This window comes from Apteryx mantelli, chromosome 8, assembly GCF_036417845.1.
Source record: "Apteryx mantelli isolate bAptMan1 chromosome 8, bAptMan1.hap1, whole genome shotgun sequence".
NCBI lineage: Eukaryota > Metazoa > Chordata > Aves > Apterygiformes > Apterygidae > Apteryx > Apteryx mantelli.
In genome coordinates this window covers 22520209-22808566 of record NC_089985.1, presented here as the reverse complement: position 1 = coordinate 22808566, position 288358 = coordinate 22520209, and the positions used below count along the sequence as shown (strand labels likewise).

At 39.0% G+C, this 288358-nt stretch overlaps 6 protein-coding genes and 1 long non-coding RNA gene across 22 annotated transcripts; 5 read left to right on the top strand and 2 right to left on the bottom strand.

Annotated features, from left to right (window-relative positions):
• The first annotated feature begins 75702 nt into the window (after nucleotides 1-75702).
• Nucleotides 75703-116310, top strand: SLC44A3 (solute carrier family 44 member 3). Of its 2 annotated transcripts, XM_067300900.1 has the most exons (16): nucleotides 75703-75781; nucleotides 76168-76275; nucleotides 78164-78306; nucleotides 78922-79058; nucleotides 80437-80530; nucleotides 82124-82293; nucleotides 82858-82947; nucleotides 83605-83729; nucleotides 85340-85526; nucleotides 93904-94069; nucleotides 99432-99588; nucleotides 102215-102298; nucleotides 112170-112307; nucleotides 112779-113015; nucleotides 114844-114942; nucleotides 116047-116310. In XM_067300900.1, exons 1-16 carry the CDS (start codon nucleotides 75755-75757, stop codon nucleotides 116050-116052), a joined length of 1968 nt encoding a protein of 655 aa, XP_067157001.1. In that variant the 5' UTR covers nucleotides 75703-75754; the 3' UTR covers nucleotides 116053-116310. The 2 variants fall into 2 exon arrangements, with proteins under 2 accessions (XP_067157001.1, XP_067157002.1); XM_067300901.1 differs by lacking the exon at nucleotides 82124-82293 and having other exon boundaries at nucleotides 83645-83729.
• Nucleotides 116311-119466: 3156 nt separating this feature from the next.
• On the bottom strand, nucleotides 119467-143864 carry CNN3 (calponin 3). Its single transcript, XM_067300898.1, has 7 exons — nucleotides 143696-143864; nucleotides 124760-124881; nucleotides 124261-124327; nucleotides 122720-122857; nucleotides 122042-122158; nucleotides 121124-121270; nucleotides 119467-120562 (listed from the first exon to the last, which is right to left on the bottom strand). The coding sequence occupies exons 1-7, from the start codon at nucleotides 143750-143752 to the stop codon at nucleotides 120215-120217; spliced, it is 996 nt and encodes a 331-aa protein (XP_067156999.1). The 5' UTR covers nucleotides 143753-143864; the 3' UTR covers nucleotides 119467-120214.
• Nucleotides 143865-145759: 1895 nt separating this feature from the next.
• LOC136992552 (uncharacterized) lies at nucleotides 145760-163495 on the top strand. 2 transcript variants are annotated; one of them, XR_010884873.1, is made up of 4 exons: nucleotides 145760-146060; nucleotides 151864-151960; nucleotides 160388-160592; nucleotides 163128-163495. It is a non-coding gene; the product is annotated as an uncharacterized lncRNA (long non-coding RNA). The 2 variants fall into 2 exon arrangements; XR_010884874.1 differs by lacking the exons at nucleotides 160388-160592; nucleotides 163128-163495 and adding an exon at nucleotides 158479-158532 and having other exon boundaries at nucleotides 145769-146060; nucleotides 151864-151981.
• On the bottom strand, nucleotides 157854-181575 carry ALG14 (ALG14 UDP-N-acetylglucosaminyltransferase subunit). 3 transcript variants are annotated; one of them, XM_067300895.1, is made up of 5 exons: nucleotides 181414-181575; nucleotides 178697-178848; nucleotides 173924-174046; nucleotides 168215-168296; nucleotides 157854-158659 (listed from the first exon to the last, which is right to left on the bottom strand). In XM_067300895.1, exons 1-5 carry the CDS (start codon nucleotides 181547-181549, stop codon nucleotides 158400-158402), a joined length of 753 nt encoding a protein of 250 aa, XP_067156996.1. In that variant the 5' UTR covers nucleotides 181550-181575; the 3' UTR covers nucleotides 157854-158399. The 3 variants fall into 3 exon arrangements, with proteins under 3 accessions (XP_067156996.1, XP_067156997.1, XP_067156998.1); XM_067300897.1 differs by lacking the exon at nucleotides 157854-158659 and adding an exon at nucleotides 163852-166004; XM_067300896.1 differs by lacking the exon at nucleotides 168215-168296.
• Nucleotides 181576-181623: 48 nt separating this feature from the next.
• Nucleotides 181624-226730, top strand: TLCD4 (TLC domain containing 4). Of its 7 annotated transcripts, XM_067300889.1 has the most exons (11): nucleotides 181624-181770; nucleotides 182308-182354; nucleotides 182479-182598; nucleotides 190515-190658; nucleotides 192411-192578; nucleotides 203260-203425; nucleotides 207114-207203; nucleotides 212041-212099; nucleotides 213919-214013; nucleotides 216581-216654; nucleotides 220178-226730. In XM_067300889.1, the coding sequence occupies exons 5-11, from the start codon at nucleotides 192518-192520 to the stop codon at nucleotides 220491-220493; spliced, it is 861 nt and encodes a 286-aa protein (XP_067156990.1). In that variant the 5' UTR covers nucleotides 181624-181770; nucleotides 182308-182354; nucleotides 182479-182598; nucleotides 190515-190658; nucleotides 192411-192517; the 3' UTR covers nucleotides 220494-226730. The 7 variants fall into 7 exon arrangements, with proteins under 7 accessions (XP_067156990.1, XP_067156991.1, XP_067156993.1 ...); XM_067300890.1 differs by lacking the exon at nucleotides 182308-182354; XM_013961333.2 differs by lacking the exon at nucleotides 181624-181770 and having other exon boundaries at nucleotides 181799-182354.
• A 3493-nt stretch (nucleotides 226731-230223) lies between these two features.
• HCCS (holocytochrome c synthase) lies at nucleotides 230224-237615 on the top strand. Of its 6 annotated transcripts, XR_010884872.1 has the most exons (9): nucleotides 230224-230302; nucleotides 230859-231008; nucleotides 231753-231901; nucleotides 232546-232694; nucleotides 233831-233950; nucleotides 234791-234877; nucleotides 235137-235308; nucleotides 236644-236764; nucleotides 237329-237398. XR_010884872.1 is itself a non-coding variant. In XM_067300884.1 (8 exons), exons 2-8 carry the CDS (start codon nucleotides 230894-230896, stop codon nucleotides 237437-237439), a joined length of 903 nt encoding a protein of 300 aa, XP_067156985.1. In that variant the 5' UTR covers nucleotides 230224-230302; nucleotides 230859-230893; the 3' UTR covers nucleotides 237440-237615. The 6 variants fall into 6 exon arrangements, 5 of the variants coding, with proteins under 5 accessions (XP_067156985.1, XP_067156986.1, XP_067156988.1 ...); XM_067300884.1 differs by lacking the exon at nucleotides 236644-236764 and having other exon boundaries at nucleotides 237329-237615; XM_067300885.1 differs by having other exon boundaries at nucleotides 236644-237417.
• Nucleotides 237616-244766: 7151 nt separating this feature from the next.
• RWDD3 (RWD domain containing 3) lies at nucleotides 244767-252607 on the top strand. The gene is made up of 4 exons (XM_067300883.1): nucleotides 244767-245294; nucleotides 250764-251248; nucleotides 251971-252086; nucleotides 252185-252607. The coding sequence occupies exons 1-4, from the start codon at nucleotides 245210-245212 to the stop codon at nucleotides 252297-252299; spliced, it is 801 nt and encodes a 266-aa protein (XP_067156984.1). The 5' UTR covers nucleotides 244767-245209; the 3' UTR covers nucleotides 252300-252607.
• Nucleotides 252608-288358: the final 35751 nt, after the last annotated feature.

Here is a 288358-nt window from a genome sequence, read left to right as displayed (position 1 = left end):
AGAGATTTGTACTTCACCTTCCCCTTAAACCAGGGACCTCTTAATCATTTTCCTATAAACTTGCACTGGAAATGTATGTCATTTGCACAGGCTCTGACAGAAGGTTTTCCAAATCTCAGCCTGCAGCCTTTGCCACATGCTCCCTGTCCTCTCTCATATACATGTTGCTCTGTCTCCTGATACTGCCTTTCTGAGGCCAGACCAAGCACTTAAACGCTGCTTTTGGAGGTGGAGGTTTGCTTGCTCTGTTTTCATCTAATACTCAAGCTGTAGAGGGAGCTATGTTCCACTTCTTGGCTCCTGAGTTTTCTACAGGGAAGGTGGAAGGTAATGCTATGTAGTAGAACCTATTAAAAATTGAAAGGGAGTAGAAGCATTTTATAGTGTTAAGCTAAGTTTTCTCTTTATTTTGAGGCTGATCTTTACAATGTCTTATACTGGAAAGATAGAGGTAAGAGGAGAAGAGTAATGGGGAAGTTTCATATTTAACTGCCTTTTAATTTTCATGCTTGCCACATACTTAGATACAATCAGTTCTGTCTCATAATGTAAAATAAATAGCTATGGACCAAACTGCAGTATCTGTTTCAACTGGAGTCTGCATCAGAATTCATACAGTGTGTCTCAGGGTGCATCTAAATCCAGAATTTTAAATTATCAGCTTACCTTCACTGAAATCCAGCCATACACCTTCTGATTGTTCTGCCTTGTTTTTTTATCAAATTTCAGTGCTGTCTCTATGCAGCTGTATGTCAGCATTACCTCAGTCAAAAAGCTTGTGCGCTCTTAACTTTTATGGAATACTTATTTTGTGTGACTAGATTTTCAAGATTGTGATCTTATAAAATCACAGTTGATTCCTAGAGGTCTTTACAGGGAGAAATGATACTCATTTGTTTAAAGGAGAGACATTTATATAATATTTTAAATCACCTTTAAACTCTAACTCCAGTTAAATTTCTTCGCAGTTCAGTCATAAAGGATGGAAAGCAAATCAGCTGTGGTTCCCATTTTTTTTGGAGATGGTCTTATTGCTCCCTTCTCATTTTCCTCACTCCCATTTCCTCTGTCATGCCCTCTCGTATCTGAGAGGTTCACAGGCTGGGAACCTTCCAGACTACCCAAATTAGCCAGGTTGACCAGTGTTACTTTATTCCAAATTCCAGCAAGATATTCCAGTATTCCCTAACATTAGGCTTTTAGATGCGCTGTTGCATGCTGTGGCTTGAGGGAAGGAGGCCATCAGTTTACCAGAGCAGTGGGAAGCAGGGCCTGAGGAGAAGGATGTGTGTGGATCAAGCAGGGGCGGGAAATTGTGTGGTTGGGGGAAATAGTGTAACTTTACCAAGCTAGTCATACTGAGGGAAGGAAGTCAAGGGGAAAATCTGAAAGCTGGGGATGGGGGGAGAGAGATAGGATGCCAAGGGGACAGTGAGACTAGAACAGGTTAGGAGGGGAAAGGATGATGGACAAAGGAGGAAAGCACTGAGGTGAGGAACAGCTGCTGCTGCCACCTCTGCTCTTCTTTCTCCTCTTTCATCAGGTCTCGGTGCAGATTTGACCAAAGGATGATGTGCACAGCGCTGCCTGACTCCAGGCACCAGTGGGGGTAGAGCAACCTGGCCTTGCCTGACATGGGCTGCTGCCTCTCAGAGCTGAGTCTCTGCTTAGCAATTAGTGATCTCACTGTGACATTCTAGGTCACATTTCCTGTCCACTTCAGTGGTATTTCAAAAGCACATTTAGGACAGAAAAATTTCCCACTATTTTAAAAATACATTTCTAGATGCAGGCAAGCATTTTGCTGACTTAGAGCTCTTGCAAGTTGTTTAGAAATTCAGAATTTGGCTTCTATGGTGGAATGTCAAAATGTAAGTATCTACTGTGTACATGTCTATAATGAATTTAGTCATCCTCTGCTCATTTTACAGTCAGCAGAGGAAAATTTCATTCCTGAAGTGAAATGCATATTTTCCTAGTATAGACATCTAAAGCAAATCAGATTAATCTATTTACATATTGAAATGAATGGGAGATTTCTATTGATGGAGGCCAGGATCTTACTGTGTGTTTTCTGAATATGCAGAAAACAGACACATGCAGGAGCGCAAGCTCGGCTGCATGCCCTGGGGTAGGGAGATGACCATTTGCCCTCTCTGTGCACCTCTGGCGAGTTCACACTGGAATCAAGGTTATTCACCACTGGAAAGTTTTCCAGATTAGGAGCAGACTCTACAAATTTTTGTTCTTTAATATGTATACCATGGAACTAACCTGCAGATGGGTTATTGGGCATTATATAGTGTTTGTCAAGGCATTTTTAAACCACATATTGATTATGGGAATGGTGAGAAGAGAAGGGAAACTAAATCTGTGAAACCCTTCTGTTTTGGAGAGATGCATATTTTTTTGTGTATCGTATGATCTTCCAGGTCTCTAAACCAGTTAGCCTAGAGTTAGCTAAGAAATAATTTCTTGCTTAGCAAAGCAATTTCCTCATATGCTTTCTATACTGTCATATATAGTTGTTGACATAGAAGTGGAGTGCCTCAAATAACATCAGTAACAGATCAGTTTCCTTATGTTGATAGTTCTGCAATATTTTAAGTAAAATTTTATAATACTTACTAATGTTTTCAAATTTTGTGGTGTTATAGAACATTCATCATTCCATGCTAGCATTAAAGTCAGCAATATTGTCATGCCCAATAGGGTAAATTTCACTCGTGTGAGTAAGGTCTGAAATCTCCAAGAGCTTTTTCCAAAATTAAATTGCTCATGGTATTTGCTCCTTTCAGTTCTCTTTTCGGATCTCTTTTTTTAATGTGTCTCAGTGACCCATATTATTGGGTAATGAATTTATCATATGCAATTAATTATATTTAAGTAGATAAAAGAGAAGTTTAGGGAGCAACCTCTGACTTGGTACCTGCTTCTAGAAATATCTTAACATTTCTCTTGGAAATATGTTGTGTCAAATATAGTGATATAAAGGCATACATAGACATACAAATACCACTACCTTTTAAACATTGTTTATGATCAGTACTATAATTCATATATTTGGTAACTAAATAGTTTTGTCAGGTAAAACATACCTGTATGTAGTGCCAGTAAATAGGCTGTGAAATTCAATAGCACTGTGTGTACCTGGCATAGGTCTTGTTTGTTTTTTCTGTCTTTTCCAATTCCAATCAACTTGCTAAAAGACTTCAAAAGTCTTGAAGTGTGAGCAAGTTTACATCAATGCTTTCTGCCTTGCATGTAAGTGCCTTAAAATTCTTAATTCACATAGATTTATTATATCCTGTGAGTTGTATTACACCCATTTTGTATGTAGGGAAGACCCCACCTTTCTGTGGACATACTGAAAGCCTGTGGTGAAGTCAGGAATGTATGAGGTCTTGATTTTATACCAATTTCTGTTCTTGTGCCATAATCACAAGACTATACTTTCCTTTTTATTAAGCAAAGAAAAATTTCAATATATCTGTTGAAATTCTTTAGTGAAGATAAAGGAAAAATGTAGATTCAGTATTTAGATACTTCTATAAATCTTCAGAAAGCTGAGTAACTGATGTGCACTAATGTTCTGCACCAAGGCGTGGAGGGTGGATATGAGAACTAATGTGCAAGTTCATTAGTTACAGGTAGCGGTCAAAAGTTAAACCTGTCACTGAAAAATTCCACTGTGCACTCTGATTATTACTGGCCAATTTTTATAGCTGCTAAACAGCTGCATTTTCTGTAATTGTAACATGAATTGTAGGTTGTTGGCACACTATTGAACAGCAAGCCAGAAAAGTTAAAGAAATTACAATTTGTACAGCAGTATTTGTAATTAGGAGGTTTTGTATGACATTGTAAAATTTGGTACCTAGTCCCCCTGTTTATGTACTGAAATAGAATTAGTGTAATTTTACTGTCTCCCATGGAAAGCAATGTCATTAAATTAGTGTAAAGGAGTGAAGAATCAACTCTTCTTATCTCTTATATCTAAGAGTAGTAGTGGTGTTTATTTCTGAAGTCTCCATGCCAATGAAATTCCTAGTGCAGTGAATTTCTTGTGCATGTCTGGTTAATTAGTCTATGATTCTAAAGGTATTTTGTGATTCTATGAAATCACATGTAACTTAACTGAAAATAACACAGTTACACTGGTATAAAACTAGTTTAAAATTTAAATCCAGGTCTGATATTAATGGAACTTCCTTTCACTTGCTGAAAGAAAAATGAATAAAGCAAATCAATATCAACAAAACAGATATTTCTCACAGTGGAATCACATGTACAATATGAATTATTGATTGATATTAAAACACTTCAAGGAAATATTTTTATGGGTTTCTGATATTGTACTTTTAAAATTTGTTTTGTTACCATGTTCATCATACACACATTCCCTCACTTATCATACCGATACTTTAAAAACAGACACTAGCAGAAGAACAAATCTTGTGGGAGTTTTTGAGTCTGGACTCGCTCCGGGATCTCCCAGTGCCGTAACAGTGCCTGCTTGGCAGGCAGGGGAGGGCTCCCAGGGTGGGAAGCTTTGAGCCTTTCCAACAGTGAAAATTCTCATAGACATTTCTTTGATGTTAATTCAAAACTGCTGGCTGCTTTCTTGTTTCTTACTCACAGTGTGATGTGTGATGCATTCATCATCCTTTTCAAAAAGATTTTTGGAGCATTATTTCTTAGAAAGGAATTTGATGTACAGATGTGTGTACATTTAACTTTGTTGTCATCAGAGATGCCTTGGGGTAAATGAGATTGTGTAAGCATACACAAAAATTTAAGCTGAATTGCTAAATTTAAACCATTTGCTTAGTTTGACCCATGGGAGACTTTTCAGAAGCTGGTTTTAACAGTGGCTATAGCAATATCACAGCTGTGTTGGCCAGGAGTAGTAAGGTGCTGATGTGGTGCTATACACAACTGTGTTTATTTATGAGTGACACTCTCCAGCTTGTGGGCAAGTAATGCCAAGTAGTAATAAATGTCATCAAAGCTCAGCAGAAACTATGGTGCTAGAGAGAAATCCTAAATTGTATCAATTTCTCCTGTGCCTAGATGGTCTTGGTTAGCCTAACCAAACTGTTGTTACATTGCATATATACTGTTTGACACTGTAATGCTGTCAGTCCTCTCTTTGCACCAGACCTTCCACCACAACAGTGGAGTAGCCTCTTAGAGTAATTCCTTTACCCCAGAATGTCTTAATAACAGGAGTTAATCTTGCAGTTCTTTGGAACATCCCTCATAAGAATTTTTTTCCAAATGATGACAAACACTAATGCAACTATCAGATCTTGTTTACTTATGTTTTCTTCCCTTGCTTGTGTGTGAGAGGAAGAGAGACTCCTTGGTAAAGTCAGTGGTCCTAATCCCAATTAGCTTGGTTTTATAAATTTAATCTCCTCTGACATTAGTAGAGGTACTCATATTTTAATATAAGTAGATCAGAATGAGGTTTAACATTCTTTCGCATAAACCAATATGCATTCTTTATGCATTGGTCAAAAAACCCTCAACTTTCTTTCCCCTGAAATTTATTTTGTGGCTGTTTTCTGAGTATAAAGTGGCTAAATTAAGAAAATTGCAACATAAATATTAAGTAACAATAAAACCTGTTTAAAAGGAGGTGTGTACATTAATGGTGGCATCTTTTTTCATATTAAATCTGGTCTCAGTTCATGACTTTTCTATGAAGTAATTGTAATAAATTAATCCTACCAGTTAGTTATTTACAGCAGCTAATAAAGAATATTTCCTTCCCCACCATAAATGTTTTTAAAATGCTCATCTTTCATATTAGATGTGACCATATATAACTTCTCCATGAAGACACTGTAAGTCAAATTCAGTGTTCCTTAAAAATTTTTGTTGTGAGCATAACTTGAAGGTCAGGTAAAACAGACAGAGCTTCAGTCTGAAAAAATATAGTCCCTAGGCTGTCATTACACCCATTTTTAGGAGCTGTAATAGAGACCAAGGCACACTGTACTGTTTGACTTGGCTATTATAATGCTTAATCCTCTAATACAGCTTTCTTTTTTGGAGTCATTTGATATGAACAAAAAACATTCCTGTATTGAAGCTACCCAGCAAACTTGAGAATTTCTTTAATACGCTGCATCTGTGTTCCTTGATATTACATTACTGTTGTGAAGCTTCCTTCATTGCTGACCAGGGGGTGAAAAGATTATAGATAATATGGTGTATCTCTTGGAAGATGGATCAGTTTATCTATAAGAGAGTAATTCTGGATCTGGTAATCCAGCAGAACTAGCCTGATACAGCAGTGTAACTCCCAGCTGTAGCTCATCTGTTCTACAGTCCGAAAGACTTTGTTCTGAAATGATTTCTCCACTTCCAAAGTTTGCTTTCATGTATCACACTAAGGGGGAGTCAGTGGGCTTTTCAAACACAGGGCTGACTTCTTAAAAATATATCACGAGAGTTCCTGTTTAGCACAGGAGTATATAGACAGCTTTTGACTATCGTGTACTTTGAATTACAGTCTATACACTGATAATTACATAACATAGATATGGTTTTGCTTCTCCAGCTATCAGCCAGTAGATTTCTGTGTTCTGTCAGTCTTCTATACCATCACAATACTGTATTTTTCTCATCCCTAAAGAACTCTAGTCAAGCCCAGTTGCCTACCCCAGTTTCTAAATTACTATAGTCCACTACAAGGCTCAGCACTGATTACCTCCTTGACTGGAGGCAGCCCTTAAAATTCTGAAAGTTTTCTCTGCAATGGGAAATGACTGGTTTGCAATGATATTACATATCAGTCACAGTACAGTTTGTATGTTGAACTTTCTAGGTTCATATTGCAATGACCTTCATAAACACATATATGATATAATCTGTAGATTCTAATGTCCCTGTGTTTCTCTTTTCCTCAGAAAACCAAGTATGCCAATGATAGCTAGAACTGTACTTCATTAAATATTATAGTTACCCTATTGGTTAAAGAAGGGTTTTTGTTTAGGGATTTTGAGATAAATAATAGTATATCTTTCAGAAAAATACAACTAAAGTCACACCTTATTCTTTAATAATATCTTTAATTCATAATAGAAAGAACAATATCCAAACACTAGTCATATTATCTATTTAACTTGACATAATGGATTACCATTTATTGAATAATTAAATATCACTGTAAAGCAACTTTATTTTAAACAACAATTACGTAAATTAGGCATAATATTCAGTGAAATTAGAGCATTTGTCCCCCTAGAGTTAGGCCTGGAATCTTCTTATAAAGGATTTAGAACAAGTAAAATATTTCAATGGCTAATGCAGCACCATTGGTTTGAGCTTAGACTTAGACATCATGACAAGAAAGGGTGAACACTACCTTCCAGATGCTGTGAGCGAAACAAGGATTTGAGTCTTGAAGCTCTCTGATGTCCATCAGTATTGACTAAACCTACTGGCAGAGACTGTATCCCTCGTTAGATGTTCTCTGCTGCTTCAGGTTGTTTGTCAACTCAAATGGTGGATATCAGTGTAATGATCTTAACATTTTAGCCCTCTCAACAAACTATGCAAAGGAGGGGCAATTGCTCTTCTTAATCAGCTTCTTAGCTGTCCAGTACAAATAAAAAGAAACATCTTAGTCCTGATGAAGGAGAGGTAGGGTCTGGAGTGGTTTGCTTAATATCTGTACACTTGCCTTTATGGACACATACATTTTCTGTATTTGAACGCCATAAATACTTTTAACAAAGCTGATTTAAGGTTAGCATGATTACAGCATAGCTAGTAAGAACTAAGGTATTACATTCCTGTGTGTGGAGTAATCCTCCTCCAGCAGCCAGCGCCCAAGCACATTCTTTCACCATATCAGACAGTGAACAGAATTCACTTCTGCTGACCTATGTGGTTTGACTTAGGCATCAGTAAAGCATGGGCAAGAGTAAACTTCCAGTAACCACTATTTAGCTGAAAAAGTTGTGGTTTGCAGCAAAGTACTGAATGTCGAACCCTGAGAGTCTCAAGAAATTTAAAACAACTGTGCCATTATATTTTGTTTTTTAATGTGTAAGGAGTCGAGTTAGGGTCACTAATAGAGCTGTAACTCTGGCATTCTAGTGCTGTTAATTTTGAAATGTTTGATTAGCTGTGTTTGGAGCTTTGTGAGAGTATTTGAATGGAATGTAAAGTAGACAGAGGAAAAATGTTCTTAGTTTGAATATTTTCATTAGAACAAAGAAAAGCTAAAAATGGGTAGCACTGACTTGTCTGAATTTCAAATGTTTTTGCTTTTGCTCATGAAGAACCAGCACTTAGTATTCAGACAATTCTATTAACAGCTAGAAATAGCCTACGCTTTTATTTGTTTGAAAAGCTGATGTTGTTTGGAGTCCAGTTATGCTTGTTCTTTCTCCCTGATACTTAAGTTCAAAACAAAATCAAACTGATTTTTGTTTCCTGCTACTAGTCTTCATCTTCTATACCACAGTGGGCAATAGTGATTCCTGCTGATACCAGCAGGAACATCTTGGACAATGAATCTCTCCTGCAGCTCCTAATTTGCTTTCTCTTGATTTAAACAGTGCACTTGGTATCTGACTAACATAACAACTGTCAGCATGGGAGGAAAAGTACCTTCCATATAAAGAGAAAATACTCATTGGTTATCTAAGATATCTAGACAGTAAAACCCCCCTGTAATCTTCCAATTACAAACATAGGCTCCTCAGTGCTTTGGTGAACTAGGAGTAGTATGTCCGTTGGTGACAGGTCCCCAGGTTAGCAGAAACTTTGAAGTATGGTTGCCTAGGTCTTTTTCATACACTCTGTGCCCTAGGACTTCAGAGGGTTTTATACATCTCTACCAGTGGACTTAACCTAGTTCCATAACAAATACTCTGATGTGGAATGAGAGCATCCAGAGGGGAAACAGCACAGATTCTCCGGGTCCTCCTTATGAAGAAGCAACCCTTAACCATTCTCTACTTCAAGAATTTATGTACTAGACTGAAATAGAAGAGTTAGAGTTTGAGTATTGTGTTCATTGAAAATCAGATTCTCCTGAACAGGATGTTCAGAAGGCATCCTTTAAGAAGCAATCATAATCAAAAGACAGAAGTTATAACGAATAGAACAAACTGATAGTAATCTCCTAGGACCCTAAGTGACAATTGATATTACTGTGCAGTACTTTTTATTTCCAAAATAGCTTTTGCATCACTATATAGCAGGTTATTTACTAGATTTGATTAAAAAAACCTAAAAACAAACCCATCATTTTCTATAATCACATTTAACTTGAACAAAATTTAACATATGTTTCACATAACAAAAGCAATATTTAATTCAAAATGCATGACAGAGACATAAGAATTTGAGAAACTTGAAGTTTATCAACTTGAGAAATATGAAAACACTGGAGTTCATGAATACAAAATGAGATTTCCTCATATATGATGAAGTCCAATTCATTAAAAAATAGCAGAATGCTTGACCTTCAGCAGATGCACTATGCAACATTTGAGCAGAGGGTTCAAAACAGGACCAGCATACTTAAAGTCTCCCCTTCTAACTTCTCAGACACCCAGGGAGGCTCATGTTCAAAGAGTATGCAAAGGAAGTACCTTCTGCTGCTGCAGTTCAGTGCAATTGTTACTTTTGGGGGGAGGTGGCTTTGGGGGAGGGGGCATAAGAGAAAGGGAGCAAGTAGAACAAAGCAGTGTCTGATAATGATGCAGAGGCTTACTTACATTCATGCAGATATATAGATATAGCACAGTATACCTCTTGCTTAATCACATCTGCCTATATCCGTCAGTTAATCTTGCTGGAGGAAGTTTCAATTTTTTAGTGCAAGTCCTATGCAGGGAAGAAGACCCTGACTTTCATAAATGCAGCTCGCATAGTTTCTGCAGGTGCCTTTGCAGCAACAAAGCTCAGAGTATACACTCAGTATCCACTGAATAATCACCCCCTGCCCTAGCAGTACTTCAGTTTTTGATAGATATGGAGAGATTTGGAAAGATTTTGCTTGACATGGATAGATTTGCTTTTCCCTGTGAATAATTTGTAGCATCTATGCTGATCTTTTGCTTTACCAAATATAACATTGTGCAGTATATACAGGAGACTGAAGGTAGATAAAGGTGTGCTAGCAGTCCCACTGAGGGAAAAATAGGGACTATGGACCTGCTGTTGCTATCCTTGACAGCATTTCCATTTTCCTGTTGTTATTTTTTTTTACATGATCGGCCCCAATAAATTTTCCTGAAATGCTTTAGAAAAAAAGGAGGCATAGAATTCTATAGCATCAGATTCTAACCTTATATGTTGCTTTCCCTTGTTGTTAATCTGGTTGGAAATTTAAGAGCCTTGTAATTAACATGTAAAAATGGCTAGGCAAACAAAATCTTGAATTGCATTTTTCAGATATTTCACAGGATCCTTTCCTCCCTCTGTTCTCTGATCCTGAGAGGCATGCTTGGCATAGGCATCTCTTGACATACAGCAGAGGCTTGAGCTAATACTGGAATTTTAAAATCTCAGGAGGAATTCTGTAGTCCTTTGATCCTGAGGTGTTCCTTTTTTAAGCACATTGTAGTGCCAGGCAGAGACAGTCATTAAACGGGGGAGGTGGAATTCCAGTATGAGAGGCCAGAGCTGGCTGGATTTCAGTTTCCAAACTCTTTTGACACAGTCCTCGTGCACTTACTGCACAATTCTGCATATATCCAGGCTTGCTATCTTGTGTCAAGTCCAAAACTATATCCCCAGAACCCGAAAGGCTCTCTCCAGTCCTTCTGCTATGCTGTCTCACATATTTCCGAATACTCTGTGGATTCTTGTCCAAAAGACTAAGTCATTCAAAGTTCAGTGAGTGTTTATTCTGTGTTGCTTCATTTGAAAAGACTGCCTGAATTAACTGGGAAGTCATATGTAGTGGTGTGCAAAATACGTGCTTAACTAACAGTTTCAATTCTGTAACGGGTTTTTGGATTAAGTATGCACTGAGAATTTCCTCTTTCATTACTTCAGCTAATTCCTAAACCTTCATATGATAAAGATTATACTACTTTCCTCTTGTAGGAGGTAGCACTAAGAACTGGAAAATGGACACTTTCTGAATATAAATATAGGCTGCTTTGTTCATGATTTGACTAATGCATCACTCAGTGAATCATTCTAACCAGGAATCTGACACACATAATACTAGATTCACAAAAGCTTTTATGTGCCACTTGAAAGAAAGGATGGAGACGGACGCTTTCTTGGTCTTGGCCTTGATGGCATAGAAGGTAGAAGTCTAAAGAAACTAACAGAAGTACTTGGAGAAACACATTTTCTTGCCGCCAAGAATGAAACAGAGGTAATTTTTGTTCTGTCTCTTGGGTTATTCACTGACCAGCAGTGCAGACTTGCATTTGAGAAAGGTAGGCAGGGGAGAAGCTTGTATCAATCTCTTTTCTGTTGGCTGTAACTTACAGTCATAACCTGCCCTAGTTTAACCCTGAAAGAAAAGTCAGTTATTTAAAAAGAAATGTTGTAGATAAAAATGGTGTTAAGCTGGACTGACACACTAGTTAGCATACACACAAGCTCTATATTTGCCTAGATCAGCCAGCAATTATGACTTGTGTTTGACAAGTTTCTATAGTTGTTGCTCAGCAACAAGTTCCCCTGTCAGCTGTGTTTTTAAAGGCATTCTGCTCAGCTGAGTTCTCCAGCTCCTTTCCAGTTCTGTTCCACTAACTCTCCCAGGTTCTCTCTCTGTCAGTACAGAAGTGGAAAGCGACTGATATTGCTAAATACAATGGAGATGTCTTAGATGATAAAAATTATAACCTTTCATTAAATAAAATAACGCAGAAATATGTTGCTGTATTGGACAGAGCTAACATTAGGGTTTTTTTATCTTTATTTGTTCTTCAAAACAGTAATTCCAGATGAAAATTGTTATATTAGCTTTTTTCAGACAAAAGGGTAATTAATATAAGAAAAAAAATGTCAAATATGCGTTAACTACTTCTGTTCTTGTTTTTTCCCGTACAGTTTACCTGTGTTTGATAAGTGAACTGAGCTGTAACAGCAAAGGTGGCATATGCAGACAACTGTAGAAAATCTTTGTCTGGGAAAGCTACAAAGGTCTAACTGTATTAGTGTAAATCCAGCTCACACTCAAAATATTAATCTGTCTGGAGATTTCATTTTTTCTTCATGACATTTTTAATTGCAAAAACCACATTTGAATGGAATATATCCAGAGACATAACTCCAGCTTTATAAATATTTTTGTCATTGTTCTTGGAATTATTACAATAAGTATAAAGGCTTTTTATTTTTCTTCTTTTTTTTAAGTGTCTTTATTTTGAAGATGAGTGGCCCAATCCTTCACTAATTTCCCTTCAATAGTGCTTTCAAAAGAAAGACAATAGAAAATAGTCATCTCAGTTGCTTCTGTCCTACTTCAGGTTCAGAGATTTTCCTCTTGCACTGCTAGCTCACATGTGCTAACTTTGTGGTCCCAGTTAATATTTCCATTTTTTCAGATACATCTGATGTCTGGAAACTTTATTTACCCTACTGATATAATCTCATGAAAACAGCAATGCCATATGTGCCACTTGGCGAATACACACCAAAATTGTTGCACGTCAGTAATCTCTGGATTCAGAAAGTGTGTACTATTAAGGCAGATCAAAAGTCACCTTCCAGTCTTAAAGAAGCATGAATTCTCTGCAGATCTGAGAGAGAGGAGATTGTTATCAGAACGATCAGAAGATTTTTCAATTACAAGGCACGCTTATAATTTGAAGGTGTGTGGTTCATAACAAGCTTGAATCTGAAGAACTTGGAAGTGAGTTTTAAATCTCCTACTTCTAACTCATTTGCATCTATTTGTAATCTTAAGTAGTTGTGCAACTCCATTAGAAGGACGCATACTGTAATCTTGGTAACACTGGCTGTATGACAGCTTAAATTCTATGGAATTAATTCACTGATGGAAAGGAGAAGAAAATCAGCTACGAACTTTCTAAGCCTCATGTTGTTTAGTTTGTCTGTGTGATCTGATAAAAATGCGCGTATCCACTTGTGCATTTTCACTTTTGCTACCAACAATAAGGATACAAGGCTGCCAGTAAAAATTAAGGAATTTTCAGGTCTAATTTAATATGGACATAACTATGAGTCTGCATTTATTTTATGGTAGAATCTCATCCCCAAACCAGCTCTTTCCCATTTCCCAACTGTGTACTATATTAATATAGAGCAATGAAATATTCCCAAACATAGTTTTCTGCTTGACAGATGAGCTTTCTGTAAAGCATCCATTTCAAATATTTTGATATTGATACTCTGAAATTCTACAGTGCATATTTTAATGTATATGAAGAACCAAGTGATCTTGCTTTATTGTTTCTCAGAGCCTGGCCACCACTAATAATCAGCACCAAACCTGTGTCCTAGGCTTTTGATTATTTCAAAACTCTGTACTGTTTCTGCTTTCTGTTTGGTCTCTTCAGTTGAGTTTCAGCTACATATTCCTCAAGCTAATTTCTTATGTGTATAAAGTAATATTGTTCTTTAAAAATCAACTAAAATGATTTCTAAAAGTTCTTTGAAGCAGCATTAGTAGCACAGTTGACAATTACTTTCTCTTTCCCATTAATATGAAAACTCGCTCTCAGCATTGTTGCCGTTTGTCTTCAAGGTTATCTCTTCATTCTAGTAACATTGAAGATTAATGTGTTTCTATATGTTGAAAATTTATTGCTGTGAGTATGCTGTGCTGCCATAAAATATTTTGCAACAGAGGAGCCTTTAAAGCTTGTATAGACAAGTTGTTTCATCTGCCTTATAAGTAAACATATCCTTGATTTTTAGATCTTATATTTCTGAAAGTTTGTTAACTGAACCGAATTTCAGAAGCAAATCAATTGAACTGATACATGCTTTTAGCCTTATGGGTAAGAATGAATAGTGTTTTAAGTAATCCAGCAAAATGCCCAGCTGCTATAAGCATTTTAATAATAAAATAATCCATTTAATGAATGGATAAATATCCATTTGGTAAATTTATTACCATTCCAATTCATGGACAAGCAAAGACCATCATTTTGAGTTTTATCACAGGGACATAAGATACATAACAGTTAAGACATTTCATAACCTGCCACAATTATTGTAAGTACACCTGGGTGTTGCAGCAGTAGGATTTACAGGATAGCTGACATGCTTGGCAGTCACACACATTTTAATAAAAATCTTATCTAAACCTGTTGATTGAGGTTAGATGATAAAGAGGTCCTTACTAGAGGGACCATTGCCATTACTCAGAAACAGTAGTAATGGCTCATTGCCATTCCTAAGAACAAAGCTGCAGAAAAGATAAAAATTTGAAATTATTTTTAAAAAGATGTGTAAGGACAGCTGGACTCCAATTTATTCTCTGTAGTTACCTTTTTGTTCAGCTGCTGGATGCCATTAATTATGAATCCATATTTAACTCTTTTAGATACATGTTACTACCTAAATTCTATTACTCCCTTTCACTCTTTTTTGGGATAGAAATGTTGCTTGATATGTCTCTTCATGTGCAGCAGTGAGTCAAAAGTCTATGACAGAGATAGAGACAGGATGTGTGAAGTAGCATCATGACATGACATCAGAGGGAAGTTTAGAGGCTGTGGCCTTTCAGCACATTAGGACACTCTTTGTAATGTCCCAGTGCTGTGCTGGATCTTAACTTAAATGGATCTGTGTTAAAGGCCTGTTGCCATTCCCTCTTATAATCACCATGCTCTCAGAAACCCGTGTGCATATGCAAATGGGCTATTATTAATTTCTGAATTACAAATGTACAGTTATGATTCTGTAGTGTCATACATCCACTTTTTAAAGTGTAGATGGCTACACAAAATGTGAGGCATAGAAATGGGCCTGTTTAAATTAGTAAAAAAGTAAGTCTAGCTAATTCAGTTAGAACTACTTTAGTTTTGCTCTCATGTGTGGAAGAACAGAACCGGACCATGAAGTTAGTGGAATTAATCTTATTACACTTCCTGTATTAGCAACAGCTGCTTATTTCCTGCATGATTTTATTCCTTCTTCTCTGTTCACAATTACTAGTCATGTCCTTGTTCTTTTTTCTTAAAAAGGCAATTTTTAGAAGGCAAAAAAGGACAACTCCCCGTGAATTACGTGATGGTTTATATAGCTATTTCCAAACACAGTAATAGACTCTAATTGGAAGGCATTCATTCACAGGAATGTCTCCAACAGTGACATAGTCCACATGTGGAATCAATATTGTTTAGCTGAAGACTGTCAGGAAAGAACTTCTTACTCTCCTTCATGCAGGATGGATAGAACTGGGAATTAAATGAGGAACTCCCCCACCTCCCCCCATTGCTTGATTTCTGATTTAATAAATACAAACTAAGCAAATGCTCTTAGAGAGAAAGATATGGTTCATCTGTGCATTTATCTCATTGTCTGGCTCTCACAGTACTACTTCTGGTCTTTCACTCTTCTCCAGAGTTATTCTCTGTTAACAGTGCCATTAGTACAATTCCCTTGAAACCTGGAAACCAAGCTCGTGATGGAATACTTCCGTACTTAGAGTACAAGGGATACAGGGAAAACACCCATTCTCATTTCAGAAAGCCTTTAACTTAGAACTCTTGTTTTTAAGACAAATAGTATTTTTAAATCACTGTGCCAAGTGTGTTAATTTTTAAGGGTTTGAAACAACTTGCAAGAAACAACCAATCAATGATACCATTTTGTAGCATATAGTTCTGAAGATCAAACTGACTTAATATACTAAGGAATACAAAGCTAACACCATCACCAAGAGTTTCCACTAAGAATGTATTCCTCCCCCCCTTTTTAAAAAGAAAACATTAAACTGAGAAACATGCAAGTAATTTAACAATATAAACAGCTCAAATAATTAATTCCTAAATGCACTCAGTTTCAGTAATATGATATGATTACAGCAGAGACACTTTTACCACAATAGTGAGCCTTTGTAGGAAAGAAGACTCCTATTAAAATGAACATAATGTTTTCTTTTGCTGTTGAGCATTTGGCCTTTCAGGTTTTCTAGAGAGCTCTCTTAAGGAATAATACTCAAACTGAATAAGCTGTTAAGGAAGCAGCAGGTTTGCAAATGGAGAAGTGAATCTGACAGCTGTTGCTGGTTGTGTTCATTTTCAGGACTGTGAATTCCTAAACTCTCTATCTACAGTCTTAAATTTATTTAGAATGGAAGTGTGCATTCTAGATACAGGCAAAACAAGGATGCAAGTCAGTAAAGAGAGTGGGGTTGAGGTCAGCAAACTTGGTCAGCTGTCCATGATCAGCAGGAAGGTAGGCATGTGGGCTCCTCTGCTCTTTTCCACAGACTGGTGAAAAAGATTGTTGCAACTCTACCTCCACAGATCCCTCCAATTTACAGTCTGCTTACCTGAACTTTGGTTGTGCTTTATACCAAATCTTTGTACTGCATTACTTTTAACCACACCAGATTGTGCAATCATGCTCAAGACATAATAATGCTTGCACCATTTTTTTTCCTTTCTCATTGTATGTTTTTCTACAGCCTTTGAGTCTGCTTTTGCTTCAGCTTTTATTTTCCTCCAGATGCACTTCTTGACTCTTCAAAAGACCCAGTTAAATAAATCTTCAGAGTTTCTGCTAAACCTTTGTTTGTAAAACCTACATAAGTCTATAAAATTCTATTAATGGTTGTCAGCCGCTGGTGGGAAAACACCTGAACTGTATCACTCCGAAACTCTAACTGTCAAACTAGATTTTCTGTAACATAAATCAAGACCACTTGGAACAGTAGTACATCTCATTTGCTTTACCAATTAACACCCTGAGAATGAGAAGAATTCTTCTGCAGTTCACTGGTAGTTCTTAAGGAAAAAAGAAGGAGGATCTCTTCTGTTCTAAAAGGCTTGAATCTCAGCCAGAAATTTACATTCCTTTCTTCTCCTACACTTCTCTGTCTTGAAGTGACAACACTGAAGGTTTGTAGCAATTTCCTGTGTGTAGATCTTAGGGATCCCACTAACTAGAATTTTGTAGCTGCTTGGGACCTGTCTGTATATGTTTTCCATCACAGTTCTTGTCTGAATATTTATATTCAGTATTTTGGGAAACATTACATTTTTACTACATTCTCTTTTGGTATTTTGAAGTTTCTAGTAGATGCATGTAGTTGATCTTAGGGGAATTTTCTGAGCTTGTTGGGTACTGAGAAGCATTTCTGTATGAAAAAGCTATAGAGAAGACCTTGTTATTATGAATTTTAATCTCATTTCCACATTCCAGTGTTTCAACATACGCCTTACTCTTCTATTTTTATCTGCTGTATTTACTAACTTGGCAACGTAACCTAACAATTAAATCTGGGTAGGAAGAATCCGAGATGACAATTTCCACCTCTTACCAAGAGTATTTATGTATCTTTGGGCATGTAGTCTTTCTTGGAATCATTTTTCATTTTTGTAAACTGGTGATATCTTTTATTTTCCTTTTCTCATTCTCTTCCTTGTGGAAGTTGATTAAAGTTTGTGTGGTTCTTCAGGTTCAGCTGATGGGAGGGGGCAGTAGTGGGGGCTAATGACTCGGGATTGCTGATATATAGCCTTACTTTTTATCACTTCAATTCAACAAAGACTTTTTGAGGAAAATGCATGCAGCAGCTAGTGAATACTTTAACATTTTAGAGACTTTAATAATAAAAGAAATGCTGCTGAAAATCCTTATAAAATCATCTGTTCTGGCTTTGAGTTTGGAAGGAGTAACTGGTGGTATAGAATCTCTCCCACAATAAAAAAAATGAATTTACAGTTCAGCTTACAAAGACCTCTATTATACTGTCAGCCCAATAGAGCAGCCTGATGGTGCTTACGTGAAGACTGTAATGCAGAATGTATCTCGGTCTCTTCAAGGATGCACTGACACCTCCATCAGTTTCCTACATCTTCTAGAATGAGATGAGCAGTTCACAAGGTAAGTTTAGGTGAATTTGGAGCCATAAGTAGCTCTTTCAATTTTCTGTCTGCTTCCACATAACAGCATAAAACACACTGTTTGACCACCTCCAAATGTTTATAGGCAGAGAGGACAGACAGGCAGAGAGAGAAGTGCAGCTTTTTTCTGGAGAAGACCAGCTATCTGAAGTTTTCAGAATGGGGAAGGTAAAGTGGGAGAGGAAAAGTACAAAGGGTGATCAGAGATCAAGGAGTCTTCATTTTAGATAGGAAGATATTGAAGTCAGTGGGACATTACCTCATTTAAAAGGGAGATGGTTCCTGAAAATATTTTTCTTCTTGTGCAGTGCTAAAATATGACTTCCAGGTGTCTGTATCAGCAAGGTGTCCTGTGACTGAGGTTTTTTTTAGTGTCATCTGAACAGTAGTTTAGTCTGAAATCTGTACAAGTTTATAACAATTAATTTCAAGATATTTTAACAGTGCAAATATCTTTCTGCAGCAAGGTTGTAGTGAAGAGTACCTCAATACATGGGTAAAAACAGTCACAGAAAGCTCCTGAAGGCCTTAAAACTGCAGTTTAGTTTTGTGGGAGGCAAACAAGAAACTAGTGATATAAGCAGAGTTTGCAGCAGCTAACTTAGATTTATAAATTACTTTAATCTATATGTACCTTAAAAGTTTTCCAAAAAGACATGTACAATTGCATCAAAAACTACATTTTTAACAACCTACTCTAAGGACAGTGAAGTAGAGCAATAGGCGTGCAAAACACACAGATACAGACTTGAGATACATGACTACTTTTATTGCCAGGATCAAGAAGGCAGATAAAGGTGCTGATTAAATTATGATTTTTTTTTTTAAATCAGCTGAAATTCACTTACCACTGGTTCCTATCAAGTAATTTTTTTAGTGCACTCAAAGCCTGAGATTTGTTTGCTCCAGAACTACAAAAATATTTTAATTTGCACTTGCAATACTGCTCAGACTTTATGGTTAGCCATACCATGCAAAAAACTCTGTGTTGCCAAGATAACCTGCAATGTGAGAATAAAGGCATAGTCAATAACTTCCACTTAGTTTCCTGTCATTGCAGGGTGTGAATAATGATCATACGACAATCTTGGTTGCATCTTAAAAAACAACAGGACATTTGTGCCAAATACCTACTATATTGTAAATGCGTTCAGACCAATGGAGCACAGTCATACCAGGATGAATTAATCCTCTGCCAAGAAAACTATCCAGAATAGGAAAGGATTTTAAGAAGTCCTAATTTATCTTTTGCTAAGAACATTGAAATCTGCTAATGAGGTTTCCCAAGGAACTGGAACAAGCGACACTTACAACCAAAGGCTGCTCTTTTTCCGGCCAAGTAGCAGCCAGGGACAATCTGTTTCCTCTATTACCAGTTTTTACACTAAGGCTCACGATTGTTGCTTTAAAGATTTCTAGAAAGAAGTGTAATTTACTAACTGAAAGGAGAAGCCCAATATGCCAATAGAAGATACACTGTAGTTTGCAGTTCCAGAACACAGGTTTATCCCTCTTATTTTAGTTTTCGGAGAGCTCTGAATATGACCACTGAAACAAAATTATGTTACACTAGTTGAGCTATTGAAATATGCTCCCTCTACTTCTGTCCTGCCTCGCACAGCGTTTCAGCAGTCTGCAAAAAAGAAGTTTAAGTATTGCTATTTCATAATAAGGGACAAGAAGTATCTGCTATACAGTTGCAGTGTGTATTGTTAATGATACTACTTTGGTCTCCTCCTACTGAAAGGCAAGTTATTTTATTTACCGAAAGCATGAATTGCAGATATGCAGTGGGACTTTCAGAGATTTTTTTAAATAGCTTAGAAGCTGTGCACAAATGTGTAGTGGACTTCAAAAAGATTAAAGTCAGCCCTGTATTTCTTATGATAAATAATTAGTTTTATTATTTGTTATATACTAGATATATTAATTAAAGATTTATTAAGCTAAATGCTTCTTAACCAAGCAATCTATCTTTAGCAGAGACTGCAAATGGCACCAGATGGATGAAGTTCTGAAGCAATATTGTTAGTCTTTATTACACAAAGGATTTTACAAGTAAAAGTTAGGCCTCTGTGTTGGGCCTATGGAGGCCTGGTTAGATGTAAAGTCTTGTAGCCCTGATTGACAAGGTTTTCAGCTGATCCATGACACCGGCATGGATTAACAAACCACACCTTGGCCAAACAAAGGAGGAAAAAGTTTTTTTCTCAAGTTGTAAGAATCATAATAGCACTGTATTAAAAAAAAAAAAACAAAAAAAACCCTTACATGTCAGCTGTTGAGGTCAGCTGCTGCCCCAAGAGTTTGCAAGATCAGCTGTTGTTACTAGTGCTTCTTCGAGGAGAAGCTTGATCATTTTAGTTGTCGTCAATGGAAAATAATTGGGGCTGCCAATAGATTTAAGTCGGAGATGATATCATTGATATATCAACAGTTAGGATGAGAAAATGGTTGTCCTGTGAGAACACAGTAACAGGAGAGTAGAGAGGACTGTTGCCTTTTTTTGTAGAAAGACAGACAGAATCTGTTCTCCTTACCTGTCCTGAACTGGCTCCTAAAACAAAAATCATTCCATGTGCTGTTAGGGGCTTGGCTGAGAATATACTAAAAATTTAAAAATAAACCAGTGTATGTAGAGGTGTGTTCACCTGAAACAGGTCACCTGTTCAGTCATCAGCTGAGCTGGGGACTGATCAGATGTATTATTGTTCTGAATTTATTACAGTTTACTTTAGAAAGGGGCAGGAGGGAAGCTTTGCCTGTCTGTCTGTCTTTCCTCTGCAGAATCTGAAATGTGTCCTGCTTAACAAATAACCAGAGTTATATCTGATGGCTAATTTATAGAAGCACTGAGTGTGCTGAAGCATGAGATACAGCAAAAAATATTTGATGTCTAAATGAGAAAACACATGAATCTGTTCTTCAGTTGTTATTTCTCAGAATAATATTCTCTTCAACACAGGCTAGTCAGCTGTACTTGCAAAATAGTCTTTTTTTGTGCATAACATCATGCTTTTGCATAGTAAAACAATGATTTTCAAGATCTATTCCTTCTCAATACAGCTCTGCTGTAACAGAGTAACAGTAATTTACAAGGGCTTCACAGCCACAAACAACTGCTTCTTCCCCCCCCCCCCCCCCGTATTAGAACCATGCCTAATAGAGAAGAAGAAAAAAATAAATCAAAAGGAAAAATAAGCTGAAAGCTGCTGTTTTGTTATTTGAATGTTTTGGTTTCGACTCTTTACAGAATCATTTCACAGTTATCCCCACTAATAGACAATATTCCAGCCTGTTAGTAGGCTAGAATAATTTTTTTCTGTGCTTGGCCTACAGTAATTTTATAGAGTCATAGATTTTTCCCTAGGTCTTGTATCTACAAAAATCATAATTGCTTCTGGCTATAGGATTTCCTTAGGATTTCTACTTCAGATGAAAAGATCTCACAGTATCTACCTACTAATATGTTTCTTCAGTTTCTCTCTTAATTGTGTTGCTTTATTACTAATAGTACCCCCTTACATGTCTCTAAATAATCCCACTTCCATTTTAGGAATGTATTTCTCTTCAAGTGTCTTTATTATTTTGTTTTTTCTTTAGTCATCACATACCCAGTCAGTATTAAGCTTTAACTCTCTTGGGTCAGTATTGCTCTCCTTCAGCAGATTTGCTGTAGTTCCTCAAAGTTCTTTATCTGACAAATGCGGTGAACCAGGGGCATTCAGGACTGAGCTGTAACTTGCCTAATCATCTTGTTCCCAGGTAGGACACAGTGTCAGTCAGCCATTCCTACTGCTGTAGTGTACTACAAGTCCCTGGCAAAACTGCATTGCACTTCTTTTTCTACAGAACATCTATCCTGTGTTCTTCCTTTAGATGTCCACTAGCACTCTCCCTACCCTCAATTTATGGTTAAAAGGTATAAAGGCTCTGTCCTGTATCACTAATGTCAGTATGAATTTTGCTCCTTCACTGGGCAAAAAGTCACAAATGTAATTTAAGTGACAACTTCAAACATTTCACCATAATAAGCAATCACTTCAACTAATTTTTGGCGCTTTTGAGGACTTCAGATAAATCTGTTATCCAAGCAAACTTGCATCCTCAGTGATTTTTGAAGCTCTAATCTTGCCATGCTGATGAAACTGAAAACAGAAGTTTTCATCATTATACCAAAAATATGTATTTTTAGTCACTAAATTTCAGCCTGTTGACCCTAGTGGCATGGAAGTGGCTGAAGCACAAGGAATTGCTGATCACCTTGGAGAAAGTGATAAAATACTGAAGGAGCATGACAAAACACTGAGCTTGTACCTCATTGCTATAGCAAAAGAAATAGACCAATGGCAGATGTTCTGCCTTAGTAAGATAAGAGATTATATTTATTTAATATAATGCCTATTGGGACTCATAACCTCCCTTTTGGGTGTGTACTGTGATAATAAACACACACATACCAGTCAAGAGGCAGTAAGCTCTTGCCACTGACAAATAAAATGGTCAAGATAGTCGTGTGCATTTATTGCTTAATGGCACTTGTTTGTTTGTGCTCCCTCTGCTCATAGACATTTCCTCACCCTTCAGTGAAGATTGCAACAGACCCTTATAGACCTAAGTATGGGTGAGTGCATATGCAGAATTTCTCTCCAGTCTTGTTTCATGACTCACACAAGGACATGCCACTAAGCACAGTACGCGGACTCAGGAACACCTTTCTTCTTCCGGTGAGCTAATGGTAATGTGTGCTAAACGGGCTAGGGCTGGGCAAAGTCCACATGCCCCAACCCTCCTCATCTCATGGAGGTGGGGGGGGGGGAAGAAAGACTGGTTTCAGTGCAAGGAAAAGACTATAAAGCTCTATTAGAAGGTGCAGTGACAAGGGTGTGATCCAACGCAGCTCTGTTGCATCCTCAACACAGGCCTCTATATAAACTGTACAGGCTAGCTGTACAAAAATGTCTGGCTGTGGTTTGCTGATTTAGCAACTCTGAATTTTATTCCCTGGTGACTAGTTTGATGTGCAGTTCTGTTTCCCTCCATTTCTTCAGAATTATGTGTTTCATTGCTTGTTTGGGCAGTGGTCTCCATAGTTAGGATGGTATGATTTGCTCTGTTGTTGTTTCTTCTCTGGAGGAGTGCAATTAATTACAGCTGGTTATGTGTGGGACCTTCCTCAGAATGATTTTCCATGGGGGAGGGAGGGGAAGAGGGGGATATTATGGCTGTAAAAGCTTATCATTTTTTGTGGTTTTCTTATCCATGTTGTGTTAATGTATTACCATGTATTAATAATTCAGCTTGACCACAGTAGATGTTAATTAGCTACAGTTTCAAAGTGGTATCTAAATATAAGTTGTGATACTTGACAAATAATTGGTGGCTGTCAGGGATTTCACAGTTCTCTGCTTTTACATTCATGGGAGGTTGAATATTGTTAAGATAATATAACTTTCAAATGAGTCATGTGGCAAGGGGAAAAAAAAAAAGGATTATCCAAGTATTTTATCTTTCCTTAAGGTACTTGAAAGTGCCTGTCACTGTGGTAGATAAAGATAAAAACAATGAATCAGAAGGGGAATTTAAATAATAGGAATTACAGCAAAGGATAGTTAAAGGGGTAGCCAGAATTTGTCCTGAAATAGACTCCTGTGGCATCAATCCAAAACTTAGCCAGGCCAATTATGACAAAAAAGGACTTAATGTAATCCTACCATTGATTTAACTCCTACTTCACACTATCGCCTTTGTCTCCAGTATTTAGTGAATTACCTTTTGTGTTCATGGATCTTTCTGCCAGAAGATTATTCACTACAGCCGAAATAGGATCATAGCTGTCAAAGTCTACCAATAGTAATACTTCAAAGGCAGATACTGGAAGAATTCTAACAAATAAAATATTCTGTTAATATATAACTTTTCCCTTGATTTTGAATTTAATTTTAGTTCTGTGTATACTGCCCCCCCCCAAAAAAAGTAAATGTACTTGCTGTGAAGGCAAGTTAGTGATTCATGTGCAGTTACACTAGGATGTATAGAAGGATTTTGAGACTGTTTCAGATGCCACATCATGCAATCTTTTATAACATTTTTAATTTTATGAGGAATGATTCCCCCTCCTCCCATCACTGTAGGAGTGTTCCACAATGTGATTATTTTAATATGAACCTTCCTTTGAGAGATAGTGTAAAAGTACTGATAGTTACCTTATACCCGTTTGTTCTTGTGATCAGACTTGTTTTTAATCTGAGTAGCTCTTTTCCTTCTTTTTGTTTTTCTTTTATATATTTATATACGCAGATCATATCTTCTCACAGTCTTCATTTGTTACTTTAAACAAGCTAAGCTCTGTAGTGTTTTTCTGTAAGATAGAACCTCTGTTCTCCTGATCAAACTACTAGCTCCTCTTTGCACTTGCTGATGCTTAAGTTTGTCTTTCCTGAATGTGGATGACCAGATTTATTTCACCATTCCAGATGAAGACTTACACAGAGCCCATTCCCTCTGTTGGAAATAATTCTTCTAACACGAGATGGGATCACATATACTTCATTCATACTGGCATCATATTGGTTTCTGATAGCCATTCTGTGATCAGTGAATCTCCTAGGAGTTTTTTCCATCCTCCAATTTGTTTCCAGTGATGAGCCCCTATTTTATGACAGAAGATTTTGGGGATTTGGAGGTGCTGGTTAGTTAGACCTCTGTTCTTTCCTTCAGTCTGCTCTACAACCTTGCAAAATATTAAGGTAAGATTTGTTGACCAGTACTTGCAAATTCACCATTTTCCATGGCAGGGTGAGACCATTGACCCAATAGATTTGCTAATACTATTATAAAGCCATGACAGATACATGAGGTTGCTTTGTTATAACATTTTTTTTTTTTAAACTTGCCTCCAGTACATTATTTAAACTCTAGTAACTCTGTCCTAACTTGTTGATACCTTCTGGGGTAACTGATTCAAATTACTGTAAAACATATTAACGCAGGTCACAACAGCATTCAGATATTTGATAGTCAGTAGTTTGATAACTTTTCCTTTGGGAGTTGGTCTGTTGCTTAAATTGGTCAGCCTTGCCAAGTTTCTCAAGTCAGGAGTTTTATGTCTGGCCATGGGAAAAATTCTCTCTATGACATTATGCAAATCACTTAAGTGCTTACTGGTTTGTTTTGCTCATTTCTAACTTTAAGATATTTTCCTACCGTGCCAAAATGTTGTAAAGTTTCATTCATGAATAACTTAAAGTGCAAAACAGTATTATAATTACTGAGGCATGAATTGCTATTAAAATTATATGGGAGACAGCCACAAAGTAGCTTAGCCGTCTGGTATACACTGCACACAAGAAACCAGAATAAAAGAATACCAAGTGTACAGAGTGCCGGCTACAACACAGAACAGTCAAGACTAGAATTATCCAGTAGTTCATTGGCTACCCATTTGAAATTCCTGAAGTCTGATGTTTCAAAATAGTTAGCTTTGCACAGCATGCTGTAAAGTGAAAACACAGCTTCTGCTGTCCTCTCACATCATACAGCTCAGATTAACAATTCTAAGAGTCAAAACCCAGTATTCCAGCGAAGGGCTACAAAGATGATTAGGGGATTGGAGCATCTCTCTTATGAGGAAAGACTGAGAGAGCTGGGCCTCTTTAGCCTGGAGAAGAGAAGGCTGAGAGGAGATCTTATCAATGTGTACAAGTATCTGAAGGGAGGGTGTCGAGAGGATGGGACCAGACTCTTTTCAGTGGTGCCAAGTGACAGGATGCGAGGCAACGGGCACAAACTGAAACACAGACAATTCCATCTGAACATGAGGAAATACTTTTTCACTGTGAGGGTGACAGGGCACTGGCACAGGTTGCCCAGAGAGGTTGTGGAGTCTCCTTCTCTGGAGATATTCAAAACCTGCCTGGACGCAATCCTGTGCAATGTGCTCTAGGTGACCCTGCTTGAGCAGGGGGGTTGGACTAGATGATCTCCAGAGGTCCCTTCCAACCTCAGCGATTCTGTGATTTTTAATCAGGCAACTATAACAAAGAAGGTAAAACTAGTGACCACTTACAATCTGATCTGGGTATCCTGAATAGCTTTTGATATCCAATGGCTGTTTTGAATGAAAAATGAAGAATGCATATTCATTGAAAATGAAGGGGAACAGAGAGAATATGAATAGCAATGCTAAATTTATCTGTGTTATGAGGATAAGAGGGGATAGTCACATGGCCTATATCTATACTTTTAATTTTATATACCAGGGTTAGAAGTTTTGTTTTCCCCTCACCCCCTGAAAAGGGGGTCAGTGGAGACAGAATGCATTACTCCAAATGGCCCTCTGGACTAGCCTAACTTAAAATTAATGGTTATATAGGGAGCTGAAAGAGATTAGCCTCATAATTGAGGTTGAAGTTGAATGCTAATTTATCTAAATACAAACTCATGTTTTTTCAATCCACTTCATTGTACTACAATATTGATTTTATTTGCAATTGAAAGCAGGCAAAAACAGTGGGGAGAAAATACTGACTTCTATCATCTGTGTGCAGTTCCACAAACCCAGCTAGGCCTGTGAGGCATGTAGAAAAGAGAGTGATAAGAATTCAGAAGCTTGGTCTGAAACTTTCCCTGTCAAAATTCAAACACACTTGTCCTTTTGTGAAATAGCTGAAACATATCTATACCCAAGAAGAAGTTTACTTAGATAAGAGAAAAGAAGATGCTATTACCATATGGCCAGATCTTCATAAATTCCTGAAACTTGCTCAAATTGCGTATATTTTAGAGGAGTTTCCTTCCTTATCTTCTGCTAGAATGTCCATGGGAATTACCTTGAGAGCAGACGGAACATATCTTGAAGAACATTTGAAAGTAAAATGAATTAGTCCTCTGGTCTTAGAATTTGCAGTTTGCAATCTGCCATCAGCATGCAAACTGCATCATCACTTCAGCACTGAGGGAGAGAAAACAGCTGCAAGAGGTTCCAGGAAGCTTGCAGGAGGCAGGAGAAATGGCTCTTGCTTTGTTTGCAATGACTTGACATTGTAAGCTTGGTCCTCTTGCAGAGGAATTTGACTGTGGAGTCTGCACAGTTAAGGTTGTAAGGAGTACATGCCGGATGATGAATTCTTTACTAATGCTGTCACTGCCTTTAGTTTATTATTATTATAGAAGGCACTGTGGAAGCATTTGTTGAAATTATTGTGCGAGGAGCATAGGCAGGCTATTGCTGCAAGATGCAGTATGCCGCAGTGGCACTTCTTATACATTGAAGAAGATACTAGAGTAACCAATATTCTTCATGACCCAATGAAGAGGAGAGAAGATGCAGAGAGGACATGAAATTTTACTGACTCCTCTGTCTTGGAATATGGTTGGAAAGGAGGGATAGTGCTTAAAAGTGCTTGAAGCCAAATAGAAATGTGACTTTGGAAGTGGCTGGGCATGCTAAGTGGTGTTTCTAATAGTGCATGAGCTAACAAATGGATAGCTAATGTGGCAGGTCATAGGCATAAGTGCTGTAGGCACAGGGTAGAAGAGAAGAAGTTGGAGGAAATTAGCAACTGTAGAAAAAAACTAAACTGCTGATCCTGTGATCCTGCAGCTCACATCGGACAATGTTATTTTAGTGATCAAATATGGCAGATGAAGAGAGCTATTCAAATCTTTTAAATAAAAATATCAAGACTTTTTTGAGAACTATTCTACTGATACTTAGGGAGGATCACTGAACGAGAGGTTAGTATGCTTGAAATGCCTGCCAAATTTTTCTCAATTTAAAAAATATGAAATTAAAAAAATTTAAGAAATATTTTTCAAAACTTGCGTGCGCACACACACACGTACACACACACGTGCATGCATATATCAACTCCATGCTGTTTCCAATGGAAATAGCAATATTGCTGCAGTGATGTGCTGAACCTCAAGTTTATTTCTTTGGAAACAGAAAATATACCGCTAATGCAAATGGTGCAATACATAAATACTAAGGCAATTATGACATTGTCTTTGACCACTGAAAACACTTCCTCTGTGGTGAGCTTTCCAAGACCAAAATCGAAAGAATAATGTACTTTCCTGGAATGGCCATTGCAGAAAATGACTTCACAAGGATTGCCAGGGGCAGTGAAGTCACATCTCTGAACAGGACTGTCACAGCCTGACGCACAGCTTTCTAAATAGGGACATTTGTACAACTTCCTCAGAAATGTGCAAAGACATTTTCATCTAAGTATCAGTCTTCTCTGAAAAAAGTCATATAAAAGCAATACATGAAAAAGTATTTTGGAATTGGGAAAGTCTTGCAGGCTCAAAGCATTACTGGATTCAAAAAATAAAGGTGAAATCTAAGGTCATAGATGGCAATTTTCCCATATGAATTTTGGGCTTGATCCTGAGATGAACTAAATCAATTTTAACTAACTCCATTATTTTCAACAGTTGTACCACTTTACATGAGCTGAAAACTTAATCCAGTATGTTAAATTCAAAATAGCTTTAAAAATTTAAAATTGCTCTGTAGTTGTGTAATCCTTTGAAGTTCTCATTATTAAACTATTCACACCTTAGGCCATTCTGTCTCTTTGGCCCTTCCCAAACTCAACTGTTATAAACACTTGTAATTAGTGATGATAATGTCCAAGACAAGATTTACATATAAGAAAAGATACTGCAAAATGTTTAAATCCAAAAGCACTAGTCATTTTAATAGGAAAAAGAACAAACAATCTATTTACCTGTGAGTGAACAGGTGGATATTAAATGGAGCAGTTGATAACTAGCTGTGTTAAGAAGAACTTCTAGCCTTCCAGTATATGGAAGATCTGTTCCATAAACAAATATTTCAGAGTATGGCACATATGATACAGAAGTGCTGTGCAGTAAGTTTCTGTGGTATTTTCTTTAGTTGATAGTTTCAATAGAAATCCTAACTGGGTCAGTAAAAAGCTGTCAACAGCAACCAAGCCTGCTTTTGTGTTTTTCCCTGTTTTTCTGTGATTCATGTTCAGGCTATCATCTCTCTGTAAAACTCAGATGGGCTCTTCTGGGTTACAAGAATTCCCCTGGCTCAGATTCCCACAGCTTTTGCAAACCTAAACAGAATGCTGTAAACAGGAAGGAAGCAAAAACTATCATCGGCACTGTTCTGTTTTCTGTCTCCAGGTCTTTCATGGTGCTAAGTAGCCATTGACACATGGCACAAGCCTTTTAAAAGGTTCTGGGAAGCCTCATCAGGCTTTTTGAGGAAACATGATCAATTGGACCTTAGAGGTCTGTGCTGTATCTCTTATTTTCTCACCAGTGCTGAGTGACCCCTCTCTGAACAGGTCATACTGCAGGCCGGAGGTGTAACACTATGTTGCATAGACTTGCCTGAGGTAGCTTTAAATAACCATTTTAAATATTATCACAAACTCTAGCACTGCTGGAGGAGAGCCATGCTTTCCCTTACGTCTCCCTTATATTGTTAGTGCTGCCAGGAGACAGAAGAGGAAGCAGATGCAGCAGAGCTGGGCCAGACATGCCGCATCAGCAGGTGCAGAGGTGCAGGAGGGGAGATGAGATGGGATGAGAAAAGGGGAGGTCATCCTGATAAGTGGCTGGGCTGGGGGAGAGTCCTATACTGTAGTCTGGAAAGAAAGGAGAGGAGGAAAGATGGTGGGAGGCAGCAGCCTACAGGAGGGAATCCCAAGGCTCATACTCATGCACAAGACCACAGTCGTCATCACCACAATTAAACAGTCTGAGAATCTAGGATGACACCACTGCCTCCATCCTTCTGAAGCTCTGTTAACCTGTGCCAGTCCCCTGACGACTACTTGTGTACTCTAAAGATGACATTTACTGCTCTAGAACTGTCCAAGCTCAACTAACTCCTCACCAACTCATTCTTCAAATCTTCTTTGCTGCCAGCAGAAAGCTGAGTCTTGCTTTTCATCCATGAGGCAGTAAAAGTCAATTTGGCCAAGGTTTGTTCTGAAGTTTTGAGTTTTCCCGAGATGCTAGGTATATCTAGCAGCTGATGCCTTGCCATTGTAACATCATTGGTATGAGCACACCAAGAAGCTAAGTTAGAGCTAGCTCCTAGACCTCCAGCTGTTTTGTCATTGACTTTATGTCTTACTGGGAAGAACTAGAGATTTGAGCATAAATCACTGTCAGTTGCAAGGGTCTTCTTGTTGCACCAAGTAAATATTTAGAGCAGATGTTAAAACCTGCTCAATACCAAGCCTAAGGTGAAGGCGTAGCTCCAGAATGACTACAGCCAATATAACTCAGTTCTGACACAACCCCACTCTCTTGTTTTGGCTCGGGCATTTTTCTGATCCTTCAGGGGAATAATTTTGGCAATTGAACTGCCAGAAAACTAACTATGTGAAATAATAGTAGTAGTTTTCTACTAGTTTAGCTCCCAGAATTGGCTCACCATACGATCAGACCGTGGAAGCATCAGCTTGCGTTGATTTTGACTGTTGTGGTACTGCAGCCACAATTAGGGCTAGTGATTGCAAGAGAAACAATTGTAATCTTTTCTTCCAAGTGAAGAGCAGAAGGAAGAAGAACAAAATTATATGTTTTGTAATACCCTTCATTCTCTTTCCTGGCTAGACAGGTTAACTAATTTGACTCACAGAATCAGGAAACTGATGACCTTTTCCAATTGTTTGTCTCTGCTTCTTTTTTAAATTACTCAGCTATCCCCTCCCCCCCCTTTTTTTAATCATTACACAATGTGGCTTTTAGATACAATATTCAAAAAAAAAGGAGAGTTTAACTTTTATAGTATAATAACAGAATGATTTTATAGTGGAGAAACATACCTTTCTTAGTGAAACAGTAAGTTAATTCAACCTATTTACTTATTGATATAAAGACCAAGAAACAACTCTTGCCAGCCTAAAAGGAACTGCTTGCAGAAGAGATTCCTGATTAAAGATGATTCTCTTAAGTCTAGAGGGGCAGTCATAACAACAATTAGGACTTAGAAGTTGAAGCTAGCCAACCTTAAAATCAGTAATAAGATTAAAATTTTCAACAGTCAGTGTAAATAGAACATTATATATAAATATTATGATAGATTTTATAACACTTGAGATTATTTGCCAAGACAAAATGTCTTTATACAGGAGACACTAATGCTCAAACATTTCTTTAAGCTTCAAGTTTAAAATCTCTAGGACTGGTCTCAGCTTTGTTTCCTCTTCAGAGCAATAATACATAGACTGAACAGAGTTCAGCCCTACTCCCTCAGCCTAGCTTTAGCGACACCTCTCAAGTTAATCTCAGATGAAAGAAGAAATTGCTGGCCATGCATCTTTCCATCCTATCTATTCATCTAATGAAATCAATGCCATTTGGGTGAAGAAGCCATATGCAAATAAGAACACTTCATATTTAATAGGTAAAAATAAGGGCTGATCATGAAAAAGAGTTGTGCTCTTGAAAATCTCATAATAAATACTGAAATCCTGGAGAAGTAGTTTACCTGGGCAGAAGACAATGAAGAAGCTTATTTAATGGGGTGTGATATCTGCAAAATTATTGAAAAATTTAGCAGGCACAGTGTAAAAGTGTAAAGCTTGATTTCATTAAGTCTTCACTTTTTCTAGTGAAGTATTACTTACCTAAACATTCATAACCCAAGGCCCAGCTTGCTGTGTTGTCACTTCACAGACAGCAGAGTAAACCAATAAAACTGTGTGTGCTATATTCAGATACGATAACCCATATATGCTATATAAATTTGACATCTACAGACATTATTTTAAGGTAGATGGCATCTCGCCATACAGAGCATACATTAATGAAAGGTTGACTTCAGCTGCTAAATTTTAGTTTGTAAAAGGACCCTAAAAGTATTGTACTGGCACAAGTGAGGAACTGTGACTCACAAAGACAGGTGAGAGCAAACAGCAAAGGGTTGAAACCTCTCAAGCCAACTTAGCCACTACAGCCAGCTGTTTGTCAAACTGTACTATAGGTGCACACAGCTTTTTTTTTCTGCAAATTATTGAGCACACTGAGCTAGGTATTCTTATATCTTGTGTCCAAATACATGCACTCAGATAAGCTGGGGTTGAACTGAGAACGTCCTTGCAAAAGCCTGCAGCCTTCTACCATTTATACAACCAGCTGGGGAGTAGTCTGTTTTACTCAGTGACACTAAGCAGGAAAGGCTTAGACTTGAGCTAATCAGGCTCAGCAAGCTAGCGAACTACAGAATTGTAATGCCTTACAGCATGCCAGCTCTCTGCTGTGGAAAACATGCTGTTGGTTTGGGCTTTGTTAACTTTTCTTCTTCCTTATAGTTTCTTGTCACTGTTCTTGCATGGCTAAATGACAGTAATTAGTTCAGTCCTGGGAAACCTGCATCACATAAACCAAAGAGGAAAGACAAGTTATTGGCAAGCTTTTTTACCCCAGTCAAAGGGAGCAGGAGCAGTTTAGGCCTAGTTGTGCTTTACCATCTTCTCTCTGCTCACTTTTCCCCCTGCACTTTGGAAAATTCCCCAGACACATTGTGCTTCTCTTCCTGCTCATTGCTGGGAACACCATGTTCCTTTTGCATAACTGCTTCTGTTGAACACTCCTTGATCTCTAATGGGTCACACAGATGAATTCATGCCAGTTTATTTTTCAAGGGATTATACGGTTCAGTTGCACTTGAAGTTCAGTTTGCTATATCAGGTTCATATACTGATGACTGATATGTGCATTGACAAGGTAAATTCCATTTTTCCCATGTGACTTTTTTTTTTTTTTAAACAAGGTTAAGTTTCATATCCTTGGTCAAATTAATTCTTTGTGTAACTCTGTTCTTGCAAATCTCTAGAGTGGGTGTGTCATAACATGCCCTGTTCACAAGGAGCTCTTTCAGCGATTTAATTTTTGCAGAAAAAACTTATTTGGGTTTTAACTGTTATTCATGTTTGTATATCCCTTCTAAAATGAGGCGTGTTTCATTACAATAAGAAGAAACAGATCTAATAAATTCAATAAATTATCCATAAACTTCTTCCATAGCTGTTGAGATACAGCACCACAATGGCACAAGTGGCACCACAAACTAAGAATTGACCACAAGAGTCTGGAAGGCCATAAAACTGCACATCTGCAGGGTCATATTATGACAGACAGGTCAGCTGGTAACAAAAATAAAATAGACATTCTTTAAACTTTCAGAATTTTTATTTTTCCAGACAATTCATTATACATTTATCAGGTCTGTGTCACAAGGTTTTGTTAAAAAAATATACATTCAACTGCTAAAGGATAGCATCATGAAAAATACGTAATTCTTTTTATGAAACTGAACTTAGTGCATTTACTGACTCATATACCATAGCTTTCTAATTTTCTGTTCTCTGGCAGAACTATGTCTTACTACTCTTTCAAAAACATCTAAAAGTGGGAGCTGGATACTACTGTCTTGTGCTTTAGCAGAAACCTTCTTTACTAATTCCAGTTACTTACATCTGTGCCAGTATATACAAGATATTAGGATTAGTAGAAGTAGCTGATCATCTAATTTGGTCTGCAGGAGTCTTGATTACTGACTCTAGTGTAAAGTAGGAAAGAATGCAATGCTTTGCTAAAGAACTAATAAATTAGTTGCAAATTTGATGCAGAAACCACTGAAGAGGGGATCTCATAAGTCAACCTATAGACACCCTTTCTAAAAAATATTTACAGTTCAAAGCTATGTGTGGGACTTGGAAAATCCATCCCCATTAATTTTGATGGAAAATAGGTATTCATAGGCTTTGTGAGACTTCCTATGTTTTTAATTAGGTATCCTCTGAATATTTTCTGTTGTTTTGCTGAATGTTATATGACTTGCCATACAGTTTTTGAGACACCATTCTGTTTCCATACATGTTAAATTCATGCCCAAATGTATAGTATATTGTGCAGCTAGTCTATGTATACCACAAAGGATGTGCTAGTTTGAAATTTGTTTTTTGGTAGCTAGCTGATATGCTTAGTACTAACCTAAGCCCAGCCAATCAACACTCTCTTTGCCAACAGGAAATTACAAAAGAGGAAAAAAAATCTCTGACTGTTATATTACCTAATTGATTTAGGTGCCTAAGATATCTTCCATAAAAATTGACTTAAGTGCCTAAAAGATGGCCCGTGACATATGGGAGCATACAGGTATCAAAGAGAATGATGCTTCCAGGAAGTTTACAAGAACAGTTAGCTTTGAGTTCCCCTGACACCTCTCAACGTATTTTCATGTCACTTTGTCCACATTCACGACAAGCTGCTATTCATTGTTGGGGACCTTGTGGGAGAGGTTTTGAGCTCTACTTTGAATAGAGCTACAAAAAGATAAAACTTGTCGTGATTGTACATTGCAGACATACACTGAATAACATCAGCAGAGCTCAGAAAAACTATGGAGTTAGGAGTTTGGGTCATTCATTAAATCTGGCATAGCAGGAGGAAGGAGCTGATTTCCAAGAGTGTCTTATGCCAGTACAAGATGATTACGAACCTCTTCTCCTCAGATGCCTTTTGTATCCCTGTGATTGAACTGGCACTGTAAGGGTGCAGGTCTCAAGAGCTGGCACAATACTCACAGGAGACCAAAACTTGGGCAGTAGCACTCCAGTTCTAAGCAAACTAAAATTTTTGATGTGGGGCTATGGAAGGTATTAGGATTTGTTTTAGAACTGGAGAACAAACTATGCTGTCTTGAGCCATAGGCAAAATTGGTTTTGGAAAGCTGAAAAACATCAGCACCTCTCAAATATTGAGCAGAGTTAATAATAATCATGTTTTTAAAATGCCTGATGTTTGCAAATAGGTTACCAATTGTATGTGTATTAATGACAAAGTGAATTTTCAAATATATATTTGCTTTTCTTTTCTTTAAAAGTGATTAAGATCTAAAAGAAGTCATAATGAAACTGCCAAGATTGCTTCACTATAAATTTGGAATTAGGTAAAGATATACTGATTCCAAAGTTTTTATAAAATGTAATTGCATTTTCTAACTAAATAAATTAATTCACATCTTATAGTGTTGAAATGAATGTAACCCAACAACTCTCTTGACCTCACATATGAATCCACAGAGAAGATTTTAGACACTGTTTTTCTGTAATGCACCTCTGATCAGGAAGTAGGGATACTTCCCTCTCATTCTGCTCTGAGCTTGACTTTCAGTACCAGAAATTCCATTTCTCATTTCCTCCTTGTATTATCACATCACAAAATGAGTGGCAGGAGCTTAACTGCACAAAAAAGGTCAGGAGTTTATTATTAATATAGAAGACACTTTCTTCATGTTTGTGAGGTTAGTAATGCAGTGGAATAGATCTTGAACGTAGTTACGTATGCAGCAACTTGGCAGTACCGGGGAACTGTTCCTTTAAGTGAAGGACAAGATGACTATGTATTCATCAGGTGACAAAACAAATGCACTTACTCTGACTGTTACAGATTTTAGTGTCATCTTTTCAGTAAACCGTGGCACATCCTAGTGGTGACAGAAACAGCAAGATACACTGTCCAGCTGTGCCAGCCAGAGCTGTGAGGAGGAATTGCAGCCCTTCCTTCCCATGTATGCTTTTTCCTTAAAGGCAGCTTGTCAAAAGTCACCAGAGCTTTCAAGTCTCCAAAGAACTTCATTTCATTAGAACACACAAATAATAAACCAGAAACAGGTAATTCTGTAATAATAGAAAACACTGCTCTTCTGGGCATAGAAAATTAAATAGAAAGTTTGTAAACAAAGCTATTGCTTCTCTATCATTGCAGGCCTGAAGTCTAGCCATTTCTGGTGACTGGTTTCAGATTAATTTCAGGTGGTTCTGTTGGGTTCTTAGGAAACCAAGTGTTTCCATTTGTTGCACTTTGGTTCATATTGTGGAGCTGTCTTCAGAGTCCACAAACTGGACTCCTTTCAGGTGGAACTAAATCATAAGATGTGCTCCGAGACACTCCACGTCTTCAACTGTGATTAGGCTTTCCTACCACAGGACCAGGCTAGAGCTTGTCTGCAGTAAAACCTTTCATTTGCTCACACTGCAGATACTAGGTCCACAGGACCAACTCTACAGGTTCTGCTCCTATCTCACTTGTTAATGCAGTCAAAGCCTTCTTCTGTCCATCACCTGTAATACTGGCATTAGACCTGCTGCCTGCTGCAGGTGAACTCCTTTCTCCTCTCGGGAGTGTCCCAGTCTACACAGCTTCTCTGTCTGTTTCTCAGCTGTCTCAGTCTGTGCCCCAGGAGCTTTTCCTCTCTGAGCATGTTGAGTTGTTCTTTGGATAGACTGATCTCCTTTTCCTCTTTCTCTCATATGCACAGGATAGACCTTGGTTAGAGTATGACAGCCTGGTCAGGTAAAGAGGCAGCCTTTCTCTACCTAGCCAAATGACTGTTTTAACAGAATGTACAATATATCTCTCATAGAATATATAGGAACAGGGGAAATAAATAGTTCTACAGCCTTGTCGCTCACTTGGTTTCCTATAAGGTGGAGGGTGAACTCACAGTGTTCAGATGTTATTGGCCTCAAAGCGCTGGTGAGGTGTTTTGGTTTGGTTTGTTTTGGTTTGTTTTTGGCAGTGGATGAAGTTCATGAGCATGGCCAGTGAATGTCCCTGAGTAGGGGAGAGAAACTGATTTTGTATATACTTGTTTCTGGGCTTGACTAGAATGGGAATGATGGAGCTTTCTTAGCAAAAACATCATGGGATTGAGGAGGGTTTGGGGCCTATACAGCGGACTGTAATTTCCTAAATCTGGCATTATGATAAACTAGCTATGCCGCACCCCTGAGCAGAACAGCGGGAAGCAATGACTAACCTCTCTCCCTATAAACAAAAAGACTGGAAATCAGTCAGCCAGAAAGGTTAGAAGCCACTAGCTGTTCTTTTATAAACTTCCATAAAATAACACCATTTCAGAGGAACCTGTTGGGAAACCTGTTGGGAAACCTATTTGTTTCACTGCACCCAAGGAAATGAGGGAGCAATTGAGATGAAAAACATGTCTGAAACAATGGACGAATGCACAAGTGGATCCTCTAACGCAAGGCACCAATCTGAGCTGTGCCTCTTCTGTAAAGTGCAGCTCTGATGCTGGTGCCAGGTCACTGAGTGAAAGTGCAACTGTTATAAGGGCTTTTATTTAGTCCAAATCCCCAGAAAGGAAGTAAATAAGTCTGAGGCTGTTGAGTCTGATCCCACTAGGTCCTTTGGCCTCACCTGCATTTTCATCGTAACCTCATCCAACAGTGACTTTCAGTCTCAGATGCTACAATAATCATCTCGATATCTTGCTTCCTCAAAGAAATGGGATCATTGAGGAAGTTGTAGTTTTTGTTTCTAATTTATTGTTTAAAATATTAGGCCTAAAATGCTTCAGAGTCAACAGTAGAGGGAAGGAGGAAGCATGGCACTATAGAAACTGTGTTGCCAATGACATTGGTAAAGTGCTAAATTGTTAAAGCAATCACAGATTTTTTTTCCCCCCCACATTCAAGTAAAGTGCTGTCGTTTGAAAAGTAGTTTCCTGCTTTTCAAATTCTCAGTCAGGGACAGTCTCCTTTACTAGTGGGTGTGCCTGGTTGAAGATGCCAGCTAGCAGTCATTTAACAGCTTTTTCTCTGTAAATGATAGTCATGTGCAACTACATTCAAAATTGATCCTGGAAACCTCATGGTCCACAGATATTTCATTTTTTCCAGTTGTTGAGTTTCCGGGTGTAGTGCCCGGTGTCCCTGGAGTACATCAGTATGCTTTGTAAGAATTGCAGGGAAGTTCTGCTGGCAGTGGAACTAGGTAGAAAAAAATTACTGGGGTTTCTCTTAAATGTATTGTGTAAAATGCGGTAAACTTCCCGTTGAATTTATTCAGCTACTTTCATATATGCTGGCTAGGAGTGCTATTAAACAGTAGTGTTGTCAGTAACTTTAGAAATATGCACAAATTATTTTGGACTTTAAGTATTAGATTTGAAAGCATTTGGAAGTAACTGCTTTTCTAGCAATTAGACTTAGTCTCACTATAATCATGTTATCCCGGATAGAGGACAGAATAGTTGGGAAGCTGCTTTGTGGGCAAAGTATTCCTATTGAGAGAGAAACTGGGTGGTTAAAAAAGGAACTGGGAGAAATCGAAAGCTGTGGCATGCATACACCTATTCAACGCAGTAATTGTTATCTTGAAGAGCTGAAGGCACTGCTTAAGCTTTGTGAAAGTTCAGGTTTGATTCTGAGGTACGCTGCACATTTTTTGTGTGGCCACAGCACTTAAACTGAATGCTGCAAAACCTTTCACACTTTTCATGGGTACGTTCTTTTGTACTGTTTGTGTGTGTGTGCAGAATGCAGGGAGTGGGACTTTGACGTTGGGATCTTATTGTTCTAGGTACCATACAAGCTGGAAACAAAACAGTATCTGCCCTGAAGAGCTTGCTGTGTGAGCAGACATGCTAGAGAGAGTCTGGCAAGAGGGCAGAGGGAAAGGATAGGACATGCAGGAAAAGAACCAGTGAGGCTGCTCCTGAATAAGTGCTGTTACAGTGTTGGGGGCAAGGAGGGAAAGTTACTGGGATCCACCAGAAAGGGACACAATACCGAATGGAAAAGAGAAGAAAGAGACTGGAGGGCAGAAGGAACAGTCCTAGAACACAGAGACTAGAAGGGGGAAGACAAACAGGAATTTGGGAGAACAGCCCTGACCAGCAAAAGGGAAAGAGTATTCAGAGCGCAAACTGTGAAAAATGATTAGGCACTGAAGAGGATCTGTGGACTCTGGCATATTTCTGTGCTCTGAATAAACTATATCTAAGTCCAAAAACTGAGGCCTTCATCTTCTTGCATCTCATTTTCTTATGTATTATAGTGGGACTGTCACCGAAATCGGAAAGGAATAGTATCTCCTTTCTCCACTCTCTCATCTGTTCAGCTCTTGGCAATTGACGCAATTACAAGTATTGAGAGAATGACAATGCTGGTGGTTTAGTGTTCACTGGCATACCCAGGCATTATAGTAACAAAAATAATAATGTAGAAATTATATCAATAACTAATCTAGGAACAGATAAATCTATGTATGTAGGTAATGTAGAAAAAGACATTTTTCGTTATCCGTCACTTATTTCCAATAGGAAATGTTATCATGATCTTTCATGACCTTTCATACCTTAGTTCTGGATGAAGCAGCTTTTCAGAAGAACTGAAAAATATGCTTCAGATACAGCAGCTTGTCAGAAATCCATATTAATTTTTGGCTAAATGTTTATAGGAGACTTAATCCTGCTACCACATTTAATTCCTTTGGTTGTGTGTGTTAATAAAAGCAAACTAAAAGCAAGATTTTGATTTTAAAAACCTTATTTGTGAAATATACTGTAAGGCTATTTTTTTCTCTTTTTCATTTTTAAAGCCTGATTATTATGTATTACTTGCATTGTCAGACTGCCTAGAAGCCCCAAGCAAGCAGTGTAACAAAAGAAGTATCCTGAAAGTAATATGATTGGTGTAGAATATCTTAATAGGCACAGGCTCACTTTCACGCTGTGAAAGTGTTTATATCATCTTGTGTATTGTATCTGTAGTTACTAATATGCACAGATAAAATCTATAAGCTATGTATTTTTGTTTCTCTGAATAGGGACTACTTCTCCAGAGCTGTCTGAAGGCTAGATTCTGCCATCCTTACTCACATTAAGCAGTTTCTTACTATGCAATTAACATATGAAGTGGGAAGCAGAATGAAGCTTCCTTTTTAGGAGCCTATGACTGCTCTTACTCTGTTTATTCTAATAAATCTTTATTATTTTAATTAATAATGAAGTAGATTAACCCATGTCACTGGAGACTGCTGCTAGCTATTGCTGCATACTCTATCTGTTTCAAACACCAAATCACTTAAATTCCTGCAAGGCTTTTCCTCATTGTACATCTGCAGGTTTTGGCTTACTTAACTTTTTATTTCTTATAAATCAGGCCCAAAAGTACCAGAATAATTTGCTCAAGGCCAAACCAGTGCAGTACCTTATAAGGCATTTCTTACTTGTTCCAACATGTGTCACAGAAAGCATCTGTGAGTATGCAGAGTGCTGCTGATCATCAGAGTGTGTGAGTCAGGTCTGTGATGCCTAGGGAGAGGAGTTATTCTGAAATGTGTATGAAATTAAAATGTATTTGAGAACAAAAAAGTATCTTCTGAAAACAGAATTGTTTCTCAGTCACTCTAAGCATCGTTTATCTGGTATCTCAAATATTATTTCATTCATAGTAAAGAATATCAAAACCCAGAAAATTCAAACTGATATTTAAGCATTAGCAAAATTTATACAGATATTTTATTATGTGACCTCCTAAGGAAAATATTCTTTCTAATTTGAAAAAAGAATAAGAGATGTCTGAATTTGCCTAAAACTGCAGTTTTCATTTAAACAAACTGAAAACAAACAATGTTCACTTTTGTTATGAAAACTTAGCATTTTGTCAGTGAAAAATGAAAAGTGACTTACTTTTGGGTTTTCTGCTTTTGGTTGCAGGCAAGCTGTTTGTAAAACTTTATAGTTTACAGGTGAACTCTTTTTTTCTCCTAATGGTGCTTGGACGGCAGAGACAATTACGTACATAAGAATTAAATAGGTTAATTTTAAAAAAGGTACAAACTGCCTATGCCCTTGAGGTGCTTGTATCTCAGCTTGATTCAGACATTATTGTTGGGCCAGGTACACAGTTCAGACATCAGTGAGTACCTCCTCAAAATATGTGGGGAATTAGGGACTGGGATTTAGGTTTGGACCCCTATCAAATTCATTCTTCAGAAAAGAGAGGAAGGAGTCATGCACTTCAGGGTAAAAATGGTATCTGGTGGTTGAAGCCCATTGATTTTGATATTAGTCTTTTCATTGATTTCTTTAATGAGTTTTAGACCAGGCTGGTCCATAAACCTTTGAGTTTCTTTATTGACTTCTGGCAAAAGCACAATATAACAGAAATGTGATATTATTAGTGACATGCTGAGCATAATGAAACAAACACAGAGATAAAAGAGGCTCCTTTCTACCTTTCTAAGGTGTTTTAAGGACCATTCCCAGCAGAAAGTTTGGGAAGCTGACATCACTACTAGGGTGCTTCCCACATAACTGAGTAATCATTGTCAACAGATTTTTGGAATAAAGGATACATGTGGCAATTCCCGGAAGAAGGCAGACTATACCAAAGGCAGAGATTTTCACTGGTATTTATTGCCAGCTCCTTCCTACCATCTCCTCCCACACCAGCCACTAATAGCGAAAATTCGTTGTTGGAGTTTAGGGAAGCAATTCCAAAGGTTTTTTTGTTTTGTTTTTTTGGGGGGGGGGTTTGAAGAAACTACCCTGTGTGCTTAAATTTGAATCAGTTTAAACAGAGATAATTTCAAATAGCCATGTATTCAAGCTGTTGCTTTCCACATGGGAGAGATTTTCCTGTGGAAGGAGCTGATGAGTATTGCTGTACTAATATTTTTAGTAGGAATTAGACTATTTATAGCTCTAATGACTCAGCATATAAACTGCAATACTCAAGTGAGAGGAACCTAATGATGTGAGACCATCTGTCTGGGAAGAAGGAGACCAAAAGCAGTTTTCAGTGCACATCTGTAGGCCATCAGTTCATACATAATTTTGTCAGAAAAAAGAGCTGCATTTATAATAATCATGTGCTACTTTTTTCAGAAAGGAATGTTATGCTATTAGAATGTTATCCACATAGGAAGTTCTGGCTGGCTGGCTGCACAAAGTCTAAGAATGGGATCTTAAGACTTTGAAAGAGGTTTTAAAACTTAAAGAATTTGCACATGTTCTTAAAGTAAAGCATAAGCCAATATTAGAATTTTATCCCTTGCATAACTTCTTTAAAGTCAGTAGATGTTGCAGCTCTTAATGCATGTCTGTTAAAGATGACCTATTAAAGATGAGTAGAGTCTAGAAATAGATTATTTTAGTTTCATGGCATTGGACGAGGATATGGAATGCGAGATTCCCATTCATTTCCTTTCATCTGAATATGTTTTCATTGTTTTAGCTTTTTAGCTTTTGTTTGATCTGTCTTGTAGATCTCATTTTGAATAATCTAGTGGTACAAATTCCGTAAGATATAAATTGTTTTTTTCCATTTTTGAATGAGGTCTCATAAAAAAGGTGATATATAGGGCTGGTCACCAATTTCCTGCTAAAAGGTTTTCACTAGAAGGTTGTGATTTGTTTAAACAAATGTTTGGCAAAAAAAGTATTTTAAAGGGCTTCTGATACCATGCTGCGCCTTGTCACAGAGACTCGTCAGCTTCCCCACTAACTCATTTGGCTTACTGCTACTGAGTCCTGCATTTCAGGGCTTCACATCTGGGGAATGTCGTCTATCTCTGGGCTGGAGATCGCTAGGCTTCCAAGAAAGATCTTAAGGGTTTTAGTTCCCAAGCATGAACTTCCTTGTTCAGCTGTGATTCTGAAGACGTACAGGTCCCTGGGACTCCAAACTTCTCAATCTGTAATGCTTCTTAGGAGTGAAAGGTGACAGCTAACCCTGCAGTCTGATTTGTTCCCTCTTAAAACCAGCACGTACTCTCCAGTCTTCCTTGCAGGTATTCTGTTTTTGGCAGGAAAGTCCACTCAAGTGGCAGGATTTAGTCCTCTCAAAATCATGAGGGAGAAACAGTTCTCTTTCCACTTCATTTCTGTTTCCAGTTCTTGAATTCTAGATAGCGTAGATGATATTCAAATTATATTTAAAAAAAAAAAGGATCATGCAAGTAGTATTTGTTGGTAAGAGAAGATGTGTTTTTATTCTACTCCTTTTAAATAGTGCCATTTAAACAATGAGACATTTAGTCTATGGTCATGGGTCTTGGTCTCTAACATTCCTTTAACCCAGGGTTTAGTTTTTGACCAAAGATTGGCGTTTCCTTAAAAAACAAACAAACAAAAACCAAACAAGAAACAGACATTTCAAAGAATTTGAAATGATAATGTTAAAACAGAAGGATTACTGTATTTTTGGCTTTGTGTGCACAAACACACAATGGTAATCATAGGCTTTAGACACACCAAATTTCTGATTCACTAAATAAAACTATACTCTTTTGGGGGGGGATTATTGTTATGACCTGACACACTTCCTAATAAAATCATTACCGTTTTTATTATATTCCTTTCACATGAAAGCATATTGGTGTACACAGTGGAACATTCCAATGTACGCATATATATATTTATATATATATATATAATTATGTGTATGCATATACACGTAATATTTATATGTACACATTGATCATGTGTGGAAAATTTTCCCATATCTTGACTCCAAATGACTTGGAAATGAAAATCCTTGTTTTGAAGGATTAAGAATTTTAAAGGGGATAAAATACAAAAATTACTTCCTAAAGGCATGATATTCCACATTTTTGTTTTCCTTGCTTGTGGTATGCAAACAACACAAAAATTAGTGATTAAACTTTCATTATTAAGTCAAATTCTGTTCTTTTACATTTTCATTTATTTGAATAGCACATTGAATTCATCAAGGTGATATGTGGCAGGTCAAAATGGGTCAAAGTCAGTCTGAGCAGAAACTACATTTTTTTAGTTATAAAAAACAAACTATTGCCCCATTCATTTTACTATAGTTTTCTTTTCTTTATGTTTTCCTAGTTGTTTAGATTTTTTTTCTATCAGTTCTCTTAGTTACTTTAAATTGGCTTTATTTTTACTAGGACTATGCTCCCCTGTTTTCAGTGCCTTTCTGTATTTCCCCTACTTAACATGTCATGCCAGTTATGACTGTGGTTTTCCAAGTAGCTACAAATGAATTTGTAGCTTGTCTTCTCTGTTCAGATCTCTAGAACTCCAGTGAGAGATATTCACATCCTCCCCAATGACTTACTAAAACTTAATGTCAAAAAATATTGTCTTATTGTCAAAAAATACAAGATATGTTTTTCCCAAATACCCAACTCTGCTAATATTAGATATATCCTAGATGTTAGGCCCCAACAGCAGGATGATTATTGCACTTAAAAAGCCGAATTCATTTAGATCCCCCGAATCCTGCAGAAGGCAGTGGGGTTTGAAGAATGGCAATGAGAGGGGGATTAGGCTGTATTATGAGGGCCTGGGCAAATGGTCATAAGTAGTGGAGTTACTGCAATTTGACAAATTAATCTTATAACATGAGTGGACACTAATTAATTGGTCAAATGTATTCTCCTATCCTATTGATTACTGGTGGTAAAAATTAATACAATTTGATTTCATATTTCCAATGAGCTGGGAATATGCATATTGTCAACTAATAATTTATCTGAAAACAATAACAAGTAACTGCTAACAAGATCACTTTCAGTCTTTTGACCACATATTATCCTTGGATTAATTTCACATTTAATTTAATTACTTTATATTTAGACAATACTGAATCTGTGTCTAAAACTAACAGAACAAATTGACAGCTGAAGGAACTGTTCTTACTTCAGTGAGCAGTTACAGGGGTTTAGGATAATTTTGAAAACTAGAATTACAGCAATATCCAGAGATACAGTTTCAGCTGTGACACTGTACCTTCCTTTCTCTGTATTTATGCAAGACTGTTAAAAAGTAGCAGTGCATAGAGAGAAGAAAATTGAGCAGAGCAGAGAAAGGATTTAACAGGACTAGTGTAGTAGGGAAAGATTAGGATAGGAAAAAAATAGATAGAAGAAAGCATTAGAGGTATTGATGATTATTGCCTGTAAATTTATTTTCTTATACAAATTTAGCCTATTTCAGAAAAACTCTTCTTCTAAGAATAGTTGGATTTGGCAAGAAGTTGTGCTAATAGTGCTTTTTAACAAATATTTGGGATACCTTTCTTCTGTAATGAAATAACTTAATGACTACTGGACTGAAGAGCTTCAATAGCGAATTCCTGTTTCAGATTTTTAGTTCTGTATTCCAGACATAATAGATAGAGAGAAGAGCTAATGAAGGATTCCTGTGCCTCATGACAGAGTTGCTCTTGATAGGAATCCCTAACCACAACCTATAGTTGGTTTCCAAAGATCCTTTTCCAAACTCTGCTTTTTTCCCATGCCATCGTACATTACATGATGAGTCGCTCTGAGTACATATGGAAATTCCAGAAATTGCCAAACATCAAGCACATGTGGTACATTCAGAGCATGTGCAGATTTCCTTGGGTAACTACAGGAAAGAAGCAAAAAATGAAGAAGAGCTTTTTTTGTTTGGAAGTAGGTGAGTGCTCTGAAGTTATCTACAGACAACCAGCCTGTAGCTAATAATTTATTAACACATTCAGTCTATCTACAAAAAGCAAATCCTCAGTTCATCACTGAGTCATTTGGTAGGACTACCCATGCTGCTGGTCAAAGATTTTTCTTAAAAAGCTAACATCTTTATCAACCCTCCTGTAGCTGTCTCTCAAAACTAAATTTAATTATTATGGTACAGCTACTTGGTATATTGCTTAGAGATCTACTGGTCAGATGTAATATAGTCAGATGTAGGGAGGTATTATAGTATAATTCCTGTAGCTTTGTACTGCAGAAACAGATCAGAACAACAGGATGGAGTTTGTATTTAGGCATGGATATAAATCTATGCCTTGAAGGGGAAGGCAGGAAAGGGCAGAAGTGAGAGAGTTCTCTCTAGGCTTCTCCTTTTGAAGGGTTAAAAAGTGCTTCTACCTTACCTAAAATATTTTGCAATGGGAGGCCCACAGTCTTTTGCCTTCAGCTGTCCAGAATCTTTGAGTAGCTCTGTTAGGTAGAATAGATAGATAGAATCTTAAAATAAAGTCAAAATCACCTGAACATGGATTTCTATACCTATAACACAGATATTATGTACAAAACTGTATTAGTACTATTTCTTTCCTTCCTATCCCATGAAACAGTTCAGAAGTTTTTATGACTCTAATCATGATCATTCAGCAGTTTGTAAGCAACTTACCTAACAAAAGCACAGAACCCTAAAGCATACCAGGATTTTATATAGACTTTGTTTCTGGCCTTGTGCACCATGCCAAGCAAAATACAATCAGTGAACCTAATTTTATTACATATTTGTTGGTGTAAGTTGAGAGTGTAACCACTGAACTCCACAGTATATGCCACAGCTTTGACTAATAAGTTGAAAAGCAATAGGTTACTATGAAAAATACAAGTGATTAAGTAGCTTTTACCTATAGCAAAGAGATCATGTGTATCTCTTGAAAGAGCTCTGTACAAATTTTATGTCACGTTACACACCCATAGCAAAGTAGTGAGTAGCAACCTAAATCCCACAGGAGTAATAGCCCCATTCAGAAACATCCATCTAGGGAGGGAGTAAAATCTGGAATGCTGTATATTTGACTTTACATCTTGCCAAATGCATCTATACGGGCATCCTCTATACTGGTTTGCACCCTCTACATTGCTGTGCCTAACAGATGAGCTAAAGGGGTTGTGATCACTGAAGTCCTCCCAGAGTGGGATCTGTTGTTTAATAATAGGAACAGGGGATTCCAGTGAAAAATTTACCTTTCCTATAAGGGAGTTAATCTTTCCTTAATTCTTGATGAAAGGCAAGTTAATTCTTCAGGGTGTATCTCAAGTGTTTTGTCTAGCCATGCCTGACTTGACAATCAGTCAGGTTGACAGCTAGACTCCTGGACAGTTTCTAGGTCACCAAGGTGTACTACCTGCATGGAAGGCAGTACATTGTTCAAACTCTGTGTAGCATAAACTCTAAACCTGGCATGGTTTAGATATGTGCAATAAGGGTCTCTGAATTCTGGTGCCCAGGCTGTTTGCCAGTATTCTTTTAGGTGCAGTTATGTATTATGCTTTCCTGGAGTCTTCCAATATTTCATTAAGCCATGGCGTTAAATAAATACTAGAATTTAGATGCTTCATTTACTACCAGAGACCAAAGAAAAACAAATAGACCCTCTGATCGTATTACTGAAAGAGGTCCAGTATTTTGTAGGGCTGCCTTCCATATAGCCATTCAAACAGTGAAAAGCCCAAAGAACATATTATCTCTTTTGGGTGCTTTCAATCCCCTGTCCTGTCACCATGTTGTGGATTATCATCCCCAGGAAACGTCAGAATACAGAAGCTGGTCAACCATCTGCTGAACAGAGTGTACAGAACGCAGGATTCTCTCACAGAATCACAGAATGGTTGAGGTTGGAAGGGACCTCTGGAGATCTTGTCCAACCCCCCTGCTAAAGCAGGGTCGCCTAGAGCACGTTGCATAGGATTGTGTCCAGACGGCTTTTGAATATCTCCAAGGAAGAAGACTCCACAACCTCTCTGGGCAACCTGCTCCAATGCTCAGTCACCCTCACAGCAAACAAGTTTTTCCTTATGTTCAGTCGGAACTGTCTGTGTTTCAGTTTGTGCCCATTGCCTCTCGTCCTGTCACTGGGCACCACTGAAAAGAGCCTGGCCCCATTCTCTTTACACCTTCCCTTCAGATATATGTACACATTGATAAGATCCTCCCTTCTTTTCTCCAGGCTGAACGGGCCCAGCTCTCTCAGCCTTTCCTCATAAGAGAGATGCTCCAGTCCCTTCATCATCTTCGTAGCCCTCCACTGGACTTGCTCCAGGGGCTCCATGTCTCTCTTGTATGGGGGAGCCCAGAACTGGACACAGTACTCCAGAAGTGGCCTCACCAGGGCTGAGTAGAGGGGGAGGATCACCTCCCTCAACCTGCTGGCAAAGCTCTTCCTAATGCAGCCCAGGATACCATTGGCCTTCTTGGCCACAAGGGCACATTGCTGCCTCATGCTTAACTTGGTGTCCACCAGCACTCCCAGGGCCTTCTTGGCAGAGCTGCTTTCCAGCAGGTCTGCCCCCAACCTGTACTGGTGCATGAGGTTATTCCTCCCTAGGTGCAGGACTCTGCACTTCCCTTGGTTGAACTCCCTGAGGTTCCTCTCTGCCCAGCTCCCCAGCCTGTCAAGGTCCCTCTGAATGGCAGCACAGCCCTTGGGTGTATCAGCTGCTCCTCCCAGTTTTGTATCATCAGCAAACTTGCTGAGGGTGCACTCTGTCCCTTCATCTAGGTCACTGATGAGTAAGTTGAACAATACTGGACCCACTATTGGCCCCTGGGGGACACCACTAGCTATAGGCCTCCAACTAGACTTTGTGCCACTGGTCTCAACCCTCTGAGCTCTGCCTTTCGGCCAGTTCTCAATCCACCTCACTGTCCACTCATCTAACCCACACTTCCTGAGCTTGTCTGTGAGGATGTTATGGGAGACAGTGTCAAAAGCCTTGCTGAAGTCAAGGTAGACAATATCCACTGCTCTCCCCTCATCTACCCAGCTAGTTATCCCATTGTAGAAGGCTATCAGGTTCGTTAAATGTGATTTCCCCTTGGTGAAGCCATGCTGACTACTCCTGATCACCTTCTTATCCTTCACATGCATAGAGATGGCATCCAGGGTGAGCTGTTCCATCACCTTTCCAGGGATGGAGGTGAGGCTGACTGGCCTGTACTTCCCTGGGTCCTTCTTCTTGCCCTTTTTGAAGACTGGAGTGACATTAGCCTTCTTCCAGTCTTCAGGTACCTCTCCTGTTCTCCATGTCCTTTTAAAGATGATGGAGAGTGGCCTAGCAATGACGTCCACCAGCTCCCTTAGCACTTGTGGGTGCATCCCATTGGGGCCAATGGACTTATGGAAGTCAAGTTTGCCTAAATGATCTCTAACCCAATCCTCCTCAATCAAGGGAAAGTCTTCTCCAGACTTTCTCCCTGGTCTCTATGGTCTGGGAGGGACCTTGGACAAAAGCTGTACTGAGATCAGAGAATGTCAGTCGCAGAGGTTTTGTGGGAGTAGTCTGCTTCCCAAGATGTTTCCCTGGAGTTCCAGTACTACATTGCATTGCCTTTTTTTTTTTTTTCTCAAGTTGCTTTGGTCTACAGACATCTCCCTGCTGGCTCAGCACTGTTTTCAGCAGGATACCGGCTAACAACCAACAGGTGAGGGTCAGAAGACGGACAATATTTTTCCATTAAGTGTTCCAAGACTGTTTTCAGGAGATAACACTGTGTGTCCCAGTCTTAGGCCAAAACTACTGGGTACCACAGCTGCTGAGTAACAGTTAATAACTTGCTTGACTTCCTATGCATAGACTAAAAATGTACATCATTACAGAGGCAGCCCACATACATACACAGACATTGCAAACAGCATCATCTCATGGGTCTTCCCTGGCCTCTGAAGTACAGGATGAGACACCACACAAAAGGGCAGCCTCTGCTCTTGCCACCTTCTGATCACAAGACAAAACAAGAAATGACTTTTTCTTTGCCTTCATGCCTCTTGCAAGTGCTAACAAGTCTTCAAGTTGGGTGCCAACACCTAGAATAACCTAATCCCGGCTGTGCCAGGGTTTGCTCAACATTTGGGTTTGTCACTTATGAGTTTAGATACATCCCTTTCCCAAGTCTCAGCCAGCACCCCAGTTCCACTCTCAAGTTCACTTTCAAGTTTTTTCATCAGGTATGTTGCCTCTTCTATCTGAAACACACACTGCTGGTGAGACCAAGGTCTGTTACAAAGATATAGTCAAGTTGTTTTAGTTTGTCTTGCTCCATGATTTTTGTAATATGCTTCAGTTTTCAGCCTCCACATACATACAAATCCGTGAGCTATCAGGTTACTGCGCAAGGGTGGATTTCTGGGGTATTTTCTGCCCAAATTACCAACAATTAGTTTTCTCATTCAGGCTAAGGTTGCCTAGATAGGCAACATGAAGAGATCTGTAGTGTTTCACTGCCCTGTGCCTCATACTTGTTGCATGGCTTTTCCCAGGGAGACTGTGGCCTACCTGGGTGGCCCTTTTATCCCTTTCTCAGTTATAGATCTCAAAAGTTTTTACAGTGGCCTCTGAGTTAACTGTGCCCCATTTTTAAGGGGATTTCCCTGTTTCCTGAGCGTCTCCTAGTGCTACAGTGGGGACTTCAGCTCTCAGTTTTGCAGACAAAGCAGGAACTGCTGTTGGTTCTCTCCCTGGAGCTGCTGTTATCATAACTGCAGTTGTTATGCAAGGAGTTGCTATACTTGTTAACAGGACTGGTTTTCCTGCAGTTTCTGTTGGACTTGCTTCTAGTTATTTGTGGGTTTTAATAGTTATTCACAGGATTTGTTATTAAAGGTTGCAGTTATTGCTTCACCAGAATCTACTAGAGTTGCTTTTCTGCTGCTTCCCCTTTACCAGGTCTTCTGGATCCATGTTTTCCCAAGGCTGCATTCTTCATGTTTGCCAGTACATGCAGGTTATCCAGCCCAAGCAATGACTGTCACAGCTTCCACAGAAAATCTTTCTGGTAGACTTCATTGCTAGTCAGACCAAAAGGGACAGAGTAATTCAGCCCCTGAATGAAAAAAAAGAAAATCTTTTCAGACATCTGTTCTGTTTAAATAGTCTAGCGTCTAGTAAGAAGCGAACAAGTCTCAGTGCCTGCCCTTATACCCAGCTCCTTTTGCACAGCTCCTACTACAGCCAAAGGTGGTCCTCCCTGAGGGCTGGGGCCTTGGCTAGTGCTTGGCAGCATCCGCCTGCTTCCCCTGTCCCATTGGGTCTCTCTGCTTTACTGTATTCAGAGAGGACCCATATGCCCTGCTGCAGTCCTCACAGTTACAGTGCCACAATTATTTCATTTTTGATGTGCAGAGGAAATATTTTGAAATCTCAGTTCTTGATATATTTAGTTGATGACATTGCTGTTGAAACCTCTGTTTATTAACAATAGGGTTCCCATATATACAATACAGGTAAGCAAGCAATAAAAATCAGCTATCCATCTAGTAAGAGGGAAAAGATGATGGCTATCCATGTGGCTCAATAACAGTGGTCTGCTGTACCAGACCCAAAAATCAAAAAGGAGATTCTTCTATTCTAAAATAGGGCTGCTTTTGAGTACAAACCTTTAATTAAACAGTTAAGCCTGAATGACTTTTCAGCAAAAATCTTTGGGATTTTATTCAAAATAACATTTATGGTTTGTTTACATAATGATCAGTCTTGTATTAACATTTACAGATGTCTAAATAATTGTAATATATAAATACCCAAGCTATTCTTTGAAATACAGAAAGGCTCTGGTAATATTGCAGTTATTTTAATTGTTTCCATTAATTCAGTTGTTACCTATGTGTACCTTGGTGTGAATTTCTGTCACATTAATTTTAAATGTGCCTAGCTGAGTGCACGTTCAGGGTGATATACCAAATACTCAGATTCACATAGACCTATTGAACACAGTTGGCATTTCTTGTTCACAACAGCTAGTTTTCAGTTTTCCCAGGACATTTTTACCTCCTCCTTGCTGAGTGGTTTGGCCACAATTTCTAATTGCATGAGTCAGATGTTCTTCCTTTTCCACAGCTTCCCACTTTTATATTAATCTTTTCCAGATTCATGGAGCAGAGAAATATAATGCACTTGAGAATGGAGAGATGTTATGAAAGATGCTAAATTTAAAAACTAATAATTTTAATATTTTGATTTCTGAAAATCAATGGAATAGTCTGTGAAATAATAATGTGCAACCACTGAAAAGCAAATGCCAAATACTTTTGATACCAAGGAATTTTCTCAATGTGAAATATGACCATTTTAATTTAAGAAACTTTCCAGTCATTTTTTGGCATAGATTTTAAGCCACAGATGAGACATTTAATTTTTTTTCCTATTCTCTAGCACACAAAATTCCAATCTGAAAAAAAAGGAAAAGCTAATTACTCCCTAGCGTCAAATAGACAGATTTGTGTATTGAACAGCCACCTGTGAAGTCAGCTGAACATAACTTTCTTTTCCCACGCTGGTAAAAGGGAAGACTTAATGGCAGACTTATTATTACTGTTTGTACTAATATGTGCAGGAAATCTCTGCTTAAAAGAAAGCTGAACAAGGCAATTCAATTTCTTCTTCTAATAGCTATAGAAGCTCGAACTAGAGCCTGTTATTTTCTTAGCAGCCCAACTTCACTGAGTTCTCCTAACCATCGTTAACACCAATGTGAGTAGGTAGATCCAGTCAGTACTGGGAATGTGCTGATGCCACTTATTTTGCGAACAGAAACCAGATAAGCCACAAACAGATAGTGCAGCAGTAGAAAGTGTTTTGAAAAATGAAGGTTTTGGCATTCAGTAGTATTTTTTTTAACTTCCTAAAGTATGCCTTCCAAATACAGACTTGGAAGTAAGTAAGTGGACTGTTAAACTCTGTTGCAGAACAAATTGGGCTGGCTTCTGATCTGTTGTGTTTGTGCCTGTTCTGATGAGCCTTCATTGATTTTTACCAGCATTTTTCCACCAATGTAGTGTACAAATTTTTTCTCAGAATCTCAGTTTTGCATCAGCACAAATTCTTCCTTTCTCTTGTCCTGTCTGCTTCTGATGCAACATACTGGTTACTTTTGAGAGAAAACAGAGATTAGTTTCTTGGAGTGTGCTGAAGACACTGTACTCTAAAGAAAAATATGGGAAGAAAGGCAGGCTTGTATATGAGGAGAAGGCTGCACAGCTTCTACTCTCTCTTTATAAGTTGTCTTGATGTTTCTTGATTTTGTTACTTGTTACTTGATTTGTTACTTTTTCCCCCACACTTTTTGAAAAGTAGGAAGGGATTTACACATATAAAAGAACAAGGGCTCTGCAATTTCATGACTGGAGAGTAGTGGGGTGATATGACTTTCTGCAGAAATAAAGAAATAACATTTGTATGCTGGTGGAGGAACTCTGAAAGCTTTTCATACAGAAGCTGAAACAGCAAGCACTAGCACTGGAAAGAGCAATACTGCCTCAGGAAGCCTAGCCCAACCAAAAGGGTAATGACAGTCATCTGGCTCAAAATAAATATACTGGAAATGAACAGAGACAGTTGTTTTGTTTTGTTTTGTTTTGTTTCTTTTTAAGTCAGATGCATAGCTGAAATCTTTCCAAACTCAAAGAAACTTTGCCCTTAACATCCCACTCCAGTGTACCCAGAATTCCCCCAGAGGCTTCCCACTCAAAGATAGTCCATTCCAAGACCCTACAAGAAGACATTGAACACTGAATTTCTGGTTCTTCCAGAGTATTTGAAAAAAACAGTTTGGAAACAACATCTTTTGAAAATGTTGCAAAGTTTCTATACAGAGAGATCTCTTCTTTCTGTTTATTTGTTTGGAAATATATATAAAGCATCCTAACACTCTCTTCACATGTAGTTGACCCTTATGCTGCTAAGTGGAATACAAGTCCAAGACCAAGCCAAACACACAATGTGTTCTAGATCCCACAGTCTAGATATCCATAGTGCTTAAGATAGGCTTGGTAACCCATATTTCTCGTAAGACACTGCTATGTGAAACATTAGGTCACAGGGAGAATCATGGAGCAATATAGCACCCTGGCTGCCATCTGATATTGCTGCAAGGTATTATGGGATGTATAGTGGCAGAGCTGGGCTGAGCAGGTGTAACTATGTAGCACTGCTTAATAGGATTATGCTTAGGGCTGTGCTACAGAGTGGAAGGCTCTTTCTAATGCTCTCACATTCACTCAGACTCCATGTATGAGCACAGACTCATCTTCAAAGAGTCTGGATGCAAATTTCAGTTTAAACATAAACTTAAACTTGTGTTTAAAACACTGTATAAGCAGAGCTATCAAACAGCGTAGAGTGAACCTGTGGATAAATGGTTATACCGCATAGATTCCACTCCAGGAGAAATGAATGTAATTCCCACCAACAAACCTTATGCAAAAAGCCCAAGAAAATATATTCATGTCTTCAAAGCCAACAAGTCTAGGCTTTCTTAGGATGAATCTTGGAGCTGACAATTACCTGAATCCATTCTACAAGGTTACTGTTGGTAAAAACATACTAGATGATTCCAAATGTCACAATACTGCATGAAGACAGATAGTCCTATAAGCAATCAGGCCCCAGAATGTGTAGCATGCAGTTGACCTCTAACGCTTCCTCAAACAGTGCTCAGAAATGAACAAAAAGAATAAATGTCCGGTATTCCTTATGGCATGCATCATCAGGCAAATGACACATATTTCACACTTTCATTACTGTGTAATGTACACAGCTGTTTACATGGCTTAAAAATTATTTAGTAGCCTAGAAAAAGAAAAGTACATGCAAAAGTACAACCTAAAGATTAAAAGGCCATGGAATTTTGCAATGACTGCAAAATGTCTGTGTGTATTTGTAGTGTTGTTAGTCAAACTAAGCACATGGTAGTTGTTCCCTCATTTACTATTTAGTCTCATATATCCTGCATATTCTGGGCACTGAATAGTTCTGTATTAAATTATTTGATGATCACAAATGTTCTTTCTGTGTTAAACTGAAATCATTAATCTGCTCGTGTGTGTGATCCAAGACAGATATTAATCAAGTTCCCAAAGGAGAAGTGTTTGTTCATCATGGTACTGTTTTAGTTGCACCATCTCACCCCAAATTTGCATATAGTGCTTAACAGCAATTAAACAGCCTCATAAACAAGACTTATAACTTCTGGCCAGCATCAAAAACAAAAGCACTGCAATTCTTTGAGAAATACTGTGCTTCTGTTGTTTCCACAACAGGTATAAGCAAATAGGACAATCAGAAATACTTTGGGGAAAACAATCACTTCTCATGAAGCCACCATCACAATTTTGAAATCTTGGTAGATGCAAAGTATTCAAACATTAAATGCCTATTGTGCATTAAAACCAAACCAACATTTTAACTTTTTGAGGTTTTCCTGCTTCCGAGTTGAAACTAATTATCTCCTACAAGTAATTGAGCACTGTAATGATCACTGTAGCTATCCATATTCCATAAAGTACTCTTTCACTGTAGTAGTGTCAGAGGAGACGATGAGACATAAGGGCACTTAGTATTCCTTTCCCACTACCAGACTCACTAACAGGGAACATGCATTCATATTTATTTCTTATATTTCAGGCTATTTTGGAGAAAGCAAACCAAAAGTATTACAGTAACAACAATCTATATTTTTCATCTGAGGATCTTGAAAGAATTACATAAAAGGAAAGTGGAGGTCTAAGTGATATTGTCTTTCATTCTCAGATGGACAAACTGTCACAGGGAGTTAATTGCCTTGGCCAAAGTCATCTGGGAACTTTAGCGCTCAGTGCTAATGCACAAGTGCCAGACTGTTCTGCCAACACCTGTGGTATATTTGTCTATTTTTTATATTTGCTGTAAAGATAATGCAGGTATTTCCTTGCCTATATTTTGCATATTTGCTCTGCCATGATCTTTTCTCACAGTTTTGTAAAATTAATATGTCCCATGAAATAATAATAGTCTTTGATTGACTATAGGAACGCATCAAAGGAAGTGGCATAAAGTGATTTGTACAACTAACAAAACTTCTGGGTCAATGGAGAAAAGCTTTTGACCAATTGATTGAAATCAGCAAATATAGGTTGATGTAGAGATTAGACAAAGTTTCACTCAAAACAAATATATTCCCTCTCTATAAGAGACGGTGGCTAAAGGTTATATGACCTCAAAGGATACTCCATTAAAATAGAAAAGTATCTTCTCATATTGTCACAGCTGAACAAATCCCAGCTGCTAGTTGCTGTTTGATACTCTGGTAGTGCAGATTTCCTTGAAGTTTCTGATAAACATTAGAGAATTAACTTCATATTTTTGTATATCCACCTGCAATTTCCAGGGTGTTTAGAGCTTATTTATTGCACAGTGTGCTATCATAGCTTTCACATCTCACTGTGTAGTTCACCAATATCTCGAAACCTTTAATCATGGAAATGTTTAATCAGCTAAAGAAGTAAGATCTGGAAGATCACCTTTGTGTGTAGATTCTTATTATTACACTACTAAGGTCCAGTTCTGAGGTAAACAAACTTTTTTCCTTCTATTCTAGTGTCCTAAAGACAGCAGTTGCAGTCATGTCAATATTTGTTCACTAACGTATGTGAATAGATTTTAAGAACTCAGTGTTCAGTTTGCTAAGCTTTATCAACTTTGATGGGAATTTAAGGTTCACAAGGAATGCAGAATTAAGACATGGCTAGCTTTCAGGAAGGTAGATGGAAGTTTCCTGCTTTTTGATTTCACTATTATTTTTCTTTATTGGATTGCCTTTTCTATGACATAAAATTAAATATTTTGGTATTTCTTTCTGTCTTATTAAACTCTTACTAAAATCTAAAATGTGTTTGTGATGCAGGTGGGTTGTACAGTGTCTTTTATGTTCAAGTAGTTGTATTTAGGTTATAGAACATTTGCATAGCAATATTCAGACACGTGGTATTTTGTGTCATGTATATAGCAATGTGCATGTGTATTGCTATATACCTACATATACATATGCAAGTCACATTTGTATACATATATGTAGATATATGTGCACTTACATATTTAGCACCACCCAGGAAAAAAAGAGCTCAATTTCAAATTACACCTCTCCTTTCTAAAGAAAGAGTACTGCTCAGTGCTGAGGAATGTAACGGAGTGTTCCATTCATAGCATTTTATGACACAGCATTTAGTGTAACCATACAGAGACACAACAAGCAAAATAGCTGGAAAATATTTGTATGCTTATTAAGTACCAAGAAAGCTGATAAAAAGCACGACTGCCGCAGACATTATGCAAGATGCAGGAGTAAGCTCTGTTTGTGGAGGATGTGGTTTGAAGAACAGCAAAATAGTTTGCAACAGTTAGAACAGAATTGTTTTAAGGGTTAACATTGCTCAGCAAGTTTTGTATATATGAGTCAAAACTTTTCATCTCTTGGGATTTTAGATGTTCAGTTTTAGTTCGCTGCAGGAAATATATCATTCATGTTTCTTTTTAAACTGCAGAAAGAATACATTTTGTAGAAAAACAAAAAGCAAATACTACTACTACTACTACTACTACTACTACTACTACTACTACTACTACTATTCTGTATTATTTCACTCCTGAAGCTTAAAATAATTAAAAACCAGAAATATGATTTCTTCCATGGCAGGACTGACATTAAACTTTCCTTTCCACTAAGTAGCTGGGGAAGGAGAGAATGGCACATTTTTAATCAGCTTTGCCACAAAGAAAAATGTAATATCAGACTACAACCTCCAGCCTTGTTCAATCACACACTAAAGCCAGTTTTAGGCTCCTCAGAAATGTTGTTGTCGTTTGACACAAATCACTTTATAGAGCACCCCATTAGCTGCCACGTATTTCCAGAAGGGACAGAGCAGGTTGCCACTTGCTCTGTGTGATTTCTTTCTTTCTCCTTCCTCTTTATCACTATCTCGGCACACAGCCAAGGTCTGAGCATTTCAACATTTCCTGTCCCGTCAGCTGTGCTACACCTTATCCCCATTGCACGCTGGTCCCTACATCTGTGCCTGCCCTACCCTGGCTCATTAGCATCTGCTGGGCCTGATCTGGTAGCTCTTGCCTGCAACCCTGAGCCTCACTGTGTGCCCCTGCTTCAGATGTGCTGCTGGGGACGATGATCTCTGTAGCCATGCAGGAACTTGCTGTGCTCCTGGCCCCCTCTTGTGGTCCTCCTCAGCCCCAAGCCCCACACATATGTGCCTGTCCCACATCTGAAGTGTTGCCATAAACTGCACCTCCTCATTATGCTCTTGGTTCATTCTCATGGTCCTCCCTTGCCCCAGGTCTTCCTTCTACATGCCTGCCTTGCCTCTGGAACCCTGCCCTGATAGCTGCCTTCTTACCCCACCTGGTTCCCATCACCCTCCCAGCCCCTAAGCTTTACTCCACTGTGTCTACTCTGCCTCTAAAACAGCACTGGGGCCTCAGTTCCTCAGCACTGCCCTGCCCATCCTACCACCTCCCTCAGCCAAGGGCCCCAAATCTCTGTGCTGCAGCCTTGCTGACACCACACCTCATCCCCGTACTCCAGACTCTGTCTCTGTGCTTCCTCTCTTCTGCTTCTCCACAAACCTTGGGCTCAATGCCATTGGCAATGTCATGGCTGCTTGGTGGCATGTCTGAAAAATTGAATATAGACACTGCCCACATCTCACTAATCTGTGGTTTATTCTTTTCAGATAAACACTGGCTTTATACTTCACTGGGTGAAGTAATTCAAATGTTGGTCTGCCAGATAGGCATTAAATGAACTGCAGTGCAAGATATCAATTATGGCGTCTCTCAGATGGTTCCCAGCATGGCAGGCTTCTGCACTGACCTCCTGTGGCTCACTTGTAGCTTCTATAGCCAGCTTCTGGAATACCATGTGCTACAGCAGTGACAGGGCATGCTTCCACTGAGCTGGGAGCAGAAATGTTTCCACAGGGCTGAGAATCTGGTGAAGAGTCTGGCTCCATCTTCTTCACCCCTGCCCCTCATCAGATATTTATACATATGGATAAGATCCCCCTGAGCCTTCTCTACTCCAGGTTAAACAGTCCCAGCTCCTTCAGCCTCTCCTTGTATGTCAGATGCTCCAGTCCCTTGATCATCTTTGCTGGACTCACTCCAGGATGTCTATGTCTCTCTTGTGCTGGGGAGCCCAGCACTGGACACAGCACTCCGGTTCTGTCTCACCAGTGCTGAGGAGAGGAGAAGGACCACTCCCTTGACTTGCTGGAGATGCTCTGCCTAATGCAGCCCAGGATTCTGTTGGCTTTCTTTGCTGCAAGGGCACATTGCTGGCTCATGTTCGCCTTGCTGTCCCCCAAGACCCCCAGGTCCTTTTCTGCCAAGCTGCTTTGCAGCTGGCAGTACAGCTGGCTGGCTCCAGCCTGTACTGGTGCCTATGGTTATTCCTCCTGTGGTGCAGGACTTTGCTGAACTTCAAGAAATTCCTGCCAGCCCATTTCTCCAGCCTGTCAAGGTCCCTCCAGATGGCAACACAGTTATCTGGTGTATCAGCCACTCTTCCCAGTTCTGTATCATCTGCAAAATTGCTGAGGGTGCTCTCTGTCTGGTCATCCAGGTCTTTAATAAAGAGGTTAAACAGAAAGGGCCCCAGTATCAACCCCTGGGGCACACTATTAGTGACTAGCCTCCAGCTGGACTTTGTGCCAGGTGATCTGCTCTGACCTCTTGTAGCTCAGAGGCCATTAAATTAATCCAGTTAATCCTGCTTTGTGTCTTATAATGTGTAAATGACTAAACCATGATTTCTGTTTGACTCAAATGTAACTTCCAGAAAGGCCTGTAGTCTTAACTCTTAAAGGAATGAAGAATTCAGTATTTCCCTTAGTGTTTTGTTCCAGTAATTAATCACACTCACTGGTGAAAAATTCTGTTTTATTTCCCATCTGAATTTCAAATGAATTTCAGTTTCTAGCTAGGATTTCTACTTATGCCTTTTATACCAGATTAAAGAGATCTTTAATATCCATAGTTTTATATACCTATAGATTAGCTTTATCTCCACACTACTGTACTTCATCATTCAAATGAGATCCAAACATTCAAGCTACAAGGCATAAACAAACATTTCTTGCCTATTCAGAGTTCTCTACTTAAGCTCCCATGTGAAATGATATTTCTATTCACTTTTAATAAAAGCTAAATTAATCTGCAAACATATTGTGGCAATACTCTGTTTGGGGGCTTGTTCTTCAAATGCTACCAAGAGCCACGTCTGTGGATGTGACTAATCCTACTAAAGGTGTGGCTTCGCTGAAGAAAATGACCTTATTCCAAGTAGTAGCTTGTATGCCTACTAGAAAATGTGTGCACTGTCTGCAAGCTCCACTGGAGCAGTCAGAAATCAGTTTCATCCCGCAAGCAATACCACTGGCTCTGATGCCGGGGATGAATTTGGCATTGCCTCTTCTGCAGTTTCTGCAGTGAACCAAGTACCATCAAGACTGACTTATAAATATGGTCTCATTATTTTGGAAACATATTCTTGCTCCTCTCTGGAGAAATACAACTTTTCAAAGACCAACATTACTTTCGTATGGCTCCTCAAACCTCACCTCTCAAAGTGTGTTCAGAGAACAATGTCCTGCTAATGGCAAGGCATTGACTGATTGTGATCATCATTACTGTATGTCTGAAAAGAGGCCATATCTTATGCTTGCTATTCCTTCTTTTTCATTGCACGTCCTCCTGTGTCCAAGCCATCTTGTGTGTCTGCTTATGTTAGCCAGGGCAATGACTCAGTTTTGTTATGACTTTAAGGGCTACATATATATCTTTATATAAATATTTTGCATTTACTGCTAATCATCGTCATCAAGTGGCTATTTTTGGCAGACGTGGTTTTTCAAGAGGAATAAACTCTTGCCTGAAATTGAACAAGGCTGAACTCTGCATGTATGAATGGAGTTAATGACAACTGTTGTTTCTGTTTATCTGGTTTTACTTTGTTTTGTTTTTAAGCCACAAACAAGGAAAACTGTTGTGGGCAGCTATTCCCGAAAGGGTATACATTAGGATGATTCAGTAAATAATTTTAAACTGTGTTTAAAAACCTTGAAGATATTGCATAGCTTCTTACTGCATAATTTACAATCTTACAACCTAATCCTGCTTTAGACATTTTTACACTATTTCCTAAATAAGTCAACAACTATCTGAGGGAGCAATATAATCACTGACAATTCTGGCAAGGGAATAGGGTCATAACAGTAAATAGTAGAATAGGAAAGAAAATGTCCTATTTTAGGAATTTTAGAGACCAGGAATAATGTTCAGGAAAATGACATAACAATGGCTGTCAAGCAGATACCTGGGGAAGTATTGAAACCTTGATCAGCTGTCCTCGGTCAAAACTGGTCTGACTGAACTTTAGAGAAAATGCTTTATTTTTGGTGAAGAAGGGACTATTTTACTGACTAGAATTTTTACCTCTGATTTCTGTAACATCACCAGACAGGGACAGTGGGCCATAATATATGTCTACCTTTGAGATACAGTGTTTGCTCCTGCCTGTTTTTTCAGGTATCCTTTTAAAGCCTCAGGGCAGAACAAGTAGCAGGGCAAATTCCCTTTATACAGTTCACTTGAAGGCACTTGCCTTCAGTTCAGCTAGAGTATTCAAGGTCCCTAGGTTTTGGACTGGACCCTACTTTTTCAAGGCACTATGGCCTGGGGAAGATGGATCATAAGAAATGTTTATATGCTCCCTATCAGAGAGGCAAAGTCAAGTCCTGCAGCATACTCTGGAGTATTTTCTCTGTCTTGGAAAAACCCTTGCAGAAGGGACTACACTAGTCTGTGTACTGCTCCCCATCGTTCCATGAATGAGCACACAATTAAGCCTAGATTGGAGTTTGCAGCCTTTTCTAATAAGGTGGCTGTTTGGCCACTTTGAGGAAAAAGCCATCATGTATCCCACTATAGTTTGGCACTTGGAGGGAAGACCATCAATAAAGTACTTTTTGTTTGGGTAAGCACAATGTTATTGCTGTATAGTATTATAGTTTAGCTTCTCTAAACATATTAATAAAAATACAAAAGATAAAAAAAATAATATGACTTTTGAGTTTGTGGGAGCTGTGGACAGTCTGTTTGCTAGGAAGCGCTGACACAACTCTGCCAACTGTGCACGCTCCTGTGCATATACTGTGGGGGAGAGGGGAATACTCGTTTTGCAGATTACCTTCTGATGTCTTGCAGACCTGCAGTGTCTCTGAATCACAGGCTGAATACTGCCAGCCTAGAGTAGTTCAACTTGAAGTACAGGCACATGCAAGTTTTCTTTTTTAATAGACTTTACTTTGTATATTTTTCCACTTCAACTTTTATTACTGCTGTTTTCAGTGAATTGTAGCTCTTGTAAAAATTCCAGCCTGGCAGTTACAGAGACATTTTCTGTCTAACCAGTGGGTTATAACAGCTGGGCTACCCCACATTAGCCCACCTGAATCCTTCAAGTCCAATCTGATTGGGCTGTGAATTGGATGAGTCAGCCTCTGTCCCTCATTTGTCTTTTGTCCACTTCTCATCTGTTTTCTCTTTCCCAATTTTGATGCAGCAGGGTAAAAAAGATGAAGCAAAACACAAAGGGAGTATGTTAGAAACACAAGAAGTATGTATTGCGTGTTCTATTTATTTCCTGTATTTATATTGCTTCCTTTCAGAAGAATGAAACAAAGTAATGGATCTGCCCATCTCTCTGTGAGTTTGGCCCACTCATTTCTAGGAATCAACGAACAGAAGGATAGTTTTGCTTTGTCCACTCCTCTATCCATCCCTTGGTAGTGCTGTTTCAGCAGTTCATATTCATACTGAAGATTCGCAGTGTTGTGCCATAACAATTTCCTTTTCAGTTTAGAGAATAATGCAAGATGAACACAGACATGTAGTGTGTACTTGTGCTTTCCAACTGGTTTGCTAACTGGGTTTTCAGGAGTACCTTCAAACTACAAGTATCTGGCCAACAGCATCCTCACAGTAGCATTACTTTCAGGTTAAGTGTATGGTCATGGCATGCTGGTAAACAGGAATACATACCCAGGGAAAAGATGCTGGAATGCAGGGGGGCCTGAGTCAAAAGAGGTTAAGCATCAATGGTATATTAGTGTACTTTTATTTAACAGGGTCTGATTTTATTTTGCTGTCACTTTTTAAACACAAACAAGTCACGCAATTACCTCCTTAGTATTACTAATTATATGAAGTATACTAACAACTATGTACTAATTTGTGCTACTACCTATATAATAATTAGATTAAACCAAGCACTGGGAAAATAATGCATATGTTTTTCATTATCAGCAAGCTGAGCATATAAATAAATCAATTTACCTTAGTCATGTTTGCACTGATCTGCAAGAACATTGAGCATTTCATTATACCAGTGCTGAATATGTATTATGAAACAACTGTCTGTTCAGTATTTGTTCCATAAATATTTTCAAACTCATATCATCAGAAGCTAGCAGTAATATATACTTTTGTTAGCCAGTCACAGCTGAACAGCAAACTTGGGTTTAGAATATGGACTGAAAACAAAAAAGTAAAAAAAAATCAAAAAAGTATTTGTTGAATAAGTTCAACATCAAAAAAACCCATCACTGATATTCCATGAACAGAATAAAAGACTGAATCAGATTCAATTAGCTTCCTTTTAGCAGGAAAAAGTTACACACAGTAATTACATTTACAGATGTCCAGTGCCTCTGCAACTATTATTATATGGCCTGTACAAAGTTCCAGAATCAATATTCACAAACCCTGGAAAACTGGGACATTCTGACAAAGGTGTTTCCATCCCTGCAGAGTTTCAGGCATGAGGTGTGACAGCTGTGCACTTCATTTTTTGAGATATCAGGAAGGACAGCAAATATCGTAACTAGTGCACTTCCTCCACGTCTTGTTTGCTCCTTTACCGCAATGAGCAATGACAAATGAGAATCATATTGAATGTTTGGTTTTGGTTTTCCACCCAAACCTTAAAGCTCTTTTGTTTAATATTTTACAATTACTATAATCTTCCTGAATAGACAGGCAGGATTTGGTCTGTTTCTATATTTTGCCATTGAAATAATGACCAGAAATGAGGCTCATTAGACTTCTGAATTCATTCTGTTTGTATTTTAAGAAAGAATAGTTTAAGAAAAGATAGCAAGAGATTGTTTGAGAAAAGCTTCTGTCTATGCTTAGAATGCCTGTCTCCACGCTGATGACTCCAAACCTTATGATCATTGTCCTGAGATGCATTGCTACAGATCTCCTCTCCTCTCCTCTCCTCTCTTCTGATTAAGTTTTCTGTTGTAATCCTCCTCAAGTACCACAAGCTTGGAACTTTTGCTTCTGATCTTGGAACTTTTGAGACATCAGTTGTTTTGTTTTCTATATCCCAACAAATTTTCTGTATTACATCTGTCACTGTTTGTCCCATGATATACATCAACTGAGTCTAAAGAAGAATGGACAGCTGCATAAAAAAGAAAATTCTCAGAGTTGGCTAGTACTAAAAAGCTACTTTACTGATCACTAGAGGGAAGGAAGTGAGATTTACACATAAGGATTTCTAAACAATTAAAACTTGCAACAAACAAGAGCATGAGCAATAGTACTTCCTTTCAGTTACCAAAAATACTAATACATCCAGAATACTGATGTGTTCTAGCATACTAAAGGACCAGTGTTGTGTGGTTTTGGAAAAGCTTGAAAAGCAAGCTGCAATGGAAAGGCGCAACTAGTGGCTTCATTTGCAAATATATTAACAGGAGAGCTTTAAAAATCTCGTACAAAGAAGCAAGGACTCTTTGTCCATACTGGCAGCTTATGATGTTTAGAAAATAAGTGTCTTCATGCATTTTAAACAAAGGCTCCAGGCTACTCCACAGTAGTAAGAACAAAAACGTACAGTACAGCTTCTTAATATGGATAAAAAACTTGCAGCTACCTCCCTAAGATCTGACCAGCTATCATTTTACAGTCTACATCCGTGACACACATTACTAATCAACTGCTGAAAGGCTATTTACTTTGGACTCCACCATTTGTATCGTAACACTTTTGTAAGAAGAGTGATAAGTAATGCAGACCATGCATACTCAAGTTCCTTGGATTATATAGTTCACATACACACACAGATACACATACAATATATACTTCTCTGGGACTGTGTCTCAGTGAGAATGGAAACTGCATTTTCCTGTGTAAAGTTAGAACACAAAACTCCTGTTTTTATAAATGCTTTTCAAAAAAGAAATTCAAGGAAATCAGGCTCCATGAGTGACAGCTCAGTGATGTGAAAGTTGAAGCCTCTTTGCAGATAGCTGATTCCTGGGGGAAATATGCCACGGCTAAATGTCTTTATTCAGATTACATTATCTAAAATAAATATATTTGTTTTTGATGCCTATTTTCCTGGTACAAGATAGTGTTATTTCAATTTTTTTTAACAAATCAGCTGAAAATAGGAAAAATATGATGTACAGTGGCCACTTTTTCTGTAAATTCAACAGTCTTGTCGTACAAGTAGTATCAATGTTATAACTTATATGTAATATACATATATTTTTCCTTGTAATGTTTGTTATATTTACATTCTGCCATAACAGACTATACTCAGATTAATATAATGAACAAAATGATTGTGGCAAAGATAGTTTGCTTTTTGTACATAGATTTGAGAGTGCTTTATGAGAGTAGAAGAGCACAGCTGTTCCCTGTTTACCAAGGAGCAGGACTGCAGCATGGAGAGGTGAAGATACTTGTTTGACATCAGTTAGTGAGGCACAGAAGAACTGAACAGAGATCTGAAGGCCAGATCCCTACATATGATCCCAATCCTATGCAAACTTTTCCTGCAGGAATGAGCAAGCCGATGCAATGTTAATGGAAGAAGCTGCAAACAAATATGGAGACGCACTGTCTGCAAGTTGGTGGGTTGTCCCTGGTGTGCTGCAAAATGGCTCCCTTTCAGCAATACTAGCTAGACCACTGGCTGACCTGCAGATTTCTATGGTTTCAAAGAAAAGCCAGAACTAAAGCAGAATTATAATCACCTCCTGGCTCTAACTCTCGTAGCATAGTTATATACACAAGATAGAGTCAAATTTCAAATCATTGTTTGCTATGGCATGTTGTTTTCTAAGCCAAGTGTTGACAGAAAGCTGGGTTACTACCGGCTACATATTTGATTATGTAAATGCAGAAATTTGAAGCATAGAGGTCACGGGTTAACAGGGTGAAGAAGGGTTTGCATGATTCGCCTACAGATGTTAGAAGTTTTGGCTTGTTACTATAAATCCCCTTTACTGGTAGACAGGAAGGGTCATGGGAATTCCCAGTCATATGCACATCCTTTGAGTTTTATAATCTTTACTAAATAGTTAGCATTATCAGCAACCTTATATTGTGCAAACATGTTACGTGAACAGGAAACTGTATTGTACTGCCATTGCTCAGAGCACTTCATTAGAAAAAAGATCAACATCCTCTTTTCAAAAAGTGTCTTTCCATTATTAAACATGCAATGATTGCAGCAAAATGTTGTTTCTTCAAATAGCTACTCACAAAAGATATTTTACCTTCCATCAAATGTTTTTGTATCATACATTATGTAACAGTTTACTCCATTGTTACAATATGTAGTTACTAGGAAAAATATAGTTCTTGTAGGAACAGCTAGTAGAGTGATAACTCTTTTTTATTGCATGAAGACTAACAAAGTACAGTAGCTATCCCATAACTTTACAAATAATGCGATGGATTAGGAATACTGTTTTTCTGTTACTTAATCACAACAGATATATAACACTCCTAGGTTTATGTGCAAACGATGAAAATAAATCAACACTGCAGCAATATCTAGACATTTATGTACAATTTTCATATGTTTCAATGTCTGCTACAAAAGTGATATCATATCTCACCGCAAATACATTTTATGAAATAAAGTTGCTTATAAGCTGCATCAGGATTCTGTAATAAGCATTATGTTCACAGTGAATGAGTTATTATTACAGAAGCAGTGCTATTACTTGTAAAGAAGTCTCAGAAGAATGTAGTTCTTAAATCTAGTCTTGAAATGAAACAATTAACTTCAGTAACAATACTACAAATGTAGTAAATACCAGTCTTACTGCTACAATAGGAAAGCTGTTTCTTCTTTTACTTTAAACAATCAATAGAAACATTAGTGTAAATTGTTTAAAAAATGTATGCAACTTTATGTCGATACCTGAAGTATGGATGGAGCCTTGAAATGGAGCACAGTGGGCCAATGACATGGAGCTGTGAGGCTTCTGTTTTTAGTATCCAGATACTCTAAGTAGTTGAGCTTAATAAAGGATAAGATGTTACCAGAGACAGTCTGATATTTAACATGTGACAATATCTGATACCTTTTGGATAACAGGGATCAAAATTAAAATGTCATGGAAAAGACTTTTTAGGTTTTAGGGCTCCTCTCTCTGAAAAACAGTAGCATATAATGTTGGATCCTACCAATTCTTAACAGAGAAGTACTTAGTTCAGAGAGTAAGCTTTACTTTATTGGAATTATTTCTCTAGCTATAATACATTTAATTTTGGTTTTGCAGAACTGGGCCATATTACTTAGCAGATACTTCAGTTATTGGACCTTTATCCTGTAAATAGCTGTTTCTACAAAGATGACTACATAACTCCTATGAGTTAGAGCTGCTCATCTGAGAGAGTTTTTCATCTGTGGCCCTGGTGCTGATTCAGTGTAACTTTAATAAGGATGAATGAACTGTTTACCTAACTCATGCTGTCACACATTCTGTAGCGCTATCACTGACTGCTAGTTAGTCTGTTGCATTCCACTCACTGGTGATTTTCCTCTTGTGACTAATTAAGGTGAAACTTCAGTTGAGGGAGTAATTCATGAGAAGTGTTGACTATTAAAATGTGTCTCAATAGGAATATGAAGGTAAACCAGAGTATAAGCAATAGGTCAGATAAATAATAGACATCTTGTGGGCCATTATCTGACACACCATGAATACCTACATACAGATTTTTTTAGACTTGATGTTCAAACATCAGTGTTTTTAAAGCAGTTTGTATGTTCTTTGGAAGGGGAGCACATTGCCACTGAGCAAAGAGAATGCCACATTTCCTCCTGCTATTGGCATGCTGACAAGCAGCATGTTCAATATCCTGTTTTCAAGCAATGAAAATGCCATGTCTCTCAGTCTTTTTAACATCCATTGCAGTGCAACTCTGGATCTCATCCAATTTTATAAAATGATGCAGAAGCACAACATTACACAAAGAGCCTTATCCTATGATGTGGAGCTCCTCACTACAGTAATGATTATTCATATATATAGTATATTACAGTACTAGGCCACACTGTGAAGCCTAAAAACTTGAGTAGATTCTCTGCTGGTTGCCTGTGGTGGGGTTGAGAGCATCAGGCTGGGTAAGTTTGAATGGCCTAGATGATCTAATGCCTTCTCTACATTAAAGCTGTTATTTATAAGAAAAAGAAAACAGGAAAATATATGCCGCTGCCTAAGCCTCACTATACAGTAAAAGGCTTTATGTTTTAAAAAGACAACTATACCATACAAGCAGAATTCTACATGCTTTTAAAGCTCATGCAAAACAACAAATGTCTAGACACAATAAATCCAGGAAATTAGTCTTAAATAGTCACTCAGGGTATCAGTGAAAAGCAGTTGCCTGAAAATTCAAAACTAAAATTGACAACAAAATTGCAGTTAAACCACTTAGAAGATACTGTAAACAAAGTCATGCTTTACACAAGAACTTGCCATCTGGAGTTCATAATCCCCCTTCCGCTGTAGCCAAAGATCAGAGTCAACAAAACTGCCCGAGAATGACATCCTCTGGGTAAATCTGTGAGAGCAGCAGCTCTTCATGCTGGGCAGACACAGTGTTCCTGCAAGGGCCCTAACATCAAGCTCTCTGTCTGTACTCAATATGGTTAGTTTTCATAGGCAACATTCAATAGCTGAACCTACTTCATTAAAATAAATTGTCCTTACAAGAACTAAACTCTCAATAAAGGATTCTATGCTGACACAAAAGATTTCCCTCTACTCATCTCCGTAAGTATGTTACTTAACTCAGTGTTGATAAAAAAACCACACTGCCCTGGTCTTCACCCAGTTAATGAAAAATGCCCATCCTTTTCATTTAGAACTAGACCTGAATATATAGGCCACAAATATTTCTACAGATCCTGCATGGTCCTGCTTCATGCCTTTTGCTAGCTGCCTGTTTGATTTGGGTTTGTCTCATGTTTTTCCCTGTTTCCTTTGCTGTTCTCGAGAATTCCTTCCATCCTTGCTTCTGTTTACATGATTTACAGAGCAAGTCAGCCTTCTAGAACCTAATGAAATCCAAATCATTACTGCACTTTCACTTCTCAGTTTCTCTGAATCTCCAACAGCACCCTTCCCTGGCTTTTGTTATATGTTGTGAAGAGCCATCCAAATGCTTCTCTGTACTGAATGCACTAAGATGTATCAGCGTGTCTGCTCTTTGGACTGGAGAGGGACATCAACAGTCCTGAACAATGGAAGTATTTCCAATTCAGGCTCTTTCCTCTTAGGCTACCCCTGCCATTTATCAGTCAGAACATGTAGTAAGTACATTGTAGTTCTGACATTCTGCAAAGCTACAGCTCTAGTGCTATTTCTTGTCTGGTCTTGTAAATAAAGTACGATGTAATCCTAAGACATTGACCCCCTTGCTCTGTTCTGAGACCTTGAAATGAGTCAGCTCTAAAGTTTATTATCAGCTTCAGCTCAACAAACATGTTCAGAATACTTTCCTAGGGTCAGGCTGTATTCTAGCTTGTGTATTGACAAGGCTGAAAGAGCTCTTTGTGCAGATCTCCACTTGCTTGTGAGCAAACTGACACAAATTAACTTTGTGGCCTTGTATTTCTTCCCTGAATGATTCATAGGATGGGTAAATCACAGGAGGGTTGGTCATGAACAGGAGTAAGCTGAAGCTATGTAGCTGGGCTATAAGAGATGCATAGTCTATTCTTCTAGATCCCTGAGGAATCTACTCAGAAATGAATATTCTGTAAGAAAAACAGAGTCCCTCAATTCACTGGAAATACCCATAATAAGCTGGGATGGTTGTTCACTGGAAGCTGGAAATAGTGGGGAAGTGGCTTATTAATTGATTACTAGCTTGTTAAATTCAAGTAACTTTTAGGGTTGAGAAGTGAAGCGCCATTAGAATAAATACTGTTTATCTTTTGTGAATTTTTATTCACGATTATGTGGACAACAGAGAATACTTAATTTTCCAGCTGTAAACATACTCATTTATAGTTTTATCAGGTGGGTTTTTGTAGATGAGTAAACAGAAAAGCTAACATTGAGCATCGTAAAGACACTAACATGAGTCATGAAAAGGATTGGATACACTGGATACATAGCACAGACTTTTTTGCCAGCTGATCCAGTGGAGTAACCAACAGTACTAGCAGGTTGATCAGAGACCGAGTAGGGTGATTTGAGGTGCCAGTCAGCTCAGAGTGCAACAGGACACTTTGTCAGTGAGCGTTGTAGATGTTTTCTGACAGCAGAGGAAAGGTGATATTCCAGCTGCATAGGGGAGTGGTATTAGCAGATCTAGATTATCTTGCTCATTCACTACAATTCTAATTCCTTATGTACCTTCTGGACTTGTGCTTGCTAAACCCCTGCATAGCTTTCATGCTTCTCCTCTGATCTACTCTCCTCTTCCCCTACCAGTTGTATACTTCCCTATGCTAATCCTGATCTGCCTTAGCTCTCAGGGTCCCTCTTTGTCCAGTCTTTCCCTTCCTTTTCAGCCATCTCCTCCTGGCTTTCAGCCTCATTCACATCCAGTCCTAGCCTTCCCTCCAATCCTACATGCTATTCCTCTGCCAGTCCTCTGTCCACCTCTTCTCACTGCCTGTCATTCCCCTACTGTCACAGTCCTCCATTTCCCTTTAAGACTTCTGCTTCTAACGTCTTTGCTGAGCCAGTCCTGGCTTTCAGTCAGTGACAGATTACTGGACTCGACACAGGCATAATGGCCCACCATGTACAGCATTAAATTACATGCTCTAACGATCCTTGCTCATACTGACTTCTGTGAATCCCTTGATCCTCCTCCGGTAGTTCCTAGGCCTTGCTTGCCTTATTCACCATGTCATGCAGGACACTCCTTATCAGCTGCAAGAAACTGTTTACCAGCGATAGCCACTCCTCCTTTTGTCTCCACATTCATCTCATCTTTCCACTGTGTCTGGACACCATCAGGACAATCACTGAGACACAAGCAAAACAAAGAAAGTATGTGACAGGTCAGAAGCATGTTTCAGGGCAGCGCAAACAATCTCAAGCAGGCTCAGGAATATACCATGCAGACAGTCTTCGGACTCCTTAGCTGTGAAGGCCAGAAAGATGACTGAGCCTACGGTGATTTATCAAAGTAGTTTGAGCAAATGGGGGTGAAGTGTCTCAGATATGATAAGAAGCAGAAAGCACTGCTTCCCTTTGTCCTTTTGAAATTTTTGATCCAAATCATGATTGTGTAAGAATTTAATTACTACTACCAAAAAAGGGCATTGCATTTATTCGACATGGATACCATAATGTCTTCTTCTCTAATTTCATTCTTAGAAATGACTGAACAATTTGGGCTGAAATTGTCCAAAAATCTTTAACATGTGCCATGAAAAATTTCAGTCTGAATGGTTCAAGTGAGGCAATGTCATAAACAAGGTCTTAAAGTGGAAAGTGTCAGGAAACCTGACTAACAGGCAATTCGATGAGACAGCTTGAACATCATAGCTGGCATTATGTTCAATCTCTGGGTATTTCAATTCAAGATGTTCCAAGTAACATAGCTACGAATGGAGAGCACTGCCTACTTGCTAAAATACTGTACATAAGCAAGATCATTTGAGAGTAATGGAAATTATACCCAGCTGTGCCTCCTCTAATTAGGCAGAAAATGCTTGCTTTTATGTTGACTTTCTCAGTGGCTGAGTCCTGCTATTAAAATAATTATTGTCTCTGCCTTGTCTGACCCAGAGGGGATACAGATAGGAGTAGTAATCTCACTTAACCAGCCTAGCAAGGAACTGTAATGTTCTCATTCAAGACATTCCTCTTTCACCCCATATCCCTGCCCCAGTTTTAACCAGCTAAGTTTCTTGGTAGTCATAAATTTAGGCAGCACCAGGATTTGTTCACCAAGATTTGTTCTCTGTGAATAAACAACACATTCATAAGGTGTAATAAGAACATTGTGATTAAGGCAGAGGCTTGAAGTCAGGAGATGAGGTTTACGCCTGGTTTTCTTCAATATATTCTGGGTGACTTTGTGAAGAAACCCTTGAACAAAAATCAGAGAAAAGTGCTCATGAGTTTTCAGTGCTGCAGTATTTCTGTTGCTGATGCAGATGAACATGTCTGGAGATGGACAACATGTAAATAAAGCTCTTAAAAACTAGGAATAGTTTTGAAAATGTAAATGTTAATCTCCCTTCCATCATTTGCCCCAGCACAACATACCAAGCAGATTAAACTGTGACTGACACGATTAAACCATGGTGACTTCCTGGATATGCCAGCATGTGTGAAGTATTAGAATTTTAAATATATTCTTTGCCTTTAGAAGAAACATTGCATACTCCAGAGAGCAGGGAAGACATAAGTGAAAGAAGACCCAAATCATATCAGTACCCCCAGAAAGTGGCCATGGTTGGATACAAGACTTGGATATTATAAAGTCAGCATATTGTCTGTGTAGACCAGCAGATTGAGACTACATGCTCCAACTTAGGCCTCTCACTACAGAGAGAGCATAAGCCAGTGTACACCTCTGTAGCCAAGTCATTAGGCTACTAATAACAGAAACAGTCCTGGATCCAATATTCTTTTTCCAGAATTTTTTTTTTAAACCCATTCCTATTTCAAGTAAAACCGAAAACAATTCTACAAAATGGCAATTCTAAAACTCCCTACTCTCCACTAAGTGCTTAAACTATGCAGCTGCCAAACCAGACTCCTTCCCATGCTGTAAAACCAAACTTTTCCCTGGCCATAGAAAGGCCTGCACTGAAGAGCTGCAGAGTATTCTTTCCCCTCGACAGTGTACATGGCAGGAAAGGAACTTGAGCAGAGCCCACTCACTTCCCACTCAAGTGTCAGCCACCAGGCTGCTCCAAAAGGGAGAAAACTCTGCAGCTGCCACTGCAATTTCTGTAGGCTTCATCCAGTTTTGTGCTCAGGGTAGGCATATTTTGAGAATACGCGCTGAAGTGAACCCTCATGCTGAGGAACGCCAGCTCTCTGGGCCCTGACCGAGTTTAGGCATGAGCTATCACTGAGCTGTTAAGTCCTGTGCAAGGTGATGAAATATTGACTGTCACCCAGAAGTTCAAAAGATACCTGGAAGTGGTAGGACAGAAACTTCAAAATGATTAATTAAGGCATCTAGGCAATTTGGGCATTTAAAGCATTGGACAGTATTAATGAGCAGGAGCTTTCAGTATTACACTTTGGATACGGGTGTTTAAATCCTTTATTAGATATAAGCCCTGCTTCCTGGATTTTTTTTTCAATTGTAACATGACAATCTTCATTTGTAACTATTTGCTAAGCACAACATAAGTCTCTACACTGAGCTAAAATCTGTTTTGTAATTCTAAACGATGGAGCAGATCACCACCTAGTGACATAAGATAAAATTACTGATCAGCTGCTAAGAATGTGATCTATTTGATCATGTTTGAAATTCAGAAAAAAAATTACAATTAAAATATTTAATTTACAATTCAAATTTATCCTATCAAAATCTTGAAGAATTTACTATCAAGTGTAAGATGACTTTTCCTATCCTGACTGAAGGGAAACAAGAATTATGATTGATATTGTTTGTTAAAAGGAGGCCTTACTTCTGATTCTGTGGGGGGGTTTTTTGTTTTGTTTTGTTTTTCCCCCAGGAACTTCAGCTGCTTGGAATCTGGCTTAAAAAAAAATTTTTTTTTTGTTCCACTTGCTGTTTTCCTTTATTCACAATAAGAATGTAAGACAAAGCTTAAGGAAAATAATTCAAAAAGGGGCAGATCAACAATGAAAGCTAATATTAGCATTTGATGACAGCAAGCCATCAAATTCTAATATTAACATTCATCATTGGCATGGTCCTTTTTGAATGATTTTCCCAATCAGATAATAAGGTTACTCTTTGTGTCTAAGTAAGTTCCAAATTATTATTAATAATTTTAGTTGTTTTTCTTGATATATTCAAAATACTAGATTTCTTTTACAGAAAAAGAGTTAAGCATTTCACATGAAATTTTACAGAAATTCATATTTCAAGGGAAAATGAGTTTTACTTTTGTTCATGTTTTTACCATGTATTTTAAAAGTGCAATATGTACTTTAGTGATGGAATAAAGTTATGGAAAAGTTATTGTATGTCCTCTATTTAGATTCTGCAGACACAAAATTACTTTTGCAAAGTGTACTAATTTTTAAATGTTTTATTCTAAATTTTACACAAATTCTTAAAACATTGTACAACTGATGAATAGTAAACATTAAAAAGTACAACACTGATAAAGACAAGAATTGTGAGCCTAACTGTTAGAGATCCTTCCTATCATGTTTTCTCAGCAACCACATTTGTGTTGTTTTTTAATTTAAATCAGAATTGTACTAAGCTCTATTAAATTCAGTTAAAAAAATCAATTTCAGAAGCACTACACAGATTAACTTTTTAGAAAAATGTATTTATATTTACAAATTGTATTTATTTCCAGTTAGCTTAGAAGGAGCATGAAATACTCTGGGGCAGAGATTTATTCTTTTTTTTATCCCAGTTTCTGATATTAGCAATTTACCTTCACATCTATACTAATGTGTCACCGAAGTTTCATTCTGTGTTTTTGCCTGGACACTGAAATAAATACTTTTTTCTAAGAAAAATGCTTCAAAAATGCTCTGTCTCCTGCACAAGCTGTACCAGTTCTTAAACAGCTTTTCACAACAGCTTCCATTTAGTTCTATTTTACTGTGGTTGCAGATGTTGCATTGCTCCTTAAAGATGACATTTTTTGCATTGATCTTCATGGAAGAGCAAAAAAGATGTACTTTTCATACTGTTTTCTAATTTATAACATTGGTTGTCTTTAGACTATGTTATTGAGCTGAGCATAGTGAAAATATAGAACAGGGACAGCATAAGAAAACAGGCATTACAACTGGCTGATGGTTTCTGCATTCATTGGTCATTCAAATCACAATACTGATCTACTTCAGTGTGGTTATTCCTGTGCATACAAAATTCATACTAATGTCCAGGAGAGGTAATTATGATCTAACATATACATAAGCTCAATAATGTCAGTGTAATTTAATTGTACCCCTCTCAAAAAAAAGGGGGGAGGGAGATCTATGACTGATTGGGGGCATTTTGATAATGCAGCTAGAACAGCCAAATGGATATCAGTTGGCTTTTCCCAACGAAGTGGACCGCATACTGTACTGGCAATAACGGTAGAAAAATCTACAGTAATTTCCACAGTGGTGAAAAACAAACCTCCCGAAGCAGCCAGGGTACGTTTGCACACCTGCAGCTGCGGATGAGCCCCGGGTCTAGGCGGGCGCCGCGGCCTCGGCCCGCCCGAAGGCCTCGCTCTGCCCCCTTTGCAAAAGCCCTGCTTTCCCCAGTGAAAGAAAGTGGCTGAATTTTTCCAAGGAAAATAATTTTAAGAATTTAGGGAACGTGAACTCCCCCGTGCTTGCACCGGGCACTCGGCAGCCGTCCGCCCCCTACCGCGTGCAGCGTTGAAGTAGCAGCCCGCCGGTCCCCTGGCCGCCCCGGCAGCTGCCCCCGGGGCTGTATCCCCCCGCGCCTCCTCGTGCTGGGCCTGAAGGCTTGGGGGAGAGAAAACGCCCTTTGCTGTAGCAAGCACAGCTCGCAGGCGGCGCCGCAGCCAGGCTGCCGCACGGCGCGGCACGGGGGGAAGCGCTCGGGAGGCGGCCGGCGGCCCCGGGCCGCGGTGGCGGAGGAGCTGCCGGAGGGTCCCCCGGCCGCCGCCCCCGCCCGGCCCCGGGGCGCTCCTGCCGGGCGGGCCCGGCCCCGGTCTCGGCCTCGGCCTCTGCCTCTGCCGGCCCCGTCGGGAGCGTCGCCCGGCACCGCCACCGACCTGCGGCGCCCCGAGGCCCGCCCGCCGCCGCCGCCGCCCCCGCGCAGCCCGGCTCAGCCCGGCGCGGCGCGTCGCGGCCCAGTGCGGCGCTGCCCGACGGGCGGGCGGGATCATGGCGCGGCGCGGGGGCCGGCAGCAGGTGAGCGCCGGGCGGGCACCCCGCGGCGCCGGAGCGGGCCCGGGGCAGCCGCGGGGGCGCGGACAGTGGTTGCGGGAGCGCCCCAGGCGCGGCGGTGCAGCGGGACGGGGCGAAGGCTGCGGGCGGCGGGGGCCCGGCCCGGCCCGGCCCGGGCAGGGCGGCGGCTGCCGGCGGGGGCCGCGGGGCCCCGAGCGTCTCCGCGCCTGGCGGGGCACTGTTGGCACCGCGGGTGCGGGCCGGACGAGCGGAGTAACTTCAAAGGCCATAAAGCTACCGAGTGTTTGGCATTTCGTGTGCAATCTCTTCTGGAGCGTCTCAGACACCTTAAACTTGATTTTAGTTTCAGAGGTTTTTTTTTTTTTTCCTGCTCCTTTCTTTCATTTTAGGATCCTGAAGATAGTGTTTCTGAACTGAGGGAATGGAGACCACTCATTTATAGAAAGTGCACAGACATCCTCTGGTTGTTTCTCTTCTTTATTTTCTGGGCTGGTTTGGTAAGTATGTTTCCCTTGAAAGAGAAATGACCTTCAGAGTTAAGGGACTCTGCACTACAGTATATTAAATCTAAGGTGAAATAAATACGGGCATAGACATTAGGGTCCCAGGATTGCACTGGAACAGAACTGGCAGAGCTTGTGGTGGTGCAGTGCTCTATCGCAGCGTGTGTTACATGGACTTCAAATTCTGCCCATATGTTTCAGATTCCATGTATATATAGGACTGGAGTTTACTTTTGGAGTTTACTTTTCTGCAAATCAGTTAATCTGCCAATGTGTGCTTGCCCTTACTCCACACTACCAGCTTTCTTCTCCTTGTCCCCTCAGGGCTTTCCTCCCACCCCTTTCCTACCATTATATCCTTAGTTTTCTCCCTGATTAATTTTGCTGCTAGCAAATGTTCTTTTATTTTTAATTCCATGATGAGGTACTCTTCTTTCCATGAGATGCCTGCCTTATTCTGTGAGTGGGTGGTTATTTAATGTTACTTTTTATCCTCTTCAGTCATTTTGTGTCCCAAGGCTTTAACACACACAATCCGAACTCTTTATCAAATACAGAATGATTAATTTCTTTCTGGGTATTCCAAATGTGGTATAATGCTTAGTTTTTAGACTTTCTACGTTTGGATGTAGATGCTTAAAGAAGCAGCAGCCTCAAAGAGACCTAGAAAGGATTTGTACTTGTAGCCACTCTAAGTGCCTACCTCTAAAATGTAGGTTCCCAGACCTCCCAGGATCCACTGGAATAGCAAAGGCACTAAATCTTAAGTAATGAAGCAGTTGTGCTGGATCTGATACATACAGTCTCTCTCCAGCACTTCTGATATTCAGTTACTCCATGCAAAGCAGTAATGGTTCAAGTGGGACTGAGAAGATTTGCTGTTGCCAGCAGTTGGCGTGTAGCCAAGAGCCTCTCATATTGTCCTTTGTATATGTGAAATGCGGTTCACACCCAATGAAACAGAGGAGATGATCGAATCACCAAGTTCTTCGATAACTGGAGTGCTGTGAATAAAGTGTTAGGTAAAGTAGTGCTCAGGGTTTCACAAACTTCACAGAAAAAGAATTGCTGCTTCTGGGCACTTGGAAAGGTTCTTTTCAAGCAGCTTTTTGGCTCATCATGGTGCACAAGAGCAGGATTTAAGCTGCACTCCTAGGTAGAGTGTCTTGTGTTGACCAGGGGGTGTCCCCTACTCAGTGAGTGGAGGTGCTTCACAGCCCCTGAGGCTTACTGGGAACTGACATTCAGTGGTGGCAATTCCATCAGGCAGCAGAGCATCTAAAAGCTCAGTGCAGTGACACCTAAATCCACACTGTGGATCTCTCTCCAGGTTTTTCCACACATGTAAAAGGATGCATCTTCCTGAAATTTGAGATAACCTACATTTTAACTATACTTTACATGTTTAAAATACACCTCTGGTTAAATTCAATAACATCTGCAAGGACTCAACATTTCTGCAGATATGTTGGCCAGGTATGTCATGAAGGGCACCCTGAAAAATGAGGAACAGGCAGTTAGCGGCCAGAGTGAAAAACCGTGAGTTGAGTGACCTTGCCTACTGACACACAGAAACTCTGGTAGAGGCTCTTTGGCACCTTCTTTCCAGTTGTTTTAATCATGAGTCCTATCTTTCTTCTGCTGTGGTGCTCTGCTAATTAATTATATACTTTCCAGTTTCTGCAATAAATAAGGAAAAACTCTAAAGAGACAATAGGGCTTAACTTGTCCATATTACTTGCTCTGGCCTGTGCACAGGGATGAACTTTAGATTTAACTGTTTGCTTTCACAAAACAAAAATGCATGGGTTAAAAGTGATGTTTATGGAATGGGAGGGAAAAGATATGGTAGCATGATTTCACAAGAAAAATGTTTTAATAGATGTTTATAACTGGCTATGCTGTGATGGCTGGTGCTGCAGAAAGACTTGTGCTTGGATATGACAGCTTCGGGAACATATGTGGTAGGAAGAACTCTCCTGTAAAAGGAGCACCCCTTTCTGGACAGGACATGACTAATAAAAAGTAAGTACATCAGATAATGCCTAAATAAAACAAATGTTTGAGATCTGAGCATAACTTCATAGGATATACATCTTCTAGTTGTTGATTGTATACATACATGCATGTACATGCCTATATTAAAAGACATAAATAAGAAAGTGTGAGAACGCTGCAAAATAGTGAGTGAAGCTAAAAGTTAAGATGGGATTTGAAAATGTGCTACATTTTAATCCTTTATTTTGGCTTCTTCTTAAATAGGATGGCAAATAGGACTTTTGCCAAAACAGCAGTCACTCTGTATGCACAAATCTTTGTATTTACAGAAGCTTCATGCTGATGTTCCCAGTCATCCTGTCAGATTCCTGTGCATCAGAACTAGCCCCCTTAGAATGAGATTCCCCTTGACAGGGGGATGCCATTTTAATTCCATATAAGAATATAAAATAAAGTGTAAAAAACGTAGCATATTCTCAAATTACTTCTTAACTTTTAGCTTTAAAATCTTTGTTTCGTTCTTTTGCATTATAATGCTTTAAAAAGATGAAAAGAAGGCTCAGAATTTAAATGTATGAATACCAAAAATCTTGCCAAAAATCTTGTTTTTTGAAAAGAGGTTTTTTTTTTTTTTCTTCCTAGGTATGTGTTCTTTCTTAATTCGTGCAACCTGGAAATGCAAAGCCTCGAAATCAGTTCAGTTTCCTTGTGTGTGTCTAGTTGTCCACAAGAGCAACTCAGCTCTTTGGAAGACCTCCGGAGTTTTGCAAGGAACAATGGTATGCCGCAGAGTATGAGTATCTTAATGTATCTGTAGAACAGCGGAGCAGCTTTCACTTTATTACTGATATGCATGCTACGCTGGGGAGTCATTTCTTACCATTCATTTCCTGAGAAGTCCATAATGACAGGAAATAAAACTTCTTTGTGACCTATTCAAAGCCGCAGTTTTCAGAAATCTTACAGCTCTCTTATTCAAAGAATTCAAAAGTTCTTGATTCATTCCTGCCCAATGCTGAGATTATCCAGCTGAAAACTGGCTGTTGAAAATGAGCTGGTGTAGTTTGCTGGGGGTGCCGGTAGGTGGATACAGCTCATGTTATTTGAGAAACTTGTCCAACTGGTTCTTTTAAATTGATTTTAAACTATAGTGGGGTTATTAATTCCAGTGATATACAAAAGTTGTTATCCCTTTAGAAATCAGAGCCCAAAGTTTTCCATGGAGTATTTATTTTATTTTATTTTATTTTTTATTCTGCTATTCAAGATGAATATGATGTCAGAAGTAACTATTGGGCAAAAGGGGCGGCTCCAGTTCATTCATTTCTAGCAAATAGATAAACTGTGGCCTGACCCTTAGTCTGTGGGGTATGCATAAACTGCAGACCACATGAGTATTAGCTGTGTGTATTGGAGGTCAGAATTCCATCCCTTTTGGTTTTCTTGTTTTGTTTGGCAAGAATTGCTATTTAAAATGACATTTGTTTTAATCTCATTTTGGAATATTTTGCCATCTTCTGGTATGTACAGAATGCTGTAAACACCTGTGATATTGCATAAGTAATTTCAGTGTAACTGAATGAAATTACGTGAAATTCCATCCACACACTAAAAATGCTTTTGTGTTTATCTTGAGAGAGATGGCAGTGTTGCATTCTGAATGGCTTGAATGCATCCAAACATTCCTTTCTCAGAAGCATTACATAATGAAGCAGAGTATTATTAGGCACCTGGCAGTACTTAGCCTGGAAAACGTTTAGCTTCTTGATAGATACGTATTCTGTTCTATATCATGAAAGGCCTAATTCTTTTGTAGCTTCTGTCATTGAAGGCTTTTCCATTGCCTTAAGTCTTAACAGTTTAGACCTGAAGTATAGCACTGTGGGACAAATAGTGTGCCTGCTGTCCAGGAAGATCAGTAAATGGGAACTGTAGTGAAGTCTAGATGACTAGATTCCCCAGAGGTTGATTTACCCATTTTTACCCATTAACTAATTTGTTATTTACATGCCCACTAGAATATCACTAATGGATATGGCCTGCTAAGGGATCAAAACAGAAGTGAAACCAAAACTTACCTGAAAAAGAGTTTTTGCCCAAAACAGACTTTAACTAATATTAAATTACCATTGAATTTTTTTTTTTTTAATTTCTTAGGTTCTTATCTCTGTGTTTACAACTTGAATGTTTCCAGTTACACACTAAATCCAAAGGCATCTGAGCTATGTCCCACACTGCCAGTTCCACCAAGGTAAGAATTACTAGGTACTTTAACACACCCTTGAGTCCAAACAGCTTCTTAAGAATTATTAGTTCCTCATGTTTTGTATTTGACTTGATGCTTCACAATCCAAATGTTTTTGCTTTATTTATTTTTGCACATATCTCATTATTCATTCTTGTGTGTGTGCATGTGAACACTGTTTTCTGTCCCACAGAATGAACAAGAAAGCTATTCCTCCACCCTTTAGAGATTTTCCTCACCAAATCAGGGACAAAGCCCTTATTTTGCACCCCACATGAGCAGTGACTTATCTACCTGCAAGGTCTTTTGCACAGACTTTTGCTCACTCCCTCAAGGCCAAGGAAAAGGTGCTGTGCTGTCAGCAGGCTTTGCATATTATCCTGAGCGCAGAAATTTTCTGTCAGAGTCAGTTCACATCCAGCTGGCTTGAAACATATGTCTGTGGAAGGCACTGGGCAGATGGACTGTCTTTAGCATTTGACAGCACATAAAGTCTGGATATTGCTTTAGTTTGATTTTTTTTTTTCTTGATTACAAATTTGTGAGTCAAAATCCTTAAACCCCAGGTTAGTTTTAAATTCTACCATTTCATGAAAATACAGCAAATTGGAATCTCCATGCTTGCAGAGCTAATTCATCTACTGCTCTGAACATGAGAAAATTGAGGAAAAAAACAGAAGAGAGCAGGAGACACATCAAAGCATTACTTAAAGTGGATCAAAGGAAGGCATGTAAATTGATGAAAAGATAGGCATGTTTTACTTCTTTCTTTGACATTTTATGCTTTTTTCCATTTGGCAAAAAAACTCACCACAGTCATTTATGTTACCTAGTCACATTTCCTAGTAGAAGTAAAGCTAGTCAGAGAAGTATTAATGTGCTGATGAACAGATTTCTCCTTTTTAGGTATGAATGTGTTCTATAGATGTAGTGCAGCATTGCCAAAGAGTGGCAATAAATATATTCAAGAAGCTTGGCTGGGAGTGCCAGATAACTTTATATGTAAATCTTTAGTGGGGTTAATTTTACCTTACAAACATTGTTTTGATGCAGCCTTTAGTATGCTTAAATATCCTAAAAACTATGCAATTTTGTGGTCTAGAATTACCTATAACAGCATAGCTTACAGCTGTGCTAGCATGAGTTTAGCTATTACATAAACACGTGGGAGCAAAGCAGGTGAAACCAGATTAGTAATTGGATAGGAGCTACATGCTGTTGGTGATTGAGACAGCAGTTCACTTTTTTTGCCCAGGCTGGTCTTGAATGGACCTGGCACTATGATACGGGCATGATGCTGCTAGGAGTTCATTTTTCAGATGCAACATAAAAATGGTCACCATGTGACCATTTGTAACAGACTGCTCCAGTTCCCAGTGTCCTGTTGTGTCAGACTCCGTGTGTAAGGTGTCTCCCAGGTGGGGAGGGTACCCGTGAGGTTACAGGTCACACTGGTCAGCTGGTGCTGCAAAACTGTGTTGAGGGTGCTGGTGGGGTACTGCAGAGGGCTTGAACTAGAGCAGCAGAATTGGTCTCTGAATTAGGCACCATATTTCCAGTAATGAGCATTTTTCACCATCTTTGTTTTTAACCTTCCAGTAAGTCTTTTCCATTATTTAATCGGTGTGTTCCACAAAATCCTGAATGCTATTCCAAGTATGCATCTGTCTTAATAAATATGGTTAATGAAATGGATGCTCTTCACCGTATTCTGGCTGGAATATTGGCAGGAAGAGATATTGTAATAGGACTGAGTGTCCTTTCACTAGGTAAGGTTATAAATAAAAAGGGTACAATAATGTCTGATTAAAATGTGAAGTTTCAAATGTTTCTGTCAATTTTATATTTTTAATTTAAAAGTACTGATCTTTTTCATACTTTCTGGGCAGAGTTGTTTTTTAAAAAATGTTTATTATCAGAAGACTTTTTAATAGATGAAATGTGGGCCTTTGAGATATCAGACTTTGCATTGTAGATAGCATCCATCATTTACCTTTTTTCAGGGGACTGTTAGAAACTATTGATGAAAAAAATAATAGTGCCAACATTAGCATTTTGATTTTAAATCTTATACAAAAATATTATTGAAAATCTAATGATTCCCAAGCTGAAGTATTTCAGTTATTAGTTTGTTATTAGTAAGTTATAGATAATTGTGTGTTTTAAATGTTAAAAAGGTTGCCAGTTTTACTAAATGTTGTTGCTTTTGAGATCATTGTTTAGAAATAAAAACCCAAATTCTGCAAAAACCTATAATTTATCTTTAAAGTAAATAATAGTTAAATTAAATAGGTTGTAACATTCATAATAACCTTGCTTTGTATATTTTTCAGCCTTCTCTTTTATGCTGGTTTTAACCTTCAAGTTCATTCAAACACTTCTGGTCCATACTTTAATTGCTCTGGTTGTGTTTGGGTTGCTATGTAAGTATATTTAGCTTTTAGCATGAGCTTAGTTAAATGGATCATTTCACTGAACTTAAGGAAAAGCAGCTGAACAAACAGCAAACCTGTTTCTCCACAGCCATCCTCAGTAAGCTTAAGCTTAGCACAGCCATTTCCAAGCAGAACCCTGCCTGCTTTTGGGTGCCAAAACTGGCTGTGGTGTTCCAGCCGTGGAGTGTTGGGATGATGATGAGTTTTAATTATATGTGGATGCTAGGAAATTATGTTTCTTCTGGCAGATGAATGCAGGTATGAAAATGCTTCCATTTCAAAGAAAGTTTAACAAAGTTTAACATTGCCTTTTTTATAAAGAGAGAACTATAAGAATGTGTCTAGCTGAAGTTTGAAGTTCCTTAAAAGTTATACTTCTTACCTCCTGAATGAAATTACATGGCTGAGTTTTAGGAAGACAGCAAGAAAACCAAACTTTCTGCTGCATTTTTACCTCAGACTAACAGACCATCATTGATACTGTAGCTCCCTGTTACACTACAGTATTCCTCAGCTGAAATTGAGTTAGGAAGAAGAGTGGCAGAATCATGAGATGTCAAGTAGACATCAACCTGCCAACAATATAGATTGTGCCACAACCGGTGGAGTACTGTTGGCCTTCATACTGATCTGTGTTTGCTGCAGTTGTCTCAGGTGTTCTTTGGTGGCTCTATTATGACTACAGGAATGACCCCAGCACTGAATTGGAAACCGAAAAGGAAAATATAAAATTTCTACTTGGATATGCTATCTTCTCTACAATAGTTACAGTGAGTAGCATTTTACAGTAAACAATGACAGATAGAGGCTGTAACTTTAAAACTTGAACTCGAGTGGTTATGCAACAATTAAAATACTTCTGCTTCCTCATTCCTTTCAAATTTTTAATGGTGAATGGATGAAAAGGTCTGCTTATATGCATTTAAATAGTTTTGTATCTTCATCATGAAATTCATGTGTCAGGACAGGGCTTTCTGCCACACTGAAACCCTGTACAAGCACCGTTAGTGCTGGTATTGTAGAAATGCAGGAATTAAGTTCCATTCCCATTCTTCTCTGCATCAGCTGACTGGAAAATCATGTTGAGTGAACAGAGGGGCACTGGCTGCATATGAATATGAGATCTGTGGATTCAACCTGCCCTGTCAGTAGAAGAAAGGGATGGCAACCCTTTTAGACTATAAAAGGGGATGGGATGAAGCTTAGGCAGCAGGTCAGTGTTTAGGCCTCAAGTTACAAGGGTAAATTCTGCTCTTCTTTCATTGATCTCTTATTTCCCAGCAGGAAACCTGACTGTGACTTACCACTTTTAAAGTGATTTTTTCCACTCTGATATTGCAGTGTTAAAGAAGTCATTGCTCAATACAAGTGTGCAAAAAATTTGTCATGAATTTGTTCATGAATTGTCAAAATCACATTACTGCTGTCCTCAAAACAAAATAGGATGGGATTCACCAAATATGAACAGTCTGACAATTTACAGTGACAGATACAAATGTGTTACACACACACATATATATATACATATTTTTTCATATCCTGGTAAGTTACGAACAATTACCTTTTTACTTCTGTAGATAATAAAATAGTAAGTTCATTTGTAAACATGTTCATTCCAATACCTTTCACTGTCATTTGTAGAGCTCTGGAAACATCCACTACTGCAGGTTACTCTTCTCTTAAGAGCAGATGGCTTCTTTGTAGAGCAGGCAAGAAAAGTGGAGGAACAGCTGCCACTGGTTTTATTTATTGTTTTATAAATTCCAGCCTCTCTTTTAAATGCTCTTCATACTTCTTTGTAAATGATAAAGGGCATGGGATCTTGTGGAGTTTTTGCCTTTGCTTTTTTTTCTTTTGGGAAGCAAATAATTTCTTTAAATGAAGTTTCATTTTATGTATGCTTTGTCTCCATACATACACAACTGTCAAATCTGTTTATCTTTGCTACTGTCCTTTCTGCAGAAAAGGACTGTTCCTCCTCCCATTGTGAACAATGGCAAATTGACCTAGTAGGAAGGAAGTTGAAATGTTTGTAACATACGGGGTGTATGAAAGCAATGTGTAACATGTAACATACATTTGTGTTCATTGCATTAAAGCAAAAGGGCTGTTTTCATTGGGTGAGTCACAGTTTTATGGATCCTATTTTGTTTTAAAGAAACCATAGCGACATGATTTCATAAAATGAGATTTTTAAGCCACAAGCTCTTTGAGAAAGTAAAGAGTGTCTCAGAAAGCATTTCTAGTGCACAGTAAGTTCATGTAAAATGCCTTGCTGTAATGTCTTTGTGAAATCCATATCCCCTGACCCCACATTTGACAACTTTAATACTTTTTTAAGAAAAAAAAAAAACTGATTTTTTTTTCTCTCCTGTAACAGGTTGTTCTGCTTTCCCTCATACTTCTACTAAGAAAGAGGCTTCAATTCACAATACAGCTCTTCCAGATTGTTAACAAAATAATCAGCAGAATTCCTTTCCTCTTGTTCCAACCACTTTGGAGCTTTCTGATTCTCATTGTCTTCTGGGTATTTTGGGTTGCTGTGCTACTTAGCTTAGGAACTGCAGGTAAATATATGCTTTCCATGGTTTGGGATGAATACCAGCTGTTTCCTAAGTTCACTTCTTAAATACGGGACCTTATGGTGTTAGGGTGCAAAATGTGGGCTAGCACTGTTGTAGAGCTGTGTTACCCTTTTCTTTCATGTTCCTTTACACTTGTTGGAGTCTTCAGCATTGCCATAGTTCTGTGAGCACTACTGAAGAGATATTTTTGTTCCTAGAAGTGGGCTTTACTTTTGTTCTTTCTCATTTATTTAGTTTATGATTAGGTTATGGAAGATATAGTACGTTTGATGTATTTAAATGCAGAAAGTAACAGAAGGGAGGAGACAGCTTTTAGTGCAGTTATTATTAAATGAGAACATTAATCTCCCATGAGAAAAACAATGTCCAATTGTCTTGGAGACAGTGTGTTGTTTCTGAGCAGTAGTTTGGTGAAAACTGCTATACTTATTTAGCTTGGTATACTAGTATTTGAATTACTCCAGAGGTCCTTACCTCTGAAGGTAAGTTAATATAGAGGAGGTTTTTTGTGAAGATAGAGAATCATAATATGAAAGATCTGTAAGAACAGATTTTGAGTATGAAAGTAGTATTACTGAGGGACATATCATTATAAGATTTGTCATTCATTGAACCAGGAGTAATTTGGGATAATTTGGAATGCTGGCCTTTGCAGCATCAGGACACCCAAGGGAGAACAGGGTTGTCCTTACGAGGAACATCACCAAAAGAAAGGAAGCTAAACTTGGTATGCGTAGCTATGGGGATAACTTCTCAAGGAGACATTAGCCTTTGCACATAAGCATTATGATTTGGGGGTTTGTGCATTTTAAATTTCTAGGACCACTGCTAGGAGTTCACTGTTGTCCTAGGGGTTGGAGTAGATGCTGAATTCACAGAGGAGATAGAGGCAGTTGCTTGTCATGGACTTTATTTGTTTCTGAGGGGTTTTTTTGTTTTTTTTTTCTTCCTGAAACTGTATAGTACTTTTGCTTAGAAAACCGAATGCAGCCAAGCCCTGCTAATGCTTATGTGCTGTCATTTTGTCTTGCCCTTCCTCCAACCCTTGGGCTGCAGTAACTCCTCTGTACAGGCGTACAGATCCCTCCTAGGCCAGAAAAGCCTCCAACTTCTCTGTAGCTAAGCCCATTTGAGAAAACTATCTCTGTAGGCCCAGCACCTCATCCCCATCCCTTGACTATTGCTGCCATCTCAGCCTTGTTCTGTTAAATTTGGCTGTGTACAAATCCCATTTCACTTGTAGCATGTGAGAATGTCCGAGTCCAAGCTGGTATTGCAAGTCAGTGGCCCATTGCTTAGGCTAGAAAGGGTTTGTTTCTCTCCGGCTTCGGCTGGAGAGTCATGCAGGTTTGCAAAGGTCTCCCTATTTCTGCTACCATTTGTCCAGTAGCTGATGTCTGTCAGAAATGCCTGCTTGAAGCACTTGCCTGGCTGATAATCTGCTTCTCCTGCAAAATTGTCAGACCCAGAGAAGCCAGATGTTCAACCTGCAGTCTCTCTTGAGTTGTTCCTGCCTGAATAAATAGTCAGATTCACTTTGCTTTAAGGATGTCATGGATGTTTCTTCTCCACAGTCCTCTTAGTTAGATTTTTCCTTTACAGAGATGTTATTACATGCCAGATAAAGCTTTGTGTGGCTGTTAGCTTTTCCACAAAATCTTCATCCCATTTATGTACGTATCAACCAGATGAGCAGTAATTTTCAAACTGGCCTTGTGGGCTATCTCATCACCAGTTCAGTCTGGTCCTTTACTGAAAGTAGTGTCTCCTGAGCTATCAACCAACTGTTCATTTTTAGGTAGAGTTACAGAATTGCTTTTCATGCACCTGCTTGGATCAGATGCAATTTAAGTAGTTAACGCCCTGTATATAGATCAGACATTAACTGTAGTAAATCTAATAGCAGGTAAGTAAAGTGTCTGACAACACACAGATTTGCTAAATATATATTTAGCAAGAAATATTAGCAAGAGATACATTCTTGATTTTAAGCTGAGCCGGCACATTACCCATAGGAATTTTCTCAAGTACTTTAATATGAAGATGTGTGTTTCTAAATTTAGAAAATACCAGCTGAGTCTGTCATAGTCAAAAGCTTTTCAAAATGCAGCAGTCATTAGAAGATATATTTTAGCTCATTAGACAGAAACAACTTGATGATAAAAGTGTGGGGTGGGGAGATAGCCAGATATGTTCTGGATGCTGCAGGACTTTTCAGGAAGGTAGTGAGTTGCACATTATATCCCAAAGTAAATTCCACATGTATTCACAGGGAAATAAAATCCAATGAAAACTCTCTTTGAGGGGCTTTTAATGTTTTTTCCATGTTGTGCTGTTTTCCCTCATTGGTTACACAGTGTTCTCTGTTTCCTGGTAGACATTTCCACTCAGCATTTTTTTTTCTGCTGGCTTGGAGGGTAGAATTCAAGCAGGTTGTGACCTTCTGTAACATTTATAGTGCAGCAGACATCTCCTGGCTCAAAGGTATTTTATTTTTGTCTTTACCCTAGCTTAGATGGGAAGGCAAATGTTTCCCAAGTGTTTTTTTCCAAAGTGATAGAAACAAGGTGGTACGGAAGGCAGCACAATCTTTCTGCATAGCAGAGCAATGGTAATGTTTCTAGGATACTCTTAGTTGTGAAAGAATTGACTTCTTGCAGATTTAGCATAGGAAGGAAAAGTCATTTCCAGGCACTTGTAACTCTCAATATATTGTTATGTGAGGAATCTAGATATGTTTTGACTGAGATCTTCTGCCAGGATATTTTTAGTGTAGATACCAATCCTTGTAAGATTTTACTGTTTAGCAGTTAGGGTGTTGATATTTAGGAGAGAATGTGCATTTGATAAATAATACCAATTTTAAGTATCAGTGCAGGTAGAAAATGCCACTCTGTGGCACTCAACTGATTTTTCTGATTAAAACTTCCATTAATTTTGTCATTTGTATTAATAATTCTTTTTGTTAAGTTGTCTACATTAAATGGTGGCTGTTGTTAACCAACAAGTGCAAATTATTAGCAAAGGCCAGGGGCTGAGTTGTTAGGGTAAACATGGAAATGGGGAGCGTGCAGCAGTGTCCATGCCCTCTAGGTGCCGATAAAGTGGTTCAAGAAAGTTTCTCCTGAACCTGCTCAGTTGTTTACAGCTGCTGTTATTACAGAATAACTTCTCATGGGAGGAGTTCAAACACAATAAAAGCAATTTTAGCCTTTTAATCATCTGGTGAGGTAACGAAGGATTGTTTTATCTAGCTCACAGACTGAGGTAGCTTGGTGAGGTGACACAGGAGGTTGGTGTCCGCAAGAGGATGATAGTTGTTCTACCTGGTAAACAACAGCTCACGTTTTTTGTAGTTCAAAACTAGGACAAATAAACAATAGGCTAGATTTGGTATTGAGAATATTCCTTTAAATTTTATTTCAAGTTTTCAACCCAAATTTGAGTCCTCTGCAATGCTGGCTGTTGTTAAAGTGATTCACAGGAGGTTGGTACATTGCAGGTTGTTTTGCTGTTTTAGAATGACTAGTACTTTGTGATCCTGTAAAAACAAATAAGTATAGTGCTATCTAATTCATAATGCACTGGCAGAACAGCTTTGTATTTTCCACTTCTTTTCTAGAATCAACCGATTCCATATATGGAAGATATTTCTTCTGCTTTTTGAGTTTTGGGGACTTTTTGCAAGGGCTGATAGTACTTCTCTGAATTCCCACGATGAGCTTGCTTTGAGCAGTTTTTCTCTCTTGTCAAATAGTTTCTTAGCCAGGATTCAGTTCAAAAAACACGTATCTTTTTTCTTGTTTTTGTCACTTTGACTTTTTATTCTAACAAATATGTTTTCTGGGGCTAAGCTAATATTTTAAATTTAGACTTTAAGAAGGCTGGAAAAATGAAATACTTAGGAAGACATTAGTCTTTTATCTAATACAAAGCTGGGAGAGATGGGCAAGTGAAATTGGCTTGCTACTGTGGTGTACCTGTTCTTAACATTTTCCTTAAACTTCCTATAGTTATATAATATTTATGGTGTCTGTGCATCTTACAGCTCTGAAGCACCTGATCCTTGCTTCAGCTGTGATGCACCTGATCTTTACATGACCACACAGACACCTTGTTTATGTCCTTTCCAAAAGTTAATGCTGCTCTGAGAAGAGACTGACTTCTTGGGAGCCACAGAAAACTATAGCCCCTACTTGGAAAGGTATTTATGCACATGACTAGCTTGAAACACAGTATAATCCTACTAAAATCAGTGGGACTACTTATGCATTTTAAGATAGGCACCTGCTTAAGTACCTTGGTAATTCAGGGTGTGTAAGAGCAGCAGAGACTGAGTGAATTCCAAACCTAGAAAACTAGGAGAAATGCCAGACTCCAAAAGATTTGAGACAGCACAAACAATGACACTAGTTAGAACCATTAGTTGGGTAGGAATGGAATTCAGCTGTGCTTTGGAAAAGCTGTTATATCTTAGGGTTATTGAATCTTATTATTTGCTAATTTGTGTGGTATTTTACTACAGAACTGAAGCAGCCATGTGGCACAGCAAAACGTGTTCTTTCAACTTTACAGCACGCAGGAGCTGTGAAATCCACATGCTATAAATGCTGTGCAAATAACGTAGGATGCGATGGCAGTGCGCGATTTTCATGTAATGAAAGTGCATCCTACAGGCAAATGAGCAATAAAACTGCCACATAAAGTTGTGCAGTAGCTAAACCAATAGTAAAAACAAATTTCCTGCAGGATTCTTGACATTCTAATTACAGTCAGCTAGCTTAACTGTAAATGCTACTACATGGAAAAGGATAGATAAAATAACATAATAAATTCTGTGGGGGAAGCATAAAGACTCCGTGTACAATGCCAGAACCTTTCCTTATTTAGCAGTGGGAAGTGTTAAATGCAGATCATATTGTCATGTTAACAGGAATTGATAAATAGGTTTTGAGTTAGTATTTTCTGATCGGTGGTTCTTTGTTTCCGATAAAAGAATTGTTAAAATATACTTCCCAGGAATTTTAGCCCCTTAAAACAGCCTGCTGCCCAAGGCATCAGCAAAAACTTGCAGTAGCTGTTGCCATGTAAGAGCATATGATATAAATCTGAAAGCACCAAAATGTAGCTAATGATATTGCTTGCACACACTACTTTTAGATCATTGCATTGCTGTGCTGACTTGCATAATGGCACAGCACTGGGCTACAGGGTCTGATGGAGAAATTTTTCTGAATTCTGCTGCAAACACTTGTGACTGCATTGTTAACAGCACTTCTTAGAAATATTTGCAGCAGATCAACATTTGCACTGATCAGATTTTGTCAGATTTGGTGATTCAGCTGCAGAGACTTTAGTTCTTTACTAACTTCTTGATGTTACCACTAAGCACCTGTAGTACACCAGAAAGATTCATTGTCAGCAGTCTCTGCTGTGATTATGCAGTTGGAGGAAAAATGTTCTATGGGCAAAGTAAAACCATATTTCGAGGCTTTGTTCAGGATGTTTAGCTTGCATGAACAGATAGATCACAGTGGAGTGACAAGGAAAAGGGCATGTACTTTTTCAACAGGGTGTCAAGGATAGCCTTAAAAGTTTATCTGTATTACTAATATTGACATACTTTTACATACAAAAAACAGCATCAAATGCCATCAGAATTATACATGCATGGTAGGCCCACAAGCACAGGCCATCAGTCAGATGCAGGTGTTTACAGTGGAAAACAGATTTCTGTGAGGTAACAAAACCAGTTTTCCTTACCTAGACAGTGAAAAGATCAAAGGTGAACTCATGGATGGACGTGCCTGACTTTCATGGAGCAGAACACAGTGCTACGTATACACACATGCACAAGGTTGGCCAGGAAAGACAAAGGCATTATTGTTGTTAGTGCAGATGGCTATTTCAGTAGGTTAGTAAAAAGCAAACAGAATTAGTTTATGATATGGACATCTGTCAATCTTTATGACAAAGCTAGAGAATCAAAGCCTAAAATATGCCTTTTTTTGGAAAAGAAATATTCAGGTAGATTGTACGGCAGAAAACGTGCTTAATTCTGCTATCAAATGACATAATGCCTTTGCAGAAAAATGGAGAAGTAGGAGATCTGTTTGTGTCTTATTGAGCTATTGTTTGCATCATTTGCACAGCTTCCTCAGTAAGGGCTATGGACTATGATTAATGAGCATATTTGGCCAGTTGTATGTGCTATAGGAAAATGGTAGTCTAGAGCTTCTGGAAGAAGTAAGGGAGCTGAAAAATCCCTTGAATTCAGAACAAGAAGGAATGGTATATCAGAGAGCTTATTTTAATGTATCAAAGTAAATGAATCTATCCTTTAAAATTCCCTTAAAAAGGAAAAATAGCTTTTGAATCCAAGCTTATAAAAGGGAGGCAGGGGATGGAGAAGAAGGGCTGAGAGAGTCTGTGAGAAGAAATCTGAGGTAAGAGTTGTAGCTTTTTCACAGCATCAAGTATCTTGCATTTCACAGGCTTAAAATACGTTTGAATATAACGGAAGCAACAATATTTGTGTGAATGATTGCCCTTACAGCACTTTACAGAGCTTTCCTGTTTTGTTAAAATTGATAGCCTTTCAGAAATAAAATAGCTAGAAAATATGTCTGTGTTTGCACTTCAGCAAAGATTGCCATGATGATCTAGTCTGTTATAGGACCTATGAACTCCTCCTTTAGGCCAGCTGTACTGTGTTGATGGATGCAAGTCTTGATGATGAGAATGCTAAGAATAAGATTGACTCAGCTCTGGGAAGAATGCTTATTTTGTAAGCTATAAATCTGTTCATGGACTTTTTTTTTTTTTAATCTTGAACAGAGAATAGCTCATCTCTATCTGAGAGGGATGAGTTTCTTGTAGTGCTAATGTTGCAGGAGTAAAAGAATGCTTTTTTTTTTTTTTTTTAAGACAGATGCATCTTTGAACTAACTATGTAATAACAATTATGCAACCATGTAACATTTTTTGATCCTTTCAAAGCACTTCAAAAATAATTTAGCAACACTACTCTGTGTAGGGTAGAATTATATTTCATAATTTACAGACAAATGGATTGAGGTTCTGAAGACTTGTAATGGTTCTCTAAACCTGATGGTATTGCTGAAAACAATTATTTATTGCTTCTACTCTCAGCTATTATAGAGCATGAACTCTGTTGCTATAGAAGAAAAAGGAAAGATAAGTGAACAGTTTCATAAATAGCTTTATGTCTGTGGTATTTTTGAATTTGGAGCTGTAGGAAAACATGAAGAATTAAAGTTGAAGTTATAATGCTCTTCTAGCAGCAGCAGCGAATACTACATATTCCTTTGCTCTTTCTTTCGTGGAGCTAAAATAAGAAACTACTCACCTCCAGAGATCGTTATATTCTGTGAATATATTTATCTTTAAAGGTAATAGATTTGAGACTTGGTAAACTAATAACATGCCAGGTTACAGCCCTAGAGACATTTCACTAGGAATGTCCTGATTCCATCATTCCCTGACTAGACTTCAAAGCCCAGTGGCATAGATGGGATTGCATAAGGAAAAGTTTGATTGCTAATGTTGCCTGAGTTACTCTGGCTTGTTGTGAAAAGCCATCTTTTGTATATGGAATATGTTCTTCATTATTAACAGGAGCTGAGACAAAAAATTTTAGCTTGAGTAAGTGCATTTGTTAATATTTCTCAGTATGCTAGTAACACTGGAGCTTTTATTACCATACAGATGTCTGCATTCTGTTTTCTGGAAGTATTTTTGGAAATGCTTTCTTTGTGTGCTTTATTTTATACAAAAGTTGCAAAATATAGACAATGGAAACCTGTTCTGCTATGGTTCTAATTAGTAATAGTATTTAGAATAGTAATTTTGTTTTGTTGCAATGTTACATATGTATCCTTAATATTTTTCTGCAGCAATCTTTCTCTTTTGCTTCTTGTAGAGAAAATTTATTTTTAAAGCATTTCACAACTGGCTACAAATTTATTTCAAATTTGAATGAAGAAAATTAAGGGATTTCATTTACTTCTGAAGCATTTGAGTAATCTTGAGTAATTTTTTCTCAGAAATCTCTACTGATTTATAGTTGTGCTCTTGACTTTGCTGGCAGCCCTGCTTAAGACCCAATTTAAATGTAAGCCTTTGTGCTTTATAAGATTTTATTTTTCAAAATTCTATTTGAATTGCAAAATTTTAGCTCTCTAATTTTGTTAAAAATGGATAGAAATAAGTAACACCTGCTTTTTATATAATTTTATTGAAGAAAAGTTAAGAGTAAGGGTACGAAAGCTCTTTTATGTACTTTTTTTGTTCTGGACTGCTGTGTTTTATTAATAGTGTGATGTAATCCCAATTCCAGGCACTGCACAGATTACTTCAGGAGGACAAGTAGAATATAGAGCTCTGTCTGGAATTCACTATATGGCATGGTACCATTTTGTTGGCCTTATCTGGACTAGTGAATTCATTCTTGCTTGTCAGCAAATGACGATTGCTGGAGCAGTGGTTACTTGTTACTTCAACAGGTAAGTGCAGAATTGCCCAAAGTATACTTTTTGCACTTTTTTCAGCAATTACTTTCTATCTCTTTCTAAGGAAAAGTACTATCAAATAGGTTCCAACTTATGCCAATATCTTGGAATTCAGTTTAATCTAAAATAATGTTGCTTGTTGCAAGATCTTGGATAAGATTTTACAATGTGTATGATATTAGTATGACTCACCCTTACCTCTACACTTATTGGGTCAAGCTGATCCTTGATACAAGCCAGTAGAGCTCTGTTGAGTCTAATGAAATTGCAGTTCATAAGGGACAGGCTGCAGTTGACCCTTTCCCAGGAGACTGCATTAGCTCCAAATGGAGATGTAATATGTAGCTCCTCAGTAATTTCATGTATTCATAGGCATATTCTTCCTAAGTGTTCATCCTTGCTCTGTCTTTTCATTTATTCTGTCTGCATTAGTGCCTGGTCTGCTGTATTTTTTTTTCATTCTGTGCAGATATTTTCAGTTAAGTGCAAGTCCTTTAGCAGCACTATTAAAAATTTAGAGATGTGTAAACAAACTTTCTTGAGTTTTGTGTTACCCTGACAGATAAATGTGGGGGAACTGAGGAAAAATCTTGTTTACTTTTCATGGTTTATGCTGTTTGTCCCACTTCTTGTAATATTGTAAAATGAAACTAAACTGTTTTCATGAAGTGGCATGGTGCTATGCTGACATTGTGGGGGAAGATTTAATTTTAGTAATACACTGTTGGGTTTTTTTTGACAGTGAAGAGAGTTGTATCCTAAAACCATTTTTATTCATAAATGTTTTATGAGCTCTCTTAACCTCATTGCTGTGTTCTTCTACTCCACTTCCTGTAATGAGGTTTTCTGGTCTGTGAAAAACTCTGGCATTTTAAGGCATTTCTTCATTTTATAGTAGAGGAATATGATGCTAATCTCCATGTGTTGGAAGACCAGCCCCTGAGGAAGGTGGCCTGACGGTGATTCAGGCGAGCTGCCTTGGAGGCTGGGAGCCTGGCAGGAGAGTGCCCAGGGAGCCTGGAGCTCAGGCTGCCGGGGTGCTGGGAGGTAAGGCTTTGGGCTTCTCCAAAGCTTAGGCACAAGGTTACTGTTGACACTCCTCAGACTGTATCCCTGGATGTTTCAGTTTCTGATAGAAAAGCCTTCTGCAGAAAGATTTTCAAGTACTCTGTTCTCCTCCATCCAGCAGGGAAGGCAGCATAGGCCCTGCTTGCAGGAGTTGACTCTGAGAACTTCCCTCTGCGACTGACGGTGGCTCTGTTCCATCCATAGCCGCAAAGCTGGAACCCCTGGTGGCAGTGGCCACCACAGTTTCAAGTGTTGTTTTTTGTCACTGAATTGGTGTCAGTAAGATGTTCATAGTGTAGACAGAAGCAAAAATGCTCCTTTTTTAAACAAGGTTGGTATCTGTAGAGTGGCATAATCTCACATTGCTATTTTACATGCCACGATAGGACCTGAAAAGAGAGGGACTCCCATTTCCTATGTCATCTCCTTTTTCTGATTGAAGCTCTAAACACAAGTAATTGCCATGTTTGTGGTTCTGTGCATAGTTGGCTGCTCTTTTCTTCTAAGCATATTTGTGTTTCTCAAACTTTAGCAATTGATGGTTGTATCATAAAGCTGAATGTTGGGGCACTAAGGATTCATTTGAAAGGGCTTGCTTGAGAAAGCACAGGAAAGGAAGGAGGTTTCACTGCCTTTCACTGGGTTGCATGCTGCAGTGCATTTTAGTAAGACACACATCTAAGTCCCCAAGGCAAAGACACTGTCCATGTCTTCATGCAGAGCAGGGAAGCAGCTGTAGAAGCAGTTGTGATGATTTTTACTACTCTAAGGTTAGACTCGTCCGCATTCCAGCTATTTTCTCCTGCTCCAGGCACTGGCCGCAGAGAACAGAAGGTTCCAGCTCCCGTTTGTATTGAAATCATTTTGCACAGATGCTTTTAAGCCCTCTTCTTGCTTGCCAGGTGACATGTACTGTGTTGAGAGAGTTATGCTTGGGAAGGGAAATGTGGTATTTCTGTGGTGGTGATCCCGCTTCCTGGCCTTTAGGCTGCCAGCACAGATCTGTAGAGACACCAGAACAATGAAGGAACCGGAGAGGATGGTGAACGGGCAGAGCTGCTGCATCGTTAAGGACAGGGGTTATCTCAAGCTGTTCCAGCAATTCTAAGCTTGTTTGCTGTGTGTTTTTAATGTATTCCTTGGGGCAGTGTCATAAAGACATGTCACAAGAGTTTGTTTTTGATACCTCACACACAGACTTTCTTATTGGCTAGTAAATGCTCCGAGGAAATGGCCTGGCCTTTCCTTGCGGAAATCTTCTTCCGCAGCACATGCAGCACTGTGCTGGGTGGCCAGCAGCCACAAGTGCGATTAGGAAGAGGGAGGGTAGGGAGTTGTTTGGGCTGGATTAGTTTTACAGGTGACATATGTTTGACCTGCAACACTGCCGCTGAAAATGGATTTTGCCTTTTGTTTATTTCAGATTAAACATAAATAACTGAAAGGTTTTATTAATGAAATAAATAACACTTATTTAACGGTTACTTTTTATGACTTGTGAAATGGGCTCAGGCTTTAAGAAAACCTCTTTGTTAGTGTCGCTATTTTACGAAAAGGTTTATTTTCACCTTGATGTGCTTAGGGGTTATGTGTGTATTTGCCTTTTCAGTGAGATGAGGGTTTGCCCCTCTCTGGGAGGGGACAGGCTTTTAAAGAAATGCATTTTTTTATTTTCAATTATCTAAGTCTTTTTGGTCTTCTAGTTTGAATTTTTCTTCACAAAAAACAAGAAGTGGTTTTGAAATGAAAGGTGAGATTCATGTGTGATCACTTGATTCAAGAAACTTGGAAGTAAGAAAGATATCAAATATCACAGAGTTCACAATAAAATAAAGACAACTGGCAGCACTAAGGAAATAAAACAGTTAAAAGATGATGTGGTATTGAGTACAGATGCACAGGAGTTTGGAATAGTGGTGTTCTATGTAAATCAAGCAATCCTGCGGTAAATAATGAAATAAGAGTACCAACGGGGGGATCGAGCTGTGGCCCTGACCAGTTGTGCAACCAGTTCTATGCGGGCAGATCCCTGTTTTTGCCCGATACCTTGTTGTGTGCCCCAGGGAACCATGTCCACGCACTGGAGCCTCCATGCACAGAATTCATTGCACGATATGAGCCGCCTACAAAAGCTTATGCACGCGCACGACTAGGCTTGTGCTGAAGTCATTTCAGGATTGCAACCATACAGTGTAGAAAAGCTGGGTGAAACTTCAGCCGTGATGGTAATTGGGGTAACTGGGGATAGGTGGATGACTGAATGGATCTTGAGCTTGTTCCGAGTCCCAAGCGGTCGCTGTTACCGTGGTTAGCTAGCCGCTTTCCTGTGGTTCCTGTTCTGAGCCGGCTTTGTTCTTTTTGTAAGCAGTTTCAAGGCAAAGCAACAAGCAACCTTGTCGGGCCTGTTCCAGAGAGAATTCCTTTGCTAGGACAAGGTTTGGAAAAGCTTCCAAACATGTTGAAATTTATCTAAACCAAACTGCAGATCCTGTGATTCCTGCTCATTAATCAGTCCTGATGAAAAAAATCAAAATCTTTCTTCATTTTTCTCTTCAACAGCAAGTAAATTATCAACACAAGAGTAAACTTTGTCCTTTGTCTGTCTTACGCTTGGTTAACATTTAACTTGCAGATTTTATATTCTGAGGTCTGACCGAGACTGTCATATGTAAGATACTATAAAAGGAGCAATGATACTGTATGGGTGGAAAGCGCGTGTATTTTGGGATGTGTATGTTTCTACCAGAGAAACTTGAAGCCTTTAAGAAAGGCTTATTCAGTTAAAATTCCAGTATCCCCAAGCTGTTCCCCAAGTTGTAAGACCAAAAATAATAAATGCAGCAACTGCTTTCCTGGAATTTCCTATTTAAAATAATGTGGTATATTTGCATATTTAAATTTAACTTTTCAGATACAAAGTAGCTAGCCTTTTGAAAGGACTGCAGTGATACCTTCAGGATTCTTGCAGAACTGTGATAGCTATCTTGACATATTGTGTACGATTTAAATCCTTGTTGAGGTGAGGATTTAATAAAAATATATTTATAGACCTTTTTAGCCCCACCCAGTCACTCTCTCTTATCTCTTCCTGTTTATTTTTTAGTTTCTTCTGTAAACTATTAGTTTTTTTGAGATAAGAGGTTTTGAAAGAATTACTTATAGAAATAGAACATCTTATTTGTGATTTAAGGTCTGATCTTTACTTAACGGCTTATTTAAACTGCTGCTGGTTATATTGCCTGAGTAAATTTTTCAGAACTATTTCTGTTGTTTAAGGGTTGCCTTACAGAAGGATAACTTGTGAATGTTAATCAGTATTTTTTGAATCTTCCAAAACATTTCATTTAGCTATTTATACTGTTTATGTTTTTTTTTTTTTTTTTTTTTTTTTTTTAGTGTTTGAAGAGGGATGGGGAATGGCTTTAAGTTCATTTCTTGGTTTTCATATAAATTCTTCAGAGCTGTGTCATACTCTTTTCTGTAAAGGATTCACATTAAACTGGCCTTTATAAAAATCAAGAAAATAAAGTCTGTATTTGGGATTCTTATGTCAATTATTGGTTGTTCTTTTTTTTTTTTCTTTCCTTTTCAATTTTGGAATACACATTGTTACCCCAAAACAATACTGTGCAGTAGCATTACAGCTTTTTCATAGCTTTTTAATATATAGTATAAAATTCTTTGCTTGTGTATTCCATTTAAAACACACCCTGCTCATTGATAAGAAATATATACTAATTATTTGAGCAAAATTTAAAACAAAATTTTGCCAAGCTGTGACAATAAAAGTAGACAGTAGATCTCAGTTTTGCACATGAGATCTTGTCATATTTTTTTGATTTTAGTTTTACCACTGAAACAGAAATAGTGAATTCATTCCTTCAGACTAAACTCTTGCTGCAACAACAGTCAAATAACAGATTGCAGAGGAAAAGAGAGGACAGAAAATGAAGAGAAATGTTCAGGGAAGTACAATTCTCAGATGTTATTCACTTCAGATATTTTCCGTACAAGGTTTTTCTAGATATTTCTCCATTACTGAATACATCAAAACAGTCATTGCTTAAGAGTTAAACTAATCCAATAAAAGTTTTAAACTTGGCTACTTTCGTTTGGACTACAGTGAATGTTCAGATGAAGTCAATAGGAAAACTGAAGTTGTTTTAAGTGCTAAAGAAGATATCAGATTAATTCTTTAAATCTCCAGAAATTTCCTGAAATGATACAATGTATATCTTCTTAAATAACAGTTTCTGAAACATTTTAAATTGTTTGTTTTTCTTTCTAGAAATAAAAATAGCCCACCACGTCACCCAGTCCTGTCTTCCATATCAGTTCTTTTTTGCTATCATCTAGGAACTGTTGTAAAAGGGTCGTTTTTAATCACAATACTGAGAATACCAAGGATTTTTCTCTTGTACCTTTATAATTTCTTAAAACAAAAGGTAGGTATATACTCCTGTAACACCATAAAATTAGTAGTTAAAAGGTGAGATTCAGGAAAAAAATTGTGAAGAATATATGTGTTGCTTAAAAAATGGATGATAGAATGTGGATTTTATATTTTATTCCATTTTCTTCATGGAGAAAGTCTTTTCAGTTAGTTTACGTTTTTTTTCTCTCAACTAAGATATTTTTAAAATATGAAAGCACCAGCATTAAAAAGGTCTTTATTTACTTTTTACATGTAAAGTTTTTATGAAAGGTGGAGGGAAATGCAAATTTGGCAGAAGGCTTTATTTAAAACTTTTGCATCATAAATTTTTAAATAGAAAAACTAACTAAGAATGATGTTCTTATTTTGAGTATAAAATGTCTTTTATAGAAAGATGTCACCTGTCTTGTGACGTGAGTTTATAAAAAGAATATGTGAAATAAGAACTATTCCAGACATTTGCATAGGATCCAAAACACATCTCTTAAGGCGTACGAAAATATAGCTGGGCTATTTTAATTGTTGCTTGCCTTCTTTCTCTCTTTCATTCATCTCTACATTTCTCACCCTCTGCTGAAAACACAATATTGCAGTTAGTTCTGGCACTTTGGCAAGGAGAAAGGCTCTCATGACTGCACAGCTCTGATTCTAGAGAAATATTTAGACAGTTTTCAAATGTAGGTCTTGGAATTTATCCCTTTTCCTCCAAAGTTTGCCTTGACCCTGAAGCAAGTTGTGTATAGTTATGAGAGGGTATTTACATGAGCATCCCTGGTACTGATGAAGCATGCGTGAGAAGTGGTTTGCGAACATCAAAATAAAAGTCACTCTTAATTAGGTGCTTAGAATATCTATAAGCATCTGGGTTTATGTCACTTTTTTATGAAAGCCTTGGTTATAAAACTTGGTGAGTTGGGTTGATTAAGAACTTTGTTTAAAAATGGTAGGTGGGATGAGTTATGCTAGAAAGAAGACAGAGTATGTTCTGCCTTTAAAGGAAGCAGAATGAATGGGCTTGTTAGGTACACATTTTTGTAATCTGACTAGCTGTAGAAGATTTACTTAGCAAAGAAGGATTATTTGTCTATAGCAGTGTGCTTCAAACTTCTTCTGTCTTCTTCTGGTCCAGTTGCCAAGCATCCATCTGACCCATTGGCCATAACTGCTCCTAAAGAAGCTAGAGAGTGCTCAGGCCAGCTCGTGTCCCCAGTCCACAGAAGGATCCCCCACAAAAGTAACCTAGCTCATTCCCACGGAAGGAAGGAAGGGCTGTGGCGCCTTTCCACTGAGGTTCCCTCCATAGAGGGCAGGAGTAGAAGTAGTGAAGGATGGAGAAGGGATGCTGCATTCCTGTAGAGCTGACCCAGCCTTTGCCACCTGTGCAAAAAATGTTCCTGTTCTCTATGGAGAACAGAAGTCCGGGAGTTTCTAGTTGTCTGAGAATGACTGCAGGTTTTGCAGGTAAATTCACTGGTACTTTGTACATGGAAATCTTCAAGCAGCATAGCAGAGAGGAGATTGCAATTGAAGGCCCCTGCTATAGGTATTTAATAAATAGCAGCTACTGAGGTTTATACATTTTTAGTAAAATAATTTCTCCAACAAAAAATGATAAGATAAATGTATTTCACTGGTGTCAGGAATTTGTATTTATGTATTTGTATGAAGGTACAGTGGCCATTTTAAAGGAATTAATCCTGGAATATTTGCAGGAATTTCTTGAGAAAAAAGTTAGGAGATTCATGGTTTCTGCACAATTCCATGGTAGTTATGATCCCTGAGGATTTCAAACAGTGACTGTAAGAGCTTTACTTTCAAAAACAAAACAAAATCATTTTGCGGAAAAAAGAAGGTTGAAAAGACTCATATATCACTGAATTGAGTTTTCTTTCCTAGAGCAAAATGGCCATTTAAAATTGGAAGGCTACCATGGCTACAAAGATGTCTTTTTCTTGTCTCGTTTGGTAAAATCTTTACATGTTAAACAATTCTGAGCTTTTGATATGGTGTTGGGGGTGGATTAACTGTTGAGCTTTTCTGCTCTGTTTTTGGTATGAAATTAATATAGATCAATATCTTTGTTAGTATTCAAATTGTTTAGTGAATGGTTTGTTCAGGCAAATATAAGCCTTTTCCCCCTGCCCTGAAAAATGAATGTATGCTCTGAGTCAATACACACACACGCATGCATAAAAGTCCTCCTGCTCTTTCTTTTATTTTCGTCGGTTGGTGTACCAGTCATTTCAGAAATGTGAAGGTTTTTTAACAAATGACAAAAAAGATAAAAATTTGCCAGCGTACTCCTTGGTCACTGAAAAGTATTGTAAGGGTTACTGACTTGCCTGCCTGTTTTGTTCTCCGTGCAGCTGTTGGCTCACTAAAGCTGCTTACAGCACTTATTTTCTTTCCCAGAGAAGAATCTTTCATCCACGGGAAGAAAAAAATGCTCAGCTCATCAGTCATTAATACTGTAGGGTCTGAATTAACATTTCCTATAATCTGAAAAGAAATATCTATTGCCTAAATGAATGCTTTGTAAGAAGAGACAGTGTCCTGTAAAGCAAGTTTTTCTACAATGTCAGTTTTGTATGAGTCTAAGTCTGCGTCCAGTAACCAAACATTTCATTTTATTACAGGAAAGTGCATGTGCAAAGTGCCTGTTCAAGTGCTGTTTCTGCTGGTTTTGGTGCCTAGAAAGGTGTTTAAGATACTTTAACCAGGTACACTCTATCATCTCTCTATCACTTGACCATCTGCATGCCTGTTTAGAAACCATGCGTTTATCTAGCTGCATTTAACACAACAAACAATGTCCAGTGCATGAAAACCAAAATTAGTTGCTGGCCAGCTAAACTTAAAAAGCCTCTTCAAGTTAGATGGAGAACTTGCCAAGAAACAAGGAATTGACAAACATGCAAGGTGCTGAGCGTAAATTTCAGAAAACTTGTTAAAACAGCTTGAGATGGCCCTTTCAGAGGGCCACCTGCTATTTCCAAGGGTGTGAAGACTTAACATCTCCTTGAGTTGTACCAGATAGACTACTGAAATGCAGTGTCCAGGTAGAAGGAAGCAATGAAGAAGCAAGATACCCACTAGGAGATGTGTCATTGAACTAGGGAACTGGATGTCTGCAGCTTATTACTTCATTTTTGTTAGAGATAGAATCTAGGGACTTTATTTATCAGAATTGGGGCCCTGTTGTGTTAGACACTGTACCCAGTTCCTGTCCATTGCTTTTATAAAACCTTATAGGTAGTTATATTATTTTCCCTTTGAAGATCCCTATTAAAAAAACATTCAACTGTTGGCTGATTTCCATTATTAATATATCTGGGAATATAAACCATGATGAAAAAGCCAGATGATATAATAATCTCATTTTTTGAAAGACATCTTTGTTTTGTTAGCAGTTTGTTTCAAAAGTGTTTTTATTGGAAATAGATGATTTCTGACATACAGCACTTTTTCAGACACTTGACTCCTACTCTTTCCTTCCTGATCCTTTTCTCCAAGTTTTTTTTCAACTCTATTTGCATCATTGTATATAGTTAATTTTTCTCTTTGTCATTCCCCCTTTGTTGTCTGGTGGCTGTGGTATTCTTAATGTGAAAGGAATCAGATGTTGTTCATGTTGATTCCTACCTCTGTTGCTTTTCTTATTCTCATTGCTGAGGCCAGTAGTGAAGTACACAAGACAATTCTGATATTGTCTGACAATTTGTTCTAATGTAGGTGCATAAATTAAACTTAATCCTGGACAACTATACAGAAGATGTTTTTCACTTATTTCAGCCTAGATTAAATACTCGTGTGGCAAAATCTCTAGTTCTAGCTGATGAATTTTCCAGACTTACGTTTTTTTGGGTAGATCTTATGGTCACTGACTTGGTGAGGAATCTCAGGGTTAGTTTTGACTCCAAGCATTCCATTTATAGTCACCCTTCCCTTGGCTTCCTGCCTTTCAAAGAGATAGCCAGCATCCTTGTGTTTGATTTTTTCAGGTGTTATATGCTATGTGTTTGTTTTAAAAAATATGTATATAGTGCTGTTCTTTCTTTGTTTCAGAAGCTTATATTTGTTTTCTTAAGAGTTCCTGTTTCCTAATTTATTGCAGGAAAAAAAATCTGTTTTTATATATGTGTTGGGTTTTATACTTAATGATGATAATATTATGTTTGCTGTTGAATAATTGTTTGAACACCTTTTTGGCAAAGATGGTGGCACTCCATGTGCTCCAAACCCAGGGCAATTTGGGAGAGGGTTGGAGGAGAAGAAAAGCAGGAACATTTTGTAAGATATGTAATAGAAGTTTTATCTGTATGAAAGGGTAACATCAGGCTCAGATTAGTGCATTGCATAGAATGATTAATTTATATAACCATTTTTTCCTTAATTTTTTTTCCTATAAAGAATATATCAAGCCTGATTTAAAAAAATTTTTTTGATTAAGATTGAAAATATAATTCAGTCTTCAATTTTGCAAAATCTGTGGCCAAATGTTTAAAAAAAAAAAAAAAAAAAGAGAGAGTCTACAGTTTTAAGCAGCTTAACATATAGCTTGCTTAACAGAAGTGCTGACCTCTTAAGAGCTCTCATTGAGATCGGTGAAAGTTGCTGGGTACTGCCTTGAAATTTCATACAGTTGTTGAACATGGACTTGAGAATAAGACTTCATGATTTTTTTTTTTAATTGCTTATACATATGTTTTTAACATTTTGAAAGTATTTTTGAGTATTCAGATTCTGATCTTTATATGAGTTGAAATTACTAAAATGTGGAACAGCTATTATAAAAGTTGGTTCAAAACTCATTGTGTGTACTAACATTCCTTACCATGTTGTTGCCTTTTACCCCAGAATTACATTCATCATAGTAATAAGCATATAATTACCTGGAAATTCTAAAACAAAAAAACAAAAAACAACCCCCCCCCCCCCAAAACAGCCTTCCCCATCGCTTCTGCGCTGTTTTCTTCAACCTGTTGTTATATTGCATAGATGATTTAAATTCTTTCTCCTCCTTCGTTCACAAGTTTAGTCAGGATTAAACAGAGTCTTTGTTTTCCCTCTGGGAAACTTATGGATGAGAAACAGGTGTTGGAGGAAGTAACACTGGTGATACAGTGTGTGAGGTTCTTTCTTCCCATGCAGAGTTGACCAAGTGCTCTGTTATGTTGTCAAATGGTACCTTTTGGGCTGAGTGTGCCATCGTTCATGTGGGATTTAACACTGACTTTGACTGTTGCATGCCTCTCCGAAGCGACTCATCTTCTCCAAACTCAGCTGAGTTTTGTTCAGCTCTCTTGCAACCTCACTCAAAAGGGGCCAAAAAGGTACCCTCTTGTCTTTCCATCGTGTCAGAGTGCTGGCCTACCTGCTGACAGTTGCCATATTTCCAGTGGCGCTTTTTGGAGGAATGGGAATGTAAACCCAGTATCCTGTTCACATTGCAATGTGGATAATTACATTCTGCCTTCCGAAGATTTCGCTTGGATTTGCAACTGGATCCTGTGCTAAACTGCGGTGTAGTGTTGCTATGTGCTGTTAAACAGTTCACTCCTTAAGCTGTTCCATTTCAGTCATGGGCAAAGTGATTCATGTGTGTGTATAATCCATTAGTAACAATTGTAAAGCACTCTGGGTTCTATCTGGATGAAAAGTGCTTTCTGAATATAAAGTCATTATCCTTACTTGACAGTTCTGTTTGCCAACACTTGTCAGAATTACCACAGATTTTTCATCTTCCGGCTCTGATGGTTTCAGTATGTTCCAGATAAACATATCCAATCATCTCAAGTAAAATCTGGTAGATTGAAACTGCTCTCCCATAAAAAGAATATACTGTTTTCTTTATGTGGTTTGGGAGCTACAAGGTCTGTCTGTCTTCTGCTCTTTTAAATTGTTGTGGCAAAGTCTTAACTTTTGATACATCAAAGAAGTCACTTTTCTTCTTTATAGTCTTTTTGCAATGACTTTTTTTATACAGTATATCTATTGTAGGATAATTTTGCTTTTCTGTGTCTGCTTTGGGTTCATCTGTAGCCAGTTGGCAAGCAACTGTTCCAAAGTGCAACACATGGATTTCTGATGGAGTTGCTGGGCAGTATGTGGTTTCTCTATTTTCATCAGCACAGTGACCTGCAGTGTAGCCTTCAGGGCCCGGTGGTAGCCATTACTGATGAAGGGCAGTGTGATAGCCTGGTCCTAATGGTCTAATAAGACTAATGGTCTTATATCCATGGCAATTGGTTGTCTCTTAAACTTTGGATGGAAGCCTATCAGGAGTTTGTGGATAAATGCCTTGTGCAGAAATGACCTAGATAAAACCAAAATTCATGCATGCTAATGTAAATACAGTTCTCCTCTGCACTGCCAAACGCATTCTGCTTCACCCCATCTAATACTTCTTTTTCCTTCCAAAAACAATACTGTATTTTAATATTACTGGCAAAATTGCTACTAGATGTTAAGCTAAATTTTCAATCATCTTGAAAATACAGTTGGCTAGAATGTTCATCTTCAGTGAAATCATATTTTATGTATGTTTGTTTTCCCTGTAGAGGCTTTACATGTGCTACTACAGGAGATAAAATTTATTAGGTCGTTATTTGCTCTATATGGTGAACTATGCAGGGGATAGAGATGAACAAGACTGACTTACTCTCGCTTTGATGCAGGCAGAACTGAACAGCAGTGTGGTCTGTAACCTGACAGTGTCTTATGATCTCCCTGAATCATTTCCAGTTTGCTAAATGGAAGCCTTTCTCCTCTTCCCCCTTCCCTTAAGAAAAGGCAATGAAACAAGCAACCAGTAATTCATGCCTTTAAGAGGGGCAATTTCTGAACTACTCTAGCTATGTTTAGTTTGGTTTTATTTTGGAACTCCCAAATGAGAACATTGTTGCAGTAATGCAGCTGCCGCTGTTAGCTATTCAAGTAATGATGTAATCGTGGTATGATGGGTGCTTAAGGCAGGACCCTCGTGGAGCCCAGATGTAGCAATGAGTTGTTGCAGGAGAGAAGATTCAACTACGCTCCCCAGGAGAAAGATGTGTTGGTTGTACCCAGTGGATGACAGCGATGGAGGGAGTGGGTGCAAAACTGTGAATTGGAATGCACTAAATGATGTTCTCTGAAAATGGTGTTACCTGTGAAGAGAAAGATGGAATACATACAGAAAGAACTGGTTTGAGGAATTGGAGTAATAGAAATAGGATGAAATATAGTAGTTTGGTATGATTAGCCTAAGGACTGAAAATAATCATTTCTGTATCAGCTGGATGCTTATTGGTTGGAAGTGATGGAGAATATTAGCATGTTTGTCAGCCATGGGACAAAATCCATCAGTTAATGCGGCTGCAGAAAGGGCAGCTTCAGTCCTAGGAGGTGTTGGGATTAATTATTTCCAACACAGAGAGGGGGATCAATGTGTCTATACAAGTTGCTGATTAGGCAGTCAGGCTTATCTCACAAGAGTGGACTGGAATATCCTGGTGTGTCTACTCTGACAAATGAAGGGTAAGAGCAAACATATTTGCCATCTATGAGTATATCAGGAAGAGAAACAAAAGGGAGGGATAAGAGCCAAGACAAGATCGGAAGAAGAATGAATAGATGTAAACTGTTTATGGGTAAACGTTGTCTGGAAATTGGAAAAAGGTTCCTTAGGGCCAGACCAACAATGGTCTGGAACAGCACCAAATGTAATGGGTGGGAGGGGGGAAAGCCCTAAGTAGTTTAAAGAGAGAGCTTTCAACGTAGTAGAAGAAATTGTGTAGCCTGAAACAGCCAGGGATTGGAGTGTCTGGAAGTCCATTCCAATCTTACGTGTCCTTGTCACTTCAGTAGGATCTCATTGGCCCCTGTTGCTATAGTTTCCCACCACCATCTGAGAGGCATGATACAGCTTTCTCGCTGTGTCAGTGATGGCCTGTACAGCAGCCACAGAAACAGCACTGTCACTGGCTACCACTAGATTTTATTTTCTGATGGGATTCCTCAGATGTGCACTCATGAGCTAGGAGCATTTAAAAGTCCTGTCTGAGCTCCACAACACTGCACTGGGTGTAGATAACCAGAGCATCCCCCAAGAGAGTTGGCAGCAAAAAGAAAATCGGGTCAGTCTGAAAATATCAGTAGAGCAGAAAAAGCTGAAGTGGGATGTGAGACCAGCATGTCTCTTGTTTCTTTTTTAAGAAGATTCTGTTGCTATAGCAATCCTCGCCCCGCAAGCTCATTTTATTAAAGGAAGTCCTAGAATGGAGGGCTGAATTCAGCTGTTACACAAAGTAGCAATTATTCTCAACAATCAGGGAACTTATGGCCTGGATCTGAGCCACAGGGCCTTTCTCATGAAACTAGCGGGTCAATTTTTCCAAGACCCTTGACATTCTGTGTTGTGAAGCACAGAAGGATGTCTTCTTTAAATAGTTTTTTGCATACTGTGGTATTTGGAAATATGTAAACATTCACATACCTTATTTATTCATTCTGACACAGAAACCAGTGTCTAGTTCCCAGGCTTCAAGCCAAAGAGGCTTGTGTTCTTCACAAATGTGATGATACAGTACTGACTTGCTAGTGCAAGAATAAAGACTGCTCCTGACCCACTGTCTCCCAGGCTTTCTGATCCATGGTACAGCACTGATGCCATCACTCCTTGCATATCAGCGTAGCAGAGACTACCATTATAAAACATCAATGCATTAAGCAAAGATTAAGAACATAATAATAGCTATATTGGGTCAGACTGAACCTGCATCTAGCTCGGCATCCCATCTCCAGCAGTGGCTGTGAGCGACTGCTAGGAAAGAGTGAGAACAGTGTCTGTTTCCCCATCCCCAGTGCCCTCTCTGAATCTGTTTTCAGCCTATGGACTTCTTGAGCTGGTTATGGTTTCTGTGTGTTTAATAACTCTCAGCAGATTCCTGTTCCCTGAACTTTTCCAGTCTTCCTTGAGCTCATGCGAACCTTTAGCAGCTACAGCATTCTTTGGCTAGCAGTTCACAGCTTACAGACCACAGTGAGAACTATTATCAGTTTTTTGAATCTGGCTTCTACTAGCTTCGTATGGTTCCCCCTCTGCCTAGTCCTTGCACTGGAAGAAACAATGAGCTATCTAACCCTATCTACTCCCTCCACATTTTTCATGATTTTGTAGATCTCTTACCGCATCCTCCTTCAGTCATCTCTTTTCCAGACAGAAGAGTCTGGTGTACTTGGTTGTTCCCCAGACAGAAGACATTCCATACCTTTTGGGTCATTCTTGTTGCCCTTCTCTCAAACATTTCCAATTCCACTAAAGCTTTTGTGCATGGGAAAAGAGAATACAATCTGTAGAAAAAACACATTTAATTAACCTGTTTCTAGATGAGAGCAGGTTCTTAATTGACCATAGCCTACCATTTCAGCCTCTGCAACTTCCTTTCCTTTGAAAGGGAATGGGTTTTTGCACATACCCTGGAACTAGAAAATACACAAGACATCTAAGCTTCTTGGTCCAAAGTCCTGAAAGATTTGCAAATATTGGGAATAGCTTATGTGTGTGTGGTGTGTGTGTGTGTTAGGACTTTTTGTGGGTAAGAATGAGAAATCAGCAATACCTTCAAGCAAAGCACTGATTTTTAAGGATGTAGCTCATTTCTGTGCAACTCTGAGTTTGATGGGAACATATGTTTCATTAAATGTTAGATGTGTATTTTGTTAGTAAGAACATATAGGTTTCTATAGGGCTGGATGGGATCAGTGTGGGTCTGTATAGGAAACTTGAGAATTGTGAGGTATAGAGCTGCAATCTGAACAAGAAACCCTCAAAACTTTTTTTTTTTTTCTCAGAAATATGATGTCTACCAAAAGTCTTCAGTTTGCACTAGTGGAGAAAAGTTCTTATTTTATCTGAGTTAATGACTAGTTTTGTAGCCTCCAGCAGCTCATTCATCTCTGTGTCTCTTTTATTCTCTCTGTAATATTGGATTATTACCTAGCTGTCCACCTTGCTTGGATGTTGTCCTGACTAGCTGATATTTATATGATTTAAGTTATAATTGTTATGAATGCCATTTTCTATTAGCTGGTTTGTAACATCACAAATCCTTGTGCAGGTAGTATTCACTCCCCAGTATTATTTTTCAGTCTTTCCAAGATAACTGTGCTGGTTAATAAATAGCAGAAATTCTTTTAGTTGCACATTCCTAAGATACCAAAGTGGCTAATTCCAGAGTGCAAACAAGTGGTTATTTATTTTAAGCCTGAAAACAGTGTTTGTACAAGTGCACATGAATTTTCAGCATTCTTTTTAATTTTTAAAAGAGGATTTTTTTTTTTTTTTTTTTTTTTTTTTTTTTTTTTTTTTGCTATTCATTACAAATAGAGATTCTCTGTTTAATTTGTTGGCAAAATACATACTGACCTCACCAGATCAGGATCTGTTTTGTGGCCTTAGTTCTTAAGGGACAGAAACAAACTTCGAAAAGCCATTTTTCCACTTTGTGTCTCAATTTCCTGTCTGTAAATGGGAATGAAGAAACAAATATAACTCACAGCACTTTATAAAGATAAGTCTAACTGTTTTGAAATGTGCAGTGACAGCTACAGATGAAAGACAGAGCAGAGATTGGCATGAGGCCCTCCTCTCCCCTGCGCTCGCGCCCCAGGGAGACCATGGGCCAGCAAGGCCGAGCGGCCGGCTCTCCTCCGCCTGCCTCCTGGGCCGGGGCTCCGCGGGCCGGCGCCTTTCCAAACGTGGGCCGGCAGCAGGCTGCTCGCAAACCGGTGGGGTGGAGTAAGGCAGGTGGGACAAGGAGGCTTCTCTTTCAGAGGTACAGGCAGCCGATGAGTCAAAGCTAGTGTAGTCAGCGCCTGGTTGAGCCAAAGGGTGCACGTTGCACCTCCCTGTAGGTCCTGCTGTAGCCCTCGCAGGGGAGAGGCACAGCAGAAGTGTGAATGAAAGCAAGCTAGTGCACACAGCACTTTTCCTGTTTAGGAATGGAGTGAACTTGCTTGTTTAAACAGATTTTTATGCAAATACTCTGTGTGTTTCCGTAGAGTTCAGGGGGATCTTTGTTTTTTGTTTTTATTACAGAAGACAATAAATCCATGGTCTCTATATTAACTTTTTCCATCTATGGATGCTTTTATTACTATACAAGTACTATGTTTATAGGATGTCATTATTTACTTGTACTAATTTTTTTCTCTGATTAGTAAGAAAAACAATTTCCTTCATACATAAGGTAAGTATTATCCACAATGAAGATACCAAGGATTTTTGTGTGCATTTAATTTCTTCCTTCTTTGTAATATTTTAAGATTCAGTAATATCAATATAACCATGCTACACTACAGTATGTTACAGAAATTGCTATGGGGTAAAACTGGACATTGCAGAAATAGATTTTATATGCCTTAAGATACCTGAGGCTATTTTGTATTTTTATTTGTAGTAAGGAAAAATGTATTTTTGAACCAGAAATGTTTTGTAATAGATGTATATAATTCACTTTCAGCAAACAGATTTTTTTTTTCACTCCCAGATGAAGCAGTAAGTAATCTAAACATTAAATACATGTTAGGATTTATAAATTCCTTTTGAACAGTAATCCCTTGCACACTGTGGTTCTTACTGAACATACCAGATGTAACTAATGTTTTGTGACATAATACACCTTCTAATATTTTGAGAAAAGGGAAACTATTCATAAGATTTGCTGGCACACATTTCAGGTATTTTGAGTGCTGTTTTTCTTAGCTGATATTTTGGACACTGATTCAACATTTCATTGAAGAGTTCCATAAATGGGACAGATGCACCAAGTTATCCAGAAGAGGTGCTAAAATAATCCAGCCCAAGAAGGTAACTGATCTGTCCTTCCCACCTGTCATGGCAGATTTCCACAAAGAGAAATCTCGCAAAATCCTCAGTACCTTAAAAACTGTGAGTGCCATGGCTATCTGGTAAAATTCTGCTATTTTTTCCTCACATAAGACTCAGTGATCTAGTTCAGGATCCTTTTGCTGCTTTTCTACAATCATTTTCGCAGTTGATTTCATCTTTCATGAAAAGGTTGTATTTTACAGCTACAGCCATAACTTAAATTTCAATATGATACGAATATTCTGAAAGGGCTATTCATAAAACTTTTGTAATCATAGACTCCTAAATGACTTGATAACAGCATAACTTGCTTGTTCCACTTGTGTAGTTTGTCAACAGTCTTGGATTCATAGCAAATAAATAAGTTTGGATAGTGTGGCTACAGGTGTTTTGTGGTAATTTATGTCATATTCATTAACAAAGTTAGACTAGAGAACTTCGGTGTTTTAAAATTAATTGCATAAAGGTGTATTCAGAAATTTATTTGGTCCTTGTTATACCATTTTCTAATGGTAGGAATTATGTAGAAAAAAATTTTGAAATTAGAAGCATAATTGTTATAGTCACTTAAAATTGTCATATTATGCAAAATAGCTTTTTATATATGCATGAAGTCAGTATTTCTGAATAGAGTTTAAAGCTTTTCACTTTGCTGAAGTAAAACCTAGATTGTATGGGTCTTTACCATCCATTTGCATTATTATCTTCTCTCGTTTCAGCATGCATACACAACTACAGCCATAAATGGGACAGATTTTTGTACGTCAGCTAAGGATGCTGTCTTTATTTTGGCAAAGAATTCTGCTAAACTTGCATCCATTAGCTGTTTTGGAGGTTTTATCATATTTCTAGGAAAGGTAAGAGTAAGAAAAGTACCATTCTGTAATAATGAAGTGAAAAATTCAGGTCCGATTCTCTTTTCTTATACCCAAAGTAAATAAGGCTTACCTTTCTTGAACTCAGTTTTGTTCAGGATTTAAAATGAGTTTGGGACAGACTGTAATGTGTGAGGTACTTACTCTTTTTCACAGTCTTTACTCAGGTATTCAGTTGTATTACAGTAGTGTCCTTGGCCCCAATCTTACAGCTCCCCTTGCACTGAGGCTTTGGTAAACACATGGTAAAATATTGCCTCTGCCCTACAAAATTTACATCCTTAACTGAGCACAAAGCATGACACCTACATGATGCCAGTAGTGCCAAATGCAAGATGTGCTGTTAAAATACTAGCTGTAATGTATTTGCCTTAGGTTTTTGTTTGTTTGGTTTTTGTGAAACATTACTACACGATCAATGAGGCTGCATTTCTCTCCCCTCGCCCTTTACAGGTGTTTGTTGTATGTTTTACTGTTTTTGGAGGATTGATGGCATTTAACTACCATCGTGAGTTGCAAGCTTGGGTAGTTCCTCTATTGCTGGTCGGATTTTTTGCCTGCATGGTATCCCACAGCTTTCTGTCTGTGTTTGAAGTGACAGTGGATGCCCTGTTCCTTTGCTTTGCTATTGATATAGAAACAAATGATGGATCCGCAGAGAAGCCGTACTTCATGGATCAGGAATTGCTGGTAAAACTCTGTAATAGCAAAGACATTTGAGTGGTTATACGCTTTGGGGACTTTTTCTTTGCCAGAGACCCAGTAATTTGAACCCACGACCAGTGCCATTTCCAGTCCAACATCTTAGAACAGGATGGGCTCAGGGATACAAATTATATGTGAATTTATAAACTGAAGTAAATGACTGCCTCTGGCCCTTGTGTGTTAGCTATGATTTGTTGCCTTCTCTTAGGCTATACCCTGTAAGTGATGGCTGACTTTTTATGGCTTGTTAAATATGTTGCTGGTACTTAAAAAAAAGCTGAGGTAGCTGCAGAGGCTTATCCATGATGTGTCCTAAAATTAGATGTTTATATCTGTTGTGACTTACTGTACAGCAAGGAGCAAAAATAAGGAACAAGGAGCTCTTGTCACCAGCAGCAGGTCAGGCATCCATCCGTATCCTGTGGATGCTGTAGTTTTGAACAAACTTCATGCAAACTTGAGTTGCTCTGCTACATACATATACAGATGCTTTTGCCAGTTTAGTGTCTTAGGTCTCCTGATTAAATCCTTCTGCCTCTGTACGGATTGTTCTTTCTCTTTACCTTGATAATTACTGTATTGTATTACAAGCATTTCCATGGAGAGTTATTGCATAGTTAGTAGTGATGAAGAGCTCTTTAGCTGAAGCTGTACCTGAAGTGTTTGAGTGTACACATGCCTTCCCTTTCATATGAAGGGAATGGTTGAAGATGCAGATGTTCTTTCCTTTCATGCTATTTTTTGCTAGTTCTGTCTTTTCCTTCATGAACCATGTGACAAAGAAAGTGCTAGTGATTCATGAAAAACAAACTCAGGAGCCAGAATAGCTCAGGTAATGTGAATCTTCTGGATGGGTTTCGTCAGGGGCAGTGTCATAAGAACTGTTTTTTTTGTTTGTTTTTTTTTTAATGCTGTTGTTACATTCCCTGTAATGTTCTTAGGATTCTATTTAAAACAAAAAGCAACAAAAAAAGCAGCCAAAAGATAGATAACCCTTTGTACAAAGAGAGCAGATAGTTATTCTTTGGCCTTGATTCAGAACAGTACTTAAGCACATGTCCTAAATAGCAATATGTTACTGAATGGAAAACTCTGAAGCCTTGACCTCTGTTCTTCTCCCTCTGTTCTGCCAAATGCTAGAATACTTCTCAAGCCAATTCTTCTTCACGAAACAGTCAGAGGCTTCTCTTTCTGCATATCCAGATTTTGTAGTTGCTGTTCTTTAACTCTGATCCTAATTTCTTGTGGTTAGCCATGCCGCAGGGGCTGGGGTGAAGAGAGGACTTCCCACAGCACAGGGGAGAGGAGTTTTCCCTGCAGGACAGGCTGCATAAGCTTTTATGGAAAAATGTGGTGGTGGGGGGGGAGCACATCCAGAACCCTCCTTTGCATGTTTGAGGTACATCTGCTCATGTAGCCCAGAACTTGGAGTTTCCCAACACGTGAAGTTGTCTGACATGGGATTTCTGTGTTACAGTCAGGTGACAGACATCTGGGGGTGGAAGGGGGAGGCTCTGGGGCCCTCAGGATGTGGACGGCAGTGGGTGGAGAACCGAGTGAGTGACTGCAGACAGCCGAAGATTCCCTGATGCAGTAGGAGACATAACACAGATTCTTGATTCAGCCTTCTTCCTGATTGCTTTCATTACCCTTGCAGTCTCTGCAGAGTCCCTCCTGGTATCAGTGTCATCCAGCTGGGGAACAGCTAACTTATGTTTCGTAGCCTCAGGCTAATTATCTTCCTTTACCAGATATTTTTATTTACATAATGGTTTGCATTTCCATATGATCTCACTCAGATTTTTGCTTGTAGACCTTTGCGAATCAGAGTAACAAGTTAACAGAAGGGCAAAACCACAGAAGCATGAAACCCTTCCAGGACAATGAAGATGGGACAGAGCTCCAACCTATGGTGAGACAGGAGTATAGGCTGTGTAATTTATCTGCCAGCTAATGTGTTGTTCGCTTTACATCCTGAGAAGAAAGGATGTAGATGTTGTGTATCCTCTGATGTCTCACAGCAACCAGCATGCCTGAACCCAGACTCCTGTTTTTCTTTCTATTGCTTTCCCTCCTCAGGAAATCCTCTGCTCATGCAAAATGGGTGGGTCAAACACTTGTACTCATCCTTCTTTCCATTCCCCAGTGTGCCTAGCAGAGGAAGAAAAAGATCGGACAATGGCAAAGTGGTTGGGAGAGCAACCCTATCTAGGTGGTCCTTTACTGGCATAGCGGCGCTTTGGCATGTTTGCTATGGGGAAGTCAGAACAGTTGTAGCCTGCTTGGTTTTATGCTGCAACTGCTGAGGTTCCTGAGCTGTAAGATCAGCACTTTAGATGTCTTCCCTCTTTTTACAATTTTTTAATTTTTATTTTTTATAATTGATGTATGTATTTATTTGCTCTGTTTTATGCTGGGGTAAAAAAGCTGAGATGCCAGAAGGGAGTGTTCCCCTGCACTCAGACTGGCAAAAGTCCTGAGAGTAAAAGCTAACTGACTGACATCTGCAAAGATATTGCAAATTACCCAACCTGAGGAGCTTGGCATCTGGGATGATTTTCCCCCAGCATTGCAAGGTGAAGCCAGGGCTGCCGGAGAAAGATTCTGCGGCAGCATCTACTCTGGCAGCTACTCCTGCTTGATTGTGGCTCACAGGAGTGTATAATATTTTGGTGATTTTTTCTTGATCTGCTTTCAAGAGGTACCAGGCTCTGGCATACTCTCACATCATCTTGTGGTATAGGCAGTTGGGCTGGAGAACAGTTTTAGTCTACTGCTATAGAGAAGGATAGTTGTACTTGACTTCTTCAATGTTTGGGTCTGTTGTTGCATTTTTCAGTACTTTTTTGACTAGAACAAACCAGGGTCTTTCTATCCCCTGAGAGAGGATCCTGGATGTCAGACACAAAAGACCCTTAATTATTTTCCCAGTTTACTTCTGTGAGCATTTAAATGCTGTAATAAGACTAAGGCTACGCATTATTTGACTGCTTTTTTCCTTTTTCTCTCTTTGTAGACTTGAATGGGAAGTGCACCAGGAAGTGTGAGGGCAGAACAGCAACAGCAAAAGCAGTTGCAGGAAAGAAAGTAACAATTACCAATACTCTGGGACAAAATAACTATTAATTCTGTAAAATCCTGTTGTACCTTCTGCACTGGTAAAAATGGCACACAATATGTTTTTACAAATAATGTATTTTGTATATCAGCATATCTGATTTTTATTAATATTCCTATTATGATGGTCTACAAAAGCTGTTAATAAACAAATCCCCTCTAAGTTTCTATGGTGTCAGACTAAAAATACTGAGTTGACAAGATCATAGAATTGCCCTTTTTATCTTTGTGGTGTGTCAGATAACATGCTTTTTACATGTTTCTCTGAGAAAACTGGGCTAGTGATCCCTGGATCAGAAACTGTAGAAACATTTTACACAGATAGAGGAGGCACTCTGAGATGACTGTTTCCTATCGATTCAGTATATCTGCACAAGCCAGTGCAACCAATTAAGGAACAGTACTGAGTTCATTGATGGAAATTCTCATTGAAGGAAATGATAGTCAGGATAATTAATGGTCATGAGGTAGGTGGTCTTCCTTTAAATTATACTCTTTTGGGAATGATTTTAACAAGTTAGGATCATAAACCATCAGCTGGCTCCTCTCCAAAGGGCAGGTGAGGAATAAATCTTCAGTTTGTAAATGAAAATAAAGAGCCACCTTCTTGTTGCAGTTGAAAAAACAGAGGAGGCAGAAAAATTTATGTCTGGATATAGTAACTTAAAGCTTGATGAAGAAGTAGCAAGGTGCAGAGTATCTGGACAGAAATGAGATAAAAGATATAAATGAGATAAATGATAAAAATAGTACTTTATAAGGAAATGTTCCAGCATGGATGTGAAAATACACTGTGTCATGGAGGAATGTAGAGAAGTGACTGATAGAGCTCTAGCCAGAATAAGGACATGCTAAGTGTAGACCACTTTTAAAAGTCCTCAACAAGAGTCTTTCAGCATTCTGTGAGCAATTTTGAGGTTTGTTTAAACTTTGTACTTGGACTCTGGTTATGCGTGTTCACAAGGTCCAGCTCATTCTGGGTATGGGGGTGATTCTAGATTTATCAGTGGAACATGATTTTATCCTTTTTTCTTCTAAAGCTTCTTTAAATCTTTAAAGAGTTTGAGATGTAGGATGACTCCAACCAGGGGTTTCAATAAAGTACGCATCAGTGTAGGAAGTGGGACATTACTGCAGGCAAGTGACTCATCTTTGCTGCCATAATGAACTAAACACTGTACCTGATCACCTGCTGTTGTACTAGTTATCTGCCAGGGAATGCTCAGAGGAACTTGGTCCCTATTCTTTGTTTAATTAACTTTTGTCTACTTTAATTAAAGAGCCACTTCAAGAAGTTGAGGCATATGGAATTGATGAAGAGAGAAAAGAAAGGGATTAGTTACTTTCTTCCTGGCAGGTGAAGTTGATCATCTATTGGCTGTGACTCGCTACCTCTCATTATTTAAAACTGGGCCCTTGGGTACTTTTGGTACATGAGCTTGTGGAAACTGTGATAACTGAAAATTGTGCTGAATGCCCAATTGCTCTCTAATGCTGAGAACGCCTGCCAGATCTGGTACTTACAGAGAGGGGCAAAATTTTTCCTCCTAGACAGGTCCCAGTAAGATTGGTTCTGAAGTAACAGTATCTCCACAACCTAAAAGTGATGTTTGCCAGTTTACAAAGCATGTTAGGTTTGCCTGGGAGTTAGAAAAATCAGTTGTTATTGCATACTTTTTTTTTTCCTGTTCATATTTGATACCCACACTGCATAAGGTTTTGACCCTTGACTCAGTAAGTTTCACCTAAATGGTGGAACGGAGGGAGGGACATTTTAATGTAAGTTATCTTCTCATTTCCAGACAGTTCATATGTTGTTTGCAATTATGATGCAATGCCATTGCCTTCACTGCAGTTGCTGGGTGGAGAAAGGACTCCTAGACTCATAATATGAATTTTGGTTTGCTTTTTAAAGAAGAGAGTGGAAGTCCCAGTTAATCAGTATTTGAGTGTGTTTCATTTAAACAATGCTGCATTGACTGTAGTCCAATAGAAGTTAAACTGTGACAATATAATGTTTTGAGAGTCAGGTGTAATTTGACAGAACAATTCAGAATATATATACCTTTTAATTAAATTTTCTATACAAAGCATAGTTTTATAGCTTTCAGATGCAACATAGGACTTCTCAATCTCCGATCTATGTTCCACTAGTAATTATGTCAACAGCCTCCAAATGTAACATTCCTGTGTGGGCAGCAGGAACCCTCACCTGAGGGATAAAGCTCCTCCACCTGTTGCTGTTTAGTGCTTGTTGCTGTCTTCCCCAGCAGGGTACTGCAATCAGTCCCTGCAGAGCAGGCTTGGAAGTAGATGGAGGGGTTGGAGGTAGGCGCAAACTCATGTGGATACATAGTGCTACTTCATACAGTGCTATGTGTCCAAGCTACCTCTGATGCTTGCAACATCTACCCAACACAGCATCCAAGCATTGCGTAGACCCTCCTGGACTGACACTATTACCTGCAGCTGCAGAGAAGTGGCTTCTATGGAATGGAAGGTACTTTTATAAATATGTTTCTTAAAAATAGGAGGTAATGACTACTGGTGGCTCTGTGTACCAGGAAATGGTTAAGTATCATAGCTCTTTTTTTTTTTTTTTTTTTTTTAAGTAAGGTAGTTTGTATCTGCCATTGCTTGGTGTCTACTTCAAACTCTCAATTAATTTAGAGTCATGATTCCATTGGATAGCTCTGTCAATAAAGGAAATGGGCCTCACTTGATTAGGTTCCCCCCCCCCCCCCCCCCCCCGTAGCAAGGACTCAGGTAAATTAGCACTGCCTGTCTGTCAGCACTCTCATTGTGAGGAAGAAAGCCCTGCTATTAGTAACTAAAGAATTTGGATTGCAGACCAGCAGGAACAAAGATCTGGATACCTCATTATATATACTAAAGCACGTGTATTTTGAGTTCTTGAAGTGATGTTATGAAGATTACAGGGTGAAACAGAGACCTTGTTAGAGATCTGCAGTTTGTTTGCCTTGGGGAAAAAGGCAGAATTTAGTGACAAGCTAAGGATTTCTGGTCATAACCTCACAATCATGTAGAGGGGTAGTGAACTCTGCTGTAAAGGAACACATTCCTTTCTTGTTAAGTCACTGTCGCTCACAGATTTTTTTTTTACAAGGTTGTTAGATTAAATCCCATTGAAAAGAAAGAAACCTAACCGCAACAGACAGCAGTTCTGTTACCCTTTCTACCCTGTTCTACGTTACCCTTAACACAGGCAAGAGTGATGGTGATTTGAGGAAAATTTTCTATGGCATCTCATCTTTAAGAATGGTAGCAGAACAAATGAGACAGGACCTTCTTCATACCTTCAAGAAAAAATATTTATTTATAAAAATACACTGGGATCAGTTTGAGAAGTGTGGCAATAAATACAGTTCAAGGAAGAAAAAGCATTTCTACATGGATATATTATGGCACAATAAAAGGTAAATGCACCATCAAACATGGGACTTCTGTTGGCTCAAGACTTTGTACAAGCTCCCTTTTTAGTAAGACAACTAGTTCTAGGAGTTTGGTCAGTGTAGATAATGGAATGAATACACAATCACAAATGCACACTTAAAATGTCTAATGCAAGACTTACCATTAGCACATAGTAATGATATTTAAATCATTAATGTGGTGTCTTAGATTTAATGAGCAAAGACCACATTTAGCTTTAAGTATGAAATCTTTTATCTCATGTGGAAAATGGAAAAGCTGTAAATATGTAAAATGAAGACAATGTGGTATATGAATACCTATTTAAGTAGAGATTGTGAAAATGCATAGCTCCTTATTAGAAGACCTGGCTGTACAAGAGCACTCCCCCTTTCACAGTATTCCTTTTTACTTCATATGCAGTTATTGTTTATGCTGTAGACTACAACTGTTACAGCACTAAAGGCAACTAGACAGGGAAAGGGCAGAGAAAGGAAAAAGGAATGTATGTAAGGCAGTATTTCTTTAAGTACATTAAGCATAGTGTGTAGGAAAAGACAGGTAACAATTCCACAAGGCTAGTTTCGTTCTTACTGAATAAAATAATGGACTAATACTGAATTTTTGATGCAAATCTAATAATCAATGCCTTGGTCACTGTACTGACCATGGTAATCTCTTTGATAGTCATCTTGGTACTCTCCATGATAGTCATCTGGGTATTCTGCCTGGTAATCGCTATCGCTGATTTCTGACCCGTTAGTTCCTGTTCCTTGGCTGCCATTATGAATGACAGGTTCTGTGGGTGCAGCACAGTACTTGGGGTCATACACTTGTCGTCCAAGCCCATACACACTCATTCCCTTCTGTGAAGCTACTTTGTTGGTACCCATTTGTAATGAAATAGTTGAGTTATCCACAGGCTGTAATATGTGCTTCTGATCATAGATGTCTCTCCTGGTACCTGGTGCCAGCATCCCAGCCTAACAAAACAGGATTTTAGAGGTTCAGTAAGAAGGCCAAGAGCTGCGATTACTGAGTTTATGATTACAACTTGTACAGCTTACTGGAAGTATTAGGAAGTAGGAATTAAAGTACAATAAAACACAGAGCTATACATGTTCACTAGTAAGTCTTTGAAGAAAGTCCCTGCTGAAAGGTCCAGCATATCCCACCTCTTTAGAAAGGATATACTAAATGTTCAAAATGAGGTAGTGCACAGGAAGTAATTTCTTTTGTTTCTGTCTCATTAGTGCTTGAAATGAAATTAGTATTTTCTTTTCATATAACACAGCCAGACAGAAATTCTAAAAGCACCAGGTAATCTTTTATCCCTTAATATCTTCAGCACAGAACAGATTGTTTAATGATAAGAAATTTAAGTTTTTCAGTTACTGCATAAAAGCATAGCTGAACTGTACCCTCTCACTGCTGCTAGTGAGACTTCTTTACCACATACAACTTGTAGATTCACCGATCCCACCTGGCTCACCCAGGTTGACAGTAACATCTATTCCAGAAATGTCCCACCCAGTTTCCCTTACCTGGCTGGCTCCTTTGTTAGTGCCCATCTGCAGGCTAATTGTTGTCTGATCAAATGGCTTGTCGGTTTGCATTTTTGGATCATAGAGGTGTCTTCTAGTTCCATAAGCAGTCATGCCTGCCTGACTGGCACACTTGTTCGTGCCCATCTCATTGGGAGAAGGAAGAGGTGGACAGAAAAAGTGATTTTTTTATTTGTACAGCAAGCACAGTCTAAGGAAACAAATACAGTTGATAACTGTGACAGCTGACAGAAGGAGTAACTGCAGTGCATGCTTTTCTCATGCAGCTTGACCACTATTGTAAGAAACTATCGCTTCTCTATGCTGTGCTTCCAGAGGAAAAATAAAGGCAGCTGTCATCCTAAGGCATTTCAGTGATTGGCATTTGGCCAACTGCATGTGTGGGCTGTATGTTAGAAATGGATGTGCACATCAATATGTAATAATCGGCTTTCACCCTAGGCAGTAATAATTCAGTTACACTGCTGCAACTTGTCTAGCACAAAACTTGTATAAAATCTTAAAATTTATTTTGTTTTTATGATTACTGAGGAAAGCGGAGGGGGGGAAAAAAAAGAATACCATAGAAGAAGCTTTAGCTATCCAAAGACTCCTACTTATTTTAAAATTTCTCTAGAGGACAAAGATGATGCTTACTGCTAGTATTAACTGTTCCTTTCCTCATTATCACTCTTACAGCAGATTAAAAATACCAAAAAACCTCATCACTTTCCCACAGTCACTTGAACTTGTAAAGTCAATCAACTGCTTACAAGAATTAAAACCCCATACCTCTTTCAGTGATAATATATTCTGATTCTGCAGCAATTTTTGCATGAACAGCATTTCAGTTAATCAAAACAAGACAGCTGTTCTCAAATGTAACAGATTAAGTGTAAACTTGAATTTCATACTTACCTGCAGGCCAATTACACTTTGACCAGCTTTTAGTTTTCCTGCATCAAAACTTCGTGCTTGTTTCTCTGCATATTTGACACCAATATCAATTGTAGTATGAAAACCTTTGGTTTTTGCCTATTTAGAGAGAGAGGGAAAACTGAATATTCAGTGTTAAAGTATATTTTCTGCTTCTGAAACACTGCGGCTTTATAGCCCGTCTGGAGACCTGAGCTGGCAGACAAGCAGCCTCAGTATGTGATCTTGGGCTCTCAGGAGTGAGATGCTACAAGTAGGTTTACTTCATATCAGAAACTCTTTATGTCGTGGCAGGGATCTGTTCCCTTTGCCATTTGAAGGTGCCATTCTGAAGCTACCCCAGTATCTTTGTTGCAGTGCAAAGGACATTCTCCAGGGATTAAGGTTTTCTTGTGAGCTTCCCCAGATCTGCGCATGCACATGTAGCTCCAGAGCAGGGCCATATGCAGTCAAGAATCCGAACTCCAAGCTTTCTCTCAAGGTATGAGGTAGGAAACAGGCATGTTATCTGAAGTGTAACTTCTGCAGTATCTCAGACTCACAATAGTATCTATTCCTTTCTGACAGGCTGTATGTCGTTTTCTGTATTTACATGGGTGGAAAGGGAGTATCTTGACTGGCATGTGGATTTCTGCCAATGCCAGGGGTACAAATACTTACCAGACCTGCTAGCGCTACTAAAGTAGTCTGTACTTGAGTCATATTTCCGTTTTCAAAAAGATCATTTGCTTCAAAAATGTCATGTGGCTTCATGCCGTAGACTTGGATGGCCTTGATAAAATTCCCAATATTCTCCAGCTAAACAAAAACAAAAAAGCAAGTTTTCTACTCAGTGTTTCAATTCAGAAGCTAAGTAACTAACTTAAGTACCTAAGTAATTTTAAAGTTTTCTGAGTTTTTCTTTGTTTTACACAAGTTCTTTGTCTTGTGGAGACTGGATAAAACAACAGTTGGAGTGGTGAAGAGTGACTGTTAGGAAGATTATTTTCATTAGCTTAATTTTGACTACAGAAATCAATCTAAAGGTTTATCTGGTCTAGCATCTCTCCAACAATGAGTACTGTATACTTTGTTAGAGAGGGATTTGATGATAGAACTCAACTGTGTCCTCTCCAAGAGAAATTCTAATTTAAAAATGCTTCAAATTGGAGGATTTTAAGTTAAATTTCCATGCTATTTGACTTTAGCAATAGCTAATTTTGAGTAAAAATAATCAAAAGCCATAACTATGTAGATAGTAAGAACATTTAACTTAGTTTGAAGGTATTATCTTGCTGGCCTACTGGGACAAATTGAGCCCACCTTTTGGGTTTCATTAGCAGGTTTTAGCACTGAGTGCTGTCAAAATTAGAAAGTTATATAGAGTGAAACAAATAAGGACTGAATCTTATCTTTTCTTCTGAAGTCATAAGAGATACTAAAATTAAGCTTCAAAAAAACCAATCCTCTGTTCCATTTAGAAATGTTCAGTCCAATAAAAACAAGAGGTTAAACACAGTAGTATTGAGCTAGACCCACAACAGCAAAGGCAGTCAGCTCTAACCAGCAACCCTTTCTATGCTTGCTCTCAATACATATTGCCTTTGATGGTCCCTTGAGGAAGAAGGAAGGAGGAAAAAAAGGTGTGCTGGACAGACTGCCCATAAGAAATTAAATCTGGACTTACTGAAATCGAATACGTACACAATAGTTAGTTTGCAGCATACCATTTTCTGAGTTCTGTTATGCAACCATTTTCTGAGACTGTTCAGGTCCTTTCTCTTCCCTCCCCCACCAGCTGCTTTTTTCCCCAAGAGGACGCTTCAGTGACCTCAGCGTTTGGGTGAAGGCAAGCTATTGGTGTAACATCCCACAGCATTGTCTGGATGCAAAACTCCAGTTATGGTTTAGTAAAAAAAGTTAACAGCTTTTGTACTTGTAAAGAGGCCTTGCTATATTGTTCTATGTTCTTCTTTCATCTGAAATGTCAGTTATCAGTTAAGCAACACTATTAAATACGTACACTCAACTGCCAGTTACGAGCCATCTTGGCTACAATTGTAAATGCTGTCCGTATCTTGCTATGCATATACAAATCTTGTTGCTATTATGATTTAAGGTGTACCATATTCGCAGTAAATTTGTTAATACAAAACAGAAGACTGGGGGGTTGCAGGGATTAGAGGTGTGGGTTTGGGGGGGGAGCAGTTGTTTGTTTTTACCTGGTGCCAATTTAGTTTTGATTGATTAATTTTCTTCACTGATCCTGGCTGCAGCTTATTTATAAGCCTGTGGAGGTGAGGGGAAAAAAAAAAAAAAGAAATGATTAAACAAGAAATCTCATCCTTACAATGTATGTGCAGGCATTATATAATACTTTCATTCATGCTTTATCAGTTGTATTAGTTTCATCAAACTGGCTAATTTTAGATTTATACAGAGTGCCTAACTCAGATCCCAGGAAATTTAACAAGTCTAACAAATATGTCTTAAACTTTACGTGCCATTTCATTAAAGAACTTCATGATGACATGTTTGTTGAAATATAAAAAAGATTTGAGTTAAATTCTCATTCTTCTCCACAATTTCAAAGAAGCTGTCTCCCACCCTACTGTCAGCTCTCTTTGACTATTATCATTGATGTGTTTGAATGGGAGTCTTCAGGAAGTCCCACTCAAAAGTGGAAAACTACTAAAATAAGGTTACTTAACAAAGGCTTACTCGCATAGAATTATGCCATCTTTTAATCCCAGCTGAAAGTTTGCACCAATGCTCAGCCCTGTAACCTCTTCTATCCAGTTACGCAGGTCTTCTTCTATCTGGGGATCATATTTCAGGGCAATCTGTAATACAAGCAATTATAAAGTCACTTAACAAGAGAAAATTGTAATTCTTTCCCCCCAACTTTCTCAAAGAATATGCTATAGCATTTACCCAATGCTGTATTTTAAATATCAGACCACTTCAACATTGATTTATTATAATGTTTATGGCTTACAAAATGTTTGTTTATAAATAGCCCTCTGAATTGTATTTAACAGTTGTTCCTACTGTAAGAACTGTTGGAACTTGTGAACAGTTTTTTGGTAGATGCAAAGAAAAAATGACTGGTTTTGTAAAAAAAAAAAAAAAAAAAAATCTACACATAAATTGTACTTTAGCAGCAAGTGAAAAAGTCTGTTGAAAGCATTTTATGAAAACAAGAATTATGAATTGCCATGCCATCAATATCACTGCTTGGATGCAGATTTCTAAGTAGGAACTTTTACATGATAGATTTGATGTTATTCAGCAGAAGATGTTGAATTTGCTTCTTTTGCCACTTTACAATTAATGCAGATGACACATTTTCCCCTAGTTGCCACAACATGAAGAAAGTTATCTTTCTGGGGATTTTTGGGGTGGTGGGTTTTGTTTTGTTTTGGTTGTTGTTGTTGTTTTTTTAACTTAGAAATAGCAGGCATACTCAATCTGCTTTTCCTCAGGTTTGCTGGAAGCTTCAGAAGGAATAAGCTGTCACCTCATGTCTTAAATTGCAATGCTAGTGCACTATTACTTTAGAGAGAGAAAACCTGCAGTTGTCTATGAAGCTAAAGGCATCAGAGGCCAGAAGCTGTTAGCAAGGTGACTAGAAGCTCCTTTTTCAGATATTCAGTGTATCAGATTATGTTCCAGTCACTAGAAATTAGGGCAAACAATGCTTCAAACTGGTAACTTCAACAACGCTAGCAGCTAACAGGATACAAACTCCATTCTCTACCCTTTGGTCCCCTCCTCTGCCCTTCGCAAGTGACACTGAAAAGCAGCTCAAACTTCCTTCAGCCTAAACCTGTTACTTTTGCAATACCTCCTAATATTGGCAAATCAGAGAAAAGGGATTTTACCATTGAAAGCAGTCTTTGGTACTATAATATGCTACTTTTTCTGCAAACAAAACAAGTTAATCCAAACACAAGATTTTATGGCATAAATAACCTTCACTATCGCAGAGGCTGGCAGCAGTGTCCCACCTACACTGGAAGCTGTCCCACACGGTCAAGTGAGCAAGACTAGGAATGACTGAGCTACTATGACAAACTTGACAGGCAAGCAAAGAATGTAAACGCACTATTTTAACTAATGAAAAGTCAGCTTGACTAACCCTTAGTCGCTTACTAATTCCAAACAAGAAACTCATGTACAGCCATTAACATTCAGACCAAAACATAGATTTCAGACTTGTTACATTTATTTCTAGACTTCAGCCCTGAAAGGCCAGATATCTGCAACCATTTACAGTGCATGAGATTTTAATTCCAGCCTATCTGAATAACTTGGATGGAAGCAATTACTGCATTTTGTCTAGCACTAGTAATCGCCAACTCCAAACTGACCAAAATAAAAATGACATTATTTTGTTCTCAATTTTTCTTCTAACGGGAATGGAAAATTACTTTATCTCTGGCTTTACTTCAGAAACTTGTCTGAGAAGTACTTATTTTCCTTAGTCTATTTATAATAGCATAGTGCTTTTGTGCCTTAGTTACAGATCAGGATAATAGACTAACCCATTCCTTTATCCAGATCTTGATTAATGCATCAAATTTCATCCAGTTTTCTGCTCAAGATGAGAAGTACCACAGTGCTTGGACCAATGCTGCAAAATAACCAAGATATCCCTTTTCTCACTGAAGAAAGGAAGAAAGCTCAGGTAATGCTGCCTAGTGTGAGGAAAATGTCATGATGGTTTTCTTAAACGTATCTTTTGGATATTAGATCGGTAAAACAAGAAGCAGACTAGAAAGGTTAGCTGAAGTTCACAGCTCCGTAGAGGAAGGAAGCCAGCCAGTTTTACATCCTACATAAATTTCCAGAAAGTTTTGAATAATTGACAAAGCTATGAGGAACTCTGCCAGAGTTGCAGCAATTACAGAAATTACCCCAATACTTAAGTGTCTCTTAGGTGACCAATATACCTTTATCAAGAGCATAGTCCTCTTGTACTTTCCTTAACTTTAGCAGAAGTAGCAGTGCAACCGTATTCATTATTTATAATGATTATAGTAACAGTAATTTTATGAAGAACTAGCAGAAAGATCAAGTGTCTTGAAAATGGTGTAGGAGGAACGTAGTTATTGACTTGTTCCTTCCAAACCTGATGATTATCTTATAAACTACTTTTTCATGCTATTTTTAATGTTTCCTAGGGAAACAAGGTTTATGAGATCACACCGTTACATTCATCTCCCCAGTAACATTTGAGCAAGCTAGGTGTGTTCTGCCAAACTTACTGAGGGCAGAGGTGTCAGATGTGATTGAGTCAATTGTTTTTTCTATGAAAATAAGTATTTTGGCAAAGGAGAAAGATTCCTGAACATCTCCAAAAGGCTGAAACACAGCATCATATTGCAATTATGCATTAAAGAACCTGATAAGATCTTCTAAAAGGATATACTTTTGTGCATACACATGCACACACAATCTTCAATCACACATACAGGCCAGATATACTGTAGATAGTATTCTTCTATACACCAAAATGCTCATTTCAAAAGAAACAGGATTTGTAGAAAGGCCAGAACTTGATCTGTTCTGATTTTCCAGTAAAAAGACAGTAGACAATCTGGGCTGGTTTTCTGTATGTTGACAATTCCTACTACATTAAAATCACAGTTCTAACCTGCATGCAAGTACAAAGAGGGGTTTAAACCAATCTCTTCCACAATTCTTTAGCTACAGTTAGAAATTTAACAAACATTTTACGATCTGAAAATTGAAGCAGTTTGTTACACTCTAGCTCAAAGACAATGCTAAACTGTAATTTAGCCATCCTGCAGCTGAATGACACAATTCCAGAATTAGGGGGAAAAAAATTCTCTACAATTTCATTTCTTTTTAATTACAAAATATTTGTTTTGAAGAGACAACTAAGTCTATGATCGTGCCATCAAAAGGCACACTTTGAAGATCAGGTTTTCTCCTTCCCCCCAATATAAAAAAGAAATACCAAAGTCAGTAAGAGTGATGAACCCCACAGACTCCTGTAAATGTAACTATTTTAATCATTGTAAGCATGTAAAGGGGGGGAAAAAAAGGCAAAAATTTTCCTCATTTAATATTAAGTACATTCCACATTTGAGATGAAGATTGGGCTGAGTGTTAAATACCTCTCTGCCTACTCCCATTGCTTGGGTAACGTAGACGTGATCAGATGGAATTTTATCAGTTCTCCTGAAAAATATTTACTTTATGTTGAAGTACTTTCACATGTGTTCAAATCTTGAGTTTTTAGAGGTTAAAGTGTCCTGGGGTATCCCTATAGTGCTTATCTACAGATAGGAAATAAAAAGGCTTATACACATGAGGAAACTAGTTTTATTGGCACTTATTCTGCGTGGTTTTCACTACTCTACAGTTTGACTCACGTATAATAAAGTTCTTGTTTTGTTTCTTAAAGAGGTTTTTGCAACCAGGTTGCAAAAAGGGAAGAGTGGTGATAGTTTCTTTGAAAGTTGTACTGAAGGTACCTTAGAATGTTTTAAACACCATAAAGAGTTAAAGATGTAGAAACTTTACAATCTGGTTTTAAACATGTGACAAGAAGGGGTTACACAGGGAGGGATAGGTCAGAGACTACAGGAGGCAAAGTATTACACTTTTTTGAAAATTTTGCTCTTTTTTAGTCTTGATGACACAATTAGAAGTTATGTAACACTAAATTAGTAAATACATCATATTTTCCACATGTCTATCAGATTTGTTCCAGTTTTCCTTTGATTGCTATCTATGAGCGGAAAGTTGGAAGCTCTAGTATAAATGAAAAATTTTATGGCTCCTTTTTCCATTATTACTAATCAACATGCCAACATCTGATCCTTTTTAAGTACTGAACTCTCATGGAAGATACTTAAGTCTTAGCAAATATGTCCACAGCAAAAGAAAACGTGTTCCAGTAAAGGCAAAAAGCAGTGGCTAAGCAGCTTCACTCAAAATATTCATAATCAGTGCCATTAAAAAAAAGCTACTGTTTCAGAACACTGTGGAAAGGATCCTATTGTAGCAATGGATGTAAAAATGTTATAAAAAGTTTAAAACCAGATAGCAGGAAGCCAAGTGTTGAAGTTCTTTGTTTTGTTCTGATTTATCTTGAAAGAAATATAAAGCTATAAACTCTTGGTTTTGTGGACAACTCTGAGATACAAATTTAATGGTTAGAAATTTCTTTGCAAGGAAACAAAAAGTGTATACAAGCAGTCACAATTATAGGCAATCTAAGACTGGGGGAGGGAAAGAGGTGGTGTTACTTGCCTATTACTAACTCTGGACTGTTAGTAAAGTTCCTAATAAAGAAAGAATTGTATTTGTATTCAGTACAAAAAAAACCTACACCAGACCTGAACATTAACTGGAAAGCAAGCTTTTTGATTAATTTGAAGTAGAAATCTAATTGTTCTACTACAGGTAGTCAGAGGACTAACAGTCCATATTGCCTTGCTACTTTTTTCCTGCTACATAGGAAAGCCACAAGTAACAACAGGCAGCATGTAAATTAGATTCATAAACAAACAAATCACTGTCCTTTTGGGTTGGCTTCAAATTTAATGGAAAACAAACAATTTTAAAATATTCACCTCCCATTTTCTATGGGAGCTGTATAAAATATCCGTTTTTGAGTCAGTTACATCCCTGCAAAATGCTCCATTTGTATCTGAGTTTGTTGGGCAGGAAATAGAAACCATGCTATATTATAAGAAAACATTTTGACCTTGAGACTCGGTAATACCTAATACAGTTAGGACTGCAGATGTTAACTTTGGCTTTTTCCTGATCTTCATACACATTCATGTAACTTTAGTGTTTTAATAAATGTGCAAATTTATCAGAATCTAAAATGTTTGATACTTACGTGCTATTGCTGCTGAACAGTGTATGTCCTGTACAGCCAGCAGAAAAGACTGTCTCATTAATGATGCAGGAGAACAAGCAAAACCCATAGGAAATTCAACTAAAAATCTCTTTTTTCAGGTATAATTATCTACTATTACATATGAACAAATTAAAACAAGCACTTTCTTTTACCTCAAACCGGTACACTTCTGTCTTACAGATGGAGTTCTTTTGATTTTGTTTCCTAGATTTGGTTTATTTTTAAGGAGTGGAAGGAAGGGGGGGGTCGAATGGCTTTAGAACTTGGGGTAGCAGAAAAAGTCAGCAGTTCTTTCTTTTACTAGGTGATTCTTATTTAAATGCTGAGTTTCAACTTTAAATGTCTGACACATACTAACTAGCAGGCAATTTGGTATAGACACATTTTGCCAATGTATCACCCTCGGGCTAGGATCCTTGAGTCAGCTTTGATTATTCTGGCAACTTTACAACACTCTTGGTCGGAATGCGGGATGAAATATTCTTTCGTGAGTTTACACGATACATTTACTGCAGAGTCTGACACTACTTGTGCTTATTCATAACATCCATTCTAAAATACTCATGTTAGACTTGGCAAACTGAGACTTCGGGGTTCTTGAACTCTGTCTGATTCTCGTGTGCTGCTCTACTCAGTTAGAACCTTCCCATTTGGGCTTTATACAGTGTAAAAACCATCCCTCCATATTTAAAGCAAGAACAGTAATCATGTTTCTTATCAATGTATGGATTCCTGGAGACACATGTGAAGTTATATTGGCCAACTTCAAGGGACAAAAGCAGATCATAAAAGTTACTCAAGGTGCCTATAGCATGCTAAATTTAAGTCATGATGTGTGTATTCCACACCATAGAAGATCTCATATGGATTTTCAATTGTCCTTTTTTACTAATCTTTTCCAAATTACATAGTACACGCTGTACACTAAGGGCTACATATATGCCAAACCTCCAGCCTGAGTTCAGCTGTCTACATTGCTGCTACTCTGGAAAAATACTACAAAGTATTTCAAGAAAAACTTTTAACACACTGCATAGCTTTACTAGTCACTGAAACTAAAACCAGAAAATTTAATATTCTAACTATTCCATGTTTAGTTACAAGCAAGAAAAGCAGATAAAACAAAGATTTTCAAAGTTGCCAATCATGTCCTAACAGCTAGCATTTCTACAGTTCTTAGTCTCAAGCACTTTGACTTGTGCTTCAGGCTTTAGCCCTGCCCCTTCCCCCCAGCAAAAGTCACACGTTTAACGTACAACTCTATAAATATCAAGTGCCAGTAATTTGAAGAAACTACTCTCCGGTCAAAGATTTGACAATAAAAGCATGTGCTTGTCGAAGTAAATGAACAAGACTACCACAGTAACTGTGCTTGTCAACAAAATGTAAGATTTATACATATATAAATATGCAGCAAAATAGGTTGCCATGTTACCATTTTTCAAGGGAGATAAAGAACACGGTACTATACAGTGGGAGATATAGCCAAGACTTTACTCCAAGGTAACGTCTTAGAGCTTACACCTCACTACATACTTTGGTGAAAAAAGGAAGAGCAATAAATAAAACAGTAAGGTTTAGATGTGAACATTCCTCATGGGAAGAAGTCTGGCGCAGCTTATTGCTTAAAGTGACCCAAAAGCAGTAATTTTTCAGACAAAAAAGATTGAGAAGATAAAGTTTACTGGATTTCTAGTGAAGTATGGGAGCATTTTCACCTCATGCTGAATTTAATCCAGGTCTAGCCAGGATTTTTATACTAACTCTACTTTTTACGTGTTTACATGAAAGCAAATAAAGAAAATAAAACTAAAGCTTTTAGCCAACTTTGAAGGCCAAAAGTTGTACGGTTTAAATTAAGAAGCGGTTTGTTCCTGTATCAACTCTTCAGTTTTTATTAACTGGACTTGCTTTCTCATTCCAAACTGTGCAAGTGAAACTGAATTTGCTGTTTTTGGTGGATGTTTGCCTACAAACATCCTGTTTGCCTTGAAATAAATACAACCCTCAGGAGACCTTCGTCTCGCAGAAGCCCCAATGCTGACGCTTGTGTATCATTTGCTTTGTAGTAGTTTGTGATGGGATCTTTCTCCTCCCCTTCTTAAGGCTTTATGATGGTAGGGAAAAGATGGAAGCATATTCATCTTTATTATCAAGGCAGAAACTCTCAGAAGTGGGAGTGAGGCAGACTACAAGGCTAATCCCAAATTACTTGCATCTAAACTGCCCCAATCCTGTTCATCACTTACTGTTCCAGAACACATCTCTGAATGCCACATCTAAGAACTTGGAAAATTTACATAGCAAAATGTCCAGAACAAAATCAGTGTGTTAAAAACTTACTGGCTGTGCAAAGGACAAAAAAGAGATGGAAAACAGTGAGTGTTCTTCTCATAAGTAGGGAGAAAGGTTTTTATATTTTTTGAAAATGTTTGACTGAGTTAAAACTTTGTAGCTGAAATTCTTTAGTGTAAATGGATTACAGTACATATCTGAACTTCAGCTTGAAGTGTAATGGAGAGTGAGCGACAAGGAAACAATCAGTAATTTTCTGTGCAACATTTCTATTTGGAACAAATTAAGTCTACCAACTCAGTGGCTATTCAGTCATAGAAAAAATAGCATAACCTTTAAGTTGAAACAAAGAACCTAAGACAGTGGGAAAATACAAGGTTTTGATTTGCTGAAAGCGTGTCAGAAATGGAAGTGACAGGGTATCATCAAGTGGAGCTTCTCAGCATTTGAGCTACCAACCCAATGAACTTCCATTCAGTTGGACAAATTAAAATTCCCAGTATGTGCTCTGTCCTAAAACGCAAGCTATGATTTCTTTTGGCATTTCAAGTCTTACTTTTGGGTCAGTGAGAAGATGCCATTAACAGGTGTAGTTAAAATGCACGTATGTTGACTAGGAATCTACACAAAAACAAATGTCACAGGAGGCATGTTTGTGCACGAGAAACCCAAATGTAAAAGTGAATACAGAAATGTAGATGAAAACCAAACAATAAGGTACTTCAAAAAATAAAAGCCACCATTAAGTATGCCCTGGTATTTGAACGTATATCTTTTTCCTGCTGTTATGGATTGTTTTTTGTGTGTCATACAGAAAGATGGAAAACAGTGTGTCAGGCTAATGTTAAGAGACCTCACTGTACCTCACTATACTACCTATCACAGAATTTTTCAGCTGTATCCATTTTGCTTAATATGCAATAGTAAGTTTTTAGTTGTAACATAATTACAACTTGCCAACATTTCAGCATTTTCTCTCTTGATCAGAATTTAGGCTACAACCTAAAAGACAACTAAGAATTAACCCAAATTTTGTAGTATTTTTTCTGTATGCAGCAGTTTAAACTCTGGGAAGTAAGAAAATGTCATGCCTCAAAATTTTCAAAATCATATTACAAATAAAATACCTGTAGTCATGGATGGCTTTTCCTGCCAGGTCAGCAGGCTGGAAGACCTATGCGTTCTACTTCATGGCTGTCTAGTTTGACTTTGTGATGCATTACAAACTATTTAAGAAGGAAGCGTTACCATCTCTTCTCTCAGACTGCTGTAATTACTTAGGTTTATGCCTGTCCTTGGACTGCATACTGGTCCCATCTCATTCTCTACAGTTATACTACTGAAAGTCTTTCCCCCATTCAAATTTGTTTGCACCATCTTCTTCCTATTTACACTATCATGTTTTTGTCCTAGTCAGAGTTTTCTGGCTTCGAACTCCAATTTTTCGTAGTGATCAGCTTCCACTTTCAACTGTAGCAACTTCTGGTCCCTCTTCTGCCACCATAGATCATTCTTGCTACTGTGTCCCCTTTGCATGGTATCATTACTCTGCAGGCTGCTGAACAGTTGAAACTTCTTTGCAGAACACAGGTAGTGGAAATTACTGAAACCATTATTCAAAATCATTGCAGTTTGCATTACAAAAAAGCATCAGAAAATAAGTCTTTTCTCAGCTAAGACAGTATCAATCTAACATGAGGCAGAAAAGCCTGTTATTTCCTGAGAACAGATTTTACTTGCTTTCCCAACCCTCCCCAATATTATTGGCTTGAACTCTGATATAATACAACAAATCAGTGCAGACTATATCATTAGCAGCAATTTCTTCTGAAAGTGCCAAGTTATGCCCTGAAAATATTTTTAACATGCTGTATTGAAAGACTTTAGCACTAACTACTCTTGTTTTGCAGAAGCCTAACTGAAGAATGTTGTGCATAAACAGCAAAAATTAAACTGAATGCAAGTTGGTGTAAATTTTAGTAAACACCACTCAAAATACACATTCCTTCCACCTCTCCAGAGGAGGCACAGTCCATGCTGCGTCTTCTCAGTACCTTTTTCAAAGATTAACCTAAAGACACTGCTGCTTTCACACCTCTTCTCCCTTCCAGTAAACTCAGATATTTGACAGTTTACTATCACTTTTCATACCAGGCACAGTCTTGACTTAAAAATAAACCAGCTAACCTGGCGGGTCCTAAGGTAACAGGCATTTTCCAGTTAATAGTGCTAAGTTTTTCCCCACAGGCCATTATCCTCTCTTTAGAGGAACTTTATCCTGTCACAACCTGTACTTTTTACTTTTATTTGGACATGATAAATGCAATAATTTCAGTGAAAGGGATGGGGACAGCTTCTTGCAAAAAATAAGCAAAGAACATTTAGTGATGTATATCTGAATTACACATGCTTCATTGACTATATATATTTCCAGACTTTCAGATATGATATACAACATAACTTCAGGTTGATATGATGTAATACTATAAAGTCAACCAAAACAGTGACAATTCAAATGCTTTTCAGATAGTGGGAATCTCAACAGACAAAGACAACATAGTTCCTGTTCCAGTGTATAATTCTGGTTTTGGTGTGCTGGGCTTGGTTTGACACGGGCTCCATCCATGCTTAACACAAAAAGGAAATGTTCTGGTGCGGATGAACCCCACTATTCACAAGGTAATAGCTGTATTTGACTATGGATGTTACAATATAACCAAATTTCCTGAATGCATCTGTCTCTTATGCCTTGTCTTTTGCTGGGAAGGCTTCTAGCATGTACTCAGTTGATCAGAGACAACAGAAAAATAGTTTTCAGATAAATGACAGTTGTTCAAGCAAAAACAGGAATATTAAGAAGATAAAACTACCTGTTTAGAAATAAGAGGTTGTAGCAGTGGAATTATCAACAGGAAAGCAATACAACAGGAGAGCCTTCCCAGCAGGGCAGCAAGGTGAGGCTTTCACAGCAGTAATGCCCATTTTACTGTGGGCACAGCCACAGTCCAAGTATGCAAAGCAGGCTAGGAAGATTCATTTAGAGTCAAACTGAAATCCAGTCAGGCCAGTAGAGCAGATCCTCCCTCCATGGAAGCATTTCAGAGCAGGAAGGAAACTAAGGCAAGGAAATGCAGAAGCATTTATTGTTTTTCCCAGATGGAGGGAAAGGCTTGGTGTTCAAGTCTCGTGGGGTGTTGTGCACAAGCCACACGCCGTTTTACTATCACACGCTTCTCCAGAATCACTCTAACCAAAAGGATGCCTGCGCAGATAAATGATTTCTTCTGAAGACTTTAAACCCTGGAAGACTGAGGTCAAGACTTAGAAGGGAGGCAGCAAAGGCATCAAACAGTAAAATCCAGAGCTGCATCTTGGGATCCTGAGTGAGAATCAGAGACTAGAGACAGTTCAGACTCGCAAAGCTTAAAGCACGTTTGGGCTGAGTCCCAGCAGTCGGGACTCAGTACACCAGCTTGGTGAGAGTCCAAACAGGGCACTAGAGCGTATCTGTGACAACAGTACTTTATTCATAAGCATAATAGTCTTCTGGAAATTCACTGCCAGCTCCTTCTGCGTGACTAAAACCTTCAAGCATTAGTAATTTATAAATCCAGAATCATTTCTGATACAGGTAAAAGATGGCTTTATATAAGCAACAAGAACTTTTATTATGTCTTCCCTCTTGACACCTAAGCTCTGCACTGGTTTAAGAAAAAAACAAAAAAAAACGTGCAGAAACACCCACCTGAAGAAAGTCAAAACTGTTTTTGAGAAAAATACTGTAATTCAGTCTGACTAATTAGAGACAGCAAAGTAAGTTATTCAGAGGCAATACTGTTAAAACAAAAATATTTACCCAAACGAGAGCACATGCTGCTGAATATAGCTATACAAGTTAACAGTTGTTTAGAATCAAATATTTACAAAAAGCATTTTTAAGCTAAAGAGTCCCTCTTAAAGGGAAGAGAAGGATTTTCACATGATCTCACTTAGAAAAAATGTGTTTCAAATTGCCCTACGTGTCCTGGCCTCAAGCCCGTTTTTACTGAAGGCCTTTCCTGTACAGTTCCATAGGGGATGGGAATCTCTAAAAAGTTTTCCTTAAAAGGATGTGTCAGATAGACTGTGTATACGACGTTACGTAGCTACAGAAGCTAACAATTTTGAACACAGAGAAGTTTCTATCCTTTACACTCCAAAGCAAATCACAACCCAAGTAAGAACTTCTGAATTAATATTCTCACAAAAAAAAACTGAGGTGAAAAAAATCACTGGCATGTCATTATCCTAAAACAACGTGGGCATCCATCCTCTAAGGACACTGATTCAGCAACAGCAACTTATAAGCAAAGTCTAACCCTGAAGCCATACAAAAAGCAAATTCATTTGTACAATTTAAACGAGCAAGCATTACTGCAATACAAATGAGTTTTTATTTTCTGAGACTATTAATCCCATTTAATCATCATGACTCTGTCAAACTCAATTTGCTTTCTTAAGACTTTTCATTCACACCAGAATTGTTCTATAGGCTATAGCACAGCCAGAACTGTGAGCTTGTGCATAAAGGATAAATACAAAACCTGACATTTACCCACACCCTTAAGCATTAATCTCAGCAAGCTTTATATTTTTCCATTACAAGTAAGTTTTACTAAAAGTTTATTAATCAACCAGAAGTAAGATCACTGCAATACATCTTATAAAATCATGGGAAAAATTTTAAATTTGAAAGCACAGACACAATGTGCTTTCTAAGGTTAAACATCATAACGGTTTCCAGCAAACATCCTCCCTTACTTTGCTTAGGTACCGTGCTTTACCGGTGGCACTGGCAGGGGCTAGCCCTTCCAGGCTGGACAGGCAGCAGCAGTACTCCCAGCTCCGCCATGCGTTCCTCGCCGCCTCCAAGGACAGGGTCTGAGCCAACACAGGCAGAACTTGAAACTACATCCACCGCAGAGGGAGGGGGCCCGGCTGAACCCTGTATGCACATCTCACCGCTCGGGAACTCCTCATGTACGCAGTTTCCAGGAACAGTTTAAAACGCATCAAGACTCTAAAAGGCAGCTATATGCAGTGTCATGTCAAAGTTTACCGGGGATTTAAATCACGGAGAAAAAGAAATTACCTCTTATGCAACTGGCTTTCAGCAGTGACTGCCAAACATCATTAGGGTAGCCACTTTTTGCTGGCATGCTTCAATTCACCTACTTGGGGGCTGTTAAACAGTGCTATTCATTAGCAGGGAGACAGTTGTTCCTGTAAGATTTTTTTCTTCAAATCATTAAATTTCTCAAATGAGATTAGCCATCTGATTGGTACAAGCCTTGCTGAACATTGCTTTCTGTGCAGTGAAATTTAATATAGTGTATTCTTACCTCGGTGGTGGAAGGGCTTGTGAAAACAAGTCCACTTGCTCATGGGTTTGGAAAGCTGTGTGGAATGGGCAATGCTCAGCTAACACACAGTCTCAGAAGCTTTAATCAGGTGGCAAGAGCACTAGCAACAGCGTGCAGCTAGCAGCAAAATGGGTCCACGGCAAAATAACTTGCTTCTGCTTCTCATAGGAAGAGACATAGCAAGTATGAACTGTCAGCTCAATGCTACCTAGGTTTTACTGCCATCAGTTAGTACCTGCTAGTAGATCTACTTATTCATGCTTTATTCAGTAATAACACTTATACTGGCGTACCCACAGTGATGGGAACCTACTATACCAGGGACTTCATACATGCGCACGAGAGCAGACCCCTCCTGAGATGGTAAGGAGTGAAAAAGAAAACGGATTAGGTACGCTGAGATACGCATAGCAGTGAATGGATAGCAAAGGATGAAGGCGAATGGGAACATTACAGTTAAGATTCTCCACTGCTGGAATATCTTTCTCCCTTAAAAATTTAAACAAAACACATTGCTATTGATCAGACTGCTGCACTAATACCACAATAACCGGTATGACGACTCTTCACACCCAGGACCTTACACTAGGATAATGTGAGTAAATAGGTTACTACAACTTAATAGAGCTGGGGTTTCACTGGGCTTTTTTTTTTTTTTTTTAAACATCCTCTGCAAAATTTCCAAAGAAAGGCTAAACCCATGTTTCTGCAGTTCAGGTAGCCAAAATGTTTTCAAAAGCATAAGAGGTTTTTGTTCAGAAAAGGAGCAACACATGATCTGGAAGTGGAGGGAGGAATGCAGAAGGACCATTTTCTAAGACCTGCTGTTGAACCTAAGTTACTGAAATTTAATGTTTTATATATGTCAACACAAAACTAAGCAGCAGACATAAGTGACCAGCAAGCATATCGTAAATATATTACAGAAGTCTCATCATCATTTGATTGCTGAAACATGGAAAAAATGCATCTTAAGATCAACTTAACCATAATTTTTCAGTGTTCACATCACTAATGTGTTTTAAGTGATATATGTAGTTATTGTGCCAACCATTGGTAGAATATAAGTATAGCTATGGAATTATTCCATTGTAGCATTCATGTTTTGTAGACAGTTTTTCTGTTGAGTCAGTTATCAAATACGTAACTAGGTACCATTCTCTTCTTATGCTGGTTACAGTCTCTGCATCTAGTTTACAGATTTCTTCGCTGCAACTATAGGCAGAAGTTTTCAATGTTTCATTTATCTCTATATATTACAATTATAAAAGTGGTTTGGGAACAACTATTAAAAAAGACAGATGCTTGAAGATTAACACGCATTTAGAGGTTTCTAGAAGACAATAAATAGAAAAGACAAAGTTATGAAGTAGTTCATTTGAACTGCAGAACTGTTACTAAAGCCTGGATCCAGTTGGAAAAGTTTCACAACTTTTTGGACAAAAACTACAGAGCTTGGACACAAAGAGAAAAGTTTCAGTGCTATGCATAATGAAACAGACATTTAGCTAGAAAACATTAGTAATTTCAAGAGCTATGATTAGCTATCAAAAAGCATGAATAGATTGGGGCAAACTGAAGTTCGGTACTTGATCGTGTAAAACCCTTTTGCCACTTCTGCTGACATTCCCTTTGTAAAAGTTTATTTCTAGTATAATGTTTCTGAAAGTTAACATCAAAATACTGTATTTTTAATTTACTCTCATGCAACAAAGTATATCACAGAAAAGTTCACACAGACTGATTTTATTTTAAACTAAACACCTGAATTTAACTCAAAAATTGTAAATTAAAGATATTAATTCCTTAAAAGTTTTATAGACTTTTACATACAACAGAATGCAAATGCATCAGTCCTACGCTGTCAGTTACCATTACAGAAGATACCACCCGTGCACTTAAAGCCCAAATTCTCATCATCTTTATCCTATACATTCTTCATTTTTATTATGTCCTACCAGGTAATAGTAATAGAAATATGCTGTATCAGCAGCAAACAATCTTACATAAGATTCCTAAAGACACTCAGTGAGCAAATCTGACAGTCTGCTAAAGAACAGTGGTATACAGAAGTGTGTGTGTGTGTCGGGGGGGGGGATTTTGTAGTAGGAAGAGTTTAACAGTTACTTTTTAAGAGAGAAAAGGGTATTATTTCTGTTTTGATTTTATTTTCAAAGGAGGGGTGAGAAAGAGGAAAGAGAGGACCTAACAGTCCAATTTCCGGCAGTCAAAACTTCATCAAGCTACTAAATCACTAAGGCCAAAAAAGTGTAAGCTAGTGATTTGAATCTAGTTCTCAGTTAAAAAATTCATGAAAATGAAGAAGTGAAATACAATACAAGATTTTTCTCCTCAGCAGTTTCAGGAGAAACAGTAATCATACCTAGGACTGGTTGGCATTACTCAGCACAGGCTTCATTTTGTTTTAATTAATTCACATTCATCCTTGACAAGGAAAGCAGGAAGTAGCAGTCCCCTCCCGCGCACTTTCAAAATAGGAGAGATGTATTGTTTACAGTCAACTTTTGGCTACCAATCTGCACTTTAGAGTTGAACACTCTGTTTCCCATCCTTTGCGTATGGCTGGCACTCGACCTTTCAGGGTCAGCGCTGCAAGGACGGACTAGCTCGCTTCAGCAACTCTAACACCTGCAAGAAGTTTGGAAAAGGGCACTGACCAGCGTCAGCTTCCCGACAGGGAGGAGAGCTGAGCTAGGGCGGCAGAGCCCAGACACAGGACAGCCAAATGCTGGGCGCGTTTGACTCCCTGTACCCCCCACGTTTTTGCCCATCCTTCCTTTCACATGCACCAGAGATGAAACTGGCAATGTGTCAAAGGTAGAGGAGGGAGAAGATAAATAAATGCCCAGCACAGATACCATTTCCATGGGAAGGGTGGAGTCCCTAGGAAGCAGATGAGCAAACTGGAACCTCTCCTCCTCCTGCCCTACGTTCCTGTTTGGCTCCACACTTTATGCAACGACACGGTGGAGCATGAGCTCCTGCTGATTTCTTACCTACCTCAGTTGTCAATCAGGGACAAATATAACATTAGTGTGTAGCTTTATGTAGTTCCCTCATCAGCTCAAGCTGTGTTAACTTCATACACTACAGAAACCGTGCCATTTCTTGAGAAGAAAATTATATATTGCCTGCAGAAAAAACTATCCATTTAAATCATCTTAAAAAGCTTCTCTCTGAATATTTGTTTTGGATCATATATCTTCTGTGATCTCAAGTAAACAAGGAATCAGATTCAAAGGGATTACGCTAGTCTGACTACCTTCAAGTTTCTCATGAAGGCAAGTTTCCTTATAGTTGGGAACCAGCACATAACTTCCATTCTTTATTTGCAGATGTGAGGAAAGAGGTCCCCTAACGGAGGCCACACACCTTATCAGTACTGACTAAGGTAAGGGGGGGGGACCCACAAGAGAAGGGTGGAGCCTCAAAACAAAACACAGCACCGAGCTCAACAAGGACTTGGGGCTTAGTGACACACTCTGAAACTTCAATTAAGAAGATCTGTATGAAGCATCAGGACATGTTATATTCATCTATTCAAATACCGTAGCAAACGAAATGTCTCTCTGAACACTGATACAATGCCAAATGAGAAAATAAAGAACAAGAACCAAAACCAAGACACTTTTCTATCCAGCACAGCAAAGCCCTCAGGCAGCACAGCTATCAACACAACAGCAACATGTCTGTTTTCTGTAGGAGACAATTGCTTGGGAGTAGTATTGAAAATTTCAAACATGGGCATCGAACAGACTCCCATCATTCAAGCAGGGAGGTGCCACAACTACTTACAAATATTAGACCAGCACCACATTTAAAAAAACAAAACAAAACAAACACAGTAGTTTGCCTGAAGGTCAGTGTTATAGAAAGCATGACGAAGATCAGTACCAAAAAATAGCCCTGCAAGAGTTGGAAGCTGGATTTTGTTCTTCAAATGCTTGATTCATGGCACAGAAGTTTTTGAGAAAAGGAATTTCTGATCTTTATGCACCATTGGTGTCTGATCTTCTTGAATTATATAAACAGAAACATATCTAATGTACAGAACCATTCAAGATACTAGCTAAGAGAGGCACAACAGATCTACCTATAACGTAAGTGCTTTGCAATTTGATCTCTTAAATTAAGAAAAACATTCTCAAAGTTCAAGGCAATTGTTTTGCTGGACTTTTTTTTTTTTTGGAGGTGAGTTCATTTGTCTTTGGTGTACTTGAATAATCTTTTTATGGTAATGCTGTATTGACATTTTCAAAGATTGAGGTAGAAGCCTGCATATAAATTAACTGAAGCCGCATATAGAACATCCCTCCCTGCCCAATATTTCTACTGAAGAAAACAGATACAGCAGGTGAAATAACAGATATTCAGCAAGGTGAAGCAGAAGGCCCTTTCCATAACGGTATGAAATACACTAGTTTCAAACCTTTTCTTAATGCTTGTGCTTGGAACAGTTACACTCAGGAGGCCCTGAGGAAGCTGATGACAATACGAAATTGAAAGAAAGAACAAAGAACGTCTTCCCATCCTGTCTTCGTAAAGGGATCGCTGTTACACGTATATGGTTCTGTCAATATTTTATTAAGGCAGAAGAGCATTTGCTTTTTCCCATATGCTATAATATACAACATATGTTTTATCATTTTTTTAGACTGTAACTGCATAGATAAATGACTAACTTCAGACACTGAAAGGAGCCTCCCTGGAAGACACTTGGGTTACACAGGGTTATCAGAGCCGGTAGCAGAAGAACCCCACAACTCTCCTGAGAAAGTCAGTAATAATTAAAAAGGTATCTTTTATAAAGTTTCTGACACATTCATTTATTCTTTTTGCATGAATGATAATGTTTAAAGTGAACTACTTTCTTCTCTCCTCCCCTTTCTATTAACCACAAGCAAAACAGGATTTTAGGATCTGGTGAAGCCTGAAACTAGACATGAGTGTGAAATAACCAGTTATTAAGTACCACGTTTATAATTTAAGCCTGTGAATGAAGACATGGAGCATCAATCTATCCCTAGTTGTTTACTGGTGTATTTTGTATTGCAAAGGTTTTTCCTTGTACCAAATAAGTGTCCAGCGCAATAGTCTGTGTGACGGGACACTAACATAAGCATCTTTCGGTCCACCGAGTAACAGAAAAGTGAAGATCGAGGCAATTCTTTAGAACCGCACACCAAAGGTATGCGCATACCTGGAAGCAAAGTCTCGGCTAAAGTTAGTAGCAACTTTTTGAGTTTTTCTTTTTTTTAATGAAAGTATAAGGCGTTTTGACAAATCACTGTCAGAGAAGCAGTTACCGCTCTCCCGCAGGCGCTTGTCCCGGCAGGGAGGCGATGCCCCCGGACACGCCCGCCAGCAGCGGAGACGGGGCCGATCCCGAAGCGCCGGTTTCCCGGCGGCTCCGGGGCCGCCGCCGCCGCCGCCGCGCTCCTTTGTGCGCCCCCGCCGGGGCGGGGCGGGGCGGGGCGGGGCGGGGCGCGCGCCGGGCGGACAATGCGCGTTCTGTGCGGCGCCCACGCCGATTGGCCGCGCGCCGCCCGTGCCCATGATGTCATGCGGCTGGAATGCGCGGCGCGGGGGGCCGCGCCGCGCCGCGCGTCTAGCCCGCCGCCGGCGCGGGGCTCCGCCAACGGCCCCCGCCGCGCCGCGCGGCGCCGGGTCCCATCCCATCCCGTCCCGTCCCGCGGCGCGGCCGCGGCCGAGCGACGCGGGCTCCGGAGCTCGGCCCCGCCGCGCCGGGTCGCGGGTGGAAGGGGGGAGAAGGGCGGCGGGGCGCACAGGCGTTGTGTCTCGCCGTAACGGCGGCGGCAGGCGGGCCCGGGGCGCCGGGAAGCGGCGGCGAGCGGCCCCGGGGGTCCTGGCGTCGCGCCCGGCGCCGCCGCGCCCGCCCTTGACAGCTCGCCGGCCCGCGCCCCCCCGGGAAGCTCGCGGCGCGGCCCCGGCGTTCGCGGCGGTGCGGAGCATCCTCGGGCACAGTGCCGGGCGCCGCGCAGACAAAGCGCGGGCGGCGCCCCCGCCCCGTACCTTGTTCTTGACCTCGGCGGAGAGCCCGTACGAGGGGCCCTTGTTGAAGTGGGTCATGGCCGCGTTCTCCGCGGGGCGTGGGGGCGCTGCTCCGGGCGCTGCCTGCTGCGGGCTGAGGCGATAGTCCGCCCGCGGCCGCGGAAAGTTCTAGTCCCTCCCTCGCGGCCCGGCCCCGCCGCCCTCCCCGCGCCCGCGGCGCCAATCGGGGCGCGGGGCTGAGCGCCCCCCCGGCGGCCGAGAGGGGGCGCGGGGCCGCGCGGGCGGGGGGGCGGGGCGCTCTGGCCACGCCCCCTGGTGCCGGCCGGGCGCGGGGGTCCCGCTGAGGGGGCGGGGCGGGGGCAACGTCAGCCGAAAAGAATCCGCCGATGCCGGGCACGTGCGGGGGCTCCGCGCGCCGCCGCGAGGGGCGGGGCCGCCCCTCCCCCCCGCCCCGGACCACACCGGTGTGGGCGCGGCCGGGGCCGCCCCACCCCCCGTCCCGCCCCGCCCGCGGAGCCGGCGGCCCCTCGGCTCTTGGGACGCCGCCGCCGGTGACCCGCTCTCCGGAGGGTCCGAAACGGCCGGGAGGGCGGTGGTGTTCGGCTCCCCGGGCGGCGGTTGTCCGGGGGTCGCCGGGCCCCCGAGGCCGTCGCGTTGCGGCGCTGCCGAGCGGCACGGCCTCTAACGAGCACGGCCGGGGCTGTTCCTAATTAAAGGAAGCAGAACGGCCTGAACTGCCCGTTGGGGAAAGGAAACTCTGCAGGGGAAGCAGGAAACCGAGGAATGGGGTGAGGGAAACGGTGGTTCACGTAGACATCATGAAAGTTCATTAATTTTTGGACATTAAGGTTGGGATAGACTCATCTTTCAGGACCTCAGAGAACAAGTGATTTAGGGTTAGATTCAATATACTCCGAAGTCCTTGGAAATGTTTCCATTGACTTAAGTAAAGTTGGATCAGGACCTTATTTATTAATGCTCTCAATCATTTTTGCCACAATACACAGTGCACTGAGAGATTTAAGACATTTACAATTGATATGCTTTTCTCAGCTCAATAAATAATGTATTTCATCAATTTTAAAATAAAACGTTGCTGGCTAGTAGCTGGACAATCAGGTTTAAATTATCCTCAAATAAATCATTTAGCATTTTTAATTGTTACGTCATCTGATCAGGACACGATACCTTCCAGGGTTTTTATTCTGATACTGAACACCCAGTAAGAAAGCTACCATCTTTTGGTGTGATTGCTGCTATTTATTCTGTGATCAATAACATATTTATGCCCTATGGGAAAAGGTTGCACAAGAAATATTCGAGCATAGTTAAAACACGTTCTGTTTTGCATCACTGACAACACAAAGCAAATTTAAACCCATCAGTGTAGTATAAAGCAGCTGGAGCGTACCAGGCAATCTGGCTCATTATGTGTAAATCTCTTATCTTTGCCCTATTTTTCTATGTTCCTTATTTCTAAGGCTGTTTGTATGGAAAGAGGATTTGTACAAGAATTATTCCCCACCTGAAATCATAATCCTCTTTGTGACATTGTAATAACTTCTTGAGCAACCACGTGTAATATCATAAACATGCACTGATGACTTCAGTTGGAAACCAAGCAAAAAGGTCTATGAAGAGACAAAATCTGTTTTCCTGGATACATGGACCATTATCTTACAAACATTCCTGTACATGAATTATTGTAAGCATATGCATAGTCCTATTAAACTCCCTGAGCCTAAATTATCCCTTGTGTAATTCCACTGTAATCTATAGAATTAATGTGGCCCAATGGAAAACTATCAAATACACATTTCCATTCATGCTTAACTGTGTGACAGTGGCCATATTTCACAGTGATGATTGAAGACACGTAACAGGGTGACCGGCTAGTCCATTAAAAGGAGTTGTCCGTGACAGCTCACCTTCTCTTCCCCACCCATCCGACTCTGATAAAGGGCCTTGGTTTAATTATCTGCCTCAGCTGAGGAGGAGCTGGATGATTTCCCTGAAGGAGAGAAGTTGGTTTGGGAGAGCTAACCCAAGTCAATCAGCTGAGCCGAGCCAAGCGCCAAGGGAGGAGGTATAAAAAGGAAGGCTTGGGGGAGCAGCAGCTTACAGTGCTATTGGTATTGGGGCTGGATAGGAGAAGATGAAGAAAATGTGCTCCTGGGTGTTTGTTTTTAATGATAGGGATGGGTGTAATTTTGCCTGGAGCTGAAGCGTTGATCCCTGGGTGGAAGGTGGGAGCTGCAGAGCTCGGAAGCACCAGGGTGCAATGGAAAAGGTGTGTGGGGGCAGCTGCATGTGTTGGGTAAAGCCCCATGGCGGTGGTGTGGAGAGGTCACGCTGCCTGGAGAGTGACAGAGCCGGTGGCCTGCAGGTAACTGAGGGGGAGCGGGTTCAGGTGAGCATTTTCCAAAAACCTGGAGCTACAAGAAAGGGAAGGATGCTGCAAGCTTTTTGAGTTACAGCTGTATCTTCTAAAGATTATGGGGAAAAAATACTACTTGCTGAGTGCTAACCAGGCGAGGGAGAAGGCTGTACTGGCTGGTTCCCCTGTGATGCAATTAAGCTAAAAGGAAAGGAGCTAATTTAGCCCTTTTGCAATTTCCTTGAAGCGTGGGGAGTCTTTCCCAGGCTGCCCAGTCCCACGTCAGCGGGCTGATCCTGGCAATCCTGGGAGTCTAGAGATGCTACAACTCAGTAATGCTTTAACTTAACTTGTGCATGGGAATATTTCAATAGCTGTAGGCTAAATACAATTTTAATACATGGTGACTCTGTCCTTAGTAAGACTTGTGCTTTCTTGCATGCTTTAATTAAGGATGCCACATGGTATGTACACTGCACTGCCCTGCTTCTCAACTACTTTAACAGGCTCCTGCTCCCATCCCATGTGAGCCTCCCGCCTTGCAGAGCAATCACCGGTGCTACGAGGTGTCTGTAGCCCACTCGCCTCTCTGCAATAGCAGACTGGAGAAGACAACAGAATTTTCTTGGCAGTCATTAATTTTACCTAAAAGACTGGCATTTATGAATGTTTCAGAATCGCCATCTGGAAAAACTAAATACACACGCTTCTTACAAATACCACAGACTGAAGCATGGGGCCAGATTCAGCCTTGATGGAATTATTATCTGACATCAATGTATTGCATTTCCCCTATGTTGCTGGAGTAAATTCCCTTTTATGGAGATGTCTTCAGTGAGGCACACAGTGCCAAAACGCTCAGAGAATTGCATAGGACCAAATCTACAATACTGTAGTAGAGAGAAGAAATATAAGCTAAGACTTTTCTTGGCGGGAGGAAGGATCCTTGTTTGGGGAAGGATTTTTTTTTTTTCTTTCTTATTTTTAAAGCATGAGTTCTGGTAGTTGTAAGAATGGGAGCCTGAGTCTTATTTTGGGAAAGATTTCCCCTTTGTACCTAACTCTTAAGACAAAATGTTGTTCGCATTCTTGATAAAATATCTTCCTGAGGCAAAAGACTTATACGCACATTCATGGCTGTAGAGATGAAGCTTTGTAATTTTAAAACAAAACTGAATAAATTAGAATGTTAAAATATCTAAACACTTGCTTCTAAATCCACTGCTTTCTTTATTGATTCTAATGATGAAGTCTTTTTCTGTCCTGACCCTTGTATGTAAATAGTTTTTATCTGGTGGTGCTAGCTGTTGATAATTAATTAATTAATTAGAAAGAAATCCATGACTTTTTTTTTTTTAATCTTTTTCTTTTCCTGTAGCCATTAATACCTCTCAGAGTAAAAGGCTTGCTTTTGGTATTGGTTTTTAACTTGCTTAAACTAATACACGGAAGGCAAAAAAGGACTTTGGATTGCTTACTGTGTGATTAAAAATGTCTGAAATGTTTCACTATTTTCTTCCTCAAACAAACATAAGAAGCAGCAAGCTTTTTGGCTTGCAGCAGATAGGAAGCCTACCAAATAGGAGGGAAAAGTGGATCTCTAACGCTTTTGTTGACCAGTAAGAACTAATACATTTGCAGTACCACAGACAAGATCTATGTGTCACTAGCATACGTGTGCCTAAATGTTTTATTCTGTTTGTCAACAAACTAGATATTAATAAACATCTGTTGTTTCATAATGACGTTTGCCTGAAAGAACAGTGTAGCAAAGCACACAAAGAAAGTGCATGTATGGACAATGTATGTTACCAGCATTCATCCTTGTGAATAAGATGATATGGATTCGTGTACCTTCTGTTTTCTCCTTTAGAAGCATAAAGGAAAAGATGACGCAGCTTTCGTATCTCTACTTAAGGCAGGTCTTGGTAGGCAGATAATTTAGTCTTCGTGCTCTTGTTAAAGAGAACGCTAGATGCTGTTGCAAAAATGATTATTTTTTTTTCTTGTTAATTATTTTGAAGTGTCCCACGTGATACTTCTTCTCCAGCCCCTCCGCTCCTCTGCAGTGGCCTCCTGCCCCTCGCAGCCCCTGGCAGCGGGCGCGAAGCCCTGGCCCCGCTGCCCGGTGCGCGCGGGAGCTGCTGCCGGGGCAGGGAGCGGAGCGGCTGCCTGCACCAGCTCGCTGCACATCGGCAAACCGCCCTCCAGCCGCGGTGCCGTACAGACCGGGAGAAGCGTCGCGCAGTCTTAAAAGGCGGCTGACAGGCGGTGTTGGCCGGGAGCGCACGGTGCACCCTGCGGGGCCCTGCGACCCTCGGCTCTTTGCGGGCGCCGAGCGTCGCGGTGCAGCTATCAGCACTTCGGGAATGATGTGGCACCGGCTTCCGTGTGGTTGCGATGCTTAAAATACACAGTGCATGTGTGAAGCTGTCTGTCATTTGCCATCGCCTAAAACTTTCCTTATATTTTTCTGTTAATTTTCATGAGTCAGTCTTCTGTTCTGTGCTGGGGGGGCTTCCCCCTAGGGAACGACTGAACAACAACTTTATGGTATTTTGTGCACCCATAATTCTTGGCTTTTAGCTACCACTTTACCTTTATTTTTTAAAGAGGTAATTTTATATCTCCAGGATGTGGACAGAGGCAACATTCACCACTTGGCTGCTGTCTGTTCAGCATGACCTGAACTCGATTTGGACAATTTTTCTAGGCTCAACTCAGGAAAGCATTGCTATTTAATTCCTGCCCCCCTCCCCCCTCCAATATTTTTATGCAACCTGAGCATATTCTTCTTGCTTCTGTTTGCGTACAGCTCTTAATGGGGTCTGAACAAGGCCGCATGTCCTTCAAGTGATAGTGTTCAAACATTCTTTCTTTTTCCCCTCCTTCTGCATCCTCCATTCCTTCCTCCAATAATAGATAATTTAAAAACAGAATTGATCTTAAATGATTGATATGCAGTATTTTTTAATGCAACTTTCTGTTGCATTATTCAAACTTATTTAATTTGGATACCAGATATAAACTATATTGCCCTATCAATAGGTCAGTTGCATGACAGCTGCAATCTTCACACCCGCGTTGTGAAAACATGACTATCCTTGAGCAGTGTTGCTATTTGAAAGGCTTGTTTAAGTACACTGCAGTACTGTTGTCTTACTGGTCAAAATCGGAATGTGACAAAAAGAAATTGAAAACCTTCTTCCTGCTGCCCAATTTTGAGACATCTTCCAATTTCAGTTATCTAGGCTGTATTGACTAAGACAAATTCTTCATCACAAATATATTTCCCACCTTTGAACACAGTACTCCTAAGTTTGAGGAAAGACTTACTGCATTTTTCTTTTTAACTTTAGATCATTATCCTTTGAACTTCCATGATGAAGCTTTGCTTTGAAGAAATTATAGTAGTTTCAAGAGCAAAACAATACACAACAAGTGATATTCAGAGTGCTTTACAGGGCTATTTGAGACTCAAATGGTGCAAGCGATAAAAGGCTGGTGAGTGTTGCACATGACGAGTGAATAGCTGAGATATAGTGGCATTTAGCCAATGCTACCGCAGAGTGGAGGTTCAGTTATTACAATAGTGAGAGATCCCAAATCTGTTTGGATAAGAGAGGTTTCAAATAATCAGTGTCACTGTTAATGTACTTCAGTGGATGTCAGAGGATGTGAGTCAGACTTGGGGGAGAGAGGGGAATTAGGAATAGATGATGCTCAGATAACTGAGCCTGTACTGGAATACAGAATCCTGAGGTTTTTAGCTACTGTATCCCAGATCATTAATCTTGTCGGGTTTATGCTTGTATTGCATCCCACAAAACTTCTGGAAATTCTGAAGTTGAGGGTTTTTTGGTGGTGTGGAGAAGTCTCTTTTCAAACTGGAAGAAAGACTTCATATCTAAAGTAGTTATTTGCTTACATTTAAATAAAAGTAACACTCAGTTTTAAACAATAGGTTATATCAATACGATGTACTTTCTGTGTGCTGGGTGTGCTTATTCAGTAGTAAGCACAGTACTGGAGACAGTACGGCTCTGCCCCAACAAGTCTCACAGTGTTGTGGCTGTTGACATACCTCCAAAAGGGAGAGGGGGGAAGAACTGAATGCAAGTAATGCAACCAATAATGTTCACTTGTAAACACAGAAGAAGGTTTTAGTTATGGAGATTAGAAATGGTAGGTAAACAGACAACTTTATTATACAATGCAGATACAAAATAAACTTTCTTTAGAGGAAAAAGCTTGGAAAATGAGCATGATATTCTAGAAATATTCATTACATCAGTCAGCAAAATGCAATGTTACACACTGTGGTAAACTCAGCCTACACAATATAAAAAAAGAACTGTAATTGCTTTGTGTTATATATTCTCAGTCTTCAAAAAATCTGAATGCATTTGGGGAAAAAAATGCAGCAGTCATAACTTCTTTCCTCTCAGAATTGACTGTTAAATCATTCTTAAAGTAGAACTTAAAGCTGAACTTCACAGTAGAAGTAGAAACTTCTCCCAGTATTTCCTCAAGCTTCCTCTCACCCCCCATTCTTCTTATTCAAGGAAAAAAATAGATGAAGTTTTTTTTCAGGAATTAGCATCTCTAGTCCTGAGTTAAACTTAAAATATGCTCATGATTGGGATTGCACTGCAAGATAACTATTATTTCTCCTTGTTAGTGGCAGACTTCGAACTGTATGAAAGTGGTAGAAGAGCTGAGATACAAAATAGATGCCTCAAAAGATTTTTGGTATAGGTACCTAATTACACTGAAAAAACTGACTTAGTACCTTTTTACAGCCATGTTACTTTTTAAGGAATTCTTACAAATATTAATGTAGAGCAGTTAAGATATCACTTAAAGTGCTGCTGTACAAATATTGCAGCATTATTTTTAATATCTTGCTATTCAGTGGAGATATAAACAAAATTATTATTATTATTTTTAAACAAATGGCTGCCTGTAAAAACAGGGCCTATTAGCTTATACTGAATAATGATTTCTGGACTTTCCGCCATCTTGGCAGTGGATGTTGGGAGATGCCTCTTAGGCTACGGACGTTGAGGTTGGGACACTCATTTCATTGTCAGTTGGCATTGCAAGCTGGATCATAAATGAAAGCGGTGGAGTTTGCTTGCACTGTGTAACAATAAAGCAGTAAACCCTAACTGCCAAACTACTGTCAGCTGAAAGTGGAATTTCCAGCAATGTGCACTGAGCAGATCTGATTGATACAACATCATAAATATCCACTCTTTCTTAAATAGAGCAGAAGTTTTCTCTTTTTTTTAAGTACCTGTTGTGCAACAGTACACAGAAAGGGCACAAATATGCCCAACAGTGCAATCAGTTCTAGCTATCTACTCTCTTCATTTCCACCTCTTTGAAATTATTTATGACTGTTCTGATACCTGCAACTTCACTGCATGGATGAACACACTTCTTAAATCTTGGCCTACAAAAATATTGTTTAAAAAAAAAAAAAAGTTGCCTGCTTCATAGTACAAGAACTACTTCATCTAAACAGTTTATACAAAATCTCTTAGAAAAATTGTACACTTAAGTCTAGATCCAGTACTTGAACTCTGCCCCAGAAGGCCACCTCATTGCAGAGTCATGAATTCCTGATTTGTATTTGGCAATGCTTCAGATGAAATGCTCTAGGTGAAACATTGACAAGGACGGGGTTATACTAGAGGATGACTCACTAGTGTCTGTGCTCCCATTCATGAAACATCAATTTACAATAGACTTGTTAAATATTTAATATTATCCTCATTGATAAAGTCCTATAATTTGTTTGAAACAGGAAAGAAATCCTTACTTGCAGAGACCCCCTTCCCTGCCTCCTCTCTGTTTAGAGAGCCACCACTATGTCAGACACCTCATTCAGCTTCGTTCCTCAGGTATGAGCAGAGATAACAAAGGTATGCGTAAAAGTGATGTTATCGATCAAAGAATACATCTCGTTATAAACACGTGTATAGTTAAAGCCTACCACTGACACAGCTAAATGTATAGTTGCTTATTTGTGTTGCAGATATATTTCCCTCTGATCCATTAACTGAGATATTAAACATGTTAAACATCTGCATTATTGTTTGGGGGGGGAAGGTGGAAAAGAATATAAGAAATGTGAAATTTTACACTGTGCAGAAGAAGTCACTTGAGTTTAAGCATGTCAACAAATGCCGATCTTCCTGTATCATGCCTCACTTTCTCTTCATTTTTCCATTACCATTGTAGCATGAGATGCATGGGGACTTTCTCTTTTTAAACGCAGACAATAAATGCTGTCCAAAACTATTGCAATGAAGGCTATTGCAGTTCTTTTAAATTTTTGTGCAAAAACCTGTCCTTTACGAAGCTGTTTTCTGCAAGATGACCTCTGTCTTGAAGTACTTCCTACTGATTTTAACAGTACGGGTCATGGGACTATCATTATGCTATAAGGAAGTATGGTGATGAAAAGCAAAAAAGAAATCAAAGCTTCAGAGAGGTTTAGGTTCAAATTCTGCTGCAGACAATAAAAGAAAGAGCTTAATGAGCACTTTCCCAGATCTACACCCACCTCCTAGAACAACCAGATATTTATTGGTAAAATAGGTGGTCTCAATGCAGGCCAGCAAAAGAGAGGGAATATCAAAGTATTGAATAAGAGCCAGAGAGCTTCTTCGAACACTTCATACAGTACCTGCTTGTGTTCTGGCTTACTGTGACCAGTATTAGCAGTTTAATTTCCATGACTATCAAATCTAGTACAAGAATACAGATCAATTTTATTTAAACACATTTTTTGAAAGCTCTCATTTTCTATTGTGAAATTTCAGAACTGTTTTATTTTTTTCTGTCCCATAATACAGACACCCACCCTGCAGTACATTACTCGATTGACAAATAAGCTTCACTTGGTTGAACTTTGTGTTCATCACATGTAATCTGTCCTTCATTAACACAGCATTATTAAATGAATGGAAGACTAATTTTGGTGAAATTATAATTAAAAACCAGCCTCCTAGAGAACTGATGTCTTAAACACTATTTCTCCTAGGTCAACAACCAGCTCATAATTACTTTCATGAACTAGTTTCCTGAAGTCAATTTGAAGACACAGACTAAAGGCGTGCGTCCTATTTCGAGTGCTGATAGGTATCTGATACACAACCCAGTGATCAAAACACACGTGCATCACGACTGGTGTATTAGCAGGGAAAAGCTAAAGGATCATAGACACTGAGGAAAAATAAACACTGTTTTTCTTTAAAAAAACAAAAAGCAACAACAAATTTGTCTGAATGAAAAGCAAGACTCTCCCTCTGTCCAAACGAACAGCAAGCATATTAAAGGAACAGGATGAGCTCAACTGAGTCTATATGATCTATACAAGGCTGACAGCAGTACTGCAATCAGTTGTAGATATTCTTTATGAAAAAAACTTTATTACTTATCCCTGATGTACTGTCTTAAAATAGCTAATGTTAAATAAAAATGTATGTTTCTAATTTATGCAAATCAAAGAAAAAATTAAAGAAAACAGTGACTTTTTAAACTTCTAACATTTATGAACTGCATGATGTTACAGTAGTCTGTGTCAGGCTTTTCCTAACCATGCCACTGGAAATGAAAAGAAGCTGGGTGGAAATTCCATAGCTGCGGTCCAAGTTTCATTCTCAGTGCATCCATTTGTGAGAGCAAACGTATTAGTAAAAGTTTCTTTAAAGAAGAATTACGAACTGCTGATCTTGCACTGCTTTTTTCTGCTGCACTACTGTAACTCTGTATCCAGCCAAGCTGACTGTTGGTTTCAAATTGGATTAATACAGGGAAAGGTAATAAAAACAGAAGATTTGAAGGGAAATACAAGTACTGTGTAGAGAATGTATTTGTGCAATCATGAAGACATTTAGCAAGGGTCTGTTAAAACACTTCATTTCTATCATGAAGATGGAGGAGATGCAGCCTCTAGAGAGACGTGGTGACAGAGCAAGACTTTTATGCTGTTTGCAAAGGACAGAAGTTTGGGACAGAAATGTGTTTGACTAGGTTGTGCCACTTGGCACTAAATCAAGCGAAGATTTTTGTGCAAATGCCGCTATCTAATTGTTTCAGAGACACCCTTTCATGTAAACTGCCTGCTTTCTCTCCTGTCCCAGTAAGTGAGACTGGTCTTTGGATGCAATTTCTGACAGACAGCACAACAGCCAAGGAGTGTTGATGAGCTTGTTTGGGGGTAAAAGAAATTATGGTCTCACAAGATTGAGCTGTGTCTGTTTATGCTCTGTGGCCCCTTTGCACGTATACAAGAGGATCCTTTTGCTTTGCAAATGTGATTTGTGAAAAAGTATCTTTAAAACTCTCTGCTTGCTATTTGCATGTGGCAATCTCTTGTTTCAAGGCATTAACTGATTTGCACCTGCTATGATGGGGTGTTTTTGCCTGGAAAAACAGGGTGTGAGCAGAATTGCATGAGTGCAATTTCAGAATTTACTTGTGAGACTTTGACTTATGTTCTCAGAAGTCATTAATGGCTTGCAAAATGCTACAGAACAGCCTAACTTTAATGGAATGGTCACTGTGGAGCAGCAAGAAACTCGGTTCATTGGCTGAAAGTAGATAGTCTTAATTTGTCCTGGCATAGCTTAAAAATAATCTTTTAAGCTGTTTTTAACAAGAGTCAACTTCTTCTTATATCATTATTTCATTAGAGTCCACCTGGCACTCCTCTTTTATGGTAGAAAGGGGGGAAGGGAAAATAAAATCAACTTTTTTAATGTGTATACATCAGATGTTCTCCATTAGAAGAAGACAACCAGGTGAAAAGTGAAGTAACTCCGAATATTTGATACTTGTCAACTAACGCATATCTTGGTAAAACAAACAGTCTGATAACTAAAACAGTCTGAATCCAAGCTAGGACTCAGCGAAAGAATTTTTGGATGCTTTCTATTCGCTTTTGAATCTTTGCCAGTTTTGATGATGGTATTTCCATAAAGTCATATTTGTTTTCTTTGAAGAATGTCTTTCTTTTATTTTCCTTTAAATCCATCAGATATTATGTTTTCCCCTTTTGGCAACGAAGAGAAAAGTAGTAGTATATTTCACTCCAAACCTCTGCCATATATGTAACACAAACTTGTTTGCCTATATGTTAATATTTAAGGGAAAGAATGAGACACAGCAAAACACAAGAATTAAAATTGAAGGAATCTTGTCAGCTACTTTCAAGCCTTTGGAGTTGAACATTACAGCACTGTTTTGTGCTTCACTACTCCGAGCAGGAAGAATGCAGTTTCCCTTTAGAACAATGACAGTTTGGTTGTACCCACCTACTACAAACAAAAGATAAGAACTACTCAATAACAAAATGCTAGTTTACTTCGGCTCCACAGTGCTTTTGGAGAGAACTAGCAGTTATTTGAGATAATCTTTTCAAGGAAAAGCCAATCTAGTTGATAACAAAACTTCCTTTAACAGAATTTAAGCCAGAAACTCTTTTCTATGTTCTGGCCCACATGGTTACGAATGCAGTCTTTGTTGAAAGCTTTGGTCAAAGTTAGGCTGTGATCTTTCCACTTCTGTGATTTTCTGAAGTAGTTCTAGTTGCTTTAACTTTACAGCCCTCTGGGTCATTTCTGACACAAGTTTTCACTTAGTAAGGCTTGCTATAAACTGGCAAAAAATGTGTCCTTAACTGAAGCTGGCTCCTAAGCCAGTGAACAGTAAGGAAAACAGCAACAAATACAAGGAAATGGGTACTCCGCTATTCACCTAATAGGCTCACACTCAAGCTGATTACCCAGATTAAAAAAGAGTTTATATTCACTATATTAACCTGAGCTTTCCAGGTTGACCAAACGGTGTGAAGAACATGCTTATCGGGGGAGCATAAGCAGGGATTCTTTCAGCTTTGCTTCTCAAAGGTGGGCAAGCGGAAGTGAAGATGAAAAAGCTCTTCCCAAGTGCTTGAAGATGTAATTCCTCCACATCAGATGGCCTGGAGCAGTTCAGTTTTGCAGAACACCCTCTTGTGAAATCAGCTGTTTCCTTCAGAGCATTTACATGGGAGTTTACAAGTCTAAACAGGCGAGCGATTTCCTTTAGCAATAATAGTTCCTGTGCCAGTGACAGGTGGAAGAACACTCGGAAAGCTCCAGTGTTCATGGGCAGACTCGCAAAATTTCTGAACCTATAGTTTGAAAATACATCGAAAGACAAAATCCTGCCCTAAGCAGGGCTTTAAGGGGAAGCAGAACCGCCAGAGATGCTTCCACCAATCTGTAAGTCTAGAGCAGGGTGGGGGAATGGGATAAATTCTGCTTTGCTCCAAACAGAAACAGCATGTGAGCTCAGCGCTGTTTGAGCCTTGCCTGTGTTTATGTAGTCGGAAGCTGAGGAGCGGGCCTTGCTGCCAGGCCAGCAGGCTATTCAGGTGCTGGGACACGGCACATGAATGGAAGCATTCATTGCCTTTCTCGCCTCATGCTTCTCCAAGCCGTAGGGCAAGATCCTGCCCTGTTGCCCCTTACTGGCAGTAGAGGAAGAGGCTGCCTCTGGCCTCTTTCCCCTCTACTCTAGTCCCCTTGCACAACAGAAAGCAAGATTCAGCTCAGAGAACACTGTCTAAAATAAAGTACCATTAGCCATAATAAAGTCCAGTGTATCTCCAATTTACCAAACTATCTGCAACTGTGCAGAAAGTCCTGATAAGAAAGTCCTCACTCCAGTTCAGGCAAAAAGGCCCTTAAACACATCAGAATTACTTTAGTTGGGTCATTCTCAAGGACTGGAGCGTATACTGCACAAAGATTCCTTCCCACATATTCTTAACCTATTAACTGCTCTTTAATGTCAGACATAATCTAGGTTAAAAACCGCAAAAAGTCTATGTTCTGAATTTACATGTGACCACATCAATGGGCTCTAATTATGTCTCTCCCACAGCTAAGAATTATTAAGCCTGTTGGACAGGTTATAATGGCTGGCTCCCCTACAGGGCCTTGCAATATCATGACAGTAATTTTCTACATATTGTTTTATGAAAAGCAGAATATTCCTCTAGACCTTTGTTTCCAAACAGCAGGAGCCAGTGCTTTTGTTCAGCCAACTCCCAACTCCCCCCCAGTTCCCTACCAGAATAACCTCTGCAATGTTTTTGACATCTGACACTGGGGAAAAGGCTTCAGACAGCAAAATTCTCCTTCTGTGAGAGCATGAGGAGCTGCTGTTGGCTTCACCATAGTCAGTCTGTGCACTTTGTAAAGCATTTCTGCCTTTATGTGAGCTTTTTTCTTTGCATGTGTTTCTCTACAGCACTGTGTGTGGACAGATGTGTTTATATTGCTTTATAGGTGTGTAGAATTACATTTTGCCAGATGAATGTGAAATATTAAAGTAGACTTTCACATACTTACCTCCAGCTAAATAGCTTTTAAAAATTGTTCCAAGGAATATAATACCATTTGCCATGACAAAATCTTCTTAAATGCATACTGTACTCTGAAAGTAAGGTGCTTAGAAAAGAGAAAACAAAATGTACAGAAAGTTAAATTCACTGTGTCAGGAAAAGACAACAGTATCTGTCCCTTCCACTTTTACTGCTATTAACACTAATTTTTTCCATATACAAGAGCCTGAACGAGTCCAATTATCCCAAGCAACAGTTTGCTCTCTGTGACGTAAACCTGCTAAGGATTTTTGCATGTAAACTTGGGAGAAAGCACTTCTTAAATCTATAAATATTGTGCCAGTAGCATGACATTTGTCACCTTTTTATTTATCTTTAGAACTGAGCAAGAATTTTCAGAGGTGCACTATAGATTACAGGGCCAGCTTCGACAAGCCTAGAGGAAAAATGATACCAGTCTAATGCTTTGGGGGTTTTGGAAGACTGTAGAGTACAAACTGTCATGAAGCCAACTTAATATAACTGTTTCCTTTATACTCTAAGGATTCACAAGGGACTTCACTGCTAGCATACAGGAAATAAAGTCTGTTGTGTTAAAGCAAGACTTTGTTTCTTACAATTTAGAAAACTACACAAAGTTTCCTTAGAGGAAATGTTACAATTCATACAAACTCCCGTATTTATTTGTAGACAAAAATTCCTATTCACATAGCAGGAAAATTAGATGAAAACAGAGACTGTATAGACTTAAAGTCATAATGGGGTACTGGTGAACAGTCCTATATGATGGCAATAAATGCACCTACACAAAAATGTACTTTAATGTAAAGATATCTTTATTATTGTTTGCTTCTCCGGTACCAGCCTAATTTCTTAACAAGAATCTTCGAAAATAAATTATGTTAAAATAATACATTTCTTTAGTGAGCAGCTTTTTGAGTTTATTTTAGGTAAAGTCTGTCTTCTGCTGTTATACTATCCGACCAAGATATACTGACTTGGGATATTTTTCCTTTAAAGCAGGCCACTGAACAATGAAGTAATCCGAAAAGTAGTAAAGAATCTTTCCAGAGAGGGATAAAGTTTCCACGCGGCAGATGCTCTCTACGTACACAATGATTGCTCTCTTTAGTCCTAGAAGCCCAAGAAGAAGAGCGGATATACAGACAGGAACACATGTTCCTGGTCCATTGCACAATATCTAAAAGAAATGAAATATTTTACAAAAGTAAAACAAGAAAATTTTCATATGGTAAAGAACCAAGAGTGTACATGTTCTTATAACATTACATTTGCAAAAAATAGTATTTCCAAAGATGTATTAAACACTAGAAGAGGTCAAGAGAATGTTTAAAGAAAAAAAAAAAGCAAATCAACAGAATGATTTCAAAGTAGCTGCAAAAAGATCATACTTCTTTACTTGCCAGGGAGGAGGAGAAGAGCTCTGAGACAGGACAGTTAATTTGCCAACAAGGAAGCAGCATTCCTTGATTCCTAGGAATATAGCTAGAACAGTCTCCATCCTCAATAACAGCTTTGTGTTATATCAAATATGAGATTTGAGCACAGATTAAGGCATAATAAGGCCAAAGAAGTTTAATTAGGATTACTAAATCTGGGATCCAGTTATAAACATCTTGGACTTTGTCTTAAGTCAGCAAAACACTTAGAGTTCAGCAAAAATGTGCTGATGAATTAGGACCTTCATCAAAATATACTAGCTGATATGCAGGGCTGTTGGATTTTTTTTCCTCTTTTAGTAAACACTTGTATTTACCAAAACACCTTCATTAAAATGCTTGATTCTATGTGGATGTCATGTGTTTGTCAGCAGAGGATTTCAAATTCACTTACAAATATTAACATTAAAAGGAATTGAATTTTTATATATTGGTAAAATAAAAAAAAAAGACCACTTAAAATTAAAAGGCATAAACCACGGTATATTAGGCACTCTACTTAGGTATCTAAATTATGAATAAAAGTACCTTGATTTCAGGCAAGGAATTTCTTACTAAATCTAACAACTACCATGTAATCGGTACTTTCTGCACAGCCGGGGGTTATGTGGAAATAAAGAGTTCTTTTATAAAATCATGGCCCTATATCCTATGAACTTACATTTTTGTTCCAAGTTCACCAGCTTGTGAAAGATACTATTTTGGGGGGGGGGGAAATCACAGAGTTTCTCTTACATAGCTGTAGCAAACATATTCCAGAATGTTTCCTTCCCTGCTTTGAGGCAAGATACCACTGATAAGCTTGTTAACAATACTTTGTGTTTGCTAGTCAGAGGTTTCTGATGCTATTGAGTGCCAAATTCTCTCTCACATATGCCTTTCTTTGCCTCTGAGATGGCCCCAGAAATCTATTAGTTTGGGGACATGACCACCGTAACACAATATTTTCTTATCAGAATCAATAGAACTTAATATTGTACATAAAATTATTATCGGATTTTATCATTGATCTTAACTAAGTGATTGACTCATACAAGACTTGCTGACATTTTCTCAAAGTCTCTTTGAAGTAACTTTCTGTACATTGTTTTAATCTAGAGAAGGCTTTTTTAGCATACTAGCACTCACAAATAGTAACCTTACTTGTATAAGAAAATTGCAACAGTGTAATTCTTTTATGTTAATGATTATATGACTAAGAGAATAAGTTTAATACATCCACTTTGCATACTAGATTTCTGAAATCAGAATAATATACTCATTTCAAACCTCCTGCTGAACTTGCTTTCAAGTAAATCCACACCGGGTCTTAAAACCTACTTTATGATCTAGTGAGAATGAAAATCTGTTCTTTATACATTTGGCTTGTCATATAAGGGCATAAACCAACCACATGGTCTTTTAGCATTTCAAAGAAACTCTTCCATACCTATGAACTAAACCATGCATTTTGCCCTATTTCTTGACAGGTTAGATTAATTTGCACTGATGTTGATCCTTCTGCAGCTGGATTGCTACTGATATCTAAAGTAAAGCATGTTTGGGTATCTCTACTTAGTAGCACCATTTGTGACTGTACTGCAAACATAGGCAGATGAAACAACCTGGAGTGTTTCCCTGGGTCTGCAGGCAAAAAAACCCAGTGTGTCTGCTGTAGAATCTGGTCTGTGGCAGGTAAGTGCATAAGTGGCACTGAAAGAGTCAAAAATACCCTTTTTTGCTTGTTTTTACTTTTTTTTTAGATTCTTATCAACCCTAAGTCTTGTTCCTTTTTCTTGAGAGTTGAGTTGAGCACTCAATTTGACTGCTGATTTCAGGTTCAGAATTTAAGTGGACAGATAAAAATATGTAACACCGCTAAACAGAAGACTCCATTGACCCTTTCCTTGAGTAGAGCTACGTGGAGTGCAAACACTGTCCTGCTGTTGTCGCTCCCCAAGCCCTACCTCTGCTGTATCACAGCCCCAACCACTCCCTTGTTCTTTCCTCAGCATTTTCCATTCCAATGTTTCTCTGCACTCTGCTGGCCCTCTTTGATGTCTCCCCCCTCTCTTCTCTCATTTCCTTCTTACTCTCTCAGTATACTTTCTCCCTCTGCATCCCTATTTCCAGGCATCCTTCCACCAGTCTTTGTTCTGGACTTATACTGACTTTGCTTTCTTTTAGTCTCTATCTACTATGAAAGCTCAACCTAGTTAGCTAAAGCAAGGACAAAGTTTCACATCATTCCCCTACTTTCCACAGTCTGACACAAAACCTTAAGGTCACAGATATGGTTCAAGTCTGGTAGAAATCCTACCATTCTCCTCATCTCAGCAGTTGAGGATGGTAGAACTGATTTTATAAAAAGTTGAATTATTATAATCATGGTCTTTATTAAGCCACTGTCCCAGACACTTCATCCTATTTTCCACCTTTATTAAATTTGGCTAACTGCTCTAGTCCTTTTAGTAGCTGGTATTCTCATGGCTAGCTCCACACACAAAGAGATGTGCTAGAATGAATTCCAAACTGATATAAGTGTATTCAAAGACCACATAATGAAATAATGTTAAATGGGGCTGTTCAAATAAAACCCTAATAAAACACCTTTACTATATGCAGGTTTGGATATGACACTCCCACTTTAATTTATACCTGCTGCTGACCTTTTATAACTTGCAAGCTGCTGCTCAGATGCCCTTTGATTCATGGGAAAAAGGATCAGGCAGTGGGGCAAATTATGGACTAGACATCTCTAAAAAATATGATCTAATGATAACTCTTATGTCATCTGCTCTTCCCCCTCCCACATATACCCCTTCAACCAAGATAGAGCAGATGTGGCTCTAAAGGACCTCTGTAGGGAGAATGCCCATAAGATACTCTGACGATGAATGTCCATACTCTGTAGTCTTTGCTTTTAGGAATCTCCCCCTGAAGGTGATTCTGGTATAAACCTGCTGAACCCAGTGGATGAATAGATCCCTATCTGAATTTGAGGTCATGATCTGTAAGTCAGAACTACTAATCAATCTTTCTGATCATTAAAAATTAACCTTCAGTTAACCTTCAGTGTGTGTCTAGAGACATGTCCTACCCGGAATTTAACAGTTGCTAATGTGTTGGAGTGGCAATTCCCCTCCAAAAATACTGCCTGACCAGTTCTCCCTCACACATTGTCACTAGGAGACAAGAACAGCCTTCCCACCGCCTGGAATTTGACATCACGCACGCATCAAGGGATGCAGGATAAACTTCTGAGAAAACCAGGATGTGTGTTATGAAGCAGATTGATGAGCTAGAAATACTGCTCTTCAGCTAGTACCAGCACACAAACTTTTCATGAAGGTGGAAAGGGCCTGACTTGTCTACAGCATTCCCTAAATATACAAGAAGATGAGCTGTTCTACTAATGAATTGCAAAAGACAGCTCAAAATCTTGGAGAAAATGATGTCTTCCATCTTGAAAAGATCAAGGCTTTTGCTTTTTACCCTCCAACAGAATACAAGTATCTCTCAGTGAATCCAGTGGAAATTATGAGTATGCAGGGAGCAGAAGCAAGCATCTATTGGGCAAGAACGGACCAGGGCCTCTGCAAGGTCAATCAGGCTGTTCAGGGTGTTTCCCAATACTATTTACCTTAGCTACAAGGCTGCCTGCAGAATATTTGCCTTGCATGAGAGATGTCTCCACAGCTCTCTGGTTTATTTGGTTCAGCCTTCTTTGGTGATGGAGCAGAAAGGGGGAAAGAAGGGGTCAAAGACAAGTTTTGTATCATCTTTTTGACCTCTCTGAACTGCAAGTGTCCAAGGACTTGCCTGGTCACTGAGCTATCTGGCTTTGCTGCCAACAAGTAGTAAGGGATTTTTCTAGAAGCCAAGAGGGCTGTGGGGCTCCTTACCACCTATATTCTCCTTGAATGAAAAGAAACTTTCAGATAACTGTTAAGCTGGATCACTAGTTGCGAGGCTTCACAGCTAGGCCTATAAACTAAATCCTACATATTAAAATCCTCTAGGAATTCAATGTAACCAGACTTTAAACAGTACAGTAAACAAATTCATCAGTACATTAATGGAGATTTAAAAATAAAGGAGTAGTGTATAACATTTAGACTTAGCAACTCTCACTCTAAATCTAATTTCATATTAATTACTTCCACATAAAAATGGAATTTCTTATTAATTTCATAGAAAAATGGAATAGTTCTTGCCTTTCTGTTTCAGGTATCTTCTACAGCTGTTGAAAGAACAAGCTGGCACACAGTGAACTGCCACGTGGCTCCCTGCAGCTGAACACTGCGGCAGAGCTGGGGAATGCAACCGCGTAGCGCAGCGACACTTACCAGCCGTAACACCGAAACTGCAGCTCAAGATTAAATGTCAGGCCACAGGTTAAAACAAAAATGCACGAAGAAGAAAACCTGCAGGTTTTTTATACATCTGTAAATACATGCTTGCTTGCATCTTTAATGTAGAAGTCTTTGAGTACTGCGTGTGTTCCCAAATTACAATAATCAAAAGGAGGACACTGCAAGTCCCCCCCAAACTTAGTAGAAAGTGGAAAAATGATGTGAGATTTGACTTGCGTAAGAACCCGCCCGCACTGGCAGTTCTTGTCACCACGGGGACTGGCTGCGGCGGCCTGCACAGTGGCAGGGAGAGCGGTGCCGGCCGGGGCAGGCGGCCGTGGTGCGGTGCGGTGCGGTGCGGCGCGGTGCGGCCAGGAGCGGCGACCTGCAGTGGCGGGGCTGCGGGGCTCCCCCGCGCACCCCGCGCACTGCTCGGCCCTGCCCCGGCACCCACAGCACCCCCTCCCTGGGTCCCCAAACGACTGGCGACGAGCGACCAGGCAAAGGCAACTGGAGTGATACAAAATTGACTGAGGAATCCAAATCTATACCGTTAATATTACATGATCTTTACATGTCTGTGCAAGTAAACAGACTTTTCATTAGCAATGCAGGAAGAAAAGCAATTAGGTATCTGCTGTTTCCTAGCAAGAATCGTGGGCCTAAAAAGTTACATATTAACAGTAACTTTATTTTGCTTGCATTTTTGCTGGACTGTTTCAAGCTCAGCTTTTGTTGATACATACTTCATTTCAATGGCTAATTAACATTTGGGAACAGAAAGTAACTGTTCCCCCTACTGAGAAAGGAAAGCCCACAAGATACCTCTGAGGTTTCCTGGAAAAGCCAAGGAAATCTGAATAGCTGTTCCTGGTATTCTAAGGGAAGGGAAGGGAAAAGGAAAGGGAAAGTGGAAAAAAAAAGCAAGCATGGGAGAGAGAGGAAATGGGAAACCAGTTTGAATTACAATTGAAAATAAGTTATCAAAGATGAAAAAAGAGTTTTAAAAAATGACTATACTGTCATCCACTCACAGAAGAGACTTGAGAAAAAAGTGTGCCTGTCTGCAAGGCTTGATTAAAAAAATTATGAAAATACTTAATTTTCTATCAAAAATAAGGAGGAGTATAAATCCATCTCATTCAGCTCAGATGAACAAACTAGACCACCTAAAAATCTGACAAAGCTCCTTAGCCAAAGGTATTTTCAGCAGACAGTTTCTGGTTTTGGACTCAGAGTTAAACAAGTGACAGGTTAGTGGCTTTCTAGCTTGCTAGGGAAAGTGAATCCTGGCTTTGGAATGAATTTTCAAAGGTCAGCATGGACATATACTAGTTATAGAAAGCAGTCAAAGGACTAAAGGAGTTGTAATCTGTGCATTGTATTTTATTTTAACTGTTTGTTCTAGTTAATGAGAGATATCCAAATTTTGTGCCATTGGAAGCTGCAGTTATGTAAATAAAAAAATGGAGTACCATGGCAAGTTGCAATATGCAAAACCTCACAAAAATCAGCTTTAGGAAATTCTAGAAACAAGGACAGACAAACAAACAAACAAACAAAAACCTTTCAAAAAGGGCTTAGCAGAAATAACAATAAACAAACATAATTCGGTGAAATATAAATACAGAAAATTAAGAGGGGGCAGAAGACATTGTCTTGACACAAACAAAGCCTTCTTCAGGAAACTGCAAATCTGACCATAACATTACCTGAAGGATTATTCAGAAACACGGGAAACAGAGCAGAGAGCAATGAAAATGACAGAGAAGCTGAACAGTCAGATTTAATGCAAGCTGAGAAGAAGGCCTAAGACACTGAAATGAAAATTAACAGGAACACCATAATAAAATATTATTTTTCTCTTATCAGGGCTAGTCTTGGACCACTGTGTTCAAAAAGTAGGATCTAGGGTTTTGACACTTCAGGAATGTAATTACACTGTGGAGTGTATAATTCAGGAGTGTAATCATGATTTCAGAGTGTAGCTACAAATGTTTGTGTATGTTTGGGTATTTTTCTTTTGCAGCTTTTTTTTTTTTTTGTGGCACAAGAAGCAAGAGAGACTTCTCAATGAATTCATTTGTATCCTGCTATGCAAATTACAGCATCTCATGACCTCATCAGCACTTGCTTGCTTTTAGTATTATCTTACTGTTTTGAAAACTTCACATTAATGCTCTGTAAAGTGACATATTCAGTTGAACAATCTTTTCTTTACCTACAAAAGTACTGAGTAGCCTACACAGGTAGGCATGATCTGGCTCCTTGGTCTCAGCTGTTAGCTGTTCTCAAGGATGTGATCCAGCTGATGGCTCAGTGTATCCTGAGCACCAGCTGCAGTCTGTGGAAGTAGAATTACCAGCATTATGTCCCTGTAGTTGTGGGATCAGTTCTCTTAATAATAGAGACTGTTCTAATTGTAAACTTAAACTAACAAAAGCATCAGTGAACAAATGTTTCAACTTTTAATTGTAAATATATTTACACTGTGAGTTTGTGATCAAGATGCAAGCCTGGAAAGTCAAGAAACCTGGGTTGTACTTGTGGCTCTGCTGTGGACTTGCCATGGGAGTTGGGTCATATCACTTACTTTATCTGCACATCAATATTTTCAATTTTAAGATGCAGAAAACCATAATTTAACACTCATGCAGGTGGATCAAGTTTCCCATAGATCCGTCTCAATGAAGATCACCAGGTATGGAGAGCATTGTCTTTATTAGTGTGCATTTTGATTTATTAACGTATCCTGAGAGCAAGATAAAATGTATTGTCTTATTTTCTTTTGAATAGAATTATATTTTTAATACATTCAGATATAGCAGGCCTTATCCATTAAGAACCAATTTCTGCTAGTAATTTTGATGGCAACTTAAGCATGGATGGCAAACATGGAAAAATAGTTTATTTTTTTCATAATGAACACTTCTAAAAGGTTTCAAAAGATAGTTCGTTTATGTGGAGGTAAAGGTAAAAACAGATCTAGGGAATATAAGTCTATTTGATAATCAGAAAAACAAGAGAAACTTAAGAAATTAAGAGACAAAGGGATTTCCAGTGATATAATTCAAAAGTTAGCTTTGGTGTGTATTTTGGATAATGTATATTTGACTTACCTATTTAAGCATGTGGGAGATAGTGTCCTTGTTGAAGCTTTTCTAGTTTAACTCTTTAGCATGTGTCTGAAAATTCAAGTTTGCAATCTCCAGTAAAATTAGCTTAGTATTTTTAATATTTCTAAGATTAAAAAAAAAGCAGAACCTTTTCTAACTATTTATGCTATTGCTATTGGCAGGGAAGAAAAATAATATCAGGTTCTGTTTAAACAATATAAAGGTCATTAAAGTAATCAATGGTTTATTCTTTTTGAAATGTGAAGATCTTATCCAGCTCATTTCCTTCCACATGCAGTATATAAAACCAGCTAAAACTCTGAACTGTGTTTGCTGTTTGGACATACCCGTAGAGTGCAGGCCAGGACAAAAGATCTAGATGTGTAGTCTGATGTAAATCAATTAATTAAAGTGGAATTGAATAGATACATTTTGGTCTCCTAGTCTCTAAATCACCTGAATGACCAAAAGTACAAAAGATAATTATCGTATTCTATAGCAATAGCTCGTGTTCAAGCTAGTCAGTAGTCTATAGCTTGTAGTATTGTCATGAAACCATTCCTAGTCCACTTCTGGGCCTTTTGTTGGCACAGCATTGTTGTTATCACCTAATATGCACAGGAGGTGAGGTGCTTTTCAGAGCAAGCAGAGACATGCACAGTCCTAGAGGCAGATCACCCAACCAAGATAAGTAAGATTAGTAAATGCCAGAGTAGGGAAGAAGGAAGTGGAAGAGCAACAACTTAAATGAGAAAACCTCGCACTTGGGTTTCTAACGTGCACTACCTTTTTTCTGCTTTTGCTGAATTATTTTTCATCATAGATAAAATACAATGGGCAGCATCCCCAACTCCCTCACTTTCCCAACTCTCACTTTAAAACAGGGTGGGGTGAGGGAGACAAAAATCCTATCCTGTGGATTTTTCTAGGGCAGAAAAGCAGAGGCTCCAAAAACCACCAGGGATTAGACCTGCAGCAGGATTTAACTGTGACAGCGCTGAGCATTGTCACATCTGCTTCCCAGGCACTTGGCTGCCTAGCCCTGAGTTACTAAGCTTGGGCAAGAGCCAAGGGAAAGGGCCCAGCTGATGTGCTTTGGATCAGTTGTCCCATGCAAAGCTGTGAGAGATGCTCCTAGTTTCTGGATCTCAGTAGAGCTCAGGAGTGAGCTATGCATGTGGCCATTTAACTGTCAAGAGTTAAACAACTCAGGTCTGTTTCTGGGTATGCCTAGGGGCTTTACTGATGAAAAGGAAGATAACCAGGATAATTAAGAGCCTCAAGAGTTAGGCAACAGCTTACTGAGGGAAGTTTGAGAATTTAGATGTGGATCCATACAGAAACATGTGAGTTTGAAATTTTGTTTTGTTTTGGATGATGTAGCTAACCTTAGGCACCCTTCTTAACTGCCCCTGTATTTTAGGTGAAAGGTAATGACTGGGAGGAAAAAGCATGTGGAGTTGTAGTATCCATCCATATATTTGTTGCTTCTGCAGGTATGTGGAAGCAGAACAGGACATGTGAGCTCAGCCTGCTCTGGCCTAGCTGCCAAATGTGAAATGAGAAAGATGCAACCAATCAATCATAAACAATAGTAAATGATGGTTGTAAAACTGCATTAATGCTCAAGTCTGCCAGAATGTTTGTATTGGTTATTAAATTTTAAATTCACAGCCTGACTGTCAGTGGAACCAACCAAACATCATTATCTCTGCCAGAAGGTTGCGTGAAGAAACAGGGGCACAAGAAGTGTGTCTTGTGAGAAACTGTGGGAGATGGACAAAAGGTTGTTTAAAGAAGAACAAGATTACCAAAGCAGAGGCAGGCTGGAGAATGAACTCCCTACCTATTCCATGTTGCTGTGGAATGGGTTTGCAGTTTATTGCTGCTGCTGATAAATTAGTGGGAAGTACAGGAAATTTGACTTTCTGTGGATGAGAAAAGTGGTCATAATACAAGTAAGTAAAGTCAAGCACATGAAATGCTGGTTACCAAACTACATTTGCAGCTATGGACACTAGCTACAATGCTTTCTTTCAGGAAGCCATTGTCACTCTGAGTGTCACTCTGGCTGAGCTAGAACCTGTCAAAGTCTTTTGGTCAGAGTGTCCCCAAAATACCATCTAAGATTTTAGAATCTGTTTAAAAAGTAAGGGCCTATCTCATCTTGTCACTATCACAAAGCACTGCTTATTATAGTAACAGTACTACTCCAAAGGAAAACGAAATCTGAAGACTGCTAAATATAGTCACACATATTACAAACAATGACTTAAAACGTGCCTTTAATTGCAAATCTCAGTGTGCTAGTCATGTGCTCGTTTAGTTAGAACTTGAAATAGGTATTTTAGGTTAGGTAAAACAGTGACATTTTACATGTATATAAACACCTTTAGGAGGCTGCTGCCTAATCACTGTATAGCAAGAATCCTCTTCAAATACCTGCTTGAAATTTCTCTGCAATGCAAAACCTAGAGTAGCTAGCAATCTGCAGCTGGATGCCAGTGGTCTGGTTCAGTGCTCAGAGTCAGCGAGGCTGTTTACTTGAAACAAGGGTGTGCGATGTTTGTGGAAGTCATGCGACAGGAAAACCAGGATATTTGTTAGGTTCATGACATAGGTAATGGGTTAAGACAGATCAGTCTTTAGTTTAAACTTGGCTAAAACCTAAGCTAAGATCTCACTTCATCTTTACTGCTACTGCTGTCTTTCTGATGCCCCAGGACACTTATCTCTCAAGTGACTGGTTTTGTTTATAAAGCTCAGCAAGGTTGTTTTGTGTTTTGTGTTTTTTGTTTTTTGTTTTGTTTTGTTTTCCTAACAAAGTATAAAAAAGTAGTGTGTATAGGCATATCTAAATGTCGGTCATAGAAATGATAGTAGTGCAGTACAGAGCTACCAAGCTAGCTTTAAACTAGCTAACTTGAATAGCTTTGGAAGTTCATCTGTGCTCAGCCAAGGGTAATTTTACATTGTGACTGCAGGGTAGCTGTACACAGCTGTACACAAGATGTAAGGTAGAGCAGGGACAAAAAAGACTCAATATATCTTCATTAAGTGAGAAGTTAAATGTAACTTTGGATGGCTTAATTTTTTTTTTTTTTAAGACTATACAATTTATAGCATTGATCATCTTAATCTGATGTGCTTATTCTTGTTTATTTTGACTGTTTTGATCATAGAAGAACAATGGTAGTTGGGACACAGTATGAAAGCAATCTGGTCCAAAAAATTGTAAATGGGGCAGAAAGATTTAGTGTGCAAGAGAATGTACCAGATCTTTATTAATACTCCATTATACAAAGTTCACTTGTTAAGAAGTGAATAGAGAAATAAGGCTACCACCCAGATTTTGTTTTTCTACAAAGATCTAATAAGAATCGTGATATTAGGGACAATAACTTATTATTCATCATAGCAATTTGTTAAAGTGCTATGAACTTAAGACATTTTGAGCAGGGTACAAGGAATGGAAAATTTTAGCTAAATGAAATAATGATCTCCTTTCATATAGCTTACTGTGTGAATATTTCTGTAACAATTAAAAAGCTTGTTGTGAATTTAACCAGTCTAGGGACCAGGCATGTATGATGGGATATCCAGGCCTCATATGAGTCATAAAAGAATCAGCAGGCAGCTAGAAGCATAATCAGCTGTGCATCAAAATAAAGCAGATTTCAAGCTTCTAGAAAGTTTAAAAAGGAGAGTCCCACTCAGATGATAGCAGGTGGGGAGGTAGAAAGCAGAGCTTGTTTTACTTGCTGTACAAATGAAAACTACTCCTTACCAGAGACCTCCCATGCAAAGGAGGCCCTAATGTGAAGAACAGCCACCTTTGCTTGGTTTAACACAGGCTTCCCCAAATAGCAGTACTCTGGCTTAGTCCTTCTTGGCCATCAAATAATCTGTGTAAGATCCAGTAATTTTCTCTAGCTTTGGGAAAATCTCTCAGTGTAGCTTGTGTATTTTTCTGTAACTGTCTAAGAAGGGTTTGCATCTCTTACTAGTTAATAGATCTGATGTCTTATCTGGGTTTTAAGTCTCTTCTCAGTCTTTCTCTCAATGAAGGCATTAATAATCTCTCTTCTCTGACAAGTTGCCCATTTTCACGGTAGGAATTTACAGTCTTTGAGGCTAGGACTGCATAGTAAATCTGGCTGCAACTGTTGAATAGCTTGAAAAGTGTTTTGGGGGCAAGGAAGGTGTGAACAGAGTGTGCTGGCACAAGTCATGCTTTCTTTGAGTTTTAGGCCTCTGCGTAGGAAGCCTATCTAAGACAGACATGCTATAAAAACTGCGCAGGATAGAAGCGCCTTCAAAACACCGACGCTTACATTTCTAGAATTCTGGCACTTGGCTATAAGAACAAAGGCCAATCATCGCTTCTGACATCTTAGTCTTGTTACTTGGTTTAATATCTCTAAAGGGATTTAACTTTGCAGAGTGTAGATGTGCATAACTCAGAAACAGACCTCTTGAAGATGATCTCAAATTGAACAACTAAACAAATTTTTTTACATTTCTTAAACTCTCTGAAGGCCCATTTTAAGCATGGGATGAGTCCTGCAAGTCAGTAAAGATCTCCTGGGAGTTGTTCAGTTGTTTCTGAATTCAGTATCTTGAAGAAGTGTTAGATGAAACTGCTTTCTCAGGCAAAGCAAACTAAGAAGCTTTGCCAGAAGACCAATGTGAGATACAAAGGAGACACAGTGTTCATGTAAATAAGTATATATAAAGTAACTCCTGTGCAGCTAGGTCTGCTGTTTCCCCTTTACACCTATTTTGGTTCCATAGATACACTAGTTATGCCAGCCTAAGCCTATCTGCTCCAGATCTTGCTTTTCTGCACCTAATGGTTTCACAGCCTCCCTTTGCAGTACTTCTTGTCCTGCATTCCTTGATAACTGAAACTGCAACAGTACTGCTTTTCTCTAGCTTCCAGGTGCCCAGAGAAGACTTCAGTCAAAGGACTGATCTTACAGCCCTCAAACATATACACTTTTCTGATGAACCTAGAAGCAAGTGTAAGGATTTCAGGATTGCTCCTAAATATAAACAACTTAGAAGCAATTCAATGTTTTCTTTCCCTCCTACAGTTCAACAAAAGCAGTTGCCCAGACTGAGAATGTACAGCACCTGTATGCTCTACTGTTTAAAAATGTGAAGTCCTCAGCATGATGTAATACTGTGCTTGTTGTTTCTAAACTTGGGTGTTGATTTCTGTGCCAAAAGTTATAGATGAATCCTGTAAACTCCAGCATTTGTTCCACCCTTTCTAGATCTTTAAACTACTGATATGTTCACCCACAACTAGGGGGAGCTGCAGTTCACTAAGAACATTGTCAGCTAAGGGCAGTTAGATATTAGCAGTTGCTTCACATACTGCACAAAATCTTTTCACTGGCAGTGTGAGGCATTTTAATCTCCGTATCACTTTTCTTTGATAAATACTCTAAAATCTTTACAAGCTGTCTGACTTACTATATTTTAAAGAATTCCTCAACTATGATAAGCACACAACTAGTCCTACGCAACCGACTCTCAGGTGGTATAAGATTCAGCATATAGCTGGAGATGCTTCTGCCAGTGGCAGTACCAGCTGCTATTGTTGCTGCTAATGGTGCCTGGCAAAAAATATTTGGGAACTGCTTTCCCTCCAGCCCTTATGTGATCACGGATGAGGAATCTTTGGACAGAATTCTGAACTAGTGGTTCATTTAAATACTACAAAGGGCTTATGAACCTTGCTAAAATCTATTAATAATTTTACAAGGACAAGTGTTTTTCAAAAGCATTAGGGCCCTCCTGGTGTACCACAGCTTATCAACTCCAGGACTAATTCTAATAATGGTACATGCAAATCTTGCTGTCACTTTAAATTCCTCTTGTAAACAGAGGAACCATGCAATTATATAACCATTAGTAACTTTCTGCTTTTTTATGATGTGTCCTGTTGACACTTTCAGCAATATATTAAGCTATAAAGTGGGAATTCCCAGTCAACTTCATTTGCAATAGTAAGCTAATAAAATTTATATATATTAAATGAAAACAGTAGTGTAGCAAGGTGATTCCTAAATATTTGTTACTTTCCCTTCCTATAAGATGTCTGCTTCATGTAAAGATCCCTCTATTTTCCCCCACAAGTTAAAAACACTGTAAAAAATAGCAAGTCATCCCCTCCTCCCTCCCAACTCTGCCTTGATCTCCAGTTTTCAGAATGGGCTAGAAAAACAAGAACTGCAAAGAAGCTACTTCTGTTGTTTTGCACACTAAACTGCTCTGGAAACTCTGGCAAGCAACTAGCTTTTCATCCGATAGGTATGTACTATACCTATATGTACTATATGTACCTATATGTACTATACTACCGATAGGTATGTATTTTCATACAATAGGTGTGTACCAGTACTACTGAAGCCAATGAGATGAAATAATTCACAGCAACTTCTATAAATGTTCAAAAGAGCACAAATATAGTTCATCCTCTTTAGAATTAGTAATACAGTTCACAATGAGAGCTAAAGAAACCTACTTACAAACATCCTCTGTGGGTATATACATGCTGCTTCTAAATTATGAAAAAGATCTTGTAACTGCATATGTTTATACAGGCTTCATTTAAATATCTTAAACCACACAAAATATTGATTTGAAATTCTGTTAAAATAATGTCTTTTAAAAACTCAAATTTGGATGTCCGACACCTTAAAATGACTGCAGCTCTAGCAAAAGGCTTGCTTTAACCAGATTTCTCCTAAAGAATTGTAAGACTCAAACTCTGGAGTTCAATGCACTACATTTTAACTCTTGCATTAACTCTGTTGGTGAAGTATCTCTATCTTGTTTATTTCTACAACTTGACAACTCTGAATGCTCTGACTTGATTAAGTGTGTGGAATATTATTAAAAATGCATTGTAATTAGTATGAGATTGTGACTTTCCCAAGCTGTTCACAAAACTACTGAAGTGAGATGAATCTAGTTGCCACTTCAGCAGTGATGGTATTTGTCACTAGATGAGATAATGAATGTCAGTCAGCCAAAGACTGAATAAACCTGCACGTAGCTGAAAAGTCCATGCAAGCACAAGAACTGAATCTGTATATATTTCTGCTGATCTGAACCTGCCTATTCCAGACTGGTCATACCATTTTGGGAGCAAGATCAGTCAACAGAATAACCAGGATTTCAAGCACAGTTTGTGCTGTTGCAATCCTGAAGAGATACTATCAAGAACCTGCGACCTTGTTTGTGCCAGCTCTACTAGCATTTACAAGGGAGTAACAAACCCTCTGATGTTACTTGCAAAATTTTGGGGGGTGGAAACTGGTATTTGATATCCTAATTCACTAGCAGTGCAATCCTTTCTCTGTTTCTTGTTGTATTGCTACTATCTCTCTTTCAGCTTTAATTTTATATTCAAAGATATTTTTCCTGTGAGTTATAAATCTAAGTATACATATGAGATACAGCCTGCAATGTTTTGATATTCCAAATGCTTATATAGAACAGATTAGCAAGTTCTCAATTAATTAAGATTTACTTTACCTACCAAATCTGGTTTCAGTTTGTAGGTCAAAGGAAGGGAATAAAGTATGGAGTACAGGGTTGTTACCATGGAGGAGGTCCAAGACTGTCTAACCTCACGGCTTCTGGGAATGCGATCAAGGGTGAACTGGAAGAGAGCATGATAAGCTGAATTGTTATTTCTCTAAGAATGTTGTTGTTCTTCTATAGGGTTATTGGACCTGTCTGTGCCAATTTTTTTTTTTTTTTTTTTTTTGTAGATCTAGTTTGGAAGTGTTTGGATATTAAATCTTTTCTCAGGTGCTTTATTCGGTGTCATGTGTAGCACTTCTGGCAAAACAGTACAACAAAATACCAGAACTATGCATCTATTTTTTTAATCTCTTCTACTGTTACTTTAAAACATTCCTAACTTAATAAACAACTTAGCTAGAGCAACTTCATTTGCAATATGTTAACTTCGTGCCCCACCTAGTGGTTAGTGTGAAACATTTCCAGGTTTGATTAGATTTAATCCAAACAATATGACTCTCTTCTGTCTTTTCCCTGAAGAAAATAACAACTTTTCTCAATTAATGTCCAGTGCATACTACTAAAAATGTAACAGCAAATATCACTATCCCTTAAATGACTGCTCAATGAGTATTCAAAAGAATGTGCAATATGCACATTCAAAATGCAAAATATTTACATGAATAAACAGAATAGAACATTTTATCATTAAAGAGAAAAAGTTCAGGAAAAGGTTTTCTTTGTTCTTTTCCTAGGGATTGATCCTCTATGTATAAAAGGTATCAAATTAACAAAACATGGATGTTTTCTTTTTGCCTCAGAACACAGTACGCAGTTAAGAGCACTTAGGCTTCCTGCCCTCTTCCCAGATAGGTTTACCTTGACCTAGAGGAATCACATCTAAGAACACATTGCTAAATCAGCAGGCAGTCCTGATGCCAATGAAATTTTTGACTCTTTAAATGAAAGACACATATATTAGCTGCAATGTAGTGTGCAGTGATGTTGACACATTGTTTAGATCTGGACAACGGTCACTAACTTTACAGGGGACATCAGATCACTACTACTCTTGCAGAACTCATATCGGAAGTGGGAGACTCTTAATGTCATCATAAACACTGAAAATTCCCCAATTACTTCAAATACACCACTTCTAATTGACATAGCTTAGCCCTGGTGATTTGTGACTGGAAAGGATGATGTTGCAGTAGCTGCACATCAAAAATAAAGATCGTCTGAATAACAAAAGCTGGCGGCTTTCTTATATATAAGATGGCAAGAATTATTAAAAAGCATAGAAATGCAGAATATTAAGTTATTTTCTTGATTGAAATAATCTTGTTTCATTGCAATAAGCTTCTTTAATTATTGTGATACTGGAAGGTATTAACAGATGTTACAAACTACTTGTTTTATGTTTTATTTGCAGGTGTTTGAAACTCTGATTGCACTAGTCTGACAACAGTATATGGAAAAATAAACATGCCCTCTGCTCCCCATTCAACAGAAATCTGGTTATCACTACCTTTCTATTTCTTAGAGCTTTGGAAGAGATCAAGTGATAAAAAAGAAATGCCATAAAGTGGAGTTTAGACCCTTGCAGTATCCTTTAATAAATAACTGTCATTAAAGTGTCTATAGGAACTGAAAGTAGTTGTAGGGAATATTTTCCAAAGGTGTCAGTTCTTGAATAAAACTCAGATTTACTTAGGTAAAAGTTTTTAAATAGCTTGTTTTTTCACTGACTTATATTTTGCTCTACAAACGTAAAATTCTTGACGTTCACAAACTTACAAAAGAAGAAAAACTGGAATATTCTCCCAACGGGAAGCCTGAATGTTTTCAGTGTAGCACAACAGAATTTCTTGATTCGATATAGGCAAGTTTTAAAGCACGGTAACACAGAATAATTCTAACAGTGAAGTTACCTTTCAAAAAAAAAAGATTTTTTTTGCATTCACCATGCTCCCTTATGCAAAGAGCAAACAACAGTATTCAATCATGCAATAAATATGGATGATAAGGTAGTTTTAGGCAGATCAGGGTTCAGTGGAACTATACAGATGCACCCCTCACTGTAAGAATGTAGCTAAACAATCTCTGCTTAAAAAAACCCAACCAAACAAGAAAATTGTATACAATTTTCTTCATCGTGGAAAATTGATTTCAGCAAAACTTGGCAGGGACCCCAAATAGTATCAAAGTAGAAATCTACTTGTAAGATTCAAATAGAGATCACACTAATTTTATCTATATTATTCAAAAAATATGCTTGAAACTTTGCATTCCAATGTCTGTCTCTTATGTTAGGACTTTGGCCCACATATCAATCAACTCTTGAATATTAAGCTGGGAAACAAAACCAGATTTTTTTGTTTGTTTGTTTAAAAGCCACTGCCAGATGCTTCTGCAATTTGCGTCTCTCATCTAATGAGAGACTATTATTAAGCACCTCCTGCATCTTTTGTTGGAAAACTGTATAGTATGTCTGACATCAGAGATAGACAAATTGATCTCCTATGGTCTCATACTGGGAACTACACGATTTTCTTTTCAGGAGACTTAGGAGGTAGAGGTGCAATACTTCATTTCTTGTAAGCAAGAGGTTCATTCTAGCTTCCTTTCCTTCTCCCTGAATTCTGCAGGTTTAGGACAGGGCTAAACCACAGATCAAGAAGAGAACTTGGTTATATTTGGTTTTTTTTACATGGTAATTTGTTAAATGAGTACACGGATTTTCTCTTAGATCATTATTACTGTAGTTCATCGTCTGTCCAATCTTTGACTCACACTCACTAATTCAGTTCTGGAGAAATCTGCTTCCTTGAGAAGAAGAATAAGGGAATGACAACGGGCTGTACTTTTCAGAGTTTTCCCATCCACTTATTCAAAGTTGTAAGAAGCCATTAATACATGATTTTTAAGTATCTTATGCTCTATAGCATCCCCTGTGCCAGAACACATGACAGTTGAAAGCACACTCTGAAAGTTAACAAATATTGGAAGAACTTATCTTCCATTTTCCCTCTGAATATTTTTGCTGAGTGGTCAGCGTGCATCGGAAAAAAAGAATGGCCAAAGGAAAATGAGCATCTCTTATCTGGCTGTGTTCCTCTAACTTTTCACCTCCAACGAAAATTTAAGTACATGATCCTACTAGCAGTTGAAGGGGATAGGGAAGGGAACAAAACTAAGTGAACTAGATGAAAGCTCCATAATACTTTAATACTCAAAATATATATTTTAAATAAATTTAATATTTTAGGTTTGGACATTTTTCAGATGAGTGAATATGACTAGTTCTTTAAGTGAATGACCAATTACCAAACAAGATTTCTCTGAAGAGGAGATACCTCCAATGTTAGTGACAGAAGATGAATTACTTTCTAATCACTCTTAATTAAATGTTCATCCTTAGCATGCAGTGAGAGAAGAGACTGCCATGCTGAGTTTTCAACTGAGTCATCCTCACTTAATTCAGCAACTTGGGGTATGCACGTAACACTCATCTTTAAGGGTGAAAGTGGTGATAAACAAAGTTTTAAATGTCATTGCTAAGTAAGTCAGTTGTTCACATTGGCAGCACTTGCTTTACATTAAAAGGGCCAATTCTGAAAATCATTAGTACTGAGTCCTACAATCTTTAGTCCCAGTAGTGTTGCTGAAGACAACAGAAATATCAGAGACGTACCATATTGAAATCGATACCATGTAAATAATTCATTTACAGCATGTTGCACTACTTGGTCTAAAAGTCTAAGATTTATGTAGTCACTACATTCCTTTCCATTGTACAGGCTTATTTCAGTTTCTACATATAACTATTATCGTTCTACTAACTTCACTGGACATCAGATCACACTTTAGATCAGCAGAGAGTCATATTGCTGTCTGTTAATCATACAACAAATTAGCTCAAAGCAGGCAAAGGTCTGATGAAAAGATAATGGAATCTTTTCACGATCTTACTTGATTTTTAGGAGTTCAGAAGACTGATTCAGCATTTGTTCAGGTCATCAACCAGAAAACTATCTGACACTAAGAGGTACTGTACATTTTTTAAACATTTATGTAACGAATGTTCAATTTTAAAAACAAAACAGTTGAGTAACACACCAAAAGAATAGAACTTTAATTAAGGTTTTCTAAAGTTTTTCTTTAGATAGAACATTTTAGATAACACTTCTTTCAAAAATATCCATATGTTACTGAGGGAAATGCTGAACTAAAACACAAAAAACCCACTGCATTTCTGTCCCAATACTTTTACAGTTACAAACAACACTTTATGGCTATTTAGTTTACAAAATTTAAAGAGAGATTTATTTTCAGTGTGTTTTTCTTGAGCAATAGAGCCTTCTTGAGCCTTCTATGTATAATCACTTTCACTACAATTATGTTTTCTCATTTCTTTAAAGGGATTAACATGTTTAACAGCAGGTAAAGACCATTTTAAAAGAAAGTAAGGAAGTGGCAGTGAAAACTGGAAGCAAGAATGGCATTTGATGCTGTCTTAAAGTGTATTTATTTTGCATTTCCTGGGTCTCTAACACAGCATTAATCAATTGTGCTTATAAAGTTCACTTTCAGAAATGTAAAAAATAACATGTATAGAAAGGCAACTTCACCTGAATTTTAGTGAAAGTGATTATCAATATCTAGAAAAATCAAACAATAGATGCTGATCTTAAAAATCCTTTTCAAGAATCACTTTCAAGGTGCCTTGAATTACTACGTCATGTTACAATCAGTTTATCTTACAAGAACACATTTAACAAGTTACCTGGGAATTGGAGAAAATTTCAGCTCTTTTTTGTTCAAAAGAACGTATTTTAGTTTCACTCATCTTATCTGAGTCTGCGAGAATATAATGTCTAGGAGAGTACGACTCTGACAAACAGCTAAGTAACCTCAGGATTTCTGTTGTGTGCCCACCTGTAAAAAAACAAGTAAACTGCAGTTGGTATATGAAACATTTTGTAACTTCCAATTTCTTCAGCTGAATCAGTCACTTTTCCTTTTAAAACATATTGGTTCTAATAGTATCAGTCATGCTCTTCTGTGAGTAAAGGATTCAGCTAGAGGTTGTTTGAGATTAAGTAACGCTAATACAATTCAGCTCCCATTGAAGCTACATCGATAGAACTTTTTCGGTTTAATGGGCTTGAAACAGGTTCACACAGAAGAGAAACATTTGTGTTTAATGTCCTGTACACAATGCAAAAATAATTGGGCAAAGAGTTATATTGTAGTTCATATTCAAAAGCCGTGATAGCATGGGGCAACTGCCAAAATGAAACTGAAGATCCCGTTCAGACCTGCACCTTGAAAGTATAACTCTCACTGAATCCACTTATCAGTCTTATGACATGAAGACCAGATTCAGGGACTGCACTTTCTCAAATCATAACACTGAAATCACATAGGCAGTGATTTCACTCTGCTGCTAAGCCAATCTAAAGGCTGAATGCTGACAGAAGAAACAGTCCTGCCACAGCCAAATGCTTTAGCTACTCCCCTTGAATGGGTGTTGACATTCTTTTAACTGCAAGGTCACCTTGTTCAGGAATTGGCAGAATACTGGAGAGAAGGGGAGGTCGTTCTTCTATTTTTGGGGGGTGGCGTTAACTTTTTGTCAGTTTAGTTTCCTGAACTGGCTTGGCTTGGAGTTTTGTGAATGCCTGTGGCAGTGGAAGAGGGAAGGGGAAGATTGTTGTGGCCAGGTAAAGTGGAGCGGGCTCACCTTTATCTGTCAGGCTGGGTCAGCTCAGTGCCAAACTGCACCTTTAAGTACGTGCGTGCACATTTACTGGATCTGTTACTTTTCACTCTGCCACAAGTTGCAAACCAAAATAGTAAACTAAATGTATTCCTACTATCTCTGGTTGTCCAGTTTCATTAGAAGTTTTCTAAGAGACTTTGCTATAGAAGTCAAGTATTAATAGCTGGCAAAAAACTGACAGACAAAGTGAGCCACACTGCTTGGATTAGGCACTAGAATTTGTCACCTTTCCATATATTTTCATACACTATTTTTCAAATGTGTTTAGAAGGAATTTCTCATGAGCAATGGTTAGTTGAAGCTTCTACAAATTTTAATGCAATCTACTGAGTATTCACAGAAAAACAGGAGATTCCTATTTCAAAAAAGTTTCCAAGACTAAGTTTGAACATTATATGACTGACTTAAGAATTATTTTATCTGGCAAACTTATAGGGTATGTATTTTTTTTTTAAAGTACAAATTAAACTCCAAAAGAACTGAAGAAAGCAAGCATATTTCCAAACCTTTAAAAAACAAGTGAAGATGACCTGAGAAACTATAAACCTAACAGTCAAACTTAGATGGCAAAAAGACCTGTAATTAATTATTAGTGTGCAAAAACTACAGGGACACTGAGGTGATGAAATCAAAGCTTGCCTGGGATTTGTCAATGGCAAAATTTTCAAGGTCATCTAATTTATCTGATAAAATAATTGCCCAGCAAGTATGGGGAGGTAATGAGGAATAGCAGATGTGACATACCTTGGCAATAGTAAGGCTTCCAACAGACCTAAGTGACAGTCTCTTAAGTAAACTACAGGCATACTTCGTTTTATTGCACTTCGCTTTATTGCACTTCCCAGATATTGCTTTTTTTACAAATTGAAGGTTTGTGGCAACCCTGCATCGAGCAAGTCTATTGGCGCCATTTTTCCAACAGCATGTGCTCACTTCATGTCTGTATCACATTTTGCATGTTGTTTTTTAGACATAATGCTATTGCACACTTAATAGACTACATTATAGTGTAAACATAACTTTTACGTGCACTGGGAAACCAAAAAATTCGTGTGACTCACTTCATTGAGATATTTGCTTTATGGCGGTGGTCTGGAACCGAACCCGCAATATCTCCAATGTAAGCCTGCACAGAAATGTGATTTAGATAAAATTATTAACAAATGTGATGTATGTAAGGGATCATCAATAATTTAGTGTCGGAAGATCAAGTAGCTGCAAAGGTTTGTCCTGCTTAAGTTGTAGTCAATATATTCATTAATGAATGAATGAATTAATGAATGAAACTCGCGGGCAGTCTGAAGGATCAGAAGCCAAAGTGTCAGTTATAATATGGGCAAAAATGCCCACAATAAAGACGCAGAAATTTAATGAGTGTTCATGAAAAATACACTAAGGACTACAAAACCCAAACCATGAGGCGGCGCCGCGGGGAAGGGGAGCCGCGCTGGCCCTGGCGCGCTCCCGACGCCGGCCTCGGCGGGGCGCGGCGGCGCTTCCCCGGGGCAGGCCGCCGCGGGCACCGGCACCGGGGCGCGGCCGCCGGCGCCCGGGCCTCCCTTCGGGCCCGCCCCTCCAAGACTACAACTCCCAGCAGGCACAGGGGCAGCGCGCAAGACCTCCGCTGCCTTCGCCCCGCGCTGCCTGCCGGGAGCGGTAGTTCCTGGGGCCGGCCGCGGAGAGCGAGCCGCGCCGCGCTCCTGGCAATCCCTACTTACCGGAGCCGGCCACCACCAGGAGGCTGAGGGGAGGTGTCTGCCGGCCGCGGCGTCGCCTAGCTAGGAGAGCCAAGGGGACAAGCAGTAAGGGGAGGAGAAGGGCGGCGGCGCCCAGCCACGGGAGCAGCGGCCCCATGGTGCGGCCGCAGAGCCGCCCAGCGGCCCCACGCAGAAGGAGGCGGTAGCGCTTCCCGGCTGACGGCAGCCGGCGTGGCTCAAACCTCCCCGCCTCTCTGCGCGCTGCAGCAGCGCGCTGAGCGTTTACACGTTCGCAGCGGCGACACCTAAAAGCTCCCGCGGCGCCGGGGGAGCAGCCCGCAGCGGGGACGGGCCCTGCGGTGCAGCGGGCCAGGCGAGGTTAGCGATACGAGCCCGGGCTCGGGCGGCCGTTGGGGCCGTTGCCGCCCGCGCGCGCGGCCGTTGGGGCGGGTGTCGCGTGCGGCCGTCCCGGTGCTGGCAGTCCGTCGTCTGAGTAAGGCTGCGCGGGAGTCTTCGGATGTGGGGGTTATAGGTGTTAGCAATAAAAGCCAATAAAATGTAAGACGCTTCTTAAATTTAAAAAGGTCGGGATTGTGTTCCCATAAATATTTTATAAATGTTTTGATTTATTGATGAGAACAGCAGAAATTGGCATTTGCTTTCACTGCTACAACTACTAATCAGCTGAGTTCCTGGAGCTCTAAAGCATTTCGGTGTCAGAGCTTGGCCACGAGGCTAAATACATACCAGTGCTTTCACGGTGTTGCGTGCTGACACAATCCTCTGTGTGCCAAGCCTTCCTTTTTTGCATGTGTGTTGCAGTCAGCTGAAAGGAGTTTTAACTGCTTTAGTTAATTTATAAATTGAGAACTACATACTGAAGAAATACTCATGTAATTTCACTGACACATACAGATTCCTGCAGGAATTTGCAAGGATATTCAGATATAATCTTTATCCAGGTATGTATGCATACACGGAATTACTGTTTTTTACATAACCTGCAATAATGCATAAAATTAATATTTTGCTACCTCTCCTGATTCTTGTTTTTATTTGTTCTAATACTTCAGCTTTTTATTTCAGTAAGAAATGTGGAGCAACAGATCAGCATGTTTTTCACCTGTGTCAGCATCCAGTCTTTGTTGGGGAGATTGTGATGATTCAGCCATTGGACTGATCTCAGATGTGCATTTGCTAAAAAAAGTAAGATAATGCATTTTATGATTTGGAAAGAATAAACTTCAGCAAAGTTTCTTCATCACTGTGCTTAAACTATGTGCTAGGGTGCCAGGCCCTCCTACTGGCCTAGGAACTGGGATCTGTGACTGCAGAACTTCTAGGAGTGGTTTAACACCATTGCTTATGGGGTGGCTTGTTAAGTGTGTGAAAGATGGTTGCTGAGCATTTGCACCTCAAGTGCACAAACACAATAGATCAAACCCACTGGAATTCTGCATCTGTCTGTTAGCTGGTTTCTGTGGCTGTTTTTTCTTCTTCATTCTGAACAGGTTGGACTTCTTGCATCCCTATCAGCCTTGGGAGCTGAACCTTTCTCATTTTTAATGAAACCTCCCCCCAGGCATGGGTTCTAGAAATTACTGCACAACTTACAAATAAAGTATATACTTTCTAGCTATCACTTGCTATCTTAGGATCTGTAATGAAGTGAATATTTCTGATTCTTGCCTCACAGTTTTGTAGATCGCGTTTTGTCCTTGTTTACATCAATGCAACCTGTAATTTTGCAGTTTTCTTAAACAAAGACTATTTAAAAACAGTGTTAACATAGTAAGGTCTCCCACCCAAATGAATAACCTATTTACAGAAAGCCTCACAAAAAATCTCTCTTAATTATTGACATTTGGAAACAACCAGACTTTAATAGTTCCATTAATGATAATCAAAAATTCAAAGCTTAATTAGCTACATAAAACTAATAATTAGGGACACTAGAGATGCATGTCCATAAATTAAACAAGAAAGAAGAAAAAAGCACTGCCGTCCTTTTTCAAAGAATAATCCAATATGAATTTGTAAAACAAGTCAATAAGTTCTATAAGCCATTAAAATACTGATTTTGTCTGTGGTGAAAGTACAAGAGGAAACACAACTCTTAAGTGAAAATAATGTCCCTAATTTAAAATGCACCCCAGCTAAACAGAAGGAGTGTAGATAACAATTGTTTTAAGGATTTTTTTCTGAAGTGTTTTAATATCTTCCCTTTGTTCTTGTTTGTTCCTACCACAAGAAGTATTAAGGAGATGTTTTTTATTAACTGTTTTATTCAGAGAAACAATCCTGGAATCTCAACAGCTGTGAGTGATTAAAAAATACATTAACTTATTTTCTCCTTCTTTTCACACTGTTTATTCTGTATGTACATCCCCCTTTTAGATAGAATTCTTCTGTAAGACTACTTGATGAAATTCATTAAAAACTGTGATTTAACACCCTTCCAACCCTACTGGGGTTTTGTTTTTGTTTTTTATTTTTTGCTAGGACAGGTTATTAAAAACAAGACTAAAAGTTAGAGTGATGCATACAGGGAAATACCTACTTTTTGGACTAGAAAACTGAGGGTCTGACAGTTCTTTGGACTCAAAGCAAAGATTTTGACTTTCAAGAAGTCTAGGAAGTTAACCAGTAAGTTTGTCTCATAAGCTTGCAGAGCAAGTGCCAGCAGTCTTACTCATTTGGAATTTTGCTTGAGCAAGGAACATAGCTTTCAAGTAGTATCCACAGCAGATTGCAAGGCTTGAGGGAAGAGTCAGTTCAGTGAGGCTGCTTAAAATAAGTGTTTAAAGATTGAAGTGATAATCTGCAACCTAACTGCAGCAAAGCTTTACAGAGATATGTGTGTATATGTATATATATATGTATGTATGTATATATATAAATAATAATTTTTTTTTTTGAAAACAGAATAGAGTACATGCAGATCCTATCTTCAGTAAAAGACTTCTAATCACACCTTTTCTCAGTAGAACACAGGTGTATTTGTTTCTTCATCATGGCAACTCACTGCATACTCGATGCACACAGTCTTCTAGATCAGGGAGATTTCAAACCAAGACCTGCAAGAGCTATGTAGCTGCAATGGATGAAGCAAGCAGGTTGCTTCCTATTCATTCAACTTTATTGCATGTTCAGTGGTGGATTTCCATCTGTCAGCCTCCTTTGACTTCGTCTCAGGATCAGGCATGAATATGAAAGTATTTATCAAAAACTAGCAAGTCTCCCAAAGTCCAGCACATCATGGTCACATTAGCTTAATAATGTGAAGTATGTTAAGTGTGGGACTTGTACAAGGAAGACAGTTGCTAGGGCTGGATACTTTTCCTTAGTTTGTAAAATTAGTAATATTGAAAATGAACATGTAATCTGTTCTAATAATGTGTGAGAGGAAGCAGTGCATTTACCCTGAAAAGTCATTTGACGTAAAGTAACATAAGTGCAGTAATTAAAAGGGTTGTCTCTGGCACCTTTGCTACTCATGCAGTAAGTTAGCTTTGAACTTCTTTAATGAGTAAACCATTCTTTTAAATACTTGATCACTGTTGTTCAAAAGGAAACTTTGAAACTCTTGAATAGGAAAAACAGGCTCTTACAAAATAGTATAGTTTTGTTTTCATTTACCACTTGCAAGACAATGTTGCTGAAGAAAAACCTACTATTGTTCTTTTGATATGTGAATATTCTATGAAGAGGCTTACTAGTATGTCCAGTGCATGTCTACTTTGAAAATTATAATGGTATTAAATTGAATTGAGGAAAGTTTGATTTCTTTGTAGTCTAATTCCAGTTTCTTTTGTCTCCAACAGGAAAGGCTGCCATTAGAATATAAACAAAAGTATTTTTTCCCTTCTAGGGACAGGGAATGAATTGTAGACAGCTTTGACTGATGGTCATTCACTTTCTGACATTCCAGATAGTTTTTTGTATTTTTAAGTGGTCTAACTTTAACTGTCAAACAAGACAGTCTTTCCATGCAACCAAAATACACCTTACATTCATGATTTCCTAATTGGTATTTTGAATAATTATTTTTGATTTTTCTTATAATTATGAATGCTAACAGTAGACATATGAATGAGATTGATTAATATGGAAATTACTCTTTAAAACAGTAGCAAAACAGAGTACTTGTGGTGTTCAGATAATGTTTGCTTTTGATGGCTTCCTAGATGATTAACTATTTTTAAACTCCAGGTCCATTTGGTTAGGGCTTGTCAACCTGGGATGTTTCCTCCAAAATAAGCTAAGCCAATAAACTAGCTATCTTGGACAAAGTCTCCATGTAAATACTCCTGTGGTGTAATTTTGTAGTAAAATTTCTCAGATTAGAAGGCTTGTTTAAGAAATTCCCACTGACCCCAAGACACTTGCATCCCCATGCTTTTTGAAGCTGGTGCTGTTGTTTTGTTAAATTAGGTCATTCTGTGTTGTTTGGCTTAGCGTGTGGCTCCACAAACAGTTGCATCAGCACAACTGAGGGGTAAACTAGCAAAATGGTAGGAGGAGTTGGATGAGGAAATGGGCAGGAACCTCTTAGGTTTTGCTGCAGGAGAAATTTTGATGTGGAACAATTTACCACATCTTCAGTCATGTATTAAATGTATTTAAATCTTCTTAGTTTCTGCAAGATAAATAAGTATGAGAAGTGATTTGAAAAACAAGATATATCAGTAAACTTGAATTCTGCAGAAAACAAATCCTCTAGATTTATGTCCCTCTGGTGTTTCTAGAAGCATAAAGAACAGTGATATATTTTTTTAACAGAGAAAACCTGAACAGTTCTGATTGGGTTTCTAATGATTTTTCTTTAATATTAGAAATTCAAGTTGCATCTGGAAGAATCTAGAATAATAACGTCATAAGTATGAAAGTTCTGCAGTTGAGAAGGAAAGGGATTTTTAATTAAATCAGTGGGACTAGGCCATTGTGGACCAACTGGGGACAAGTTGGAGAAGGCAGCTGAAGCTGCTGGCTGGTCTCACTTGATGACAGGATTAGGAGATGTTGGAGCCAGTCTGTGGAAAGATTTGTCCCTTGTAGCAGCAATTACTTTCAACTACTTTGGGCTAAGTACAGTTTTTGTTTCTTGTGAGTCAGAAACTTACAGAAGATGCTGTCATTACAATTATAGATATGTAATCTTAGAAGTCCTAATTTGTATCTGTAATCAATAACATCTGTAATATTTATGTTACCATTACAGTTAGTGCTGTACTTCCTGGTATAACAGTACTTCTCATATGCATCTAAGCTGTCTCTGGTATTTCTTTAGACATAATGATGCAGCTTTTGCAAATGCATAAACTTTGCTTGTCCTAAATAACCAAAAATCTGGAACCAAATGCCCCAAATAATAGTTTTTGTTAACTATTAAAACTGAATTCTTTCTCCTATTCACATTTGCTGTTCTTTCTACTGTAATTCCCAGTGGCATGCTTTGCTGCCTAACTCTGTCATAAGTGGGAGACAACAAAGTGGTTGTTAGTATATACCAAAAAATAAAATATTCTTTCCTGCTACCATTTAAAGATTTCCTGCTCTCTGGCTATGATGAGTTCTCTGTATATGTCTCTGGAAATGGAGGAGGAGGGAGGAGACTGTTTTTAGAAATTCATCTGAGTCTAAATACCACATACCAACTTAGAATCAAGGTAGCAATTTGTAGGGAAAAAGTCTTTCTCTAATAGATGTGAACCAAATAGCTATCAGGTCTTTCTTTAACATACTACATCTGATGGCATGGCTAGAGAGCTGGCGTGTGTTGCTTTGATGACACATGTTTGGTGACAGTTTGGAGGAATTTTGAGTGTGGTTTTATGAAGCAAGAACATTTATAGCAGACAGCACCATAATTACAGATTGCAACTTGCACTAATTACTGGGTAGCATGTTTAGGGAACAGTCCCAGTAACATAATATAAACTGATGTTCTTTTATGTATTCAAAAAGCCAGGAGAAAGAGACTATTGTTTCACATCTTGGGAGTACTGAGCATCCTGGAGGTCACTGGGGTCCATTGACCACTTGGCCTGTGAAAGTAGGGCCTTTTTTTATATTCCTAAAAATAGATTTGGAGTCTGACTTTACCATCCTGGAAATCTTCAAATTTGTTTGTAATGTAAAATGAAATTTTCAGGTTACTTGGGGGTTAGGGTATAGGTTTCTCTACAGATTTGCTGCTTCTGCAAGATCTCTTCAAGCTGGGGATTTCCTGAGCCTTCCATGGATCTGTAAAGGAGGACATGGGGAAATGCACATTTGTTTAGACAGCCTTTCCTGGATCCCTGCTGCCAAGAGAAGACTGCCCATTGCAGGTGCTGCTTGTGCAGAGAGACAGCCTGATCCCTTTTATCAGCTTCTGTCAGCACCTATCTCTTCCTCTCCTAGACTGAAAGTTTGGTAGTTGGTTGGTTGCTGCTGGCATCAGAGGTCTTTTTCTAGATTTCATTTCTCAGCCCTTCTGTCTTTTAGGCTTGGGGAAAGGGCCCCTTACCTTTCTGTGCTCTCTCCATCTTCTCCTGATGAGCATACAGAGTGCCTCAGAACTGATACCCAGCCTCCACAGAAAGACAGCTTCCTGAGTCAAAAGTGAGAACAGCTTAGATTTGCTTAGATTTGTTAAGGTCTAATGCCGAGTTAGTGAAATATTGGAGTTGGAAAGAACTGATCATATTTAAAGGGAAGAGGTGATGTGCTCTAGTTTTGCTCCATACTATCTTTCATTTTCTCTTTTCTTCCTCCCTTTTTCCTTGTGTCTTTCCTTTTCTTTATGCAGATGTATTGTAAAATATGCCATTTATTGACTTGTTTTGGGGCTGTTGCCAGAAATGGCTGTAGATCTGGGGTTTTGTCCAAATCCTGTTAAAGTCAATTGAATGTAATGACTCCACTGACTCTCAATGGAAATAAATTGAGTTGCTTGTAGAGTTTGCAAGGGCTGGCTGAGTTATCTCAGTATTTTAATATCTATATGGTTGTGTATAATTCTTCTGAGACAAAATACTGAAATTTTGAAATCTGAAAATCCTTCTCTTGCTTTTATCTGTCTTGTTAAAAATATGTAAGATGCTGTCACAGCAAGCTATGACAACAAAAAGATCTCACAGTTAAGAGTCCAGATAAAGCTAAAATAACTTGCCCTTCTGCACATCTACATTTTAAGAGTCTTTAATTATGTGATCGCATATAATTTAAAAATAGATACCCCTCATTTGCATTTTTTCATCAACCACAGATGATGTGTAATGCTGACAGTACCAGAAGAGAATGTCCTTTCCTGCATTGCAAATAAAATGAATGCTAGGAAATTGTACACCAGTTGCATCAGATATTGTGCATTTAATGCATTGTTAAGGTGTCAAGACAATTGGATGACTCCTGTTTTGAAATAAACAGTGATAATAAGAATTGCTTAGAGTTAAGTTACAGTATCAATTGTTTTGCTGACTAGTGATTAGTACCTTACTGAAAGGAATAAAATATTTCGCACATGGAAACACTCATGATATTTCATACTAGCTTCTGATTTACTAATGCTTGACCAAAGACAAATAATAGAAATAATTTACAAATAGGGTTCTTGCACAAGATTTCATATTCCTTTAGAGTACTTTGAAAACAAATTATCTTGTCTTTTTGACTGTATCTTTTTGTTTGAGAACTAATACAATTGCAAACACAAACAGTTCTTAAGCAGGAAACAGTCAAACCAAGAAACTGTGTAAGTCTCAATTTTTACATCTGATTGAGAAACTGTAAGATGAACTACAACCGCCTTTAAAGGACACTGTCCACAGAAAGAAAAACAATTTGCTCAAAAGGAAAATGAAGAGTTTTTAGACTGAATTTGTTACCTTCTCCCTTTGTTCTGCATTTTAGTAGTTAAGACTCAGATCATGAGAAGCTGTGATCCCTGTAACTTCCGCTGTGGCTGATGAGATGATAAAGTGCTTTGTTCTTTTTCAGATTATTTTTATTGTTGTAACATGCAGGGATTCTTTGGGTGAGGCATTACCCAAAAGTAAAATGAAAGGCAGTTTCTTTTTTAAGGAAATTTATTGAAAGATGTATTTTTTGAAAGAAAGATTAATTATACGAGGTGCAGAGTGTTGCCTGCTCCAGCACATGGCTTCCTATATTTCTCCCCAGGAAAACCTGACAAATACGAGTTTGTTCACTGCCTAGATGGCAGGTATGCATAAGCATCAAATTCACTGAATTCTGAACATCATGGACTTGCTGCTTAGTAAGTCTAATGCATCCAGTGAGTCTGATGTGTCCAGTTTGACACTTGGAGCATACGCATGGAGTCCAGGCTGTACTTCTGTGCACTGCAGAACATAACATGTGGCTAATTGGGCAAGGACAACTTGGCCATGCCTAGGTCTGCATATGTGCAGGGACTGTTGCCCAGGATATCCTGAATCTTAAAATCCCATGTAAGTGGGGAAATGCTTGTTTCCACTGGGGTATAATCTCCATTTAGAAAAAGAGGAGCTCTTGAGAGAAATTCCAGATGTGTAATATCCATAATTCGGCAAATCACATGAGTGTGTGCTGACAGTAGGTTCTTTAAGCAGTCCTTGTAGAAATATTACAGCAAGACATGTATATATACAAGAAAATAAGAGTAAATATGCAACACTGGAAAGAAACCAGGATGTTGTATATTAGTGCATATTAAGTAGCAGAAGAATTACATTATGTACAGTGTCACAGTATATTTGTTGTATTTCACAAAGAGATAATTCAAACCCATTTATAATGCTTGCATAATCTGATATATTTTTATTGCTGAAACTCTTCCACCTTAGCATTTTTCTCATATATATTAGATATACCGTTAGGATTGTTTTTGTGTTTTTCTTATTTTCTTTTAAATTATCTTTCAGTTTTATATTTAATTCTTTTCTAATATTTACAAATATTTCAGCAAGTGAATAGAGGGAGTGTTGCTCATTAGCAAAAATATATACAGTGCTGAACAGTGTAAGTGGAAGCCTAAAAAATGCCCCACTTGTCTGATAGGCAACCTTTAGTTCTATGTTTTAGCACTGATGTATTTAAAGGTACTGTTTCTTCTCCTTTTACATCTTTCTTATCAGGACTGCTGTTCGAGGTCTTAGGCATGCAAGTTACAGTGCAGAGCATGATTTCCTTCATACGACTAAAGCTGCATAGAGGCACATGTATGAAATAATGTGCAGATCGAGGCTTTAGAGATGGGGAAAATCACTAGACATGCTGATGTAAGTAGAAACAAAGACTTAAACCCTAAGTAAGAAGCTAGGAGAGTTCCAATACAAAATTTTTAAACAAACTACAATACTAACAAGCAGCACTGTAAAAACAGGGTCTTTTGTATAGACATTATTAGCACTAAAATAAAGGTGCATAGTACATTCTGGGGCCCCAGAGCCAATAAGGTTCAGACATGAAGTATGCTTCCTTCTGAAAGAATGCGTTATACTGCTTTAATATCTACCTCAAAACATGAGTTTAAAAAGATTCTAGTATTTAAAAGAGATATCAATTTAAAAATCATGTTGTTCTCTGGAAAAAAAATATATAGTTATTACAAATATTATTGATTACTGTAGTTGAGAAATATTTGGAAAACAGTTCCTAGTTTTCTTCTTCAGGGTTTTTTTCTTTATGGATTTGAACAGCATTTAGACTTATATAGTGTGAGTGTGCACTCAGTTTCATTGTTTTCCCTGTACTGCTAAGTGATTTTCTGTCCTTCTTTCTTCAGTACATTCACACATCAACAGAGGAAGAAAAGATCACAAAAATAATAGACAAATTTCTGTAAATCTTAAAAATTGACAGAGATACTCAGAGGAAACTATTCTCTGAAGAAATTACTTAACCTCCTTAGGTTAATATATCAGACATTAGAATATCTTAATAAGCCATTCTTTCTGCACTGTGGTGCATTCTGAAAGAGGCATCGTTAAATCCTGTGCAGCTGCTAACGCTTGTGCCAAAGTTTAGACTGATCTAAGTGAGGCTTAGAAGCTATTTTTAGCATACAGATGAGTGATACTATCCCAAGTGTGCTTTATGTCTTTTAACCTGATGTGCTGCTTCTGAAAATGTGATACTATCATGTAAAACAAAATACCTACTATCAACAAGCACTGTTTTGTTCTCTGCTTATATTATGCTGTTTTAATTAGCAGTCTGAATATTAAAAAAGGCATTGCTTTCTGACCTTTGCATGTTGAATAGTTGGGAAATAATTTGTTTGTTTTTAGTACTGCTTGGCACCAATTTCCTGCTTTTCAATTGTATGCCATTACAAAGTACATCTTCTTTCATTTTCTGCTGTTCTGACGTCATCAAATTCTAGTCAGTGCCCCATTCTACAGTGTCCTTGTTGCTAAGAGCCTTGACTATCACAACGCAAAAGGCAGTATGTGCATGTGAAGAAAAGAATCTTGTATTATTTCAAGCTTCCTCCTGCTGTTTTTGGTGTGCTCCATCTCACAGATTTGGGAATTGAGAACTCTCATTAATCTCGGAGCTCTCTGGCTTAAGCCTTTGGGAATGGAGTGCTTTCTAGACCTTCAGTTTGCTGATCCCAAAGATGCACCCAGGTGCAGCATTGTTTACTAAAGAGCGAATGACACATTTAACAAAGCTGCATTGCTGCCTCCATTATAGTGCTTTGTGTGGGTACATCTGAGGAAAGAAAATGCATGGAGGAATGTGAGGTGGACAATAAGGAAGCCAGGTGAGGATGACTGTTAGGAGGAAGAAAATAATGCAACAGAAAAGGAAAAAGTGCTAAGAAACTAGAGGATACAGCAGGAAAAGGAAAAGAGGAGATGGAGGTGGGGGGCGGGGGGGAGAGATGGCATTTTTGATAATTCTGTGGATCATATTCAGCACATCTGTCTTAGTGCAGTTTGATGTTTTGTCATAATGCTGACATGGTGCATCAATGTAGCAGTTTGTAATGCAGCATGATAAACTCACAATGTGCTATTTTACAGGTCCTCAATAGCTTCTGGACGGTTATAATCAGGACGATAATACCAATAGGGTAATGCCGCAGGTGAGGTGTGACTAGATGAAAAAGACAGCGTGTGATGAGAGATAAATGGAGAAGAGAAGACAGAAAAACTGGAAGAAAACTGAAGAAGGGAGGCTGAGAGGAAAAGGTTAGTGCCCAGACAGCTTTACAGAAACAAACCCTTGTTCAGTTACTGGGAGTAAGTACTACTGTCAGAAATGCTGTTCCAAGTGGGCCAGGAAAGCTAAACTAACTGATCTAAGATGAAAAAGGGCAGGTGTGTTTGGAAGAAGTAAATTTGAGTAGGGGAAAATGAAGGTATTGTTTAGTACAATGCTACATAAAAATGTGACAGGATATGGTATGAAAAACCTATGCTGAAAAAATAAGATTCACATTCTGTAGCAATCTGAGTAGATATAACCCAATATTCATCAACACACAAAACATGTCTGCTATTTGAAAAATGAAGATTACACTTTTTTTTTTTCAGGGGGACATACAGCTCAGCAACTATTAACTGGGTACATGCAAGGTGTTTAAAAAAGCATGCAGATATAGCCAGTTTTTTTTTCTAAGAGAATTTGCAGGGAGGGAGGAGGATTTATTTTTTAACTAGAATCTTTTTTTTGCTTTCCTCTTCCATTCACCATTTCCCTGATACTTTTTTTTGCTTTTTTGGCCAACATGAAATTCAGATCCTTTCTTTTCAGTCTCTTCTATCTTGTGTTGTCTGAATTAAATGCTGTAATATTAGCTGCTACAGTTACTGTCATTGGACTTCATGGGTGGCCTGAGCAATTTTTGGAGAATGGAGCTGGTTCTTTTCTCACTCGCAGTAGTATAACTCTGTTGGCTTTGGTAGAGTTGCTCATGATTCACAATATTGTGAAAGGAGAATTGTGCTTGCTCTTTTATGTGTTCTTTCATCTCCATGATGTTTCTGCTTACATGTATAATTGATTTTCTGGGAATTATCTCCTTCTGCTGACAGGTAGACCTAGGAACTTCCTAAGATGGAAACAAATTTAAGCACTTTTTAGGTCACTGAATTCAATCCACTGCTGTCACAACATGATGTTATATAATTTCTTTCATAAATTGATCAGGCTGTGCTTTAAACATTTATTAAGATTCTATTGCTACTACAATTGGTAAATGCAGACAGAAAGTTTAGTTATGTCCTATTTAAATTCAAACCAAAAACTGAAATAATTTTCAAATGCTCCAAAAGTATTTTGTTTTCTTACATATGCCCCACTTTTCAGTACAGTAGCATTGATAAAGGCTTCATTCTTGAGAGAGATTGGCTCAGCTCACAGAAAGCCTGGTTTCAAAATAACAGGCATACTTAGAAAATGAATGCTGTGAGGGTACCATGCAGTTTTTTATTCGTGGTCACATCTCTCACAGATTTTAGTGGGAGTTACAAACAATCATCTGACACTAAATTTGATTTTTCCATACCTGAAGTACAACACTGAAAGTCAATTACCTAGGGAGAAGGATGTGGAACAGGTGTGTACAACTCAGCTGAGGATGGATTACTGCAGATTTCGACTTAGAAATGTTGGACTATCTTCTGTTTACCACTCCAACTTAGCAGATTCATTCCTTTTACAGTCAGATTTGTCCCTTGCTTACAAAAGTCCTAGGCCTAATAGGTATGAAGCTGAAAATATATCCAAGAAGCAGCTTCCTTGTAATTAAGGCACAGATGAATGGCAGAGCCCATTTTTTCTCTTATAGTAGTGTGAAATAGAGGTGATTTGACTGCAGCCAACAGAATTATGCTCTTATCTGCGAATGCTACTGTGATACTTCCATGTCCTGCATATCTGCCCCTTTGTAAACATGGAATATAGCTCTTATTCTTTGCACCTTGTTCCCAAATCTCAGCTATACACCTGACCATAGCAACCCCACTGCCCTTACTTCCCTCTGCAGAAGCTTGGCTCAGAAGTTGCATTTGGTACTAGGGAATTCCTTGGCAGTTACCATTTATCAGCGGTAACTTTGGTTTGCAGCAGCTGGAAAATGGTGGCTGCAAATCACAAAGCGTGGGAGTGAGGAAAAGGTGTGTAAGTAGTGAAAGCCAAGCAGCTACTCCAAACTGTAGCAACCAATTGGCTGTGACACTGCCCTGATGGTTGTTTATCCGACCCTTTGGCTACTATGTTTCTGAAATTTCTGATGCAGAAATAGGTGTACAGTTTGCATAATGCAAGTACAATAAGCCTAATGCTTTTAGCACTTGGACTAACTGGAAATGCAGAGAGTAACTGTGTAGTAAGTTTATGCAACACTTTGTAAGAGTACTCTCCTGGTTTTGCACAGTAAATGTGACAATTCCTGGTAATGTTGGAATTGCTTTGCAGGTGCAGTGTAGGCTTAGTGTGTTTGCTCTGTGGACCTGTTCGGGATTCCTGGACACAGGACATCCAGGTTGAGGCTGCTGCGCATATGCGGTAGCATCCAAACTGACAAGATTACCAGGTACCAACAATCCCAGACAAATACAGACAGTCCTCAGAATCCTCCTGGAGAACATTTCTGGTTGGAAAAGAGGACAAATCTAAGACAACCTGTATGGATGATAGCCATATTTAACCACGTCTGCAGACCATCTTTTTACTGCAACAGCTTCCTATCCCTATAGCCAATTCTTTCTTATCTGCAAACTTTCTTATCTTCTTTATCCCACCATATGCTTACATGAAGAGCAGTTGACAGCCAGGAAGCTGCAGTGTACACCATCTCTGAGCTCTGCGGTCAGCGCTGCTCAACCCAGTGTGCGTTCTTGGATTGTTGAAAGGCAGCATTGCCTCTGGTCATGATCTGCTGCATGCTCGACAACATGCTAACCACGTGTTAAGGTGAAAGCAGTGAGGCAGGTCAAACTAGTTTCTTTCACCCACGCAGCATGCTGGGCCAAAGGAATTGTTTGGTAAGCTGTATGCTGCGCAGGCCTGATGCAGAGGTTTGGGGAAAGTCTAGTTTGTCTTGTCCTAGATGCTTCCTAGCCCTGCAACTGCACAATGGTGAGATGTGTTATTCTGAGGCTTAGAGTTCTGGTAGATGGTCTCTGGCAGAGTTCAGTTTAAGACATTACCGCATTTTTATGGTAGAGACTCCAGGTCACAAGCTGGCACATTACAAACCTATCTACTTTCATTGTTGTGCTCTACTAGAACGAATATGACCTCAGGCAACTGGGAGAAATAACATCTTAAAACACTGCAGCTAAATCTGCCAGAGCCTGTTGGTCAGAGCCTTTAGTTCTTAACTGTGAGTGGGAAGAATCCTTGCCTGAGCCCACCTCTCCCTGTATTCCCACAGGTCTGAGAATGACCATTCCAGCCCTCACTGTCATTTTAGATCCTCTGTGATCCCAAAAGTCTACTCTTTGTCTGTATGGAAGATAATTGTTACAGTTGTTATGACTTAAGAAGGCAAGCAGTATGTTTAAAGAAAGTTTGAAAAGTCAGTGATACTGGACTAAGCAAAAAGTGATGGCTGCTCTTTGGAAGAAGTGTTGAAGAAAAGATTGTCATAGAACTTTTCTAGTTTATGTCATTTGAAAATGGTTTATGACCCTACTGTGCAGTTCTTAGATAAAACTCCCATACATTTTAGCAGCTGTCTGTTTCACTAAAAGCAGTAGACATAGTAGAAAAATATGTTGAGATCTTCCACCATATGAAGAATAAAATGATATGACATCAAACTAAAAGATGAGGTTTTTATCCTAGTTTCACTAAGAAATTATGTTTATTTGATATCGCTGTCTTTATGTGTGCATCTGTTTGTTTCTGGAATAGAAGATTGGAAACAGGAATGGGATCTTTTCCTTTAAGTAATGGTAAACTCTTACTCAGCTGACCATGTTTTATGGAATTTTGCTAATAAAATTTGGTTAAAAAGTCAATCAACCATAAGACACAAGTTGTATGGAAGCCAGACTTCAGTGGTTCTGATGTTTACACAAATACTTACCAGGCAGTTGATTATGTTCAGCAATGGATTGAGTTGGAATGACTTGAAACAGTTACAGATGCTGGCGACCTGCCCTGGCCACTTCCTACAGGTTACCATTCCCGCAGCAGGGATGGCTCTGTGGCTCATGCATCAGCACCTGAATTGCCATATTTTGCAGAGTGGCCTACCAAGGTAAGCCAAACATCAGTTTCTGTTCAGGCTAAAGCTTTAGTGTTCCTTCTTTGGGGGACATCTTCCAAGGGAGATAAAGGTAGACAATTTTTCAGTTGCTGAAGCTTAATCTAGTGACAGAAGTATATGGATACCTTTAACATTATGTTCTTTAAGGGAAGAGAATTTATAAATTCTTGCTGTGAAAGATCAGGAACCCTTAACAGAAAGTGGAAGTTGAAGCAGATAGTTTAGGATTTATATGACAGTAGATTTTCTCTTTGGTAAAGTCTGCCATTTTCTGAAAAAAAAAAAAAAAGATGAGTCTATTAATCATAATACTTTATTTTGTAAACATGATTTTGTTTCTATTTGATATTTCAATACTATATAACAGTTCAAAAATGTAAAATGAAAAATAATTTGACAAAAATCACTGCATTTAATTTCAAAGATATTAGGTATCAGCATTATTATCAGTTCTCTGTATGAAGGGTGCATCACCTATGATAATATGTTGTACAGTGTTATTGAGAAGTGGATTTCTAGGACACAAACAATAACATCAACATTTTTCCACTGAAATATTCTAGACAATGGGAGTGTGTTCATATATATGAAAGGCCTAGTGTCTAAACTTTTGTTGGAAGGTGAAATGCTATACATGTGTGTGTGTACATATATCTATATATATCTCAGAATTTTTCTTCCCCCAACACAAACACCTTTTTCCAGGCATGTGAATTAAGTAGAATTTAGGGTATAATATTTCCAACCAGTCTACTGTAGTATATATTCACTGATATTAGCAGCTTGCAAAGACAAAATTAGGAGGCTCTGTGACCCATTATGGCAGCTGCTATATTGGTAGGAAATTGTCTGACGGAAAGCAAGTTGGAGACTGGCCGCTTGCCTTGGCACCTGCTCACGGGCACATCCTCCGAGTTTTGAGTGCTGCCACACTCCCATCGCCGATGGCCGCAGAGAACGGTTCTTATTTTTTGCTTGTTTGTGATACTACAGCGGTTGCATTTTTGAACTACGCTGAAAAAAAGAGCGTAGGGCTGGTTAAGGACGGATTGTTTTCCGCAGTAAGTAGCATTATTCCGTGACCGTTCGCCCAGCGCGCGCTTCAGGCGCGATGCTGAGGGTGCCGGCGGGGCTTGCGGTCAGCCCGCCGCCAGTTGCCGCCTCGGCCCGCGCTGGCCCGGGGGCACCCGGCGGGGCCGCGCCGCGGGCCGCCTCCCGCGGGGCTGCCGGGCCGGGCGCGGGGCGGCGGGGGAAGCCGCCTCGCCGGCGGCAGGTGGCGGCGGCGGCTCGGCGCCTTTAAGGCTGCGGCTGCCGCAACCCGCCGCCGGAGCCGCCGCCGCTGGCGGAGCATCCTGCGCCTGGGAAGGGCTGTCCCCGCCGCCGCCGCCGCCGCCGCCGCCGCCGCCCGGGGAGGCATGGCGGAGGGGCCGCGCGGCCCCGCTCGCCCCGCTCCCAGGTGAGGCGGGCGGGCAGCCGCGGGGCGAGCGGGCCGGGGGCGCTGGCGGGACCCGCGCCGCGCCGGGCGGGGCGGCCCCGGCTCCGGCTCTGGCTCCGGCTCCGGCTCCCGCCCCCGCCCCGGGGCGCCCCGGCGCTGCCGCTCCCCGAGCCGCCCCCGGGGCGGTGGCGCTGGCCGGGGCCCGGGCGCGGAGTGCAGCGGCTTCCCGCCGCCCCGGGGGCGGGGGTTGAGCGGCAGCTCTGCGGGCTGCGCCGCGCCGCGCCGGGACGAGAGGAGGTGAAGTGCGCGGCGGGCGGCGAGCCCCGAGCCCCCTGTGCAGGCGGCGCGTCCGGGCGCTCGCGGCTCCGCGCTGCCGCCGCCTCGGCGGCCCTTCCACGTCGTGCAGCTCAGTACCTCCTGCAGGTGGGGCGCCTCTTTTTTTTTTTTTTTTTTTTCCTTTTTTCTCCCTTTTTTCCTCTGTTGCTTTCTGACTAAAAACTTCTTGCAATGTTCGAGGAAATCAGTGTTTTAGATAAGCGGTATTGCAACACATGGTGCACTTGTGTCCTCTTTTTATGAACAGTATGTTTGATCTTTTGGTTGCTTTGGTGTCTAAGAGCAGAAAACAAAGTGGAGTTGGGGTGTGAGTATCCTTATGTGGAAAAAAGTGGTCTTACGCTGTGGTTAGCCTGAATTTTTTGTGTGTTCCCATAGCATTGTTGTGACACGGTGGGAAAACTTCCTGCATTTCTTACTGGGCTAAGAGATCAAATGCGCTACATGTAATCGAACAGGGGCAACAGAAACAACAGTCAGAACCAACAACAGAGCAAAACGCAAATATTGCAGATGTTTTATTGCTAAGCTTATTACAGAATGTACAAACAGTCGGTAGTCCCAGGCTGTTCGTCGCAAATGAGTGTGGTAAGTCTTACAAAGATTGGATTTAGCTTTCAGTTTTAAAGAGATCAAGAGAACATGAATCCGAATGGGGTGTCCTGGTATCACAAGCAGCTTTAAGGAGTAATCTTATTTGGTAATTGATCAAACTTGTCTTGAAATCCAGCCTTGAAAAAAGAGAAAGGCTGTGGGCCTTACACCTTAATCTGTACCTCCTTGCTATGCCTTGTGGTTATATGGGAGCATTTCTTATCTTTCCAGTGAAAGATTGATGTGACTAAGGAAAATGGTGAAATGAGGTAAATGTTAAATTCTGTTGGTGGTACAATGCTTGGTAACTCTTGCTCCTTTACACTCTTTCAGTAAGTGCTGACTTGTTTCTGTCAGAAGTATATAATGGTTTCATATTGGGGATGAATGAATGTGCACTCTTAATATAGTTTGTTTTTTTATTATTATTTTCAAGTAAAAACAGAATTGAAGGAAAATTGTAGAATTTTAAGACCAAATGAAGAGAAAGGATTATGTTGGGCATGCTCTTGCTGAGTACGATTGAAAAGCTGTATTATCTTTTCCAAAATTAATGGGGTCAAGAGAGCAATTTGACACTCTGCTGGACATGTGTAATGAATAACTTGCTGAAAATCATTTCAGTTCTAGATATTTGCTGGTATTTATTTACATAAATATCTAACTGAATGGTTAATATAGTAATCATAGGAAATTACTGTTAGGAAAAGATCACCATTAAATAACTAATGATAAGGAAGCAACCTTGTTTTCCTGAAGTACAAAGTAATTACACGTCACCTTCCCGCCTTTCTCCCCCTCCCCCCCTCGCTCAAAACCTGTGTCAGCTGACTGAATGGTAATCAATGACTATGCAGTTTGGGGGATAAAGTATCTACTCATATATAATCCATGAAGTTCTGTATCTTGATCAGACTTTGCTGGACAGCCATAACAAGATACTGGGGCAGAAAAAATGGTGTAGTTGAAACTGCTTTTGACTTACTAACTTTGGTCATTTTCCTCAGGGCAAAGAATTCATATGTAATCAAAAGGTTATTCTGTTTCTTTTAAAATATAAAGTTTGGTTCAACAACATGAAACTGTTTTTTTTTTTAACAGAAAGAAAATAACTAAATAACAGTTAATTTTCATGTTAAACGGGATACAGTTGGAAACAAAGATATGAGCAAATGTTTATAGCTGAATTGTTCTTTCATCTCATATAAAACATGTTGTTTACACCTGAATCTTAAATTGAATTAAAATAGAGCACTCTTAATTTGTGCAAGTAAAATGTGAAATTATTCCTGGACTTTTCTACTTAATGTATTGAGACAGTATCTTGATAAAGCATATACGAAATCACCTTCTGAAAACAATATTGCAAGACTCTCATGAGTCCAACCATAGAGGCTGAGTGAACAGTTTCTTCTCTGCTACCATGATGCTTCCTCTCGCATTGGCATCATGGTTCTGTTGTTGCTGCTTAAACGGATGAGAGGTATATGTACGTAATACTTCGGAAAGTCAGATCATACACTTCCACACAACTCATTTTTTCTTAAAAAGGATTCCTTGTACAGGCTTTTTAAAAGAAAGATTAGTTGTTTTAATTCATTTCTTGCAATGGATGTTTGGGAGGTTTTTTGCTTAATTCCATCATCTCCTGTCTTAAAATGAACACCTGGCATGTATTGAAATATTCCTTTATTAGAAATATCTAATAAAATCTTCTGGTGCTAAGGAAACAAAACAAAACATGGATTCCTTTGTCCAAGAGATTATGTTAACATCTTCAAAAAAACAGGTACTAGTAGAGTCACTGCAGATTAATAAAATTGATAGGAGAATTGTTACTTTTTAGTCAAAAGGATGAAGTGGGTGTGATTGATGTTCAGTGGTTTTGCTATTTTTCTGAAGAGATTTGGCTTCAACAAGCATTTTGGCTTCTTTACTTTTATACACTTCAGGAATTAAACTGATGCATTTTTTTTTTCTTATGTGGTCCAAGAGAGGACTTGCTTACTACAGATTAGATGATGTAATAACAAAGTTCTTGCCCCAGCAGTGGAACCTGTAATAGGCACCATACAATGCTTATTAGTTGATTTAAATTGGAAAATTTTAAATGTATTTGATTGTTCTGTTCCTTCAAGCTGAAGAGTTTTTAAAAATTAAACCCAGTGTCTCTAGTGTTTTAAACTGCATAAAAAGCAAATAAAACTTCATTTATATTTGTATCTTCATGGTCAATGGAGACAAATGGAGAAATACATGGAAAACTCAGTGTAAAAATACTTAAGAGAGCATACTGAATATTCAGGGTAGTATTTGAAAGTGGCAATTTTAATAGACGAACATTAAAAAGTATTCAAGACTAGTATGCTGCTGAGCTAGAATAGGTCAACAGATGAACAAGCACCTGTATTGAAACAGAGTTTGGTGCAATACATTGCAATGTGTGTACATTAATATTTTAGTTACGAGTAAGAGTGCACTTCTGAACTGAATCTTGATCATTCCCACTTATGCACTTGTGTTGCATAGCAGTCCCAGCGTATGCAAGCTGGATTCCTTTCGGATTAAACCAAGCAAGAAAATGTGCTCTGAGAGCACATTGAATATGCTCTAACAACTGCGGAGTCCTTGGGACCAGATTTACAGCTAGTCTGAACTAAGCACCTGAAATCCGTATCAAATGGATGGAGGTTTCGCTCAGCAGGTCTGCTTCTGTTTGTCCAGCACTATTTGCTTATATAGCCTTGGCTTCTATTGTAGGTGCTAGTCAGAGAATCTTTTCACATAATTCACTTAATTTCAGATAATTCAGATTCTGGGGGGAAAAAAAGGAGGGGGAAGAAAGAGTTCAGGATCATTAAATTCTCTGCTTTTAAATGCTGAAGGACAAAAGTGTTTGATTGGCTCCTATCTGTTTGTAATATACTTCTTGTTAAAACTCTAGGTTTAAGTGCAAAACATATTTCAATACATTTATTTACCATTTTTCCAACACATCTAGAATGTTTTATTTAAGTCTTTAGAAAGTTATTTTTAGGTGGTAGACTTTCCTTTCTTTCATTTGTTCCAGTTTCTATCTAATTGCACTGTAGATGCAATTAAAAAAAAATTAATAGACATTTCTATTCCATAATGCACATAAACTAAAGGTGGACATAAATGCATTGTGTAGTTGTGTTAATTTTTGCTGACCATTAGGTCAATATAGTAACATAAAATCACACTAGCCTCTAAGATTTTATTTTATTTTTAGTTCTTTTCTTCAATAAATTCCCCCAAAGTGACAGGAGTTATTTAAATGACTATTAAAAATCATCTAAATCAAACCATTTGGTTGTATTTTTGTTTTTCTTTTCTGTTCAACTTAGTACAAATTGACTTTTTATGAGTTTGTAACCTTTGCCAGGCTTTGAATATAAAACACATCACAATACCATCGAACCATAGATGTGTGTCAGAAAATTGTGGTTTCTGGGAAAATATTCTGTCTTACAAAATACTGGAGACTTAGGAGAAATTACTGAAATGGTTAGAGACTGACATTTATGTTTGGAATTGTTTAGCTATTTATTTAGGCCTCATGAACTACATAAACAATCGGCATCTGAAAAACTCTTTAGCTCTGATGATAGGAAACTTTTCATGGTGCCATGAAATTGTGCAAAGCTTAGACTTTCATATAAAGAAGAAAAAACTCCTAATACCAGAGACTACGTGCTGTCACAAAAGACAAGCTCTCAACTATGAACAAAGTGCAGATTGGGAGCTACTGTCTCTGTAAAGTATACAGATGTAACACTGTAGCGAGGTCATCAGTTCCTGAGGCTTTTCTCTACTGACCTGAAAAATCTCTCTACTATAGTTACCTGATTTCATTGTTTTTTGAAATCCTGTCAACAGCAGTCAGGCTGTTAAAACTCATCATTCTTAACTGCAGAACTTTGGGTGAGAGTGAAGGCTTTTGCACAGGCAGTCGGAGCCTTGGAACAGACTCCCCTGGAGTGGAGGGATCCAATAGCGGAGACTGGGAAGGGTTTGATAATGTTTTAAAGTCCCAATATTCCTCCCTGCCCTTTCTTTGCAGATAAAATACATATGACTTTAGACAGCAACGGTCTAAGTTTGGGGATAATTTTATTCTAATAAGTAGAAACATTGAACAGGATGAAAGTTTTTAGTGAATAATATTTCAGTTGGTAAATTAGCTGTTGGAAGCATTTTTTGTGGCTGCTTAAGACAGTTAAATGGAGAATGGACTGAAATTTTACACTGTTTCTTTTCACAGGCTTAAGAGCTATGGCTTCCTTCAGCAACCTGACTATTGGTATTGCTCTTGCCAGTTTTGCCGTGTTCCAGGTCCTGTTCCATGTTTTAAGTTCTTGGGTGTCAACACGAATAACTCCTGGTTTTAACAATCTCAGCCAAAAAAGGAAGATTGAATGGAATTCAAGGTAAAGTATGCAGAACAAACTACAAATAATGAACTACCAGAAATTGTTAACACCTGTGCATATATATATATATATATATATATATAAAAAGCTGCAGAGGGGTTAAGTTAAACATGTGAACTCTATGCCTGAGTAGCCTATTATAGCTTTAAAATACTTTTCAGGTGTTGTTCACGTTCTGAGCTTGAAAAATTGTACTGTATTGCTTTCACTGCACTCAAAATGCATTAGTCATCTCATTGTACCTACTCTGTGCTGTTTAAAGGTAATATCAGGTGGATGCTTTTAAAACTGTTTCCATTGTTTTAGGCAGCATTAGTAACACAAATAGTTTTTCCCTTCCATTTGGCAAACGTCCACCAGCAGTGTTTTTAATGGCACTATCTTAATTTCAGTTCAATCTTTGAATATTTATCTATTTACTTGAGCATCTTTTTAGGATGCTGGTTCACGGTATCAGTGCTGTAGGTTTATCTCCTTGTTAGAATCAACAATAGAGGCAGAAGGGGAAACTAAATTAAACTTCTATTGTGTTAGAGCTGAACTTCTGTCTCTAAGCCACATCAAGTGACCCTTGAATTACGTAATAGGGTTTCTGAGGACATATCCCATGCCTGTTAACACTATGCGAAGCTGTAGTGCTTTACCAAATAGCATATGAATTGTTTCACAGGTCATAAGTCTGCTAGAAATAAGTTTCTCTGTTCTCCCTGGGCTACACTGTAAGGTGTTTAACTAATTGATTTGCTAAACAAAGCACCTCTGTCTGTGCCCCTCCTTACTACAACTTTTCTGGGAGCTGAGAGCAGGGTGTAGATGTTAGTGCATATGAGTCGCAGTCCAGTGCTACATTCTGTTCTGAAATTAGAAGGCATGAAACTCAAAGCATGGCTCATCAAAAAGCTTGTTGATGTTATACCTTTCTGAGGAGGGTGTCCTGACTGAAGTGAAAGAAAGGCTAGTAGTACTTTTGTTTCCACAACAGATTGACCTAACACTGCTTTTGGTTAGCAGCGTTAACAGTCAAACTGCTGCATCATGCCAGTGTTTCACCCAGATAAAGAGACATCTCAAAATGCAACTTATGTGTTTATAGAGTATAGACATATATATGCTCTGTAGACAGCTGTGCAGGTAGAAAAAGTCACTATCTCTAGTCAAAATGGGTTGGGTTAGCTCAAGTGTTTTAAAAAGCTTTGCTGTGTGATCATTGCTGTGTTGTCTTATATTGAACTGGCATAGGGAGTGCTCACACAAATGGTTCTGTTGGCAGACCTGAAGGAAACTGGCGCAGAGTATGGTTATGCATTTTTATCAGCTCAGCTGGGTCTGGAAGAGAGCATCTGTCCATAGCCTGAGTAGAAATGTAGTATTGAAAATACATTGCTACAGTTTGGAGAGTTTTGTAAATCAGCCTTTTGAGCTGCAGCTCGGGATTATGTTCTCTTTACTATCGATTTATTCATTCTAATCTTCCAAGAATTATGAACCAATAAACTAGCTGCTTCTGGAATCTTAAATATACAAACTGTCAAACTGAGTTAAAAATTTTGCTTTGCCACAGATGTAGTGTAGCTCTTCAATTTGCTGTGCATAAGTTCCTGTCGCTTCTTCTGCAATACACATTTGTACTGCTATTTAGCAGTTGCAAAAAATATATATTTCTTACTAGAGGAGTAAGTATGCAACTTATCAGTGCAACTCTTTTATTTGCAGTTTAATGAGGAGTTAAATGATGCAGGCTTTGACAGTAATTTCAAGGAAATGTACTAAGCTTGGTAGCTTGACCTAAATTCTATATAAAATGGAGTTTTGTACTATTTCTCCTCTTCTGTCCTCTCTTCTATAGAGAAACTTGAAAGTCCAGAATGCTTTTTTTCTTTTTCTTCCAGTGCTATATTTGTATATAGCTTATATTCTAAATATTAAAGTTTGCATAAACAGCTGCTCCTGAAAGAAACTGTGACTTCAAATGAATGAACTATGTTTTAGGATAAATTTTACTTCTTTCAGCATTATCCTCTTCTAAAGTTCAAAAATCCCAAGTATTTCTCAAACTCTAATCTTGCATATCATGCTTCATTTTAAAAGGAAGTAAAGTTCCTAGTCTTCTGTAATTCCTTGTTGCTAAGAGTCGACATTTTAATTAAACTATTAATTATCATTAAACTTCTGATAACTGAATTGTCTTACTTAGGAAAAAAATGGCCTACATGGTAATGGTAGGTAAATGTTCTCATCCAGCATGCTATGTTTGGCTATTCATATTGTATTGATCTCCATCCTTTTTTGTTTTGTTTTGTTTTTCTTTTAAGGACCTCTTCCTTTGTAAGGTCTTCCTCAAGAAAAAGGCTATTAAGATGTTTTCTTTAAATCTTGCATAGTAGTGTTTAGAGTCCTGAGAATGACTTATGCGTATTTAAAATATTAGTAACTTCAAAATAGATTTATTAAATATGTACAAAGACTGCCTTGGTAACTAACTGCATCTATACATTTGTTTGTATATTGTTAATGTATAACTATATAATACAGTGCAAAGTAATGCCTGATCACACAGCGTGTAACTTAGAGTTCTTATGTTTGAAATACTATCCATGATTCAGTAAAAGTATTTTGGCATGTAATTTTTGTTCTTCCTAGTGAGACTTAGAAAGTGGGAAGGCAGAGAGTAGGTGCACAATATTACATGCAGTTTACGGCCGTGTTAAATCCATGGTTAGATGAACAAGGTTTAATTTACATGTTTTGGACATATGCCTATTGCATTGTTCTGCCTTCCAAGAATACATTCAGATGCAAAAGGGGCAGGAATGGCCTTGGCCCATATGCTGGCAGAACCCCTCCCAAAGGCCTCTGTCAGGTTGGTAATTACCTTCAAGTGCTTGTGAACGTTCAGAGTTCACCTGCGTTATGCCTACACCCCATGTACTTGAGACTGGAATCTCTAGGAAAAGGTATTAGAACTAGAATATGCACAAGGCAACTCTGATTGCTATGGCTTTACGTAAGATGAAGGAGCAACATGAGGAGTGTCAAATACTGGAAGTGAAGCTATGAGTTACATAGTTCATATGCACCTGTAGCTCTTACACCTCAGATAGTCAGTTACCACCTTTGTTACGTGTGTTTGCCCTTTGAAAACTGCAGTCTAGTTCAAATGCACTAGAAGTTCTTTTGGAAAATCTTTCTGAAACTCTGCTTGATAGGATTTCTGATTTAATGCCCCGTTTTCCCAAAACCTGAACTCAGCAGATTTATTTTAGCTCATCTATTAATTTGGTGCCTGAAAGCAGAAACCTGCCACTGCGGTGCATGCCGGCGAATCTAGATGTAAAATACGAGATATACTCTTAAGTTTTTCCAGTAAGCTGGGCAATGCAGTAAGTATTTATTTGAAGAACTGGATGTCATATTGTCAATAATGATTCACTAGTATAAGAGATAATTGGGGAAAATTATAGATCTCAATTACTTTACTTTCAAACCTTACTTCTTTATGATGGTCTTTCCCATCTGTATTCGGCCAGTCATATGAGTGGTTCAATGTAGTATAAAGAAGAGATGATTGTCTACTACAAAGGCATATGGATGCAATTGAGAATTTCTTTGGATACATCCTTCCTTAGGTATAATACAGAATATTCTAAATTGTAGTATCTATTTGTGACTGTGATCTGTTTTTCAGGACAGTGTCCACATTCCATGCCTTGGTGGTTGGTGTTTTTTGTGTATATATTTTGTTGTACGATGAAGCTGTTAATGCTGACCATCTCTGGTAAGGCGTTACACATATGTTGTGTTTATATTAAAAAAAAATATATATAATTGAGAATGAAAAAAAATGGCAGTGTTAATTACTGAAATAATTGCTTAATTTCTCTTTAAAATACGGAATTGTGATGTGTCCGTTTTTAAGTCTGTATGTTTGATAATTACAAATTATTTTGTCAGTATTAATGCCTTATTGTACTGTGTCTCTGTGAAGTGGAATAGATATAGTACAGACAACTGATCTGAAATAGCATATTGAATTACTAAGGCACAAAACTGAAAGTATAACCTAAGTGGGTAAGACTGAAACTGTGCTATTTACTATAAGCTTTTTTTCTGGGAGAAAAAGGCAGGAGGAAAAGTTGGAACAGCTTATTTACATATATGAAAAATATATGTATAAAATGATAATTTAAATGAAGGTATTTATATTTCAGCCTCTCCAGAAGTTTCTATCAATCTGTTTTTAAAAAAAAAAAGTGCTATCTTCAGAAGGAGTAGGAATATTTTATAAACTGATTTCTTAAAGTTTTTCAAATTAACAAAAATATTCCATATTAAGCTTAATGGTTTCTTGATATCTAGTTAAATTGTTTTCATTCAGCCCCCCCCCTTTTTTTTTTTTCTTGAGAGAGAGGGACAGACAGAGACAGAGGTGAAAGGTGCCACTTATTTTAGTTGAGTTAATTATAGATTGCTATTGGTGTTTTGGAGCTTTACTCATCCTCTGAGACCCTGTCCTTCTGGAAGGAAGAGGCTGTGTTTTTCCTGAAGAGTAACTAAGTACTTTTAAGTCTCATTTCATATTTCTGTCATAGGTTGTTGTTTTAATCTTGTCAAAGGACCATGCTGTAGAGTCAGTCTAAACTTGCATAAATTTAACATCTGATACTTTTTCTGCATTTTTTGATACTGTAAATTAATGACAATTCAGTGTGGACTGGACAGGATTGGGTGCTTGAAGCTATGAATTCTGATTGCAGCTATGCCACTGACTTGCCTTGTGGCTTTAATAAATATAACATTAATTGTAACATGAATTTCTGCAGCATTGGCCTCTTCTTTATGTAGTGATATATGATCAAATCCTTGGCTGTCTGGCATTTTTTCATTGTATTCTAGTATCTTTGGAGAGACCAAATACAGTTGTCTGCATATCTTATGAGATCTGTTAACCATGCTGAAGAGCAGCAGGTTATTTTAATTCTGTGTGTATGTGCGTGTGTGTGTGTGTTAAGATTTACAAGATACAAGCTTTTATCTTGGTTTGTTTGAATAGACTTTGTTCTAAACAGTACAAAAGTCGTGAATGGCAGAAGTAAAAAACACTTGGTGAAGTTAAATGAGTTGTGTCTTAACATTAGTTAAATTTTCTTGGTATTGTTCCAGGAAAAAGTCAGATAAACTGGAAAAGTAACTTTTTGTTCTTAATAAGTTTGAGCAAAGTTATGTTAGATAACTTTTTGTATATAGCACTGAAAACTTAATCTTGCTTAAGGAGCCTTAGCATCCAAGTTTATGTAAAAACATTGAATCTTAAAACAGAAAATCTGCCTGCTTTTGGGAGAAAGCTATTCTGTATTTCTGCTCTTACTTATAAATAGTTTTCTCTCCTTGGATACCTTTAGAATTACTGTTACCTGTGGCTTTATTTATATGTGGTAGAATAAGGATTTTTTTAAAGTATATATTTAGGAGTCTACTAGTGGAAGGATATCTGATCTGTGTTTTTAAATCAAAGCTGCAAGTTAATTTTATGACAGTATTTCTCTAAGTTTTTTTCCTCAGGCAAAAACCTAGTGCTTTCAAGAATTTGTCAATTGAAAGTCTGTGTAGAACACATTCTAGATCTGAAAAGCAGTATTTTTAGTTATTAAACTAATTATATTAAAATGTATGGAGTATCACTTAACCTATTTAAAGCAGTTGTAATGATTTAAATTCATGTTCATGCAAGTGACTGAATAAGTGCAAAGGAAGACTGAATGTATTGCCCATGACATTGCAAGTACTTGTATACAGCCTGTCAGTAAAATAAAACATTGCTTTCCTGGTAGCACTCTTGTGTTTGGCTTTCTACTACCAGAAGCTACCAACGATGCCAGAAACATAGGGTAGTTTTCTCAGAAATTGCAGATGTACTTATTCTTTTAAGGCTGACTTTTATGTTACTCTTAAGAATGAGATAGCTAGCATTTGTCTGTACATTCCCCTGTATGTCATATTGGCTCCCTAAATGCAGTCACTAAATTCCTAGTTGACCATATAGAGCTTTAACCATTTTTTTCAGCATCTGTTTTATGGCTTAACTGTATATTAAATCTTAATTTCACCTCACAGTTGCATACCATACTTTTCATTTTTATGTTGATTCGTAGTTGAATCCACATAGTTTTGATTTTAATTAAATAAGACTGGAGAGGAAGAAGCAAATTCTAAGGAAAATGCCAGATGGATTGTTGCAAAGGTGGTCAATCATGTGGAAATCTGATGCCTTTTTCGAAATGCAGATGTAATCTTGGGACTCAAACATTTACAAGTATGAAGGATGTGTGAGCCTTTCTGTAGGAGTCTCATACTAACAATGTGAGAAGCATTTGTGAATCTAGCTTCAGCAGTTTACAAGTAAAGGGCCAGGAATGCTTGATGGAACTTCCTTGGCCTCCTCTGTCCGCTATAGCCTGAGAGCATTGCATAGATACTCCAATTTTGGACTACCAGAAAAGTTTTGATAGAGACACTCTTTCCCTCTAGTTGTTGGCACTGTCTTTGTGTAGTTACTGACTGGGTGACGGTGTCCAAATTGGTTCTTTCCTGCAGTGTGGTGTGTGTGGGATGTGTGTGTGTGCGTGCATGTGTGTTCTTTGTTTGCTTGCTTGCTTGTTTCCTTTAAATAAGGAAAATCTCAAGTTCTGAGCCTCTTGGTATGTCAGCCTAACTTCTGCATTTATGCATGGATGTGAAGCTTAAAAGCATGGTGATGATACCATAAGTCTTGAAAGGGATCAGGACTCCTGCTAAAGGCAGGATGGAGAGAAGGTGTGGTCCTTGCACTGCTGTTAGGTTATGCCTGAAACTAGATACAATTGATCCTAACAAAGGATAATAGAGAATGGAGCATTGATAATTTAGAGGGAGACATCTGCCTTGTGTGTGTACACCTTTTTTGATGGTCTAGGATTTCCCATAACATTTTGCCTTTTTTTTTCCTATATGTAATTCAGACTGAGATAACACAGGCTGTGTAAGAAATTGTTTTTGAGGTGGGTGAGAATAACATGATAGAAAATGTGGAGGTGGTAGAGATTAGATAGGGAGAGGGAGAAATAAGTGAGTGAAGTTGTAACTTCACAAAAGAACAGGCTTTTTCATTTAACTGTCCACTCTGGGGTTATTACACTGTCTTTTTGAAGTGTGATATTTGATTAGTATTTGATTTTTATCTGATATGACTCTATTTGAAAAGAAGCTCAAAGAAGGTACATCATGTGGACTTTTGTTCATTATATCTGCCTGTGCATGTTCCTGCATAATTCATTTGCCACACATACCTCCTTAGCAATCACAAAAGAGAGAGCTCATCCCTTCTGCTTATTCAGGTCAATCCCTGTTTGTCACTCCTGGAACTTGGTTGCACCAAAACTAGGCTGCAAACACCTGGTCTCATAAGCTCCATTGTACTTTCCATTCTAGAAGATTGATCAGGCAATCTAGTAAACTTTAGACTAAATTCTAATCTTCCCATTAATTGGGATTATTTGGGATTCTAACAGGGAATCTTTCTGAAGGTATTGGGAGGTGCCAAATGGGTTGTGCAGCCATATATGCTGCTCAAGTTTTGGTTTAAAGTCTGGAGAGAGTTTGTTGCAAGGTGGCCATTTTCCTGGAAAGACTAAAGGGAAATGGATCATTCCCTGTCTCATCCAAATAAGGGCTCTTTACGTCTGCATTCAAGATTGAGATTTATCTGGCTGATTCATACTTAAACAAAACATATGTAGATTTGATGCACAACTTGGCTTATATATATATGGGTGTGTGTGTAAAACAATCTTTATGCAGAGGAAAAGAGAGCTGCTTTCCGAACTCCTCAAAGTAAGAATGTGCAGAGGACAGTGGAAGAACAAATAAAAGTTGCTTGTTGTAATGTTTCCCCATCTTGAGCTGTATTCACAAATTTGGGTTTGTTGAATATCCTGGAGGAACTGAAGCTATATGCATGCTTGTAGGAGCCTTGCTTGCTGAATATTTGGAACAAAAATGGAAGGGACAGAAGGTGTGAAATTATTCCATTAAGCATTGCTGCTGGAAGGTTCCTTGAGTACAAAGATCTGGCAAATAAATTCCTATCATGTGTTCTTCTATTCTGCTTATTCCTGTAGATATAATAAGCATAAGTCTTATATATATGAAAAGCATCAACTGAGTAAAACATTCTTCTCTTCCTTAATGAAGTTTTAACATGGGCAGAAGAGCAAAAAGGAAGTTGCAGTGTGCCAGTTAAAGTGCTGTGAGACACTACTTGGTCTGTTCTCTTTCATTCTCTGACTGTTTTAGGAGAAACTAGTTCAGGGTACCTGCCGGGTTTCAGTTCTAGTCTCTAGCAAGCTTCCCCAGGCAGGAGGTAATCCTGACTAGGGTAGTTAACAGGTGTCTTCTATCTTGGTGGAAAAGGAACCCATTTTCCAGACTAGGAGCTTCCTCACCCAAATATCATAATGTCTTACTGATGGGCCAAGTATTAGGTGACCTGATGGACATAATGATGTTTGATATGTGTGTGTCCTTTGCAAATTACATTGTTATAAAGACTAACTGTGCATTTTTGGTATTTTTTACAGGGGTGACCCTTCAATTGTGAAACTGAATATTGCTATTACCACAGGCTACCTCATTTCTGGTAATTATGCAGTTTGTATACAATGTACACAATGTATGTATTTATGTTGAGTCACTATGCTGAAAATGTGATATGTGTATACAGTACAGGTTCTAATGTGGCTTTTAAAATTACTAATGTAGTTGTGGGTTGTGGTGAAATCACAGGGTCTTGCCTGTGGATGTGAAAGATGGGAATGATATCTCTGCAAGCACTAAGGAAATGCCCTGTATGGTTTTGTGATGGTTTGATATGCAACCACCAACTCCAACTCGCTTTAGTTCTTCAGCCAATTTAGGTGTTAGAAGGTGTTAAAGTGGTGCCCTTCACTCACTTCAGGGTGTCTAGAACTTCTAGCACTCTTAGATTTTTTTTCTGATGACCTCAAAATGCTGGCAGGGGCAGTTTAGTAACCCTCAAAACTAGCTGAGGCAAGTGATGCCTTCAGATTCCTCCCATACCCACCTTCTAATTTCACTTTAAGCCCAAATTTAGTCCTATGTGTAAAACTAAGAAAATTTTAATTATTTTCTTGATATGGCATTTACCATTACATATATTTTCTGTTCTAAATTATTTATTGTTAACTAAAACTGTCTTGGGAAAATTTCTTACAAAGCATTTTGGAGTTTTCTTTTATTGTCTGTGGGAATGCTGACTTGTCAAAGCCAAAACTTTTTGTGATTCATACTATTTTCAAGGAAAACTTCTCATGTTAGGATGGAGTCTCTGATCAGAGATCGAGCCAGGTACTTGGTTTTGTCAGACTAGATTTCTCGCCCCATGGACTGGATAAATAGGTGATCAGAATGCCCACTTAGAATGTGGGTTGGGTTGAGCATCCAGTTTGCCTGTTGGAGGAACTTCATCTCCCTTATTTCAATTCATTGGTATCTATTTTTGAATAATTATGCATTAGACTTTCATTATAAGTTAATGAATGCCTTTGAATAGAGACCTGAACCTGGCCACTAATTCTTTCTCACTTCCTTATATAGTTTATGTTTAATTATTTATAGGAAGTGGAGCAGCTCTATCAGATAATGTAGAGTCCTGCTTGAGGATAGCTAAGTTTTATAAAAGAGATCAGGACACTAACTGGAGATACAAAAGGTTGAGGGGGAAAGTCTTTGATTTGGAACGTTGGTTGCCTATATTCCAAGGCAATGTACCAAGTACTCATTTATTTGGAGTTTCTTGTTCCAGTAAAAACAGAAAACCTCCCGAAATCTCAAACCATTAAGGGGGCAAGAAGAAACTTTAATGTCAAAGCTTTCAATATAATGTTAACTCAGGTCTGATCACTTTTGCAATAATTGGAGAATTCTGATTAAATAAACCAAAAGTATTTTTCATTCCAAGTGCCCCTTTCAAAATATTTTTGCTAAATGGTTCCCTGCTTGCTAATGTAACTCCTTGCTTCACAAGTTACATAGTAGATCCCTGCATTTATTGTATGTGTTCATTGGCTATGCTCCCTGCCCTTTGGGGAAGCGTACTTTTTTGAAATTTGTGGGCTCATAAGCATGAAGTCTCACTATGAGATTCTGGATCCACTTTTTCTTTCCAAAATATTTCAGCTAAAGCTGTTGTCCCTGTACTTCTCTTAATGTGGAAAACAATAATTTATGGCAACTGTTGGAAGAATACTGTTGTTTAATGCTTTGTCATAACTTTTACTACATAAAAGAAAGTCTTTAGGATAAAGATGTTCTCTTCAAAGATAATTAATTCAGAATGCTTCTACTGGTACCATATGTCAGTATTTACAACTCTTAAAAACTTAAAGAAACTATTCTCAGGTAAATGGTAATATATTGTTATTTCTTTTCTCTTGTAGATTTGTTGCTTATTATTTACTACTGGAAGGCTATTGGTGACAAATTTTTTGTAATACATCACTTGGCAGCTCTGTATGCTTACTCCTTTGTACTGGTGAGCGCAGATGAGATAGAGAAAAATGCTTTATAGATCTCATTTGCTTAATGTTTAAAAAATTCTTCACTATTTGGTGTGTTACCTTTGTGAAATGCATATTTATATTTTCAGTCATCATTACTTTCTAAATAGTTTTATCAGTCATTTGTGCTAAGTGCATGCCTTTCCAATATTACAGCCCTTCAACAAAAATATGTCTAACTTGTTTGTCTGTTGAAGCTGGACCTCTTTTCAATTTTTGCTTTAGAGGGACTTGAGAAGGGGGGCTTATGTGGTTACAGGAAAGGGTTTCAGATAAAACCACAAGTCCCCATTTAGTCAGAAAAATCAGAAGGAAGCAGTTCAATTGGTTATGTTCTGCTTGTTACTGTATTTGCAAGGCATTTCCGTAGGTGAATGATCTCTAAATCTGGTGCATGTGTTAGTCAGCTGGGTGTGTTTTTTTTCTTTTTCTTTTTTCTTTTTTCTTTAAAAGAAATCTAAGGATCCTGTTATGGTGTACAGTGTCATATAAAATATCTATTTTATACTTCATGTCACCCAGACACTGTTAAAAGAACACTGTACTACTTTGGTAGAGAGGATTCTGAAATGTATTCTACTTTAATTGATGTTATAAGTTATTGAACAGCTGGTAGATAGTACCTGTTAATATTTAATATTAATACGCTAATCTGAATAATGTACAATACTGTGTGGTTCCTAAATATATATTAAAGGGACCTTATCAACTATTTAGCATAGGCTAACTTCAAGTCTTTTTATAGCTGTTTGAAATTTCTCATTATATAACTTTTTGACTCTCTGAGACTTCATATTTAAGGTTACTTTAGAGGGGAAACTGGATGATCGACTGTATATGTCCATAAATATCTGTGGCATACATACATTGAAGGAAAAAGGGGAAGAGAAGGATACAGTTCTAGGATAAAGACTAATTTAGTTCCTTTGCTGCTATTAGGTGGAATTTCTCAAAGATGCATGTGTGACTTGATAGAAATCCCACTAACCTCCAGAATAGCACTCCAGAATTACTTCCGAAAACCCCCTTCAGTAAATAGTTATTAAAAAATGCATTATTTCATCTACCACATTTCTTTCCTTGCCTACTGCCTGTATCCCAAGATTATGATATAAAGTGTGGAGGCAGCAATATGGAATAGCAAGCTTTCACTTATTTATTTATATGTAAATCTTTGGTTTTGTTAATAGGTAAATGAAAATTAAGGCAAAAAAGCAACATACAAACCCTTGCATACCAAATTTATCTTGGACTTAAGTTCAGATTTCCCATGTTATTGTTTAAAGGAGGTGAAGTACACTGACAAGTAAACACCCTTTTGAGTTGAAGATAATTAGATCTACCAATATTATCATGGGTGAAGCTGAATTAGAGACAACTGAATACTAGAGAAACTAAAATATCAGTATAAAGGCTAATCCTTGATGCAAAAAAACTCATTCGTTGTTTCTGGAGTAAATGGAAAGTGTAGTTATTGTGTGAACTTTGACTTTTTTTTTTTTAGATAGTTTTTGTTATTCAGTTCTAACTTTACCCTTAGATGTCTACGTGTTACTCTCACTGGCTTATCTTCAAAAGAAGTTATTCATAGGTATCCTGTTTCAAAAATGGCTTTGAAGATGGAAGAGAATTTGATTAAGAACACAGATTCTGTTTGGTATAGTGTGAAGTCTGATGTGAAATGCCTGAAATATTCGGTATTGATACACCTAATGGGGAAAAGAAGAAGGATTACATATGGGTTGTTCAGCAGTGCTGCTGAATGTTTTTTGAATATTTTTGTCTCTGCATTTGTAAACTGCTGCTTACCCAGTCATGGTATAATGGATATTATTTCCAGCATGTAGCACAACCAAAAGATGACACAGAGGATACTCTGTATTTTTGTCACTTAGGGGAAAGTGTTCAGTTACAATGTATATCAGTGTAAAAGCTTGACACCGGCATAGAGTAGGTGTGCTCTTCTTCCACAGTATATGGCAGGGACTAAAACAGAATTGGTGGAAAGGGTTTCCCCTGCAATGGGGAGGCGAGAAGAATTTAAGGGCTTTATGTGCCCTTTCTACTGCCAACTAAGAGCCAGCCATTCATCTTCATTTTGGCAAACTATATTCCCTAAAACAATGTAGGGGCTTTTTCCTCTACTTTACAGTGATTCTGTTTCAGTTTATTTAAACATGAGAAATCTAAAATATTTATAATCCTCTTAGATGGTAACAGCATTGCTGTAATTATAACATACTACTGTTTGTGCCAGTCTCTTCTAACTAGCTTTCCACTGCCACTTAACTGTAAATATTTTAAAGATTTGTATAAAGTGCTGTAAGAGACTAATGCTCCAAGATAACAGAAGGACATTTGTATCTTTTGTAGTAAAACTTATTTTGAAATTGTAAGGAACGTTGGTGCAACTAACAAATTTGCTTGCTATCAGTTTTAGTAAATAATTTGAGACACTCATTCTGTGTTGCTTGAAGACTCTAATCAAGATGTAACTGCTAGATTGTTGAACTTTGTATGTCTATTTTATTTTGTTAACTAGAGCAAAGGTTTGTTGGCTTATTTTGGAAACTTCCGTCTGCTTGCAGAGTTTTCCACCCCTTTTGTGAATCAGCGGTAAGTGGTTCTTAGTGAATTTTTACCTAATTCTTTTTTGTTTAAATCTGTGTTATTTATTTCACTTAGGAAGTTTTGTGTTACTGAACATCAGCTGAAAGTGAATTAATGCGTATTTTACTAAAGATTACTGTCTGGAAACTTCTACTATGAAAACTTTTAGCTGCTATAGACACAATGGTACATTTGATGTATTCCTCACAAGTTCCTCTTTAGATTATCCTTCATATAAAATAATAAGTTTTCATGAAAGTACTGAACAAAAAAATTCATAAATATAGTATTAGTTATTAGCATATGTGTGTGTGTTTAATTATTATAATAGAAGTTGTAAGTTTCAACAGGGATTTTGTTTTTAACATCATGGACCAGCAAAAAAAAAGGCAAGACAGCACTGGTATCAGAATCCTAGGATGGAATTGCATTGCCCTAGATAATGTGAAGTTTATTTTATAATACTGTATAATATATCCGTATTAATATATGTATATAAATATATAGATTAGTGTAAATATATACATGTATCTTTATTTTCAAAAATAGTTCTATAAATAAATTTGAAAACTTAAAATAGAAAATTAGTAAAGCATCTAAATACAGCTGAAATGGATAAACTTCACACCTTTGATAAGAAAAGAAAGTGGCAGAAGGTTCTGTGTAGAGTTCAGTGACAGGTGAACCCTGCCATGTCTTATAGTGCCACCACAGGAATCTCTGCTGTGGATGTCAGAAAAGGATTGTGGTAATGCCATGTGTCACAGGCAGGGACAAGCACTCAGTAGAGTTTCCAGGTGCTGTAGGTAGAGTGGCCTCTCTCTCCTTGCTCCTTAGCCACTGTGACCCAACTGGGGACAAGGACCTGCCCCGGGAAGACTTTGCCTTATGAGAGGGGCTTTGGTATAAGGTGGTGTTGGAATCCTCCTTCCTTCTCCATTCTTGGTGGTATAGGACCAGATCTTTCAGTGCAGCGGATGCCTATTCCTCACCCATGCTTCTTAGTGTGTATTTCTACTTCAGTGATTTTACATGCATGGCATCTATCTTCTTTTCCAGGTATCTAGTAGAGAAAGGCAGGATAAGGTGGGTAAGGGGAAGAGAAAAGAGGAGCTATAGTCCTCCTGCAAAAAGGGTGTCTGAGTATTGCCCGTTACAACACTGGTTGTAAGCTCTGAAATGTTTTAGGAGATGGAGCTCTAGGAAAAGATTGTGCTAAGATTCCTTCTGAACATTTACTTGGCAAATTCAACTTACAGGAGGGCAGAAAAGGATAATGGAGTTCTACAGAGGCTACTGTCATTTGCCTAAACACAGTTGGGTAGGTATCTTTAGTCTAATCTCTGTGTCCCATGTGCACAGAGAAACGGAGAAGGGAGTAAAGAGATGCTTCTTTTAAACTTGTTTTAGGAACACAAGGAAGAAGAGAGTGAGAAAATTAAAAGGTAGTATGATACTGTGTAGGTGGTATTATATTTTAAAGATGGCATCATATTCTAGATTTTTATGTGGAAATTCATGTCCCAGCGAAAGGCTGTTCTCTGACAGAATTTAATCAAGAAAGGATTTCATCCTGGGTTTAAGTGATACTTATACTGATGCTTACCTTTCAGATTGTGTTGTTAGGAAGTATAATGATACTTCTGGTTATTAAACGAAATATATATTACGTTTTTTTTAAAATGCCTATACTGTGACCATGTGTCCCTGAATATCCCCATTTACTGCTTTCTCAGAAAAACAGAAATATCTGTAGGAGATAAAGTCCCTTGCACTAAGAGATGTCATCTCATTAGTGCATGAATATTTTTTCATTAAATTTGAAGAAAACCAGATGCTTAAGACAGTAATGTAAATTGTTGATAATGATTTACATTATATCTCTTGTTTGCATTCTTAATATCATCAAAAAAAGAGCTATTATTAAAATGATATTCTAATCTCAGAACTGAAGCATTTTCTTTGTATTTCCTGTCTCTGTTGTTAGGGGTATCTAATTGGACAATGTCTCCATGTCAAGCATCGACTCCCTTCTATTTTAATGTCAACATTTATATAATGAATTATGGACAGTGATGGGTAAAAAGTTAATGTTCAGTGTGATTTACTGGCTTTTATTTGTTGGAATTTGGTGGGAGAGGGAAATCACTAAGCAGATGTTTAGTTACCCATTTTCCTACTGTTACCTTTGTAGGCAGATCACAGTATACATTAAAAACTTTTTATATTACTTGTGGAATCTGCACAATATATATCAAGTAAAATAGAGGCTCTCATTGTTGGTCTTGCCAAATATATCAGGTCCCTCTCTTCATCAGCCCAGTAACTGTTGCTGTGTATCCTGCATCTAGACTAACTGCTGGAGAACCTGGCTCTTAATCATCTCAGTTGCACTCTAACCAATTCCTGGAGTGTTTCTATTGGAGCTGAATGTCTGGCAAATTTTTTTAGTATATCTGTAATTACCTAGGCCATAATCTGTAGGTAATTAAATGAAAATTAACTTTTTTTGGCAGTCTTAGAACTGCTATCTTGGAGGGAAAATTTTTTTTTTTTTTACCCCTATATCTTCTTGAGAAATACTTAGGTTATTCCACTTCTTTCTGGTTGATGAATACAGTGATTTAAGTCATTTTCCACTCGTCCTTTCTTTAACCTGCCACTGTTGCACAGGTTTTTCTAGCATTTATTCTCAGTGTGAATGATAAGGAGTTAAAGGAGTTTTGTTCCTTTTTTTTTTTTTTTTTTTTTTTTTTAGGAATTCAACTCCCCTGTTCTGTGTGCTAAACAATAGATAATAGTTATGCCTCTCTGCTAAGGAATTAATATACAAGAAAATTAAGGGGGAAAAAAACAACCCCCCCCCCCCCAAAAAAAAAAAAACCCTACACTTACGAACCAGAAGTGGTAGTGGGAGGAGGGGATTGTTTCATTTATCTTTTTCATTGCATAACATACCTAGTTGTGGCACGATCAGGTGCAATTTATAATGTCTGATTCTGAAGTTCTGGCTTAGGGCTAACAGAACCAGTCAGAAAATCCCAAATATGGGGAGCCAGACATTAGCTCTGTCTAGAATACCACATCCAAATACAATATGCTAGTAGAGAGATACAGAGCTCCTAGCTCAGAATTGCTTTCAGGGGAAAAAATAGATTTTTATCAGTTGTTCATTGGTGCAAATTATCATAAGAAATAATATAAATTTTGAATTATAGCATAACACATGTCATAGTGACTGAAATGCATACTTGTTGTGTACTGATTTACAGTTCAAATCAGGATTTTCTACATGTTATTCCCACATCGTACTGGATATCACACAGTGCTTACTTTGTTTGTTTGTTTGTTTTTAACTGAGCAGAAGGGTTTACCAGTGAAGCCAAGACAAAGGGCAGTAACTTAGAAAAGAGAAGGTTAGAAGTAATTAATAAAAACAAATAAATTGTAACCCCCCATAAAATAAAATCTCTTTTTAATGGAATGGCTTTAAGTCTGCTTGGTGTCTGTGAACACTTCTCTTTTGCAGGTGGTTTTTTGAAGTATTGGGATATCCCAAATCTTCAAAGGCCAACATCATCAATGGTGTGCTTATGACAGTTGTGTTCTTCGTCGTGAGAATTGCAGTCATGCCTATGTATTACAGCCGTGTAATTTCTGCATTTGGAACAGAGGCTTTCGAGAGGTTAGGATTTGCAGCCCAGAGCGCCTGGATTATCTCAAGCGTTGTTTTGGATGTTATGAACGTGATGTGGATGGTCAAAATTACAAAAGGATGCTACAAAGTTATTTGTCTTATTGGACAGGAGGAAGCCAAAACTCATAAAAATGGGAAATCTGACTAGAAATCACATGCATAAAATGAAACTTTTACTATGAAAATAGTTTGGGTTCACTGAAACAGTGCACACTTTTGCTATGGAATGCTCCTCTTAAGGAAACAAGGTATTACCTCTGTACTGATCTTATTCCTTCCCTAGCCGCACTGCCTGCACGCCCAGGGTCACGCTTTATGATCTTACCGAATGAGGAACAGCAGCATAAGCTCACACAAATGAATTCTAGGTGTGTGCTCCAAGCACTTAACAAACTACTGAAATTAGAAAGGAACTGACTGGTTACTTGGTTGTTGTCTGCCAGTGTGTTCTTAAGTGTTTCACTCAGGTTTCTCAGATTAATGTGTTTTATAAATCCAATGAATATTGACTCTCTCTCTTTAAACAACAAAAAAAACCCCTCCTGATATGGTGCAATTTTCCTGGCATGTTCCTATGTTTTCTTGTAGGAATACTTAGTGTTAACAATCAAGATTTCATTTTGACAACTTTTTAATTTTTTTCAAGAAAAAGAATTTAGCTTTGATTCTGTGAAGTATTTTACTGCTTTTTGTTCTGTTTATATGCATGCGCACCATTCGGTGGGATTTATGAAATAATTTCATCTAAAATGCTGTATTAGAAGACCACAAAATATCTTTAAAAAACTGTTAAAATTCTCCAATTTTGATGGGAAGTATTAACTTCTACTATGTTAGCTTACATACAATAGTACATCTACTAAATCTCCCATGGAATTTTTTTCAGAAGTTAGCATGGTAAATGATATGTGGAAACAGCATAATTCTGACTAGAGTAATTTTTCCTTTGCTGCTACTGCCTTTGAGAAGTATTGTAACTCCCCTCTGTTTTTTTTTTACCATGGGACATTTGGGATGTTAAGTTTAATTGTAAAGAGATAAAATTCTTCTGTATATGTGCTGTGTAACTTAATACGTTTTTCTTTTGTCACAGAAATGACCCATTTGCTATGAAATACTGAGGTCTGTTTGCCCCATTTTCCTTTTTAATCAGATTGGAAATCTGAGGTGTTGATTAAAAACATTCTTGAATTGAGGAAGGAGTTGAACTTTGTACATGTTGAAAAAACTGTCAAAATTCTTTAAAGCTATCAAGTAATTCTGTAGAAGACAGTTCATATCATATAGAAAAAAATTTTCAGAATCACATATTTGTCAAAAGGTACTGCAAACTTAAAGATTTGGAGGATGTCAGAGAGAAATCTTAACATCAAGGAATGGTCTAGAATCTAAATTATAATGCTATTTGAGTAAGTTCTGTCGGGTTTTTTATGATTTTGAGAGCTGTAGTATGCCTGTTTGGTTTTGTATTCCTTGTTTTAAACCATATCTGATTTGGGACTGATCAGCTTCTGTTTTGTTTTGCTCTTTTTTTCCCCTTTGACATTACTTTTTATGTTATATCTTCTGTTAATGTGTGTTAAAGTATGCATTTTTCACTTACTGTTTAAGTGTTTATACTAATTTTTGTAGCAGACTGTTTAAACAATTTATTTTTAAACAAAGAGAGTAAATATTTGCTCGATGTGTAGGATATTTTGTTTTCCTCTTGTCCTGTCCTCTTTAACAAAGCTGTGTGAAAATAGCTCTTATCCTTACAGACCAAGGTGTCAGTGCCCAGGCACTACGCTTTTGGGCGAGGGAAGCAGAGTTCCCCGGGTGTCTGTAAGACAGATGCAAAGAGACTCTGTAGGCTGCAGTGCCTCATAACCGAGGTAACTATGACCAGTTTAGTTCCCCTGTTCAAAATAATTTCATAGAGTATTTTTAGGGTTAGCATAATACTCATTTTGACTTTCACTGTTTAACTGGCGGTCATTTATTTCCAGTGCAGTTTCCCAAGCCTGCCTTCTTAGAGGAGAAGTCAAGAATTGTTAATACTTCAATTCTTTTTATTCTGTGCTTATTAATACTTCAAGTGCACAGACAAAAGATCTGTTTATGCCTTGGGAAACTTAGCAATTTTTTTGTTTTGTGTTTTGTTTTTGTTTTTTTTGAATGAATGCCGTACCTTATCTTGGTGCTAAAAAAAAAAAATCCATACTCTTGCTGAATTGATTCTGTGGCCTGCTTTGCTGAAAGAAAGGGGCTCTCTTTTATATTAACTTGCAGAACCTGGTGTCCTTAAGGTAGTGATTTCGGTGTACCTAACGCAAAATCTAGTCTACATACAAAGGCACTATGTTTGTGTTACTTTATGATTTAAAGGTGTAAATGAAATATATCTTGTGCTGTTTTAGTCACTAGCTCAGGGCATTATTTTGTAGTAGCATATTGCTGTCTCAAATCAATTTCAAAGTTAGTAAATTCAGACATTTTGGAGAATACACTTGCAAGAAGAAGTCTGCCTTTTATTCAGGAAGTAGGATGAGAAATTGATAATTTGAAGCAAATCTTAAGATGACAACTTATGAACGCTCTTGAAATTCCTCCCTTCAGCATTAATCTTTAATACTATTCAAATCTAAACTTCAGTAGCTTAAGTTTTTGTTTGTTTGTTTTCAGTGTAGAACATTAAAATAATCTGTTTCCTTCAGTTCTAGATAGATTTGTGTATGACAGGAAAGAAAGAAGTCAAGTTACAATAAAACTATGTTAAAATTAGGTTGGAAAAAGAACTACATAGTGCAAATTGGGCAACAATCCAGAATGGAAAGTGGAATAAATATTTTAGAACTTGCAATATTTTTGATTGCTGTACAAAATTAGTGTAATTATCACAATACTTTGCAATACATTAAGTTTTCATTTTCTAATTTGATATTTTAATTATTACAGTTGCATCCTGATGTATCTGCTATATGTCAGAAGACAACTTGTTGATGAAAAAAATTAATACTGCTGTATTGGCCAAGGACTGTAATAAACAGTCTGCAAATTTGTGATGTAATGAGTACATTAGTATAGGGCACTTTCTGCCTGCCTTTAAAAGCTTATAATATAGCAAATTAGATAGCATTGGCACCCATTTTTCAATTGCACTTTATTCATTTAAAAACTGTGTTGAAATATTTATAAATTTCATATTGCAAGCCTGTTTCTCTGCTTTTTTTGTGCAAAAGACTAAAAGCATGATTAGTGGTTACTGTGATAAGCGCTATCTTTAGAATCTTTATTATTATTTTTTAATAGTGGCTTTAAACCTCCATTTTTACCAATTGCATTGTCAAGTGTAAAGCAGAATCTTGGTGTGTCACCAGGTTCCTTTGTCATGGACATATCGAATGGAAGGAGTTGATCTTGTAAAAATGCTTAAATATCTTGTTTTTCTTTTCTTTTATATTCTTCAATACCAGGTGACATAAAATTAGCACGGCGATCATGGCAGAGTCTATTTGTACCAGTAAGGCTATATGTAGGAATGTAAGTTCTCTTTTTGTATGGCTTTACTTTTTAATGAAAAAATGAATAAATATCAGTTTCAGAACTACTACAGGGAATGGTAGGTCAGGTTTTGCTTTTATAATTCATTTGTGGATGCAGTATTTTGAGAGAGGGAATATACTTAAAAGTACTTATTGGCTAGATGAGTGTTAAAATGGATTTCAATGAAGTTGAGAACCTTTATGCTATAGAGATGCTTAAGTGGTAAGAATTCCATATCTGAAGTCTATTCTACCTCTATAAATGCATTTTATTTTGAGTGAGCTCGGTACTTTCTTAGCTTGATTGCTTAAAAAAAAACTATTGATTTTTGAAAAATATTCCAGGAGCAGGAAAATGAGACAAGCTGACTTTATATATTCTTAACAATTCCAAATTTTGTATTCAAGTTTATTAAAAATTAAAGTAATTACAGTGTCTTAAAGAGAATTACTTCTATCTTTATATTAAAAATGAGGGGAGAGGATTGTTCATAATGCAGAATTCATGTTAACCTAAGAGAAAAAACTTACACAAGTGAGCAAATGTGTACAAGCAGGTTTAAAGAGGAGAGGTGGAGGAGACCTGAACACACAGTATAGGAATCCAGATTTCTTCCTACTGTTGTAGTTGGGACAACAGTAGAATAATAAGTAGCAGAAAGTATTAGGTATTTCTATATCTCTGTGCCCACTGGCAAATGAAATTTGCTTCTTTTTAAAATTTCCGAGCTGCATAAAATGGGTTATTAGTTGTTAACTGCTGTATGAAGAGGACTTCTTGTCACGGACTTGTGTGTGTATCAGTACATGTAAATACAAGCTTTCCATGAAAGATCATTAACAGAGAAGTTTGTAAAGTTGTTTTGTGATGCTTCTGCTGAGCCATTCAGAGGAAAATAATGGGCTGCTTGAAAATTGCTCCAACTTAGGATCTGTTGCAGTGTTCACTCCTGGGGAAAAAGGAGCTAGAATTTTCAGATGAAAAGTGAAAAGTGTGAAAGATTTTCTGAGATGTATGGATACCCCTTTTCATATTTTTAAAAGCCTGCTCCACAACTGGCTACAAGGGACTTCACAAGGAAGGATTTGTTCCTGGTGGAGTGTGTGTCTCTATGGAATGTATCTGACAGCTGGGAAGAGAACAGCACTTCATTGCTCAGATCCTGACACCAGTCAAATCAAAATAGTGATCAGTATTTACAAACTTTAACATTCATCCAACCCCAGGTAAAATCTCTTTGTGGGACAGGTGAAGGTCTTAGGATTTTCTGAAAGCAACTTGCAAGGTCTTTTTATGGGAGAGAAGATGAGTGATGTGCTGCTTGGGCTGTTCAGAGCTCTGGGATTAAGTAGCAATTCATACTTTTAGGTGGTAACACTTGATAAAGTTTCTTATCCATTGCAAATCTCTACTAGCTACCTCCTTACTCTGACATTCTTGCTCTATTTATAATAACCAAGCACTTTATAGCTGAGTAAAGAATGGAAGGTAGCTATGAAGAACAAACTGGATTTTTTGGTATAAGAAATTTTTGTCAAAAGATCTTCTGAGATAATTTTCATTGTGTGGTGTCTTGCACTCAGAAGACATCTGATCATAATTATGTACAATAATTTTTAATCTAGTTGCAGTGTAAAGGAAATGTCTTTAAGAGTGAAATTATGAAGAGTTCAGCATGTCTTGGGATCAACCATATAATGATTGTGTGCTATTTATAACTTCCTGGTCATTGAAATTTAAAATATAAAAACAAAATATTCTGTAGTGGATCTTTATTTTTAAAATAATCTATGTGTGGGATGTCAAAAATTGTCTTGTGGACTGGACATGCTTTTATGAGCTTATAAATATTTATGTATATGATAATTTGTACCCACGAGGAAGATGTTGCATGTAAATTGTCTTCTAAGATTTTAAATATTGGTATTTTTAAATTTTTGCTAGGTTTGAAAGCAACATTTAAATATTAATACTAAGCTCCAATATAGAACATAACATTTTTAATGCAATGCAGGATATATTGTTTTTATTGTAACCCTATCCCAGTTTCACAAGACAAATCCATCATATAATAGGGGGAAAGGAGGAAAAGGGCTAATCATGAGCTCTGGCATATAATTTGCCTGCTTAGTATGCACACATCCAAATATCCTGGATTTGTTTCTAGTACGCATATAACACTGTTTCCTTTAATATCTACATATATGTATATATGTAGAATAACTTAACATGTAGAACATTTAACCTGATAGAAGACCAAATTACAAAGTTGGAAAAAATGATTTACAATTTAGATAAAAGTAATGGTTCATGAAGTTCTAAAAATGTTTATATAATCTTCTGTCTAAAACCAAACTTGATAAATGTTGTAAAACTAGCTTATGTGCAGAGTGAGGATGAAAAATGTAAGTTCTGCTACACTGACTTCTGGTAAATCATGACAATCCAGTTTGCAGTAAAGTTAAAACTCTAATACTGTCACAAAATATCAGTGTCACATTACTAAATTCAGATAGTAATGTGGCCTGAGTGTCATAGCAATCCTTATCATTGCACAAGAATTAAAAAAATACAATATAATAATTCTGCAGATTGGTTATAAAAGTAATCAGTTGTAGTAAGGTGAATGATTAAATATTATGGGTATCAATTTACTTCTTATTATAATTTTCTAAATGATTTGTTTGCATTTCATTGATATTGTAGAGCATTTCTATATTTTGTTTGAACAGTTTAGCAGCTTGCATAAAGTTATATTGCCTGATTTTTTTTTTCTTTTTTTGATATATGCAATAATGTCAATAAGCAATAAACTGCATGTTGTATGCAAGGTATTGGTACTTCCTAATAAAAGAAAAGAACACAGTTTCTTATTTTGTGAAATTTTCTTCCTTAATATGGTAATAGCTTATGTACTTATAATAAATGCATCATGAAAGAAAAATTTACTTTGGGCTGAGTTCACAGACACTTGGCTCTTATGGTATCTTGAACCTGTGTGCTGAATCTTTTTTATTTTAAAAAGGTGGGGAGGGAGTATGAGGACTGAGCCAGACCTTTTCAAGTGGCAGGACTTTTAAAGGCTGAAATCCTGCCTAGGACACTGCTTGGGCCACAAATGTGACTTAAACTACAATTTAGGTTGGGTGTTGAGGAAAAAATTCAATTTATACCGGATAGTATAATGATATCGCACTTTATTGTAATACCACATGTTCCAGACCTAAGCTTGAACCTTTGTTTGCAGGGCCTAGGGATGAAGAACTACTGTCATTGGTGTATTGTGTGTATGATATGTTGCAGAGTCCTTTACTGAATACCAAGATAGGCAGTTCCTTAATACAGCAATTCCTAGATTCTGTATATGCAGAGAGCATATGCCTGGAACCAATGAACTGTGTAGTAGGCTGGCTTCCAAATCCAGGAAATGTTCATGTGTCTTTGAGTTTTATTTTGTACTACTAAATTACTAGAAGAAAATACAAAGCTCTCCAGTGATTTCACTTTTTTTCCTCTCAGGTTTTAAGGAGAATTTAGTTTCATTTGTATATGATATTCTTGGGGTATTAATTTTACAATGTTAAGTATAGAAAACTACTTGTTAAATAGTCAGTCTGTTTGGAAATGACTCAGACTGGGAATGCCTGGAAATGTCATTTGGGGTCGGATGCTATATGGGTCAGATTTCCAAGTGCTTGAGAAAGGACAATGAGGGCTTGGTGGGAGGCTTTAATATTGGCACTGGACAGCTTTTAATACTGAATGGTAGAAAGGAAGGACTAAACACAGTTGGAAACAAAGGATTCCTTTCAGCAAGCCATTCTTAACCTGACATTCAACAAATCTTGCAAAGCGTGAGAAACGCCTCTCTCTAAGATGTAGGATATAAAAAGTACTCTGTATATCCACTTCCTCCCTGTCATGTTTTGGCGCAAAGTTGCCATTCACTTTGTCTCACGACTTTTTTTTCATCATCTCTTCTGTTCTTGCTGAAAATTTTCTTTTCTCTGCATTTGTATTGGTGTGATAACTCTGCATTAGGGTCTTTTGTTGGCTTTTCTTTTTCAATTTTGTTCTTCACAGCAGATATCTGCAGGTTTTTTAGATGATGGGCTATTATTGTGAGTATATTCTGGTCTTGCTCCACTTTTCAGAATTGGAGCTCACAGTGTAATGTACTTAAGATGGTACTTAAGCTCGTGTGCTTCATTTGAATTGTGACCTTGGTGGTCTCTGAAGTGCTTTACATTGGGGGGGGGGGGAAGTATTTGTTGTTTGCGTATGTTATGAAGGGTGAAAGCTATTATCTATATGATGACTAATAGGTAGTAGTTATGTTGTGCAATTGCTGCCCCTGATCCTGATGGTGGAAACTGGGGAGATGGCATACTGATGTCAGCAACGTAAGTAATGTACTTTGACCAAAAGCTGCAGAACCAATTCCCTGTCTGAGAACGTCAGAAAGATAAAAATGTGTTTTACCTTAGAACCTTTCTGCCACTGACACAAAATATTTGAAAGTGGACATGTCATTTGATCCACAAGAAGCTGTTATTACTAAACTGCTTTGTAAAATGCAGTAAGTGGAGACCAAACTGTTTGTATGTTGTTCAGTGCTGCTTACACAGCTCTTACTGTGCATGCAGTCTTAGAGATTTGGGTAAAGCCAAATTATGCCCTAAAACTTGGACAGGGATAGAGGTAATCATCGTGTTTTCTAGGCATACAGAAACTAAATTACTGATATAATGTCACTTTCTAACTCTAAGTTCTCAATAAGCTGTGCTCATAATTCCTGTATGCAGAAAGACAGGTAGGAAGCCATTTCCTCTTACAGAATAAAGACTGTACAAGGGCAGAAATTAAAGGGCTGATATTTGATTTTGCTTTATATTTGTATTTTTATTTTCACACTGAATCATGGCACTATCCTATTTAATAGAAAAGATACCTATTCTGAAAGGATGGTATGTGAACATGTTCTTAAAAGCTTTACTTTTAATTTTGAGAAGAATGTATAAAAGAATACTTGTCTTTATTCTGAATCTTTCTGAAAAATTTCAAAAGAAATGGGAGAGGATTGTTCATGTCTTATTTTACACAAAAACATCTACATGGGATGCAAGAGACCTCTCTTCCAGATTTGAATTTGGATTTTCCACATCCCAAGTTAATGTATTAACTGCACCACTTAGAGCTGTAATTCCTTCTTACTTTTTTCCATTGCTCCAATGAAATAGAAGGCTCCAACAAAAAAATATGGGTTTTGATCAGCTCTAATTTCAATATATAAAAGTTTGTCTTGTTCCCCCCCCCCCTTTTTGCATTTGACAGCCTATTGACTCTGCTTTGTGGGATGAGTATTGAAAGTCCTGTAGGGTTTGCACTCATGTCTGTTACTGCATATCAAGATCTTAGGGATAGGATGAAAATAGCCTTCCGTGCTCTAATACAAAACAAGGCCCATTTTCTGAATCATGAAATTGCAATGGTATTAATAATACTTTATATATTTAATATATATTATACTTAGCCCATAAGCTCAACCATTTAATTGCCCACTGTTGATAAATGTGAATAAGCATGACTGTTTCTAGACTGGATTTATTTAAACAGCATCTTCTATCATGGAACTGAGACAAGGTTCTTCAGTAAATCTCCAAGACCTGTGATCACTCTTGACTAGCTGATTTTTGAAAACCAGCTTGAGGAGCCTTAGTACCTCCATGAGGTTAATACCAAAAAGAATACTGCTTTACACTACTGAGTCAGGCTGCTGCTGTATTCAGTATTTCTTCCATACGTAACGTTTCAAAATTATTTGTCGTTGTAATAGTGTCTTCACAAGCAAAGGCAAAGCATGACTTAAGACGACAAGATCAAATGTAGCTCATATGCTACACAGCTGGAAGGGATTAAGTTCGAGTCTCAGTATATAAAATTGACTTACCGTTGACAAATTTTGAAACTTTTGTACTCTTAAGAGAGGAGTGTAACCAGTAAAAGAGAAGCTAGCAGCCTTGGGCTTCGTTAGCGGCGCGGGGGTGGTCACGGAAAAGCCTCTTTCCCGGGTAGGCGCAGCCGGGCGCTGCTCCCGCTTCTTCCCGGAGCGGCGGCAAGGCCGGAGGCTGCGGCGCAGGCGGCTGCCGCCTCCTACCGGGCAGCTCGGCTCCCGACCGGCACCAGACGCGGTTTCGGCGTCCCTCGGGGAGCAGGGCCCGCCCCGGGTGTCGGGTTTCCCCGCAGCCCCTTCCGGGGCTGCCGCCTCCCGCCCGCCCAGGCGGCCCCGCGCCCCCGCCGCGAACGAGGCTCCTGGGTCGGCGGCGGCCGGCGCACGCGCGCGGCGCGGCGGGGCGGGAGGGGGCGGTGCCGTGTTCTCGCGAGGCGAGGCGCGGCGGCGTGCGGCGGTCGGGGCGGCCGCGCCGAGCCGGGGTGAGGAGCCGCGGCCGTTGGGGCCGCGCCGAGCCGCGCGGCAGGAGGCGGGTGCTGAGGGCGGGCGCGCGTCGGTGTGGCCGGGCCGGGCCGTTAGGAGCAGAAGGCCTGACCTTGCCCGCGGAGGGCGGAGGGCGGGGCCGGGGCTGACGGTTTTTTGACGGCGCGGTGCCCTCGCGCCGGGGTCACGTGACGCGCGGCCCGCCCCGGTTGGGGGCGGCGGCCCCGGTGGGCCGGGCCGCGGGCGCCGGTGTAAAAGCGCTGGCGGAGGCCGCCGCGCCGCGCACGGCTGCGGGCAGCTCAGCGCCGCTGTGGGTGTTCGCTGTGAGGAACGGCGGCAGCTCTCCTGCGGTGCGGGAGCTCACCCGTTGCCGGTCCCTATGGAGGCTAAGGCTGGGGATTTTTATTTAGGTTGTGAGCTTATTACCTAAACCGATTCGTGATGCAGGATCTCACTTTTTAAGTAACTTGCGATGGAGCAATATATCCCTACTTGCCTTCCCCTTAATAAATAATCTGTGTAGTTTTGTTTTTTAGATGTTTGCTTTTTCCTTAGAAACTTGATCTAAAAAGATCCGTGCAGCAGAAGTGATGGGTCTGTCTGCATCCTCCCCGGCTGTTGCAGTGCAGTCACCAAATGGATCTCAGCAACATCCGATGGTGTCCCCGCCTCCAGAATGTCCTGTGCATCAGGAAAAGATGAACGGTAATTACTCTTGAAACTTCTGTGAAACCAACTCTTAACATGGAAAACTGGCTGAGAAAAATATTTGGTAGAGAAGAAAAAAATTATTCTAATAAATGCATGAGTTTTCCCCTTTACCAAAATAGCTTGCAAGTGTCTACTCACAAAGAGGAGTTTGTTGCTCACCAGAGCGGCACGCAGGCTGTTTAGTCTGTAGAGAGAGCAGGTGCGGCCTGTGGGTCGCTCCAGGTTGTCATGTTTAACAAGGGTCCTGCAGATTGATCCCATCATGTGGTAGATCTGTAAGGTGTCAGGGAGATGCAGAGGCTCTTACAAAGGTGGTAACTGGGAGCAGGTGCTTGTCACTAGGAAAAAACAGAGTCCGGAAAAGAGGGCAGCAGAGGGGTGGGATGAGCTGGGGAAGGAGGACATCAGCTGTTATTGACAGCATTAACACATGTTGGGTTAACATTGCTGTGGAAATCTTAGCTGCAAACAGCTGGGTGTATGGGCCAGCACAGAGCTGGGAACGAGTGTTCAAGGACTGCATAAGAAGCTTAGATGTTACTGTGGTGCTGGTTCTAAAATATGCAGAAAAAAGAATGATTATAGAAGCTTGAAACTGTTGCCCAGATCAGAAGGACAAGTGAGTACCTGTTTGTATTTATGTTAGCGTTCAGTGAACTCTTGTTTCCCAGCTCCTGTCACATCTTGTAGACTTCATTTTGTAGCGATATATATACACCATTTTTTAATGTATTACAGGTTGTCCAATGCACATGAAGACTCCTGATCATAGTGCTGAGAACGAAAACGATGTTCCTGCACATCAAGAAAGAGCATATGAATATGTAGCATGTCCGGTGAAGTCTGGGGCATCTCAAGTGAAAGATGACATAGATCCTAGCAATATGGTAACTTTCACTTAGTTCAGATATCTTCTTCAGACTCGTTTCCTCCTGTAATACTACCACAATCTAATTAGTGTAACTGTAATTAATGACACTGTCTGAAGTGGAAACTCTGGCAATTAATGTTATTTTTTCATTTTTAATTCTGATTTTTCTGCTTTTGAATGCAAATATGTGTATAAAAACATGCTAGATTTTATTTAACGTCGTCTTCAAAGTTCTGTCTCTTTGATAAGAAATGGTTTAACAGTTTGTGAATATCTTTTGCTGTTTATTTCTGTGTGTTAGTCACATGCATGGGTTTTTATATTATATTAATGGTTTCTAGTGTACTGTAATTGTGTAATGGTTGTATGGGTAAGTCCTGATGCAGGTCTCTCCAGGGCTTCCTCTGGTTTACAAAGAAGTATAGTGCTGATTTGAAAGCTGAAGTTTAGGAAAAAAGTGTATTTCAGTCTTCAGATGACAAATTTGTGCAGAGAGTTCTATTACAACAGAGAATGTCAGTGGGCTTCTTTAAAGGCTGACGTTCTTGATCTTTGTATCAGCTGATTAATTATTTTGATTTTTGTCAAACACTGTAACATATAAAAAATTCCATATTGCAAGGTTTTTTTGCTATTCAGATGATTATCCTTATTTTCTAGATGCCACCTCCTAATCAGCTGCCATCCCCAGATCAGCCATTTCCACTGTCAACTGTTAGAGAAGAATCTTCCATTCCTAGAGCATATTCTGACAAGAAATGGGTCTATCCTTCAGAGCAAATGTTTTGGAATGCTATGCTAAGAAAAGGGTAAATAAACTGTGAATTATCAGATGGAATCTAAGTGAGCCTGAAACTTATGAAGTAGTGTATCATTAGCTATTATTCACTGATGTTATTTAAAAGTTTGTGGACTCTAAATAGTAAGTGGTTAACTTTCACTTAAAAAAAGCCAACTGTTTTTCAAAACAATTTAAAATAAAGAATAAGCTGATCTGAAAGGGAATGCCAGATAACTGCAACAAAATAAAAAAATACTCTTAAAAGTCAGTGCATAGTCATAGGCAAACTTAGTATGACTGTCAGCTTTGAAATGCAGTTGGCTTTATGCTCATCCTTTCAAAATGATACTAAAAGTTCTGTGATTGCAAGAACATCTACATTAACTTGCTAAAAGTGTGAAAATTAGAATGATTTGACAAATGGGTGTTCTCTGTCTTTACAAAAATTTAGCATGGGCAAGATCTAACTGAAATATAAAATGTCTCCTGTAGCCTAAAAAATTCTTCTGTGCTGCTGTTCCTTCATCTTTTGTATTGAGTTGCTTGTTGTTGTCAAATAGATCTATGTTAATGGCAGTTACTATTAAAACAATAGTAATTCATTATACTACATGTCAATATTGTAGTTAAGACATTATGTCATAGACAGTCTATGTTGAATGCCTACATTTTGATCCTGTAAACACTTAAGTGTGTTAAACTTTCTGCCTGTTGAGAAATAAGCATGTGCAGAGCCATAGCTCAGGGTCTGAGAGATAAAAGGCATTTCTAAGTGTAAGTGAAATATATCTAATACAAGGACTACTGTGTATTAAGAACACAAGTGGGATTTTTCCTGAGCATTTTTATGCTGAGAGTCCATGCTATGGACTTGTTTGCATTGTTTGCACTTTGTGATACTTTCTGATCTAGTTGAAGCTGTTAATTTAGCAAACTAGAATTTGTGGATCTGTACAATGATAACTTTGATAATTGCACATTTACACTGAAAATTAAGTAGTTTTCAAGATAATTAAGCAGAAGAGCTAGAAGTTACCAGTCTTGCTTTGTAGCTTTGTGTAAGCCCTTAAATCTCTTGACTGAAAAACTTACCAGGTGAATTGAGGAAGGTGGAGTAGTTGTGCAGTAATACTTGTAAATTGTTCTCATATTCTTATATTTTAGGTGGAGGTGGAAAGATGATGATATAACAAGTGAAGATATGACCAACATCATTAAGATTCACAATCAGAATAATGAGCAAGCTTGGAAGGAAATTTTGAAGTGGGAAGCTCTTCATGCTGTGTAAGTACATATGAAATGAAAAGCAAATCTTTTGTTTTCGCTCTTACTTCTGTAATTGTTTGAAAGTAGAATGTCTTTTTATTTTTCCCAAAGTATCCTGGTGCCTATATGCCACAAAGTTAGGTTTCTTGTAGCATTATGCATTTTGATTAATATGGAGGAAGTAAGAAAGATTGTCCAGAAGAACTTGACTAGAACTGAACAATTACTGTGCTGACAAAACTGATCAGCATTTTGGTGGTGTACATAATGTGGATTTGGAGAAGCTGACTTCTTATTGTATTTATTTGAGAATGATTTAATTAAAATTCTCATGTTGTGAACCAGATAAAAGATGTAAACTTAGAGATTAAAAGTGACTGACATAGGACAAACTCTTCATCACTTTTTAGATCAGCATAGTCCCTGTTTCTAGAAGAGACAGACTAAATAAATGCACTGTATGTATGTAGAAATTGTTGTGTGAAATTCCATGACCTTTGTTACACAATAGCTTGGATCAGAGTTTTCTGTTCTTTAATGGTTTTCTGTTCTTTAATCCATTAACCTGGTGGGTTAGATTTGCCGAGATCTGCCCTGTTGATATTAGAACAATGGTGTAGAGCATATCAAAGGCACTTTGCTAGCAGTAAGTGTTGTCAGAAACTGGTACTTCAAAACCTTTTAAAAATAGCTGATTTAGATCACTTGTAATTAATATATATATATTTTTACTGTTGCTCTTTCTCCTGTTCAGTTTCTCTATTATTAAAACAAATTATTACAGAGGTTTAAATAGTAGAACAAAACTTTGTCCTAGAAGTTAAAAAATATTTTCTCTTTTTTTAATTGTGTGTTTAGGGAATGTCCGTGTGGACCAACACTGATGCGATTCGGAGGCAAAGCAAAGGAGTATTCACCAAGAGCCAGAATACGTTCATGGATGGGGTATGCGGGCAGGAAAGAAAGACTTTTAGTGGGGGGGGAGAAGGAAGAAGGCATGTGTCTGAAAGTGTAGCATAGAAGTAACTTTGAGATGTTTTAGAAATGGAATTGCAAGTTATAATTACCAGAGGATGTAAGTACTGGTGCTAATCTTATGACAGCATCTGGATAATACATCATCTTAGAATATGAGTTCCGCTTCCTCTCCCAGATTTGTAATATCCATTAAATTAACTACAACGTCTGCTATCTGTCTTTTCAGATATGAGCTTCCTTTCGACAGACATGATTGGATTGTTGACCGATGTGGAAGAGAAGTCCGATACGTTATTGATTATTATGATGGTGGAGCAGTTGATAAGAACTACCAGTTCACCATCTTGGATGTTCGCCCTGCATTTGATTCTCTCTCAGCTGTATGGGACAGAATGAAGGTAGCTTGGTGGCGGTGGACTTCATAACTATCCCTGTTGCGTGTAATCAAAAAGTAAAACATTTCTCTCTTGAACTGAGGATTCATGGACACTGGAACTTTAAACATAAGTTCACTGCAACTGTGATTATCTGCATCATTGCCACTTCTTTGGGGGTGAGAAGGGAGGATGGGGAATTGCACTGTTGAATGCAGCGATGCTTTGTGGTGTTTTGAATTAAATAATAAAGTTACAGTAGCAAAAACATGCATCTTAATTTTCTTAAGAGCTGTAAAATCTCTTTTATTTTGTCACAATTTTTTTTTGTGACAATAAGCTTGCCTTCTTTCATTTCATGACTCCAGCGCTGCACCAAATACATTAGGTTTCTGAATCTGACTGGAGTTGTATTTGGTATTATTTCATAAAACAGTAAAAACTGGAAATCTCATAAATGCTTTCATAGTTACAGTGCTTCGGTATTCAGATGATGAGTAAAAGATAAAGTTTTAGATCATTACAAACTGCATGTTTCATTAACTGTAAAGCTACATACTTGTTTTTACATTAGCACTTTACCTGTTCAAATACAGGCTTTCTCAGAAAAAATCAGTCAAATTTATTCTCTTTAAGGAAATACAGTAAGAGTATTTTTAATGGTATGTTAAGTTGAAAATAAGGAGAAGATACTTATGCCTAAATTTGCAATTTATCTTTTAGCAGAAGAAGAGCTAATTGCTAGAAGCAGGAAATGAGTGCATCAGTTGCATTTACTTTTAAAACAACATTTCTAAAAGGATGTTGTTTAAAATTATATTTAATTATATTTATTTGAGTGTTTAAGAGTCGTGCCCCCCCCAATGCAAGAAAACTGTATACTTCTAGTGTATTTACATATTTGTACATCTTTAACGTGTGTTCCATATATGCATTCAGGCCACAATTAAACCTTATTTAAAGAAACTTTCATGCAATACATAAGGGGTTTGCATGTTAGTTTCACCAACATACTGCAGGAGTTTTTCAGATATAACAAGAAATCGCACAAGGGTGTAGTATACATAGTAATACACATTTCTATATAGTGATTATAGTAAGAGATACTACAGATGTATATGTAACTTGGCTAAAAAGGTAGCTGAAGTACCAAGAAATAAGCTTGATTTGAGCGGTTTCTAAGAACAATGCATGCTTATACTGTGTGACTTAAAGATTTGAGCAATATTGTGCTTAATAAGGGAAACTAACTTTTTTTTTTTTTTTTTAATTATTCTACTGTAATAGCTTTAAATTTGCATGTCTTGGTAAATTTCTGATGCTACATAGTCCTGAATTTAAATTATTCCTCCCTTTCAGCAAACATTACTCTTGAGAATGTTTCCTCTATGCAAAACACTTTGCACTGGAAGGAATAACTGAGTATCACATTGTAGCCTGTCAAGTTGGAATTTCTTCATCAGACTTCAAAACCTTAACTGTGAAGCAGCTATATATTAATTTTATGCAAGTGGTTATGTTTAAATGACATTGGAAGCTGTTTGAGGCGGGAGAGGGGAGAACAATTTTGCAGTCAAGTAACTCATCCCGTTTAGGAAAAAATGATCCAGGGAAGCTTCCATATTTTAAGGTACTAATGGAGGTGAATCATTCCCACTTCAGAGGCAACTGTCCTGCTGGGTAGGAATAAATCTTACCCTAAAGTCCAGAATCCTCAGAAGAGAGCGCACACTTACCCCTCTCCGCTTTCCCCATCGCTTTTTGCCCTTTTTCAGAATGTTTCATGTGTATCTAAGCCAAAAATAATTTGGGGCAAAGAAAAATCTCCATCTAAGTTATTAATGTGCAGTTGATATATGAGAAGTGTGTGAGCTTATATTAAGAATCATATCTGATTATGAAAGAGCTACTCCTCTCAGTCCTAATGGTCAAGACTGAGAGGGGGATACTGCTTTTATTTTATTTTTATTTTTATTTTTATTTTTTAATGTGTACATTTGGGTGACTTGATATACACAGAATTCTGGTTCTGTATTTCTCACAGCTAAATATGGAAAAGGTACACCTATGGAAGGAGTGCTTCGGAAGCTTCAAAATCATAGTTTGCCTTACTGATTTCAGAAGCTTGAAGTTGAGTACGTTATGGAAATTGTGATTACTGCTAAATCTGATAAAAGATGTCACATGTTGCTTCGTGAGTTTATTGTCCTCTGTTATGTTCCATCTTACGTAGGTTTGAAACTGTTCTTTTCAGTGCCACTGTTAATGAAATGTGATCCTTCATCATTCAAAAAAAATAAATAAATATACTTTTCTTAACTTTGGTGATTATATTTCTAGCTTTATTATGAGCTCTTATGTGTCACATGAGAATATTTTTATAGTGTTACAACTAATCACATCTTTGAATATGTATTACTCACCTAAACATGAAGACAGAATCTGAGAACAAGGACGAGTCTAGTGGTAGCCAACCAAACCAGCAGATCTCAATAAGTGTGTATGACAACAAGTATCTTCATCCTGAGTCTAGCTAACTTTTGAAGAGAGGAACGCAAGGGAAAAAAAATTTTTTTTAATAATCTTTGGATTAATAATTTATTTCTACAAGTAGTAGTACTTAAGGAAAGATAAAAGCAAGTTTTCTTGTGATTAGGATTCTAATGTAAAACTTGGGAAACAGTGATTTAAACCCTTATTTCTCACCCTTCCGGATGATGTTTTAATGACTGAACTATTGTTAAGGCTAGATGAGGGGTAATACACACACAAGCACCCCACACCCCCCTCCTTTTGTCACTGTAGAAAAGTATGTAAAGTTCATGAACCTCAAAAAGGGAATTTTGAAGCGATACCAAATTCCTGGTCCCAGTCCTGCTGAAGCAAGAGTGCAGAACCTGGCATCTCGAAACAAGTTAACTGTGTGCACATGCAACTGGAAAAGTGTAGTCCCAGTCATAAAAATGGGGCTGCTTTTTAAATCAGTTTTGTATTTAGATATCTGAAGTTCACTGGTGTTCTGCTTTATGGTGTAAAAGCCCTGCTTGAGCTACTGTGTTTGTTTCTTGTGGTTAAAACAGAGTTTTCCTGGTCTGCAGGTGGAGACAAATACCTAAAGGATATTGTGGTGCTCAGAAACAACTGTGCTGGTGACTGTTAGCTAGTAGAGAGGAAAGGACTCTGGCATAATGCTCCAGCTGCAGTCAGGTCTTAGGTCATATACCTGTAGGCTGGAGCGACACCGACCTGTGTTATTGACCCAGAGCTCAAGGCCAGTCTGCATCGAGATACTGCTTTGGCCTCTTGCTATTGCATCCCTTTAGGCAGCTAGTGGCTGCCTTGCCGCTGGGGTGCACGCTGCGATGCTGCCTATCCGGGGGACGCTGAGCACCTGGCAGCGTGTGAGCCTGCAGGAACCTGCACCTGTGACGCCCTCCCAACTCTGTAATGTTGGCCTGGCTCTCTGCTCTTGCCACTTATGTCCTGTTAGATCCTGCTATCATGAATGACCCATAATTAGGATGTAATTCGCAGCTTGTCCTTCTGGGATGCCTGGAGTTCCTCGGGATGTTGTGTCATCCTATGTCCTTTTGCCCTGGCACGGTGTTAGCTGGCAGTTTAAAGTGTGGGGAGGTGTCTCTTCTGTTACCATTCTTTTTTTTTTTTTTTGAGCAGCTTTGTTCTTCCCTTTCAATATATATGCCAGCAGTTCTAGCATCAATCTCTTTAAGATTTTTCAGCTAAGTCCAAGAATTTCTGCCCTACTTTGCTGTAGGAGAAGAGCGAGACTATTGCTGGTAAAAAGGTATTTGTGTTCATTGTTGATTGTTGCTATTTTTATTGCAAAAGTGTTCTGGATTGCCATTTATGAATTACAATGTGAAAGAGCTGTGTTAGTTTAGTGTGAAATGAGACAACATGCTGTTTAACATTTATATCATGCATTTAATGTCAGGACTTTACTGTGCTCTGTAAAAATGGTTCAAAGTCTACAATACCATGATGAGTATTGTTCTACCTTCAAAAGGAGAGTGGCAGAGGATCTTTTAGTGCACTTAAAATGATCATAAATAATCTCAGTTTATGCTCTCCCTTTTTATTCGTTCTATTCTTCTGTCAAAACGGGAATAATCTTTTGATTTTATATGTATACAACAGTTCCTCTTTTGGTGGGGGCCCTCAGTGGTTTCTATTTTCAGAAAAAGAATTTTAAGGAGTAACTGCTTCTTGCAGGTACTTCTGAGGATAGGTAGAGGAGGGATGGAAGAAACCCTGCAAAATCCTAGAAATGCTCCATGTCCCATAATGTGAGGCACAAGGGAGTATGAAAACAGAGCAATGCAGCCTTATTTGTGGCACAAAGGTCCCAGTCTGCCATCCTGCTGCTAGAACTTAGGCTGAAATGGAGAAACTGAAGCAAAGTTATGTATTACTATAGCTGATATGCCAAAATTCAAGAGATGGAAAGACAGGTACTAACATTGCTGTAGTTCAGACAGCAGCTGAAAACGAAAGGACTGGTGTATTAAGAAGCACTGCCTGAATTTTGGATTTTCACTAATGTGATTGGAAGCAATGCTCCTTGCAAACATGCTACTCCTTTAATTACACTCCCTTCAAATGCTTTACTAATAGGTGCTTTAATCCTTTGTCTCCCTTTCCTTATGCCTGGAGGAGAATCCATGTGGTAAGGTTCTACAAGGAGATATATTTTACATGAAAGCTGGTCTTAATATTTGGAGGATTGAATATACTACTCACGATGCTAGCTACGCTTATGTCTTCAGTATCACAGCTCTCCCTACCCACTCATATCTTCAGTTACACATGTGCTTTTTAAGAAAACGCAGCATTGCTAGTTTTCAGGTTTTAGTTTGTATTAGATGATGAATCACTTTCATGTGCATCTTCTTCATGAAAATAATGTCTTGCCAAACTCTTAGAGAAAGAATCTTAAATTTTTTTTATGCATGTGACATGTCAGTTTGATTTTACTATTTTTATATCAAATTGTATAAAAACTTGTGGCCAGGGTAAAACTCTTGGCTCCCAGCCTAAACTTCTTCCTCCTGTAATACATGTGGCCTTGAACATGTGAGAAATGATGCTGCATTTACTACTGGGAACAAGTAGTAATAAAACAGTCCCACTTATTCCCATGGGGGCTACTCACAAGAACATGTGTGCATATTTGCAGCATGTTTGCATATTTGCAGGACTGGAGATTGAATGAATTAAATCTTGAAAGGATAATGTAAATATACTGGAAGTACAGGCATAGTTATTAGACCCTACGGAGTTTAAAAAATCTAGAAGAATACATTGATACTGTTTCCTTTGTTGACATTGTCTGGACCATGACCTCTATTCTAGAACAGAAACCATCACCTAAAGAATCACAGTTGTTTTCAAGATATTATTGTAAAAAAAATCCTTCAAGGACTAAATCATGACTTTTGTTTTCCAATGTTTTGCCAATTTTGAGGTAAGTACTTACAGTTTTAGCAATTTGCTAACATGCTGCTGCTTTTGCCTCCAGCTTCTGAAGACCGTGACCTCATAAACCTCCTGCTTATTCAGACAGCTAATGTTTTAATTGATCATTAGTAGACTTTCAAAATGAGTTTCTATCTGCCAAAAGAATGTGTCTCAGGGAATTGACTTGGAGCAGTTTGATGCATGGAGGACAAACGTATGTGTTGTTAAAAAGTACTGCTAGAACATAGGTCTTTGAAAAATACACTTCTAAAATACTTAAAGGAAAAGTAATAGAAAAGATCTTTTTTTTCCTCAGTTTAGAGAAGACTTTTTTAATTGATGAAAATTTATTAATTCCCATTTTCTAAAACCAAAAACATTTTTATTAATATGTCAGATTTTATCCTAAATCAAACCATTCCAATTTTGGCAGTTTTTAATTTGCAATGTAAATTTTAAGTTAAATGAATTTATTCCAAGTATATTTTTAAAGACTGCTTTGGGCTAAAAAATTCAATGAAAACCTCTCTACTAGCTGTACTTGAGAATACTAAGGGGAAACATCTTTTCATGCTTTAAGTTTTTTTTCCACAATTACAGTCATTGTTTTGGTTTCAACTTTTTTTTTTTTACTTTAAGTTTTGCCTTTTAGCTCTTTTGGAGTGACTTTACAGGTTTTCATGTTGCTCTCTGTAGCCATTTTTGTACAAGCCATTTTTCGGGAAATCTTCCACCATTGCAATAACATTTACAGTTGTTACTACAGAAATAATGGCTTAGTTCCTTAGGTATCTATAAAATCAGTGTTATTTAATTCAGTTAAGAACAGCTCTAGGCAGTAAAAATACCACGCTGTCTGCATTAAAGCTATCAACATTGTTACAGCAGAAGGGATAGGAACTGTAGCTGTCCTATAGCAATGTTGAAAGATTGATGATTTGTATTACGGTGTATACAGAGGAATTAATGCATACAGAAATGCTGAAGGAATGCTCAAGAAATGCTCTGTCAATTAGTAGAAATTAATGTTTGCCTAGAAAGTTTGAGAATTAAATTTTGCACCTAAGGGATTTTTCCTAAAAAAAAAATGTGTGTAGCAGCACATGGAGACCACCCAATGTCTCTCAGATAGATATTAAGTGGTAGTGGTGTTTAAGCCAAAATAACATTTTCTTTACACCATACAATAAACTTTTTCTTGTAGGTAACATTGCTGTAGTGCTTGCTGTTCTGATACTTAGTCTGAAGCTGTAAAATAGAATATTCCAAACCAGTAAAATTTCTAGGTATAAATTGTAAATAATATATTAATAGCCTGGATGGGTTAAGGTAACTGGTGGTTTCTCATTTTATCCAAAGTTACAAATACAGCATGTTTTTAGCATATGCTGTATTACTTTGTCCCAATTAACCAACATAAAATTTTATCATGGAGTAATAGAAAGATGATATTCATCGTTTAAATATTATTCTTAAATGTCTTGCAGTTGCGTTAGGACACTATGCCAAAAAGCAGTCATATAGTAGCCATGCAATTGCTTAAAAGAGGAAGCCCTGCAAATTAGCCATGTTTTTAACCCAGAAGATACCTGTGTGTGTGTGTAGCTATGGAGGCAAATAGCCTCCGAGCCTGCACCTGTGGGGTTACTCGCCTGCGTAAGGGCGCTCAGGCTACGGCCTCTGCACGCTCCTGCACCCCGGCATCGACCCCTGGGGGTGCATCACTTCCTAGGGCATCTCTGCCTCTGAAGCAGCAGCCTCTGCTCCAGGTGAAACTTGTTCTGTGCTGCAAAGAGTGGGTACAAAGCTTAGGGATAAAGAGGAAAATTGGGCCCGATCAAACGGATCTGTAGCTTTGCGGAGAAGCTGCCCCTCGGCCCCCCCTTCCCAGCAGCAGCAGCAGCAGCTCAGCCCTGGCGCTGAGGCTGCGGTTACTGGCTCCTCACGACTGCTCGTCCTCCAGCCCCTACAAGAGGACCTGCAGTGACCTTGGGACAGTTCCCAGTGCCCTCCGCTGCCTCCCACAACACGTACTTTTAGGACAGACCCGGCAGTGGGGGCAGCGGGTTGGCTGGCAGGGAAATGATGGCAAGCACACGTCAGGGGACATTTCAAATCGACATCTTTCTCAAATGTCTGTCTGCTCCTCCCCTGGTGATCACCACTCAGGTGAGCTGAAAATGGGTCTAAACACATGCTTTTATACATAACCGCTAGGAACTGTTGATGCAACACCCAATTGATTGGAGTCATAATTACAGTGAGAAGAAAGCAAATGATACTACTGCTTTTGTAAATAACTTTGGGAAAATTGGTCTTACATAGGTATGAAAGGTTGCATTCTGTTTTCTTTGTCAGGTAAAGTGGAAAATACTGGTATCATCAACACTGTATCGATTTATGATAGGATGCCAGGGCTGTTTTAATACAGACTGACTTTCAAGAGCAAGGTATTTTTTGAACTTTATTTGCCATGTCTTGATGGGAAAGCATCCATTTAGAGAAATGAATATGGTTAATGTTATTCTATCAAACACTACAATGTCTGAAGAATTAAAAAAAGAGAGAAAACAGATCTTGACTTCCAATTTAATAATAATGGAATATGAAGGCCAGATTGTAACTGTAGAAGTTCATTTCAAATTTAAATATTTAGCATTTTCACTAGTCTGTGAATACAAAAAAAATTATTGTATTAAGATGGAATTTAGATCTTTGACATGAAGCTGATATTTTCATAGTGTGAAAAATATCAAGCTGACATTATACTGTCTCATTTGATGACTTCCAAATGTCAGAGTGCAGTAACTTATTCATAGGGACCTCAATGTCTTGTGATAGTGTCAATTTAAAAGACATTTACATTGACTTTTTTTATTTAAACATGGAAAATGGAATATGCAAAGTGGATGAGGAGAAGGGGGAAAGACCAGGGGCAAAAAAGTTCTCAATAATAGAATGAGGCACTTTTAAGGCTAATTCCCAAAGATGCCATCTGACAGCTGCAGGAGCTGCTACCTAGCAGTACTTCTGACAGCTTCAGTCTTATTTCTGTTCACATTACTTCACTCGTTCCCTGCTCAGCACTAATATTTCTCATTATTTCAACAGAATTTAAGGAATTAAAAATAGCATTATATATTCTCCTGAAAAAATAAACCACTCATCCTCTGCTTTTTAGAAGTGATTTTATGATAAACAAAATAAACTTTGAAGATGTAGGCCCACTGTTGTCCATTCTTTTAGAATTTTTTTTCAACTACAGTTGGGGGAGTGTTGAATATGGAAAATATTGAATAATATGTCTTTGAGCTGGTTAAATCTGGGAGCTAATTATATCCTTGGCTGTGGAAGACACCAGTCGGATGACCATTAAAGGGATTATCCTCGAGCGAAGCCACAAGAGCTGACTGCAAGAAGCAGGAATCCACGCTGCGCGGAAGCTTCCAGCGCTGGCCCGACTGCGCGCCCACGGTGCCGTGCAGCACCCTTGCTCAGGCTGGGCGCTCCTCGCACGGACTTGCACTATGAGTTTGCGTATACGTATGCACACACCCTCCTATAAATATATACACTTTGCTTTGTTAAGTGTAGCTGTGATACTGTGGATGTTTCGGGTACCCTCATGATTAAATGCTGTATGTAAAACAAATAAACACGACTATGAAGAGCAAGTCTCTACTCCTCTACGTGGTTCAGCAGGAAGGACGGACAACCACTCCTCATATGGGTTACCGTTAGAAAAGCATTTAAGAAAGCCAGTAAAAGATCTGTCAACAGCTCTACCGTAAATGCTGTGTTTTTATGAGGTATAATTCTATTTAAAACACTCCCTGTGGGTTGGAAACCGCCGCGCAGTTTCTAAACGCAGGCACAGTGCCGTTTTTCCAAGAGCCGGGCAGAGGCGCCCGGCCGCGACGGCAGGGGGCCGGGGATGCCTGTGCCTGTGCCCGTGCCCGCAGCCGCGCCGCGGGTTGCGCCCGGCCGCGCGGAGGCAGCTCCCCGCGCCGCGCCGCCCCGCTGCCTGCCGACGCGGCTGCCGCTCGGCTCCGCACCCGCGCAGCACCGCCCTACGCGGGATGCACGGAAAAGCGCCGCGCTCGGCTCGTCCCTGCCGGGCCCCGGCGCCCCGCACCGGCCTGAGGGAGCGGAGCCGCCGGCCTGGCGCGGCCCTGCGCGCTTGCGGGGCCACCCGCCTTGGGGGCGCCATTTTGTCTGCGGCCGAGAGGCGCGGAGGGCGCGCTGCTCCCGCCACCATCTCGGCGTTACCATCGCCCCCCGCCGGCGGGTAATACCCCGGCCACCCCACCGCCGGCGGCACCGGGCCGGGCTCCCCGCGGCGCTGCGGCCGGGGGCGAGGCGAGGCGAAGCGAGCGAAGGGCCGCGGCGCGCCTGCGGCAGCCTCAGCCGCAACCCCTGTGGCGCCCCCGCGGCGGGAGGCGCGGCCATGTCGGCACTGGCGCGGGAAGAGCTCTCGGCTCTCGCCGCGATCTACTGCGAGCCGGACGAGTGCGAGGTGCTGGCGGTGTCAGGTGAAGGCGGCCGCGCCGCGCCGGCTGCCCTGCGCGGGGGCCGCGGCTCCTCGCTGCGAGGGCGCCGGGGCCGCCCGGCGGCCATTTCGGGGCCGCCCGCCCCCTCGCGGCGCGGCGCTCTCGGCCGCCCCCTGCGCCTGCCGCGCTCCCGCCGGCGGCTGCCGGGCCGGGCTCTCTGGCGCGGCGCGAATTTCGTCCGCCTTTGCGAGCGGCTGCCCTGCGGGAGCCGCGGCCCGGCTCGCCCGCGGCCCCGGTGGCGGGGCGCTGCGGTGCCGCGCGTCTCTGCGCCGGCTCTCGCACAGGGCTGGGCCCGGCGGCTCTGTCACTCCGCCACGCAGCGCCTTGGCGGAGCACGGCAGTGAGAATTTGCCAGTCACTGCTAGAAGTGTTTAAGCAAATAAGCGGTTGTATTTCCCACCTGTAACAAGACCAAAATCTCGTAAAATTTAATAGGGGCGCAGCTGCTGCAGTGTGTAACAAGCTTTGGGTCATCTCTGTCTTTTTCTTGGGGCAAGGTGATAATCTGGGCCGTATGATGCACCATATGTTTTCCGTCTTCAGTAGTACGTGTGCGGCTGTAGGTTTTGCGGAGCTGTGGAGGCTAATCTTGTGTGTGTGCTGTAGCTCGGAAGGTGAGAAGATTTGTGGTGCTCAGGCCCATCAGCTCCTGCAAGCTGGAGGCTAAAAATACAGTAACTGTAGGTACGTTTCCTCCATGTTTTCCACACCAGCCATGGTGGCCGCTGTGAACATAATTTTGAGACATCAGTTCTGTCACTGTGAAGGTACTCAGCAGGAGGGACCGCGTCTTGGCAGATCCTGTGTGCCTCTGCAGTTACCCCTGCAGGGTTAAAGAAGACCCTATCAGGTAGGACATGCAAGTGGAGTATGTCCATCCAGATCCAGGGCATAAGTACACTTTGCTCAGATCTTGGCAGACGTGATACCTCTGCTGTACCTGTGTCAGAGACTCGGTGTCTGTTAGTGGCCCCCCGTGCTGGGAGCTGTGGCAACGTCTGCCGGTTCCCCAGGAGAGCTGGGGCTGGGAAGCAGCCTCCTGCGGAGCTGGCTGCAGTAGGGATTACTGGAGACCGCTGTTAAACAGGGGTGCAGCGGCTTGCCTTTACAATTTGTCTGCATACGTGCTCTGCCTGAAGGAACTGGGACTGAAAACAGCTTTTGCTCTTTTGGTATGAAATTACATATGGATGCTCTTAAGTGGTTCATTTTAACTAACTTAGGTTACTAAGAAAGTCATTGAATAAAACCCAAACTTTTATTCAAAAACAGATGTTGAAGTAGATTCACACAGAACAGCAGGTGGTTATTTGAAAAGAGAACTTTATGTGTAGACAGTCTCAGATGGATGAAGCCATTAGTGTCTGCATGGAGCACAATTAACCAGGGTAATCTGAAAACAGAATTGTTTTGTGTCTAATTCAGCTTGACACACCTCTTGCTCTAGAATAGGCAGGCAATTTTGCTATTTTATATTTTGGATTGGTATTTAAAGAGTATTTTAAAAACAGGATTGATGAAATGTTTCAAATGAGTTCTGTTTTCTTGAAAGTCAAGAAGTTCAGAAATGTTAGTTCATGCATAGTTTAAAAAATACAGTATCCAGGCTTAGCAGATGTTTATTTAAAAAAATGTGAACGTATCTGAACATTGCATATGCATGTCTGTTTCTCCAAATCTGTTTGAGAAATATATGTGCATACTTCTCCATACTTCATATACAGAAGAATTATTTTGTGTTTATAAGTAACCAGGATGTAAAAGGCTTAGAATCCTTCCTGGAACATAAAGTGAAGTACAATGAGTGCAAACCAGGAGCAGGCTATTTTATTTATATTGATGTGACATGATCTTGCAGGGCCTTTAACAAAGCTGTTTTCATAGTATGTTAGGATCTAGCATCTCTGGTTGATTTCCATCATTTTCTGCTGGAAATTAAAAGATTATTCACAATAAAGATTATTATTAGTTCTCTGGCTTTGTGGGGGATTTCTTTTAGGTTGGAGGAACAAAATCCTTAAGTTTGTATGAAGTTATTTTGCTGTATTCATTAGTTTATGTTTATTTTATCTCTATAAACTGTATAACTTGTCATTGATAAACAATGCAGAGATATAACTTCCAGTAAGACTATTATGTTGTCTCTGATAAATTTAGAGTAATTTGCATGTAGATCCACAGGATAAAAAAGGAGGCCTTTGGGGATTTATGGTTTTGGGAAATGTAAGAAAATTCTTTTGCGGATCTCTTGGTATGCTAAAAACTTCAGCTTTCCAGTATCTAATAATGACGTATTCAGACTGCAAAATATGTTTTTATCAAAAACAATGTATTAATGAATTTAAATAAACTAATTACAGCATATCTTTCTTACCTTACATGTCTATTTAGAAAGATTAGCATTACAGATAGAAATCCATAATTTACTTGTTAATCTGTTCTCTTCTGATTTGCTCACCAAGCTTGCAATAAAAATATATTTATATATTCAAAGCTTGTACTTCAGTAGGTGCCATTTTCTGAATTTAAAAATAGACTGCATGTGTTGCATAAAACGCCTTTGGGCAGGAGAGGAGGGGGATATCTGTCTGGTTGACATGGAACATAAGAAAAAAATCTGAAGTATGCTAGAGCTAAATATACTGATAAGCATGCAGCTATGGGGGAAAATGAGTTACCATGTATTGGGTTTAGTCTTATTAGCACATTAAATGCCAACAGAATGGTAATATCCCACTCTTATCAGAAATAATCACCATTTTGCTGTGAAGTCAACTCAAACCCTGTAATGTGTGCAAACAAAGGAAATATTTTCTTTAGTTACAAAGGACAGTGATCATTTGCTCCTTGTTCTGCCAGCAGTCTACAGTGTTGGTGTAGAAAATGAATGTTGTGATGTTGAAATAAACTTTAGATACTGTAGCCCCACAAACATTTTGAACCAATTCTCCGTTTAAAAAGCAAGTCTGAAGCAGATGTAAATGAGTGTGGCTGGTCTTTTTATGATGGCTGAGGGTGATACACCTTGGGACGTGAGACTGCGCTGCTTCTTTCGGATTAGTTCATTGTCGCAGGGAAAGGTGCAAGATTTTTGCAGGCTTAAGAGTATGATCACTGCAGCGGGAGCTTCTTGCCAAAGGGGCAAGGTTGGCCTGTCGGTTTATCTGTCGCTTACTTCTGAGTTGCTGAGATCTGTTATGACAAGTTAGTGAAAAATTCCTGGTAGAATTATCAGAAAGGTGACATGGTTTTCTGTCACTGTAATTAAGCTGGCAATAGAGTATTATTCTTCAACTCAGTTACAGACTGTGCATTTCAAAAATTTATTGGCAACATAGTTTAAAATAAAGTGGTTCATGAGCAGGAATATAATAATGCTAATACCGTGCAGCCAAATGCAGCTTGCTTGGAGCCGGCCGCGCAGCTGGCAGGGCTGCGCTGCTGAGAGGCAGCTGGCAGGAGGTGCGGGTGCAGGTAGGTGCTGGCTGTGCGCAGTGCCATGCCCAGGTGTGCGCAGAGACCCTCTGGAGCAGCCCCCGAGGGTCTGGGGTCCCACGAGGTGCAGGGCAGGCTTTTCTTCCTGTAGGTATGTTCATGTGTGCCGAGCCGAGTGCAGTGGCAGAGGAGCTGTCGTTGCTGGGGCCTAGCGATGAATGTTTGCCAGGGCAGCTTCAGCAGAAGACGGAGGCAGGAGGTCCACCTTGGACCTTGAGGTCCACCTGCATAGCTACCGCCCATGAGCGAGGGGCTGTGGGTGCTGCACGCTGCCAGATGGGCACTCTGCAGACTTGAATCTCTCCCCAGGCTGGTGTGTTTCTTAGGAATTAACTTGCTTTACAAGAAGTCTGACATCTTTAGCCGTCTTGCAAGATTGGAGACAATGCCTGTTAATAGTGAACGAGGCTTTGATGCTTAGTGCTTGTAGATATTTCTTTAACGTCCTGCTGCTAGTTCTGGATGTGAATGGGTGTAATTCCCTTTAATTCACTGGACTTGCACCTTCTGCTTTCAGTGCCGGATTTGACTCTGTTCAGGACAGGGATGGTTTGTAATTGTTTGGAGACCTCTGTATTATAATACTAGACTTTGATTATTGGGTTTGGAGGGTTTGCTTATTTTATTTTGTCACTGCTCTGACCTAGAGAATTTTTCACATGAACCAGGAAGGAAATTTGTACACAACCCCCTGGCTAAGCTCTCTAAAGTACTTCTGTCTGTCCAAGTCACTTTTAGATTCTTTCACTTATTTAATAAGGTTCAAATATGATATCATAGAGAGCACCGAGGCTGGTTAGCAGTGTCAGCAATACTAATCAGACATAATTCGACTGACTGTCATGTAAAGGAAAGTAAGATAAGGGGACAAGAAGGCAAGTCACTTCAAAAGAACTCCTCTGAAACACAGCTCTGCTCTAATCTGTCTTTCAAAACTGGCTTCTCCTGCCCTCGTAGAATGAATCAACCTGACATTTTAGCAATTTTTTAAAGAAATGGGGTGAAGTATTTGGAATGCATCAAAGGGGTGAAGCAGAGAAGATCTGAAGAAGATCACCTTTTATCTGATATCCTCTTTTTTTATTGCAGAGGAGCAAAAGTAGGTTAGGTCTTTGTCCCCTCTCTTCACTTTATGAAGTTCTGTATTGTTTTTCTGTGAAACATATTTTAGTCTAAGAAGAGTTTTATTGCAGGAATTACTGTACATAACTTTCATATTAAATGTCTTTGATTATGCAATTTATCAGAAGGATGGGGTCTTTTGGCCTTCATACTACATTGTAATGTACCCTATTCACGCTGAAAATAATTCTATTCTGAAATAGATCAAAAACATATGTGTATTTAGGGACAACAGAGATGACTCAGTTATCTCAATCCAACTGTTGTAAACACAGAAAAAATAAACACAGTTTCTCTGGAAGTTATAGAGGACAAAGAATTTCACTTTTTTCTTTCCAAGTCACTTTTCAGTGTAGAGCTGTCTTTGAATGCTTGTCTTCTAAAATTTTCAGTGCAAGTTTATTTGTCTTGCACTGGTATTGATAGTAAAACTCTCACAGTTTTTCTTGGAGGAAAGTTAGGCCAGTCCTGAGTGCTTCTAGAAGAGTCTCTGTTTTCAGTTGTCCTTGCTGCTGCTACTCAGCTGTAGAAGCTGATTTGTGTGTTTCCAAGAGAGAGAATCCTTTATTACTGACTTGTCTAGGCTTTAAAAGAGCCAAAAGGTGTGAATGCTTTTTAGAATGTGCTAATAACTTTCCTTCTAGTATGGTATGGAAGTGTTTCATTTCCGGATTCCCTGCAAGTATAGCTTGAGCTACTGGTTGCAGGAAAAAAAAAAGGTTTAGAATGACAGTCATTTGAGTTGAAATGTTAAAGAAAATAACATAACTTACTAATGTGTATGTATTTCAACTTCAAGCAAACTGTTAATGTTTATTTTTTAATACTTTCCAGAGACGCATGGAATTACGTTTAGAATTCAAGTCAGCGTGAAAGAACTGCTGGATACAGATGTACTTTTAAAGCTGTTATTTCACTTACCAGTCAATTATCCATCAATTCTGCCAGATATTTCTGTTAGCTCAGACCAGCTTACAAGGGCCCAGTGTATGGATGTGAAAGATAAATTACTTGAGCAAGCAAAGAAACATCTTTCTGAACCCATGGTACACGAGCTGGTTCTTTGGATACAGCAGCATCTTAAATATATCATTAGGCAATCAGCAGCAGTTTACAGTGAAAAAAATACTTTGTCAAGAGGAGCAAGTACAGAGGATGGTATCTGGATGCTCTTTTTGCATTTAGATCACATGAGAGCAAAGGCAAAATACGTCAAAACTGTGGAAAAATGGGCTTCAGATCTAAGGCTGACTGGAAGACTGATGTTCATGGGCAAGATAATATTGATTCTTCTTCAGGGTGACAGGAGCAACATTAAGGTGCAGGAACAATGAATGTTGACTAGTTCTATCGATTTACCACTGAAACCTATGTGTCTGAATATTTTGTGTGTGTTTTTCTAACATTAACAATTTTGGAAGCAGATTGATCATTAGGAGAGTAGGAAGGCCCAATGACTTTATTCTATATTTAAGAAAAAGAAGTTATTCTATGGGAAAACAAGTGAAGCCTATGGACCTGTCTCCTGTGTTGCTTTGCCTTCCACTGTGATCATCCCCCTGTGTTCCCCATGTTTTCTGACTCTAATATGCTTAGATTCCATCTCTTGTATTCCCAAAATATCCAGAACATACCCATAAAATAGAAAATTTGTGAAAAGAAATTGGTAACAGACATGTTTCTAGCTCATTTCTAACTGTTTCCTTTCTTGCTAATTGGAGCACGTGGTGTTCATACCACACACCTGGGGTTTGAACTTCTTTTCTGTACTTATGAACTCCCACTGAATTAGGCAGGCCTTTGAGGTGGTATCAGAGGAGAATGATTTGGCTTTTCAACTCAAGTTCTCTAGATCGCTTAAGAATCTGTGTAACTTAAAGCTAGTGAATAGAAGCAGGCATGCAGTATTTGGGATGGGCACTTTCAAAGTTTGATTACTAGGTTCTGAAATAGATCTTTTCATTTAGCATAAATCTTTGCATTTTACTAAACTTCAGAGATACTAGGTGAAATTTAATATTTTGTTCTTTTTCATGCTTAGGAGTACTTGATTCTTCAGAAAACTTCTAAGGTAGACGTGGACTCAAGCGGAAGGAAATGCAAAGAGAAAATGATTAGTGTACTGTGTGAAACAAAAGTACAGTCACAGCATACAAGGTATAATTTAGTACTGTTGTGGATAGAAAAGCAACTGAATCGATAATTACATTCTGACAAATCTAGGCATATTCATGAGTTTTCCTTGTACACTGTAGGTTTCAGACGTTTGAAGTCAAAGACTATTCAACTCTGGATGAGCTACAAAAGGAATTTGAAGCTGCAGGCCTTACAACTCTTTTCTCTGAGTTTGTACCTCCTCTCTTAAAATAAAATCAAAATAAAATACTGGACTTTTTGACCAAAGCAGCAGTTGACTGTGGATGCTGATGGAAGATAAAAAGACTAATTTGGCAAACGACTCCAAAGCTTTTCTGCAAAAAAACCCGTCAGAAGTAGCCATCCTCCTGCAAGCAACAAAAGGCAATTCATGCATTAAGAATTGATGATGTTTTGACTTTATATATTGATAACTATTTCCAAGGAATGTGGAGTTAATTGTGATATTTGCACACCAAACATGAAAGACTTGGGGGGGGGTTTAAAAGAATAGTCTTCTAATTAAACTTTCTTTTCCAATACCTGTTTTCATTGTTTTGTTTTTGACTCTCTCTCATGATAGTGGTTTTTCAGTGGCCTGCTAGAAAGCATGATTAATTTTGTTTTCAAAACTTACGTAAGTGTATTTCTGTAAAAAGCATAGCGAACACAAATTTGAATATGTGAGGACAGCATATGGTTTATATCCTATAAGTGTTCATCTGCAAACTTTTCCTTCTCCATTTATTTGACTCTGTAAATACTTGAATGTTGATTTAAAGAGAAAGTTTGTGTCACTTGGAACCTGAAAAAAATTTTGAGTGTCTATTTGAATATTACAGTTTTCACCCCAAAAGGTATAAAAACACCCAAGTAGAGAATTTAAATTAATTCAAAAGTTGTATAACAGCTGAGGTAAAGCCAAATATTCAGTTATTCTCAGTTAAAAGATCTATGTTGACAAATTGCGTGTTGGTGGAGTCTAAGGTCCTGAAATGATTCAGAGGCTCTCTCTGTATACCAGCAAGGTCTGGCAAGTATCGAAAACAGTAAAAGGCTTATGCATATGTGGTGTAAAGAAAAGTAATCAGTATCTTTCTGCAAGTCTATATGTTGTAAGGTTTTGCCGGATGGATTTTTTTGTCCTCAGCCAAATCTATAGTTTGAAATCCCTCACTCTTCTGGAAGGAGAATAATAAGGTACTTCTGGCACAACTTGCATCAAAATCTGAGCCATTAACGTATAGCTGGGGCCTTATCCGACTTGCATATAAATCATTTGAGAATTCTTTCTGTTGATTTTGGGAATTGAATAGTGTACCTAATATGTGATCTCAAATTGCATGTGACTGCAAAAATAATTGAACCATACAGTTGTGGCTGTCTTTCTTGCAAGATCAGGTGTAGACTCTCCAACTCTTTCTCACTGATAAAAAATAGTATAATTAGCTGTTTAAGAGAAGCCATTCATAGGGTCAGTGACTGCAAGTTGCACTCAGATATAAAATCATGTATTTTCTTGAGTATTATTATCAGATGCCTTCTTGATTAACTGTTTGATAAGAGCTAGCATTCTGTAGTAGCCGATTTGGGAGGAAAAAAAAACAAAAACAGAAGCTAAAGAACAAATGGCACATGGGTAAGTTACAGTTCTCTTCTAATCTGTGTTTATTCTCTTGCCAAATGGAGTTGTTCTAAGAAGCTTGATGATTTCTGTATTTCAGGAGCCACAAAAAGCAATTTATGCAATGGATTTCTATCACTGTTGAATTTGTTACTCACTAACTTGAATTGGACAAAGCAACAAGTCCAATGTAGGAAGGGATTACAGTTTTTGTGCTTGGCTTGGTGTGCTTTAAGAGAATTACAAATCTGATCAGCCTGATAACTGTTCAGACAGCAAAGAATAACATGAAAACTGATGTCAGCCTGATTCTGTCAAAGCAAATGCTTTTGCCGACCCATCAATCAGTCAGTTAGTTTGAAGGGTAGGAGTATATCTTGTTTTCAGACAAGTAAACAATATTCTTAAAGGTTGTTCTTTTGGAAAGATGTTGCAGCTGTCTATTAACTGATGGTTTGTTTGCATGTATTGTAAAAAGAGATGGGCAAGCCTGTGAGCCCCTGGGGCAAAAAAGTCATAGAAGCACAGACTATGGTGCATATATTTCCCTCCAAAGGAAGGGAAACAGACACAGAAGAATAAAATGCAGGGAAATGAAGCCCAAACTCCTGAGAATAGTTAGAGTGCACATATCAGTGTCTAAAAAGCAAGTACAGTGTATATAGCTATCAGACATTTCACATGCAAGGAAAAACAGAGTCCACAAAAAGAAAATAGTTTAACAAATGAGAAACTAGCTTTGTTGTGGATATTGTATTGTAAATAGTTCTTTGAACAGCACGTTTAATAAAGCCTCATTTCCGGGTGTTTTGCTTGTGTCTAAGTGCACATGAAGCCTTTCTTGTAGCAGAGACATTCATGACAGTGCTATTCCACTGGATTCTCCAGTGTCTGATATAAATTATGCTTGCTCTGCATAACTCATTAAAGTATCAATAGGATTTTTCTCCTCTGTCTGCTACCTGTTTTTATCAAAGTTGTAGTAACTTGGTTTCTTTGAAACTTTTTAACCTCTCATTTTGGTTGAAGTGAATTGAATTCAAAAGTTCTAACAAAAAAAATGTTGTAGTATAAATACATGCATGCCCCATATGGACAGCACAGCAGCATAACCATAGTTTCTTTTGAAAGTCAGGCTAAAATGAAAGCTGTAGCAATAGGACGGGCTACTTGAAAAATCAAGTTTTGTAAGACAAAACTGAGTTTTGATTGGTGTTTTTGGATGCCTTGTCTTATTAACTGAGAAGAAAACAAGAAATTGAAATAGGAGTAAAAACCCAAAGCCAACATCAGCCTTATTAGCACAGTTGTTTTTGTAAGAATACGTCACATCCGAAGCATTCATTCTAATCCAGAAAAGATTTACTCTGATCCAAAGAATGGCGTGCTAAACTTTAGTTTAATTACATGGGTGGGTATCCACCAGTGTCTAGGAATGTGTCACTGGCTGTTTCAAGCAGGTTTGTCAGGGAAAGGCACGTGTTCACTTTTTCTGCTTCTTGTACAGGACTAGTCAAAGAGTTTCCAAGGAAGCTGTATGTCTGCGTTCTTTGTGGTACAGAAAGGATAGGCTGGATAGATCTGAGGAGCACTTCTCTCATATGTTTTGTGCAGCAAACGTGATTTGAAGTAACCAAAAAGGCAACATGAGGTCCAGATTATTTTTACTACTGTGTGTAACATATCAGGTCTTGCTGCGTGTGTCTGCTACTACTGTGGCAGACTTGTGATTTCTGTGAAAACAAGGAAGGCATTAGACTGCTTACAGATTAAACTATCCAGTTCTACAAGAACTCAATTCTTTGCAGTGTTTTAAAAATCCTTACTGACAGCCATTTCCCCCTTGTGACCAAGGTCTGTAGATAAAATCATCTGTTCCTATGTAGATGGAAGAGCCAGAATAAAACTCTCTTCTTCTCACCAGCAGGATCGACTATTAATCTTTCAAGGCTCTATTTATAGCAGTCATATGTACTATTTATATTTAAGGTTTTTTATTATCGTAAATTGAAAAGAAACCTTTATATCCAGCACATACTGGAAAGTAGCCTACCATTCAGGAGACTAGCATGACTTCAGTGGAAGTAAGAAATGCGGAGTTCCAGATGAGGGAAACACTTTTAATAGGGGACATCATCAGTATTGAGAATTCATCAGCTTTTTTTAGTTATTGAGTCTCATTAACATTGTAATCGTTCCCCCCCTCGTTTGTTATATGCTGTTACAGGGAAGATGAAACACAGAACTCCTAGATGAAAATCTTTGGAATGATCTCTTTAAACAAATAAATGTAAAGTAGCTTTTTCATTTTGTGGATAAGGCCAATTTTTTTGTTTTTATAGTTTTATCTCATTTTTATGTAATAGTATTTGTCTCTTATTTCTGTGTGAATGACCATAAGAAACACGAAGATTAAAATAAATTATACACAAAGTGCTGTAAAGTGCACCAAATAAAGAAACTTAATAGTGGAAAAATGTTTTATTTCCATTGTTTCTTTTAAAAATAGTTTAATAAAAAGATATAAGGATGATTTAAAACTTGGTGTCTCTTGATCAGCTTATCTGTGAAAAGACAAACAATCATGTTATAGTTAATCTGAAATAAGATGATAAAGTGTTGCACATTGTATTTCTGGCAGAATTTGAAAATGAAATTGCATATATTATGAAATAGTGCAATTGTTGAAATCAGCTTTCATGTATCTTATAGTATTATTAAGCATTATTATCCCCTCTCTTTGTGTATAACACATGTAACAGTGCCAACACTCTGTTCTGGTTTTGTATTTTATATGTATAGTTAATTTTATGTTATCTTCTGCGAGAAGTATGATTGTTTATATGCTTAATTATAGACATAAATGGAACTTGAAATGTAAATATGCTAATAGCATTTTGCAGTTATTGTTCAGAGCTATCCTGATATGTAGGCTTTTATATCAATATTAGTTTGTGTTTTCTAACCTCACAGTATTAACCTGCAGCAAAGAGCACTCTTCAGAGTGACAGAAAAATTTGTATATAAGACAGGTTTGCATAGTAATTTAAGGAAATCTTTGGACTCTAAAAATGAAATCCCTTAATATTTTCAGTCAATTATGCATTTGGGGGCTTTAATTTTATGCTAGTAAAGTATCAACCATTACACTTCTCTTGTTTTTTTTTTTTTTTTGTTTCTTAAACAATATAATGCAAGTAATCAGTTTGTATTCTGCATTAGAACATAGCTGATCATGGAAATGTGGTCAATATTTGATCAGTATTTTCCATTATAAATTTCCATTATTCATGGTTTTTAACTTGAACACAAAATGTCATTTTATGATGAAATTTGATACAAAAGGTCTCTGCATGAGAGCAACGGCAGTACTTTGTGCTTATTATCTTCAACTTTTACATTTCTGAGAAAAGAAATGAAAACTGATTTATATGGAAAATAGTCAAATGATCACAATTTTCTTGAGCAGAATTTAACAGGCTAACTTGCTGTGTTATAGTAGGTCTTGATAACTGCTGGTTGGAGATGGGATGCTGTCTGAGGCCTTAATGGGGCCACTTCTGGCAATGTCTAACTGCTCCACTGAAGCCTCTACCTGGAAATTTCTTGAATCTGATCCTGAGAATTGAGGGACTAGTTTTTACTATCAGAAAACAAAGAATGATTGACTGCTGCCTAATCTGAGTTTTACAAAAGGAGAGCAGTCTGTTCCAGCCAATTTTAATCCCATCTAATGGTACTCCTTCATGTTAGTGCTGCAGACGCTAATAATCTAAGATTTACACTTACACTAGTCACAAAGAATGCTGCAGGGATTCAGTGCCCTGATTTCAAGATGAAGGTGCTAAAATCAATGTACCTTTAACCTTCTTAGGATGCACTTTGTAGGAAAAAAAACTCCAAACAACACAAAATGATTTTACTGGTCTCTGATCACTAAACTATGGCATTATACAGAAGCTGGATATTTTTGTATGGCAGTTGACGGTATGAGTAGTACCTTTCAGTCAAGAAAATATAAAAAGCAGTCTTTTTTTTTTTTTTTTAAGTAAAATAACTACTCTGGAGAACACTGTCCATGTGAGATGCTGAACAGAAGCTGAGCTGTATGGATAGAGCTATGCCAGCTATGCTGGTTTTTATTTGGTAGAAGTGGAGGTGTTAGAAGGGAACAGACGGCAATAGAAGCACTGGTGGTGTGACTCTCAGAGAAGCCAAAAGTTTTTTTGGGATTGATTACTGTCTGGAAAGAGGTTTGGGAATATGAGCAAAGAAATTGCTACTGTATCCAAGCTTCAAGTAGAAATGTCTGAAATAAATATGTAGCTTCATTGTCATCTTCTCTTTTTAGCGGAAACAGCGCGTAGAACTGAGAACAAATAATGGAAGTTTTCACAGTTATAAAGATGACAAACCTAACTCAAGAGCTGTAGGCTATGCAAAGGAATTAAAGCATTTTTTAGAAGTTTTCCTAAAATGACTGAGGAATGATAAGGGCTTTGTTGAGGCAACAGCCTCAAAAAGTCTTATAAGACTGGGAAACTAGGCTGTCACACTTCCAGGTGGTTGGAAAGATGGATTGAAGAGGTGAACAGCAGCTTTCAGGAGCAGATTATCTGCAAAATATGGGAGATCTGGAAGGACTAATGGGACTGACAAATCACTTTCAGGAAAAATTGGCCACCTGGGTGTGGAATCAGAGAATGTAGGTAAGTTTTAATTTTTATGACACTTTATCTGCATTGTTATTATAGAAGCCTGGAGTGGAGATGTTAGATTGTCCTTTCTCAAATATTGCATAATGGCTTAGGAGGCTTATGTATTGCAGTTCCAGATCAATTACAAAGCTTTGGATGATAACAGGGTGGTCCAGTGGTATCACATGATTTAACTGCCACAAACCTATTCTGGGTCAAAAATTTTGTATGGGATTAAGAGCCACCCTTTAAGTTAGGCAAGGCACATCTGGTAAGAGCAAACATGGGAGGGAAAGAAAAGACTCTGCTGGAATGGCTAGAAGATTTCCAGAAATGTTTGTTTCTAAGATAATCCATATAGTAAGGGAAGACTTCAAGGTTGCATTTACATTGACAAGGAGCCAAATAATAGAAATTCAGCTGGGCTGAACATGTTCAGAGTTTCTGGGCTGGAAGGTGCTGGGGGTCTGACTGCTTCAGGCTAGTTTTGAAGAAGCAGAAGGCTTTATAAAACAAAGCAAAGGGATAAAACCTCAAGGGAAAGTATTCATTTAAATATTGATGTTGTGGAAAAAAATTGATCATAGCGAGAAGGACAATTTTAAAGTAGAATGGATATAAAGACATGTCCCCCAAATGGTCTAGAGTTGGCACTTCATGCAGCTCCTGAGTGGTGCACAGAAGCTGAGGTTGACTCCCAGCAGAGTGGGATGGGTGCCTGCTCAGTGGTGCCTGCTACTGGATTGCTGCATTTGCTTGGTTCCTACTGTTGTTCTGCGGCTTTAAAACAGGATCACTGTCACATCTACCTGCTAAAGAGCTCCTAGGATGTGGGATTTGGGGACAGCTAAAAGCAGACGCAAAGCTTGAGAGTACAGGCATCAGTCTGACGTTTTTTAAGGTCTCAGGGTTTAAACAATAATGGAAGTTAGGCTACTGAATGTGTAATAGGGTTCGTAATATCCATAGGAGCACTGAAATGTTTATTTAACAGACCAAATATACTGGAAAAGCTACCTAACTTGAAGCAATATAATCAGCTTCAAACTGAGAGAGTGATTGTAGAGGGTGAACCTATTCAATAATGGGGGAAACTGTTTCTGAAAGTTGGACATTTGGAATTGTAGCCGAGATGATGAAAAAGCTAATAATTAGGGATTTTTGCACTGTTATTGTTAATAACTGTGTAAAACAGGCAAATAACTGTTTCTTACTGATGTAGCCTGTAGAATTTTCTCATAAATTTATTGCTAAGGTGAAACAAATCAGTTGTGGGCGATTGTTTTTCAGCAAAAAAGTTTTCCTACCCCCAGGTAGAGTGCGAGATTGAAAGTCCTAAATGATATTTTAGCTGTTACGTTTCTTATGGATCTGAAGTAGGAATGGGTTACAGCTTCTGAAAATCTCTTACTAATGGCAAATCATTAAAAGTGGAGCCATAAATGTTACAAAATTTCAGCTTATGTGGAATAAAGAAAACTACTGTAGAGAAAGATGTGAGTGTGTGTGATTCCTGTTACTCAGTATTTTGCAGAGACTTTTTATGAGTAGCAGAAAGAGAATCTGAGATTTTTCTGGATAGAAATCAGGAATGCTTTTTCTGAGCCAGCAGCAAGAGATTATATTTGTCCCATTTCATTGCCACTTCACCATTTTCAAATAGCAGAAAGAAAGAGGTTTGGGATGTACTTCTGGAAGTATGTCATGAAGGTGTTATTGAGCTTTTAACAAATCTGTAGGTGCCACTCATTAGTTTAAGAGGAAAAAACAACACATGGAAATATAAAATTCTTTTTAAAGGATTCTGATTTTTAGTGCCAAATAAAAGATTGTTTTTCTTGTGTACCACACTTGTTTTTATAGTGGCCAGTAGCAAGCAGAAGATGAACCAGAGGTCTGGGAAAAGACTAGTTTCATAGCAAAATGTGGCTTGTGGCAATATGAAGTGACGGCTCTTAGCTTATGCGAGGCACTGGTGATATTTGAGAGACTAATGTCTGCACAGGTAAGTTGTTTTTGGCCTATTAAAGCTAGAGAATATGCTGGAACATGCTAAAATCTTTGAACAAGAACTAGGATGTGAACAGATAATCTGCAATAAACCTCAGGTTATCGCTCAAATCACTGAACGTGATGTAAGTTGTTCCAAAATATGGCAGTTTATCTTTGGACACAAAGTAAAAAGGGTGGACTTTCCTCTGACAAACAGAAAGCTGTGGCCATGCAGAAATGGGAAGTTTGACCAGACTCTTTACTTTCTTGCTTTGGCAGCACTGGAAAATTACTGTGTAAGAAACAGAGACAGAGATGTGTGGTTTATCAGTGTTTAGCAGACCGTGATTTAGCATTTTTGTGATTGGAAGTCTTTTGTGGCTGCTGTTCATTGCCCCAGATTTTTCCCCACCCCTTTCATATTGAATGTAGAAAAAAAAAAAAAAAAAAGGCTTGAGTAGCGATTGGCTTAGGACAGCAAAATCCTGAGTTTTTTCAGTGGTAAAGTATCATTTTCCTGCAAAGCAATAGCTGGCAATTGTGAAAATAGTAAATGGATACCACTGCTTCCTGGAGGATGTCTGTGATCAGGATAGACCAGGTGTCTCTTCAACTGCTGTATTTGCCAATACTGACCTAAGAGAGCAGAGATTTGCTTGTTTAAGGGAATGGGTTTGTGCTGAAAACCCTCACTTTCTCTTACAGTTTGCATTAAGTGCATGGTTCTTCATTCATCCCCTAGATCAGTAGATACGGAGTTACCATTATGAACTATGTATTTCTAAAACAAAGGATCTTAACAGTGTATGACTGGAAGTTCATCTGGCAAATGCAGCTATCCTCGAATGTAATATCGCCTCAGAAAATCACTGTGAAAGTTTTCTGGTCTTACTGGAAAGGACTGGAGTTTGAGAATGAAATGTTGAGTAGAAGGTGGGGTAGAGGAGAAATCGTGACTGTACCAGTTACACTGATATTTGAGAATGAGCTAAGAATCCCAGTACACCTTTTGGTAGAGTTTCTGAAGAAGAGGAAGGAGATTTGGATGTAGAATGGAGGATGGAGAAGCCTTGTGATCCAAGCTGAAAAGACTGGAAAAAAATTGAGGTTAGCTCCTGATAGAGTGAAAATAGTCTATGGTGGCCAGCTGGGACGCTTCCTTGTAAAAGAGTCTGAACTCTCCTAGGACTGAACTCAAACTTCTCTGTAAACGCTGTCTGAAGGAGTACCAGATGGGCATGATTGCAGTCTGGCTGGCCCCCAGAACTGAGAAAGTAACTTTGGCAGCTAAGTCTGGAAGAAATGTGAAAGTGATGCATTTTCTGTTCAGGCAAAGTGGGCAGCTTCTATCCTAGACAGCTGATATCCCTGGCCACCTGACAGGCACAAGGAATTAGGGATGCATTAGAGTTGTTTTTAGGCTACATGAAAACTGATATTGACAATGCCTCTGGGAACACTTGATTGACACCTTCAAGATTTTCTTTGCAAATATGAGGATAGAAATATTAAAAAAACAAAAACAAAATCCACCACCACCACAACATTGTGTTTGCTACAATGCCATTTGCTTTTGTGGTCTTGGAATACACCAGGTTCTGCTATTGTCAAAGATGTGCCAACTAGGGGAAACACACAGTTATTGAGGGGACATGTACAGAGGATATGTGTATGTGTGCATCTATATGAGAAATATATATTTAAGTTTCATTGGTCACGAAGACATGGCCTCGCTTAATTTGAAGGTGTAGGAAGCACTTCTTACTATGAAACTGGGCTTCTGAACCCAAGTTTTGATGATTATTTTAAAAAGCAGACCAATATTGAACTGAATAGAATGTCTCAGACCGAAATTTGTTCTGAATCTCATCTCTCGCCTTCAGACATCTCACAAGATATGCAGCATTATCCTATTAACTGTCCATGTTGCTAGATGGGTTGTTTTTATCTAAGGGCAATTCCGGTGCTGGAAGTAAGGAAAATCCTGCTGTCATGAGGCAGGAGGGCGTTAATTCTGGAACTCTGTGCTACAAGATACAGTCCTTTTGTGCTTTTACTCTGAAATATCTTTGCATTTGCTAAATGCTAGAAAATGATTGAATGTTGCAAGTGAGCTACACAACCAAATAACCATATAGGATACAGATTCTCAATCTGTGAAAATCCATACACTGTCACTTACATAAATGGAACAATACTTGTTTTTTCCTCATTAGAAATGTAGTTTATGCTGTCTATATAAAAGCAAATTATTTAGTGAAGTGCCGTGATAATTCTTTTTTTCCTATCTGAAACCAGTTTAATATTAACTGATGTATTAACTAGTATAACCCCTGCCAGATATTGAGCTCAGTATGAATCCCTGCAGTGGAGTACACGGTGTGGAGGAGTGGCTTATCTCACAAAAAGGCTGCCTCCATTTTGGAGGTAGTAGGTGTTTTATTTTTTCTCTGTCTTAATAAAAGGGGAACAGAGAGGGATAGATCTTCTAGAATATAGTCCTTGATGTCTGTCCAGTCTGCCCTCTAACAGGAGAGGAATAACTGAGAGTTGAAAGGGGAAAAATCCTTACTGTTATGCTTTCCTTGAAATATGGAATTTTTGAGAGTCTCGTGTCTCATGCATGAGACTCAGTAAAAGAGAGTTAAATTTAGACAGGAAGAGTTTGGGAGAAAAACAGATCTTAGCCTCAGGATTCTGCTTTTGACTCTTGGTTTGTCTGAGTGTTTTATATATCTTTGCAAATGAATGCTAAAAGGGGGGCTATGAGCCACACAGGCTCAGATTGCTGCTGAGACCTGAAGAGGTGAAAGCACAATTGAAAAGGTCTATTTTAAATGTTTAAGGAATTAATAATTGCTGAAAAGTGCTGATTACTAGAAGAGCAAGCATCTTATGTGCAGTGTTACAGACAGATCCAGCACTTGTGGGAGACATTTGTGACAACAGTCTTTCAGTGGGTGACATTTATGTACATGATAAAGAGACAAGACCTCTTTATGTAAAATTTACAATGAGCTTTCTAATGTCATCAGTCTTTTAGGCTTAAAAAACTCCTTGTCTAGTAAAATTAACTCCTTGTGTTCAGTGATCACTTTTCAGCGTTAAGAAGGACAGATCCACAGGTGTAGGCTGCAGCGGATGTGCTCAGAAACCGCGGCGCGGGGAAGTCGCCTGAGCCGGCAATCTGGACTGCGAATTACTCCTGGCCTTGCTTCCACCCCGGCGCGGCAGCCGCGGCGGCCCGTGCCAGCCGGGAGCCGATGGAGCTGTTTGCAGCTGCTGGTGCTGTCGCACCGAGCATAGGTGGCAAAAAGGACTGGGGGGAAAAAATGTGTCACCTGCTGCTTTTCTGAAAGAGAATTTGGGACCTGGGAAGAAAGGGATACTTCTTTGTGATTCGGAGGTGTATAGGGCCCCGTAAAGAATCGTGAGGTGGAGAAGAAACAGTGAGTAGAAATACTGAACGAGGGAGAAGGGAGGTAAGGAAGAGGCATCGGACTAGAAACTGATACTAAAAGAAGTGTGAGGAAGTGCAGCAGGGAGTGCCAGACAGAGAGTGCAATGTGTGAAAGAAGAAAGTTTGGAGCACGTCGCCTGCAATATGGCTCTGTGTGGGTGTAAGGGCCTGCCTGCTGCGACGAGCTCGCAGGAGCAGAGCCTGGGGGCTGCGAAGTGTCAGGCGGCTTGTGTGACAGTCGTGTGCTTGGCAGCGCTACCCGCGGATCAGCTGGCTGGTGGTGTGCCCAGCTGGCTGCCAGCAAGCGCTGCGGGTCCTCCCGCGGGTGCAAGCGGCTGGCGGCCCGCTGCCGGCCGCCCTTCCCCGCACAGGAGGCTCCGCAGCAGCAAAGAGGCTGCGGGAGAAGTGGAGGATAAGGCTTCCTGCTGCTCTTGGACCCCTTCAGTGAAAAACCAAAGAGGTTATAGCTTCAAATCAGCCGCCCCAGCCTTCACGCGTCTCCCCATCCCTTGCATCTGTCCTAACATCCTTGGTAAGTCCCTGTTACCCACGAAATGCCTTGCACCACTTGCAGTTTGGGCAAGGGTCAAGGACCAAGCTTGGTCTGTGGTCATATCTGTAGTAATTCATTAATTTGCATAAAATGACACATGTGTTGCACTAAACTTGGCAGCGTTGGAGCTTCAATGTGAGCATGTGGTATATTATTGCACGCTGTGTTTTCAACCTGAGTCCCCGTCCTGCATGGGGAACTCGGGCAGGTGCCGTTAGGCTCAGCACACATCGTTACATCCTCTGGTGGCCGCCGCTCTGAACAGTGCCACTCCAGGGCCTGGCCTGGGTCTATCGCCTGGTCTCCCAACCGTTGGAAACCCCAGCTGGAGCCTCTGACTACCTGGAGCCCTTGTTGGGCAGACGGCTTCTCCATCTCATAATGGAGATCAATAGGAAAAAATATTTATTGACTTTTAATTAAATTGGGGATTTCTACTTTAGTGAGCACCCTAGTGATGTATATGTGGCATTATCCACCTTTAATACTTTCAGGTTTGCAACACAGGAATTGATAATAAATTTTGGTAGAAGGCCACACGCAGCAAGACTTTTCAATTCCTTGTAACTTTTCACTACAGTAAACTCACCGTGTCTTGCTGCGTGTGGCCTTCTGCTAAGAGTTACTATAGGGGAGGGTGAATCCTGACACACCGTCTCCACAGAATGCACGTTTTTGTCCAACTTTTCTGTATGGAGAGGGGGTACGTATAGGGTGGCTGCGCTTTGCTAAGCCAAGCTGTGAAAGGACAGCCTCGCGCAGGGCGTGAGCAGCGCGGAGGCGCCTGGGTGGCGCGGGGGAAGCGGTGGCCCCAGGAGTCTGGCAGCACCCGGTTTGGCTGCCGCGGTGCCTCCGGATGCCGCCGTCCCCTTTAATTCTGCAGTGCTAGTTACAGGAGGAGCTTTGTGATGAGGCCATACGCTCCCCCTGCTTTCCCAAACATCGTCTTTTCATGGAGTTTATCGTGTCCACGATTTAATCCAGCATAAACTGCATTTTGTTAAGACATGTGCTAATCCATTCAGATGCTGTCGTAGATCTGGCAGGTTACAGTGCATCAGAATATTTTGATTATGTCTCCTTGGAAACTACTACTTAACAGTAACTTGATGCTACATTTGGAGTGTTATTTTAATTTAAGCCTTGCTTCTGCAAAGACATGTAGTGTGGGCCTCCTTCTACACGTGACTCGTCTTGCTGAGTTTATCAGAACAACTTGCATGCTTGAAAGTGTCCCTGTGGGCCTGAGGAGTTCTTCTTTGAACCTCTTCAGGCTGTATTTGAAGCTCACTGCTTATAAATCTCAATTGTTATGGATACCTATGTTTTTAGGAATCTGTTGCCTAATTTGATATTTTAAAAACATTTCTAAAAAAATCTACTTCTACAGTTATGAATAAATATAAAGCTCCTTCTGAGGCCATTAAATAGTATTTTAATTAGCCTGGCAAAATTGCTTTTGGCTTGTCTTTAAAGTCTTTAGTATCCTATTTCTATTAACAAAGTGGTAATCAACGTTAAATTCTAAAATGTAACCAAAGTAGGTCATATTTTTATTAACTGGAGATGGATAATGAATGTGCTCTATATAGAGATTTGGATTAAATCTTCTGAGATGCTGAGGATAGTGTTTTAATTAAGGTAATCCTTATTTGCATCTAAGAAACACTATGCTACTTAGAAATTTAAGACCTTAGTGATGCATATTAGTGCATTACCTCAACAAATCTAATAGAGATTTAATACTTGTATTTGAAGTAGCAATCTGTCATAAGTTAAGAGCATTTGCATAATAAATTTAAAGCATCTTATTCTTTGCAGAGTTTTGTATAATGAAGGAACACATTCGACATTAAAATTTTGTAATTTTTGTAGTGCTAGGAAGGTGTACTTTGTTGTTAAACTAATCCCCATTGTCATCTGCTTTTAATATAGGAGAGTCCAGCTATTACAACGGTGTTACATATGCGTACAAAGTTTCTTCCCTAACCCTGCAAATATTTCAGGACGCTTGTCATAAAGACTGAGACTCTGCAGACTATCCCACTGAATTCTAAAGCAAGGGTTACAAATAAGGTTTTAAAAACTTGATAAAAGAGTTACTAAATTGCACAAGTTGTAATGAGTTTTATCATTGAAGTAGAGTTTGGGCCTGCGACACCGGCAAAAGGATTGTGCTTGTTAAAGTACGTCACAGTCTATTGATATGGATGTATACACAACAGCTGTACTCAGCTGATTTTAATGAGAGTTAACTTGGAAGAGTAATTCATTTTTATGTGTTAAATAACATAACCCGAGCCTTTTAGATTAAATAAATTCAGAGCATACTTTGTCCCTAAAGACTATATCTTTTCTTTGATTTCTAGGCTGCATTACCTAATTTTTAAGCTCTGCCAATGTGCTAATCCCAGGAGTAACCAGTGCCAAGCCGGGGAGGCAGAGGTCTTCCCCACGCCTCGGTCTCGGCGGACGCTGCAGCTCGGCTGCGCTGCTACGCCGGTGTTAGCCGGAGCTTTAGCAAAAGACTTCTTGCAATACCCTTCACTCAGTCCCGAGAAATGTGAACTGCTGAACCTGGCAAAAGCTCCAGCTGAGCAGTAGCACTGGGGCCAGCTGCGCTCCCGCCTGCGGCAGCCAGCAGGGGACGCAAAGGGACAGAGGGGCAGAAGGGGCAGCGCATGCCAGGAAGTTCATCCCTGCTCGGTACTCGTTTGGCTTGCGCGTGGCTTTTGCTTGCACTGGTTTCTTCTGGGGAGCTGATACTTCAGTTAAAACAGGTGATGCTTAGGGACTTTCTGACTGTGCTGACTTAACGTTATCTGCAATACCCCACTCCTCCTGGGAAGGAGTGACGTAACAGCAAATCTGCCGTCTTCTTCCATTAAAAGCCCTCTCTGCCCTGGTGTTCCTCTTCTGGTGCCAGATCCTTCCATTTCATATAGTGGGATGCGCAGAAAAGATTCAAAGCAGCTTTGTTGAGTTCCTGTATGGATAAGGATTTCCCTACCTCTTCTAAGTCTGCTCTTCCTGTGGGGGAAAACTGTACTGATATTTAAACTTTAATTTTTGTTTGCATAATTTAACCCTGCTGCTCCCCTGGGAACTGTGCTGCATAATTCCCATCTCTTGGGTATTTATGCCAGTCAGAAACAGTATCTTTCTCTCTCACAAACAAAAAGCAAATCAATAAGAAAATCATAAAGATTATCTCATTTTCCTCCTAGCATAACCACACAACCATAAAACAAGAGTGTACTGTAAATGAACGTAAGGAAACGCTCCTATTAGGAGTTTCATGTTATGTGTAGTCAGGTAATTTTAGATATTTTATTTACGTCAAAGTGATGGAATATAGCATATACTTGTTATCCGTAGGATAGTGCCTACTACAGTAGTCACATATGAATCTCTCTGGGGTGTTCTTAAAGAGTGGCAGACCTTGCTATCCTGTCGTGGTTTGACCTTCTGTCCTGCATTTTAGTGAAGATGTAAAAGCAAACCAGGCAGAAGAGGACTGGGTAGCACAAAGGGCCAGTCTTGTACAGGCTCTTCACTAACTGCACTCTATTTGTTAGAAATGTTCTGTCCCTTAAATTAATAATAAAAAAAAAATTCTCATTTTTACTGTTTGCTTTTGGTATCATTAGCTGGCAAATTACAGTTTTCTATGTTTATTATACTTTGGATGCTGGTTGGAATGATTCTACATCTCATCTCTGTTTATTTTAGCATTCCTTAGATTGATGCTGAAAATTACATGTTATTTTTTCTTCCTTCATAAACCCGTGTCACAGAAGTAGAAAGACCTCAGCTATTGAGATCAAAGGTTGCTAAACTTTGCTAGATAGCATGGCATAAATTTCGGCTGTGATGAATGGTGCTAGGACTTGAAATAAGAGTAGCAAGTCTAAGAGCATGAGTCACACTACTAGGTCTTCATGTCTGCAGAAAATTTGTGTGAACTGCTGACTGAAAGCATTGACAATTTTCCATTAGTAATGAATTACAGTAGTAATTTCATTAATTTCTTCACCTCAGTCAGGATATGTTAGTGTAAGTTGCTTAACCAAGCATCAGAGGAGCCATTGCAGTTAACCTTTAGTCCTTTGCTGTGTAACCAGGACCAGTTAAGAAGTAAATTAGCGTAACATCCCTTTTAAAAAAATTACTTTAGATAAGCAGCGGACATAATTTTTGCCTGTTTTTAATTTAATAGCAGGTTTATGGTTTTATGCAAAACCATTCACATTACATTTGACCCTCTGGGAGCTGGGTTTTTTCGTCTGTGTAATTTGGTGTCTTTAATAATCTGCTGTCTGTTAAATCCAGCACAGGCTTGATTAATGAATTGTGATGAACCAATGCATTAATTTACAGGTTTGGTCTAATACCCTAAAAGGCTACATCAGTGCTTCCAGTTATTAATGCTAATAAACTCGAGAGGAAAAGCAATATGAGGAGGGGTGAGGGAAGGTAATATGTGACAAGTCTTGTCTTTATTCATGTCAGCATTCATGTCTGTAGCTACTTTTCTTACAAGAGGACTGCAAAAGCACTTTGTAACACACAATATGAAATCAAGAACAGCCTGGTATTGTTTAAAAATATTGTAAAATTTCTAAATCTATCTGTCTGTGTTCCATAGTCAAATCCTTTATTGACTATTTAAGGTCCTTATTCAACATAGCTTTACATGCTGTATTTTAAATACTGCATAACATGATTTTGAAGTCCTTTGCTATTAAATCTATGACTGAAACACTATCTTGACTATGAATTTCTCTAAAAAGTCACTACAGAACCCTGGTAGGTCTTAGGGAAAAAAATCTGCATATGGTGGGTTTGTGATGCTAAAAATAAGATTTGCTATGACAAGCAACCCATTGCTAAAACTGTACTGAGGCTTTTGAGATGATCCTTTTGAAGAATTTACATAAATCTATAGGCATAATTCCAAAGTAATATTTTTATTTTTTTAAACCTTCATGTCTCTGTTGCATGTAGTGTTTCAGAAGAGTAGAGTGTATTCTGTTCAGTGGGTCTCTAAAGGGCTGCTACAAGGAGGAGGAAAGGGACTTGTACTTGATTATTTATTTTTCATTGAGAAAGTAGTGTTTGGGAATGGGACAGTAATATGATGTTGAAGATTTTAGGTTGGTGTAAAAAAAGTATGAAATTTTGTCTTTGATGATGAGCCTTTAGATCTCAAAAATATCTTAAAAGAGCATAGATGTTCAAAGAAGGGGTTTTGTGTCCTCTCTCCTTGGGTATTAGTCCACGACACTGGAGCCTAGACTTCTCCAAATTACGATTCCAGCCTTGCCTTGTTCTGGTAAATATAATCTAAGAATTATTATTTTAGACATTGATGTATCCATCTTTCTGTCTATTAAAATATAGCATGACGTTTAAAGCCCATTTTAGCAATCATGCCTCAGGCGTTTTCTTTCTAGTGGGCACAGGAATTTTTGCTTGTCCTTGAGATAAATGACACTGGTACAAAATTGTCATCTCTAAGTCTTGCTTTAGCATCTATGGCACCGAAGCATTGCTGGAAATCTTGGAATGATGTAGAAAAATTAACAGCATTTAGGTTGATCAAAATCATTTCCCTCTATTTCTGTTGCTTCTTTCACTTCCTTACTCTTAGGGGAAGAATAATCTCTGCTACATCTCAGCTATTTTAATAGGATTCAGAACACATGATCGCATTAGATACTGTACCTGAGGCAATCTGTGTTTAGACTGGTGATAATTACATGCAAAAGTCATTCAACAATGAGGCAATTAATGCTGATGAACTTTAATAAAGTCATCTGTCAGCAATAGATATTGCTGGCAAGTTTCCTAATCCTATATTTATAATACTTTGAAATTCCCTTATGTTCTATTCTATGATACATTTCTGTTTAATGGGATAAAAAACGAAGAAGTTTTACCACCAGAAAATATTGCCAGCAACGTATTTATATATGACACAAATACGAACAAAGAGGTCAGAAGTCAGCCTAGTTATCAGATTTACTCCAGTGGCTGGTGTTTATCGAAGAGGATGATAGACAGAACAAGACAAATCCTCTAACTCCCAGCAGAAGAGAGAAAGCACTAGATAAAGCAAGCAGGGCCTGTGCTTCCTCTCGCTGTTGCTTAACAGGCGTTAGGTTATGCTTCATGTCAGCTGTAGCCCAGTGGTTGTGACGTGACGTGACGTGGGTAGGAATGAGAGCATCCAGCCGGTCAGCACTGGCACTTCTGCCGTCCAGGAACCTGCCGCCCTGCTATAGAGCCCGAGCTCTGTGTGTCACCGCTACCCTGAGCAGCTGCATGGCGGGGTTAATTTTCCTGTTGGAAAGTCCCATTATAAAGCAATTATTCTTTAGCATAGGAAATGGACAATGGCTCCCAAACTTTTTTGCCTTTCAACAGGCAACTCAGCATTTGACAGAGGGAAAAGGGCAATAATGTGTCCTCCTTATCAGACTTTAATTTAACCTTATGGAGGCAAAACAGCTGTGGACCTTTTCCTGTGGATAAATTACCATGACTCTGTGGAGTCACTTTGGGAACCACTGCCTTCACACAAGTTAAATGAAAAACATGGAAGATTTCCATATAGGATCCATAGAGGATACAAGAAGCTATAGCTAATGAAAGAGTATGTGTAATACTGTAAAATGATATGTAAAGACAATATTAAATGTGGGAATAGTTTTAAAATGGTAGAAGTAAAATATTTATTTCATTGCTAATCCAGTATAATACATATAAATAGGTATCATTATAGAGATGTTGTGTGTTAGATTTAGGGCAAAGGCTTGCATGAGATCCCCTGGAAGAGCAGTGCTACCAGGAGTAGTGAAGACCACCTGTCCAGAGACAGACTTCTCTTAGGAATGCAATGGGTAATGCCAGTGAGGTGTTTTTCTTCTTTGTATGTTTTTTTATTAAATACAAAGGCACTATCTTTGCGGCCAGAGATTGTTAGCAGGAATATCCATATATGCTTACCTGTTCTCCTTTTCCCTCCTGGCCATAGTTAAGAGAGAGCCCTTGGCTGGATGCACTTGTGGTCTAAGTCAACATGACTCTTCTGATGCTTTTACCTGTCTGAAGCAAAAATGGAGCTGTCAGTCCCATGGGGAGGTGGTCACCATTAACTACATGTTCAGTAGAGGATACTACATGGTATTTTCTATTTTAGCTATTGGACTGTGTTAATCACTAAAAAAAAATGCATGACAGAGAAAAATCTGGTTAAGTTAGCTGAAAGTGTGTTGTGGTAAGTGTTAATGTTATGAATGATGGTTCATGTGTAGAAGCCCTTGGTTTCAGCTAGAACAACTCAAGTATTTGGAATGAGGTTAAGTTTCTAGGGTGAGGTTGGAGATGAATCACAGCTGGATTTTGTCCTTTGGCTTTAACTTTTACTAATCTTTTTTCCGCAGCTGACAGAAAGATCATATTGAACTAGATAAGCTGTACAAAATTCCTGCTGTTTTAACCTGAAATCATGTGATATAAAGGTTGAGAGCTGGAAATGAAAAATGTAATGAAAAATGTTCCTCCTGAAGTGTTGGAGGCAACTGGCAACAGAGCCCCAGCAGGAGATCCGCTAGAGTCAGGAGAGGATCACCTGAGTCTCTGTGACCGTGGAAGAAACCTGTTTTGGCCTGTCTGGTTTTGGCTGTGTCCTTTAGACCTAGAAAGAGAGGGGACGAGGAAGCTGAGATAGGGCCCCTAGAGACAGTGGGGAGATGGGGGGACTGGAAACGTGGAGACAGAAAGGTGAAGGTGATGGGGGCTCAGGGAAGATTCAGTAAAGAGGTAAAAAGAAGGCTGCCAAAACCAAAGGGCTGTGAGCACGGAGGCATTCCTTGGCTAGCGCGAAGCAGGGACAGCCATAGGCCAGCTGTGGGTTTCAGCACTGTGCTAGTATTTCCAGTGATGGCACTTTACAGACCTAAATGGCAAGCAATGTCCAGCCCCGGGCAGGAACCCCCTGGCCTGGGACCCACTGGGGGCAGCTTGGCAGCAAAGCCCTGGGGTCCGGCGGTGGACAAGCTGAACGTGAGCCAGCAGCGTAACCCAGCAGCAGGAAACCCAGGGAAGTGATTATTCCTCTCTGCGGAGCTCTTGCTATACGGTGTCCAGTTTTGGGCCCTGGTACAGGAGAGATGTCCTTAAACGGGAGTGAGTTCGGCAGGGAACCAGTGAGATGGCAGGGCTGGAGCCCTTGCCGGTGAGGGGAGGCGGAGGGACAGGCTGGCGCAGCCCGAGACAGGACGGCCGCAGGGTGCCTCCCATGAGGACGTGTTCCCCATGAGGACATGCTCCCCGTGAGGACATCCCAGCAGCGGCGTGGGCTGCCCAGCGGCACTCTGCTCTCTCCAGCCTTGGAGGATTTTGAGACCCAACTGGACAAAGCCCTCAGCAGCAGGGTCTGGTCTGACGCCTGGCGCCGCACTGAATGGGACTAGAGACCTTGTGAGAGCCCTTCCAGCCTGAATGGCCCTTTGATCCTATGAAATGGAGAAAGAAAAAAAGAGCTGATCCGAATACATTCTTCAAAGAAACGGCGATGGACACCCTAAAGCTGAGACTCTTAAACACTTACATTTCAGACTTTCTGTGGACACCCCACACTGAGAGGTTGTTTAGCCAGTACAGTCTTTTAAAATTATATTTAATACCTTGCATTTATTCTGGTTCAAAATAATACTGTGGGCTGCTTTAGGTGGTTTTACTCAGGAGATCCCCGTCCTACTCACTTTTTCTAGGACCAGAACAACCCTGGTGAGATTTGTAACTTCAGATCAGGATTTCAAAGGTTAGTCTCTTTTTCTTTATTTATTTATGTGATCTATTTATTTATTTTTAATGCAGGATTAATTTTGCCCAATAATTTTTGACAACTTGATTTTCTAAGCTGGGATGTGGCATCTTAAATACCATGTCACTATACTGAAATAGCAGATTTTTCAAGAATACTCTGAGAAATGCCTGGCCACATTTTTTATATAGGAAGAAGCAAACCGTGCTGGGAAGATGGTTGTAAAATTCAGCTGCTAGTGTCATCTGAGCTCTGTGAATGAGTGAAAGTGGTTCTTCTAAGCGTGAGACGAGTTGCCCGTTGTGCTGGGGTCAGTGACGCTGGCTGATGCATTTCACCTTGCGCGTTCAGGTGCGCAAGGTGAAGCACTCCTCTGTGTTTGGGGTCCTGGGATGCGGGGCAGAGGTGCAGCAGAGGGTCTGTGTCCAGGGGCCTGTGTGGTCCCAGACTGGAGCTGCAGGGTGAAATCCCCCTCAAGTTTCGTACAGCCGCCCAGTGCCAGTGAGTGAGATCCTGTCCCTTCGGACTCTGTGGTGCTTTTTGATGTCAGGCAAGTGGCAACTGTTAATCATGAGTTTGGGCTGAGTTTATTCCCATCGTTGACCTTCCTCACGTCTGTTCCTCCCTTTCTTGTTCCAATAAGGTGACATTTAGTAGAAACTTACAAAGGAGCTTTTTATCCCCATTTCAATGGTTTATTTGATTTCACTGATCTTGCTAAATCACAGTCAAACTGTTTTTGTAACCAGAAGTTGTCTGATCTTACCACTTTCATTTTCCCATACACTGGAAGAACAGTTTGGCTGTGAGAAGCTGAGCAGTCATCTTTAGGGCTAAATCTGTGCCTTTGAGCCCCTGCCCTTTGCCTGGTGGCAGGGCACACTGCCATGTAGTGTAGTGCAGTGTATTGCGCTGCAGTGCGGTGCAGCGTGCTGCAGTGTGGTACAGCGTATTGCAATGTGGTGCAGTGTAGTGCAGTGTAGTGCAGTGTACTCGTGCGGTGTCGCTGCCCGGGAAGACCCACTGCCCTGGGTGAGAGCTGCTTCCCCATACTGGGTGCTGTTATTAACTTCCACAGGGTGTTTTACTACCCCGGTGAAGTTTGGCACTTTGGATCTCTGCTGGTGGTCGACTTCTTTAGACAAGAGGTTCGTTGCCAAATGTCATAGACTCTTGGATGCAGCACAAGGGGCATGACTTGATTTCCAGCAGTGAGTTTTTTAGTAAGATTCCCACTTCAGGTACGCTGGTTTTGTCTGTTAAATCTTCCTCTTAAAGAATGGCATGTTAATCAGGTGAACTGACCTGGGTGAAAGCAGTTTTTCGGACGTTTCCAGATTACTTGTTTTCTCCCCAAAAGCCCCGAGTAACAAAAACGGGTTTGAGCGCCCAGAGAGGCCAGTCCTCCCGGCCTCTGAGCAGGGCACGAGCAGGGCCGAGACCCCGCAGCGGCCTGGGCAGCTGCTGAGCGCCGGGTGCCGGCCCGGCCCGGCCCGGTGCCGCCGCCGCGGTGCCGCCGCCGCGGGCAGCGCTGCCGCCCGGCTCCGCCAGGGGCTGCTCGTGGCCTTCCCCAGGCGCCGCGCCGCAGGCAGGCAGGCAGGCAAGCAGGCAGGCAGGCAGGCAGGGAAGGCAGGCAGGCTGTAGTTAATTTCCAGCGCCTCCCTGATGACTTTTCACTGCAATATATTAACGCGATGCTTAAAACTTGCATTCCAGACCCGCTTGTTTTTTTGGGAGGGCTCGCCCGGTTTTCAGCCTGACCGATAATCTAGGGGTGTTTACCGGGGTGGGGGGGGGGGGAGTGACACGTCTGCCTTTCTTAAGGCAGCACCGGTGAAATTTTATCTTGAGTGTATACTGAAGAGCTGTGCTGCTTGGCATTGCCCTCCTCACCCTCCAGGGTTGTCGGCTTCCTTCTGCTTATTTCCTGTAAAATATTAACTTTAAAAGTTACCACTTTACTAATGAAAGTCTTTTAAAATGCCCCCAAAACAATGCCACCATTCAAAAAGGCTGAGCCATAACTGAGACCAGTATAGCAGTAGGCTTTGAGTCACTGCAGAAATTCGTAAGATAATATGGCATTGAGTGATGTCGTTTTTATTTTCACAAAGCTAATATCCCACTGCTAATAGTTAATGAGTTAATACCAGGCAAAAGCAACACGAACACGGCCGATAGATATAGTCGATTGGAATAAATGCAATGCTATACAGCTTTCAATGGAATTTATAAAGACGATAGGCTATCAAGCAAAATGTCCATTTCATATTTTTTGAAAGTGAAGTCATGGTGGTTGCAATGTTTTGATAAAATGGTTCAGCTCCGTATTTGATTTTGTTGCAGGTTTCTTCTTGTTCTGTTGTTCCCAATGTCTTTTTTTTTCTCAAACTTTTACAATAGTTGCAAGGAGAAGAGCATACTCAAGGATTTTTGGGGAAAAAGGTGTAGTTTATTTGTCCTGGCTTTATTTTACTTCTGAGTAGGTTTAAGGAGGTTTGTTAATAACTATGCTAAGAACATGTTTGTAACTGTGTAATGTGTACACTGTTGTTAAAAATCCTAACAAACACTTAAGTGAGTCTAATTAAAGCAGCCTTTGATAATGGCAATAATAAAGAATTACTTTAATTTACAGTAATACACTAATGAAAGGATTGTGTCATTAAACATTACAGGAAATAATGGAATTACTTTATTTTTCAGAGTAGACAGAAATTGCATACTGTGTTTTAGGGATCTCTGTGAAGTCTGTGTGATCACTTTCGAGGTGATCAGCAAGCGCTTGGGCAGTAAGGTTGATCTTCTCTCTTGTGAGACAGAAATCTGTGCAGTCCAGCTATCCTGGTTTGTGTTTCTAGCACGCGTTTCTTCTGTAAACATTGCACATACGCACCAAAAGCCAAACATCGCAATGCAGATTGAGTCTGACAGGCTTTGTGTTGTCTGAACACCAAGCTTTAGGCTGGAGATGTGGCAGACCTTAAATAGTTGTTTTTTTTCCTTGGAGTTTCTTTTGCTCTACTTTGTTTCTTGGCTTCTTGTGCATTAAGTCAGGATTGTTTTAGAGATGTGAAATAACAGCTTCTCCTTCAGAGCATGATTCCAGTACCAATAGGATTGCCCTTCTCGAGTAAACAGGTTGCCAGGCTGTGAGGAGTCTCATTGCATGACAGACATGTCAGCAGGACATATGGCTTTAAACTGCAGGTTAATCACTGCAGAGCCTCGTGTCAGTTCTCCACTTTTCTGCTTACTGTGTAAGAGCTGTAAATGCAGGTTATGGTTTTATTTTGATAGTTTACTGAATTTTGTATTTATATTCATGGGACCCCTGGATCAGGTTTAAGTTATATATTTCTGAGAGGGGAAAATGAAGGCGAAATTGAAAGAGAAAAGTAAGCAATGTATCGCTTTATTTCATAAGGTAAATTAGGGCCCTGAAGTTAAGTCATATTTCATTTTCTAAACTTCCAGTGTTGCAATGAACAAACATATGAAGCGGCTGAAATACGACTAGCTCACACTGCCTTACGGTTCCCGAAACTTGATAAACATTGTAATACTCTGTTTAAATGATAGCTGTTAGAAGGATTAAAACCCTATATGTTTAAATACTGAGAAGTAAAAATAGCATGAGACTCAGCAACCTTAGAGCAGAATATAAAATGCTGCTGCAGCTGGGAATCATGCTGATTTCATATATTGTAAAGAAAACACCATAATAACAATAATAAAAAAAGGATAAGCGAGTAAGCTGTGGATTCCAGGTTCACTTTTCAGTTCTACCTAACTCTTTGTAACTTTACAATGAAAGATTCAGAAATTGGAGCCAATTACCATAATATGTGGTGGTTTGGTGGGAGCATGTTCTACATCAGACAGTTAAAAGGTTTTATTGCTATTAGGAGCTTGTTAATGCCCTTGATAATGTCTCTAGTTGCTTTGTAATGTCTCTTGTTGAAGTATAGAATTCTTTTATCTTCTTATTACATTATGCAGAAACTTGAATTGAAACGATATTTGCAGGAACATTTAAAGTAGTGCATCAATCAGTTTCAAAGAAGAGAAAATGTTCTCAGAATAGCTTATAAAAGGATAACTGTCAGTTTTATTTTGGATGAACAAAGAAACCGACGTAAAAAGCACTTTATTGTAAAAGCACACTGTGCAATTCAATAAATATTCCATATAAATATAAAGGAAAAGAAAGTTCATAATTATCTGATGACTTGAATGTAATTTAAGTAATACTTTCAGAATATAGCAAGCAATGAAGCACCTTCTTCTTTCCAGTGTATTCCTAGTCCCAGATCAAGCCCTCAGTAGGAGATAACTTAAATCATCCTGTTAATGATTTGAATGGATAAAGTATGGTTATAATTTAACATTATCTTCAAGGAATGTAAAGCTCTTCACAAACCTCCTCACTGCATTAGAAAAACAGCAGCAGCACCTTACCTCATGCTCCCTTTTTTCTATGATTTCCTGTTATTCATTTTTTCTCTAGCATTTCTTACCTGCTTTACCACAAGGTTATTTGAGTATTTATACATTTGGATTATAAACCTTTTATATGTCTTGCGTATAAAATACTTTCACGTGATGTTATTATCCAGGAAAACTGTTGCAAATAGTATGCTCCCTGCACTGGTAGTATCTTGCTAGATAGACCACACAAAATATGGCATGTTTCAAATCCAGTCTTGTAGCCTGTAAACCAGAAATTGTTCCCCACTTCTTTATTTTCTTAAAAAAAGAAAAAAGAAAAAGAAAAAGGGGGAAAAAAAAAAGCCTAAGACTACAGATACAGAGTTCTGCTCATGCAGGAAATACTTTCCAGAAAAATTTGACTTTATGTTTTGTCCTTCAGGTCTGTGCTCTTTCCAGAACCCAGTGTTCACCCCTTGACTTCCTCAGAACAGATGATTTCTGGTTTAATAAATCTGTGTTTATTTCTGGAAAGCTTACTAAGAAGATTGAGAAATTGACTGTAAATAGACTGTATTTTTTGTAACTGAATTCTATGCACAAAGGATTTCTAACTATTTTTTCCTTCTGAAAGGGCATACAGCTTACACCTGCAGTATTAAACTGTTTATTTTTCATTCCTTAAACTCTGAAAGGAGCATTTATTTTTATATAAGTATCGCCGCAACATAAACACACCTTGTTCATGCTCCATTCTCAATTCTCAGCGTCAAACCAGGGACAATTTTTCCTCTTCAGATTTACAGGTGTTTTTAAAAATTGCATGCTATTTAAAAAAAGTATGGATTTTAAGGATTTATAGCAATAGCTCTAGTGAAAACTGCTAGAACTGATCAATCAGTTGCATAGTCACCTTTTGTGTGAGCTGCAATTGCCTTTCTGTGACACCGTCACTCCGCACGGGGTACGGCTTGCTCGAGCGACCTCCTTTGCTGCCCGCGGGACACGCGGGCCCCCACAAGCGAGGAGCACGATGTGCTTTTCCCTCCAATCCCCCCAGCCCCTTCGGCCCCATTGTCTCTCGGGGCACACGTGGCTTGCACAGGTGTAATTGCAAGAGCCCCAAAAAGAGTTTGTTTAATAACACTCCCAACAACTCCTAGAGAGGAGCCTTCCTAAGTTATTGAACCCTTGAGAAAGCAATAATTTACACGGAGCAGCGTGGCAGGCTGTACACATCTGTGTACTGTGCCGCGGCAAATAAAGGTGGTTGCCACAGCAACGGCCACATGCGATGTAACACAGGTTGCCGGCGAGCAGAGCCGGCAGCGGGGCGCTCGGAAAGCCTGCGCGACTCCCGGGCGCGCGCCCCGGCCCGCCGGCCGCTGCGAGGGTAGGGTCGCCCGGCGCTTTCCTCCAGGCTTTTCTTCCCACACCGCCTTCCCGAGACACGCATGCTCTCTCCCACTTTTAAAACGGACAACGAATTGTTTGGTTAAAAAAGAAGAAATGCTCAAAGGTAAACAAACACTGCAGTTTTAAAAATAACTGCCCAGAAAATGCAACTGAGCCTTTGGAAATCTTGGGATCTTCTCGCCACGTGTCAAGCCCTCACCTCCTTACTCATTTGGGAAAGTATATTAATTTGTCTCGGGTTTATGTATCTTTTAGCCTTGGTTATTAATGAAGCAGATTTTGCTGTTTTGAGGGGGCGGTTCTGGTGAGGGGAGAGCAAGGGCAGGCAGAGGGAACCATGGTGCTTTCTCCAGGAACATATGTCTAAAACCTGACTTGAGAAATACATAAAAAACACACAGTAAAAGCAGATTATACTTTATCTAACACGGTCCTTTCAAAACCTTGCATTGCTATGACCAGCATGGTGCCAATTGCTGTTCTTTCGCAATGCCCCCCAGGTTGTGGGGGTACCTGCTAACTTGATGTGGTGCCGTTTCAGCACAGGAATCGGGTGTTGGATGCCGTCGAGCCCCGCGCGTGTTTAACAACAGTGCTGTTCGGTGCACGGGCAAGGCTGAGCACACAGAAGGCCACAGGCACAAAACGGCTTTCAACCTAAAGGTGCATGAGGGTGAGTAAAATCCCGACCGTACTCAGGGAGCCGGTGGTCAGGGATTTCTAATCCAGTAGCATGGTTTAAATAGGTAAAAACCTGTGTTGTATAAGGAACTGTACAAACACTGAGTGGCATAAAATTGTTACTGGCTGAGCTGGAATGCCTCTTGTAAGAGGTAAGGCTTTAAATAACTTTGAAAAAAAGAGAGGAGGAGGAATGTGGCTTTCCTAGGTAGGAGCATTTCAGATGTATGCTGGGAGAGAAGATGACAACACGAATAGATAAGATGAAGATGATGGTAAGGACACCTGGGTGAAGCAAGGGAAGTGAGATGGTCTACAGGTGGAAACACCGTGGCTTGGGTGCCAACAGTGCAAGCCATAAGGGACCTCAAAACTTAGGAGTGTTTCCCGTTTTATGTAATGTAACAGCAGTAATGATATGTGTGTAGCAGTAGCACCTACAACACCTAGCTGAGACAGGGCTGTATTATTCCAGGAACCACACAGACATGAGTATCTTCCCCAATGTACCCATTTTTAATCAAAATGGAGGGAAGGCTTAAGAGGGAAAACAAATAGACAGGAGCCTTGTCCTGCGTTTATGCCGGCTGCTAATAATAGTCCTGCAGGTGTGACCTAGCTAAAGCTACACCACCTCTGGCACAGGTACTGAGCACGGCATCGCTGCGACAGAACTGGGCTCCCTTCAAATTGCAGCAGAGGAGAAGTGATGTCTTGGCAGAAGAATTGAGTGGGAAGTGACAGCTCTTGCTGTAAAGAAAGTGGAGAGCGTCTAAGAGTTAAAATAGATTTTTCTCTGAAATGCCCATATAGCTTCAATAGCTCCGCAGGAGTTTTAGGATTATAAGTGACAGCAAAATTTGTGCCATTCTGCATAATTGTATTCTCTACAAAGAAAGTTTCCTACATCTCTGAGCAAAGATGGTACTTCCCCTAGAAGGAAAATAATTTCAAAATGACATCTCTTTGTGCCAAAGATTAAAAAGGTCTAACAAGAAGTTCTAAAAAATAATGAAGCGTTTACACTGAATCCCTTAGTTTTACAGGTAGAATAATGACATGAAAATAAGAGAAAATTTTAATTGGTGAAAGGAAGCGGAAACATCTTAGTTCCTGACTTGTCATTAAGTTCATCCTCTCTAGTAGATCCTGCCATTTCTTCTGGCAATATACGACTCCGTATTTGTCTTTACTGAGGTTCAGTTTGGTTAAAAAAATTGAATTTTATCCCTCTACTAGCGTATGATTTCAGCCTTCCCTGAGATGGATCTCTGATACAGGAGGATGAACCTAGAATGTCTTAGTTTAGCAGTGGTTCACTCCTCTGTAATTTTATTAATTTAGATTTAGTCGCAGGCAGCGTGCTTAAGAAACACCATTTCTTTTTGCCACATCCCAACCTGGAAACTCTCAGTGATCACTGTGCTGCCGTAGCTGGAGAGCACTAACCCTCTGTGCTCAGCTTATGGTTCCCATTGCCATGTATGGACATTTCTAATTACTTTGGAGGCTCTCCATTTTGTAGTGCATGCATAATTAGGTAGTTATTTACATTTTATTTTAGCATCTTTTCTATCCGGTGCACTAATGAAATCCCAGTGTGACATCACAACCTTCCCGTTGAAGTGGGTCTTCCCTTTGGGGATCAGCCACCCTTTCAAATTAATGAGCCTCTTTACAGAAACGGCTTCATAATTTTATGTGCAATGTCTGTAAGGAAATTTATAAATTGCCTGACTTGTTTCTCAGGGTCTGATTCAAAATCTGTTGAAATTACAAGAAAACCCCCCATTAGTGTTGTGTGCTTTGGGTCATCTCTTATAAGGATTTTTCCTTTGACATGTTTACAATAACTCAGTAAGGGAAAAGGGCCCTTAAACCTTCGTGAACATGTGCAGAAGTATGTGTGGAAAGGAAGGGCTGTAAGAAAGCTGATTAGCAGTGGAGGCCCCAAAAATATAGGATGGACTGTAGGAAAGAGTTAGTAACATCATATTATTAATAAACAGCATATAACTTTTTTTTTTTTGAAGACTGAGAAGAATATAGGAAATAAAATTGTACAGAGATCAGTCTTGCATATGAGCAAACTTCTTTTGAGGCATTATTTTGGTAAAAACTTCAAAATTTTAAATCTTAACTTTTTTTGTTAGAGAAACTGTGATGGCATTAGTAAAACTTTAAGCAGCATCTTCTGTCTCAGCTCACATCCAGCACATCCTGGATTTTTTTAAATGTAACTGAACCAAAAAAAAAAAAAAAAAAGAAAGAGAGAGAGAGAGAGAATGAGAGAGACAAGGTGTTGCTTAGCAACAGCCTCATTCAAATGATCTGAAATTGGTATACTTGCTGGAATTTGGGAGACATCTCGGGGAGCTTGCCTGGTACACAGGCTAAGGAGAGGAAAGAGAACATGTCCAAAATGGAGAAGTAAACCTCTACCAAGACCAGTCTTAAGCATGTGTTCTTTACCCAGCTTTGTCTGAAATACTGTTCTAGCTGCATATTTTAAACATGTTTTGGCTGCCTTGCATGCCATTGATCATCATTTCAATAACGGGAGACTTGTTTTGTGACAGGTGAATGTGGATAGTTTCTTTGTGATGTTTGTAGATGGGTTGCTTATCTTCTGTATCTTCAGGATGGTTTATTTGACAAGCAAGCATTACGGGGGTTCCTGAGGACAACACACCCTCTTGGGTCATGTGGATGGCCCCTCAGGACGATGTATTTGCAGGACCAGAATCTTACTCGTGTTTTCTTGCCTGAATTCCCCTTTGAGATTCCATCTCAGTGGAGAAAAAACAAACGATAAAAAGCAAAACCTTAGTGTGTGTATATGTGTCTGCCGGGGTGGAGGGTTGAGAGGAGGAGTACGTGGAAAGGAGTGGGAGGGAGGGGAGGGTTTGACACTGATTTTTCTAAAACACAATCCTGCGTGTTGTCTGCTCCTAGGAGAGGCAGCCCTCTTGCAGGAGGCCTGGGAGAGCAGCCTCGTTGCTGGATAGGATCTCCAGAAGGCACAACAGAGGGCGGTCGGTCTTGAGGTGTTTTGGCCATGCATTATGCTCTAGGTGTTTTTTTGTCTCCACATAATGCTATCACTGCTTTGTGTGCTGCCAGATTGACCAGCTCACTCTTGGGCTGTTGTGTGGGAGTTGTCTGTGACCTGGACTTCTCTTTTGCCTTTTGAAGTTCCCTCCCTTTCCTTCCCTGAGGAACGAGAAAGGACAGAGAAGTGACTCAGTAATTCCCCTCCAGATACTCTTGAATGTGCTCTGGCTTGACAGCCTGGACAGGGGTTTCCAACCTCCATCTGTTTCCCAGTCCTTAGGTCAGGCAGGATAAGAAGGACATTTAGGATTTGCACTCCAGATCACCTGGACTCCGAGGGAAGCACCTCTGAGGGTTGGCATTATCCCAGTGCGACAGGCTAACTACACTTCTTTTGGTATTCCCAGCACTACCTGGGATTTCTTTAATATCACAGTCAATAGTGTTTGGGAAACTGGTTGTCCTTCTGTCTGGAATTCAGTGGGTGGATTTCTGTGTACAACACGTGTCGGAGCACATTGCCTCTCTGTGGCAGCATAGGCTTAAGTATATACACTAGCTTATAGGATAAAATGAGGGAACTGCCTGAATGAAACATCATCTCTGTTTTGAAATGGACCATAGCTCTATTCCTGCCAGCCTTGTTGCTTTTTGGGAATGGCTGCCTTTCACACAGCTAATGCATGCACAACTCCAAGTAAGAGGCTATTCAAGGGAAAAAATGAGTAATAAAAATCCAGAAAAGAGCTCTGAAAGAGAATGTAATCTTAGCAATATAGTATACTGGAAAAATGACCAAAGCTCACAGATACTAAGAACAAAACTAGCTGAAATTCTACAACTCATTCTCTTTGTAGGTGAAAAATAACATTCCTGTGTGGCATGACTTGCCAATTCATTTGCAGAAACAATTATAAAATGCAAATATTTATGAATCACTGTATATTTTGTAATCTTATTTTCAAAACAAACATTGCTTTGTACCGTAGCTCCTGAGTATTGTGAGTCAAGAGATTTTCCAGCATTTATCCCATTTCAAGCAGTAAACTGCAGGGAGTAAACGCTGCTACTGAGGCAGAGGGGATATGCAGTGACTCCTAGAGCATTGCACGCTCCTGGCAAGCTGTTGTCCCCATTCAACACGTGTTTTCAAAAATATTTAAATGAGAGTTAAAAATTGTATGTTTGGGGTGTTTAATTGTTATTTAGGCAGACGTTATAACCAAGTAGACGGCGACATTCATGCTAAATTTCGGCTTGTAGCTCCTGACAGCAGGGTTCTGCCCAGGCGGCTCTTTGTTTCCCAAGGCAGGAACTTGTCAGCCGCTGCTCGTGCCGCTGTTCCCCGCCGTTAAATACAGACCGCGACGTGCTGGAGAAGCGAGGCGCCTCTTGGCCGGTTGCGGCGGTAACTCGAGATGGAGATAGCTGAGTGGGGCAGGGGAGATGGGATGAAGGCGGAGGGCAGCGTGGCCGGGTCCCTGCGGCGGCCGCGCCAGGGCCTGCTTTTAGCAAGGAGGGAAGGTGCGGTGGCGATGCCTGGGATCGCTGCCGTGGGCCGCGCGGTGCTGGCCACGGTGCGACACGGCTGGGTCTGATTTCGGCCCCAAGGTGGCAGCTGCTGGTGGGCATTTCCCTGCGGGCCGGCAGCGGCAGCCGCGGGCCCCACCTGCGGCCCACGGGTCTCGCACCGCCATCGCGCGCCCGTGGCGGCCTTGCTCTCAGCGGCAGCTGCGGCAGCAACAGCTCTGTCCCCCGCCTGTTTTCATGAGACTTGTAGGGACTGAACGTCTCTGAGACTCCCCCTCGCCCCCGCCGGGGCTGGCTGAAACCGGTCCTTGAGTCAAGGGGCGGCAGCCGGGAGCCGGCAGGCCCGGGCAAATCCCCAGGGCGACGGGCGCCCGAGCGAGCTGTGCGGGCGGGCTGCGGCCGCCCCGCGCGAGGGGCCGCCATGGCCGTCCTGGGGAAACAGCTTATTTCACCAGGGCACTGCTTCGGTGCGGCGCCTTCCCCCGTCGGTCAGAATTTGTTTGTTTTCCTTGCAGAAAAGGGCCGTGGGCGCGGTGTGCTGCTGCCTTGCTGGCGTTCACCACTGCGCGGCCTCTGCAAAGATTAAGGCAAGTCCTGATAGACAGGTGCGATGTTCTTTATCAAACCACAAGGCAATAATAGTAAGAGAGAGTAAGTCAAAATATGTGGGGGAAGAGGATTTTTTCCATGTGGAGAATATCATAGCATTAGTCATTAACTTCCTTTTGCTGGACAGATGTAAACATGGCAAAGGAGTTATTTCTTTCCAGGTTGTTGTGCAGTGATTTCGAAAGGGAATTCCTCCCCGTGCAGAAGGCCGCCCGTGCAGGTGCCGGCCTGTCGTACGGGGGTGATCACAGTATTCCAGCTACGTGCTGACGATTATTATGCACTTCTTAATTTGTATATATTTATAATTAAGCTCATCACATAGAGTTTGAATAAATCAGGATATAAATTCATTGTCAGAATGAAGTTAGATACTATCCGTGTGCCTATAACTAATACGTTATGCATGTCTGTACATTAAGTCTACAGCTGCATGACACAGTATATTTATTAAAATCTAACTTTTGTGTATTTCTGTAATGGCAGACTTTTCCTCAACTGCTTGTGAGCCTGGCGGTGTGCAGCATCCGTTCATCATTACGCGCTGACGAAACACTGACAAAACAAAAATGCTGTTAAGAAATGTGGACCTTCAGTAATGAGAGAAGCTACAATATCAGTGGCTAATACACTTTTGTATTTCATAAATTGACTTATCCCTTTGCTTATTTTCAAAGGGCTCCTCTATAAAATAACAAAAAGCATATAGTTTGTGTCTGCACAGTAAGCCAAAGATAACACAAATAGCATAAAAGTTATGTAAATTGAATGAAACATTATGTATTTAAGACAGATGGAAATAATTTGGAGAAAAAGTCCTGTTTGATAATGTATGTATTCTGGTTGTCCCCATATTTGCAATAGTCTTAGAAACGCTGTTAACTTAATTATAAAATCATAGGAGTGAAAGACAGGAAAGTCTAGTAATGTATATTTGGTGTCTTTTTTGGCACTGTCTTTTAAAATGTTTTATTAAAGATATAATCATCTCAACCAGCATTCACTAGGAAAAGAACATACATATATCCCTGAGCAATAAGACTGCTTAAGGAATAAATAAAAGTTTGAGTTACAAAATCCAGCCATTATCAGAAAAGATGACAAGGGTCAGTGAATTGTTGAAAGTCTGAGCTTTTCAAACCTTTCTTATTTTTGTATGGAAAGCAATTTAGCTGATAAATACTTCTTTTTGTTTTGGCAAAGATAGTAAAAATTTGGATGACAAAACTAAATTCTTACTGAAAGATCAGGAAATAGACTGCAAAGAGATTCTTTACTGGAATATATTTCTAACAATTTAATTTCTGGGAAAAAGACTAAATGCAGTAAGGTTGCCAGTGTTTTGGGCAGAGTCTTATAGCAAATAAATAAACAGCAGAAAGCAAGTATATTCCTCAATTGCAATAATCAATTTACATCTTGGAATATAGAAAACACAATAGACAGAAGTTTGATCATGAATTACTGGAGGGAATAATTCATGTGCAAAACTGAAATAATGTATGGTTTCTGAAACATGATAGCTGTTACTGCTTGCTGAGAATGTGATTTATTGTCAAATAATGTAGTATTCCTCTGCTTTTATCAGGTCTGATGACTTTGCAGGTTTGGGCACAAAGACAGACTTAAAAATGGTAGGTTATGTGGTACAGAAAATAGAACAATTGCTGTGACATAGTCCAAAATCTTTTTCTTCAGCTGTCATGTGGTGTTTCTCTCTTTTTTTTTTCCTTAAGCCAGACTGCTGAATGATGAGAGCTGGATTTGTGCTTCATCATTTTCTCTCACAGGAGCAGGGAAGCACAATGCGTTTTATTTCATGTTATTAGCTGGGCTATCGCTGAGCTGCTTTGTGATTGCAGGTCTTTTCCTCTTGCCTCATCGTTTTTTGTCATAATGGAAAAAGCACAGTGGTGATGAAGGAAGCAACCAGCCATCAGGATGGGATGTAAAGGCAGTAAATTACAGTAGGGCAGGAGGATCTGTAAAGATCTCTTTCTCCCCTTTGCAGATATCTCTATTACTCTACTGCTTCTTGGAGGTGAAGTGAGAAGGGAGCAAAATTTTAAATAGAAAGAACTGTTAGCTCTTGGAGCACATTGTTGCACATGTATGCATGAGTGAGGATATTCCTGTCTTCATAGCAACATTCAGAGCCCCCTATAGTCCTGTCCTGCAAGCTCTTACATACCTGTGCAGCAGTTTGAGGATGAGTGGAACCTGCTGTAAGGAATGAAGATTTCCAGTTACTGTTGTGCGGGTCCATATTAAAGGGATACCACAAAAAAGGCTTTGTTTGAAAATGCATATTCCTAGCATAAAATCTAGAAAGACTTAAGACCAGTGGTTTAATAGTGAATAAAGCAGGCAAATTTACCTGCTTTGTATGTATGAGGTGCGAGAACATTACACAGCCCAAACCAGAAGCAGGTAAAGTCCTTCTATCAGTATTTGCCTTTCATAACTCCAAGGTTTGCAGTGTTTTGTAATGACTTCACGGCTTGTGTCCTCCATTCAAAAACAGAAGGGCAAAAATACAGATTGTACAAATATATAGATTTTCCAAAGCTGTGTGGATTCATGAAACCTACCTGAACATTGCATAAGTTCAGGAAAGCATTTAAACAAGTGCTTATTTTAGACTTGTCCATAATTGCTTTCCTGAACAGAGATGCTTTTGTGAAACAGGCCAAGGCTGTGCAGAATTGGTCACAAAGACAAATAAACAACGGTTTGTTCTTTGTATTTTTCTAGCTTAAAATACTTTGTGTAGCTAAAAACTTAAGTTTCCTGACTAAAACAACCAATATGTATCTTTGTCAGGACTTGGACTGCCTGAGTATATCACTGTTTTAAAAGCTAGTTTTTGACATGAGCTTGCAGAATGGGAATAATAGACTCAAAATTATCGTGTTTTGTATCTCCAATTCAATAGTAGTGCCAAAGCTGTGCTATTATCTGTCCAAAGGTGGGCATAGTGGGTAAGGGTGGAAGAGGAGTCCTAAGTGATAGCAGAGAAATACAAACAGTCTGGTCCAGAGAAATGTGTCCATAAACAAAGATTTCCTCATGAGTTCATAAAACAATTGGTTTTGAACTGATGAAGGATAAAATTGAGCCTCTATACTTACTTTTCCTGGGAGTAATTGTCACTGTAGCTGTGAGCTATTAACTGAAGTATTAGTACATAGGTTTGCAAAACCTCTCACTGGGATGTCACCTTGTATGGGAGGGTAATTGTGCTATATGTACCTGAATGTATTAATCTGTAGCACCATCAGAAAGGGGTAGCATTCTGTTGACTTTTGGGAAGTTAGCAGCCTTTAGGGACCAAATAAAGGGATAGAGAAGGGTGTAAAGAGAAAAGACTCAGCACAGGCTTCAGTGACAAAATCAGTAATAATAGGGTGCTA

What these genes read in the sequence shown, in the direction of transcription:
- SLC44A3 (XM_067300900.1), top strand. Translation starts at nt 75,755, where the DNA reads ATGGCGCGGCGCGGGGGCCGGCAGCAG. An exon ending in GAGTTTTGCAAGGAACAATG is followed by an intron (nt 79,059 to 80,436) that starts GTATGCCGCAGA and finishes TTAATTTCTTAG; the next exon opens with GTTCTTATCTCTGTGTTTAC. An exon ending in TCATGGATCAGGAATTGCTG is followed by an intron (nt 113,016 to 114,843) that starts GTAAAACTCTGT and finishes TTTTGCTTGTAG; the next exon opens with ACCTTTGCGAATCAGAGTAA.
- RWDD3 (XM_067300883.1), top strand. Translation starts at nt 245,210, where the DNA reads ATGTCGGCACTGGCGCGGGAAGAGCTCTCGGCTCTCGCCGCGATCTAC. An exon ending in CGAGGTGCTGGCGGTGTCAG is followed by an intron (nt 245,295 to 250,763) that starts GTGAAGGCGGCC and finishes AATACTTTCCAG; the next exon opens with AGACGCATGGAATTACGTTT. An exon ending in GTGACAGGAGCAACATTAAG is followed by an intron (nt 251,249 to 251,970) that starts GTGCAGGAACAA and finishes TTTCATGCTTAG; the next exon opens with GAGTACTTGATTCTTCAGAA.
- HCCS (XM_067300884.1), top strand. Translation starts at nt 230,894, where the DNA reads ATGGGTCTGTCTGCATCCTCCCCGGCTGTTGCAGTGCAGTCACCAAAT. An exon ending in GCATCAGGAAAAGATGAACG is followed by an intron (nt 231,009 to 231,752) that starts GTAATTACTCTT and finishes AATGTATTACAG; the next exon opens with GTTGTCCAATGCACATGAAG. An exon ending in AATGCTATGCTAAGAAAAGG is followed by an intron (nt 232,695 to 233,830) that starts GTAAATAAACTG and finishes CTTATATTTTAG; the next exon opens with GTGGAGGTGGAAAGATGATG.
- TLCD4 (XM_067300892.1), top strand. Translation starts at nt 192,518, where the DNA reads ATGGAGAAGAGAAGACAGAAAAACTGGAAGAAAACTGAAGAAGGGAGG. An exon ending in ATGCTTACTCCTTTGTACTG is followed by an intron (nt 214,014 to 216,580) that starts GTGAGCGCAGAT and finishes TTTGTTAACTAG; the next exon opens with AGCAAAGGTTTGTTGGCTTA. An exon ending in ACCCCTTTTGTGAATCAGCG is followed by an intron (nt 216,655 to 220,177) that starts GTAAGTGGTTCT and finishes TCTCTTTTGCAG; the next exon opens with GTGGTTTTTTGAAGTATTGG.
- ALG14 (XM_067300895.1), bottom strand. Translation starts at nt 181,549, where the DNA reads ATGGGGCCGCTGCTCCCGTGGCTGGGCGCCGCCGCCCTTCTCCTCCCC. An exon ending in CCTGGTGGTGGCCGGCTCCG is followed by an intron (nt 178,849 to 181,413) that starts GTAAGTAGGGAT and finishes GTTTTTTTACAG; the next exon opens with GTGGGCACACAACAGAAATC. An exon ending in TCCACAGCAACATGGAATAG is followed by an intron (nt 158,660 to 168,214) that starts GTAGGGAGTTCA and finishes CATTTCTTTTAG; the next exon opens with ATATTGTGCAATGGACCAGG.
- CNN3 (XM_067300898.1), bottom strand. Translation starts at nt 143,752, where the DNA reads ATGACCCACTTCAACAAGGGCCCCTCGTACGGGCTCTCCGCCGAGGTC. An exon ending in CAAAACTAAATTGGCACCAG is followed by an intron (nt 122,858 to 124,260) that starts GTAAAAACAAAC and finishes GTTTTTGTTTAG; the next exon opens with CTGGAGAATATTGGGAATTT. An exon ending in AAAGTGTAATTGGCCTGCAG is followed by an intron (nt 121,271 to 122,041) that starts GTAAGTATGAAA and finishes TCTCCCAATGAG; the next exon opens with ATGGGCACGAACAAGTGTGC.